Genomic DNA, 288,358 nt, shown 5'->3' with positions numbered 1-288,358 from the left:
TTATTATAATCAACATATCTAAAGCATCAGTCTAGGCATAAAATGGGTCTTTTTTGAAAATAAGTAAAACATTATTGATACAGTGTGGCTCTTTCTCCCATTGATTTTCATTCTCTGCAGTAACCATAGACTTCTAGAGTTAAAAGGAGCCTTAGAGATCATTTAGGCCTCCTGTGGCCTTTTTTCTGGGCAGCAAAAAGAGATCCAGATATGTGAGATAACTTACTCAAATGTACAAAACTAGACGGTGGTAAATCCAGATCTAGGACTTGAGTCTCTTGATTCTTGTGTCAGTAAATCAGCATCAGGGTGTAGGCGCAGGGTCTCCCAAACAATGTCCAGCCCTCAGTTCAACCAAGGACTGCACATTGTACCCACGTGCATTTCTATACTGAATAACTAAAGGATATTTGAAGCTGTTAGTTTTCATCTGTGTCCCAAGCATACCTCCCTGTAATCTAAACCTCAGGTCCCCTCTTTCACTCTCTCAGTAGATCCCAAAGCCAAGGTGACAAATTCTGTCTTACATAGTGTGACCACAGCCCTGCTGATCCTGATTCTGATGTGGTCAGCAACTCCAGCATCCAGGGGAGCCTTTTAAGGGTCTGTCAAGAACCCTCAAGACCTGTCAAAATTGTATCTCCTTTAGGGTGAGTTCTGAAAATGTTCCAGTTCTTCTCAACAATTTTCCCAACTCTTTAATTCCCCATAAGATAACAAATCTTCCTAAGAATTTCTCTGCAGTTGTAATTAGCATTAAAACTTGCCATTATTGCTTTAATCCCATTGTTTTTATGTTTACACAAATCCTTTTGCTTCTTCTCATTATTATCTTATCTGTTTTGTTTTGTTTTCTTTTGTTTTGTTTTAGAGATTCCCACTAGGTTAACATAATGATCTTCTTCTTTTTCTGCTCTGAAACTCCTGTCCCATTGATCCCAGTGAGGGTGCTTAACCGGAGACTTCTGGGACCTAACAATGGTCAGAAATTATATTTTAAAAAAATAGTATTTGCTTTGATCTAAAGATTCAATTACAGCTTTAATCAGATTCTTGAAAGACTGGCATCGAAAATTTTTTAATGTTTATTTATTTTTGAGAGAGACAGAGAGAGAAAGAGAGAGAGAGAGAGAGGGAAAGAATATGAAACAGTTTCCAGGTTCTGAGCTTTTAGCACAGAGCCTGATGCGGGATTCAAATTCGTGAACTGTGAGATCACTACCTGAGCCGAAGTCAGATGCTTAAATGACTGAACCACCCAGGTGCTCCTGAAAGACTGGCATCTAGAAAAAGGTTGAGATTGATAGTTTCATAAAATTAGACCCACACAACTCACTCATTTTTGTCTCTGTGACTCTTTGTCCCTCCTTCCATTGGTTACAGTCCCTCCCATTGCGTGGTGCCCACACAGCTCAAGCACTCATCAGCCTACAGCATAGAATACCCATGGCCCTTATTGTTCTGTGGCATATGTAAGCATCCACAAGAATTATTGCTAGTTTAGACTGAAACTGTATACTGATGATTCAGTATAGGATGATTATGACTCAAAGGGACTATATGTCTAAACTTTGGTTGATAAGTATAGTCAGATCATGAATCATGGACTGAATGTATTCTGGGATGATCACTGTCTTGGTTGTTATGCATTATGCAAATAGTCAACATTAACTATTAGAGACCAGAAATAGCTCTGAAATATACATTCATGAGTGTATAACAATGCCCCAATTTAACCTTAAATTGGGGCAAGGGGTGCAGAGAGATGGAGAAGAAAGGTGGGTGGGTCTCTGAAGAAAGACTGGGTGACAGGCATAGGAGTACACTACCAAACTTAGACAATGAAATAAATATTCTGCTTTTTTTTGATAAAGTATTCCCCAGTCGTGTGCTGTTCTTAGGAACTGGTGTGCTGGGCATATTTTATATAGTTCTAATTAACTTTCAAAGCAATTTTCAGAAGGTAACAAACTGAGGAAAGGTTGTATATAAACTGGAAGTTTGCTTATTTATTACTTTGGTGAATTTAAGACAGCTACTATGTTTCCCCAGTAGAAATTATTATCAGCACTGTATCATTGTAATATCACATGACACCCCAACCAAAGGGCTTTTTTAAAATTTACTTCATAGTGCAAAAAAAGAACAGCATGAATAACTTGTTAATATATCAGTGACTGATTAGTTACCAGTCATGAATATCAGCCTCTGCTGTAACAAAATGTTTGTTTCAAATTTATTTCTTCCATACAAAACCAGTGTAATTAATCATATGCTTTACATGGACAAATGTCAGAAAATAAAGGTAGTTTCAATGCATTAGAACAAGCTCTCCACATGCTGAATGTTGCCAGTAGGTGAGAGACTTTGAATATTTAATGAGGTTCTAGGTCACCTTCCAACAATAGGTTATGACTGAGGTTCTGGAAATTTCTAGCTCTCCATGATGATGCACCAAAATAGCAGTTACAACGACTTTTTAATTATGTGCTGTCAAGTGCCAGACACTGGACCCTGCTATTAGAGGCAAAGGTAAGACCTCAGTAAGTTTTTAAGGGGAAGTCGGTATTCATTTTTTCATATTTAGGGTAGAAATTTAATTTTTGGTGTTTTTATCTCACTCTAGTCAGCAAAATTAATATGCAGTTGATTTATGAAGGTTTAAAAAAAAACCTTTAATTGGCATTGCATGATTTCGTTAAACAATAAACGGATTTGTATGCAGGCTAAATTTAGAGGGCATATTTTATATCGGTTCAACAGCTACAATTCCATGGTAGGCATAGAAAAGTCTATTTTGCTACTACAGACAGTGTGTACCCTGAGGTATTGGGTTACCGTGCAATGATGAATATTTCCAAGACTTTTCAGCTTTACTGAACATCTGCTTTTCACAACCACATTTTAAAGGGAAAATCTAAGAGACAGAAAAACATACAAAATCCCCAGGACAGGAAAATTTCCTTCTCATCTCTTCCATAAACCAGCACCAGATTTCAAATTGGAACCACTGATCACGTGAGGATATTTTCAATGATGTTTCTTTTTGCCAGTCTCTTTTGTGAAGCCTAATTTGGGGGTGAAGGTGAGTGTGGTTTGGGGAACACCCTCCAACAATCAGAGTTTCCAAAACAGAACAGAGGGAGGCCAAAGGGATCAGACACACAAAACTCCTCTCCCAGTCTCTTGCTATATAAGGTTATTAAAGAGTTGGAATCACCCAGACATAAAAACCTCCAGACAAAACACTGGCTGTCGATGGAGTGGGAGATGCCACAGCCAGCCTGCCCTTCCATGGGTGAAAAAAAAGATGCATGTCTGCCTTACCTAAAGTTGAGGGATTTGCCCCTTCTTTTCACAGATTGTGAAACGCTTTCCTGAAAAGTAGGGTACTCTGTCTACCTCATGTTGAGAGTGAGAAAATGAAAGTTTGTCCAGTGATCCCTGTGGACATGAGCTGGTCACACATCTCCCCTTCACAATACAGGAAAAATAACCCTGCCTGAGTTATAAGGCATAGCTCACTGAAAATATGTTTCCTTTAGATTCAGATTTCTTGAGTCACCTATTCTTAAAGGTCTATCATATTTTATATGTCCGAGAGAGATCATTGAGCAGAATAGTCTTATTTTTCATTATTTGAGATAAATACAGTCACCAATATACAGTCAGAGCAACATTCTATTATACGTTTGCTTCATTTTCTGTTAGGAATGCAATTATCTTTAAATACCAACATAATTTTAATAGTTATACAGTCCTATCAGTGTGGGGTAATGACCCAAAAAAACAAAACCATAGAGAATCATGGAATGGCAGAAATTTTTAAGCTAAAAATAGCTTGGTGATCTCTAATTTTAGACCATGCATTTTATAGAAGAGGGAAAAGACGTTTGCCAAAGGTTGCAGGGTTTTCTCCTATGTCACCCCTTTTTATTGGAACATTCCCAGGAATACACAAACGTGTTTTAGGGTCTAGTATTAAAAATAGCAATCCCCTCTATTTCCCCTTAAGTATCAGCATAGTCCTCTCTTACCCTCACAGCAGAACCTCCGGAAAGAGTTGTCTGTAGAGTTCGTTAGGACTTTCTCATCTCAGAATCTCTCCTCCACTCACATCATCTCCTACCACACTGGAGCCTGCTCTTGTCACGTCTTCAATGGTCTTTATGCTGTGACCAGCTAGTTTTTGATCTTCTTCTGTGATTTATGTAAGAGCAAAATGGTTATGTATTAAGAATTATTTTGTAAATACCTTTTTCATTGATGTACCTAGCCTGTTATTTATATGATAAAAATAGTTTTTAAAAATTTATTAAGCATTTACTATTTTGAACAGTGTTACAGACATCCAAAATAATTTTCCCCAAGTAAATTTTCTTTCTATCTAAAAAAATAGGGACACCTACTGGAATATAAGGGAAATTATCAGTTATATCCAAAAGAACAAAATGATTTAATGTGTGTGTGTGTGTGTGTGTGTGTGTGTGTGTGTGTGTGTGTGTCTATTCAAGCAAATTAGAATACAAGACTAAAGGGAAGCACAAAGGAGGCCAGTAAGCTCAGGACATGTTTCTGAAATAGGTGAATTTTGATCCAGGATTAGAGGGAAGTAGTCAAAGGGAAGAAAGTAAAAACTCCTTCTAACTAAAATCTGACATTAAATTCCCAATACTGTGCTCTTCCATTTTCATTCCATTAACTCTCATCGTCTCCTCAAGATTCAGCTTCAACAGCTGACATATCATCTGTCCCTCCTTCCCCTTCCCTGTACCCACCCATTCTCTATTGGTTCCCTATATATTGCACTACAGTCACCTCAAAACATTGTCTGCCACCCCACTGGACTGTGAACTCTTCTTCCTCTTTTACCCATACTGACAACTGAGCAGCAACAGACATTTAGTAGCCGTCCAACAAATGTCTGTTGTGTGACCCTTAATGCATATTAGTGTTAGTATTAATATTACAGAGGAGGACGGAGAATCCCTGAGGTTGAAGAGTTCTTAACTATTAAGAAGTAGGATGATGATTTTATGTCAACCCCACAACAAACCCAAGATTTTAGGACTCAAAGCCCAAGCCTATTCTACTATCCAATGTTGGCTTCACAGCAAGTATTGCTGGAAATAGCAGATACCTTATTCCAGGTGTATATGACTTTATTCCAGGGTTAAAGGCAGGAATTCATAAATAACACATGAGAGACAGAAATCAGAGTGATTTTTTTGAAGCACAGATACCCTATTAAAAGACAATGGGAACTGTTGCCCTTCATGTTTAGCCATAAACGGTATACTCTCTCACTCTTTGCTCTCTTTCTTGGTAACCTCATTGCCTCCCCCACCCCACCCAATTCAATTGTGATCTGTATACTGGTAACTTCAAAACATATATCTCTAGTCTAGATTGTTCTCATGAGGCTCTGAACCACATATCCATCTGCCTACTACACATCTCTCTGGATGCCTCTATAGGCCACTTAACCTGATGGGGACGCTTAAGAGTCTCCGTATATTTTTAAAGAAGATTGCATTTTAAGAGTTTCCCTGGATCACTGTGTTCTTGAGGAAATAATAGAGATGAATGACCCAAGTTACAGAAGTCAGATTTGCTTGTACGTAACGAGTGAGACACTTAATGCATCATTGAAACCCCACCCTAATTTTCCTTGCTTAATTTTCAGGATGTCACTTGTTCAGCTACGTGGTCTAATCCTATCCAGCTAGTTCCCTTCTCTGACTATACTTAAACTGTCCCATTCCAGTGTTCCCATCATGTTGTCTACCTAGATTATATATCTGTTCACACTCTGTCAGCCAGGGTCCAGCCAGGAAAATGAGAACCAAGTCACTAGGTATTACAATAAAGGGATTTAGCATAGAGATTGGTTTACACATGCCCTGAAGGCCTGGACAAGCACAAAGAAGACACTGAAGGAACCCTGACATATCTGCAGGAAACAGCTCTGCTGGGGCACAGAGAACAAAGTGATGGAGATGGGGAATGTCAGAAACCAGGAGCTTGTGGGAGAGGCCCAGGGGGTTGGAGGAAGGGATCCCACTTAACTGCTCCTGGAACTCCAGGACCTGAGAGGAGAGGCCGTGTGGAGCTAGACTCAGAATCCTGGGGAGCAGGTACAGCAGAGTTTCTGCTGCTACCTCCACAGGGGTAGGACGTGATGGGTGCTCCAGTCCTGTAAGATACACGAAGTTGGGACTCATGAATATGCGGCCTGGGTTTCACACCCAGGTCTGTCAGAAACCAGCGCCTGATGTTCAAACCTTACACAGTACCACCCCACCCAATCCCTGCTTCTCTCTTTTGCGTTCTATTCTATACACTGCTGTCAAAATGCTCTTCCTAATGCACAGCGCTAATCATGCCATACCCTTTCCAAAACCCTATCACCATTCCCTATTGACTGTTTTAAATACATACTCTTCTGTCTGGTGTTGAAGGCCTTCTATAATTTTCTCGTCTTTTTTTCACTGCTACTGTGGGTGCCCTTTATGTTCCCAGAGGGTCTCATCCTTGCTTAGAAATGCAGCAAGTTTTCTATATTCAACATCTGATATCTTCAAAGCTCAGCCACATCTTGTCCCTGAATTCATTTCCAAAAAAATAACATACATACATCAAAAATCACCTTGGCTTTCATTTCCAAGGGGTCAACACCACAGTGAATGAAGTCGCTGCTGCACACTTAAAACTTTGCATAGTTTAATTGAAAATAAGGGGCCTAATTTTATTCAATTAAAACTTAAGTGACAACTAAATGTGTAACTAAGGCTGAAAGAACTGAACTCTGTCAATGCAAAATTTTCACACCTTTTCTGATTTGCACATACATGGTAGACTAGTTAAGAGATAACTTCTAAATTTTCAGCAATTCAACAACTAAGATTCTGACTCAAGGCCACTTGCAGAAATAGTGGAATTAGAGTTCACTGCATGTGAGTTGTATCATTTCAGAAAATTCTAAAGCAACATTTTTTCCTTATTTACCCTTTGAGTTGCAAAACTAGCTCTCAACAGGAAAAGAAAATTTGCTACTTACATTGAAAGGTGTCTCGTTTATGTGTGAAAACACTAAGGTGAAAATGTCAAATATTTCACATTTCTTTGAGTCTTGTGAAATCTAAAAGGATGTGAGATTTTTTAAATTCAGATTATTCAGATTGGAGATATAGGAACACCTCCCTCCTATGTATATTTCCTGGTGCTGTCCTATCATTTTACTTTTTAAAAGGCAAATATTAAACATTTTGTTCTTCTTTTAAAGGGATACATTACTACTATTTCCCTTTATGTAGAAAAAGATAAGAATAATCCTGGAATTCTGAATTTGTGATTTAAAAAAGGCACACTTTGTATGACAATGAATTGCTCAGAGCACTTTAAAATCCAATTTCTTTGTACAAGTTCCAAATCAAGTTCTGAATAATGAGAATCTAAATACGAGTACTCTTTGTTTTTGCTAAGAATTTGCCTACATATCTAAATTATGTCAGTGTATAACTTATTCAACTTAAAGAGTAAGTTCATACATTCGTTTAGCCTACCTTGGGTGCCTACCTGCCTGCCACCTGCTCTGTATTAATGCATAATACCTTATGTCATTTCTGGAACTCTTCCAATATCTACAGGTCACAATGACAGTGCACCACTCCATTGGCTGAACGCTTGTTTGCAATGATGAGCTACACATGTTGGCTAATACTGCCAACAATTTAATGCTTCAGTTCCTCCAGTACCCTTGAGTAGATGGCATCTGGTCTGAATTTTGGCTCTCTTTGAGGATGCATGATAGGTAACTTTCATCTGGATAGCAGAGACACTTGACCAGCCAATTAAGTATTCTGAAATCCAGGAAGTTTATGTAGGTGAAGATAATTAGTCTTAAAAATAAACTCAGAATAAAAAGCCTCAGGAAGTGGAAACTAGCCAGGAACCCATCTAATAAAAATAAATTGAGTCGAATTTTAAATTTTTGGAGGTTTAAAAAAATCATTTACATAAAAGTTTCCTTGAGTTTGAGATTATATTTTAATAATGTCTGTAAAAGCAATGTGAACCTATCTATTGCAACTCCACTTTGAAGAAAATGGATACTTGATAGTTATTATTGAAAGAGAGAAAGCATTTCAAAATTTTACTTTTCCAACCTTATTCTTATCCCACATGTAATCGTTTTAACCTATTTTTGAACTATTTGAATAAAGCTAAATTAAAAAAACAGGAATGGAAATATATTTTCTAGCCTTTCTAAACAAGATTTTTGTGCATGAATTATAAGTCTGAGTAAATGTTTCAAGCTATACATTTTTATGTGTCTCACAGTGAGAATTTGTATAATGTAAAAAATAAATACTCCTAATGAGAACTATCAATGTTTTTCTTGAGTTGGACTTAGACATTTTGGTCACAGTATAGATGTTTGTTTTGTTTTATAACTTTACTCTGAAAGAACTTTTACTTTTAATGACAGAACTAATTTGGAAATATGCAACTTGTCTCAAAAACATGATGCCTACATCGACATCAGTATCACTTGCTTTGTAAGTGATAATTCTGAATTTTTTATGGAAAAAATGTTATAAAATAAGTTTCATAGTCAAAATCAAATGACATCAGACATTTTAGCAGAGTTAAAGGACTCTAGTATTACATAGCATAGTATAAAATGTCCACCATACAGAATAAACAATATAAACCCAGGAAGAGGAATATACTGAAAACTGGGACTATGAGAAGAAAAGAGCCACTGGGCTACTTTGTAATAAAAGATACAAAATTTTTACACCTGTAAATGATAACTATCATTAAGTGACTTATTTCACTTAACATAATACCCTCCACTTCCATGAACGTGGTTGTAAATGGAAAGTTTCATTCTTCTTCACTGCCAAGCAGTATTCCATAGTATATATAAACCACATCTCTTTATCTATTCATCAGTTGATGGACATTTGGGCTCTTTCCATAATTTGGCTATTGTTAATAGTGCTTCTATAAATATTGGAGTAAACGTGCCCCTATGAGTCAGCACTCCTGTATCCCTAGGATAAATTCCTAGCAGTGCTATTTTTGGGTCATAGGGTAATTCTATTTTTAATTTTTTGAGAAACCTCCACACTGGTTTCCAGAGCAGCTGAACCAGTTTGCATTCTCAGCAACAGTGCACGAGGGTTCCCCTTTCTCCACATCCTCACCAACATGTGTTGTTTCCTAAGTTATTAATTTTAGCCACCCTGACTGGTGTGAGATCATATCTCAATGTGGTTTTGATTTGTACTTCCCTGATGATGAGTGATGTTGAGCATCTCTTCATGTGTCTGTTAGCCATCTGGATGTCTTCATGAAAAGGTGTCTGTTCATGTCTTCTGCCCATTTCTTCACTGGATTATTTGTTTCTCAGGTGTTGAGTTTCGTAAGTTCTTTATAGATTTTGGATAATAACCCCTTATCTGATATGTCATTTGCAAATATCTCCTCCCATTCTGCCAGTTGCCTTTTGGTTTTGTTGATTGTTTCCTTTGCTGTGCAGAAGTTTTTTTTTGTTTTGTCTTTTTTTTGTTTTTGTTTTTTTTATCTTTGAGATCTCCATAGTTCATTTTTGCTTTTATTTCCCTTTCCATCAAAGACATGTTGAGTAAGAAGTTGCTGTGGCTAAGGTCAGGGTGCTTGTTGACTTTTTTCTCCTGTAGGATTTTGAAGGTTTTCTGTCTCACATTTAGGTCTTTCATTAATTTTGAGTTAATTTTTGTGTATCGTGTAAGAAAGTGGTCTAATTTAATCCTTCTGCATGTTTCTGTCCAGTTCTCCCAGAGAGAGAACCCAAATATAGAAAATCATGAGTGAAAGAGCAGAGGTCACAACCAACACCAGAGAAATACAATTATCAGAGAATACTATGAAAAATTATATGCTAACAAACTGGACAATCTGGAAGAAATGGGCAAATTCCTAGACACCCATACACTATCAAAACTTAAATGGGAAGAAATTGAAAATTTGAACAGACCCATATCCAATGAAGACAATGAATCAATTATCAAAACTCTCCCAGCAAATAAGAGTCCTGGGTCAGATGGTTTCCCAGGGGAATTCTACCAGATTTTTAAAGTAGATTTAATACTTATTCTTCTCATGCGTTCCAAAAAATGGAAATTGTAAGAAAAGCTTCCAGACTCATTCTATGAAGCCAGCATTACCTTAATTCCCGAACCAGACAAAGACGCCACTAAAAAGAACTACAGACCAATATCCCTGATGAACATGGATGCAAACATTCTCAACAAGATACTAGCAAATTGAATTCAATGGTATATTAAAAGAATTATTCACCATGATCAAGTGGAATTCATTCCTGGGCTGCAGGGCTGGTTCAATATCTGCAAATCAATCAATGTGACACATTAAATTAATAGAAGAAAGGATAAGAACCATATGATCCTGTTAATAGATCCAGAAAAAGCATTCAACAAAATACAGCATCCTTTCTTAATAAAAACCTCAAGAAAGTCGGGATATGTGGAACATAATTTAACATCATAAAAGCCATATATGAAAGGCCCACAGCTAATATCATCCACAATGGGGAAAAACTGAGAGCTTTCCCCCTAAGGTCAGGTACATAACAGGAATGTCCACTCTCACCACTGTTGTTTAACATAGTGTTGGAAGTCTTAGCCTCAGCAATCAGACAACAAAATGAAATAAAAATCATCCAAATTGGCAAAGAAGAAGTCAAACTTTCACTTTTCACAGATGACAGGATAGTCTAAATTGAAAATCCAAAGATTCCACCCAAAAACTGCTAGAACTGATACATTAATTCAGCAAACTGACCGGATATAAAATCAATGTACAGAAATCAGTTGCATTTCTGTATACCAATAATGAAGCAACAGAAAGAGATATCAAAGATTCAATACCATTTATAATTGCACCAAAAACCATAAAATTCCTAGGAATAAACCTAACCAAAGAGGTAAAAGATTTGTACACTGAGAACTATAGAATATTTATGAAAGAAATTGAAGAAGGCACAAAGAAATGGAAAAAAATTCCATGCTCATGGATTGGAAGAACAAATATTGTTAAAATGTCAATACTACCCAGAGCATTCTACACATCCAATGTAATCCCAATAAAAATAGTACTGGCATTCTTCTCAAAGTTAGAATAAACAATCCTAAAATTTGTATGGAACCACAAAAGACCCCGAATAGCCAAAGTAATGTTGAAAAAGAAAACCAAAGCTGGAGGCATCACAATTCCAGACTTTAGCTTATATTACAAAGCTGTAATCATCAAGACAGTATGGTACTGGCACAAACACAGACACTTACACCAATGGAACAGAGTAGAGAACCCAGAAATGGACTCACAAATGTATGGTCAACTAATCTTTGACAAAGCAGGAAAGAGTATCCAATGGAAAAAAAAGACAGTCTCTTTAGCAAATGGTGCATGAAAGCACAGTTTTAAATCACCAGCAGACAATATCCAATTGAATCTAAGACCTGTTTCTTCTCTTCTTTCAAAAGAAATAAATATTTGGAACAGAAAGGCAGACTCTGAAAAATATTTTCCTCCTGTTATTGACATATTTAAAGTTTTTACAGTCTGGCCTCATCAATGGGTAAAAGGAGTGCACCCAATTTCATTGGTGCCATGCTAGGTTGCAACAGGAAACCAGTTAAAATCTTGGCTCTTAGATTCAATAGCCATATTCTCATAATTATTCATAAATGTTAAACAGACATGTAAGGTAATAAATTGGGAGACAATTTGAAAAAGATTGATAATAATAACAATACCTAATAGAATGTTTATTAAGTTAGGCATAAGGGCATCACTTTAAGTACATTATTATATTTAATTCTATTGAATTAATATCAAATAGGGGAGATATTGTGACTATTTTTCAGACAAAGAAAATGGAATATCAATAACTATTCAATTTGGTGTATGACATATTATGATTAGATGGCTTTCAAACTAACATTGGACTTAGAAAACTTTATTCTGACTGTAGAAATTTGGATTTAGACCTAATCACAGTATATAATATAGATCTTTTCAATAATTAATGAGGAAGACACACTTCTGCTGGTAACCTCATAGAGCAAGTTTTTCTCTCTCATTTTGTCTGGAAAGCAGTTTCAAAACCATGGGGGTTTAAACATAAGATGCATCTGAGAAACCACCATCAAAAGCATGTTCTAGCTTTTCAATAATTTTATTAGCTAATATGCATTAGCAGAGCTTACTCTGTTCCAAGCACCTTTCCAAATATATATATATATATATATATATATATACACACACACACATATATATATAGGAAATATATATATAATATATAATATTGGAAATTATAAAAATATATATTGAAATATATATAATATATAAATATATACAATATATATTAATATAATAAATTTAATTTAATAAATGTATATATGTATATATTTAATATTTGCATATATTTAATGTATGTATATATTTAATAAACATATATATTTATTAAATGTTTATTTATTTTGAGAGACAGGGAGAAAAACAGTACAAGAGGGGCAGAGAGAGAGGGAGAGAAAGAATCCCAAGCAGGATCCACACTGTCAGCATGGAGCCTGGTATGACGTTTGATCTCATGAACTGTGAGATCATGACCTGAGCTGAAATCAAGAGTTGGACATTCAACTGCCTGAGCCATCCAGGTGCCCCTATATTAACTCTTCTACTATATGACCACCTTAAGAGGTAAGTATTTATCATCTCCACTATACTGACGGGGAAACAGAGATAAAGCCACACACTTGTTCCTATGGCTGGTCAGTGGCAGAGCCAAGATTCAAATCTAGGCATTGAGGTTCCAGAGTCTGCCTTCTTAATCATCATATAAGGCTTTTTTTCCTACTAACATTAATTTCATCAAAGTAATAATATTTCCGGATACCCTACTACTAAAAGAGATCTGTGTTTGACAATGTAGAACACATGTGCATGCACATCACACACGCACACAATTAATGGAAATAACACTTATTTAAGCACCTACACTATGTGCTAGGCCCAATGACAGATTACATAGGTTTAAGTCAAATTTCTAAGTCATAGTGTAAAACTATCCTTTCTAAAAGTCAAATGATTTTAAAAGCCATCATAATCACAAGCTATCACACAATATCCTTTATTTACATAAAGTTCAGTGCCTTGATCAAAGTCAACATCTCAGTGTGAATCAGATGCCAGGTCTCTCCAACTCCAAAGCTGATGGTTTCTTCATTATACTTTGCAAGAAGTGTCAGAAATATTACTATTTAAAAATTATTCTAGGAAATAAAATAAAATCTTTAAATATAGATTCAAGGCAACAGTGAAAGTTATACAACATTACATTCTATGAAAGCACAATGGCTAACTCCCTGTACATCTTCAAAAAAAGCTAAATATATACATGTACACACATACGTAGGTATATTTAATAGGGGAGAAATGTGCTGTTTCTCTATTCTTCTAGTTTATTTTCCTACAATTTTCCTTCATGTATCTTCTACTTCATGTGATATCAAACATTATTTCCTAAATAACTTATGTACTTGAAATTATTTGGAATGCCCTTACATTCTTTGGAATATCCTTCCCATCATGAAGTACTATTCATCCATCAAGACAGTTTACATGTTATCTTCTTGGGTAGTGCTACACCAATATCTCTAAAATATTAGTTTGACAATTGTTATATGGCGAGCATCATATTAGATCATATACATATTGTTTTATATATTTGTCTCTTAGTAGACAGATTGTCCCTTTATGCACAAACCATGCTCCTTTTTTATTTTTTTTATTATTTTTTTTTCCAACGTTTTTATTTTATTTTTGGGACAGAGAGAGACAGAGCATGAACGGGGGAGGGGCAGAGAGAGAGGGAGACACAGAATCGGAAACAGGCTCCAGGCTCTGAGCCATCAGCCCAGAGCCTGACACGGGGCTCGAACTCACGGACCGCGAGATCGTGACCTGGCTGAAGTCGGACGCTTAACCGACTGCGCCACCCAGGCACCCCGCTCCTTTTTTATTTTAAAATATTTTTTATGTTGACACGTCTTTGGTTTATCTTCTTCTGGAATTAATAAATTTACATCATATTTGAATTATCATAAGTGTAATTTTAAGTTCTCTAATACTATTTTAACATATATTTTAGGGAATTTTGCTCATTTGCTTATTTTTCTGCCTTTGTTTTGTGTTTTGTTCATTCCTTTAAATAACAATTCCAGGTTTTCATCTTTCCTTGCTGCAGATTTATTTGTTTCTACATTTAGTTCCCTAGAACTATTTCTCTCATCCATTTGACTTTTAATCTAATTCATCGTTCAACAGTATTTATTGATGAAGATTATGGAAACAGAAGTACTGAATCAATGAGACTTGCTTTCATAAAGTTTATATTTTTATTCTGTGATTATGTGCATGGCTTTGTGTTCCATATCTTCTGTTATCCTATTAGGTATGCTAAATGGTTTGTAGCATTTTTTCTGGTTCTTATTTTGAAATGTTTTCAGAGATAGGAATTTTTTATGAAAGTTCAAAGAAATACTCTATTTCCTTCCTGTAGATTAATGTGCATAGCTCCTAGCTAGTTTACTGGTGTCTACCATCTTTTCAACTATCATGGCTCTTCTGCCCTGATCAAAATCTGCTCCTTCTCCTACTGCCTAATTGTTGACACTACATAGAAACCAGTATCTGATAACAAATTCACTAGTCTAAACTCCTACAAGGACACCTCTTAGATCTGCTCCACATTTCAAACACACAAAGCATTACTTCCAGGCCCTCCTCTATTTCATTACTCACCACCTCCCAACCCCTACACAAACCTGTCCAGCAATTTCTTTGGATATAGGAAGAAAGTAAGGTAGAATGAAGGAAGCAGCACTCTGGCTCTCTTGAGAAAACACCATCCACACATTAAAGGGATGATTTTCACTCTTCTGCTTGGCATAATCTTTGTATTTCTGAGCCACTCTACAGACATTGAGAGAACTATGGGTTTCCTGAAAATCCTTAAGTCAAATTCTTAGTTTTCTGGAAGGATGGTCTCCATATGGGATACACATTGCCCTGTGCGATCTACTTTGAATAAATATGTTAATGAACATTTTCAAATTCTAGGAATGGGTTTATTTTTACTTCTAGTATTTATTATGAATGTTTTCTTCATTATGTATGTCTTCATAATAAGTTTATTGAGAAGTTAAGAGAAACAGCATTAGAATCTGCAAGAGATACACCATTTTAAAACTGAAGTCTAACTATTTAATTTTAAAGCTGACACATTCAAATTATCTGATTCTCATCGTAACAATTAGGCTTTGAAACCCAATAATAAAGTGGATTAAATTATGGGAATACAATTTTGCTATATATGACATAGAGAAACAATGGACTAGAGAGGTGTAAGTGCCAAGAACTGTGAAGGGTCTGTGAAGAGTTTTACGTTAATTAGAAGGTAACCAATTAGCCTACCAGCATTTATATGCATGATGGCAGGAAACATGAGAATCTTGGGTCAGAGAAGAGGAAAGCTTATTACCCATAACATCAGTAGCCAGAGTCATTATCACTTTTGCACCAGTTTCCTGAGCTTCTGTTTCTACAAGGCAATGTAACCAGAGCCAGATGGATGTATCAATGGTATATTCAGTAAGTCATGGTACAAAAGAGGAACCCCAAGCTTGGAAATACTAGTAATTTATTATCGGCTAAAAGCAAGCCTGCCCAGACTTTTCTCCAGGAGATATTATCTTTATCATAGTAGATAGTAAATATGCCTTTCCTTTGCAATGAAAGGAAATACTATAACTTCTAAGACTGCATTCTATACACATCCTTGAAAAGATAATCCAGGAGAACTTGCTGTTCTGCAGAACTGATCCTTGGTAAATTTCCCAAAGTTGGCATTGGTTGTGCTTACAACATGTGCAGAAACACAAGAACCCATGGAGAATTGTCTCAACATTAGAGAAGAGGATAAAAATTAACATTTTAAAGCAATTATTATAGTCCAGGTGCAGCAATAGATATTTTATATGCATTATTTTATTAAATCTTCACATTCTATTAAGTATGCTTTATAATATTCATTTTACAAAATCTCAGTGACATTAAGTAATTTTCCCAAGTCACTGGTCTCCTAAATGATATAGCCAAGGCTTGAGCCAAAATTTATGTATCTCACTCTACTACTCTAAAGTAGAATGTCTTCTACCTTAAGATTTAATTTCAGAATATAGAGAAATTAAAGAAAACATATGCTATCACATTTTCAATAAAGAAGTGACCCAAATTAAAAGATTACTCATGGAAGGATATTTTTTTAAGTTTATTTTGAAAAGTTTGCAAAAAAAAATCGCTTAGCTCATATTTCTATAGGCTTCCACTCCAGAGAGAGGATAAAGCCGAGTGACTTAGGCAGTCTCATTACTTGACTGACAAGGAGCAGCTGGAGGTTGCCTCTACTAGAAATTATCATGAGCTCAGTACCTTGGACATCTCCCCAAAGTGTTGTTTGTAGCTTAAGCCACTAAGCATGTTGACATTGTTCTAGGGAATGAAAAATTCTATTCCTTTCCATTCTTGTACTGGAAAAACAGGGTATTACCCCATCACCTGAAATTATCTTTTCAATATCTGAAGTGATAACTTTGAAATGTCTCTTAAATAACTCTATATTTGGGGTAAAGGATAAGTGTCCAGAGATATACTTCATTCACTCTATTTAAAATAACAGGTCCCCCTTTCTAATCAGCACTTTTTAACACATATCCATTATTTTTGTCTTCCATGGAATTTATCACTAACATATCAAATATTTTATTTGATAGCTTTTCTACCTTCCATAATTAAAACATAAGCTACATGAAGACAGGTGTCTTTCATCAGGTGTCTAGGATATGCCTACAATATCCTCTATGCCTAGAATAGGCCTATCACCAAAACTCAGCACATATAGTTTTAATGAGCAAATATAGATGGATGGTTCTTGTGCAGTTGTTTAGACATCATATAAATTATATTTTATTTAATCTACAATCATATTCCAAATAGTATCATTAGTAAATATGCCCCAAATGGGATTTTTCTGGTTAATTAATTCATATTTTATATGTGTAATATGTTTATATTTGTGTTTTGTGAATTTCCACTAATTACAAGTTAACTGAAGCAATGAATACATAATTTTTAAAAAATCTGATGGTGTTAAAGTGGAAACAAAATAAATGATGTGGCTGTCAATTCTTTCATAAAGCAATGGCATTGGTTCTCTTCTCATTTGTTCTTGAATCAGGAACAGATTGTGAAATGTGAAAAAGACTTGATAGTCCCCAACTTGCAAAAATAAATGTGAAGAAGTAGAAACCCACAGGCTGTTTTAATATTGATTATGTACAACCAGCTGCAATTCTTGCATCTCCTCTTGAGACTGACCTAGTTGTCCCAAGGTGTTGCTCTGCTGAGGAAAGAGGACCCATCTCGTAGATCGGGCTGTTACATAGTGGAAATAATCACCAACAGATGGTGATAATCTGTTACCAGTCTAATGGAGATCCCTGAAGATATGCTGGGAAATGAAGTTTTCGCTAAAGGACACTTGCTACTAAAGTACAAAGTGAATAAACAGAATATCCGGTACAGCTGGAAGGGAAGCTGCTTCTGATTAGAGAAAAGGAATACACAGCCAGTTTAAGTTCCAGTGGCAAAAATCACTCTACATCAATTTCTGTATCTACGCTTGACTTTTAGCCTTGTTGACTATTCAACCACTTACCCTGCTGTTTCCTGAGTATTGGATGTACTTAGTGACAGCTGTTGGGTCAAAGGTACCTAACTCATGTGGACACATACACCTAGGCCTGTCTGAGAGAATTCGTGCTCTGTACTTTTGGAGCAAGGGTCAAGACTGCTCAGGATTTATTTCTTTGCTCATCCTTATGGTAAGACATATAACCTGGATGTTATTAAGGTATGGGAGACTTTTAAAGAGGCTTTTTTATTTGTGAGGTTGGACTTGGCTACTGCCTGTTATGGACAATAGTAAATGGCACTTAATTAAAAACATCATGAACTAGAAATGCTGCATATAAACTTGCTACTCAAAGTGTAGTCCATAGGCAAGCATTATCAGCATCATCTGAGAACTCATAAAAATTCAGAATTTCAGCCCACTTCTGGCTAACAAATTTGAAATCTGCCTATTTTCAAGATCTGGAGTCACACCTATCCACATTGAAATTTGAGAAGCATTCCTCTGACTCTACAATATTTTCACATGGCATTACAAATTACAAAGAGAATTCTAAAATGTAAGGTTTGTATGGTGAAATGATTAATCGAAATATGCCACTATGATGGGATGATGTTGCTGTTCCACAGAATTGACCATTGGCAAATTTCCCAATCAATTTACATCAGAGTGATATTAATTCCAATGACCAAAATCCATACATTTAATCAGCATGTTGGCTCAAAGACTTCTATCTATCCATGTACTTTCTGTGAAGTCGAACCTCAGTGTATGAAAAATGAACTTGTTATTCTTGCGCCCCTCCCCCCCCCATTTTTCTCCACCATGTCCTCTATCTTGGTGAATAGCTTTACAACTAATAGCACCTGAGCAAGAAAAGTTAACATGTATGGGTTCTTTCTTCTCCTTATCTTACATATCTGATAATTTACTATATCTCATTCATTGCACTTTCAAAGTTTCTCTTGAATCTCCCTCTACTCCAATTTTAGTTTAGGTCTCCATTGTTTCTCAGCTGACATATTCCTATAAAATTCAACTAGTCAACCTCTCTTCCATCTTGCCTCCCTCTGGTGAAATTTCTAGAACTTAAGTCTGATTACATCATGTGATTCAGCCATTAAAAATAAAACCTTATGACTGCCCATTTCTTATAAGATTAGCCCCCTTAAAAATTGGCCGCAAACTACCTTTCTAAATTTATCTTTGGCCCCTGTAATCCTTGGACTCTTCACCCAACTTGTGGAACTGCCTGGCATTCCTTGCACGTGAGAGGCCTTTTAGCAGTTTAGTACCTTGAAAAAGCTTTTCCATCTACTCAAATGATCTTCCTCCTTTCTGCATGACAAACTCCAGTTCATACTTCAAGACTCAACTCAAATGCCTTAATGAAGATAAAGAACAAAATAAGAGATTTTGCTCAACTAGATATTTGGTAGATAAATTGCCATCTACTATATTTCTTCACCTTTTGCAATATGACTTTGCAGATTCTTTCAACAAGAAGTAGAGTCTATGTTTCCAGTCCTTTAATCTGGACTGAATTTCTGAACATATTTGTAGAATGCAGTGAAAGTGACAATGGGTTAGTTCTGAGCCTAGGCTTCAAGACACTTGGCATGGTTTGATCTCTGCTAAGAGCTGCCCTGGGAATAAGATCAGGCTACCCTGAAGGAGACCGAGACTAACTGTGTCACCTGTAGACTTTCAAAACGACCTAATATCAACTGACACCTAAACATGTGACAGAAACCAACCAAAATCACCAGAGCTGCCTGTCCAATCCACAGAGGAACCTACCTTCTTACCTACAGGTTCATGAGAAAAAAATAAATGTTTATTGTTTTAATCAACTGTGTTTTTATGGCGATGACTAACTGACACAGATACAAAAATTTAAAATAAACCTTTAGCAGTGTTCAGAGAACTTCGGCTACAGGCCAAATCTGATCCATAGTCTGTTTTAGTATATAGTATAGCCCTTGAACTAAGAATGCTTTTTTACATTTTAAAGGGTTGTTAAAGAAAAAAGAAGACAGAGACTATATGGGTCCTATGAAGCCTAAAAGAAATACTATCTAAACTTTATGGAATAAAGTTCACCAATCCCTGAACCATAGTAATGAGTAATTTGTGGGATTAGCAGAGGGATAGAAAAGTAGGCCAATTGACAGAATGGAGATCCCAGGATGAATCCAAAATTATATGGACTCCTGTTATCTGACAGAGTCAGTATTACAGATCTGTGAAGAAAAGATCATTTTTCAATAAATAGCCCCTAGATAATTGTTTAGCTCTCTGAAAAAAAGAAGGAAAGAAAAGGGAAAAAAATAGGATCACTTAAAAATAATTTGAGAATAAACTATAAGGACTTAGAAGATAATATAGGAGAATATCCTTATAATCTTGAATAAAGAAAGATTTCTTAAATAAGACACAAAAGCATCAACAAAAAGATAGATAAAATTATTACAATAAGATGTAAAATTTCAAAGTAATTAATGTATATAAAGTAAATTAAAAAACTAACCACAGAGAGGGAGAAGACATTTGTAATACATGTAACTAATAAAGACTACTGCTCAGAATAAATAAAGAATTCCTACAAAGCAATAGGAAAAGACAAGCCCAATGGAAAACTACAGAAGAGGATTGAGTGTCACTTGACAAAAGATACATCCAAATGGCCAATATATTAAAACTTACTCAGCTTCATTAACGACTAAAGTAAAACTCAAATCACAGTAAGAAACTATTACAAACCCACCATATAAGCAAAAAAAAAAAAAAAAAAAAAAAAAAGCAGCAGACAAAGCAGTCTTAAGATGGCTATGGGATTGCACATTCTCTTCTGATGGAATAGAAATTAGTCTAGCCACTTTGGAAAACTGGGATAATTTCATAAGACTGATGATACTTCTCTCCTATAACCTAGCAATTCTAATCTTTGTTTATACACACTGGATCAGAGGTTCGGGTGTGGCCTCTGGGACCTCTAGCATCAACATCACCAGGGAACTTGTTAAAAATGCAAATGGTTCGGATGCTAAAATTTGAAAAACACCGTTCTAGACACTTACATCCCCAGATTCATGCTCAAAACTGGTCATGACATTATCATTCAAGGCTCGAACTAGAAACAATACAAATGTCATCAATAGTCAGGTTATAAACCATGGCATAATATCACTTACAAAGAATAAATGAACTTTAGCTTCATGCAAAACATGGATATATCTCACAAACACAAATTTGAGAAAAGATACAAAAAAAACACTGCAGTATGATTCTATTAATATGAAGTTCAAAATTCGGCAAACTAAGCATGATGGGGGAACGTACGTATAGATGGTATTTTAAAAAGCAAAGGAATTATCATCATTAATCTCTGGGGGGAATATCCATAATAAGAGATACCAATGACAATGGTAATGTTCTACTTCTTGTCATAGATAGTAACTGTACGGGTGTTCATTTCACAACTATTACTAAAATGTAAACCCATTTTTCACATACCCTAAAAGATACATTCTGGGGGGCCTGGGTGACTCTGTTGATTAAATGTCCAACTTCGCCTCAGGTCATGATCTCGTGGTTGGTGAGTTCAAGACCTGCGTCAGGCTCTGTGCTGACAGCTCAGAGCCTGGAGCCTGCTTTACATTCTGTGTCTCCCTCTCTTTCTGCCCCTTCCCTGCTCATGCTCTTTCTCTCTCAAAAATAAATAAATATTAAAAAAAATTTAAGATACATGCTATATCACACAGGAAAACACACATGAAATATATTTATAAATAAGATTCTGAGGATGCTGCAAACTTCATTCCAGAAATAATTCATATAAAGTTCTCAATAACATGGTTATGTATATGAAGTGCTCTGTAAATGTTACCTGTTATCATTTTATATTAAAATAATTAATTGAATAGATTGTTCTATTGCATTGCATATAAATTCTGAAGTAATTTTCCTTCTGCCTCAAAATATTTTCAAATTGCCCTTTACATTAAAAAAATCACCTAGGGGCGCCTGGGTGGCGCAGTCGGTTAAGTGTCCAACTTCAGCCAGGTCACGATCTCACGGTCCGTGAGTTCGAGCCCCGCGTCAGGCTCTGGGCTGATGGCTCGGAGCCTGGAGCCTGTTTCCGATTCTGCGTCTCCCTCTCTCTCTGCCCCTCCCCCGTTCATGCTCTGTCTCTGTCTGTCCCATAAATAAATAAAAACGTTGAAAAAAAAATTAAAAAAAAAATTAAAAAATCACCTAGAACTCTGAGTGAAAAGAGGAGTAAAGGTATCCATGTTGAAAATATGGGATTTTGCTGAACAATTTGTTAGCTGTCCCTTTTGTGAACTTATTTTATAAGTCATTAAGGAATAACCATGTTGTAGTTGCATGCCAGAGAAATGAGTCCAGTTTCCAGCCTAGCTCTTATATAGTAGTAGACGATAATTAATTTACAGGTGGTGTCCTATTATAAAGAGTAGAAGGTAAAGGAAAGTGAAATTTTGACACTGGATTAGAAGTTTCACCAAGTAAGGCCTGATATTGAAGGAGTAACACCAGCGTCTGAAAATCTCCATCAGCTTATGTACCAGTAAGTATTCAGTCTCCTTAGTGGAGCAGATTCACTAGAACCTTTAAATGAAGTAATGGAAACTTTGATAGATTTTTCCAAACACTCTGCCATTTCCTTCAGCAACAATATTACTCTAAAGACTGGTGAGTCATAGGCTGACCCAAAGCTAACAAACAGAGGTTGTGTGTGAGTGTGTGGGAGTCTGGACACAGGGCCAGACATCAGAGAGGTCAAATAGCAAATTAACAAGTTTCTACCTTCAGCCAATTCTAGTGTTACCTACAGGCAACACGTGAATCATTAGGTAATCAGGCTCCCCTCTACGGTCTTTGAAAACAGTAGAAGTACAGTGTTAAGTTCCACTATAGAAAAGATTACATAACATTTGGTATTAAAAAATAGCATAAAACCACCAAGCAAAATATGACATAATGCACTCCCACATCGTCTCCCTACTCATGACTTTAATACCGTAAAAGTAATTTGCTCTACATTCTCTATTTTCTAGAACAGGAAACACTAGAGCTCTGGATTGACGCCTTTGCCCCAAATAGACACTGGGTATGTACACTGATGGAGAGATGGAAGGCTCAACTGTGAATTAATTTTTAAATATAATATATAGTTGCTATAGGTTCAATGTTTGTGCCTCCCCCCAGATTCATATGTTGAAGACTTAACCCACAATGTGATGGTACTTGGAGATGAGGCCTTTGGGAGGTAATTAAATTTAGATGAGGTCATGATGGGGGCCCCATAATGGAGTTAGTGTCCTTATAAGAAGAGACCAGAACTCTCTCTCTCTCTCTCTTTCAATTATACACAGAAATAGCAAGACAGTGAACATTTTGTAAGCCAAGAGAGCGCTCACCAGAAACTGATCATGATGGCATCTTTATCTCTGACTTCAGCCTTCAGAACTGTGAGAAATAAATGTTTGTGTTTTAATCTATCTAGTCTATGTCATTTTACTATGGTATCCTGAGCTAAGTTAATAGTATAAATTCAGAATATATGCCCTTTCATGTGTATATACACATATATACACATATACATATATGTGTAAATTAATCTGGTATCTAATTTCCAATTTAATACACTTCATAAGTGGCAAGCCAGCTTACTATTATTAGGTAGCTACTAAAGATCGTTTACCATGTTATTTCTTGAGAACACATTTCTTCTCCTTTTCTAACAAAAAAGCATTATAGATAGCCAAGACAGAGACTATGTCCACAATGTGGAGACATTTTCTATCCATATATTTGCTCTGATATTGGTGATCTCTCAGTACCTGCATCTCTGACAAGGAAAGAGACACTAGTTTGTGTTTCTTCAGTGGTTAGTCTCAAGTCCTCCTCTTTCCATCTCTTTTCATCACTGACTGACAACAATGAATTTGTTTAAAATATTGCAAAAGTGTAATATGCTATTGTGGCTTAGGAAGTGATTACAAAAAAAATTATTTATGTATTTATAAAATAGTTGAGACAAAACTTGGTTTCTTTGCTGACAATTTTTTTTACTTATTTTCCAACTTGAATTCTCTGTATTACTCTTGTGTCTATGTCCAGTATGGTTTTTTTTTATATTTTATTTTTAAGTAATCTCTACACTCAATGTGGGGCTCAAACTTACAACCCTGCAATCAAGAGTCACATGTTCCACTGACTGAGCCAGCCAGGTGCTTCCAGTGTGGTTTTTAAACACATAACAACAATGGTGAACAACGTTACATAAGACAAATGAAATTTGATTATCCTTATTAATACCAATATTCTAATTAATATCATATTTTTCTAGAATAAGTAAATAATAATAATAATAATAATAATAGTAATAATAATAATGACACCTTAGAATATACTTTATAAGACATCCCAAAATATCAAATGATTTAATCCTAACAAAATTCATGTCTGTGTGTAACATTGTTATCATCCTGGGTTTTTTTGCTAAAGCCCAGAAAAGCTAATATTTGCAACAAATTCTATTATCCATTTTATAATTTTGTGATGTAATGATGCTTTTAGTATCCACCTAACATTAACATATGCTAACAACAGAAAGTTTTGGCAAAGCTATTTGGAGATTTTTAGAAGTGGCCCAAGGAATTCAAAAGAAGAAACTATCAAGAACAGAGAATTTGTTTCTTTTTAAAATTTTTTTTAATATTTATTTATTTCTGAGACAGAGAGAGACAGAGCATGAGTGGGGAGGGGCAGAGAGAAAGGGGGACACAGAATCCGAAGCAGGCTCCAGGCTCTGAGCTGTCAGCACAGAGCCCAACGCGGGGCTCGAACTCACAGACTGCGAGATCATGGCCTGAGCTGAAGCTGGACGCTCAACTGACTGAGCCACCCAGGTGCCCCGATAATTTGTTTCTTTATTCTCCCTTCCAAAGTTCAAAAGGAAGCTTGAAAAATATTCTTTTCAAACTAAGATGATATCATGAGAAGCAAACTAAGATGATATCTGTGCTTCAAAAAGGAAGAGAAAACTTTAACATTGACACTGTCTGTCTCTACCTATTCTTAATTTTTTTTAAATTTCAAAAGCAATGCTAATAAGGAACATAACTTTTATTTGAGATAAATGTGACTTTGTCTGTAGGAAACATAGCAGAGAAAGAGAAATAAATGAGTTGTACATTCTCAGTATGTTCAAACCAACTGCACAAGACTAATTGATATAATTATTCTGGTATACAAGTAGTACTATAAAATATTAACCTCAAAGTATTTACCTACATCTACAATTTTAATAATATTAACTGCCAAGTATTTAACTATACTTACAATTTTTACAGTGTTCAATATTTAATGCTGTAAACATTCAATGTTATAGCATAGCATTCAATGGCAAAATTAATGGGTCATTATATTTTTACAGATACTCAACAGTGTATTATTTCATCTCCCTGCAGTTTTTAATTATTCTCTTACATGGGTATGGAAATAGTTGATTTAAAAAATTCTTTGGTTTGACCTTCTGAGTTTATTTTCCATGTAATAACTATTGCTATGTAAAAACAAAACAAAACAAAAACAAAAGAAAAAAAAAAGAAACCTCCAAATTTACTGGTCCATGGATTGTGTGGGACAGCAATTTCAGCAATTTAGACAAGACACATTGAGTCTGGCTTTTGTCTCTCCCAGGATACCTAAGGCTTAGCTAGGAAGACTTGAAGGTTGGGGGTTACTTGATGGATAGAATCATGTGGAAGTGTCTTCATGCCCATGTTGGGTGGTTAATGCTGACTGTCAGCTGGGACTCAAGTTAGGCTGTCCAAAACACCTACACATGACCTCTTCATATGATCTTTCCATGTAGTTTGGTTTGGGCTACTTCACACAAGTGGCAATAGAGTTCCAACTCTATTCTCATTCTTGGTTTTGGCTCAGGTCATGATCTCATGGTTTGTGAGATGGAGCCTCTGTGCTCTAGCACAGAGCCTGCTTGGGATTCTCTCTCTCTCTCTCTCTCTCTTTCTGTCTGTACTCTCCTCAAAATAAATAATTTTTTTAAAAATTAAAAAAATATTAATAACAAAAATGTCAATAACACCATGAATAGCATGTACCTTACTCTATCAACATGATTATTCTTGAATCTAGTCTAAGCACTTATTTTTTTCTTTTTACAGAGACCATATTTTTTGGATTAGTGGTTTTTAAATGTTTTTGGAGGGGCACCCAGGTGGGACAGTCAGTTAAGCGCCTGAGTCTTGACTTCAACTCATGTCATGACCTCACAGTTCATGACTTTGAGCCCCACATCAGGCTCTGTGCTGACAGTATGGAGCCTGCTTGGGATTCTCTCTCTCTCCCTCTGCCTCTCCTTGCTCACTCTCTCCTCTCAAAATAAAAAATAAAATAAACTTAAAAATTTAAATGTTTTTGCAAACAGAATACCTGTAAGTCTGCATAATTTTTACAGAAAATAAAACAGCAAGTTACTTAACTTTCTCTAAATGTCAGTTTTCTCAACTGTAAAATGTATATAATAATTAGTAACTCAGTTTTATTGTGCAAAAGAAAGAGACTATTCCTAAGAGAGGGTTAGTATAAAACTGATAAGAAATAGGTTTCCAGAGGAGAAATGGGGGCTACAAGTGATACATGGAAATTAAAGATAATGACTTCCTCTTACCTGGGGCAAACATCATGGGGAGTTGTAATGGAATTCATACTGGTAACAAGGAGGACACTTGGCAGTCAATTAGAAGATTCTGTAGTTCTGAAGTTCTGATGTTCCTGTAGAATAGCTTCTAAAACACTCTTCCTTCCATCAGCATGAAGCAGCATAACTGAGACACTGACTCAGCCTGAGACACTCTGCATCCTTTGCTTCACCTTAGCTGAGTCCTCTCAGTTTCTTGTCCCATTGTTTTCCTCCTCTTACATTTCACCTCAGGTCTTCACTCTCAAGGTTATACCCTGGACTGTAATCAAACCACTTCTATTAAAAATCTTTTGGGGAGGGGTGCCTGGGTGGCTCAGTCGGTTAAGTGTCCCACTTTGGCTTGGGTCATGATCTCACCATTTGTGAGTTCTAGCTCCACATCAGACTGCACTGACAGTGCCACGCCTGCTTGAGATTCTCTCTCTCCCTCTCTCTGCCCCTCCTCCATTCTCTCTCTCTCTCTCTCAAAATAAACATTAAAAAAATTCTTTCAATCCAATTTCTCATTGTTTGCTCATAACCTGTATCAAGTTAACTCACTCAGATTACCCTATTATGACCATTCTTTAAGTCAGCCTAAACTCCAACCCATAGATCCTACCATTTTTTTTACACTGGGCATCAACTGCCTCATGATTTCACTCCATTTTTGTCCAGAACAGAGTCTATGGCTATTTGCTATAATCAGTCCATTGCAAACACTCACATATTTCTTGCCCATCTCTCCCTACACAGGATTAGATTGCCAACATCCCAACTCTGAAAATAGTCAGTTCTCAACCTTTATGTGCCAAGTACTTCCAATTTTATTTCTCTAGCCCAAACATGTCTTCGAAATATAAGATCCATGTATCAAACTAAAAATCTGAATACATATAAAATATAACATGTGCCAAGCCTCAGGTTTGACCTCTACTTGATTCCACATCTGTTCTCTCAGTCTTTCCCATTTTGGTAAGCAATCTCACAGCTGTCCAAGCCAGGTTTCTTGGTATCATGTTTGATTCTCTCTCTCTCTCTCTCTCTCCTTTACTCACATAAGAATCAGAGCCCTAGATAAGTATCTGTGTATACGTGATTTATTTAAAGAATATTATCAATAGAAATGGAATGAGAGAAACAGAACAACACAGGGCAACAAACTAGCAAGGGTGTGCTCTCAGGTGGAATCTACCGGCACTCAAATCCCACAGGGAGCCCTGGAACATATCTTGCACTCCATATTTATGCTCCCTTCTTTAGTCAAGGGGCTGATTTACTTCAGCACAAATTACTTATTGGTTTGAGGGTTCCCCATGAAGGGATGTAAGGGGCACATAACCTCTCAGGCAAAGCAGCAACCTTATGGCAGAAGACAATTCTCTGGCAAAAGAGGCAACTGTGAGTTTTACCTCATGACTGTGTCTTCCACAGTCTACTTTGCACAACGCATATCTACTTGCTTCTATCCATTTGCAGAACTTCTCTAGGATTTGGGTTTATCATAAGTTCCAACTACAGTTCTTGCACTTGGCATGGAAATTTAACTGCTACTTATCATCTCCATCCTCATCACTACCACTCAGTCTAGTTTTCCTTCCCTCCTGACTAGCCCTTCTGCTGATCTAGGTGGTTACTCTAGAAGGGAAATCTAGACCTTCATTGCTATAGAGTCTGAGGCCCAGGTCACTATGTCCTTATTAGTCTGTGGTCTCTCTACTTGTGTTTTTACAGTTAAAACCGCACAGTAAATGCAAAAGGCAAAAATACACTTCCATAGATACATAGGTTTGCAGGTCTCTCCCAGACTTCCTAATCTGCAATATTCCAATCTTGGTTCATCCAGACCATTGACCAACCAGCTAAGCCAACTGAAACTGCCTATGAGTTGGTATTTACGTCTATTATTCAAACGTTTGTCTCACAAAACGAAGTGGCTGAGTAGCAGCATTGCTCAAAACACTGCCAATTTAGGAGACTTCCCTTTACCCAAGTCTTTCCTTGACCAGTCTGTACAGCATTCCACTTTTCATTTGCCTCCATATGTTATATATTATACATTTTCATCATTGGTCAACCCATCTCGTGCTTTTCCTTCCATCTTCAACCAGTCATATGGACATGCCCTGAGCCACCCAAATGAGATGAGGTAGAGTTGTTGGTGCAGCATTATGGGTGAAATGGGGTGAAACGGGGGTCTCCACCACCCTGTGCAGCTTATGGCATGTTTTGCACCCAAACCAGCACAATTTGGGTTTTTCTGCTTCCATTTTAAAACAGATTGCTGCCAAGCTCACCTGACTGTGAAAAATGTCCTCCATTCCTTGGATTCAGTGAATACTAATAATACACTTAAAATTTATTTCTACAAGGCATAATGAGGAATAATTTCTTGTTATGCTAAAAACTACTAACCAAAAAAATCCAAAATAATCTGATAATTTAGAATAATAATATCAGATAATATCAGAATAACTGATACTTCAGCTACTGTTTCTTCACAAAGATAAAAAAATTACATAGATTGTAGTGTCTGATCCAGTATGGAAGGAATTTAGAAGTTGCCACTCCAGCCTAACAACAAAGAAAAAGCTGGAAAAAATGAAAAATCAACAACTCTTTGTAGATCCATCAGAAAATGAGGTCACAGGACCAGTCATGCCCCCAAAATTGGAAAGACAGACTGGCAGACATAGGAAATCACAATTTATCAGAACATAAATCCATGAGTTGAAACCTGTACAGGAAACAGTGCCCAGGTAGGGAAACCTGAACTGTAACTAATAAGTTTCTAGTGGCTCAGCATGAGCAAGTCTGAGAACTTGAGGGGGACCCAGTCATAGAAGGGCCCGTATTTTATGAATTTTACCCTTCCATGGCTCTACCAAGTCTTCATATTGAGTATCAAAGGAAAACCTCTGTATGCTTCTGGCACATGTGATAGGGACGATTTAACCCAAATTCTTTAGCCAGGCAGGTTGAAAGAAAACAGCAAATATTATGAGGATGGTTTTTCATTCATTTAATGTGAATGCCCAATGTTATTCTGGAATTCATAGAATTATCTCATCTCTCTTGCACCTACCAGTCAGGTTTTGTTGTTGTAGTTTTACTTCTAAAAGAACATAAGATACCTAAACATGGCCATTCAGGCTTTACTTATCTTGGATTGGTTATTGGATTTCCAGCAGATCAAACTGGAGTAACTTCTCTCTACAGAAAGCCAAACCATCATTTTCCAACTACCATTTAATTAACATGGAATTTAGTTTGAAATGAGAAATAATGCTTTGTGACCTGCAAGAGTAAAACAGAAGAATACATATGTTTCTCATTCATGGATTGTCCATTCAGAGATAAACATATTAACACGTTACTCTTGGTGCTTGTGATGGCTATAATAGCAATATGTTTCTCATTTTCTCACATAACTCATTATACCACTCAGGCATCATGAATCACACTACTCCATCAACCCACATCACATCAAGGAGACTTCCAGCTGGAAACTGACATCCAAGAGTTTACATCAGTTTCTAAACTAGCCCTGGTATATGTATCAGAAAATAAACTATAAGTGAAAATAAAGAGAACAGAAAACAGTTTATTCCCTATTTTAAGGCAATTAAAAAAAAACCTTTAAATACAATATTTTATTTTGTAAGACTTCTACATGTTAACCATTTTTGTTTGTAGTTATTCATAACTAAGATAACTAATGCATCTTAAGTGCTTGCTATATGCCAGGTTTTGGCACTTACATATCATCTTATTTATTCCTTAAAGAAATTCCTAAGGTAGTTTGAATGTCCTAAGTAACCTTCTTGTGGCCACATAGTTGAGTGGCAAATCCTGGATGACATCCCTCAGACTTTGTAGCCTGAGCTGTAGGGCACTAGGCTATATTGCCCATTGTCTTTGTATATCATTTCAAAAACAATCAAAATAGACTTTATTATTAAATGAGACCTTAAGCAAGTAGAAAAAAAGTGCTTATGTCTTCATTATTCATTTTTGTTTGAGATTCTTTAAAAAATAGGTATGAACTGGCAGGTCGCACAGGCCATATCCAACCCATGGATATAGTTGTTTGACCCAAAAAGTGCTGTAAAATCTTTAAACAGGTAGGTAATATTTTAAAATAAGAATACAAATATATATGAAATCTGGACTTCTAAATTTCCCTGAAAAATCATATCTAACCTTTAATCTGGGAAATTATCTCTTGGAACATATTGGTGTTTTTCAACTACATCTAGGGATGAGAGGGAAAATATGCAGAATATTTAATAATCTGTTTACTCTTTTGAAGTTGGAGGATGCCTATGGTCTGCCACTCTGCATTCTTTCTGTCCGAACATGCAGAGCCAGCATGCATTGATCAGAAGGCTGAATGTAAGTTTTAGAAGTGACCCTGTGAACTGAGATATCCAGATCCCAAATGATTAGTAACATTTGCTTTGAATTTAAAAAAAAAAAAAAACTTTATTCACCTAATGGTTGGGTCATTAAAAAGTACCTCTGAAAAATACTTTGCCTTCACTTTCTATGAATAAAAACTTCCATCAGGTGGCCATCTGTTACATCAGAAATCAATACATTCTGTCTAATTTGTCTCTGTTATTTCCAGGGTCAGTTTCCTTCACCTTCAATTATTAGTCTTACTGTGACATATAACAGAGTCAAGTGTTATAACCATTACCCAGAAAGTCTGTTTCTTAAGCAGTAATACAGGGCACATAATATCCTTAAATATGCCCCAGACTTCCCCAACTAAGCTATTTAAAGTTTCTGAAATATTTAAGATTCAGAATACTAGATTTCAACCTTCTCAAAAAAGTGTATCAAATCTTTGAGTGTATTTGTCATAACATCACTTTTATGGTAAATGGTAAAATATTTCAGGTACTTGGTAGAAGAACTAAAAATTTTAAGTTGAAATGTTTTAATGGGTTAAAAACTATGTCTTTCAACAACTCACTATACACACACATACATAAATATACTTGAGGAGTGAAGGTCAGGGAGATCACTCTTTGCAGGTTCAAAACCACAGAGATCATAGGGATGTCACCAAAATGACCTTAATTTCCTGTAACATCAAAGTGGGCAATTCTTAGGAAGCACACAAATGCCATGTACCTACCTAGCCCACATGCCCAAGTCCTGCACCTGACTATAGCAGCCACCTGGAGAGGCATACTTCAGCCTTCTTCTCTGCTCTACAAACCTCTGTGAGTGCCTCTCATTGTCAGAAACTTATAGAACCTGATTGCAAGGCAGTCTGGGAAATGTAGTTTCAGGGCTATATATCCTTTTCAGTATGAGGAGGATCTTAAAAGATGATGATGTATCAACACAAAATATTTCATCTAGTGTCACTTCTTTTTTTAAATTATTAAACAACAGAAATGTATTGCTTTAATATGTATTGCATATTAAACATCAGAAATTTAATACCGGAAGTCAAAAGTCTGAAATCAAGGTGTCTGAAATCGGTAGGTAGAGTTACTTCCTTCTGAGAACTGTGAGAGAGAATCTGTTGCATGATTCTCACCTAGCATCTCATGGTTTGCTGGAAATCTTTGGTGTTCTTTGACTTGTAAAAACAGCACCTTAACCTTTGTCTTCACGCACACATGCATTCTCCATGTAAACATGTTTGTGTCCAAATTTCCTTATTATAAGGAAATCAATCTTATTGGACTAAGACCTACTCTAATGACCTAATTTTAACTTTACTGCCTCTGTAAAGACCTATCTCCAAATACAGTCACAATTTGAGGTACAGGGTTAGAACTTTGACCTATGAAATCAGGAAGGATACGATTCAACCATAACAATCATCTACTATTATTTAACAAATTACTCTAAAACTTAATGCCTTGAATAAATTCCATATCATCTCATATGGTCTCTGTGAGTCAGAAATTTGGGATCAACCTGGATGGATGGTTTGGTTTGAAATTTCTCTTTAGTTTGCAGTCAGATATCAGGCAGGGCTACAGTCATCTGAAGGCTTGATTGGGGCTGCAGGATCCACTTTCAGAATGAATTACCCACATGGCTACTGGCAGCAGACCTCAGTTCCTCTCTTCCTCTCTCCCCTGACCTGTCCACAGGGTTGCTTGGGTGTCCTGAAATACGGTGGCTTATTATCTCCAGAGCTAAGGATCCAAGAGACCAAAATGGAAGTTAAAATGCTCTTGTTGCTGGCATCCTTTCTTGGGATTACACTGACCTGAGTGTTCTAGTTTCAACTGGTCTCTACAGTTCTCACAAACATATTCTGGTCTGTATATTATTATCATCTCAGTGTTTCTGTGGAATAATAAGGACCTGAAGCTTCCTAGTAGTCTAACATCTTGCTTCCAGTATCACTTCTGTAACTTCTCTAACCACAAAAATTTTCTATGAAAGTATTTATTAAATTTAATTTAATTTCCTTGGTAGTTTATGCCTTAAAAACACTTATAGAGAAGTATATAAAGAAATTTCATAGTGGAATCAAAATACTTATGTTAAATGAACTCACCTAATATTGATATAAAAGGCAATATGAGCTCTAGCAGTGGTGGTAGGGCATAACTTGCCATTATGTATAGATGATTTAAACTTGGTGTTGTTTTTGCTGAACATTCTGTGTGATGGGTCTCAGCATTAAGGGCAAGAAAGTAGAGATAATTTTCATGTTTTACTTGATAAAAATACAATTACATCCAAATTATTACCTAGTTAAGTATGCTCCATGTTCAAGGAAATATCATGCACAACCAGTGCAAGGTCTCCCCACAATGGCATAAATGTTCAGCATTTATGTGTTCAGCATTTATGCTAAATAGTGAAACCTAGGCCAAGGATATTTCTTCATGACTTTCGGCTTTGGAGAGATTTGCATTTTAACCCAAGGAGCTATTGTTGATTTGTTTGTTCCTACAAACAGATGTTCTTATTTTTCAAAACCACTAATAGAATATGAAAATTAAAATGCTCAACTTTGCAACATATTTTTAACTTGTCCTAGGCAAAATTTAAATCCATAGTCTGTTGAGTCAACATATTATTACCAAGGATAATTGGAATTAATAGACAAATGGATAATATAACACCATAGTTAATACTTCTACTTTATATCATAAAACGTAAATATGAGGTTTTGGATTCTTAACTAATTCTTTGCCCTAAAAGAATTAATAAATAAAAAGAGAGGTAAAAAGGGAAGAAATGAGGAATTAAGACAGAGAATGGAGTAGAGAGAAGAAAGAGAGAGAAAGATCAACCTTGAGAAATATTGAAGAGTGAATGAATAAATAAATAAGGAAATAAGGAGGAAGAAAGGAAGAGAGTGATGCAAAATGATGTAGGGATATCATGAAGATTTAGTTATATTGCCAACAACAAAAATTTCAGGAAGTTTAGATAAATGTCCTATACTATGTTGGGTTACATATAGCACAAGTCCGATAGATGGTAGATAGTAGTAGAATATTAAGCATTATTCTGGATGCTCATTTATTGATTGTTTTTTGAGCATAGACTTAGTGCAAGGCATTGAAATATGTATGGATACATAATAGAGAAAATATATAGAGAAAATATTTCCTATTTTGATTCATCTGTAATAATTTTGGGTGAAAAATGTGTCAATAAATTTGATAATAGACATTTTAAATATATCATCAGATATGATTATTGAAAAAATATTAATATTATAAAATAGATAGTTATTAATTTCTTTTACTTTATATTTTACCATCATAATTTGACAAAAAAATGAATTAAATGTCATAATATTTAGATTAAAATGATGGAATACATTATCATGCACATGACATATGTAGGATATTGTACTTTTGTTAATGGGAACCATCTTCCAAATAAGCCTTGCCCTGACACATTTGAATCACATTTTTTTTATTAATGCATCTTTAGAAAACATGTGCAAAAAGCTGTATTTAAACATATTTTTTCCACATGGGGATTTAGAATAAAATACAAAGAATAGTAATTGTGCAGACAAAGCCAAATTCTTGACACTAAAGACTGCATGGGACCACGCAAGAAGAGTTTACAAACTCCATTCACCCAATGAAGAGCCAGAACTGGCTCTGTGTTCGAAGAGACAAGAAGGGCCTGTGCTGATGAAATAAACCACATTACTTAACACTGTTTAGTTTATACTGTAAATGTGGGTAGATAATGTAGGCTAGAAACATTATTCATCCATGGGGCATATGGTAATTATATCCACATTAAAGCACTTCTGCTAATCACACACACACACACATCTTTGCTGCTGATGGGGTACAGCTGACACCAAGGGATACCTCACGGATTTAGGTTCATCATCACATTTTTCTCTGTGTGTATCTCCTACCTAAGGGGCTGCTGCAGCTCTTCTCAAGTGACGCCTCCTCCCCCCTACTCACTACACAGAAGATTACAACATAAACACAGCATTTGAACAGAAGTTTATAGTTTCAGGAGAGGAAGCGAGTCTGGCAGTTTTGATCAACTATTGTTTTCCCTGAGCTTAGTCTGAAGCTGGCAAACTGCACAGTTAGCTGGATGGCCCATGACATAAAATCCTATAGCTCCACAGAATTAGTGGCCCAGACTCAAACAAAAGGGAGGCCTTGGGTGATGGGCTGCCTCACAAGGCTATCTTGAGTATCTCCTATGTGTTACATTCTATATTGTTTTAGTGCACTTAAAAAAATCTCCAAACAGTCCTATATGAATAAATAATTATCTGTGCTTATAAATGAGAAAAGTGAGGTTCATAAAGGATATGTAACTTACCTAGAAGCAAGATTCAAACCCTGAACAATTCAGATCTTATGCTCTTTCCATTGACTCTGGGTCATAATTAGAGACCATAAGAATTGAAAGAAAAATTATGCCCTACAACACCCAACTACCACAAAAACATCTAATTAAGAGTAAAATAGTATTTTTAAAAACATCACAAGAGTACACTGTAAGCTGAAATTAAAAATACTTTTATTCTGGATCTGTGTTTGTAAAGTCCTAGATAAATTCATTGAACCCAGACTGTTCAAACTTTATTTCCATTTAGGCCTCTGTTTGCTGATGCCTTAAGAGAATTCATGGCAACCTGATGGGTAGTGTGGCATTGACTCTCCCATGTTGCTGCCTTAGAGGAAGATGTCTTAATATGCCATTTATAAGACAAACAATCCGAATCTCATATGCTCTCACTGGTGTTTTAGGCTCTTCTGCCTAAGGAGTCAATGGAAGTCACATTTGGTGTGCTTATTTTGATGTTCGCCCAGATCCCTGTGGGGCTTAAATAGATTAAGTCCTTGTGATAGCCAGATTGTTAGTATTTAATGCTCCATTACTCACCCTTCTGTGGGGCCCCAGAAGGCAGATTGGCAGAGCAGTTCTCAGGCAGCAAGTGATGCAGACACAAGTCTAGTTGAGATGGTCTCTAGGACCAAATGTGTCAGAGTGACCCCTGAATAGGAAACATGTGCTTTCCAGGAAATATGATGGGAAAAGTCCATACGTTCAACATGTCTTAATGTTGTGTTTGGCTATTATGGGATCAAAGGCCAGATGATTTTCACAAACGCTGTGCCATGTGCCCGTTTTCAAGCCAAATGCTGACAATAAATATTTCTGGTGGTGTTAGGAGACAATTCTCCATGAGTTTCCTGCATTTCTGCATGTCTTAGAAACAGGCACTAACTCCCTTTGTTTAGGAGTATCTTTTCAAGGGTGTTAGCTTAGCAAACAGCCTTGCAAGAGAGAAATCATGTTGCCTCCAGAAAAAAGGGCAGGTTTGATTACTATCCAGTATAATAAAATCAGTGTCTCCCTCTGGAGTTAAAGCAGGCAGACTTACCGTCCATTTTAAAAGACTTGGTTATCTAAGCTCAAAGTTCCTTTTTTATACTCAAATTGGTGCATATGCAGGTATTACCTGGTCTTCTTCACAATGTCCCATATGACGTGGGGGAATTGGTGCAAACATGATGATACTCTTGCTATTGCTATGAGTAACAGACTGTCTTGTCTCTGACCCAGGAATCTCGGGTCTTCTGTCAGCAATTCTGAAACCAGTAGGCTAATTTGTTATCTTGTAAGTAGAGTAAAATTTCAGGCCATTCAAAGTTCTTAAAAGATAGTTTTCAATCATTATTATTTGATAAAGGCATATATGTCATGTTTCAATGTGTGTGCATACATATTATCTATCTCTCTGTATTCATTATGTATAATAAATCCATATTGTTATGTATAAATGTGCCTACAAAAAACTGGTTTAATTATTTGTAATATGACAACCACATCTTCATCACCTGAAAAAGTGCCTACATTTGCACGAGCTTATTGTAATGATACAACTCAGAATCACATTTAATCCCTTGAAAAATTTATTTACCTTCTATAGATACAAATATTCCCAATTTACCAATTTCATGGCAGTAACTAGTTCCTCAAAAAGAAAGAAACAATTGACCTTTTCCTCAAAATTATATAGCAAATAAACGTCCCTTTAAATTGTACATTAGCAAAGACATAATAATTTAAAGTCTTACCCTTTTGGGCTTGTCTTAAAAATGATGACTGGTGTCAGTGAAGATAATAATAAGCATAATAATAGTAAACACAATACCCCTTGACCTCAGAAAACTTAAAACATCAGGAAATGTTTCATGGGATAAAATCATGGATCATAGAGTGAAGACAATGAAAGAAAACATACTCTCAAGCCCTATCCAACATCTGAATCCCTCTCTGTAAAATCACTGAATATAAATTACCCAACCACTCCATCATTATCTCCAGAAAGAAAGAAGCAATCCCCTAGAGGCACCCCATTCCAATATTTGACAGACCAAATTCTTCTAAACTCTTTATCATATTTAAGAAAGATTTGTGTCTCTGAATTTCATGTTCAGAGAATATGCTCCTGATTCTCATAGAACCAAATTTCTGGTATGGATTCCGTTATCAGAGCTTACATTTGTCAGCTCAGTAATTTGTGAAATTGATTTAACACTTTAAACCTCAGCTTTCCTATCTGTAAAAGGTGTATAAAGTGGTCACTTCATCATCTGATGTGAGGGTAAAATGAACTTCAGCACATATAAAGTACCCAGGAGAGAGAGGTTACAGTGATTACTCACCATCATTTCATGGCCTGCTTGCAGGTGACAGCATTGTCATTTCTTAGTGATGATGGTAGGGTAATGATTTCATCCAATGTGTACCACTCAGCAATGTTTATCAGTCCATTCTTAGATTTAGTCACCCAAGTGCACAATAGAAAAAGTCTTGGCTTTAATATTCAGTTGATATAATTTTTGGTTTGATTTTGGTTTGAAGATAGTATGAGGTTTCTGCATGGAACTTGGGAGTTTCTCTCTAATTTGAAACAAATTATTAAGTTAATGTTTAGACCCACTGCCTGTGAATATACCTTTTTGAATTTTATTAAGGCTCTTATTGGCTATTTATATAGCCTTTTAGGTTTTCAAGATGGAAAAAAAAGAAAACACATGTGATTACTGAAGTTAAGTTTGAATTGTTATTGAAATAAATATAAGTTTAGAGCTAAATACTTCGAATACTTAAAATCTCACCAATCCTTCATACTTGAATACACTTTATTTATTTGGAATACTAAAAAAAATGCTTATATTTGAATATGCAGTTGATCTCTAAAATTTTGGAATACATATCCTCAATAAATATACATTCCTTCACCAAAAACGTGCATATCCTACTATATTATTAAATACCTTATAAAATATATACAACTATGAATCTTAAAGAGTTAAATTTGAAATGCAGTATCTGAGCTTTAATCTATTAACTATAATTAATGATAAGAGATGAAAAAAATCTGATTTCAAGTAGTCTCCTTGACAATTTCAAATTACTTTGACTATTATCTCAGAAGATCTAATTAGATAATCATTGTTTTTATCTTGTAATGTGGTCTGCAAAGAGATGATAGTAGGCACAGTTATCAGTATTACTAGCTCCTTCTTGGTTGCTTCTACTTGCATTATTGGTATTATTGGTAAACCACGATTTACTTAAAGAGATTTTTTTTAAAGCATCTGTTTATTTTGTGAAGTACAGTGATCATAACAAGATGACAATCCATCATTCTGTTTAACTGCAATGCCTGGTGAGCTGCTGAATGCACTGAGTGAATGAGAATATCATAATCAGTCTTTCCGCATTGTGGAACTCTCACCTCATTTGCTTTGTGTGACATGTGACCTTCTAGTATATGGACTCAGTAAGGAGACGAGTGTCTATGTTTATATTGCAAAATAACGAGGCTTTTTCTTTTTTCTAGTTAAGAATCAACTATGAATAAAAATCATAATATATTCTTACAACTCCAGTGGTTCCAGTTTTTTACATTTGTGCTTGCTCTGGAGATCTGTATCACACTGTCTTATTCAGGCGTGCAACTTGGAAGTATTGCCATTGTGTAAGCTCCCATCTTTTATAAGGAGAAAAATGCCTGGTCAAATAGTTACATCATCTTTTGAGGGGAAGTCACTTACACTGAAGCTACATGTAAAAGATTGGGCGGTACACATCCTATAGCTGCAGAGCCAGTAAAGGGCATGCATATAGCATTGCATTTTACCAAACAGACAACTAGTTTAGACATTTCAAGCTAACAACATATAACCCTCCTAGGAATCAAAGTGAGTTATGGAGACTACCTACATTGGCAAAACACACTGCAGATAAATTGGTACTCTCATCTTTTATCTGTGGACTGTGCTTGTTACAGTAGGTGACACAACACTGAGTGGTGAGAAGCCAGAAGAAAAATGAATGATTTCTGGGATGCCTCATGGTGTGGAATTTGTTCCAGAAACTCTGACTTTATGAAGTGCCCCTCTGAGTAGCAATTTGTAACACACATTAATTCAGTAGTAGCTGAGCAAAGCTGAACAAGATTTCCCATGGTGCTGAAGTTCCAGATTGTTTCTCAAAGGGTTACATCAATTATTGTCACCTTTTTGTCAGCTGTGAACCATGATTAATTGGAGAGATCCAAATTTCTGCATGTCTTATGTCACATACTTCTTTACTTCTCCATCTGTTTTGTCCAACGTTTTGACCAACAAGTTCCACTTCTTGTATTTCATTAAAGCTAGAGTAAATGTCTCACTCTAGGTTGGAAAGAAACACTGAAGACAGTAGAGAAAATGACATAAATGAGTAGCAAAGACAATTGATTTAGTAAAAGGACAAGCTGCAACCATATAAAAGGGAGACCTAATTACATTCTATGCTCTTCAGCAATGTGTAAAATGCAAAGATCTATTAGCTCAAACTTATTTGCATGTAACATTGAGTCCAGTACCCATCAGAATCAGAAACATGTAGCTTTCTTTACCTCTAAAAAATTCTGACAGCTAATTGACCAAATAATATAAAAACATTAGTGGAAATTAAAAACTGATACATGAAGGAGAAAAATGGAAGTTTTTCTCTAATGTGAAACCTTTTAGAATGCAACCTTTTTTTATTTTTATCTTTTATTTTTTTTTTTAATTTTTTTTTTCAACGTTTATTTATTTTTGGGACAGAGAGAGACAGAGCATGAACGGGGGAGGGGCAGAGAGAGAGGGAGACACAGAATCGGAAACAGGCTCCAGGCTCTGAGCCATCAGCCCAGAGCCCGACGCGGGGCTCGAACTCACGGACAGCGAGATCGTGACCTGGCTGAAGTCGGACGCTTAACCGACTGCGCCACCCAGGCGCCCCTATTTTTATCTTTTAGAAACAGGAAAAATCCCATGTTACCCAGCAGATGATGCATGGGGAATAATTGTCTACTCCGGGATTTTTGAGACTTCCAGTCACTTAATACTCTTAACTCACTTCCATCAAACATTTTCACAAATAAAATCCCTTGTAAGTCACCTTGTTGGAAAATGGAAGGTTTATAAAAAATAAATAAATATATTATGCTTCAGCTGATAGTTTGCAGAACAAAACTAATGGGCCTGTTCAATCAGGGAACTTGGGATGCAGGTCAGTTTGAATTAAGAAAACAAAGAGCTTTGTTGGCTTTAGAGCTGCTTTTCCTTCTATGATGAGGCAGGGAAACTAATTTGTAGCCCTGTTCATCACTGAATACAGCCTTCAACCTGTCCAATCGGGAACCCTAACCTGAGCACAAAGGAAGCTTCACAGCCCGTAGAGCATAGCCCAAGGTTTCTCCCATCTGCAGAACAAAATTGGTGGTCTCACTTGACCAGGGAATTCAGTAAACATTTTGGCCTGATTCAAGTCCCCAAATAATGAGCTGTACAGGCCATGGGTCCTATCCTGTTCCCTGCCTGGAAAAGGAATCTAATGAATGGCTCCATGCACTACTGAATATAGTAACCCAGTCCTGACCATCCAGTAAACCTGATCAGAAAATCCAGGCAACCATGGAGACCACCCTATAGCCTCACTTAGGAAAAACAAACCAGCCAGTAAACCCTGTAAAACTCTTGTCAAAAAAAATGGCACATACCTTACCCTCCTGCCCCCCATTCCTATCCTCAGAGTTTGAACAGCTCCTTGCCCCAAAATAGAGCATAAAAACATAGACTGAGAGTAAAGGAATGGAAAAAGACATTTCAAGCAAATCGTAATAACAATAATAACAAAAAACAGCAGGGGTAGCTATACTGAAACAAAATAGACTTTAAAAATGATAAAAAGAGACAAAGATGGTCACTATATAATGATAAAATTGTCAGTACATCAAAAAGATATAGCAATTGAAATATTTATGTGCCCAACATTGGAGGAGCTAAATATATATAGCAAAAACTAACAGAGTTAAAAAAAAAAAAAACAGTAACACAATAGTTGGGGACATTAATACTCCATTCTCAAAAATGGATAGGTCATCTAGGCAGAGAATCCATGAGAAAAAAACAGATTTGAACAACATTATGAACCAAATGGACCTAACAAGTATATATAAAACATTCTATCCAACAAAAGTAGAATACACATTGTTCTAAGTACACATGGAACATTATCTAGGACAGACCATATGTTAAGACACAAAAAAAGTCTTAAAAAATTCAAAAAGATTGATATCATACTAAATATTTTTTCTGGTCACAATGGCATAAACTAGAAATTAATAAAAAGAGGAAAACTGGAGAATCCCAAACACATGGAAGTTAAACAACACTCTCCTGAACAACCAATAGATCAAAGAAGAAATTAAAGGTGAAATGAAATATAAATAAATAAATACATACATACATACATACATACATACATAAAGAAATAAGAAATTGTAAAAGTTTGAGTAAGCAAAAATGGAAACACAACATACCAGAACTTGCAAGATGCCATAAAAACAGTTCTAAGAGGGAAGTTCATAGCAATTTAAGAAACAAGAAAGAGCCCAAATAAAACACCTGACTCTAAACCTTAATGAACTAGAAAAAAAAAAAAAAAAAAAGGAACAAACTAAGCCCATAGTTACAAAAAAGAAAATAATAAATATTAGGGCATAAATAAATGAAATAAAGAATGAAAAAAACAACACAAAAGATTAACAAAACTAACAATTGGTTCTTTGAAAAGATAAACAAAAGTGAAAAATCCTTAGCTAGACTAATCAAGGAAAAAACAGCAAGGATGAAAATTAGCAGAATTATATGAGAAAGGAGACATTACAACGGATACCACAGAAATATAAAGTATCATAAGAGGCTATTATGAACAATTATATGCAAAAAAATGGAACAACTTAAAAGAAACTGAAAAATTCTTAGAAACATACAACCTATCAAGACTTAATAAGGAAGCAATAAAAATTATGAATAGACCAATTACTAGTAAGGAGATTAAATCAGTAATAAAAAATCTCTTGACAAAGAAAAGCCCAGGACCAAATGGCTTCACGGATGAATTTTCCCAACATTTAAAAATTTAACACCAATCTTTCTCATACTCTTCCAAAAAATCTCAGAGGAGGGAACACTCCCAAAATCATATTACATGGCTACTGTTATCCTGATACTAAAACCGAAACAAAACACTACTAGAAAAGAAAAGAAAACTATAGGCCAATATTCCGAGAGAGGATAAAAAGTATTAAAAAGTTCAATAGAATACTAGCCAACTGAATTCAGCAGTACATTAAGGGGCTCCTACTTCATGATTAAGTTGTTTTGGGGGTGCAAGCATGGTTCAATATATACGAGTAAATCAGTGTAATACATCACATTAATAGAATTAAAGAAAATAATTATATAATCATCTCAATAGACGCAGAAAAAACATTTGATAAAATTCAACATCCATTCATGCTAAAAACTTTTAACAAATTAGGCACAGAAGGAACATGTCTCAGCATAATAAAAGCCATGTATGACAACCTCACAGATAATATAATACTCAAAGGTAAAAGTTTGAAATCTTTCCCTCTCAGATCAGGAATAAGACAAGGTTGCCCATTCTCACCACTCCTATTCAACATGGGACTGGAAGTCCCAGCTAGAACAATTAGGGAAAAAAATAAAAAAGAAAGAAAGAAAGGTATCAGAATTGGAAAGAAAAAGTAAAATTGTCTCTATTTTCATATGACATAATTTTATACAAAGAAAATCCTAAAGACTCAACCAAAAACTGTTAGGTCTAATCAATAAATTCAGTGATGTTGCCGGATACAAAATTAACATGCAAAATCAGTACTGTCTCTATACACTGACAACGAAATTTCTGAAAAAGAAGTGAAGAAGTTGATCCCCTTTACAAGAGCATCAAAAACAAAAGAATACTTAGAAATAAATTTAGTTACGTAGATGAACGTTGTCTACTCTGAAAACTGCAAGACATTGATGAAAGAAATTGACAAAGACATGAATAAATAGAAAGGTATGCCATGTTAATGGATTGGAAGAATTACTGTTGTTAAAATGTCAATATTACCAAAAGTCATCTATATATTCAATAAAATCCCTATCAGGATTTCAATGGCATATTTTACAGAAGTAGAAAAAACCCTCCCAAAATTTGTATGGAACCACAAAAGAACCCAAATAACCAAAGAAATCCTGAGAAAAAAGAACAGAGCAAGACGTATCATATTTTCTGATTTCAAGCTATACTATAAAGTTGAAGTCATCAAAACAGTGTAGTACTGGCATAAAAACAGACACATTGAGAAAAGAATCAAGAGCCCAGGTGAGCATCTATGGTCAACTAATATTTGACAAGGGAGCTAAGAGTACTCAATGGAGGAAAAAGAGTCTTCAATAAATGGTGTGGGGCTAATTGGAAAAGGATGTAAAAGAATGTAAAGAATGTAAAAGAATGAAACTGGACCCTTATCTTGCACCACTCACAAAAATTCACTCAACATAGATTAAAGACTTAAATGTAAAACCTGAAATCATTAAACTCCTAGAAGAAAACATAGGAATAAAAAAAAACTCCTTGACATAGGTCTTAGTAATGATTGTTTGGATACCTAAATCACAAGAAACAAAATAAAAAATAAACAAGTGGGACTGCAGCAAACTAAAAACTTTTTCACAGCAAAAGAAACCCTCAACAAAGTAAAAAGACAACCCATGGAATGGGAAAAAAAAAAAATATTTGCAAACTATACATCTAATAAGAGGTTAATACCCAAGATCTATAAAGAACTCATACACCTCAATAGCAGAAAAAGAAAAGGAGAATAAAGAAAAGATAGAAGAAAAGAAAACCAATTAATCCCATTAAAATGCAGGCAAAGGATATGAATAGATATTTCTCCAAAGAAGATACAGAAAAGGCCAATACGTTCATGAAAAGATGCTCAACATCATCAGTAATATGGGAAATGCAAATTAAAGCCACATTGAGATATCACTTCACACCTGTTAGAATGGCCATCATGAAAAAGACAAGAGATAACAAATGCTGGCATGCATGGAGAAAAAGAAACCCTTGGGCACAGCTGGTGGGATTGTAAATTGGTACAGCCATATGGAAAACAGTAAGGATAATCCTCAAAAAGTTAAAAACAGAACTACCATATGATCCAGCCAATTCCTCTTCTGGGAATGCATCCAAAGAAAATGAAAACACTAACTGAAAAAGATATCTGCACCCCTATGTTCATAACAGCATTAATCACAATAGATAAGAGACAGAAGCAACTTAAGTGCCCATCAATGGATGAATGAACAAAGAAGATGTGGTATATATCTTAGAATACAATATATAATATAAGAATAGAGTAGAATAGAATAGAATAGGATAGAACAGAATAGAATAGAATATCATTCACCTATAAAAAAAATTTAGTAAATCCTATCATTTGTGAAACATGGATGGAACTTGAAGACATTATGCTAAATGAAATAAATCACACAGAGAAAGACAAATACTGTATGTTTTCACATGTGGACTCTAAAAGAAAAAAAATTCATACTAATAATAGAAAAAGATATCAGACTTGTGGTTATCTGGGGTGGACCATGTGGGGTGGGGAAATCGGAGAAAGGTGATCTGTAGGTACAAATTTCCAGTTATAAGATAAATAAGTACAACATGATGACTATACTTAACACTGCTGTATCATATATAGGAAAGTTAAGAGAGTAAATTCAAGGAGTTTTGACTACAAGGAGAAAAGGGTTTTTTTTTTTTTCCTTTTTTCTTTAGTTTCTTTTCATTTATTTCTATGAGAAGATGATGCTAGCTGAACCTATTGTGATAATCATTTCAAACCATCAAGCTGTATGTCTTAAACTTACACGGTGATATTTGTCAATTATTCCTAAATAAAATTGGGGAAAAAAAAAGAAAAAAATTGTTGTGTTTTGTAACCTTGTATCAATGTTGGATCTTGTGGAAAAATGCATCCAGAACACATGCACCACTCCACAGCCTGGGTGTGGATTAGTTACTTCATGTTGTGGGGAGTTTCCAGGTTTCACTGGGTGCTTGTGGTAGTTTCAGAATTGGTGGTACCCCCTTAAGATGCAATTGCTCAACAATAAAATTTATTTTTCTGGATTTTTGTGCATTTTGTTTGATCAAATTTGGCAGTTGTACTGAAATAGTAAAGAAATAGTGAAATTAGTCTTCAAACATGTTTCAGGATGGGGACTAAGGTAATCAAAATCACTATAGCTAATATGAAAGTTGAAACAGTTGATATTCAAGGGCAAATTTTGTCTGCGACACAGTGAGATTTGTTAATGATTCTGGCTTACTTCCTGCAGTAGGTCTCTGAACAACTTGCCACTGACCATGGCCTATAGTAGGAAAAGGCTGAGGGCACTCTGGACAACATGTTAATAAAATAATTATAGTGAAAAATAATAAATCAAATTTAATAAAGCTCTACATCTTACTGTTAAGAAGGTTTCCTATTATTTTGAAATGTACTGTCTTTAAATGGAAGGGAGAAATGGTGTTTCTCCGCAGGGTAAAGGGCAGATTTTTCTGCAGGAAGATTAATCCAAAGCTATGGCTCAGGATCGGCAATCACTCACCTACAGTTTATATACTGTAGGAAAGATAAGTCTGAAGAACTGAATTTCCCAGAGTAAAATATATCTCTAAATAAATGAATGTGATTTGAAACATCTCACAATTATCCTTCACAGTTTTTGATAAAGTTTCAAGTGGAAGGGGTGTCTCAAGAAGTTAAAGTCAGAAAGCAGACTTTCTTCAATTTGTTCAATAACTTTTATTGAATGTACATTATGCACTAGCCACTATTCTAATTATCTGAGCCTAATTTCATCTTATATATAAACATAAATCATTTTGCATAGTTTTAATATATACTAAATTTTCCAGGAACATAACTAGCATTTGCTATACGACTGCTTTGTTTTGTTTTGCTCTTGATTTGTTTGGAAGTTTCCCAAGAGTTGTTCATGATTTCTCAAAATCATGTTGAAGATGGCAATGCTGCTCATGGCCTTTCATTCCCCCAGAGAGTACACATGTATCAGTCTGCATTTGAGCTGTTTTACTTCCATGATTCTATATGTACTCCTAATTGTCCCAGCATCACATGGTGAAAAGACAACACTCTCTCTACTGACTCTCCTTTGCACCTTTATTGAAAGTCAATCACTATATTTGTGTGGGTCTATTTCTGGACTTTCTCTTTTGTTCTGTTGATTTATTTGTCTAATACTTATGTCAATACCGTATTTTATGATTACTTTGGCTTGAAATTAAGTACTGTAAGTCTCCATTTTCTTTTTCTTTTTCAAAACTGTTTTGGCTATTCTTGATTATTTGCATTTCTATATGAATTTTAGAATCACTTTATTGATTTATAAGAAAAGGCCTACTGAAATTTTTGTCTGGATTGTGTTGAATCTATAGATCACTTTGGGAGGAATTGTCATTTTAGTAATATTGAGTCTTCCAATCCATGAACAAAGCATATCTCTTCATTTATTTCAGTCTTTTAAAATTTCTCTCAGCAATATTTTGTAGTTTTCAGATCTTACACATCTTTTATTAGATTTATCCCAAGGTATTTTGTATTTTTAATGCTATTTTCAATTTCATTTTTAATTTCAATTTCTGATTATTCCTAGTATATGGAAGTAGAATCGACTTTTCTATTATGATATTGTATCCTACAAACTTGCTGAACACACTTATTAGTGAATTGCTTTTTGTAGATTCCATCAGGTTTCCTGTATAGATGATCCTGATGTCTATGAATAACACTGACTAGAACCTTCAACACAATGCCTGATAGAACTGATAAGTGCAGACATCCTATCTTATTGCTGATCTCAGGGGAAAGCATTAAGTCTCTCACCATGAAGTATGATGCTGGCTATTGATTTTTTCTTGTGGTCCATACCAGGTTGAGAAAAGCTCATTCTACTCCTAGTTTGCCAAGAATTTTATGATATTGTTGTTGAATTTTTGTTAAATTCATTTTCTGCATCTATTGAGATGATTGTTTCATTTTTATTTTTTACTTTGATAACATAGTGAATTACATTGATTTTCAAATGCTAAACCAGCCTTGTATTCCTTGGCACCAATCCCATATATTAACTCTGAGTTCTGTCAGACATGAGAGAAAAAGTACCCACCACCTCAACGCATGCATCGGCCAAGCTGGAAAATCAAGCATAAGATCAGAAAAAACCTGAAAGCTATAGGAGAGCTTACTTAAACAGAGAGACAGTTTCAGAGATATAGGAGAAGGGTTAGGGTGGCATAGGGCCTCGGGGTGGCTGATGGTGAATGGTGTGGGCTACATTAGGAACAAGATGATTCAGAGCATTACAGGGATGAAAATATGCTAGAGTATTTAGACAGGTGGGAAACTTACACAATGAACATTGACTGAAAATGTGTGAGTTAGATGGATGCTCCGAGAGTCCAGGAACTAACAGAACCATATTCTGTATGAAATCAGTTGCTGCAACTGTAAATATCAGCAATATGTGACTGCTGCATGTTCTGAACAACAGTTCAGACACTGTGAACTCCATATGTGCAGGTTTTTAGGATGAAACATGTCCCAGAGACTGTGGTTATCTGGTTGGCTTAAGCTACAGAGACTCAAACTTGGGATGGCATCTATTGAATCTGATATACTACATGGTATCTGCCCCATTTTAGCAAGGCAATGCCTATAGAAGTTCCAGCCAATCTTTGCTACCTTAGCTGCTGACATCTCACGCCTGAACCTTAACTCAGCATCTGAGGACCTGCTCCTGGCCAGCACAATTCCATGAAACCAATTGTTTTCTAATCTGTTCCTGGACACCTGTCGCTGGGTTATGCCTTTCTGCAGAGTATTAATGCTACTAATGCTGCTTCCAACCTATACCACAATATGAGTGGCCTAAGCATTTATTGCTAGACCCTCAGAATGGTATAGTATACCTTTTGGAAAGTTCTCCATATCATCCTCCTCTCCACCTTTCCTATTACTGACCTCTATACTTTAGTGGTTTGTTCTAGCCCTTTCCATTCCCACTGAAGTCAACTGTGCTATATCTAGTTGTGTCCAAAGACAGAAATCACATAGCAAAATGTAAAGGTCATTTGAAATATTATATTTTGGAATACTCTGCCACTGTTCTCTCCCATTGCTGAGTTAACACTGTATAGCTATAGGATCAATCATATTATACTTATGTTCATTTGCACTTAAAGATATAGTAATACTTGGGGCGCCTGGGTGGCGCAGTCGGTTAAGCATCCGACTTCAGCCAGGTCACGATCTCGCGGTCCGTGAGTTCGAGCCCCGCGTCAGGCTCTGCGCTGATGGCTCAGAGCCTGGAGCCTGTTTCCGATTCTGTGTCTCCCTCTCTCTCTGCCCCTCCCCCGTTCATGCTCTGTCTCTCTCTGTCCCAAAAATAAATAAACATTAAAAAAAAAAGATATAGTAATATTTGAAGAGTTAATATGCTAGACCAGAATAAAATGAACTAGTTTAACTTCCATTTTGTTTATAGCCATGTCCTTGGCATATAGTGGTCAGTAGAAGAGAAGTATGATAAGGTCTCATGAGTATAGTCCATTTCACTTTCACAACTAAATGCCACCTACAGATGGGAAGCAAGTGGAGCACCACACATCATAGCTCTATTGCAATAGGCAAAACCTCCAAGGCTAACAGACTCTTCTGGGTTCCTTGACTTCTACAAAGTACAGATTTATCTCCAAACTGTCAGTCATGTCTGCAAATATCTTTTAGATTAGTTGGCACTAATTAAGTCACTATTGTTTAAAAACCATAAAAATTTTCAAGTGGGGCACCTGGGTGGCTCAGTCAGTTAAGTGTCTGATTCTTGACCTCGGCTCAGGCCATGATCTCATGGTTCATGAGCTCCAGCCCTGCATAGGGCTCTTTGCTGACAGCACAGAGTCTGCTTGGGATTCTCTCTCTCTCTTTCTCTCTCTCTCTGCCCCTCCCCTGCACCCTCTCTCTCTCTCTCTCATCTCTCTCTCAAAAAAATAAACTTTAAAAAAGTTATCAAGTGGAATATCACAGAAGTTTGCAGTATGTGTATATTCAAGCTCATGATTCAGTAGGAAATCTTGGACAAGTATGTGCTGAAGGCTGCCTTCTGGAAATAGGGCTACAAACAGCCACAATCGCTCAAAACGCTGGCAAGATTAGTTCTAGTAATGCTAGTTGCTCTAGAACTTAGTATGTTTTGTTTCCTATGGAATCTCAATATTAGAAGCCATTGACTCTTTGAGCATCTTTCTTTTTACTAATTAAATGCTAAGTGAAGTAAAAAAAAAATGACTTTAGTAATTGCAATTTTCTCAGTGAAAAACAGTGAAGGACTTCCCCATTTGAAGTTTGCAAGGCAAATTCTCTTTAGCAAATTATCACAAGATGTAAAATCTCCTGTCATATAGCACATGGAAAGGATATTAAAAATTTTTGTCAACCGCTTTATACTGGATCTTGTCAGTTTTAAAAGATAATCTTAAATCCTTGGTTCTCTGAAATAAAGTAAATAAAATTCATTTTGAGGCCATTATAATTTTTTCATGGGTAAAACCCTAAGAAAATGATTAGAATTTCTCTAAACTCTCTTAGGATATTTCTGTATAAAGCTTTCCGTGTACATGAATGTGCACATGCGCGCGCGCACACACACACACACACACACACACACACACACACACACATACTGCACAACTAGAAGACATTACCTCCAGAATGTATCCAGCTGTGGATTCACCTTTGCAAATTTTAAGTCCTTAAAATAAAATAAATATATAAAGTATATATCCTTTTGGTCTGTTTCTCTGAAGAATGCTGACTATGGGGGACTACACTAGGGAGTGGATACTGAGAGACATGATACATCAGGTAACAATCATGCTACATCAAGTAACAATCAATTTATCCTTGGGTCCTGTGTTATTTTCTGTCTTCAGATAAGCAATTTCCAAGATGGGATTAGACAGACATTAGATTTATTAGAGAAAATGTCTGTGAAAGATAGAGTGGGAGATACACAGAGAAAGCATGGAGCACCTTCAGACTGTGATTCAGGTCACCCCTTCCTCTGTGAGAGAAGTAAGAAAGAGGATTCAGTAGGAGGAGGTTGAGACTCGAGGTAGTTCTAAGAAAGTTTCATCTAGGCCAATGGGGAGCTTTGAGCCAAAGTTGCACATCAGAGGTATCTTGAGGCTGTCTGGAATGGGCCTCCATTACTACTCCTGAAGTCAGCATGAGAAGTGTGGCCTCAGCATGAAAGCAGTGGAGGATCCAAAAAGGCAATACCTAGAGCCATCATTTAACTATGCTTCCCATAGTAGAAGCTCTGAGTAGTATATATTCATGACTATTGCAGCCTCCAGAGACCCATGTCCCTTACATAGTCAAAATACATTTACTCTCTATCAAGACTCCAAAGTCTTATCCAGTCATTGCATTGGGCTTAGAGTCCAGAATTTCATCATATGTTTCTGTTATAGGTGTGACTGAGGATCCCCACATGCCACTCTTCTTTATTGAGACATCTGAACAAAAAGACAAGTTATTTGCTTCCATTAGCTCAATGTGTAATAGTGAGATAGGGATGACTGCAATAAACACTTCCCTTCAAAGAGAGGAATGGAGTTCTTTTTCTGGAAAAAGTGAAATGGGAGTGTCTCTCTCACTGAATATAACTATTAAACCTGGGCAGATTGTGTGGAACAGCTATTTGAGAAATCTGAAATGTAAATGATAGCAAGTGGATTAGGGAAGATGATCAGAATTCAAGTATGAATAAATCAAATGGTGGTTATACCATTACACCCCAACTCAGTTTCCCTGAACAAATGAAGTAGACATTAGAGAGCAAATAGAAGCCCACTAGTTCTAGTACAAAAAGCAGGAAAAAGAAGCATGTAAGACTCAGAGAGAGATGGAAATCTCGCCTTTTCTATTTTTTTCTTCTGTTCTCTCACACTCCATCCCCTAAGTAATTCCATGGTGATGAGACACAACCAGAAACAGGGAACTGCAGGAGCTAAAACATTGAGGGAATAAAAATGTGCTCCCTATTCAGTGGATGCTTCCATGACAAGAGGGGAGCCCCATCTTCACCACTTTTTCCTCTGTCCTGGGAACTGACTCTGGTTGCACATAAAGTTGCAGAAGTATACAGCAGAGCAGGGTAATACGGAGTTGGAGGACCAACATTAGGAGCTCTAGGGAACCAGAAAGACCAGAAAGATTATGGAGAGGGAAGAACTCAGAAAAGCAACCTCATAAATTATGAACTCTTGGGCCCACCGTTAAACTATGAATATGATCTGATTCTACTTCACATGTCAAAAATTTTAGGAGCTGAAATAATGATATGCTACTACTCAGGTCCAAGATTGACAAATATGTGAGTGGCACACATATTAGATAGATCCAAATAGCACTGCAAAAAAGCACTGCAAAGAATTCAAAAACTGGATTAGAACTGACACTGGAACTAAAGTCTACAGAGGGAAGATTGGGAATTGTGACCTGAACTCAACCAATTCAACTACTTGCTTTAAAAAAATACCAACATTCTCCACAGGATTTAAATAAGACCCAAACTCTCATAATACTAAAAATGCTCAGAATACAATGCAAAATTAGAAAACAAATAACCAGGAAAATCTCAACTCATATGGGAAAAGAAAATGAACCGATGGTAATACCAACATGATCAGAGATGTTGGAATTATCTTACAGCAAGCAATTGTGAGAAGTCCTGTAAACAACAAGAAAATAGAAATGTTCAGCAAAGAAACAGAATCTTGTATTAATTGGGGTTCTCCAGAGAAACAGAATCTCTGGAGAGAGATTATTTTTTTACAAAAAATTTGTTACAAAAAATTAAACAACATTATTAACCAAAGAATTTAACTATAGACTGTATAGAACTTACTCTGCCCAATAATAGCATGCATCCTTTTCTTTATTATTTAAATCCAGGTTAGTTAACATATGATGCAATAATGATTTCAGGAATAGAATTTAGTGATTCATCACTTACTTCTGACACCCAGTGATTATTCCAACAAATGTCCTCCTTAATGCCCTTTGCCCATTTATCCCACCCCTCACCCAACACCCCCAGCAACCCTCAGTTTGTTCTCCCTATTTAAGAGTCTCTTATGGTTTGTCCCCCTCTCTGTTTGTATATTATTTTTGCTTCCCTTCCCTTGTGTTCATCTGTTTTGTATCTTAAATTCCATATATGAGTGAAATCATATATTTGTCTTTCTCTCATGGACTTATTTTGCTTAGCATAATATACTCTAGTTCCATCCACTTGTTGCAAATGGCAAGATTTCATTCTTTTTGATTACTGAGTAATATTCTACTGTAAGTATATGTGTGTGTGTGTGTGTGTGTGTGTGTGTGTGTGTGTGTGTGTGTGTGTATTACATATTGGGCTAATGGACTACCCTTTATCCATTAGCCCAATATGTATGTATGTGTATGTATACAATATGTATGTATGTAGACATTTGGGCTCTTTCCATCCTTTGGCTATTATCCATAGTACTGCTATAAACATTGGGGCACATGTGCCCCTTTGAATCAGCACTCCTGTATCTTTTGGATAAATGCCTAGTAGTGCAATTGCTGGGTTATAGGGTAGTTCTATTGTTAATTTTTTGAGGAACCTCCATACGGTTTTCCAAAGTGGCTGCACCAGCTTGCATTCCCACCAGCAATGCAAAAGAGATCCTCTTTCTCCACATCCTATCCAACATCTGTTGTTGCCTGAGTTGTTAATTTTAGCCATTCTGACAGGTGTCAGGTGTTATCTCATTGTGGCTTTGATTTGTATTTCCTGATGATGAGTGATGTTGAGCATTTTTTCATGTTTCTGTTAGCCCACTGGATGTCTCCTTTGGAAATGTGTCTATGTATGTCTTTTGCCCATTACTACATTGGATTATTTGTGTTTATGGTGTTGAGTTTGATTAAGTTCTTTATAAATTTTGGACACTAATCCTTTATCTGATATGTCATTTGCAAATATCTTCTCCTATTCCATCAATTACCTTTTACACTTGCTGATTATTACCTTCACTGTGCAGAAGGTTTTTATTTTGAGAGGTCCCAATAGTTCATTTTTGCTTTGGTTTCCCTTCCCTCTGGAGACATGTCAAGAAAGAAGTTGATGTGGCCAAGGTCAAAGAGATTGTTACCTGTTTTCTCCTCTAGGATTTTGATGGCTTCCTGTCTTATGTATAGGTCTCTCATCCATTTTGAATTTATTTTTGTGTATGGTGTAAGAAAATGGTCCAGGTTCATTTTTCTGCATGTCGCTGTCCAGTTTTCCCAACACCATTTGTTGAAGAGACTGTCTTTTTTCCATTGGATATTCTTTACTGCTCTGTCAAAAATCAGTTGGCTATATGTTTGTGAGTCCATATCTGGGTTGTATATTCTGTTCCATTGATCTATATGTCTCTTCTTGTGCCAGTACCATACTGTCTTGATGATTACAGCTTTGTAATACAGCTTGAAGTCCGGAATTGTGATGCGTCCAGCTTTGATTTCCTTTTTCAACATTATTTGGCTATTCAGGGTTTTTTGTGGTTCCATACAAATTTTAGGATTGCTTGTTCTAGCTTTGTGAAGAACGCTGGTACTATTTTGTTAGAGATTGCATTAAATATGTAGATTACTGGGGCGCCTGGGTGGCTCAGTCGGTTAAGCGTCCGACTTCAGCCAGGTCACGATCTCGCGGTCCGTGAGTTCGAGCCCCGCGTCGGGCTCTGGGCTGATGGCTCAGAGCCTGGAGCCTGCTTCCGATTCTGTGTCTCCCTCTCTCTCTGCCCCTCCCCCGTTCATGCTCTGTCTCTCTCTGTCTCAAAAATAAATAAAACATCAAAAAAAACTTTAAAAAAAATATGTAGATTACTTTGGATAGTATCAACATTTTAACAATATTTGTTCTTCCAATTCATGAGCATGGAATGTTTTTTCCATTTTTTTGTGTCTTCTTCAATTTCTTTCATAAGGTTTCTATATTTTCAGCATACAGATTTTTTACTTCTTTGGTTAGGTTTATTCCTAGGTATTTTATGTTTTTTGGTACAAATGTAAATGGGATTGATTCCTGGATTTCTCTTTCTGCTGCTTCATTATTGGTATATAGAAATGCAACCAATTTCTATATATTGATTTTATATCCTGTGACTTTGCTGAATTCATGGATCAGTTCTAGCAGTTTTTGGTGGAGCCTTTTGATTTGTCCACATAGAGTATCATGTCATCTATGAAGAGTGAAAGTTTGATTCCCTCCTTGCCAATTTGGATGCCTTTTATTTCTTTGTGTTATCTGATTGCTGAGACTAGGATTTCCAACACCACGCTGAATAACAGCGGTGAGGGTGGACATCTGTGTCATGTTCCTGACCTTGGGGGAAAGCTCTAAGTTTTTCCCCCTTGAGGATGATATTAGCAGTGGGACTTCTGTATATGGCCTTTATGATCTTGAAGTATGATCCTCCTATCCCTATTTTCTTGAGAGTTTTATCAAGAAATGATGCTATATTTTGTCAAATGCCTTTTCTGCATCTATCAAAAGGATAATGTGATTCTCATCCTTTATTTTTTTCTATTTTTAAAACAATTTTTAATGGTTTTATTTGTTTTTGAGACAGAGTGAGACACAGCATGAGCAGGGGAGGGGCAGAGAGAGAAGGAGACACAGAATCCAAAGCAGGGTCCAGACTCTGAGCTGTCAGCACAGAGCCCGACATGGGGCCCGAACTCACGGACTGTGAGATCATGACTTGAGCCGAAGTCGGACGCCCAACCAACTGAGCCACCCAGGTGCCCCATCATCCTTTTTTTATTAATGTGATGTATCACATTGATTGATTTGCAGATACTGAGCCAGCCTGGCATCACAGGGATAAACCCCACTTGATTGTGGTGAATAATTCTTTTGACAAACTGTTGGATCTAGTTTGCTAGTATCTTGTTGAGAATTTTTGCATCCATGTGAATCAGGGAAATTGGTCTGTAGTTCTCCTTTTTAGTGGGGGTCTTTGTCTGGTTTTAGAATCAAGGAAATGCTGGCCTCCCATAAGGAGTTTGAAGGTTTTCCTTCCTTTTCTATTTTTCGTGCAGTGGTGCAGCAGCAGAAGTTAAGAGATTATGGCAAATCACAAACATAGCTGGCACCAGGTTTCACTTTACCCTGGCATCTTTGTCCCAATACCAGGAAACGTGGCTATTCTCCAGAGTCCACTGGGACCTTTACCTGTGAGGAGGCTGTATGGTTTCTACTAAATGCTCTCCAAACAGGGGAACCAACTATCATCGTGTGGCACATGGTCGCCTCAGACCACGCTGACTGCTCCTGGGGATTTGCCTTACTTCCTCACCAGAGCACTGCTGGGCACTGGGTTCCGGAACTTCACACTCTGGCCTCCACTGTTTATAGAATCCTGATGGTACTGAAACCCTCTCCTTTCTTCCTGTCAGTGGTTTTGGGGAACAGATTTCTTGTTCAGTCCCCTAAGAGTGTTATCACTCTTTCTCTCTCTCTCCAACTACTTTCAGGGGAGATTTTTCCTGCAGTCTCCTGATTAGTCACTGTTCCCCTTTCTCTGTCCTTCCTCTGCAAAAACAGCTCCCTACCCTCCGTGGCTTTTGTCTCCTCCAGTTCACCCCTCTGCACCACGTACCTTCCCAGTTCTGTGGCCCAAGATATGCAAATTGTTGTGTTAATCCTCAGATCAATTTCCTAGGTGTGCAAAATAGTTTGGTGCTTATCTAGCTGCGTTTCAGGGACGAGACAAACTGAGGGTGTCCATGCTACTCTGCCATCTTGATTGCAATTTAATAGCTTACATCTTTTAAGTGCACATGGAAAATTCTTCAAGATATATAGTATCTTAGATCATAAAATAAGTGTTACAAATTTTTGAAAATTGAAATCATGCAAAGCATTTTTCTGGCCAGAAAGGAATTAAACAAGAAATCAACAATAGAAAGGTAACAGGAAAGTCTTCAAGTACTTGGAAATTAATCAATTTACTTCTAAATAACCCATGAGCCAAAAAGTAATTTTCAAGGGAAATTAGGAAATAGTTTGAACTGAGTAAATATATAACGTAAAAAAATTTGTGGCATGCAAAGGGAAATTGCAGCATTAAATCCTTCTTTAGGAAAAAAAAGTCTCAAATTAGTAATTTAAGCTCGTACCAGAAGCAACTAGAAAAAGAAGAGCAAAGTTATTCCAGAGTAAGCCAAAGGAAGAAAACAATAAGGTGAAGAGCAGAAATCAATAAAAGAGGATACAGGAAATCAATAGTGAAAATCAGTAAAACCAAAAGCTGGTTCTTTGAAAAGAATCAATATGATTGATAACCTTCTAAGCAAGACTGATTAAAAAAAAAGAAAAAAAATAAGCTAATTATCAATATCAACAATGAAAAAGATATCATTACCACCTCAAGATATTAAAACAACTATAAAAGAATGCTCTCAGCAACTATGCACATAAATTTGACAATTTAGATAATATTGCCCAGTTGACCAATTATTCAAAACCCACAAATTACCAAAACTCACCCAAGATGAAATAGATAACTTGAATAGTCTTAGAAGGAAATAAAATTGTCCCTATTTACAGATGACAAATAGAGGAGCAATGAGAGGCACAAAGCAAGTTCAGGTCCATGAAAATTCTAAAATCCAGCTGTGGACACATGTTGTGAGAGCTTCCATTCAGAGCCCGGTACTTTCCTTGATTAGAGCCTAGGTCTGTTCTACAGGAGTGGTTCTCATCAAACCTTCTCCTCCTTGGTTCTCTCCTCAGGGAGGTCTTTCCTTTTCCATAGGAAATGGCCTATGTTTGAAATTTTTTGAATAGCTGAATAGTTTTTCCAGTCGGCTTCCTTTCCATAGAATGTTTGTGTCCAGATGCTTTTTTCATTTTGAACTAACTCAGTCCCTTTTAATCTAAGCTGATTCTCTTTGGGTATTCTATGAATCTAAATGAAACTTACTCCATGTCCCTAATGCCACATCAATAATTCTTTTTCAGACAGATGTTTCTCTTCTTTGCATGGAATGACAAAGTGCCATGGAACAACACCCTTAACATTCCTAGAAACAGTTTTTTGTCTAGTTGTACTGAGAGCCCACTGGGCACCACCTTCAGTCTTTCTGAGGTCTTAATGAAGAGTTTTGCAGACAACATCTCTGATATGACTTTCTCCCAAAGGCTATTTCTTTCTTTGAGAATCTGTTGGCTAAAAAAATAACCCTGGCTGGAGATATTGGAAATGTAAAACCTTTCTATTTTCCTCTACACAGGAAGACTTGAATACACATTTTTTCTGAATTCCATTTGCAAACTGAACTATCCTTTCTAAGTTTGTCTCTTATCATATCTTATTACACACAAAGAAGTCAACTGCCGTTTCATCATTCTGTTGGAACTACAGGGACAGTCATGCAATTGTTTTATGATGAAAAAAAAAAAAAACACAGATCACTGTTTTTCACACTTCCAATAGCAGTTTCCACAACGTTTTTATCAGCAGCCACTAAAATTTGTCTGCCATTCCTCCAGCTTCTGCCAGCAGCTTACCTGCCACTTATTCCAGCCATATATCCCTAGCCATATCCATATATGCCTAGTCTCAAAGCTTATGTCATACATTGTAGGTTTTTCTTGAAGTAGAAACCGTTTTCTATCTACTAATTTCTGTATGTGTTATCTGTTAGTTTACAACAACCCACCCTAAAACTTAAAAATTTAAGCGGTACCTGGGTGGCTCAGTTGGTTGAGCATCTGACTTCAGCTTGGGTCACGATCTTGTGGTTGGTGAGTTTGAGTCCCGCATCAGGCTCGCTGATGTCAATGTGAAGCCTGCTTTGGATCCTCTGTCCTTCCCCCATCTCTCTGCCCCTCCCCTGATCACGCTGTCTCTCTTTTGAAATAAATAAATAAATAAATAAATAAATAAATAAATAAATACAATAATAATGTATTATTTTTCATAGTTCAGGAGGTTTGGTAAGAGGTTCTTCTACTGGTCTTGACTATGCTCATTCACGTGACTCAGTCAAATTAGGTTGAGTAAGAACTGGCTTAGATAGAATGGCTAGGTCTCTCTCTTCATGTGTTCTCTCATCCTTAAAACATGCTGACCTTTCTTTACATGATAAGAGGTTGGCAACATTCCCAAGATGTGAGCCATAGCTTTTTGATCATGTTTGCATATGTTCCATCAGCCAAAGTATGACAGGCCAAGCCAAAGTCTGTGTAGGAAGAGACTTGACAAGGGCACAGATGCCAAACGTCATGATTTACTGGACTTATTAATGTAACAATCGACCACAGGGACTTATGTGGAGAAAGAGCAATTAATACTTGATGTTTGGGTCTAGAAAATTCCTTCTGAAAACACACTGTAACAATTAACAACAAAAACATTAGGTCCTGTAAGCCTCATCATTTAGCAGACCCTTTTATATCAAAGGTTCCAAAGTACTCAATATTTCCATTCATAGAAGATATTTTAATTGATGAAACATCCCCTGTAAGATAATGACACCCTTGTCAGCAAGAGATAAGGGTATATTCTGACCAGTTCCATGAGCATATCTAATTTACAAAGTATGAGACCCAAACAAATGATGAGGAAAGCAAAACCATTGCTTCTGGAGTCTCTAATGACAGTAATGCCAAAGAGAAGGTGAAAAACCAGTTTGTTTTTTCCAGATACACTAAGCTATTGTAAGATTCAGAGCTTGAGGAGGCTATCACATGCTAATTTGAAAGTTATGGAAAAGTCACATCTTTAAGATTTTATGTTCCTTAATATTTCTAGCTGTCCAGCCTCCCTTCATCAGCCACAGTAAGGCATTTGTCCTTCAAGATTCACTGTTGATGTTTGTCTAATTTACAACAGTATTCATGTCTAACATACTGTTCAATTAAATACTTGAAGTATTAATTATATTGGTGGCATAAGTTTCCAAAAACATGTGGAGAAAGTCAAAAGAGTATAAGCATTTTGTCTTTTATCAATCTATTTCAGAGTCTCTATTTGCCATAATTCCCCTATAAACTCTATTGATTCTCTATAATAAGATAGCCTTAATTCTAGGATATTTCACTACTGTTCGTTTGCTTAAGCAAATCTATTCAAACATTATCTCAGAATCTTTACATGAATAAAGGGTCATTATATGAATAACAAGACCTGTTTATACCATTTTTCAAAATATGACTTTGTTTTTCACCTCATGGTATATACTTTTACCTTAATTTTTACAAAGTACTAGCTGAACTTAGCAATAATAAATGAATCACTCATTTCTGTTTTTTTTTAATCTCATAAAATTCTTCCCTTATCTTTCAATGTGTTTAAAGAGTAAAGATGTATTTACGTTCACTTGTGTATACTTGATTTAATTCATGAGTTTTGATGCATTTAAATTATTTTTAAGAGCCAGTTTTTGTTTTTGTTAGCAGAGTTTCATTTGAGCTATGTCATTTATTTATTTATTTTTAATTTTTTTTAACGTTTATTTATTTTTGAGACAGAGAGAGACAGAGCATGAACGGGGGAGGGCCAGAGAGAGGGAGACACAGAATCTGAAACAGGCTCCAGGCTCTGAGCTGTCAGCATAGAGCCTGACGCGGGGCTCGAACTCATGGACCGCAAGATCATTACCTGAGCCAAAGTCGGCCGCTCAACCGACTGAGCCACCCAGGCGTCCCGAGCTATGTAATTTAAAATATGAATAATATAATAAGGTTGTTGTTACCTATTTGAACATTTGGGTACTACTACTTTGTTAATAAAGAGGTAGGTAGCTCAAGTTTTATAAAATCAAAATTATTGTTTAGATTATTAGATAAGAGCAAGATGTGGTCTCAGCACAATAAAAAAAAACCTGATAATCTTGGCATTAATAAAAATAGCTTATTTATATACTCGAGTCAAAAGGATGGGTAACTTTTATAATATGCTAAATTGATACAGTATACAAGAATTTTCAACAACATTCCCAAGTGAAATGCTTCTATCATTGTGAATATGTCGATGATATACAATATAAATCTTATCTAATTTGACTTGTGACAGATTTTCTTCAAGATATGAGCTAGAATGTTGCAGAGTCGTGGAAGTTTCTGACAGCATATACAAGATGATAAGGGAATTACCTGGAGGAACACTAGGGCAATATTATTTCTTGAACCCTAGTTAAGTGCGAGGCATCCTTTGCAGAATTATATGCATTTTCTGATTTATTTCTCACAACAAAGCCAACGAGTAGATGCTATTAAATCCATTTCACTGTTAAGGAAATTAACATATGTCAAATTCAGACTCAGAATTGGTATTGTGTAAGTGTGATGTGACTGATCTTCAGTAAGAGAAGAGAGAAAGAGAAGTCAGGCGATGAGGGTTTAATCTCAATGCTATATAACATAAAAGTCTTAAGAAAGACATATGAATTCTTAAATTGCAAAACCCTTACCTGAACTTTTAATTCCAATGTATCCGGTTTTAGAAGAGTATTATATTCCTGTCTATAGGACATACATTTTGAATTCCTCTTTAAATCCCCATGACTTTGTACCACCCTCTCAGGATCTGTATTAAGCCATAAGCTCCATGCCCTTTACTGAATTGGCATGATTAGGGGTATGAAATAGTTTTTATCGGTATAAAGCCAATTGGCTCAACTCACAAATTAGTCTAATAATACTCTAATCAAGTAAATTCATCTGTCCCAATTTCATATTTTATAGTCAGAGCAGAAAGGATACAACTTAATATCCTAAATATCATAATTTGAGTCCGGGAACAACACCAACTTGTCACTCTCAACTCTCTGAGCTCAGCTGAAGGTAAAACTGGAAACTACACTGAAGTAATGCAGCAGCTGAACAGCACAGGAAATGAATTCCACGTGGAAAGAGCAAGAAAGGCTCAAGGTGACACTCAGTGTGTTGCACTTGACACTGCTTTACTCTATTTCATGTTCTGAAGGATGCTGTGTACTGTAATACGCCAGGCAGAATTTGAGCTGCAAATGGTGATTTCACTAGTGTGGCAAATCTGATTATCCAAAATGTGAGGTCAGGAGAGGATTTCTTACATTTCAATAATAAAACTAGACTTCAGGCAGTCAAAAGTAGTGACTGCTTATTTTCCACAAAATTTAATTTTTCACAAGTCCTCTTTACTATATGTAGTATTCCATACAGGATTCCTCAGTTTACGAACTTAAAAATAAGTCTTAGAATCAACCAAATGTGGTATCACTCCCTATCTCCATACTTTTATGTTCCTACTTAGCATAGGAACTACATATTTTGCTTCAATTTCATAGATGTTAATTTCAGGCCCCTTTTTCATCAAAGGCAATTTCAGCTTTCCAGATGCTGGCTAATACTTTAGAAAGAAAAAAAACTTGCAAGACTTGGAAGCCAATGCACTTCCATTTTTTTATGGGTTGCTTTGTCAAATATTAAAGGACAAACAGAGGATATACCGTTTCAACAACTAAATCCTGATAATGGTGGTGTATTTGTTCAGATTTCAACAGTTATACTTGCATCCATGCTATCAAAGGCCCTGGAATATTTTTTAAGGAATACCTTTTGCCTAAAGCTGTGCATCAGTAGCTTCCTTGGGTCAGCGAGATCCATACAAAGGAGGGTCTTGGATTATGTCTACAATGTCAGGCTTTTATCAGATTTACACGTTGGCGATGATGAATTTCACATGTTGGTGTAAAGAGCCTATTTCTCCCTGAATACGGACTCCAATATCAGGCCAGTCAGTCATCCAGATGGAGGCTACATGAGATCCTGGGTAAGGGAGGGCAAATTCATCACCACAGACTGAAAAGCACACAGCTTCGTCGCATAGGATAAAAATGTGAAATCTTACCACAGGTTGTTTATTAGAAACACATCTAAAATTTACATATAGTCACAGAACGGTTTTCAACAGAAGAATGGGGAGGCAGAGTATACCAGTCAAATACTATGCAAAAGATGTCAGACAAAATTAACTTTGAAGAAAAGGGCATTATTTGATATTCTCCAAGAAGGCAAAACTTAAAAATGAAGTAATGGAATGTTTCAAGTGTCTCCTGTGAGCTAGGATTCTTTTCATCTTTATACTATTTTGTACAGGCAAATGGATTTGTGTTTGTGTGCTTTCCACGTGGAATTAATTCCTAATAAGTTTATAGTCTTTCTTGTTAGAAACAGTGATATTTCAGATGAACTCCTTTACATTAATTTAATCAAGTTTCAGTGGTCCCACGTCCTTTCTCAGTTCTCAGCATATAAATTATCAACATTATTTAAAGTCTTAGTTTCCTCCTGCCATGTAATATGCCACAGCGGCATGAGCCCAAGGAATAAAATCTTATTCTCACTGCCTAAAGTTTTGCAGGATTGGAAGTTAAATACACCATCAAATATTTAAATATACTGTTTTGTAACAAATATAAACATTTGCATGGGGGAGGGGAAGGAAAAAAAAAGGTTAGAGAGGGAGGGAGCCAAAACATAACAGACTCTTAAAAACTGAGAACAAACTGAGGGTTGATGGGATGTGGGAGGGAGGAGAGGGTGGGTGATGGGTATTGAGGAGGGCACTTGTTGGGATGAGCACTGGGTGTTGTATGGAAACCAATTTGACAAGAAATTTCATATTAAAAAAACCAAATATAATCATTTGTTTTACAGTACTGTGCTAAGCATTTTTTTAAGAGGAAGAAAATAAACTTGGACATTATTTTAGTTTAAGATAGTTTTTGCACTTTGTACTATTTCATGAGCCTAGGAAACTTAGAATATTCTGACATGGCCCACACTGAGGGCTCCTGAGTTAGTTTTCTATTTTGTCACACAACAAATTAACAACCTGGTGGGATAACACAGTTTTGAGCCCAAGGTAGTCAAAGCTATGAGAGTCAGCTTCAAAGAACTCATGCCTTAGCGGATTCTGAGAAATCAAAGTTATATGAATGCATCATCTCCACATCCACTTGTTGGACACTTGATGATGATGATGATGATGATGATGATGATGATGATGGTTTTTGATTCTTGGAGACCTCACAAGATTGGGGCAACACCGAGATGATAAAACACTGCTTTTGAGAAAAGGAATACCTAAAACATTAGCTGTAACTTTTATCATGCTTATATTATAAGCGAACTTCAGGATATTTTTGTGAACTTCAGGATATTTTTGCTCAGAGATGCTACTATAAATCAGATTTCTTTTGTTTTTAATGATGTTCCTTTTTACATGTTGTGTGTGTATGACCAACAGTGAGATGAGATGTAAGGAAATGGTTTTTTCTTATTGTCCTGAGACCAACTCGGCTTAACTTCAGACATATTTGCCAGATCTAGAAACGCTTAGAATTAAACCATAAAAGCATGAAGCCTGGGAGTAAGAGCAATTATGTTTTCTTCTTTCATAAAAAACAAATTTAAAATGTTCACTTGGATTTTACTATAGAACTGTGCTAGTATAGTTTTATAGTAAAATACAATGCTCACACCAACTGTGACAGTGATTTATACAGATTCCTAAAAAAATGCTACTGAAGTTCTGCTACATTTACAATGCTACATTTGTATACACAATATGTATACAATGTGAATGATACAATGATGAAATCTTACAGTTTCAAAAAGGCACATTTCCACCTACCCACCCATCTCCATATATTCACAACCACAAGATGAGCTTTAATAAGGAAAATTTAGGTTAGTGAAGGAAAAAATGAATATTTCCAGTACCTATCTTTTTCCTTCCTTCCTTTCCAGCTTTGAGAGATATAGCAGTACATAAAATTTAACGCACAAATTAAGGTTGGAAGACCTGTAATCTATGTTCACACCCATTGAGTTGGCTGCAAAAGATCAGAAGAACTAAGCAAAGTAATTGCTGTAAAGCACTGAATAAAAGTGATCTTCTGCAGACTCACAGACACACACAATGTAAGAAATATGTTTCTTAAAAGTAGCATTTTAACTATCCTGTATATTAACCCCAATAATGAATCACTAATGAACACTTTTACACTGCAACTGTTGAGCATGATTAATCAATCAAGTTTCCCATATAGCCAAAAAAAAAAAAAAAAAAAAAGAAAGAAAAAGAAAAAAGAAAAAAAGAAAAAGAAAGAAATGAGAAGGAACATCCTATAAGCCAGTGATTGTGAAACAAGAAGGAATTCAGGGGCACCTGGGTGGCTCAGTTGGTAAAGCATCCGAATCCTGATTTCGGCTCAGGTCATGATCTCACAGTTTGAGAGTTCGAGCCCCGCACTGGGCTCCATGCTATACCGGTGGAGATCCTGCTTAGGATTCTCTCTCTCTTCCCCACCCCCACCCCACCCGCTACTCCCACATGCTCTCTCTCCCCCTCTCAAAATAAATAAATAAACTTAAAGAAAAAGTTTCAAAAAATTTTAAAAAGAAGGAATTCAAGATATGTAAATATTGTAAATGTTAATACACAAGTATAATGATTTTAAGAGGATGTCTGAACCCACCGATGTTATTGAATACCTCTTAAAATTATGTAGCCTTGACTTCATGGGCACCTGATAGCTTGGCCTGTTCCCAAGAAAGCACTTGAGCCATAATCTTTTACAGCAGAAAAGCAGAGAAAGACGCTTCCAAGTGGGTACCTGTACTCCCATTTGCCAACAGGACTTTTCCTCTGTGACTATTTATGTTCTTAATTTCTCAATGAAACCTGAAAAAAAATCAGTTCTCATCTTTTTGCTATTACTGAGTGATTCAAAAGTTGCACGACACGAATGCTAATATATTTGAAATGCTTATAAGTAATAATATTTCGGTAAATGTAACAGCACACAAAGAGTTTTCTAAGAACTTCTTTTGATTTCAGTGCTTTGAAAAGACAAGACTGGGGACCAGTAGGTTTTTCTACATTATCTTCCAGAGTTTCCTTGACTACGAACCTTCAGCCTGATAAGGTCCAGCACCTCTTTCTCATCAGTTTATTATGCAACATGGCAACAACATGGTTTTAAGGGTAATTTCCAATTAGAGCAGATCTGTAAACTGTGAGTCACTGAGATTACACAAAATTGGTATTTGGCTTCCTTTCAAGTTTCAGATTCATCACACAACGGTGTGATTACCATACAGAGGAGGTAGCATCAAAAGAAATGAGCAGAATGTGTTTAAATAATACACACTACCAAATTTTACAGCTGGCCTTTTATATTCAAATGATATTAAGCACACTGTCATGTTCAATTGAAAACATTTTAGATCTAAAAATATACTGTTGAAACAAATGACATAGTGAGAAACAAGACCAAAATCTATTTTTATAAAATACAGTCTATAATTTTCAGATATAAAAATGCTACATATAACCATACTTAGATATTTTCTAAATTATAATCTGAGATTTATATTTTTAAACATTATCTCTGGTGAGTTTCAAATTTAGTATTTTTACAGAGTTTAAATCTCTATATTGAATCTTTATGCTTCTTTTTAAAACTGGAACTGAGCAAAAACATAATTCTAAAACAAGATTCCTGACTTCAAAGAACTGTGTCTTCAGATAACCTTTCTTCTTAAGTTGGAACCAATTTCCTTAAAGTTATACTTCCTCTCCTTTGAGCTCTAAGTAGAAAAATTCATGATTTGGACTTCATTTTGACTTTCTTCTGGTTTTTGGATTCCTTTATGCTATTCTGACATCACTAATGCATCTTATCATATCTTCCCCCAAAGCAAGTTGCTCATTGTATGTTGCTCTCAAGTATTTTATTGAAATATAACCCAACAGAAGAAATTACACTTCTTGCTTCAATTTCCCTTAATCAGTGATAATTCCAATCATAACAATAGCTGGATTTGTATTTTTTATTCTGGATTCCTAATTACACGGAACAATTGAGGGTAATTCAAAAGCGTTTCAGAATCACCTACTGCCTGGATTCTGGAAAACGTCTTTTGTGAAACAGAATGTTAATGCTCTGAGGACTCTATTATAGCTGTGCCAACATGTTCTGTGCACTTTGATGGAATGAGAAGATAAAAGGCGAGGTTCACCATAACTAATATTGCAATGCCACTATGTGCTGACACTCCTGTCAGTCAACAAATATTGAGAACCTATTTCGTTTTAATTTTTAGTTGTATGCATTTGTATATTGTTAACTTCTAAAGATGACTGGTATAAACTTAGGAGAATCAGCTTGATATATACTTAAGGTATATGGTCATTTTTATGAAGATCTTATGAAAGTACTATAGACCATGAATGTCTGCATCTAAGTGATTAGAGGAGATAATGTTTCGAAGAATTATCTAAAATGAGCAATATTTCAGTAGATGCTTTAGTTCTTAAATACTTCCTTATTTTAAACTGACCTGTTGTAGAGAGCTATAAATAACATCAACTTTTGGTCTGTTTCACAAAATAGCAAGTTTTATCCTATATCATGCTTGATACTTTAAAAACCCTTGACCTTATCCTCATCTGTATGAAATATTTTGGTATATTAATTTCTTTCTGGATAAATCAGTAATAACCAGTATGTGCGTGCATGCACACACACAGATAACAATAAAATAAAAAGGCCTAATAAAGAGTATGTTAGTAAACTTCTTTACAGAGAGGTAGCCAACATGGAAAGCCATGACTCCTTTTTCCATTTTATAAAACAGAGCATAAGTAGTATTTTGCAAGGCTACAAAGTTGTTTTTTTTTTCTATTTGTACCATTTTTTGGTAAAAGTAGGAATTTCTTTCTTTCCTTTTTTTTTTTTTTTTTTTTTTTTGCATATGCATCTATGAACTCTAAAGGTAGGCAAATAAGAACTATGAGACCAGTGAATTACTTTTGTCTACTTCTGCTATGCTAATCAGGTGAGAGAAATCTGGGTTTCATATTAGGAGCCCTTCTGAACGGTTTAATTCCTTTACAGCTACCATTAGCTGTCAGCTTCGCCATGGATATTGTCCATGTGCACTTTGAGGTAGTCATTCCTTGTAAACTTCTTATGGCAAAACTGGCATTCTGCCAGGGGACGATTGGGATTGTGAGTCATCTTGTGTCGGATCAGCATTTTCTTCAGGCTAAAAGCCAAGTCACAAACCTAGAAAAGACCCAAAGACACCAATTGTATTATGCTGAAAAACCTGAAGATATGCCAACTTATCACGTACACAACATACATTATGCATCTTCCTACTGTTAAGTATGCACTGACGGGCATAAGAACAAAAATTCCTAGAAATAAATGGAATTTAACATCCCAACTAAAGGGTAAAGAAAAATAATTACAGTTCCCAAGAGCTGTTTGCACCTAGTGTGTGTCCTCTATACCCTAACCACCCTCCCTTCCTCTCTACTGCTATATTTAAACATGTCTAGATAAACAACTCCCTGGGAACAATATCTTTCTCCCCATGATGGAGTGTATTGACATTTTCATATTAAACCCTTTAAACAAAATGCCTAATGGCCCAGAGGGCATCTCCCTGTTTGACATAAATAGCACAAGACTTGTCTCTCCAGTGATCCCTTCCATTTAGCCCCATTTGAGAAGTGAAAGGTTAATGCTGCTTTAAGCATCCTAAGTGGAAGTTTACTACCCTCAATTCTGATTCTTTATTTCTTATCATATACACTCATTTAACTAGGGAATCTAACATGTTAACTTCATATAAGCTCTGCCACATTGCCACCTGGCCCAACAAATATGAACAGTCCAATAATTAAAATATTAAATTAACACAGAAGATGTAAGGTCCTCCTGCCTCAGTACTTTCCCACTTCTCTTTATGTAGCTTCCTCTTACTCATTCTTCAGGGAAGCCTGTATGATCTGTGGGCCAGAAGTCCTCTGTTAAGTGCTTTCATGGTAGCCTTTACTTTTCCTTTATAATACCTGCTTTAAATATAATTAGTTACTAGATAATTCCTTTAAATGTCTGTTTCCTTGCAAGTCTAAGAAACATGATAGTAAGAGTAAGAATTCTGTAAATATTTGTTGACTTAAAGAAAGAAAGGTAGATACATGTTTGATATATAGGTAAAACCCCTAAGAGCAATATAAGTATGTCAAAAACTATCGAATAATTCTAGAAAAATCAAGCACGGTGACTATGGAGATTATTTTCAAGTGAAACTCTAAACTTCTAAATTGTTTTTTTATAAAATTTGTTAAAATAGATTATCATAAATAGCACAGAATTAAAATGTATCCCTTATTTTCCATTTCTCTGGCTCCTTCTCTAAAACCCATGTAATGAACAATAGATACCAAATTTTTCATTGGCTTCCCACCGAAATTAGATTCAAAATAAATTTCTTAGCATGCTTGAAAGGCTCATCAATTTGCTCTCCAACTTCACTTGTACCCTTTCTTTCTCACTATGCTTCAGCTCCACCTGCCTTTTTACCTCCCCTAATACCCAGGCTCATTCTCACCTACAGGCCTTGATTTGTACCGTTCCTTGAGCCTGGAATGTTCTCTTCCCCATGGCTGACTCCTTCTCCTCTTTTAGGTTACTTAGAGTTACTTTCTCAGAGACTTCTTCCTTAAGTATTCCTTTATCTCTTTTTAAATTGTTTCCAGTCTTTATCATAAAATGCAATTAGGTATTTATTTAGGTTTAGTTGTTCAATGTCAATACCCCACAGGAATGTTGAGTTCTGTGAGCACGGGGACCTGATATCTTGTTCACTATTTCATTTCAGTGTCTGGCCCAGGGACTAGGTTGAAGGGCTAACATCAGCTTTCATTATGTGCCAGGAAGCACTCTGTGCAACTTATAAAAAATTCACTTGTGCAATCCTCACCTCACCCTTTTAGGCAGATACTAATACTATAAACTCCATTCTATAGAAGGAAACTGACAGTCACTTCAGTGTCTCAAGCAGGTTACCCAAGGTCATAGAACTAGGAAGTGGTTTCTGGGGTTTAAACCCAAGCAGTCAGGGTTCAGAGTTTTTGTAACCCCAAGGACCAACTATTATTAAAAGCTCAAACTTCAAACAAAGATATGTAAGCTGACTGTACTTTTTCCACTTGTCTGGCTGATACCATTTTTAAGAAATAAAAACCTCTTTGGAAAAATACAGGAGGTTCTCAGTTCAGCTCACCAGTGTATTGTGAGAGACACAAAGTTCAAGTTCATTTACACGGTCACCATGGGAAAATTACAGCAGCAGCAAGCTAGAGAAATGGAAGGGAAGTAAAACAAGATGCTAAAGTCACTGACAATGGCTCTCAATTAGGGAGTCCTAGAAGCTCCATATAGGAGATGGGATGGGAACAACCAAACAGATTTTGAATGAGGGCCAGGTAGAGGATTCAATGTCAGTAGAGAGCAGGTGATGTCACAGTTGTGAAAGTGACTACCTAGACATTAAAAGCTATGTTTTTATGAACTTAAATGTAGTCACTAAGAGACTTCAAACTGATGTTCTGTATAAATTAGCCAACTGTAAGGACATTCATGGTCATTTTAATATTAGGGGAAAGCAAGGAATAATTCAAATAGTGTAACAGGGATGCTTCCTCTTCTTCCTTTCCACCTGAGATTCTTATCCAATCCTTCAACCTACTCCAAATTAGTATTAATTCACAAGCAAAAGAATAGGAAAATATTTAGTCTTTTTCTAGGCTAGAGGTAAACTGAGTTTGTTTTAAAATGAAGTAAAACAACACATTTAATAGAACATACCTTGAGAGATAATACTAGAACATGATACAAACATCTTACAGTAACAAATATTTATCACATACAATGTGCCTGCCACTTCAGTTAGAAACAGAATGACAAAGAGTCTTGTCCTGTTCTGTGAAGTCCAGAGTCCTAAGGAGAAATATTTTCATGTCATGAACATAATTCTAGAAGAAGGAATAGGAGAGCACAATTAAGTCTTCCTGGATGCATGAGGGTTGTCATGTCATAAGGTGGGAAATGATATTCTGGGGGGAGGGAAGAGAAGGTGCAAAGGCACAGAGCTGTAAAGAGCAAGGCTCATGTGGGGAAGTAAAAACAGTTCCCTAAGGCTGAAGAAACAGAATATTAGAGAAATAAATTGAAATCAATCAATCAATCAATAAAAGAATCAACTTGAAAAAGAAGTTAGTGTTAAAGTCTGGACAACGCCCTACTTCAGTTCAGGTCACAATCTTGCAATTTGTGAGTTCGAGCCCCACATCAGTCTCTGTGCTGACGGCTAAGAGCCTGGAGCCTGCTTCGGATTCTGTGTCTCCCTCTCTGCGCCTCCCCCACTTGCACGCTCTCTTTCTCTCTCTCTCTCAAAAGTAAATAAACATTAAAAAAAGTTGGAGGCTAGAGCCAAACCCTGGTAATCATAATAAGAAACTGGAAGTATATTCTGCAAGTGGTGGGGATTTATTAAAGGATTCTAAATAGAGACTAACACCCAAATATCATTTAGTCAGCAAGCTTGAGAGTATGAAACTGGGGGCAGCAAGGCCAATGTTATTATTACACTTCAAGCCAGAAATGATTTGGATATGAACTAAAGACAGCAATCATTGATTCCTTTATTCATTCTTTCAAAAACCTTCATTAAGTGCCTCCTATATGCCAGGCATAGTTCTTGGCCTGGGGATCCAGCAGTGAACAATAAAGAAGAAGAAGAAGAAGAAGAAGAAGAAGAAGAAGAAGAAGAAGAAGAAGAAGAAGAAACAACACCTCTGTTGTCATTAAGCTTAAAATACATGATAAATAATTAAACAAACAAATATGTAATATATCAAGTGGATATAAGTGCCGTGAAGGAGAAGAAGAATATGGGGTGAAGGTTAAGAAAGTAACAGAAATAAGAGAGTAATTTGAGCACAGAACTAAGTACAGGAGAAGGCCATAAAGTTCTCTGAGAAGGGTGTCCCAGATCAGGGAAGCAGGAAATACAAAGACCTATTCATTGGAATATGCTTTGTTTGTCTGAAAAATGGCAATGAAGTGATGTGGTCAGAGTGAGGTGAAGGTGGTAGTGAGGTCAGTGCTTGGGGCAGGAGGGTTGGGGGTGCAGGTCTGTAAGGACTTTCAGATCATGGTAAACTTTGGTTTTCACTCTAAATGGGATAGACCGCCATTGGAAGGCTTGAGCAAATGAGTAAATATATAGTCTACATATATAATATATAAAACCTGACAAAGGTTCTAAAAAGGACACTCTGGGTGGTAAGCTTAAGACTCTGTCAGGAGCAAAGACAGGAGAAGAAAGATAAATTAAGAAACTGTTTCAATATTCAAGGAGACTAAGCTGGTAGCTGGGCAGATGTGAAAAGTGTTCAGATTCTCCATTTATTTTAAATATGGAGCCAACTGAATTTGCTACTGGACTGGATATCAGGAGTGAGAAAAAGAGAGGAGTGAAGGTGGCAGTGGAAATTTAGAGGAAGAAAGATTTTCAGGAATTACTGTGTCTGAATGGCAGGTACATGAGCTTGAACCCTCGAATCCTGACTCGGCCAATTAGAAGTGGAAGGAAAGAGACAAGTTACGCACTTCAGTGAGCCTCAGTTGTTTCATATAGGTGGAAATAACACCTAGATATTTCTGGGTTGTAGTGAAGATCAGAGAGAATATATATAAACTGGATCACTGTGTCTTCCCCACAATAGAAGCTTGACTAGTTGATGCTATTGGTCATGGCTTAAGGAAAAAAAAAGCATCTGGCATGAGAATCAGAGCTTTGGTTTTGGTTATTTGGAGATGGTGAAGCCCTCAGAAAGACGTATAGGTTTTTTTTTAAGTTTATTTATTTGAGAGAGAGAAAGAGAGAGGAAGGAGGAAAAAGAGAGAGGGGGGAGAGAGAGAGAGAGAGAGAGAGAGAGAGAGAGAGAGAGAGAGGATGCCAAGGAGACTCCACGCTGTCAGCATGGACCCAGATGTGGGGTTTGATCTTACAAACTGTGATATCATGACATGAACAGAAATCAAGAGTCCAAAGCTTAACCAACTGAACCATTCAGGAGACCCAGAGAGATGTATAGTTAAAGGGAATATGTTGAGCAACTAAGCTGGCTGGGGAAATATTGATTTCAGTAAGGAATATAGGAGAGAAGTCTCTTAAAATTTTTTTAAATGTGTATTTATTTTTGAGAGAGAGAGAGAGAGAGTGAGTGAGAGTGAGAACAAGCTGGGGAGGAGCAGAGAGAGGGAGACACAGAATCCGAAGCAGGCTCCAGGCTCTGAGATGTCAGCACAGTGCCTGAGACAGGGCTTGAATGCACAAGCCATGAGATCATGACCTGAGCTGAAGTTGGACACTAAACTGAGTAAGTTACCCAGGTGCCCCAGGGGAAATGTCTTACAGACGGCTCAAAATATCTGCCTAGAGTTCAAAAGGGAGATCGAGGCAGGAGAAAGAGAGATTTGGAAGTCATCACCATAGGGATAGTAGCAAAGATACTTACAGTTCAATAGCTATGGCATGCTCAGGGAGCTGTACACATGGAATGACTGTGCCTAAGGGGCTAGTGTTGATGAGTGAAAGCGGTATTTGAGAAAAATTGTAAAGAACTGAGATCAATATGTATCAGTTTCTTCTTTACAATTTTGCTCAAATGCCATTCAAGTACCACTCAAATGTCATATGTCTGTGTGTGTGTGTGTGTAAATGCCAGGCAGCGGGTACAAGAGATGGGGAGGACGTTCCAGGCAGAGGAAGTAGTGCATGAAGCTACAAGGAACAAGAAACAGAAATGCAAAATGGCATCGCTGCTTCAGGAAACTTTAAGTGTCAGTACAAACAAAATGCAAAGTACTGACAGATAAGAAATTATTAACATATTAATAATAACAGTTGACAAAACCCAGAATAATTTTTTCCGTCAAGCGGCAAGGTGGATTTTACCCTACAGTTTGTGAGATACTGTCATAGAGAAGCACCTGATTTGGTTTATACTGAAACAATCACATTGAGAAATTATTATTGACCCCAGAGAAATAAAAAGGATTATAAGAGAATACTATGAACTGTATGCCAACAAATCAGATAACTTAGATGAAATGGACAAGTTCCTAGAAACACATAAATAACGAAAACTGATTCAAAAAGAAATAGAGTAACTCCAGAGACCAATAATAAATAAAGAGATTGTATCAAATAAAAAACCTCCCAGGGCGCCTGGGTGGCTCAGTCAGTTAAGCGTCTGACTTCGGCTCAGGTCATGATCTCACAGTTCGTGAGTTCGAGCCCCGCATCGGGCTCTGTGCTGACAGCTCAGAGCCTGGAGCCTGCTTCAGATTCTGTGTCTCCTCCTCTCTCTGACCTTCCCCTGTTCATGCTCTGTCTCTCTCTGTCTCTCAATAATAAATAAGCGTTAAAAAATTTTTTTAAATAATAAAAAAAAACCCTCCCAACAAAGGAAAGTCTGGAATCAGATAGTTTCATGGATAAATTGCACCAAACATTTAAAGACTTAATACTAATCCTTTCAAACTCTCCCAAAAATAGAAGTGGACAGAACACTTTCTAATTCATTCTGTGATGCCAGCATTAACTTAATACCAAAGCTAGACAACGATATCACAAGAAAAGAAAACTAAAAGCCAATATCCCTTTTGAATATAGATGCAAAAATCCTCAAACGAATGAAAAACAAAAATTCCAACAAGCCAAATTCAAAAGTATATTAAAAGGATTGCCAACAAAAAAAAAGAAAGAAAGAAAGAAAGAAAAGAATAAAGAAAAAAAAGGCAGGGCATGGATGGCTCAGTCGATTAAGCATCTGATTTCAGCTCAGGTCATGATCTCATGATTTGTGAGCTCAACACCAGCATGGAGCCTGCTTGGGATTCTCTCATTCCCTCTCTCTCTCTGTCCCTACTCTGCTCGTGAGCTCTCTCTCTTTTTTGTCTCTCAAAAACAAAAAAAACAAAAAGCAAAAAACAAAAACAAAAAAACCAAAAAGCAAAAAAACAAAAACATCACAAGTCACGACCAAACGGGATTTATTCAGACTGCAATGGTAGTTTCACATAAAATCAAACAATGTAATAAACCATGTTAATAAACAAAAGACTAAAAAATGATCATCTCAACTGATGAAGGAAAGCCACTGACAAAATCCAACAACCTGTATTGATAAAAATACTTAGAAAACTAGGATAGAAGGTTGCTTCCTCAACATAATAAAGGGCATTTATGAAAAACTCATAGCTAACATCATATGGAATGGTGAAAAACTGCAAAATAATGCAAAAGAATAGACCCCTACTTCATACCATATACAAAAAAATTAACTTAAAACAGATCAAAGACCTAACTGTAAGAGCTAAAACTATCACACTCTTAGAAAAAAAAACATGACAGTAAATCTTCATGGCCCTGAAATTGGCAATTCTTATATCTGACAACAACACCATGCTGAGAAAAAGAAAAAAAAAAACATAAATTGGATTTCAACATTTAAAAGTTTCATGAATCAAAGGTATTATTACTAAGTGAAAAGATAACTTAGAAGATACTTGTATATCATATATCTGATAAGAGCCTAGTATCTAGAATATACAAAGAACTCTTATACTCAACAACAAAAAGACAAAATTTTAAAATGGGAAGAGGACTTGAACAGACATTTCTCCAGAGAAAAATACAAACTCCAACAAACAAGCATATAGAAAGATGCTCAGTATTGTTAATCCTTTTGGAAATTTAAATCCAAACCACAATAAGATATCACTTCATATGCCCCATGGTGACTATAATTTTACAAAACAGAAAATAACAAGCATTGACAAAGATGTGGAAAAAATTGGTATTCTTGTGCATTGCTGGTGGGAATATAAAAATGGTGCAGTTTCCATGAAAAACAGTATAGCAGTTCCCCAAAAAGTCAAATATAGAATCACCATATGACACAGTAATTCTACTCCTAGGTATATACCCAAAATAATTTGCTTTTAAGACAGAGAGACAGGGGCGCCTGGGTGGCTCAGTCGGTTAAGCATCCGACTTCGACTCAGGTCATGATCTTGCGGTTCGTGAGTTCAAGCCCTGCGTCAGGCTCTGTGCTGATGGCTCAGAGCCTGGAGCCTGTTTCAGATTCTGTGTCTCCCTCTCTCTCGGACCCTCCCCCGTTCATGCTCTGTCTCTCTCTGTCTCAAAAATAAATAAACATCAAAAAAATTTAAAAAAAGAGAGAGAGAAACAGAGAGACAGAGAGACAGAGACAGAGAAAATGCATATGAGTGAGTGGGGGAGGGGCGAAGGGAGAGGGGAAGAGAGACTCTTAAGCAGGCTCCACTCCCAGCACATAGTCCAATGTAGGGCTTGATCTCAGAATGGTGAGCTCATGACCTGAGCCGAAATCAAGAGTAAGATGCTCAACTGACTGAGACACCCAAGTTCCCCCACCCCTGCAAAGAATGCAAAACAGGTACTTAAATACTTTTATGCATATGTTCCTCACAGAGCAATACACAATAGCCAAAAGGCAGAAACAACGTAATGTTCATCAGTGATGGAGAGATAAACAAACTGTGGTATACACAATGGAATATCATTCGGCCATAAAAAGGAATGATGTACAGACACATGCTACAATGTAGATGAACCTTGAAAACATTATGCTAAGTAAAAGAAGCCAGTCACAAAGGTCACACATGGTATGATTCATTTACATGAAATATCCAGAATAGGTAAATCTGTAGAAATGAAAGGAGATTGGTAGCTGTCAGGGTCTGGAGAGAGAGGGGATTAACTGCTGAATGGGTATGGAGTTTTATTTTGGGACATTAATGTTTTAGAAGGAGATAGAGGTGATGGTTGCACAACATTGTTAATGCACCCAATGACAATGAATTGTTCACTTTAAAATGGTTGATTTTACATTCTGTGAATTTCGTCTCAATTAAAAAAAAAGACATTACCCTGGCAGGGTAAAGAACACACACATTGGAGATTGAATGTAATAAAACACAGGGAGGAGCCAGGCTATGCACTGCTAGTGGGAAAAGAAACTGAGAGGAAGTAATAGATTTGAGAGTTATTCAGGAAAGAGGAAGATTGGGAATGAGAGAGAAAGGATGACTTCTATTCAGAATGAGTGGGTTAAGAGGATAAGATTTTGGAACAAAGACAGCCAGTCCTTTACAAAGCAGGATGCATTTCAAGGAGGTCTGGGAGGCAGTAAACTTGGATCGATAGTCAATGGACTAGTTTGGGCCACAGATCATGATCAGAGAGTTTTGAAAATATGATAGAAGTAGATGGAATAGAAGGAAAAAAATCATGTTTGTAAAATTATAGGTTTTTAAAAAAATAACATCGTGGTCCAGTTTAACTTAGAAAGTACTCAACAAAAATATCTAGCATAAATGAAAGTTGAATTGAATGTGATGGTAGGCAGATGTCTGTACACAGTCAATATTTAATTTCTATCTCCCATCAGCTATTTGTGCAGTTGTACAATTAAGTAATCTAAAGAGGTTGTGCCTATATGGAAATGTTTCCAATAAAAGCATTGACGAATTAAGCCAACTGAAATTATTAAGCAGGAGCTGTACCTCCAGTTCAGGATCGAGTTCTACATGTGCACATTTCTTTCTCTACGATACTTCTTGCCTTAAAGAAGTTCACTGTTCATAAAGGTACTTTTATGAGTAAGCCCACTGGGAGTACATTGTTGCCTTAACCTTACCACCAAAGTTTCATGGAAGGACAAGGAAAACATCTTGTGTTTGTGAGCTTCCTTTCATGTGGACTGCTTACCCTACACTTATCCGTTGGGATATGCCAATGGGACTAAGTACTCGAGTTTCCCTCCACATTTAAAGAGCATTCTGTACTGTGCAATTTTACACACTACAACTTTAATGTTTCTTCTTACATTGAGCTACATTAATACTCTTTTTGCTATTTTTGTATAAGAAATAAGCATCCAAGTGTTTTCCCTAAAGCCTGTGTCAATCTTCTATCAACTGTCAATCTTACACAGAATGGTGACACTGTTCACTGAAAAACCATTTTTTTCCTAGATTAATTAACATTCAGATTAATTTTATTGAGTGTGGTAGTATTTTTCCTTTCATAAATACTGTAAACAACTAAGTTGATAATTTTCAATTCAAATGTCATACACAGAAAATCTAAACAATTAGCAACATTATTTAAATAAAGGAGTTCATTCATGTTTTAGAAACTCATTGTTTGGCTGTAGCAAAATAAGTAATATCTATGGCCTGGTAAATCTCTGGTTTAACTGCCACTAACCTGTCAAAGATTTGGAAAGACATATGAAAGCTGCCTGGAATCATCATGAGTTTATACCTTGAAAGAACAACTCAATTGCATTAAAACTTTGGGTTTTAATGTGCCTTAAAGAAAATCGGTTAATCTGCTGCTAGTAAACTAGGATGAACAAAATTATGACAAAGTGGTTATATGGATTACATCAAAAGATGCAGGCAGCACAAGGCATTAACAGAAAGACCAGCACTGCAAAACAACACACACCCATCCATACACACCCAGGTGCGCAGATGCCTTACTCGCACACATGTACACAACACACGCATCTGTCACCGGAGGACACTGACGGAAGAAAAGAGGAACCAAACTCACATCACACTGAAAAGGCTTTTCTCCGGTGTGCGTCCTCTTGTGCTCATCCAGGCCTCGCTTCTGGCTGAAGGCTTTGCTGCAGTCTGAGCACTTGTAAGGTTTCTCCTGCAGTCAGCGACAAGAGATCGCCATGAATTTAAGGGAACATAAAGCCCTCCTTATAAAGGTGTATGTGGTGTGTGTGTGTGGGGGGGTATTTTATCTAGTTTCGTCGGGTGCTGCAGCAAATCCATGGGGTTCCAGAAGTTATTTTCAGGGGAAACAGCACTACTCGACATCTGCTGGACAAACTGAACTACTAGCTCATGGCAGTTCACAGCCCCAACATTAGACTGCACCACTTTTCTTTGGGAAGCAAGGTCCTGAATGATTGCCATGATCTAACTACTCAAAGAAGTGAACTCTTAAGTTTTCTTTTGGTCTTTGGGGTCACAAAAATTTACTGAGATATTCGAGACCCTTGATCTAGATGGTGCAACTTGTTTACTATCTTGGAGGAATTCCTGGGAATGAAAACTTCAGAACAAAATTTTCATCAGATATGGGGTAAGTTTAAAAAGCTACAGCTCGGGGCGCCTGGGTGGCGCAGTCGGTTCAGTGTCCGACTTCAGCCAGGTCACGATCTCGCGGTCCGTGAGTTCGAGCCCCGCGTCAGGCTCTGGGCTGATGGCTCAGAGCCTGGAGCCTGTTTCCGATTCTGTCTCCCTCTCTCTATGCCCCTCCCCCGTTCATGCTCTGTCTCTCTCTGTCCCAAAAATAAATAAACGTTGAAAAAGCTACAGCTCAACTGTGGTTTAAGTATTTTCATTTTTATTGCCCAATCTTTCTTCTTACGTAGGATGTTCTTTTGTAACATCTAAATTATGTTTTTAAATGAGGTATTTTTTAATTGTTTGTCATAGGCTCTTAAGGAAAAAAAATGTCTTCACAGGAGAAGAAAAAGTGTTCACATTCCTCAGCCAACTTTGATACCAAGAATTTGTTATCACCAGCCTTTTTGCTTAGAATATAGATTAACATTGTTCCATTAAAACAGCCAGTCATTATCAAGCAGTGCATAAATAAAAAGGTTTGAGGGAAAAAAGTAAGATTTCTTTAAAGTAAACTTGCAATGAGATTTTTTTCAAATACATCTTCAAAAATGTTATAAAGTTTTTAAAATTGAGGTAGTGTGTGTGTGTGTGTGTGTGTGTGTGTGTGTGTGTGTGTTCGTATTTAATTTCATGTTATGTAGACAAGCTCCATACACATTTTCTCCTTAGTATTTAAAAGAATATTATAAAAATTGTCAGGCCTAAAAAAATGGTATGTAAAGAATGAAACAGATATATGTGTGTGTCCACTGGCTAGGTCTTACAAAATCAAACATTACTAGTGCAGGTGTCCCTCTCAACTCCCTCCCCCAACCCCTCCACTCCCTAACTGCAGCACCTGCCCACTTCCTCAGAGGTGACCACAGTGCTGGATGGTGAACTTATCAGTCCTTTGCTTTTCTCTCTGTTTTTACTGCACGTGTATGGAAGGATCTCTAAACAAGACTTAGCATTATTTTGCTTTTTAAACGTATTTAAATAGCATCACACTGCATATAAACTTTGTGAGTTCTTTTGAAAGTTACTTAGTTTTGCTCAACATAATCTTTATGGGCTTCTAGTCCTCAATTTTATTTTGTGAACATATGTAGTTCCTACTCATTCATTTTTAGTATCATATAGTATTACATTCAATGGCTACACCACAATTTGCTTATATACATTATCTAGTGATGGGCAGTTCATTTTTTACCAATTTTTCACTCTTACTTTGCTCTGAATTTTTTTGTATGTGTATACTTGAATGCAGAGAAGTGTAATTCCCTGTGGTGTGTGTATCTAGAAGTGGGTTGCACCTTCAACTGTTTTAGGAATGTCCAAAGTCTACAAAGTGGATAAACCATTTTATACTCCAAAATGCAGTATAAATGTATCAAATCAATATGTTGTACCCTTTAAACTTATATAATGTGATAGGTCAATTATACCTTAGTTTAAAAGAAGGAGGCAAAAAATAATACAGTATTAGTGTTTGCTTGGTATATCCATTTTTTTACTTTCAAACAGTCTATATCCTTAGATATGAGGAATGTCTCCATAAATAGCATCCAACTGGATTTTTTTTCAAACCATACTTGTATCACTTTTGTTAAGATAACAAGTTTTGCTTCTTAATCTTCATTAATATGTATTATCATTTATTATTATAATTATCATTATAATATATAATTAATGTATCTATATATTAATATGTGTTATTACTCATGTATTTGAATATATTTCTTTGTTTTAAATATATCTGAATATATTTCTAACATTTTATTTTGTGCATTGATTTTATCTTGCTTGTTTTCAAAGTTCTTTTCCCCCTATAATATCTTGTATGTTTTGGATTGATAACTTTCCCCCTGTATTATCATAGAAGTTATGAACACTATTTCTATCTTCTTAGTGGTTATCCTTAACAGTTCTACCATGTACATTGAACACAGCTTAAAGATTATCTATGTTTTCCCTTCTACTGAATAACAAGTCCTGTAGAATGCTCCTGTCTTAGAGGTTATGTGTAATAGTGTTTTATTTGTATCTTTATTTTTAATGCCCAATATGGAATCATTATTACTTTACACAATCAGTATGGTTTAGTTTCACACATGCTTAAAAATTTCTTTACTTTTCATGCTTTCTTGCCTATCTGACCTTCGCAGGATCTGATGATGGTAAATTCCATTTTTATTTGATTGAAAATGACTTTATTTCTTATTTGTTATTGAAAGTCAACAAATCCAACTATATGTATAACAGACCCTATTTCTCATGTCTCTTAACCTCCCTTTACCATTTCTATTGTTTTGTATTGTACTGTATGCAAGTTCTTTAGAATCAGTTGATCAATTATCTTCAGGTATGAATAAATTGTTAATAGAATCATTTGATTTTTAATTTGTATTATATTTTAATTTTTTTAAAGTTTTTCTTTGGTTCTTTTCAATTATGCTTCATTGTGGATAAAATCTTTTTTACTCATGTTCTTATGTGTATTTAAACAAATATTCTAGGCATTTATATAATTTACTTCATCTGATAAATCATTATCTTAAGCTTTTTGGATATCTAATTCTGCTATTTGTGGTTTCTCCTGTCTCCTGTTCATGGCTCTTGTTTCCTTGGGTGTTTCTGGAATTTGGAATCATGGGCTCATGTTTGGTGGTCTTTATCTGTTAAAATGCTGTGACCCCAAAGTTGAGGGTAAGTCCCTTCAGACAGCATTGTGTTTGCTTCTGCCAGGCATTCTGGGATGCTATCAATCAAAGACCATTTTAAGTTTATTTCTTGCCTTAGGGTTTTCTGGTCAGGGAAGTATTTTAAGTCTGAACTCTAAACACACTTGAGGCAAAGACTGTGGTTATAAACTCTAAGGAGAACTCTTTTCTCTAGCCAGCAATTACTGAGACAGTTAGATGTCCCAAACACCTCTGTTTGCCAAAGGTAGATGATTTCCAGTCCCTGACTTCATTTTGAGTGTGGTTTTTCTAGGGTCTCAGCACTGTGGTGGGATGTGGTTCCATCTTGCCCCTATAATCTAAGCCCAGAACTTGCCTCCCTTTCCATCACCATTCAAAACCAAAGCTTGAATTTACAGATACTGACAAACACCTTGTAAGGTGCTACATTCTCAATGTGATCATTCTGGCACTCAGCTTCAGTTTTGTTTGTTGGATTCTGGGGATTACTGTTACCTTTTTCTTTTTTAAGTTCAGGTATTTGCTATTTGCTTTACTATATCCAGCATGGATAGAGTTTTGTATAAGGTCTCTGTGTTTTATTTTTTAAGTTTTATTTATTTATTTTGAGAGAGAGAGAGAGAGCATGTGTCTGCGTGAGCAGAGGAGGGGCAGAAAGAGGGAGAGAGAGGGAATCCCAAGCAGGCTCTTCACTGTCAGCGCAGAGCTCAATGCGGGGCTCAAACCCACAAACTGTGAGATCATGACCTGGGCCAAAACCAAGAGCCAGACACTTAACCGACTGAACCACAAAGCCCCCCAACTTTCTTAAAGTTTTATTTATTTATTTTGGGGGGGGGGAACTCTGTATTTTAAATGACTGTTCAAAGTTAACAGAAAAAAATGCATTTTCTTGGCAGTCCAAAAAATATATTTTTTTCATTTAGTCTAGATCAACACAATCTCTTTTCACATATTGCATAACCTTTGGTGCCTATTATTTCTTGAAATATTGACCAGTATAAAAAAAAAAAAAAACACACACACACACACACACACAACTTGAAAATGTAGTTGTTAAGTATTTAAATTAGAAATTTCTTAGGGTTGCTGGGATTTATTATATCTAAATGTTTTACTTACCTAATATTTTAAAAACATATAAGGAGATACTCATATGATGTATATGAGAAGAAAAACAGGAAAGCTTTTCGCTCTACAATTTATCTAGAAAACAAGATCTTATGAAGAAGTGAGAGGCACATCACTGCAGCGGCTGCAAGGACAGGTGAGTGTCTGGCAGAGAACAACCCAAGACCAATTATCTGGATGACGTCCTAAGAGGGTAATAGGAGGTTTCCGGGAAGAAAAGCCGTGAAAAACAACATCTCAGCATCATTGATTAAGAACATCCTTCTCACTCATTCCCAAATCTCCTCTCAGGAAGTACTTAACTGTCTAGGTGAGTACCCTGCAGTGCCCCACGGATACTGAGAAAGGTTCTGAGCCAGTGTATGGAGATTCTAGTGAAGCGCTCTTGCGGTTATCATGCGAGTTTTCAAAAAACCCAAATGTGTGTTATGCATTGCCTTGCAGTGAATAAATAATGTTTTACACACACACGTATATCCACCCACTCATATACTGGCATTTTTCAATGGTTTATTAACACTATTGGTGATTATTTCAATACGCTTTATTTACAAATGTCACAGAAATTGTATTACCTTCACCTATGTGTTTTCTCCCATAAAAGACGCTGAAAGTACAATAACTATCACGTGTTTCTGTGCGTGTGTTGGCAGGAAAGCTGGGGCTGAAACTTATAATGTTAGAGAGGTTCCTCCAATTCAAACAATTTGAGAATTACAGTTGGAGGAGGGACCCATTTAATGAAGCAGTTCTGCATCTGCCTGGACTCCCTCTTTTCTACCAAGAACCGTTTGAAGCTAAGGATTCCCCGGGGTTTTGTCCTAAGTATTTAAGTATTTGTCCTAAGTATTAAGTATTATTATTAAGTCCCAAGATTATTAGCTCACAAAGGCTCTACAATTACATTTCAATGTCCGTCTAGAAAGAAAGGTTCTCCGAGTCCTTAGGCCACAGCAAAGTATAATAATAAGAAGCCCTGTTTGCCCTTCATATGTCTGTCCATTTCTTCTATCCCTGTATCTTAAACAATATCCAATTTTCCTGAAGATGTTGCAGGGAGGGATATAATTCCTGACAGATTTGGTCAAAACGTCTTACAGGGCTCCTTGGAAAGACTTTAATGCCCACCCTTGAAAAGATCCCACTCTACAGTGAATGGTTCCAAAGTGTTAGGAAATTCCTGCTCCAGTAAACAGCTTTTATACCAGAGGCAGAGCCAGAAGGTCAGAGATCACTCACCTCAGATTTAAGAAAACCAAATGAACTGAAACAGAAAGAAAAAAGTGCATTTTCTTTTTCAGAAAAAAAAAAATTCCTTTTCCCCCTTTCTTACTAATTTCTTCCCAACTAACCCTAATCAGTCACGTGAAAGAAATACCACCTCACATGGTAACCATAGTTGGGCACAGAGAGTAAGCTGAGTGGTACAAAGATACCTATACCTGTTCCCCCTCTCTTTCTCTCTGAAAACCGTGAAGAAAATCATATAGCCTCTAGAGCTTTCCTAAGTATGCCTAGTCCTAAGTTCCCAGTCCAGAAGAATCCATGCTTGGAAGTAAGAGAACTTCAATTTCTAATTGCGGCTGCCTGCCCTTACCATAGCTTCTTTGAGGATGACAATAGTTAGGTAATTACATAGTGACTGACACAGCAAGAGACCATGTGACACAGAAAACTTAGGGAATCTCTGAGTTATTGTCAGGTTAGGCAGCAGAGCTGGGGCTCAACTCTCTGCTACATCCCCAAGTATACACTGGAAAGCAACCTGCAGGCTGGTGTGGCTGAACGGTTCAAGCTAGTTTGGATGCCACTGGACTTCCAAAGGTCGCAACACTCCTCCCCCACAAAGAACTCATATACTATCACCACTTAACATTAATCATATCATAGCTCCATTACTTCTCTTCCTCTATCTTTTCCTCCATTTCAAAATCTTTAATATGGGCACAAAATCGGATTCAGTAAAGTATTACAGAAATTGTAGCACTGTTTCAGAGTGGAATATGTAGTATAAATTACACATTTGAAGTCATTAGCTGGGTTTAACTGAAGACAGAATGATTAGGCCCTTGATTAGTTCTGTTTCTCAATGATTACACAGTTTAACTGACAAATAGCTTGTCCTTTGTCATCGTAACTGGGGAATCGTTACTAAATGGAGGCAATCTATTTGTCAGTTAAACTATGTAATCTGTCAAAAGTAGAATTAATCAGTAGTCTAATCAGTCCACCTTAATTAAACAGCATTTGGCAGAATTCATTCAGAAGGTAGGATTTATAGAGTTCTACACCCTGCACCTTGTTATGTAGCTAATAAAAAGTCCTATTTTTGTGCTGTTAATGCCTATCTATCTATCTATCTATCTATCTATCTATCTATCTATCTATCTAAAACTTCAGAAGTTGTATTTTTTTCCAACAAGAACTGAGTTAAAAAATTTAAAAATCTGGGGCGCCTGGGTGGCGCAGTCGGTTAAGCATCTGACTTCAGCCAGGTCACGATCTCGCTGTCCGTGAGTTCGAGCCCCGCGTCGGGCTCTGGGCTGATGGCTCAGAGCCTGGAGCCTGTTTCTGATTCTCTGTCTCCCTCTCTCTCTGCCCCTCCCCCGTTCATGCTCTGTCTCTCTCTGTCCCAAAAATAAAAAATAAAAAAAAAGTTGAAAAAAAAATTTTTTTTAAAAATTTAAAAATCATTTTAGAAACAAAGTCACATTTAAAAAAAATCTTGGAGGTATCTCCAAATTTCTCTAAATAGAAATTTGTTGGAGGTTTCCTCTTAGTTTAGCCAAGGATTGCTTGCCAGGAGGTAAAGAGTCATGCCCTCCACTACACAGACTAGCAAAGACAAGGATGGATGGTGGGCAGATTACCTGCATGCCACAGGTACACATTCTGAATATTACCCATGGTTGTTTTTATGTCAGGCCCAATCAAAGAGAAATAGAAAATATAGCAAATGAGCTTTTTCCTTTGTAGTCAGAGGCCAAAGTATATGGTATAAGGAAGTCATAGAATGATGGTTCATAAATGTTCTCTCATGACAGTGGTAGCCTGACTCCAATAAAATTGAGAAATACAAATGAGTAAGCAATTATAAGAAAACAGGCAGACTACTGAGGATGGTGAGGAGTATCAGAGCCTATAGTATTGTGAACATATATAAACACAGTTGCCTTATGACAGGGTTCAACCTATAAGCAAAAAACATCGGCTCCTTGGTTGTTATACAGTGTGTGAAGACACTTGATGGACAAATCTTTCCTCTACTTGTCTTGCTCAAAGCTGTAACAAGGCCAGAGTGTCCGTGCTGTTAATGAAATAACTTCCATGTGAGCAACTTGGACACCAAATACAATCTGAGAGAAGAAACTCACTGAAGAGGAATCAAATGTGGAAATAAGTCTCATTCTCTCTCTCTCTCTCTCTCTCTCTCTCACACACACACACACACACACACACACACACACACACACACATGAAGTGTGTTAGGATATAAAAGTTATCTTTTGTTCCAAATCAATTTCACTGGATTACTTTTTCTAGAGTAGATATTTCTAGCTATTAATATTTATCCTATTAAAGTTCAGAAAAATGACTTTTGTCAGATGATAATTTCCTATTTCTAAGTTTAAAAGAAAATCCTAAAAACCTCATGAAACAGAGATTCGATGTGAATTTCTTAAATATGAAATTTCTAAATAAAAATAAATTGTGTACATTTCTAGTTTCCCATTTTCTCAGTTACTGCAGCAGTGGTTGACTTTCTACTCTGGCAGAGATGAAATGGGCAACTTGTGGCTAAATATAAAAGCATCATATATTTTTTTATGTTTATTTTTGAGAGAGCAAGAGAGATGGAGGCAGAGTGTGAGTGGAGGAGGGGCAGAGAGAGAGGGAGACACAGAATCTGAAGCAGGCTCCAGGCTCTGAGCTGTCAGCACACAGCCAGACACGGGGCTCAAACTCATGAACTGAGAGATCATGACCTGAGCCGAAGTCGGATGCTTAACTGACTAAGCCACTCAGGTACCCCCAAATCATCTTATTTTTAAAGCATTTGGGACAAAGTCATTTAACCCTCAGACTTTTCCATCTGCAAAATGTCTCACTAATCTCCAAAGCAGAATGTGGAGCTTCTTGTGTAAGGAAAGATCACATACAAACAGCCTTGAACTCTTGCCAGGCTGCACCCTGATAAGACCCATTTGCCAGACCTTCCTGAGACAAGGCACAGGGGGCCTAAACCATCCACTGTGGTCTGGCACAAGGTTTCTCAACCTCAGTATCATTGATATTTAGGGCCAGATAATGCTTTGTTTTAGGAAGCTGTCCTGTGTACCCACTAGATGTCAGTAGCACATACCTCTCCCCTCCAAGTTTATTCCCAAATTGTAATGACTCAAAATATCTCCAGACATTGTCAAACATCCCCTGGGGGTCAAAATCACAGAATTACCATACAGTAAAGTACTTTCCGAACTATCCGCTGTCAAAGACTGTGTTTTTCCCAGTGTGTTGCTGACCACTACTTTTGTGAAACAGGTTGAAGTTTGAAATTACTTAGATGCCCAGCAATGTCAAAAAGCTGCAAAAGTCCTAAGTACTTTGTCACAATTTCTGTACCTATGTCATCACAGACCAGAAACAAAGTGGGCTGGTACTGGTCTTCAAGCCACACTTTGAATAGCACTGGTATAGAATAAAAATATCTTTGATTACAAATGCCCATGATTTAGTTGTATCATCATTTAAGTGAACAAGTTATATAATACATCTTACATAAAGCATAACTACCAACAGAATTACACGTAAACCTTGAATTAAATATCCTTTTAATATTACATATAAAAATTCCAAATTTTTATGGTTGGGGGTAGCAGAAAGGTTATAAATGGAAAAAAAATGCATATTTGTTGAAACTGGGTGGGGTTACATGGAGATTTCATTACCCTATTCTCTTTGCTTCTGTGGGCTTAAATTTTTCCTTATAAAAAGTTAAAGGATTTTTAAAAAAACTGTTTTCATTTTATTCTAAAACTTAAAACATCATTCTCCTTCTGCTTCAAGGATCTTGGCCTTGTTTTAGGGAAACCGTTTCTGGTATCGCAAAGGTGGATCCCGTAAACATTAAGTCCTCTCAGAAGTCAGAAATGCCTGCTCAGAGACGACCTGGTGCTAACATTGACTGGTCCCACGGCCAGCCACACAAACTCAGCCTGGTGGGTAGATTCCCCACACTCAGCCTCTTCCCCCCCCCAGCCCAGCATGCTCAGGTTGTTCACTCAGAGGTGTGTTCAGAGCAGGGGGTCTCTTGTGCTCTCGTATATAATAGGATCGTTTGTCTGATTGGGTCAACATCATACGTCACGTGGCATTTCGCATGCTAGATCCTCTGAGAATAAATGAGAGCTCCAGGCCGCATCCTGCAGTGGCCCTGACACTGACCAGAGGTCAGGCTTGACGTGTCCCTTCAGGGTGGCAGAAACTGTGAAGCTCATGCTGAGATTTCCAGATTTTTCCACTGTCCTAGGAGCCAGCTAATTCTCTCGGTAAGACTGGCTCTGTGACCAAAAGATGACTACCCAGTTCTATAAAACATCCGGTTGGCAACAGAGTTGCAGGTGGAATTTAGAGAAGGCTTTGGGAGTGTGGCCCCACGGGCTGCTGTTACACACAGCTGAGGGGACAGATCTACGGCCCACAGTGCGGCATGCCATATATCTAACAGCTCCTCTTAATGGCCCTGTTTCTGAACACGCATGTGCCACCAGCTGCACACAATCAAAATGCACCGAGTTTCCCTCTAACGAGCAGCCTTGCCTAGAAAACCTCTTTTACAGATGTTTATAGCTTTTGTGGCTTTTTATTCACCATCTTATTTTTATAGCTGGTGTGATCTTTCAACATATGACAAAACATACCCATGGCCTAGTAAACAATGCACCTAAAAATTATAACTCTTAGAGAAGCTTACAGAAAGCTAGGAGAATATTTAAAGCAGGTTTCTACATAACACATCCGTAATTGGTTTTGCATTGTGGCTAATGGAAAACACACTTTCTAAAAACTAGGAAAATGAATTGCACAATTCACATATAGAAAACTAAAAATAAGCGCAGTAAACAGAATATAATTCTTATATTAAACTGTTGTATACAAACTTTAAATAGAAACAAGAAGGCACTCCGTCCCTTTTTAATCCACTCTTGAAGCCCAAAGAATGATGTGTGTAAATGAAATGGCTAGAATAAAGTCTGGTCACTTGCAGAGAGGGGATAGAAGAGGTTTTCTGGTATAAAGCGAGCAAAGAATTATCCGAACCAGCTCAAAAACCTTGTTTCCCTGGGGCTACATAGGTGACTGGGACCGGGACTCATCTGGAATGGTGAGGCAAACTGACCTGACTACACTTTTCCCTTATATTCTCCCAGTCTCTAACCTATGGATTGCATTCTTGCCTGCACTGAATCACCGAGGGAATCTTTTTTTTAAAAATATCAATACCTGGGCTCCATTCTAAGAGAGCCTGATTTAGCTGGTCTGGGTGTGGCCAGGCACTGGCATTTTTTAAAGCTCGCAAGGTGCTTCTAATGTGCAACCCAGAAGTGAGAACTTCTAACCTGGTCCATCATCTTCTCGAGTAATAACTGTACTACTACTAATAAATATAACAACAGCAACAATAACTTTTTTTTTTTTTAGAGAGAGAGTGAGAGAGAGAGAGAGTGAGTGGGGGACATGGGCAGAGGAAGAGAGAGAGACTCTCAAGCAGGCTCCATGTTCAGTGGGGAGCCCAAAGTAGGGCTGGATCCCACGACCCTGGGATCATGAGCTTTGCCAAAATCAAGAGTCACACACTCAACCAACTAAGCCACTCAGGTGCCACATAACTTCTATTTCTCCATGTCTTCCTATGATTCTCTCCTACCAAGGCACTATTATGCATGTTAACAGAATGTCTAGTTCATGTTGGCTGGTAAAGTGCTAGAAACTTTTAAGGATTTTTTTTTTTTCCATTTCATTGTTAATTTGGAATGGCTATTCTCTCTTGCAGGTGAAGCTGTATTAGTTTTAAAACATGACCAAGGTTACACCATAGGGTAGAGAGGACACAACTCAAAATACGGCACGCTTACTTCACAGCCAGTGTCTGTAGTGACCTTGTGTTGTGGCTTCCTAACCACCCAAACCCCTTCCGCCTGGTCAAACACAGTGGAAGAGGAGACTACCTGGTCCAGCCAAGAGACAGACTGTTGATTAGGCTAAGCTGCCTGCACACGGAATCACCTGGCAGCTTCAAAAAATGCTGATGCCTGTGACCCAACCCCCAGAGAGTGTGATTTCATTGCTCTGGGGTGAGGCCTGAGATTTGGCATTTTTTTTTTTTTCAACGTTTATTTATTTTTGGGACAGAGAGAGACAGAGCATGAACGGGGGAGGGGCAGAAAGAGAGGGAGACACAGAATCGGAAACAGGCTCCAGGCTCTGAGCCATCAGCCCAGAGCCTGACGCGGGGCTCGAACTCACGGACCGCGAGATCGTGACCTGGCTGAAGTCGGACGCTTAACCGACTGCGCCACCCAGGCGCCCCTGGCATTTTTAAAGACTGTAGGTGATTCTAACATGGACACACATTTGAGAACCACTGGGCTAAGCCAATCATGGCAATTCCACTTCCTTTTCAGTGATGGGTTTAGATGTCACATGTCACATGACTGTGGTTATTAAGCAGAGTAAGGTCTGTGGGGAATTCCGAGAAAGGCTTTTCCTGACTGTCAAGGCCGACATGTACAGAGGTGATGCCTGGGTTGCTGCAGGCAGCATGTAAGGAGTTGTGGTAGCATGTGAGGAGTTGACCGAGGAAAGCAAGAGAGATGAGAGGAACCACTCAGAGGAGCCACTGAAGACCTTGTGGAGCCATTGCATTGACCAACCAGGAGACATCCCTACCTCTGAATTCTTGTTATGTGACTTAATGAATATCTTTATCATTTAAGGTCCTTTCAGTGGGGCTTCTGATTACTAAGGAACGGAAGTATTCTACTGTCTTTACCTTCCCAATCATCGCACCATATTCCACCGACCCTATGCTAGTGACAGAGAATACTTCTAGCAGATTGAAGCATAATGCTACAACAATAAGTCAAAAACTAAGAGTCAGTGGCTGGCTATTAAAAATGACAAGGTACATAACATCCCAGTCTAAGAGCCTCAGCTCTAAAAATGGATTGAGTGTTCTTTTGGACAGCAGCATTTTTCTTATACATATGAAGAAAGTTAGAAAGGAGCTGAAAATAGGGGCGCCTGGGTGGTTCAGTTGGTTAAGCGTCTGACTTCGGCTCAGGTCATGATCTCATGGGTTCGAGTCCCACCTCAGGATCTGTGCTGACAGCTCAGAGCCTGCAGCCTGCTTCAGATTCTGTGTCTCCCTCTCTGTCTGCCCCTCCCCCACTCATGCTCTGTCTCTGTCTCTCTCAAAAATAAACATTAAAAAAATTTTTTTAAGTAAAAGAAAGGAGCTGAAAATATATTTGCTGATAAGAATTCTGAGAACAATGTGAGAGTTGTGCATTGTAAAGAATGTTCTTTGTAATCCTTGAAAGAAAAGGAATGCTGGTTAAGTGAAAGTGCGTTATTATTTAAATTATCAAAAGGGAAACTACTTCTTTGCCTGCATAATGACAAATTGTTTAGACTTTTTTTCCTCAAAAATCTTACAAAAGAAGACTAATCGTATAAAGAGGACATTTTTTCATAATAAGGAAAAAGTGATTCTCACCAACTTACAAGATTATAAATCAAACTTTGAAACAGAAATTCAAATTGTAACAAAAATATGAGGAAATATAAGGGAAAAAAGTAGAAGGGAGTAGAAGGAAAATAAATATGGTAAAAAATATAAAGGATATATGGAAAAGATAAATGTATGTATACATATATACATAAAGATAGATATAGATACAGATATAGATAGTGTCAAAAATATTGTTTCACTTAACAATCAGAAATGAGGCCAATCATGGAAACAAACTGCTGGAGCTGTGAGAACACAGAACAGTAATGTGACTGACTTATTCTTTTGTCACATACTGTCTTCAACATTTCTGTTTGTTGTATACTAAAAATTTGCTAATGAAAATCAAAGTAGGTCTTGTAAGTTTAAAGCAGCCTCAATTTTTGTGCATGTTCTAAGTTGTTTTATCTACCTAAGGAATATTTCTGCAAAAATTAGTTCAAGACACAGTAATACACCACCAAAAACAAACTTAGGAAGAAAAATATTAACTACTTCCTCTAAAAAGGTACTTTTCTATATGTGAATTAGTCAAGCTTACTTATCAGTTAATTTCAACGTTTCAAGTTCTATTTACAAGTGATCTGACAGCAGTCAAGATAATCCCCATGATTAGACGATGGCGTAATTAAGGGTAAATTCATCAGCAAAAGTCTCCATTGTGTATTGAGCCAGACACCTTGTGGAAGACATGAGGTTTGAGACATGGTCCTTATCCTCAAGAAGAATCCAACGAATTTGAAAAAAAGACAGGGTAGATGGAGTAGATGGAGTTGAGATTTACTTGTCCATCAACCTTCAGTTTGTGTGGCTACACAATATGAAATACAATATGCAGCAAATACCAATATCCCTGTCAATTTAGGGGTCATAATACAGTGGCACACATTACAAAGAATAATATGAAATGAGAACACAATGCATTTAAGAAGCAGATTCAATCAATCCACAGAGAACTGATTTAATTCAACTTGCCTACTTCCAAAAATAACAAGCATGCTTTCTGACATATGTGATGGTGGCAAGTGTAATCCATCTTTGAATAAAACTATAAGGTTTATTCAGAGGTCTGTAGGAGAAAGGAATTATGTAAATGCAAAGCCTTAGAAAAGGGATATCTAATTCTGAAGAAATAACATACTTATCCCATTACATAACTTTGAAAATAATAAGCAGAAAGGTGCTATCACACATGCAACTAATTCGCCCATGGCCAACAGAGCATTCATTTTAGCCAAGTTCATGTCAACAAGTGAAACACAACCATCAAGGCACAGGCAGAAGTCAGAGGAAATCATATCATCAATATAAATTACATCTCTGACTCAACAGACTCCACAGATGGCAACAAGCTAGTAGCATAGACCTGCCCCCTTCAAACCTCAAAAATGCTGAAAAAACCAGCCTGTCTATTTGCACAGGTGAGGATTCCACAGTTGTCCTGGCAGAGACCTTGCTAGATTTGAATGCGCTCAAGTCATACAATGTTTTCACAAAAAGTTAGCTTAAAAATTGAAGGAAAGAAGGAAAGAAAGAAAGAGAGAGAAAAGGAAGGAAGGAAGGAAGGAAGGAAGGAAGGAAGGAAGGAAGGAAGGAAGGAAGGAAGGAAGGAAGGGAAAGAAAGAAAGAAAGAAAGAAAGAAAGAAAGAAAGAAAGAAAGAAAGAAAGAAAAGGAAGGAAGGGAGAGAGAGAGAGAAAGAAAGAAAGAAAGAAAGAAAGAAAGAAAGAAAGAAAGAAAGAAAGAAAGAAAGAGGAAGAAAGAAAGAAAGAAAGAAAGAAAGAAAGAAAGAAAGAAAGAAAAAGAAAGAAAGAAAGGGAAAAGAACACAACAGCATTATTGGAATAAGTGAGAAAAGTTTTGTTTTCCAAATTTGAATATCCATAAACATTTTTACCCCAAAAGCAACAGCAGAACATTATTTTTATTCATAAAGTTAGCATCTTCACTCTTTACCCTTTTCATCTGAACTGTTTTGTTCTGCAAGTAAATTTGAGCTCAATCTTCTTTTGCAAATGGGTGAGTTTTTGTGAAAACTTTTTGTAATCTCTGGTGGCACTACAAAGCAGGCTGATAAATACTTCCTACCATGTGCAAAATACCATTCCTCCCCCCCAAAAAAATGACCTAATGTCATCAGCAGCAATCAGTAACAAATCAGATTTTGCCTTTTCTTTTTCTTTTTACATAATGGTGACTTCATTCACTAGCTTCTGATTGTTTGGGGTTCAGTATGTTCCTTGAGAAGAGACTTCTCATTAATTTATTTTAAGAACTATGACTAGTATGACCAACTGTCCCCATTTACCTGGGACTAGCCCAGTTTCAGGCCTTAAAGTCCCACATCCCAGGAATCTCCTCACTGTGGGCAAAGAGCAAGGTGATGCCAAGTTGGCGTCTATGTTAAACAGGCCACCTGAATTGGGGAATACCAGCCTGTTGTAATGTCCCATTTACACACCATCTAGGGAACTACAGGCATCATCCGTATAAAGTCACTCAGCTGTCACCTGATAGCACAATATGCTAAACACAAGGCCTGCCTATACTACTCCTTGCCCTCTCTCCCGCTCTCTCACCCTAGGTACACACAGAGTCTTCTGCCTCCCTAGAAGGATGGACTCAGCTCCTCGGGACAAGCAGTGACTGTCACTGCTGAAAAGAGCAGCTTCCTGTCCCTGCTGGCATTAAGTTAAGATGCTGGAGGATGAAGGACGAAGGATGAAGAATGGCTGAGGGGTAAGAAGAGTAATACTTCAGGGTGAAGTGCCAAGGTTTTGCTTGACCCAAGCAAAATGCTTTTTGACTCAAAAAGGTGATTATTGTTTTGTTGTTTTGCTTAAAGGAAGAACATTTGCAGAGAGCTACTTATGAGCTATCAGAGCGACTCAGAAATCATTCAACTCATTCTCTCCAAATACATTAAGTAAAAGAAAAGACTTTGAATTGAGGGAATTTCCTTGTGGTCCCTATTTTCCAAGACACAGCAAGTCTAATAGAATTGCAGACCTCAATTCTGAACCATTTCTTTGCATACTGGGATGATCTTATTTAATGTTTTCCTTCTTCACATTTGTTCCTCGATTTACATGTACCATCCCTTCAGAGTATGCTAACACGTTGGAAAAGAATTGCTAGTGCAATCTCTTAGAGATTTGTTTTCTCTTTTTACACCTGCAGGGGCAATAGTTTTTCTCCTAGTAGCCAGATATTCTCCAAATCATTGTAAGTAATACATTTGGTGGAAGATTCAGCTAACAGAATTCTTACTCTGCACACCAAGGAACGAAGCCACAATGAGGCCCAAATTCTCAGAGAGAGTTCAGTGAGTGTACTTCTTTCCTATCAAATAAAGTACAGAACTAATCTCCAAGGACCGCTGTCCAGACAGGGGGGGAAAGAGCACACATTGGTCATCTCAAGACACAAAACCGAGGGTGTGGATGGGCGACAAGGCAGGTCTCTGGGGCTGTAAACTCAGTATTGCATGAAAAGGAACAGACATTTGGCATGCGGCGGCCGTAGCACCCGCAACAGCTCTTAACAGGACAGATGTTGGAGAACTCACTCATGTCCTGCCAATGGGGAAATATAAACAGAATTTAATATTTTAAAAATTCAAAATTTAGCCATTGAGTCATATATTACTTGGTGCTAAACTGTCCCGCATGTTAAAGACTATATTGTAGATGGAATGTCATTTTTTTGGCAACTGCTTGGTATACTGCTTACATGTCTAGAAACACATGTTAATTTTTGTTCCTTCACTTCTGTTGCCTCTACCAAGCCAAATATATATAATAGACTGAAAGCAGTCGTGTACATCACATTCTGGCAAAATGTTGATTTTAACTTATACTGGAAGAGTGAACCAAATACATTCATTCACTGAATAGGAGTTGCTGAAATGGCAAGCCACATATATAAGGGAGGTGTATGTATATATTTACATACATGATATGTACACATATAGACACGGTGGATGTGATAATGACAAAGGCTTGAGTTTAACAGAATTAATTCAAATTAATTCAGTGTAACACATATTGAGACCAGTCCTAGGAAAGCCACCAGAACTGTCCCTACTGATGTGCTGAGGTTTGGCACTGGGATCCAGCCGGTATCTGGCACGAATGCTCTGGGATGTTTGAGACCTGGAACAAGCCCAGGCTTTAGGGCTTTAGGGCTTTAGGGCTTTAGGGCTTTAGGGCTTTAGGCCTGGGCAGCTAGGCAGTCAGAGAATCTCAAGGGTAGACCTAAAGCTGCTCAAGGAGATTTTCAAGTGTCTGTCACTTTTTACTAAAGCGGAAAGCACTTTACACTCTGAAAGCACCACTGAAGAACTCAGACCATCCGTTTTCTGCCACGGTAAGAATTAGCCCTTGGATGAGTGGCTTCTGTCACTCACAGCTTTATCCTAGCCCAACCACTAACCCTGGAGTGAGGGGCTTCAGGTATGATTACCAGCCTCCTGCGTCTGTTGCCCATTTCTTCTTCCTCATGATTTCCAGAACACCAAATCTCAATTCAGTAATCTGCCCTAGGCATCTGTTACAATCTAGCAACAAAAAATCACAAGCAATCAGCACCATCATAATCCCTGTAAAGCACAGAGTTACGAAGCAAAGAAAAACTTTAGAAAAACAAGGTATGTGTTTGATAGGTCTTTAAAGTACAAAAAAAATTGTAAAAATAAAGTACAAATAAATAACATTTCATGACTAAAATTCATTGAGAAACTGCTGTCAATTTTGGTTCCTATTATTTCTATCCTATTATTTCTATCTTGATCATATAATGATATAGGAAACTAAGTTGAAAAAAATACCAAATATATTTATATTGTATATGTGTATTTATAAAGTTAAAAAGTCTATATTTTTGTATATTTATAAAATTATAAACACTAGATATACATTTATATACTTATTTTACATATTTTTTACAAATAAATTATAAATTACAGTTATATATTCTGATTCTGACTCCATGCAATGATAACTTCAGAGAACACTTAGTTACACTAGTACTATCCAAATATTCATAAAAATAAAAAGACCTGGGGTGCCTGGGTGTTTCAGTCAGCTAAGCCTCTGACTCTTGGTTTTGGCTCAGGTCATGATCTCATGGGTTTGTGAGATCGAGTCCCACGCTGGGCTTTGTGCTGACAGTGCTTGGGAGACTGCTTGGGATTCTCTCTCTTTCCCTCTCTCTCTGCCCCTCTGCCATGAGCATTCTCTCTCAAAATAAAGAAACTTAAAAAAAGAGACCAATTGGTTTGTTCTTTAATTGAATTCTGTTTTTGTTTTGTAAGCACATGATATCATAGAACTTGCTATACTCATTTCTTTTGTAGAAACTCTTATCTTTCACTTTCTCAACAACAATACCCAGCCCACATGAGTATTCTGCCTTGTGTGGCATTTGACCGATGGTATTAAACTTTTAATATTCATACTTAAATACTCTCTGGAAAGAACTAAAGTCATAAGGAAGGATAATAGCTGCATTACAGATTTCCTACAATGAGCAGACAAACTATTAAATAGAGAATATATGCAACAAATATGATTTCACTGGAAAATACCCAAGTCTGTGACCCCCAAAAAGATAATTTACAATTGAGAACTGAAGTTGAGATGAGAACTGAAGGAAAATTGGATTTTATAAGCAGCAGGAATATAAGTTTAAATATTCTTCAGGGGCAGTGGGACAAAAGCCTCCCTAGCAGCTATGACTCTAGGACCCCAGAAGGAGGCAATCTTCTCTCCACTGAATCATGACTGATACAGGGCATGAGGATTTAGTCTTAAGCACTGAGTGAAGAGAGAGTCAGAGCCTTAATGTTTCTTAGGGAGAGCAGATTTTTGGGTCAGTCAAATTGTAATGATATTCATGTTCTTAGAACCACTAACTGCCTCATATATTATAGTGAAAAATAAAGAAACCAAAGAATAAAGCCTCTTTTATGGAGAAAAAAAGGTATATCCATAACTATAATTTAAACTGAAACCAAAATAAATGACCTTGATCCTATAGGCCCTTTGCTTCCTTCATGAATTTAAGAATACATTTCACTCTAATATCTAGAGTTACTGAAATCAAAGCATTTAAAAAACATTCATGACCTCCTTAAGAGGAAGGCAGTATGGCTAAGAGGCCCAATAGGTCCATCAAAACCATTATTCACTCAATCTGACTACTGGGCTTGATATCAACTTTCTGTGTGGCCTACTAGGAGTCATTACTGGCCTAGATGTATCTTTCTGGAAAAATATTATACCTAAAATAGCCTAAAATATTATACCTAAAATAGATCTTCAAAGATTTGAAAGGTTCTTACATTGAAAATGCTGTTTTAATTTCCAATAATGCAGAGAAACTGCAAATGAGGAATTTACATAATGTATGAGGACTAAATTTCACCACATTGGAATTGCACTTATTAAAATGGATTACAAGGGACATGAAATAGCCCTCCTTGACGGTTTTCAAAATATTAATAATATTTTAGCAAAAATAGCTTAAAAAGTGCAAGTGAAGGGAAAATGCCTGTAGAGGTCATACTGGTACTGTTGAATAATTTTTGATGAGGGGTGTCTTTGTGACAGCCATCTTGGGACATTCTCCAGCAAGAGACACTTTATAGCATGAATACTGGAGACCCTGAAATGTGGGACGGGGGAGTGCAGTGGATTTAAAAGGTACTATAGCAGCAACAAGTTGTTTTTGAACTGAATAAAAAATCAGCACCAGTTTTCTTAGAGTATTTGTAAAAGACTGGTTCATATAATATGGAAGGTAAACCTTTAAAACATCTCGATGACTATATAGTCATAATAAAGAATAAAGACTGTAGTGATAAAGATATCTAATTTCCAATCTCTGTGCTGCCCACTAGTCGTATGACTGGACAAGCTACTTAACCTCTCTAAACCTTACTTCTCTCATTTGTAACATGAGATTTTACCCCTATGTCATAAGATTTTGCTTATCATAATGCTTGGCTTATCATAATAATAATTCAATAAGGGTATTTTATATATTATATTCACTTGCTTTCTTCCATGTATTATCAAAATATGCACATAAATAATGTAATTCAAAATTGAAAAAGATACACAAATTATTAAAATATAATTGGGGTGATTTTATGAAGAAAGGGAATTATGTATGAGCCTCAATATAGCATTGTTCTTGAAATCCATTAATGGAACCTTCATATAAATAGATAGTCCTTTATTTCAAGATTCCTATGATACTTTAGTAATTAAAGTCCCTGAATAGAATGCAAGATGAATATAAAATCCTGTTTCAGAGAGCAAATAGTATGGAAAAATGTATTACTTTTCTAAGAATAATGGTCCCATTTCTTTTAAAAATTAATTGTATATTGCCTATCTTAAAAACAAAGAAAAATTCTCTTTATACATTTCACACAGCATGTACTTTTCTTTAAATCCCGAAGTATATTATTAAGGTCTAAAGATAATACAGTGGTAGCGAAGCAGCAATCATCATTTAGCTTAAATGCTAAATATTTATAGAGTTTTATTTTAGCTAAATCTGCAAACTGCTGAACATAGACTCTTTGTGGATACAGCACGTTCAGGTTCTGATACCACTCTGCCCCATCTCTTACAGGAACGGGTTCAATTGGATACAGCAACCCCAAGACAGTACATCAAGTTTCCACTGAGGATACCATGGGAAATGAAGAGACAGTTGTGTCCTAAATTTTGTCCTCACAGTAGTAACAGTAATAGCTACAGCCTTAGCAATTGAGGTATAATTTCATTAGTCTTAACCTGAAAGACAGTTTTTGTAATATAAAAAAAAAATGATATAAAAGATGTAAAAAATGTTAGTTTAGGGTATAGAATTGCTTGGAATGAACACTTGTCTTTACATCACAGTTGTGCATTTCTAAGCAGAAAGCACCTAGGATCCTTGCTTATCTTCTTCCTTCATTCCCTCGCTGGGAAACAAAAGTCTGTGTTGACTCATTACTACCCACAGCATCAATCAATCATATCTTCTTGTCCCAGCACAGAAATCTCCATGTGGTCTTGTGGAACTTGCCTCGTCCCCCACCTTATGCTGCAGTTCTCTCCAACACACACTGCGGGCTCTACCCAACTCACAAAGCTTCTTGCCAACTCACAAAGCACAACTTCATAACTTGGTACACAGTGCTCAGTTGATTTGGCATGCCCTGCCCCCAATTCTGCTCTTTTCCCTAGAAAGCTCATACCTATGCTTTCTGACCCAATTCAAACTTCTTCAGTGAACTCTACCTGGTCTCCCTCGGGTAAAGTTAGCTGTTATATTTTCCACGTTCCAATGTTCCTGTCACACACTGATCCTCTCTCTGAAACAGTAAGCATTTTATTAATGTAAGTTGTCTGTCTCCCCTCTGGGTATGCAGAAAACTCCTGATGGCTGAGAACAAGTCTTAGAAATTGTGAACTTTCGGGGCGCCTGGGTGGCGCAGTCGGTTAAGCGTCCGACTTCAGCCAGGTCACGATCTCGCGGTCCGTGGGTTCGAGCCCCGCGTCGGGCTCTGGGCTGATGGCTCAGAGCCTGGGGCCTGTTTCCGATTCTGTGTCTCCCTCTCTCTCTGCCCCTCCCCTGTTCATGCTCTGTCTCTCTCTGTCCCAAAAATAAATAAAAAACGTTGAAAAAAATTAAAAAAAAAAAAAGAAATTGTGTCCTTTCAACATCAATGAAGATCTATTTAGGAAGTCCATTTTTACAGAAAAGATATATAAATACCAGTAGGCTTATGTATGACATTATAAGACATAAAATTATATTGCAGAATGATTGAATGAACAAATGAAATAAGCTCTAAGGAAAAGAACAGAGAAAAGGAAAACTGTAATATACAACTGAAAAGAATGAATGAATATAGTATAAATAATGCCATCAGTCAGATATGTCCGTGGCAAAAGTGGCTGCGAAGCCTGGATAGAAAGTGATGCCTGGGATGCTTAGATGGTTCAGTTAGTGAAGCGTCCGACTTCAGTCCAACTTCAGCTCAGGTCATGATCTTGTGGTTCATGAGTTCCAGCCCTCCATTGGGCTCTGTGCTGACAGCTTGGAGCCTGGAGCTTGCTTCAGATTCTGTCTCCCTCTCTCTCTGCCCCCCCTCCCCTCTTTCTCTCTCTCTCAAAAATAAATAAACATTTAATAAACCACAAAAAACAGAAAGTGACACCTGACCAGGAGCTTTAAGAAGACCTAAGATCTCCTCAGGGAAAAGTTAGAGTGGGGAGAAGATAAAAGAGGCCAGAACACAAGGATTATTTTATTTGTACCATCAAGAAATACTGAAGCAGATGCATAAAAACACAGTGAATTTGGGAGAAAGACCCATGGTCCAGACTGGCCAAAGCCCAGGATGTATCTGTGTTCTCAAGAAGAGAAGGGCTGGACGGTGGAGTGGCAAGTGGTATGACCAGTAGGACACAGGGCACCTCTGGCTACACTATCTGGGCGTCAGTGAGAGCCACCCTGGGGTTGCTTCTGTTTATTTTGTTTTCTTTAGTGACTGAGACACATGATAAAATCTGAGTCATAAGTATTACTGTGGCAGTCATACATGGGATAGAGTATACCAGTGTTTCTTTTAAAAAAATTGTTTATTTGGGGCGCCTGGGTGGCGCAGTCGGTTAAGCATCCGACTTCAGCCAGGTCACGGTCTCGCGGTCCGTGAGTTCGAGCCCCGCGTCAGGCTCGCGTCAGGCTCTGGGCTGATGGCTCAGAGCCTGGAGCCTGTTTCTGATTCTGTGTCTCCCTCTCTCTCTTCCCCTCCCCCGTTCATGCTCTGTCTCTCTCTGTCCCAAAAATAAATAAACGTTGAAAAAAAAATTTTTTTTTTAAATTAACGTTTATTTATTTTTGAGAGACAGAGTGCGAGCAGGAGGGAGGCAGAGAGAGAGGAAAACACAGAATCTGAAGCAGGCTCTAGGCTCTGAGCTGTCAGCACAGAGCCCCCACACGGGACTCGAACTAATGAACTGTGAGATCATGACCTCAGTCAAAGTTGGACGCCTCACTGACTGAGCCACTCAGGTGCCCCAAGACCAGTGTTTCTTAAATTGTTTTGTAGAATGCTAGTCCCAGGGAGATGTAGTAGAACATATACACACGTCTCCACTCACTCACTCACTCACTCACTCACTAACTCTGCTCAAATTACCATGGCAAACTCTAGGTCAAACAAACTATAAGAGATGTCTTTACTGCTGAACTTTTCAGAACCTGTGATATGCTTGTGGAGATCACACAATTCCGACGAAGACTGCACATATGGTTTTTCTACGTAATACTACAAATTCCTCTCCTTTGGCTTTGATGCCACCTCTTTTCTCCGGGTTCTCCTTCAGCTTCTTTGACTGCTTTTCCTCAGTTTTCTTTTGGAGGATGTTCTGCTACTCAATCATTTTCTCTTCATTCCATGGAGACTTCATGAATGAGCTTTCTACTCCCTCAGACTAAACTCCCATGTTTTTCCTGACACCTTCTCTGCCTGCACTCTTCTCCTATAGTGAGGCAGGTACCCCTCCTATGTGGGTTCACAGCACCCTTGGGATACTTCTATCATGGTCCCTGCCATGCTCTGATTATCTCCTCCAGATGCTCCATTCAGAATCTTTAAAGACTAGAACTTTTCCTTAACTCTTCCTTGAATACACAGCACATAAGACAGACGCTAACTCAGCAAAAGTTAGCTGGCCAACTGAAACCAAACACATGCTTTCCTAAGTCTTAAAAAGTTGCAATTAGAAACACACCACATTGGTCAAAAAAGTTTCTTTAATCAGGAGTTCTCTATATATGCAACAAATATTTAAAGTCGTTGGTAAGCAAAGTTAAATAGAAACTGTCACAGAAACCTCTATGATAAATTCTTTTGTTTTTAATGTTGAGGGCTTTATGTGAGATGATCAAGAAAAGCCATATGTCATCCCCAGTATTCGCAACTTAGGACACAGGGATCCGATTTTATTCCCATCATTCAGGATAACAGTAATATCAATCAGCTAACCAAATACTTCATAAGTAATCCCTTCAAATGAAAATCTGTCTGAATTTTACATTACTCATAAGCTCAAACCTTCTCCAATACCTCAGTTAAAATATCCCAGCTGTGGGAATAGTCCGACTGAAGGTTACGTGACAGATAACAAAAAAGTCACTTGCATGATATCTGTCTCATGTACCCTATTGGGGAAGGAAAGAGTTGCTCATTTAAATGCTGAAAAGAGCTCTCCTGTCAGGTCTGGAAGGAGGATGGGAAATATGGCCTTTTGATTTTAGGCACAGATACCTTATTCCTTGCTGTAGAGCAGTGGAAAAAAGAAGGGAGACCAAATGGATACTAGGAAAAAGTCTCTAGGAAAGGATTTACTGTTTCTCCAGGGATGGTGAGCCTGGGAGTATTTTCCTGAAACGTTACCTTATCCCTACCCAAAGCTCCCAGGACGGAATAATCAAAACTTCGGCAAGCTCAGTTGAGTCTGAGGTATCACTGAATCAGAGAACAAAGAAATCTCTAAGATTTAAGAACAAAGTAATTTGGTAATTAGAATGGGTCTGGTTCTGGCCACTAAGCAGCTAGAAACAAAGTATTCAGCAGTGTCTGACAAAGCCAAAATTCTGAGACTACTGACCTTTCAATGTTGAGGGCGTCTCAACTGCCTGCATCATCTGTCCTCTACTTACTCTGTAAGCCTTCTTTCTATCATTATTATTTATTATTATACCCTCTGTATGCTCCAGGAGCCACCACATAAAATTACCTGAAACTCCCAGGCACCTTGTACTAGAGATTCAACCATGTATCCCTAGTACCTAGCACAACTCTGGCACAAGGTATGCATAAAAAAATATTTGCAGAAGAAATAAGTTCTCCTATATTCTGGAATCTAAGAGAGATAACGTTTACATCCATGGTCACAACCTCAATTCCTTGGAACAGTGATATATCTGTGTAAATTGATTTCCCATTATTAACAAAGTACTAAACTTTGCAAATAATCTGCAACCTTTTCTACAAATGAGATGGGTTTTAATGCTTTCCCTAATAACATTAAATGAGAGCATAATTGTTCTCATTCATCTCCATCCCAATGCTGTCTCAAATGAGCAACAAGCAGCGGGAGATAAGGCTAAAGCTTGAAGAATTTTACATGGTCTATGCTGTAGCCCAAGGTGCATGGCCCACCTGAACTTCATCTGTCAGGACAGCTAAACAGAGCAGTATGGCTCCATCAGAGGACCACAGACTTCTAGCTTCCCTCTTTCTTCCCTCTGAGAATAAAGTCTTTAGAGACTGATAATAAGAAAGGCCCAAGAGGGCAGTGAGGTATATGTCAACATGGTACATTAAGCACAGAGCAACAGGGGGATAATCACCTATTGTTGCCTAGAAAGAAAGAACTGCCTCCCATTCACTGTAACCTAGGGAAACACAGACATGCAGACGTTAATAGGAGACACCAACATTCCAAAGAAGTACCACTGTGACACAGGAGAGGGTCATGACAAAGGCACTTCAGGACTTGGCTTGGGATCCAGCACTTCCCCACTCCATCACTTTGCGCCCTTGTTATTTTTTATGACTTAAAATAACGTCCTTATTGTTCGCCTTTCCTAATGGACACGAGGCAGGGCCTGTAACACTATGGTTTCTGGCACATAGTGGGCACATGACAGATATCTGCTAAATGCACATGCTCTTGTCTTCTCATACCTTTTGAGTATGAGAAGGAATTGTTGATTAAGCAAGAATTACACTTATTATCATAACCAGACTCCAAACTCACTGAGGGTGAGGATAATGTCTGATCTGTTTATTGCTGTATTCTCAGTTTGTAGCACGCTGTACTCCTTAAACAAATGTTTGTTTGAAGAAATGAAGAATGAGTGAATTCATATACCTTATCTAGCTATATATTTGTTGGTAAATTTGAAATAGTTCACTTCTGATATAATTTTACTTCATTCATTCAAATCAGTGGTCTGATAACCACTAGGAGCCAGGCACACAGATGCTGAGAAAAAGGAGCTGTAATATTTCTGTCCACACGGAAGTCAAGGTCTAAATAAGAGAAAGATATAAACAAATTGTAACAGTAAGTTTGTTAAATTCAAAAAGAGAGGTTTGTGTATTTCAAACAGCTTCAATCAGAAAGTGTCCTAATCAGGAGGAAAGTCCTAACCAAGGAACATCCCAACTAACCTGTCTTTTCATGATCATTACATTTGAGCAGAGACCACCCATAATTGTGTTTGCCAGACCACCATCCCCAAAGGCAAGAATTACACACCAGAGGCCCCCAAACAGGTAGCATTCCTGATCTAAATACTGCCAGAAAACCCAGTTTCAGACTCTTTGGTTGTCATTTAACTTTCTAAAAATTACTGAAAAGAAAATGTTATGATGGTGATGAGCCTGTTCACTTCAGCCATCCCAATATCACACCAATTACAAAGCCTACTATTTAAAATTTTTTTAATGTTTATTTTTATTTTTGAGAACAGAGAGACAGAGCATGAACAGGGGAGGGTCAGAGAGAGAGGGAGACACAGAATCCGAAGCAGGCTCCAGGCTCTGAGCTGTCAGCACAGAGCCCAACGCGGGGCTCGAACTCATGGACCATGAGATCATGACCTGAGCCAAAGTCAGACGCTTAACCAACTGAGCCACCCAGGCACCCCTACAGGCTACTATTTAAAAGAAAGCCCTTCGTTTAGCCAATTTATACAATTTTTAGTATTACATAAGCAGATGTGCCATTAGACTTTGAATTCGTGAATTAAATTGTATATAAGTATCATGAGAGCCTTTAAAGTTCACACATTTCTGGGTCTCTCAAATCCTTTTTAGAACAGCAAATGCCTTTACAAACAATTGTCTGTACTATTTGTTAAACTACATATGTATTATTTATTTATTTATTTATTTATTTATTTATTTTTATAGATTTTTATTTTTATTTTTTTTTAATTTACATTCAAATTAGCATATAGTACAACAATGATTTCAGGAGTAGATTCCTTAGTGCCTCTTACCCATTCAGGCCATCCCCCTCCCACAACCCCTCTTGTAACCCTCAGTTTGTTCTCCATATTTATGAGTCTCTTCTGTTTTGTCCCCCTCCCTGTTTTTGTATTAGTTTTGTTTCCCTTCCCTTATGTTCATCTGTTTTGTCTCTTAAAGTCCTCATATGAGTGAAGTCATATGATATTTGTCTTTCTCTGACTGACTAATTTCGCTTAGCATAATACCCTCCAGTTCCATCCACATAGTTGCAAGTGGCAAGATTTCATTCCTTTTGATTGCCGAGTAATACTCCATTGTGTATATATACCACATCTTCTTTATCCATTCATCCATCAATGGACATTTGGGCTCTTTCCATACTTTGGCTATTGTTGATAGTGCTGCTATAAACATGGGGGTACATGTGTCCCTTCGAAACAGCACACCTGTATCCCTTGGATAAATGCCTAGTAGTGCAATTGCTGGGTCGTAGGGTAGTTCTATTTTTAGTTTTTTGAGGAACCTCCATACTGTCTTCCAGAGTGGCTGCACCAGATTGCAATCTCAACATATGTATTTTTTTTTTAATTTTTTTTTTTCAACGTTTATTTATTTTTGGGACAGAGAGAGACAGAGCATGAACAGGGGAGGGGCAGAGAGAGAGGGAGACACAGAATCGGAAACAGGCTCCAGGCTCTGAGCCATCAGCCCAGAGCCCGATGTGGGGCTCGAACTCACGGACCGCGAGATCGTGACCTGGCTGAAGTCGGACGCTTAACCGACTGCGCCACCCAGGCGCCCCTCAACATATGTATTTTTTAAAGTTTATTTATTTTGAGAGAGACAGAGACGGTGCAAGTGGGGGAGGGGCAGAGAGAAAGAGGAAGGGAGAGAATCCCAAGCAGGCTCCATGCCCAGCACAGAGGCTGACACAGGGTTCTAATTCACGAAACTCTGAGATCATGACCCGAGCTGAAACCAAGAGTCTGTCACTTAACCTCTACTGAGCCACCCAGGTGCCCCTAAACTATATTTTTAAAATCATATTTTCCAGGGGGCACCTGGGTGGCTCAGTAGATTGAGCATCTGACTTCAGCTCAGGTCATGATCTCATGGTTGATCTCCTCATGATCTCTGGGGCCTGCTTTGGATTCTGTGTCTACCTATCTCTCTGCCCCTCCCCTACTCACTCTTTTTCTCTCAAAAATGAATAAACGTTAAAAAAATTTTTTTAATTATATTTTCCCAATTACAAAATATAGCTTCATTGCTAATGATATCACGATCCAATAGCTAATTCTGTTAAGGAACATACTGTAAGTGCTTACTTTAGTACTTTGTCCAGAAATGTCAACCACTTTAAAATGCATAAGTGTATCATAAAATTAAAATCGTATGTATTCAGCATTGGACAATATTTACCACTTGTTCTATTTACCTACCACTGTGTAATAAGCCATCTCCAAACCTAGTGACCTAAAATAAGTAGTTATTTGTGGACTGGATCTGTGGATTCAATGTGTACTGACATAGTTGTGTGGGCTGGGTTTGTGGGCTGAATGGGGACTGACATGGTTTGTGGGCTGTTAACAGAGACATCAGTTCTCTGTCTCAGTCTCTCCTGTAATTGCAGGAGATGGTTGCAGCCATGTGAAGGTTCAAATAGGCTAGGTGTTCAAAATGGCTTACTCTCATGACTGGCAGTTCATGTTGGCTGTTGTGTGGAGTGCCTATCTCCAAATGATGTGTGATCTTCCCAGCATGGGTCCAAGAGATACAAACAAAAGCTACAAAGTTTCTTATGACCTACCCTCTGAGCTTCTAGAATATTACCTCCGCTGTATTCTATTATTGATTGGTCAAGCAAGTCACTGTAGCCAGGCCAGATTCAAAGGAAGGGAAGGTAGACTCTACTTGTGGATGTAAAAAGCAGCATGTGCATACAAGAAGGGAAAAAACTAATGGCAGCCATATTGAAAACATTACGACACCAATATTCTAACTAACACATGTTACATTTTAGATGAATGATTCTAGGTTTGTTCGTTTTGTTCCAAAATATCAAGTTAGGCATGGAAATACTCAATGATAATGTAAGTACTATTAAAAAAATTCTGCAGAAAAATCACACTTCATGCCTGGGACCAGTTCAATCCATCACATCAATGTAACTCTACCCTTATAATCCTAAATACAGTGGAAGAGAATTTAACTCCACAAAATACTTTTGTCCATTTTCCTATAGGATAATTTACCTATCCAATACATTTGTCAAAAGTATGAAATCCAATTTATTTTACGTTTTTGTCTCTTACTCTCAAATCCTAAGGAAATTCAGGGAACCAATCATCATGTTCTAGAATGCCTGAACCATAAGTCCTATTTTAAAATTAGGAACATCATTTGATATGCCAGTAAAAGTATTCCTAACCAGAGAACTGAAAACTTCCTTTGCTAATAATTTTAAGAATGCTGACTAACTCATGAGCGTAGTTGCACAGAGGATTAAAAAAGGAGGCACTCGGCCAAACGGGTTGATGACCATCAAAAATAATTTTCACAGAAAAGAAAAAGAGAAAAAGAAAGGGAGAAAATGCTGTCAGTCCCTGAAAGGGAAGTTATTTTTCAAATGGTCTGATTTTCCCTTTTACAAAGGGAAAATCTATCTTATTGTGATAGAATAAGAATGTTTAATTTCATGAAGGTGTATTTTCTGAGCCAAATAAAATATAATAGTCTCAAAGCCATTTATCTTAAATGATTTGCAAGGCATATAAAATTCCAAGAAATATGTGTAGAAACAATAAAAGATTTACTAATTCCAAAACCAAATTAAAGATGTTTTCAAATAGTGGCAATGAGCCATACCCTTTAGTCCCCATAAGCACAAAAGCTGGTGAGATTTCGAAAAATAAAAAATAAAAGCAAATTACAATGTTTTCTCTAAAGCCGTAATAAAGTTTTAAAATGTTATTAAATTTATTTTTAATCTCTTTCTCTTTTCTAGATATAAAACTACTCTAGGGATGCCTGGGTGGCTCAGTCGGTTAACCATCTGACTTTTGGTTTCGGCTCAGGTCATGATCTCATGGTTGCGTGAGTTTGAGCCTGGCATCAGTCCCCTCGCTGACAGCGCAGAGCCTGCTTGGGATTCTCTCTCTCCCTCTCTCTTTGGCCCTCCCCTGTTCACATGGCCTCGGTCTCTCTAAAATGAATGAATAAATAAATAAATAAATAAATAAATAAATAAATAAACAAACAAACTACTTTAAATCTCTAAATCTACTAGCTACTCTTCCTGTCTCCATGTGGAACATCACCATATTCTGAAGTGCCCCTTCCAAGCATCCCAGGTTCATCTGGGACTCCTCCCTATTCTTCATCACCTACAGGCAGGACGTGTCTAAACCGTTTCAATACCATTTCAAAGGTGTCTTTCACCTATGTTCCTACTTTCAAGTCCAGTGGCCACCCAGTGTGAGCTCCCTGTCTAGCACAGCTGACTCCAGCATGCCTCCTGACTGGGTCTCCCTGCCTCCAGTACTGCCTCCTTTCATTCACCTTTGAGTGTATCTTCAGAGCAGCCTTTTCAATAGAGAGCTGATCATGTCACCCCTACTCAAAATAAAACACATCACACAAAACAACATGCTTCCAGGATTCCTACCAAATCAGTCCCAGCCTGTTGCCACTGCAGCCAGACTTCAACGTGCATCCTCAGACTTAGTCATGGCAGACAGGCCACCTTACAGGATCCTTAGCTACTATCTCTCTCACTCTGCCCCTGCGGTTACATCTGCCTAGCATGCCCTCCTCCATAATTCTCAAAGATCAACTGAAATACCACCCTCTCTCTCTCTGGCATTTCCTGGAATGAGCTTACCCACCCCCTTCCTGATTCAGCAGATTTGCTTCTGCATCTGTCTCTAGGTTTTTTGTGAATGCCTCATAATGTGTTCATGAGGACTGCAAGCCAATTCTTGCCCTTAAAAGACCCCTTTCTGTTCTCAACCAAGGCTACAAAAATCCTATACAATGTTCCTGTAGCTGGGGAAATTCTTCTTGCCTCTTCCTCCTCTTAGTACCCACTTCTCACTCCTCCTCTTCACCCGTAATGAATTAACTCTTCCTTTTCCTTCAACATCAAGCTTACGCTGCATCCACATGATGCACCAGCTGGGTGCTCTGGTGATATTTTTATACAGTTTTCAAATAGCTACATTGGTATACCATCCCCAAAGCCTCCAGATAAATTCAGCAGTGCCTGATGCCCATGGACTCAGAGACATCCCACTCCAGTCTGGCCTTAGAGACCCAGGGTCTCACGGCATGGTGGCAAAAGAAAGTGCAAAGTGCATGAGTTTGCTAAACCCACCAAAAAACCTGAACTACCGGAGGATCTGGGATAGGAAGATTCATGAAGAAAATTAACAAAATATAAACAACATAAAAGACTTGCTGTTACTTTTAACCACTGGCAATTACTTGCATTTTCATATTTGTAAGAACTAATCTGGCTATTCCCACAAACAAGACTAGAGAGACAGCTGTGATCTTGAAAGTTATGTAAGCTAATTGGGTTTCTAAGTGGTGTTCAAAAGGCAGACTTTCTGGAATAACTTTCTAATTTGTCCAGGTGCTTTCCGTGTTGAACATCACAAATGATGAAGTAAGATGTGAAACCTTCAGTAGTAAATAATTATAAAAATAATTCCTTTTGAACCTAATGTTGACAAAATGGATATTTATGAGAATGTGCCCTATCTCAGTGAGTGTTTTGGCTCTATGTGTCTAAGACAATAAAAACCCAAGGTCCATAATTGCAGATGATTTTTGTTCCTAAGTGTACTGTACTAACTTGCACTTGAGACATTACACATAAAGATATCTACTTCAGATATAGTTTAGGGTGGTCAAGAAGACCTTTTAGAAAAAGGACTATAGCGATAAGGAGGGGAGAGGTCTGCCAGTGTGCCTAGAGCATCTCTAAGCCTAAAACCCCTGGGAAAATGAATACTTCCTTTTGAGCTTGTTTCAACAAGCCTTGGTTTGAAGCCAAATTCAGGAATCCCTCCCACGCCCACACAAAAGAAGTCTTGCTCCCCATAAGAGGTGGTCTCCTCCAACACCCAAGCAGAGGAAAAAGTCCAGGAACGGTAGGAGAGAAGGGAGATAAGGAGAGATACTTGGACAAGTGATGAGAAATGACTCCCAATGCACTGCCCTGTGGGAGGCCTGCCAAGCCCTTGCCCCGAGGCAGACTGACCTCTCCATAGCCTGGGAAACAGAACTGCTTTGTACAAACCTAACACAGTGGTCTATGCCACATGAGCCTGTAAATAGGGATGCTTCCCTAACTAAATGGAGGTGTTAACTAAGGGAGTGTAAAATTTTCTGCTTTTATCAGCTTCCAGGCAGATAATTAATCTAGAGATATTACATACAAGAAGTTATCCCAACAGACCCAGACAGCTATGATAAATTATTGCTTTTAAAATGTTTAAAAACACAAAGAACATCACTCCTGCCCTAACAAGAAAAATAAAAAGAGCTGGATAATCTACATCATTGTTTTGAACCCAAGGTCATGGGACATTTTGTGAGCTTAGGTCACCAGACAAGCAGGTGAACTAAATGCCACAGAAGTGGAAGATAAGAACTGCTTCCCCTTTGCCTCAGCACAGAGGAAGTGACAGCTGTCACCTAAGTGAGTAGGAAGAAAACAAGTACAATGTTAAAGTGTTCTTAAAGGCCCATTGTGTGTTCTGGGGATAGCTCCGATTAGAATCATGGGGACCCAAGTACCCTAGAAGTCCACACCAATCACAGCTTCTTTTCCATTGGCTCCACCATGTGCTCATGAGAAAGATTAGGGGCAGGCCAGGACTTATCTGTGTTCTGGTCCTTGCATGATTACAAGGTGGTGATGGGCCACCGCCAGGGAATAAGCACAACACCACCATGGCCACAGTCCCTTCTGATGCAGGAAACAAATGCCTCTTCTCTGCCATGTTTTGTATCTTATCTCTGTCAGGAGGCAAAGCCATCTGCTGCTGGGACTGAGGCAGGAAACCCTGGTACACCCTGGTCTCAGGAAAGGGCTCTGTCTCTGGGGAAGAACAGAACCTTGCCCACACCCTGCACCCTGCACTGGCTTAAAGGGGAGGTACTCTTGGACTTGCTTTTACCCAAGGTCCGCAATGAGGTGCACAAGAGGTCTGCTGCTGTCGGAAGAGGAGCAGAAACCTCACTTATGCCCCAAACTTTCCATTGACACAAGGCCAAGTTCAGCCACCAGACCTTCTAGACCTGTGCTGTAAAAAATAACTTTCTGCAATGACAGAATTATTTTATAGCTCTGCTGTTCAATAGAGTAGCCACAAGCCACACGTCCTATTAATCACCTTTAATTTTAATTAAACTACAATTCATTGTAGTTACAATTAATTGCAATTACATTTTATTTTTTATTTTAGAAACAGAGAGAGAGTGAGAGTGAGCAAGCATCAGTTGGGGAGGGGCAGAGGGAGAGAGAGAATCTTAAGCAGGCTCCTCACTCAGTGCAGAGCCCGACATGGGGCTCGATCCCACAACCCCGGAATCATGACCTGAGCCAAAATCAAGAGTTGGATGCTCCACTGACTGATCCACCCAGGTGTCCCTACAATTACATTTTAAATAGCCAATGTAGCTAGTGCCCAGGTCACTGCAGCTCTAGACCTGAACTAAGGCAGAAGCAGAAGTTGCCCACCACTCGGTAAGAGCAGGAATGCTGAGAAAGCTCTATCTCAGAAGCTCAGGTGCATAGCACCTGCCTCATCCTAAAGCTAGAGGAAGAGAGGCAAGAGTCCTCTGCCCCACTCACATCTCATGCTGAGTAACAAGCACCAGCAGATTACAACCAGTAGAGGTGCAAAGGCGGAGAGGAAGAGAGGGAGAGACAGGGAGAGAAGGTGACCTCTTCTGTGGCAAAGGCATACAGGGTCTGTCAGCAGAGTAGAATTACTGCAGAAAACTCCTGACCATCCAGACCATCCACCAAGAACATGGAAACAGCAGCCCACCATGGGAGGAGCTTAAAAGCTATGGTAACTATAGCAACAAGAGACCCAAAATTAGTTCAACTACTAGATTAGCTCAACCTCTCACATTAATGATCTGTCTGAAAAAGAGGTGTGCCTATTCCCAGGTATAAATAATATTTACATTGGTCTCTACTAGTCTTTTACACACAGTAATAGGCACTGAATCAAAATTTTGTGTGACACACAAAAAGCAACCCCCCTAAACCCATTATCAACAGACAGAATAGGCAACACAACAAGACTCAAAGATGGTCCAGATGGTGAACTGATCAAATAATTTAAAATAACTATAATTAATATTTTAAGAATCCAGTGAAAAGGTGGACAACATGTACAAACAAATGGGCAACTTTAACAGAGACATGGAAATGACTTTTTAAAAGCCAAATGGAAATATTAGAAGTGAAAAACATGATATCAACGATTAACTCCTTTGGGGCACCTTGGTTAAGCTTCTGACTTTGGCTCAGGTCATGATCTCATGGTTTGCGGGTTCAAGCCCTGCACTGGGCTCTGTACTGACAGCTCAGAGCCTGGAGTCTGCTTAAGATTCTGTGTCTCCCTCTCTTTGCCCCTCTCCCGCTCATGCTCTGTCTCTCTCTGTCTCTCAAAAAGAAATAAACATTAAAAAGTAAACAAAAGATGAACTCCTTCAATAGGCAGACTGGGGACAACAGAGGAAAGATTCAGTGGAACTGAAAATATCTGAACGGAAAATAGAAACACAAAGACAAGAAGAAAAACACTGTGATCTGTGATCAAAAAGCAAAAAGCAAACCTAGCAAAACAAAAACAGAAGAGAACTACCAAGAGCTATGAGACAACATCAAACAATCTAACATATATACTTGACATCCCTTAAGAAAAAGAAAGAAAGGGACCAAAGAAATAATAATAATAAAAAAATAGCTGAGAATTTTTCCAAAATGTAACTATTAATAACAAATATAGATACAAGCAGGATGGATACATCTAGCACAACAGAGTGTAAGTGCTGAAAACCAAAAATAAGGAGAATATACAATATATTGGAGGAAATGGATAAAAAGAAATCAAAAAAGGAAATTAAGTCTTGGACTTAAGCTGTGGCCTCTCCATAGGAGACCAATGAGTGTTTAGCCTTTTAGTAAAATGTGGATTGTAGCAAAGCTGTCTCCCACACTTGCAGCCCTTACTAGACCATATAAACAATACTCGAGTGAAAGGATTTTGTGTTCCTTCACAAAGGCATCCATGCAGTAACCACAGAATGTAAATCTGAGGATGCAGGCATGGCATGGCATTTTGTGCAGACTCACCAAAACTTCTCAAAGACGTAGCTTGCTGAATAATATAGTTTTTGTTGTAGCGGAATTAAAATTATCTTTTGAAATAAGTCAAAAATGCCCGGAATTAGAGCTATCTGAATACCAAACGCAATGGGAGTACAAAACTGAAACTGAAATGTGTTATGGACCAAATGTAATGATATCATCTTTGCATTTGTTCCTATAAAACCCCAATAAGACCGGGAAAATAAAAACTTGCACAGCTTGCTCCTCTACAACTGTTTTTAAAAGTATCTTTTGGTTTTTGATATTAATTAGATTGCCTCAGTGGATAATCTTAGCTTTTGGAAAGTTGTGCTAATATGCAGAGGATATCTGTATCTATTTAATGCTTAGGAGATACAATTTCAAAACTAAAGCTGCCTGTTATAAAACACAAATAATGCACGAAAAAGAATTTAAAGAAGAGTTTGAGGCAAAACCTGAAAGGCTCGTATCTATTTAGCCTGTTCTTTGGGGTACTCTATTATTTGTAGGGAATACTGTCTAAAATCCTGGGTGCTTCTGTTTGAGGCACTGTCAGATGTTCCCTTAATCAAAGGGTCGGATTTGTTTTCTTTTTCTGCAGTTCGTGCTTGAGAGCTGCTAAAAGGTACCACCTGCACCTGGACACCTTGAGGCAGTTTCAGGATCCTAGAGTCAAGGCTCAAATATTCAAATGAACATGAGGCTTTTAAGTTTGGGGTCATTACTGCAGTTTGTTTAGTTTAAAAATATATGGAAAGTACACTAGTCAGTAGAATGAAAATATTTAAGTAAATAAAAAGCAAATGTGTGTAGTAGGTAAGGGGGTGGTCTCTGTAGCCAATCTGTTTACGTTCCCATCTCAGCTCTGATACTTACTTGCTTGTGCCTCAGTTTCTCATTTTTTAAAAAGGAATCATAATAATACCTACCTTAAAAAGCCCTAAATTTTTTTTTAAATTTACTAACAAATTGTTATGAGCTCTTAATAAACAAATTGTTATGAGGCTTCTTAAATGAATTAATGTGAAGGCCCAGACTAGTACCTGGCATGTGATTGGTGGTCTTTGTATTTATTATAATTATTTCTATTAGTGTCATTAATAAACTTGATATTAAAACAAAGTAAAAATGGATTAGCTGAATTGGAAATATCATATTTTCTTGAGAGAACCCAAAAGACTTTTTTTTTTCCTTCTGTGACTTAAACAGACTCTTCTGTGGTATAATCGTGTTTATTGTGGGTCATCATGTGGAATAATATAATATGTTCCCATAATGCCCAGAATTGGTTAACGTCACTAGTTTTGATGAGAGGGACCAGGATTCCTTTGCTGGTATACCGGCATCTTTAAAACACATTATTAACACTACTATAAAAACTGTACACATATAAGATAATTTCCTAAACTGAACTAAAAACAACTTAAATATCTTTAATAGTACTAATTGTAAAAAAAAAAATATTTTGACTATGCACATTTAAGTCATATTATGAGCAGTCATATTTGCCTCATCCTTTATTGTTTACGAAGTAATTGTATATTCCATAAGTACTCCAATTACTAATATTCATATAATATAAATATGATGTTATAAACCAGAACAAGAAACCCGCTATGGATTTGCTTTAATGAGTAGAGAAACTGCCCGTGTCCTCCACCAGAAAGACAAGAAGAGTTATTTTCTTAATAGGACCTCAGAGGGTATCTTTTATGGCCTACAGAACTGGAATGGAAGGCTAGAATATTATTATACTGGAAAGGATTTTATTATTATGTGTTTTCTCTAAAGTTTTTATTTTATAGTTAAGGTAAAAAGTGAAATCCAGGAAAGGCCTAAATTAGAATTGCTCTTAGGGGATTAAGCATGTTCTTAAAAGCTGGAAAAATATGTCATTTATATACAAACCATAAGCACTCTTAAAATTTTTTTTTTTTTTTCAACGTTTATTTTATTTTTTGGGACAGAGAGAGACAGAGCATGAACGGGGGAGGGGCAGAGAGAGAGGGAGACACAGCATCGGAAACAGGCTCCAGGCTCTGAGCCATCAGCCCAGAGCCCGACGCGGGGCTCGAACTCACGGAGCGCGAGATCGTGACCTGGCTGAAGTCGGACGCTTAACCGACTGCGCCACCCAGGCGCCCCCCATAAGCACTCTTAAAAGGCCAGACCAAAAAAGAACATCATGAGAAATAATGCAGTGACAAGACAGGTACAGCAAAATCCAGAACTATTTAAAACATCAAATTTCCAAGTGGAAAGTTCATAGAAAGTATCTATCTGTGCCCTAAACAGAATAGTGAGCTAAGAAATGTAGCTGGATACAGGGTGAGCTGTTCATGGTCTTTAATATGGCAGGTGACTTAGATGCTTGAGTTTGGGGAAGCCATATGTAACAGAATGAACAGTCCAGAGAAAGGTGTTGACAAGCAAAGGAACACAGGGCACCCTTGGAAAAGATTGGAAGGCAGCACCAGGCACACCCTGTGAAGCAGTGAGTTGTCCTTTCCAGTTTTCAGCCCCTACCAATAACTCACATTATTTTCAACATCTTTCTTGCAAATGTACTTGCTCATATGTATTAATTAGTGGTCACAGACTTACACACAAGCCTCTAATTCAAGAATGTTCCTGTTACTGGCAAATGCTCTGCAAGATAGCATCTTTTATACTTTTTAGTATTAAAATGTTGCTATCTATTTATTTGGCACTTTGCAAATTATAACTCCTATTCCTCCTAAACACATTCACAACTCAAAGAATGGGGAAACTTTTGGAGTTTGGACTTTTGTTTCTTTCATTGTTTTTTCTTTTAAAAAAAGTGTATCCCCAAATGTCCATCATAAATATAAACATATAATTTCAGATACATCACTTTTATTTTTTTATGTAAAGTTAAATAACTTTTTTAAATTAAAAAAAATTTTTTTGAGAGAGAGAGAGAGACAGAGAGTGGGGGAAGGACAGAGGAAGAGGGAGACACAGAATCTGAAGCAGGCTCCAGGCTCTGAGCTGTCAGCACAGAGCCCGCCCGATGTGGGGCTCAAACTCACAAACTGTGAGATCATGACCTGAGCTGAAGTTGGAGGCTTAACTGACTGAGCCACCCACGCATCACTAAATATCTTCCTTTTTAAAAACAAGTATAGGGGGCGCCTGGGTGGCTCTGTTGGTTGAGCGTTAGACTTCGGCTCAGGTCATGATCTCGCAGTTTATGAGTTCAAGCCCCACGTCGGACTCTATGCTGACCGCTCATAGCCTGGAGCCTGCTTCGGATTCTGTGTCTCCCTCTCTCTCTGCCCCTTCCCTATTCACACTCTGTCTCTCTCTGTCTCTCAAAAATGAATAAATGTTAAAAAAATTAAAAAAATAAAAACAAGTATAGATTTTTATACTAAGTATTAATGAGTTGAAATATAATCTTACCCTGGTATGGGTACGAATATGCATCTTCAGTCCATCATTTTTACTGAATCCTTTTTCACAGTAAGGACATTGATAGGGCCGCTCACCTGCAAACAGAGGAAGTCTCCAGGTCAGAAAAAAAGTAAGGTAGCAAAGCACTGTGCCATTTGGTAGGCCCTGCACTACCAGAAAGAGGCTCCACATGCAGCTGAGCCAACACACGGTGGCAGTTCAGGGCAATGGACTGTGTCTTCCCCTTGTGCACGGAGGGACTGAGCCCAGAGCACTTCAGTATTTAAACATTTGCCAACATCAGGCTTGTGTCATGTTCCTTTTAATACGTGAGCCCGAGTTAAATCTCCTGATTTTCTGCTGGGCTCAATCTCATGAACTGTGAGATCATAACTGGAGCCAAAATCCAGAGTCAGACAGTTAACCCACTGAGCCACCCAGGTGCCCTGATTCTTTGCTTAAAAAAATTTTTTTTAATGTTTATTTATTTTTGAGAGAGACAGAGCACAAGCAGGGGGAGGAGAGGGAGAGGAGGACACAGAATCTGAATCTGAGCTGTCAGCACAGAGTCCAACGTGGGGCTCAAACCCACAAACCACAAGATCATGACCTGAACCGAAGTCGGAGCTTAACCAACTGAGCCACCCAGGAGCCCCTTGATTCTTTGGTTTTAAAAAGAGATTTCATATTCTATATCAGTTGGGGGTGATGAGTTTCAAAAGAATTTCACAAATTGGTAATATGTTAAGTAGAACCACTGGTAGTCCAATAACTGATCCATACTCGCTCAGATTACTGAGTACCTTCCATCTAGAGGTTATTTAGAAAACAGGCAAACCATTTTTAAAAAAACAAGTGAACATACACAACACATTAAAAGAAATTTTACTATGAGATGACAAAATGTGACAAAATTTAGTCTCCAGGACAAATCTGAAGCTACCCTCTAGTCAAAGCCTAATTATTTAGAAAGAACAGTAACTCAGAATCACTATTTATTCTTTATTCTCTCATTTAACAATGCACTTACTTAGGGGGCGCCTGGGTGGCGCAGTCGGTTAAGCGTCCGACTTCAGCCAGGTCACGATCTCGCGTTCCATTAGTTCGAGCCCTGCGTCAGGCTCTGGGCTGATGGCTCAGAGCCTGGAGCCTGTTTCCGATTCTGTGTCTCCCTCTCTCTCTGCCCCTCCCCCGTTCATGCTCTGTCTCTCTCTGTCCCAAAAATAAATAAATGTTAAAAAAAAAAAATTAAAAAAAAAAAAAAAAAGAGAAAAAAAAAAAAACAAAAAAACAATGCACTTACATGGCAGGATGCCAGACCCTGCAATCAAAGAAGGACACACTAAAATGTTTGCCTTCAGCATATGTAAAACTTCCATGTCTTCCCTTTCCCTCAGAGACAGGTCTTTCCTTTCATAAGCAGCATATGTTAGTCCTTTACTTGCTCATGTCCCATTTGAGTCTCACTCTGGTTCAATCTGGGTATCACTCGCATTATTCCAGCAAACTCCCCTGTGAGGTCAACAATGAACTCCTTGTTGCTCCAATGGTCACTTTTCATCACAGTCTTTCTGACCTTCCCATTGTGTCTGACACTGCTTCATGAGATGGCAGCAACAATGTTGAGTTGCAAGGCCCCTGTGACACATGGGGCCTTGCTCCGCCTAAGTACTGTGTGTTTTCAGCAGTAACATCACGTAGACGTGAATGTAGCAGAGCCCCCAGTGAAGCCTCATTTTCCCAGCCTCCCACCGGGAAGGAGCACCCAGGACTCTCCCTTTGAATTGGGCACTATAACATGATGGCAACCTCCCAAAATGGAAAAAAAAAAAAAAAAAAAGGTAAATAAAAGTAACAATGGCCGTACAAACAGAAACAGTACTCTTTAAAGAACTATCCAGACTTGTCAACTTCTTTTGTGAGACAAAAATCAACCTTTGCACTAGGGAAGTGGACCTGGAATTTTTGACCTTATTATAATCATGACCCCTAGGAAGGTGTGGCTTCCTAGAAGAATAAAGGCATAGAGTCCAATTTATTTGAAAAACTATGAAAATAGAATCTTATTTTAACACTAAACTTATAACACATATTTATCTTAATTCAGATCTCTCTGTGGAGCCCCAGTCTTGAGAGAGTCATACATCAACCAGGTATCCTTATTTGGATATGCCACAAATAACTCCAATTTGGCATTCTGAATTCATGTCTTCAACTTCTAATCCTATGTGCTCTGCATCTCCTGCCCTGATTAGTGATACCACACTCATCCAGTTACCAAATAGGAAGCTTAGCCCTCCAACGTACTTCCTTTTATTCACTGTCCCCTATATCCAGTACCTAAGTCATAATGATTGTACTTCTCTGATATTTCTGTAATGCTTCTCCTTGATGATGATGACAAAAATGAAAATGAATTAATAATAGTAGCAGTAGTAACAGCATCAGCAGTAGTGGAAGGAGTGGTAGCTACAACTGCCATTTATTGATTTCTTGACCATTTAACCTTTACCATGCATACCCCTCCCCCCCTTGCAAAAAAAGAACTGAAGAATACAGAATAACACAGCAAAATGCTAATGCTGACAGTGGTAACTCCTGCATCATAGAATTCCAGATAATTTTTTTTTATTTCCTTCTTATAAAGTATGAAAAGCAAAGCAGTCTTTTAGATTTTTCAAAGTTTGTTTTACTTTAGTGATAGACAATGAAGAATGCTAAAATGTTTCTTATTTATTAACAAATCAACCAACAAATCAAATCTAGATTACAAATAAAGCATGATAAAAACAGTAAGTGGTTTACACTTTGAAAAAGTCATTTCAAAATTCTTCTCACAAGCCTAAAATAATTTAATATTCATAGTATTCTCTTTGTTTAGCTTTAGGTGTCTTCTCACTCTCTAAATACCAACAGAATATCCAGCAAACAAAAATCAAAGACTTGTAGTCATCAGGTAAATTAAATGTTAATTAAGCCTAATGTAACATACCACATTACTATTTTCTTTCTTAATAGCTAAAATTGATTAAGCAAAAAAAGAGATAAAGAAATTCTAGAGAATGGAGCAAAACAAATCCATTCTTTACATTACCTAGAGTCATCATATAGAAATTTCCTCTATAGACATGAAAATGTTAACTTCTGTTAGGATAGATTTTCTCCTTTTTTTAGAATCTGATTGTCCTGAATTTGAATAATACTTGTCCTCTTTCTATATAACTCTGGGGAGGTTATTCAACCTCACTGAACCTCTGAAAAATGGGATAAATTGTATCTATCTCATAGGGACAGTGACCATGTATTCAGGTTTGCCTAAGGCAATTTCAGTCTATGCTGCTTATCCCAGATTAATGATTAACACTACTCCCTTCACTTTCACCAGTGTCCCAATTAGGACAATAAAAATACATGGTTACCTATTACAGATTGAACTGTGCCTCCCCTCCAATTCATATGTTGAAGTTTTAACCCCCATTACCTCAAAATGTGTCCTTGCAAATGTCTTTTGAGTAGCGTAGATCCCTAATCTAATATACAAGAAGATGGTCACGCAAAGACACACACAAGGAGTACTCCCTGTGAAGAGTCCAGTGATGTGGCCACAAGACAAAGAACTACCAGGAGCCAAGAGAAAGATCTCAAACAGGTCCTTTCTTAGTGCCAGAGGGAGCTGGCCCTGATGACACCTTGATCTTAGACTTCTAGCCTTCAGAACTGTGCAACAACAAATTGTTTAAACTACTCAGTTTGTGGTACTTTGTTACAGCAGTCCTAGCAAACGAATACAGTCACTGGACTCATAAGGTTAGCAAATTTTTATAATTTTTTAAAAAGTTTATTTATTTTTGAGAGACAGCATGAGCAAGGGAGGGGCAGAGACAGAAGGAGAGAGAATCCCAAACAGGCTCTGCTCTGACAGTACAGAGCCTGATGTGGAGTTCAACTCACAAAACCACAAGGTCATGACCTGAGCTGAAACTGAGACTCTGACACTTAACCAACTGAGCCACTCAGGCACCCCATTAACATTTTTTTAATGTTTATTTATTTTTTAGAGAGAGAGAAAGCAGGGGAGGGCAGAAAGAGAAGGAGACACAAAATTCGAAGCAGGCTCCAGGCTCCGTGCTGTCAGCACAGAGCCCAATATAGGGCTTGAACTCATGAGCCATGAGATCATGACCTCAGCTGAAGTTGGACGCTTAACCAACTGAGCCAACCAGGTGCCTAATTTTGGCAATTACTATCTTTACTGATGTCTCTCTGTGCTGCACATGAGGCATATGTAAACTGCCCAGAAGAAGAGAAACTGGTACCTCCAGAGGACTGAATTTCTGCTCCGTTCCTACTCCAACCCTGAGATCCAGTGATAATGAGCTGATATGTTTGGGAAATTTGGGTAAGTCCAATTCCACTCATTCATTGTAATATCCCTGAACAGAACTCTAATCTTAAAGGATGTCACTGGGTAAATGGCTTTGATGAATAGAATTCATTTGAAATCTAGCCTGCGTGATTTGCAAATCAGCTTACACTCTACATTAAACTGCTACCCTCTCTATGCATTTGTTTGGAGCATCTTTAAGGCAATCAAGCCCGTAAGACTCTGAAGACAAAGCCATCTGTGGTCCCACACAATCTGCAGCTGAAGGTGACCTGTACAAGTGAACATGCTAATAACTATTAAAGTCATTTGCCTAATTTTCATTTTTAAAGGAAGCTGTTATTCTTAGTTGTTTTTTTACATTATGCATATGATACATTCCTTCATTATTTCAAATTATTGTGATGCATATGTCTCTAGGAAATATTTTTATCTACACATTAGATTATTCTGGAGTAAACAGGACCTAATCTTCAATTTGAGTTAACCCTGAGAATATAAATCTTTCTTTTTTATTTGAGAGAGAGAGAGAGAGAGAGAGAGAGAAAGCCTGTGTATGTGAGCTGGGGAGGAGGGCAGAGGGAAAAAGAGAGAGAGAGAACTTTTTTTAATATTTATTTATTTTTGGGTGAGCTCAAGTGGGGGACAGGGACAGAGAGAAAGGGACAGAGGACCTGAAGTGGGCTCTGCACTGACAGGCTGACTGCAGTGAGCCTGATGCGGGGCTTGAACTCATGAACTGCAGGATCATGACCTGAGCCAAAGTCGGAGGCTCAACCGACTGAGCCGTTACATATGCCATTACGTATCATAATGTGGCTAGTATTTTGTGTTAATTAGGGTTAACTCTGCTCCTTGCAATAGCAGTTAGCATTAACCAGATTTTTCTGACTGGTAAATTCAAGCAGTCTTTTAGTTATCAAAGCTCATCAGGAAAAAGTAGAGGGCAAGTCAGGAATGTGTGTTATGTCTCAAAGCAGGTCCCAAATTAATGCAAATACTAACATAATATTAAGCTGCATACTGAGAACCACCTTCAACATTCAGAAGGGAAATACAATACTGGAAAATATCTATGAGATTTAGCTACCAACAGCCAAATTTAATGACCACAGCAGCACAAATAATATTGACATGTACATAAAGGCAAAATATTTTTCACTTAACTAAGGAAAATAGATAAATTCTTTGCATTTGCTTCTCTCTTTAAATTATATTCTGACACTATAGTCTTAAAATCCACCTGTGTTTTCTTCAAACATATCAAGGAACAAACAGAAGCATGGTGGCAATTGTAAACGGTTGATTTCAAGTTGATTTTCAAAATGCCACAAAGTGGATACTGAATGAAGCTAATTTAGTCATGCATTAAATATTTCTTGAGCACATAACATCTTCTAGTTACTATCCTGGGCTTTGGAAATGCAACTGTAAATAGTCACAAAGTCACTGCCTTTTCAATTAATTTTACTAATGTACCGAAAAGACAAGAAAAAGTAAAGAAAAAACAAAATAATTTCAGATATTGATAAATTATATGAAGAAAATAGGTTTCAAAAAACAGAGACAGGTTTTAAGAAGACCTCTGTGGGAATGGGGAGAAGGACTGAGCCAACTTTGTTACAAAAGGCAAAAGAAGTGAATGAATGCCAATGCCAATCCTTGATGCCAATTTCACATGATTGAAGCACACTATTTTTTTAACTCTTCATATTTGAATTAGAACTATTTAAGGGGGGCCTGGGTGGCTCAGTTGGTTGGGCACTGGGCTTCGGCTCAGGTCATGATTTCGCAAGTTCGAGCCCCATGTCGGGCTCTGTGCTGGCAGCTCAGAGCCTGGAGCTGCTTGGGATTCTGTGTCTGCCTCTCTCTCTGCCCCTCCCCCACTCATGCTCTGTCTGTCTGTCTGTCTCTCCCTCTCTCTCTCCAAAGTAAATAAACATTAAAAAAACTTGAAAAAGAAGTATTTAAGTTTACTGAACTTGAAGTAAGTAAGTGCCTCCAAATTCTCATAGCTGGCCCACTTAAGATTGAAATAGCTTAAGTATTTGAAATGTGCAGGGAGGAGGGTAGAGGATGTTCAGAAAAGAGCTGCAGAAAATTGGAGAGGGCTTTCTTTTTTTTAATGTTTTATTTATTTTTGAGATAGAGAGAGACAGAGCATGAGCAGGGGAGGGGCAGAGAGAGAGGGAGACATAGAATCTGAAGCAGGCTCCAGGCTCTGAGCTGTCAGCACAGAGCCCGACGCGGGGCTCGAACTTACGGACCACAAGATCATGACCTGAGCCGAAGTCAGATGCTCAACTGACTGAGCCACCCAGACACCCCGGAGAGGGCCTTCTTGATGCAGCTAGTGGTAACAAGAGGGGACAGCTGGATGCCACATGGAGCACCTTATCAGAGACTAGCCTAGTCCTCAAACAAGTTACCTTGAGTCTTTGAAGAAGAAAATGCACAATGACCACAACCATCCTCTGGCAAAAATAGCTAAAAACAGGAAAAATCAGATTCTGGTTTAATATATGCCATTAGGATTATAATTTATTGTCGTTACCGTTATTTCATGGAATGTAATTTTAATTAAAGACATCAGAACTCTAGACCTCACCAAAGGATTAACATATTAATATTAAAACAGAATCCTAAAATGTGTGAAGGTAGTGCAGGTTAGCATGTATCTTCATGACAAAAGGACCCTAAAGCCACAACATCACTGACCATCCATCTATTGTTCCACAACCAGCCTCAAAGTCCAACGTCTTAGAAACCTTGATATTCTCAAATTAGCCCCTGGATTTAAGAAATAAATTTGGCCACTCTATAAAAGGGATCTGCGATCAAATTTTATTTCAAGCTACTAAACACACTGCCACACATTTAGCAATAATGACTGCGACCAACCTTGAAGATTAAAAAGTGTTAAAATGATAACTTTCATGTTCCGTATATTTTACCACAATTTTAAAACAGAAATGTAAAGCCAATGAGCCCTATGCTGTGGAAGATTTTAAGCAAGCAGAAAAGCTTAATATATAATGCATACATTTTAAGAGATTTTGATTAAAATAAAAGCAGATTATTTTCTGAAAATATTTTAATAATTTTAACTTTTATTTTGTCAATATAATTAAAACCTATGAGATTTCAGAGACCTCTCATAAGTTTCTAAAGAGATGAAAAGATGAATACACACAGATAACATAATTTAAGATAAAATAAAGTTAAACTCCCACTTTCAATGAATTCAAATGAAATAATGTTTAAATAATTGGATTAAATAACACAACAATTTGGGGGCCATAGTTTTACTTTTCACTTTGAGTTTTCCAACAAACAATCAATTTTGGAGAGGGAAAATTTCAACTGAAAAAGCAAAACTTAAAAGTGTATGTTCATGAAAAATACTCTAAGATTATTCCATGTGGCTGAGCTTCAAAATATAAGTTCTATATGGGAATACTTTAGAGCTTTAAATTTGTTCTCCACAAATATCATGAGACTATCTTGTTTTGCTTTTGTGGACTAAGGGCATTGTTATAAGACATCAAAGTGACTCATTCTAAATAAAAATTAAATAAAAAATTTAATTGCACAAGCAACACCCAATCACTTTTCCAATTCCACCATTCCAACCCTCTCAATTTATGGAGCATCTAATAAACTAACAGTACACCACAGAGAGAAGTGAAATGTTACCCTGACAGATGGGAGTAACTGAAGTTCATTCTTGGCACTTTTCTATTAATTGAAATACTTCTTTTTTTTTCCTGCAGCAGAAAGAGCCATGAAACCCCACTGACCTCACTGAACCCCACGTTGTTACTCTTGGAATGCTCCTATTAATCAGATCCCAAAATCTCACTTGATCTGAAGAAGTTAAGCCCAAGGACACCCTCTCTGAAAGAAAGACATCAAAAATCTGAACTTGACATCTTCTCCTTGAGTACTTCAACTTTTATTTATTTTATTTTTGGAATATTTATTCCCAACCAGAGAGAGCACTGTGGGTTTTTTTTTTTTTTTTAATGTTTATTTATTTTTGAGAAAGAGAGAGAGAGAGCAAGCAGGGGAGGGGCAGAGAGAGAGAGGGAGACACAGAATCCGAAGCAGGCTCCAGGCTCCGAGCTGTCAGCACAGAGCCTGATGTGGGCTCAAACTCACAAACCGCAAGATCATGACCTGAGCCAAAGTCAGAGGCTGAACCAACGGAGCCATCCACGCACCTTGTATTTCAACTTTTAAAAGTTTGAATAGTTTACTATTAGAAGGAAATTTCTTCTAATTTACTAATTAGAAGAAATTAGTAACTTCTAATAGTTACTATTAGAAGGGCAATAAAATATAAAAATCAAAATTAATGAATGAGGAAACATTCATTAACTGAATGAATCAAAATTCAAAATTTTTGTCATCTGAATCAAAACAAACCAATTTTTAATGCAATTTCTACGAATGGAGCTAAGAAAAAGCAAAAGATACATTCTTTTCCTGAATATAGTTACAGTGTCCATCCCTCATTTCTAAAGAGATGCCAAATCAAATGAGGTGAGGTTCATAGAGGAACAGAAAGATAGGAGAGCCATGTGCTCACTAATTTTCTAATCTCAAATAAAAAGCCACAACTATTTATGGGTTGAAGGCAATATAAAAACTGCGTTTTACAGATGCAAACAAAATAGAACATGAGAGGCAGAATAAAAAAAAGACAAGTTCATGAATATGTAGCTAGGAAAAGAAAGTAAAAGACTCCCTAGTGAAGATGCTCTGACTTCAGCCAACCAGGTGTATACATGACATGATCACATGTGATTTGTCTGAAGGGAGCGCGACACCTTCACAAAGTCCTTCACGTGAGCACCGACAGAAGCAAATGCAAATGTCGCACAAACAGGAGAAATATCTGAACAATCCAGACACGGGCAAAGTTTTAAAAACTCTGACCAAGAAAGAACAATTCCTACACGAGTTCTCCCCACTACTGTATGAAGGGACATTTTAAGGTAGGTAAGTAGACAAAGGGAAGGTAATTACTGATTTGGTTTTGTTCGTAGGGAGTCAGACTTCGGTGGGAAAACTAAGAATTTCACCCAGCAGTTTCCCATATTTAGGAATCTCCACCGGAAATGTTATTTAGCCCAGTATTTACGAGCATAGTTTGTGAACAGAGGTCCTGGAGTGATGAAGTAGTCAAACCTCAGGAGCCTGCACACAGAGGGTCTACCTACTAATAGTGCCAGCAAGCAAGAGTCAAGAGTATATAACTCTGAGCAGCAAGAAACTGTGAAAATGATTCTCCTTACCCGCAAACCAGAAAAGGAATAAAACCTTCCCCAGCCCCAAGGCACACTTCAGAGTTGCAGGAAAACAACACACAGAGAAGCTGTTCTCGGGGGAGAAAGTGGTAGCAATGGTAGAAGAAAGTGTATATCAGAGGAAAAAAATCTCTTATAGTTTTCCTAAACTAAAGGAAAAAGTTGGTGCCCCAAATTGGACACAGGTCGCTACTCATATTATGTAGAAATGTACTAACAGATAAAGCTGTTGAGATACAGTTGATGAAAACTGTTGTCTGGGTCACTTCCATTATATCAAATAATACAATCAAAAGATCCAAGTATACCAAAAAAAATGAAGAGATGATAAAAAGAGAGGTACCAAACAATGGTACATTTTAAAAAGTTTACTTATTTATTTATTGAGAGAGAAAGAGACAGCATGAGCAGGTGAGGGGCAGAGAGAAAGGGACAGAGGATCCCAAGCAGGCTCTGTGATGTCAGCACAGAGCCCAACATGGGGCTCGAACATATGAACTGTGAGATCATGACCTGAGCTGAAAGAGTCAGATCAGGGAGCCTGGGTGGCTCAGTCGGTTAGACGTCCGACTTTGGCTCAGGTCATGTTCTCAAGGTTTGTGGTTTGAGCCCAGCATCGGTCTCTGTGCTGACAGCTGGGAGCCTGGAACCTGCTTTAGATTCTGTGTCTCCCTCTCTCGCTGTCTCTCCCCCACTCACACTCTGTCTCTGTGTCTCTCAAAAAAAAATTAAAAAAAAAAAAAAAGGCAGATGTTTGACTGGGCCACCCAGGTGCCTCAACAGTGGTATATTTCAAATCATCCCTATAATTGGAGTCATTGTGACTACATTACTAATCCAGTTGATGACTGTTCATGATGCCACACTCCAAGACCAGTGTTACACCCTCATTCATCCCTCCGTGCCTCATATCCACCCGATGACAAACCCTGACATAAGCACTATATTTTTTGCATTAGAAACTAGGGACTTTGGGGCGCCTGGGTGGCGCAGTCGGTTAAGCGTCCGACTTCAGCCAGGTCACGATCTCGCGGTCCGTGAGTTCGAGCCCCGCGTCGGGCTCTGGGCTGATGGCTCAGAGCCTGGAGCCTGTTTCCGATTCTGCGTCTCCCTCTCTCTCTGCCCCTCCCCCGTTCATGCTCTGTCTCTCTCTGTCCCAAAAATAAATAAACGTTGAAAAAAAAAATTAAAAAAAAAAAAGAAACTAGGGACTTTGAAATGTTTGAAAAAATTTTTAAAAAAGATTATAATACTACCAATGAAAATGAAAATGAATATTTCTCCCTTTCTTTTAAGCTGTTATATATGCTTATCACTAACTCAAAAATCACGTGGGAGGAGTGAAGTACAGAAAGAGTAAAAAATAGGGAAAAAATATTAACATTCGACTGATGTGGTCAGTGTTCAAAAACGATCTGAAGTGTCAAAAACGCAGAGAAAACAAAAATCATGTAGTTTAAGACTTTACCCAGGAATGACTTCTTAAGGAAAATGTAAGGCTCTGGAATTGTGATACTCAGAACATCATTCATTTGTATGCAGATACTGCACTCAGCTGTTTTGTTAACTCTTAGATTATCTGCAGGTAAGAGGACATTCAATTTGGCCTAATATTAGTAATTAACCACCTAGAAAATAAACATAGCAAAATAAGCTTCCTCTCAACATAGAAGGTAATCTAATTCTTGTAAAAATGTGGAAAACATGCCTTTAATGTTCATCTGTGTTTATAATTACTTTGCTAATCGCCTATTTTTATTTACTCATAATTATCATACTGTCTTAATACAGTTTATAATCATTTATAGCTACTTTTTTATAACTTTGAATATTCTAAAAAGAATAAATGAATTCCTTTAGAAAAAGAATGAGAAAACAGCGGCTAAAACCCAAGTACAATCAAATTATGATATACTGATCCTTTATTTCTAAGCTGATCACAGGTATTTACTAAAAACATTAACTGTTTCCTAAGACAGTGATTTATTACTACATTCAAATGACAATGTGCAAGCAAGCCTAAACAGAAGGGCCAACACAGCCGGTATCTATTAACACAAAAAGTTGGTTGGAACTGTAGGCAAGTAATTAACCTTCTGGCCCAGAGCTTTAAAACCCCAAAAGCAGTTCCTAGAATTTCTTCCATAATTTATGAACAACTGATGGAATTCATGTCACAGTCCATGGATTCCCTTGCAGAATTGACCCCAGCTCTCACTGACCCTAAGAAGCTATAAACCAACAGGAGAATGTGCTCCACCATTTCGGCTGACCCGCAGAGTGCCATCCCTGTCTCTGTAGCTTAGGAAACGGGATGATAAATTACAGAGTTGCCTGCCAGGCACAGACCTAAACATTCACCTTCACTGATGGTGACGGCGACACACAGAACATGCACCCTCACTCACCCCAAGGCATCCCTGTTTGACAGCAAACCCTCCTCTATGTTGTACAGATGATCTATATTCTGCTGCTAAAGGTTATAAAAAGATGATGATGATGACACTGGGAACAGAGGGGCGGGCCGTATAACAAGGGAGGTGGCGTAACTGGTTAAATTCAGGCAGGAATACCGAAGACAAAGCACACAGCAACCGTGGCGGCGGCAGCTCACACTACTGCATGCGCGCACTGGGCTAGGGGCGGTGCAAGGATCCTGACGTAGACCTTCACTTGTTCCTCAAAGCAATGCCATGAAGTGAGCACTATGCTTATCCTTGTTCTTTAGATGAGGAACTAAGCTTTGAAGAAGTTAAGCAACTTACTGTAAAGCTCACACTGGGAGGAAATAAATAAAATGGAGTGAGTGCCTATCATCTGACTCCAGGATCCAGATTTAGGATATGATCGAGGTATTAAATAACAAGGAAGTAGAGACAGCTGACTTTATGGTGAGAAAGTTTCTCCATAACTGGAATTAAGTAACAAACTACAGACCCTCAAGCTTCTAAATTGAGACTATCATCCTCAACTGGTTGATATATCACCAAACATTATGGAAGGAATGTATGTAATTCTATAGTTAGTTCAAGAGTAACAGTAAAAATTAGAATAAGAACTAAAAGTACCAGCAATGTGTACACTGAAAAAAGTTTAAGCCTTTAGCTCCAGAGGAACAACAGTAGCATAACCTTAGCAAATCACTGAATTTTGCAGGGCATGGGTGCCATTAAGAGGCTTAAACTAGAAAATTTATGAAATTCACTTCTATTCTAAAAGTGAAGACTATTATACTTTATGTTTTTATTATTTTTTAAATTTTTAAATTTTATTGAAATCCAAGTTAGTTAACATATAGTGTAATGATTTCAGGAATAGAATGTGGTAATTCATCACTTATATAACACCCAATGTTCATCCCAACAAGTGCCCTCCTTAATGCCCATCACCCATTTAGCCCATCCTCCCACTCAATACCTCCTTCAGCAACCCTCTTCTCTGTATTTAAGAGTCTCTTATGGTTTGCCTCCCTCTCTCTTTTCATCTTATTTTTCCTTCCTTCCTCTATGTTCATTTGTTTTGTTTCTTACATTCCACATATGAATGAAATCATATATTTATCTTTCTCTGACTTATTTCACTTAGCCTAATACACCCTAGTTCCATCCACATTGCAAATGACAAGATTTCATTCTTTTTGATGGCTGAGTAATATTCCATTGGGTGTGTGTACATGTGTGTATGTGTATGTGTGTATACCACATCTTCTTTATCCATTCATCAGTCAATGGACATTTGGGCTCTTTCCATAATTTGGCTATTGTTGATAATGTTACTATAAATATTGGGGTGCATGTGTCCCTTCAAATCTGTATAAAAGCAACTGCCTTGTACATACCTGCCATGTATGATCCTTTTCTAATCACCTAATTATGAAGGATGAATGGACTTTACAAGGTGGATACAAGGTTTGTAAAAATAACATTTTCAAAGTTAATGGGAAAAAAAAACACGAAGTTTTGTCAGACTTCATCCATGCAGTACAGAATGGTGGTAATGGGTAGAGGAGAAGAGAGGGGAGGGAAAACAAGGTGAAGCAAGGACACGACTGTTGGCTATTTAAGATAGTAAAGGATAATACCAATCAAAATGTGAATAAGGGGAGTTTTTAAATGTTTTTTAAGCACCAGTGACATAAACACTAAGACTCCTCCTGGAACTAACAGGTAGTAATCTAATAGCTAAGTTATCATTGTCTTACAGAATGACCCCATTAATCATGGACAAATAAAATAAGACCCGTTCTAAGAAAATTAATATGAAGGAAACTGCCTTTAATATTACACAAAGCATCACTGTCACTATACTGATAGAAAATGATGAAAGATACCAATTGGGAAACTGGAAGGAAGAAACACAAACAGGAGTCCTGTTTTCCTTCATAAAACTTAATGTTATTTGATGTTATAAAAAAGGAGATTTGGTTTCCCCAAATATTGGTGGACAGTTTCAATATTACAAAAAAAAAAATGAAATTGACTCCTTCAACATAATGGGGAAAAAATAAAGACTATCAGCTCTATAAAAATCTTACTGTACATCCATTTCACTAAAAGGCCCAACTATCAATTAATAATCATTTCCTAGAGATAAAAAAGTAATCTGTTCAACTACATGGCATTCTGAAAAATGTCAAACTATGTATATGTCAAGTATTTTTCCAGAAAACAAAACTATGGAGACAGGAAAAAAGATCAGTGGTTGCCAGTCATCAAGGGTTGGGGGATAAAGAGGTAAAGCACAGAGGATTTTAAGGTAGTGCAAGTGCCTTAAAATAGGATATTTTATGCAATATGCTGTAGGACAGCATACTGATGAACTCATATCATTATACATGTGTCCAAACCCAAAGAATGCACAACATCAAGAGTGAATCCTAATGTGAGCTACAGACTTTGGGTGATTATAATGTGTCAATGTAGGTTCACCAGTTGTTACACACATACCACTCTGGTTGTGGATGTTGATAACAGGAGAAGGTATATATGTGGCGGGGGAGGGAACAGATGGGGAAATCTCTATACCTTCCCTTCATTTCACTGTGAACCTAAAACTGCTCTAAAATAATAAAGGGAAAAAAAATCTGGGAAAATAAATTTAATCATCATTTTCTATGTTATTGCCTGTCATAAAGGTGACTCAGGAGAAAATGAACAGATGCATATGAATGCTAAATGCCCATGCTCACGCACACGCACACACACACACACACACACACACACACACACACACATACACACACACACACACACATACACACCCCTTCCATTTGACTCTAAAAGATAAAACTCTCAGGTGAGCCTGGGTGGTTCAGTCAGTTAGGCATCTGACTCTTAATTTCGGCTCAGGTCATGATCTCACAGTTGGTGAGCTGGAGCCCAGGGCAGGTCTCTGCACTGACAGTGTGGATGCAGAGTCTAGCCTATATGATATTCTCTCTCCTTCTCTCTCTGCCCCTCCCCCCGCAAGTGTGTGCTCTCTCAAAAATAAACATTTAAAAAATTATTATAAAGGATAAAACTTTCATACTATTAAAATAATATGTGACTTGTAGAATTTCATTCCTCATCTTTTTTACTGGAGAACTTCATGAATTTGTGTAATTCTTGTGTAATTATAATAACTGGGTAGCAGCCATGTAGCTTTTGTAGTAAAAAAGAAGAGATAACACCAAAATAAAATAGAACTTAAAGTCATAAGATTTGGATCTTACTACCTTGACTGGATAGGTCATTTGCTTCTCTGAATCTCTGCCTCATCTAGAAAGTAAGAATGGTCTTAGAAACCCAGGACACTAGCCATGGAAGGATTAACTCAGATAATATTTGAAAGAGCTTCTCTCCTTCAATAAACTTGATTAAAAACCTGAGCCTGATCTGGCCCTAACCTTTAGTTCAGAATCTAGTCATGGAACAAATATGGAAGGTAAGGATAATATCATAATTGAAAAAAGACATTTATATATAGTAAATAATGGGGGTGCCAGGATGGCTCAGTCAGTGAGCGTCCGACTTCGCCTCAGGTCATGATCTCACAGTTTGTGGGTTCGAGTCCTGTGTCAGGCTTTGGGCTGACAGCTCAGAACCCACTTGGGATTCTCTCTCTCCCTCTCTCTTTGCCTTTCCTCCACTTGCACTCTGGTCTCTCTCTTTCAAAAATAAATAAACATTTAAAAAAGCATATAGTAAACAATGAGAACCCCAAATCTCCACTAGATGAGAGGCTACAAAGAGCAACAGACTATAATATACTACACAATTGTTTGTCATGATTCCGGTTCCTGTAGAGTGAACCTTGTCAAACAAAATGGATAGGGCATTTGTCAGGATCAATTTCCTTTACCTTTTCTAATAAGAATTTTCAAAACTAGGCAATTCCAAGTTAAAAGGAGTCATAGTAAGTTTTTAGTGTTGGTTGGCCAAATATGGTTCTTTATTTCTTCATTTAAGCACTGTAATTTTTTATATATTGGTGAGCTAAATCTTAAACTATGTTGTTAACTATTATTTGTTGTACAATTGTTTCCAACCAATTACATGATGAAGCCATGAGGTAAAGAATGGAAAGGAGAGCAAAGGGCCCAACTTTATATTGAGGTGGGACTGGCTAATAGATTAGGGAATTTAGCGATTAATTCTTTGATTCTAGCATTTCCTGAGGTGACTGCCACAATTTTTATGACATTTTATGAAAAAGTGATTTTATAGTCAGTTAAATTTAGATTCAAATCCAGGATTTTTTTCAACATGAAGGCAACATGCTTTCCACTATCCCACAGGAACTGCAATCTATTTGTAGATTCCTTTATTCAAGAGGCATTCACTAAGTTCTTTCTCTATGCCAGGCAGTTCTTTGAATAGTAAACAAATAAGTTATCAGATATGAGCACAGCTCTAAGGGAACAGAGAATCTACAGATGGCTGAAGAAGTATGAGTATTTGGAAGCATGCGGTGTTGAGAGCAGTATAAGATAGAGCATGCCAACCTATCTTGGAGGGTAGGGGATGGTCAGGTAATATATCACAGAGAAAGTTACATTTCATTGCAAAGCAAATGAAGCCCAATAAGGGAGCCCGGGATGTCAAATGGGAAAAGAACTGGTAGTTGATGAGTTCCATGAAATAAGGGGCAGTCAGTTTGCACAAAGCAAGGGGAAACCACTACAATAACTGGGTAAGCCTCACCATCTCTTTAAGCCTTCTTTGGAAAAGAATACATGTATTTTCCACTGTATTGTTTTTTAAAGCTTCTAAAAGCCCTGTATGCAAATAGCAAATTTCATGGAATTCCTTTTTCAAGATGACTAGGCATGAAGTGATAAAACTCTGCTTTTTCAGAAGAATCTGAGTTTTCTCTGAGCAGCACTACTATAAGTAACAAAACAGGGGCGCCTGGGTGGCGCAGTCGGTTAAGCGTCCGACTTCAGCCAGGTCACGATCTCGCGGTCCGTGAGTTCGAGCCCCGCGTCAGGCTCTGGGCTGATGGCTCAGAGCCTGGAGCCTGTTTCTGATTCTGTGTCTCCCTCTCTCTCTGCCCCTCCCCCGTTCATGCTCTGTCTCTCTCTATCCCAAAAATAAATAAAAAAACGTTGAAAAAAAAAAATTTAAGTAACAAAACAAAACAACAGAAAGTCTGTTTATATTTAAAGACTAGAAGTCTTCCTGTTGAAGGAACTAGGCTCTGAGGGAGATGTGAACAAGATGTAAGCTATGAAGCTGGATGTTCTGAGCCGCCATCTGTATCCACTCAGTTGTTCTCATTGGAATAAGACACTCCCACTTTTAACTATGAAAATTTTGAAACATGAGGAAAATGGAAAAATCATATAGTAGGCACTATAGCCCTCACTTAGGTTTTCATGTCACCATATTTGCTTTCTCATTTTTTCCTTTTTAAAACATACAGTTTTTACACTTTTTGCTGGCCCTTTTGAGAATAAGATGCAGAAACCTGTCACACCTTAATAATTTAGCATGAATCTAATAATAGTTGTTACCTGCATAATCATAATGTTAATATACTTTAAATATTTTATTATATAAGAAGCTTAGTATATAAAAATTAGAAAACACAGAAAATCATGAAGAAAATTCAAACTGCCCATGTGTGCAACACAAAGAAATAACCACAGCTAATAATTTAGTATTTAACTCTAGTACCTTTATATAGAAATGTATTATCCTTACAAAAATATATCATTTTGGTTTTGTAACTTATATTGCTTATTTTTTTCATGTTAACAAATAATATAATATGTAATATTTTTTTATTCCTTACAGAATATTCCAATTTATAGATGTATCATAATTTATTTAACCAATCTCTTCAATGTTGGATATGAAAGCTCTATTTCCATTTATTTTGCTACTATCAACAGCTCTTTAAGGAACGGGACAATATTCTTTTTTTTAACAAAATTTACTGCCTATAATCTCTTTTTTAGACTTAGAAATCAAGCATACTTTGGGTGTATGCCCAACAAGGAAGATAATAATAATTTAAAAAGCCAAGGACAAGTTTTGATAAAGGTATATTAAATTTTGAAAGGTTATCTTGGAGCCCATTATGGTTTAATTTCAAGAAAGAAATTAATGAAACACTAATAGTTCAGAATTCAAAACACCACCAAAAATAATTTTTCCAACCAAGTTCTCCATTAAACATTTATTAAAAAGAAAGGCCAGGTTAATCAGAAACAGAGGGACCTAAACACGTTTTTTCCCATTGAAAATGCATTTTTCCAAAGGTAATACATTAAGAAAATCCCATGATTATTTATGCCAGACTGCATGATAGTAAATTAGCTCCTTATCAATAGTCAATCAAGATTATGTTTATAAATTATTAAAGCTTCAGCATATTCAATGATTTAGGATCTTGAAAAACTTGACAGGAAAGGAAAAGCTACTGAACATAAAATTCTCATGATATCCTGTAAGAAGGAAACCTAAGAAAAGGAGAAAATTATACGAAATTATATCAATCACTTGCTTTTTCTGTACAATCAGGACATGGTGCTAAGTCTCTGGCATAATTTTAAGTCCACCTGCCTTCAGTGTGATTCTCTGCTCCTGTCTTTTGCTTCTCTCTTCTTTTCTTTTTGCTGTTCTCTGCTTCTGGTTTGTCCCCAAAACTTCACTTTCCCTAGATACTTCTAAGCAAGAAGACCTCCTCTCTTTAGGGCACCTATTATTCATAGCCATTATGTATACTGTTTGATATGTTCTTGGTTATGGTTTCATTTAATAGTATTTAAGAGGGTACTCTAGGGGCGCCTGGGTGGCTCAGTCGGTTGAGCATCCAACTTTGGCTCAGGTCATGATCTCACAGCTCGCGAGTTCGAGCCCCACGTCGGGCTCTGTGCTGACAGCTCAGAGCCTGGAGCCTGCTTCTGCTTCTGTGTCTCCCTCTCTCTCTGCCCCTAACCCACTCGCATTCTGTCTCTGTCTCTGTCAAAAATAAATAAACATTAAAAAAATTAAAAATAAAAAAAGAGGGTACTCTAAGATAACAAATACTACTTTGATATTCTGTGTTTTAGCTTTAGCCAAATAATTTCCAGAATAAGAAATTATGTTCCACTGCTATTCTTTCCTCCACCCATGTATAATAATTGTACTATTGATTCTTTAGCCTATGTAAACTAACATTTCCTCATCCACAAGACAGTTACTGAGATAGACACTGCACCAGGTGCTGGGAATACACTGATAAAGTCAAATACTATGGTTCTTGAATAGGAATCTTCAGCAATGTAATCTAGCTAAATAGTTTACCACATACAGTCTAACTACTGAAAACCATTAAGATTCATGTACAAGAGTCTGGCTATCAATATTAAGAGTATTTTTTTTCAAGTCTTTTCAAGTACTTCTCTACTTAAGAGAGAAAATCCAGACAAGGTTCTTTCAAGAATATTTAATTGTTTAAAGATATTTGCAAATGATATATCCAGTAAGGGAATATACAGAACTCATACAACTAAGACCCAAAGAATAAATAATCCACTAAAAGAAATGTGCAGAGGACCTGAATAGACACTTTTCCAAAGAAGACATACAGATGGCCAACAGACACATGACTTCATGCTGAACATCATTAAGCATTAGGGAAATGTAAATCAAAAACACAAAGAGATAACATCTCACATCATTAAGAATGGCTAGTAACAAAAAAACTAGAAATAACAAATAGTGGTGAGAATGTGGACAAAGGGGGGCCCTAGGACACTGTTGGTGAAAATGTAAATTGAGGAAGCCACTCTTGAAAACCGTATGGAGGTTCCTCAAAAAATTAAAAATACAAGTAACATACAATCCAGTAATTCCACTTCTAGGTATTTACCCAAAGAAAATAAAAACACTAACTCAAAAAGATGTATGCCCCTCTACATTTATTGCAGCTTTATTTATAGGAGCCAAGACATGAAGGCAATATAAGTATCTATTGATAGATAAATGGGATAAAGAAAACATAGTATAAATACACGATGGAATATTACTTAGCCATAAAAAAGAATGACATCTTGCCATTCACAACAACATGGATGGATCTAGAGGATATTATGCTAAGTGAAGTAAATTAGAAAAAGACAAATACCATATTATTTGACTTATTTGTGGGATCTGAAAAACAAAACAAATGAACAAACAAATAAACAAATACTAACAATAGCAATAAAAAGAGAAACAGGCTTACAAATATAGAGAACAAACTAGTGGTTGCCAGAGGAGAAAGCAGTGGGGGGGTGGGAGGGTGAAATAGGTAAAGAAGATTAAGGGGTACAAACTTTCAGTTATAAAATAAGTCATGGGGATGAAAAGTACAGCATAGGGAATATAGTCAATAATATTGTAATAACTTTGTATGGTGACAGATGGTAACTAGACTTATCCTATACTTATGGTGAGCTTTTTGTGATGTGTATAATTATCAAATCACTATGTTATATACATGAAACTAATATTATATGTCAACTATACTTCATTTAAAAATATAAAAAATAATATTTAGTTGTTTATACAGCCTTCACTAGGGCATAACCCTCCTCCATGGGAGAAATTGCACAAAAAGTCATAAGAAATGAAGACAACTCTTTAGGAAGCAATCCATGACATAATGGATATTATGGTTGCCTCACCTTTTTTCAATAAAATCTTACAGCATTCAAACAATATTCCAAGGACTTTTTGAATTTAAAAAGGCCACATCTGAAGTCAGTTATAGGAAGGAATTTTAAGAGGAGGCCCTGAGCCTTCTATAAAACGTAAAACTGCTATTCCCTATCCCATCCATTAGAATAGAATATAAAGTAAATCACAATTACATCACAACCAAACATTAGCTAAAGTATTTCTATTTCAGATATTTAACTTAGTTTGGGAAAGTAAACTTATTAAAAAAACTTTTTTTTAATGTTTATTTATTTTTGACAGAGAGAGAGACAGATCATGAGTGGGGGGGGTGCGGGCAGAGAGAGAGGGAGACACAGAATCCGAAGCAGGCTCCAGGCTCTAAGCTGTCAGCACAGAGCCCAACGCAGGGCTCGAACTCACAGGCTGCAAGATCATGACCTGAGCCGAGTCGGATGCTCAACCAACTGAGCCACCCAGGTGCCCCGGGAAAGTAAACTTATTTAAAATTTTCCGAGAGTAAGGAACTGGATTCTATAAAATTTTAAAGCAGAGAAAACAGCTAAGATTAGTTATTAATCGGGGATATAATATTACAATATTCCTTGTCTTAAAAGAATTGTATTTCTTTAAGCTGTTTTTATTACCAATTATAATCTACATACCTGTGTGGCTACGGATATGAACTCTCAGTGTACCACTGCTGGCAAATTTCTGGCCACAATATGGGCAGATTTTCTCCTTTTCTCCAGTATGGGTCTAAAGCGAAAGGAATAAAAAGAGTTAAGGATAAATATAAAGAATTAGGTAAAAATGATGAAATGCCTCTGACAATGGTAAATCCTTTTTTTCCAGGATTACGTTTCATTAAAATGATTTAATATCACAATGAGATTTTAAACAATTTATCATGGGTGTTCCCACTGCTTCAAAAAAAAAAAAAAAAAACCAAACTTTAGAATCATGCATTAGTGCTAATTTGAAAATAATTCTACAGTTTACTTTTTAAGCCTTCACGGAGCCCCCAAGTAAAAATGATTAAGTTATACAAAACCAGTATATGCTGGTAAAACCACATAATCAAAATGGGGTTACGGCTGCCCTTGACTGCTGCCAAGAAATACTTCCTTAGAAGCATTTTTCACATTCTTTGTGTGTATTTAGCTCTTGAGGACAAAATTAATCTCAATAAAGTAATCTGTTACTTGCATTATGCTTGTCTGACTGGATTCATTTTACTGCAAAGCAAAAAGAAATATAAATCTGGTTTGATCTTTAAATCAGCAGGTGTTAATTGAGCAGTTTGAAAGAACATCCTGGCTCTCAACATACCTTTAATCTTGGCATAAAAACAATCATACAAAGAAAGATGAATATGTATCATCAAAAGTGAATTTTGACAGAATGTTAGAGAGTTCAAAGAAAAGAGTGACCTCTCCAAAAAGAGGAGGCAGATGGAGCTTTTAAAACTTGTCTCACAATCTCATCAGGATACCAGCTATTCTACCAACATCAAAAAGATTGTTCCAATAATTGAGGGGTCAGAGCTATTTTCAAGTCCCATTATTTTTTAAACTTAGAAGAAGGGACAAAGAAGGGAGAAGGAGGAAATTACTTCGGATATCTGCACATTCTCAATGAAACTATTTTTTTTTATTTCAATGATGACCTACAAATCAATAAAAGCAGACAGTGGATGACCTGGGTTACCACCATAAAACAGAGTTTCCAGGACTTGTGTTTGTATTAGTTTTTGTGCAAATTACTGGCACGTATTATTATTATTATTTGAATTGCCATGGGCTAATATAAAAAGAATAGGAGAGGTTTTTGAAAAATGGGGGCATCTTTGGGGTTCCTGAGTAGCTCAGTTGGTTAAATGTCCAACTTAGGCTCAGGTCATGATCTCACAGCTCATGAATTCAAGCCCCATATTGGGCTCTGTGCTGACAGCTCAGAGCCTAGAGCCTGCTTCGGATTCTGTGTTTCTGTCTCTCTCTGCCCCTCCCCTGCTCACACTCTTTCTCTCTCTCTTTCAAAAATAAACAAACATTGAAATTTTTTTTTTAAAATGGGGGTGTCTGAGTGGCTCAGTCAGTTAAGGTGTCTGACTTCAGCTCAGGTCATGATCTCTCAGTTCACGGGTTCAAGCCCCACAGCAGGCTCTGTGCTGATACCTCAGAGCCTGGAGCCTGCTTCAGATTCTGTGTCTCTCTCTCTCTCTCTCTCTCTCTCTCTCTCTCTCTCTGTTTCTTCCCCAGTTGTGCTCTATCCCTCTCTCAAAAATAAATAAACATTAAAAATATATTTTTTAATGATGTGTTACCAGAAGGGACACACTGCCTGGGATAGAAAAAGGGGTAGGGCAGTTACCTCATCACCTGATAATCTCAAAAAAGCACCAATGTAGCAACACATTCTCATCTTCCATATTAAATTAATTGTTCACTTTAATATAATTAGTTTCAGAGCCTTATTGATATGTAATTTGAAAATTTTCATATTTGAATTATAATCTATACTTGTATATCAACTATTGTATATGTAATTTTTTAAAGAGCTATAAACTAAATACCTTAGTCAACATCAGTGTCTTTTTAATATTTTTCCACTGAAAATTATTTATATTATAATCAAGTTTGAGAAATACAGTCTAACCAACTGCCATACTAGCCAATGACACCAGCTACCACAGACATCTCCTTGATTCTGCACTTGGCAGGCACTTAACTTTCCATTTTCACTACAACTTCTTACACAAAACAGTTATACATTCTTCAGAGTAAGAGCTGTTACTCCCATGGTTCACATTATGGCTCATTTTAAAGGAAATGGTATAACATTTTAACATATAGCAGACCTATATTCTTCTCGTTCCCTGACAGAGGAGCAAACTACAACAATTTTTTCTTGATTAGTGTAAGGTTGTTTAGATATTGTATACATCTATTATTACAACATTGGATTATTCCAAGCAGGCAACTACCAATTTATTTATAGTATCTTATAAAATCCACGGAACTTCTCTTGCTGCTACATAAGTATTTCATTGTTCATTTATATAACCTAAGTTACTTGTCAATGGTATAAGTTTCAAACTAAACAACATTAAGTCAATATTAATGAAAAGAACTAAAATGTTCCTTTGGTTTAATTCAAAAATATATCTTATTAGGAACAGAATTTTGTTAAATCGTTTAATTTTTTTTTAATTTTTTAAACATTTATTTATTATTGAGAAACAGAGAGAGACAGAGCATGAGCATGGGAGGGGAAGAAAGAGGGGGAGACACAGAATCCAAAGCAGGCTCCAGGCTCTGAGCTGTCAGCACAGAGCCTGATGCGGGGCTCGAACCCAAGAAGTGTGAGATCATGATCTGAGCCGAAGTTGGATGCTTAACTGACTGAGCCACTCAGGTGCCCTTAAATTTTTTTTAATATTTATTTTTGAGAGAGAGAGAGAGAGACAGAGCATGAGTGGGGAAGGGCAAAGAGTGAGGGAGACACAATATCCAAAGCAGGCTCCAGGCTCTGAGCACAGACACTGATGTGGGGCTCAAACTCTCAGACCATGAGATCATGACCTGAGTCGAAGTAAGATGCTTAATCGACTGAGCCACCCACGTGCCAGTGGTTAGCTGGTTTTAAAAGACATTTAAGGTACAATACTAAAATATGTTAAATACAGATAAAAAGGCATGGAAACAGGTCACTATGTGAACAATACTGGATGAATGTACGAGACAAAAATGAACAATGCTCTGCAAAATGTACTGTACGACCATCTGTGATCACAAACTATATCTCTCTTGAAAACTATTTTTTCCCACATTTATTAAAACACAATACAAATTTATTAAATTCATGCACAAAAGTAATTCAAGCAAAGATAGTTAAAAGATTATCTTATTCAGAAATTAAAAAAAGAGGACAATATCATTATTACTGAATATTAAAGAAACAGGAAAAGAAAATTCCTCAAGTAAGTCCTTTTGAAACAGCTATATTGAGGATAGGTACCAAAATAAAAGTCACACTGAAGCATGAGTCACTTCCTCACATTCACTCAGAGTACACGCTAAATAGCAGAACCTGGGGCGCCTGGGTGGCGCAGTCGGTTAAGCGTCCGACTTCAGCCAGGTCACAATCTCGCGGTCCGTGAGTTCGAGCCCCGCGTCAGGCTCTGGGCTGATGGCTCAGAGCCTGGAGCCTGTTTCCGATTCTGTGTCTCCCTCTCTCTCTGCCCCTCCCCCGTTCATGCTCTGTCTCTCTCTGTCCCAAAAATAAATAAACGTTGAAAAAAAAAATTAAAAAAAAAAAAAATCATGCATCCCTTATGTGTCATTTTGAGTCATATATTGATTAATTAATATTAAATTGATTATCACATGATAATGAGCATACATGCCCATATAGCTTAAATATGTAATCCATTCAACTCAGGGAAGGCTTCTACTTACTTTCTTGTGACTTCTAAGCACTGAGGGTGTAACAAATGCCTTATTACATAGCTCACATCTGTATTTCTTGTGTCTTTCATGGACCACCTGGACATGAACATTTAAAGTATCCTTCCTTTTAAAGGTAGCATCACAGTGATGGCATTTGAAAGTCCTCTCACCTTAGAAACGAAACAGTCAAATAAGAGAAACATCAGATGAGCAGGGTGTTGTTAACTGCCCCTCAGAGGTACCAGATTTAGTGTTGTTTTCTTCAAAAACTTAGCTGTATTACTAACAATTTATCATAACCAGAAAAGGTAGTTTTTTATGAAATATTTTGATTCCATATATGCTAATTCACTGTGTGACCAGTGGGAAGTCCTTTAACTTTCTTAGGTTCTCAGTCTCTTTAATTGGAAAATGTGGAGACTGAAATAGCGAATTTTCTAAAGGTACCATGAACTTTCTTTAAAGGTAGGTATTTCTAGAGCAGGGGCTCAGGTTTGAGGCAAGTAGGTTCTTGTGGTGACAAAAGGCTTCTGTCAAGCTAAAGAGATAAGGTGCCTTTGTCCCTCACTCCCACCACAACCCTTGTGGCCTTTTTAGGGGACAGGGCACAGGTCAAACAGGGTCATGGGTAGCAAGCTGGGGCGGGACGCCCCTGAGGGCACACAGAAATGGGTCAGAGCCAGCCCCCTTCTAGGACAGGAGAGGGCTACAACACCCTTTCCTTTCTCAGCACTGTCCCAGGAACCTGGACTACAGTCTCCCTAACACGGGTCCTTGGTCTGCTGTGAAACACCTGGGGAAAGGTTTCAACTCCCAGATTCTCAGACAGTTTGGGGGGCTGCCTCTCAGACAGCCAGTTGGAATGGAGCAACTCTCCTTTTCTAGAGCCCCTGGGTACCTGTGAGTGTTTTCACCTTCTTCTTATTCTGGAGCCTAGGCCGGCAGGGAATGCAACTCCAGAAACTATGTTTAGGGGCATATGGTATTTTTAAAACTTTCATATAATGCTCTCTATCCTTGTAGGTATTCATAACAAACACGTCAAACTCTAGTGGCCTACTTTAAGTACATTTTCAGTGATCTATGTGCACAATTAGAAGACAGTTTTATCTCTCAGAAAGTTACAAAATTTGAATAGCACATAGTTATACAAATAAGACAGACTAGAAGTTGAATATATTTTCCCTTTGTAGAGAACAACTGTATTAGCACAGAGTCACATATTATGTTCAACTATGAGACAAAATATACAGGTAACTTACTACATCGAAATAAGAGATTACCTCAATTTGAACTAAACTCTGATATAAAACTTCCCTCCATTATAACTAGCATAAATTTAGAAATGTGAAGATCCTATTATTTCTTCATACCAAATTTAAGGAAGGAGGGACAAAAAGAAGGAAAAGAGAAAAAAAATAAAAAGACAAATTATCCTTTTCAAACAGAATTATAGCTCTTTATGTTAAAATCTCTGATAGTCTTGTTAAAATCTAATGCTTGGTACAGTCACATCCAAACCATGCATGAATTGTGTAGATTCTTAAAGCTCTGTTTATGTTACCTTTGTGAATTTTTGTTGCTAGGTGCTATTATTGTAACCTAGTTTGTCTTTATATATCTTCTATATTAAATTTATTTAAATACTTCATTTATAACCAGTGAGAGTAAAAGAAAATATCAATTGACATAAGATTATAAATAATAGCAAATCAACTCAGGAATAAAAAGAAATTTTAAAAAAACATACCAAAAAAAACAAAACAAAGCAATCCTCCAAGATTTCTCCTTCAAAGCATATCTATTAAACTATCACATGAAACAAAATATTGATTCCAGAGTGCCTGGGTGGCTCAGTCAGTTAAGCGTCTGACTTGGGCTGAAGTCATGATCTGGTGGTTCGTGAGTTTGAGCCACACATTGGCCTTTGTGCTGACAGCTCAGAGCCTGGCACCTGCTTCAGATTCTGTGTCTTCCTCTCTGTCTCTGCCCCTCCTCCTACTTGTGTTCTCTATCTCATCTACTCTCTCAAAAAATAATAAAAAAAAATGTTAATGTAAAATTAAAAAATACATATATTGATTCCTATGCCAAAACCTCATCAAGCTATACCAAGGGAGCTCTTACCTTTCTCCTTTCACATTTTAATTCCAGATTTTTTTGTTATAAACTTATCAGAATTTTAAAAATTCTGATGAGATTTTATCTGATGTTATCAGATTTCTTTGCCTTAAAGAAATAAAGCTATGATTAAAGATAGGATTTAAACCAAGAAGGTAGCTATCAAGCTGTTTTTTGCTTTTCAGTGCGTTAGAAAATAGCAATAATTTCCAAAATAATAATTACAAGTTATTCTTTACATTTTGAGCCAGAAGGCTGATATAAGTTTCTTTAAAAAAATTTTTTTTAATGTTTATCTATTTTTGAGAGAGAGAGAGAGAGACAGCATGAGCAGGGGAGAGGCAGAGAGAGAAGGAGACACAGAATCTAAAGCAAGGACCCAGGCTCTGAGCTCTGAGCACAGAGCCCAACATGGGGCTCGAACTCACAAACTGTGAGATCATGACCTGAGCCAAAGTCGGATGCTTAACCAACTGAGCCACCCAGGTGCCCCTGCTGATATAAGTTTCTATGGTGATCTTCATGTTTTGAGTTAAACAGGTTTTAATTTTCATATTGTGCAAGATTACCTTTCATATTTTGTCCCATTTTGCCCACTTCTGGTTTTCTCCATCCTCACTGGTCTTATCTGATATTTAACTTTACCTGCAATAGCCTACTTACACAATTACAAAACTGATTTCCCAGTCTTGGTACAGCATCATAAAGCCTTTGATTAATGTGCTGATCAACATTATATTAAATACAGAATGTGCAAGCACAGTCTACACTTGCCACTTCAATCCCATGTCTCAGGTTTATGAGAACCGATCAGCTGAAATCGAAAGTAATAGATGCCTTATATTAAAAACTCCTTGCTGTTATTGAAAATTTTATTTACCCAAGGAAAAATTTCCTGAGCATAAGGATAAATTTGACCACAGAAGTGTTTTTTTTAATGTTTATTTATTTTTGAAAGAGAGAGAGAGAGAGAGAGAGAGAGAGAGAGCAGGGGAAGGGCAGAGAGAAAGGGAGACACAAAATTCAAACCAGGCTCCAGGCTCTGAGCTGTCAGCACAGAGCCCGACATGGAGCTCAAACTCACAAGCCGAGAGATCATGACCTGAGCCGAAGTCAGAGGCTTAACTGACTGAACCACCCAGGCGCCCCCCACAGAAGTCTTAATAGTATGAATGAGGTTCCCTTGTTTCAATCCCTACTTTACTTTAAATCCATTCACCTCAGGGGCGCCTGGGTGGCTCAGTCAGTGAAGCATCTGACTCTTGAATTCGGTTCAGGTCATGATCTCACATTGTCTGAGATGAAGCCCCATGTCAGGCTCTGTGCAGGGAGCCTGCTTGGGATTCTCTCTCTCTCTCTACCCCTCACCCACTCGTATGCAGTCACTCTCTCCATCAAAACAAACAAACAAACAAACAAACAAACAAACATTTAAAAACTAAAACTAAACTAAACTAAAATAAAATAAAATCCATTCACTTCACAATGATTGTTTTTCTTAGTCAAATGACAGTGAAATGGAATGAAAATATGCTACATGACAAATTTCATTCCTTAAATGCATGGCTGTCCTTAGTAAGAAAATAAAAAGTGGTGTTAACAAATTCTCCAGAACTGTAACGTAAAATGCAGAATGGCACAAGACCACAACACTCTTTTCTGTAGGAAAAGATGTATTTTATCATAATCATTACCGCTCAGTATTTTAAAAAACTTTAATATCTTTGTTATTTTGAATTTTAGATACATCTACTCAATCAGATAAAATGTCTTCCAAGATACTATCTTATCTCTAATGTTGTCATAACTGATTAATTGTTTTGCTTTCCTCAGACATATTAAAAATTTAATCAGCAGTAGTAACTTTATTTCAGAAGATGTTCTACTGATTAAACAACTCAAAAGCAATAAATACAAATATTACTTATGTTATGCCATTTTTCTTTAATTTTAGATACAGTAACATAGCAAATGTCTAGTTACTTCAATATCTGAACACAGAACCCACTTTAAAACTCAACTTAGCAATAACATTTTCTCTGAAATAAAGTGCTGTAATAAAGTGTCCTTCAGCGATGTGAGTATAAAAGGTTTAGTATTCTAAAAATAGCTCTGAGTGGAACTGCCTTACCAGTTTGCATGGTATGCATGTGTATAACTTAACCCCAAGGAAAAGCAGTGCTCCTGCTAAAAGAAGTAAGAAATCAGAGGCAGTGTAGAGAGAAGTAGGAAAAGCACGTGACTATTGGAACCCATATGCGACCTCCAGATGCATTTGTCACCGTGTTTCTCTGAGTCTCATTTTTCTCTGCTCCCCAACAATCAACAGGTTACATTAGATTTGTATTTTGGTCCTTTCCAACTTTAAAAGAGTCCATGAGCTAATAAAATCATGCCAGACATTCGCATGTTTTAAAGGGTCAGACACGTTTCCTTAATCATTATATTTGAAAGGGAACAAGAATGTCTATTTCAGAACAAATTTCAAAGATACCTTGCCGAACATAAGAAACGATTTTATATACAAACTTTATATAGTGGTAAGAAATGACACAAATAAAATGTCTCATAAAATGATTTAATGTGGAAAAATAAAGCAAGGATAAAGGAAGGAGCGCTGAAAGGCAGAATTACCAGCCTTTTAAACTACACATGGGTCCACTTCTGTGATGCCTACATTCTCAAAAGTTGTAAGGGCAAAGTTTGAGAGAATTCATTTTGTCCTCAACTGCTTGTATTTTGACTTACTGTTATGTATGAGAAGGTGTCTCTGCAAAGAAAATGGGGTCCGGAACAAAGCTTTACATTCCTCACACTGGAATGGTCTCTCTTCAGAATGGGTCTGCACATGAAAGAAACTGTGAGTTAGGAGGATCTAGAATCATCTAGTCATGACAATAACTGTGAGCCTATATCCATGGTATGAAAGAGGAAAGGGTAGGTAGACAATATCTTGTTTCTTCTGGTGATGTTCTTTCAACATAAAATTGTAAACACAAATTTGCTACATGCATGGTAAAAAAACAACTGTATATTTAAATTCTCACATTAATTATCAATTTGATAAATAATAAGGGAAATTGGGGCACCTGGGTGACTCAGTCAGTCAAGGTCTGACGCGGTTTTGGCTCAGATCATGACCCCAGAATCATGGGATTGAGTCCTCATTTGGCTGTGCTCTGCGCATGGAGCCTGCTTGGGATTCTCTCTCTTTCTCTCTCTCTCTCTCCCTCCCTCTGTCCCTCTCCCCTTGCTTGCAGGGAAATTTCATCCATCATTTATTTTGTGCCCAGTCTATGCTATGCACTTCATGTTGCTATGGGACAGTCCTACTTTACACACTGGGGATACAGCAGTAAAAACAAAAGATGAAGTCCCTGCTATCATGGAGCTCTTACACTAGCTGGGAGAGGACAATTAACAAATGATAAAATATGAAATACATATTATAGAGAGAAAGAAAGAGAGAAAGAAAGAAAGAAAGAAAGAAAGAAAGAAAGAAAGAAAGAAAAGAAAGAAAGAGGACAGCAAAAGTTTCAAAGAATGGGGTAGCAATTTTGAACAGTGGTCAAAGAAATTACAGCCAAGAAGGCGACTTGAGAGAAGACCTAATGGAAGTGAGGGAGCAAGAGCAAGCCTCCCTCTGAGTGATCTGGGCAGAAAACACCATGGAGGCCAGTGTGGTTGGAACAGGTGGAAAAGGCATGGAAAGGGAGATGGGGTCAGAAAAAATGGGGAAATAATGGGAAAGAGAAGCAAATCATGTTGGGCCTGGTTGGCCACTGCAGGAGTTTTGTCTTTTACTGAGAGAGAGAAAAAAAATCTCAAATGAGTTTTGAGCAGATGAGTGGCATGATTCACCTGACATTTAATAGGATGCTAAGGTGGCTGTGTCGAGAAGGGGATATATAGGAGGACAAGGAAAAGCAGAGAAACCAGAGAAGAAAGAGCAATCAACCAAGCAAGAAATAATTAAGACCTATGTCATGGTGGTAGCCACCAATGTAAAGAGAAGCAGTAGGCTTCTGGATGTATTATAAAAGTTAACAGGTTTTGTGGAGAGACTTGGATTGGAAGCATGAGACACAGAAAAGAAGAATCAAATGTGCCTCCAAGATTGTGACCAAAGCAATGGTAGGATGAATCAGCCATTTACTAATATGTGAGACGGCAAGCCAAGAAACAAGTTTGGGTTAAAGATAAGAGGTTCAGTTTGGGGTAAGTTCAAAGGACTATTAAAAGATGTCTAGTAGATAGTGGAATATTTCAAGTCTGGATTATAGTGTATAAAATTTGGGGATGTCAGGTTATATAGTGTTAATATTTAAAGCCTCATGAATACAATGAGAGAATAAAAATTTTAAAAAAACATCATCTGTAGTATATCAGATTGGCAAAGGTGAAGAAAATGGATATTACTCATTGTTGACTAAAAGGTAAGAACAAGCGCCCTCATGTCTTGTAACTGGAAATATCAATTTTCTGAGTGGCAATGTGGCGCTATTTACCAAAACGGCAAATGCACGTACTCTGACTAACCAACTGCCTTTCCAGAAATATATGACAAATTTTTACATAAACAAAAACTTTTTAAAAAGCCTCCTAAATGGCCACTGACATTCGGTCAACTAATTCTGTGTGGCTATTATATGTTTATTTTGATATGGAAACCCCCACTAACATATTTTGATGTCAAAAGCACAATGCAAAACATTATACGTAGAATATCATACATTGTGAATACACGCACACGTAGAATGGGGGTAGAAAATGTCCTACAAAATACTGAGGAGGGTTCTCATAGTAGAGAGTGGTATTTGACAGAGTTTTCGTTGTCTTCTTTATACCTTTCTTTGATATTTTAATTTTCTACAAAGAGTAAATAATATTGTTACAAAAAGACTCCTTTGTTTTTAGAGCATACATATTGGAACAAAGGGTTGCTTTACTCTTCCAAAAATATGGCATTCCACCCTAAGCAATTCTCTCTCTTTTTCTAAATCTAGGACAAAACAACATGTGTGTGGACAGGATTTAGTGACTTGATTATGAAATAATGGGACAGCATAATGCCTTATACCTGTATTAACCAAACCAAAGCCACAACATCTAAATATGGCCTGAAGCCGAGAGCTATTTTAAGCAGTAAGCTGTTAGTGCATAGCCAGGTGAACAAATATTTCTGTCAAAAAGATATCGATACCACCAGCTGAGTTGTTACGGCATGACTTGTCAAAGTCTCAGCAGAGAACCCATGCATTCAAACTCATTTAAGTAAGGCGGCAGTGAAATGCTTGCCTGTTGTGAATAGACAACCTCTGTCTCCAAGACATAAAATACTTTACAAGTACTAAATAAAATCAAGCTTCTTAAACGGTGTCTTGTCCTTCAATTTTTCATCTCTAAAGGGTGTCAAACTTTTCACTGACTTATTAATTGTATTATCTTTCAGCTGTAGAATATTCCCCCACTTAAATGCCAAGTCACCGATGACACCAGTATCTGCTGATACAATAAATGAACTAGTCCATGAACTAGTATTACAAAATACACTTTTATGCACCAAGTCTGATTATTGTTACAGATGGAGAAAATACGTTAAGAAAATGCATTGCACTATTTATAGCGCCTAATGTCTCAAAAATGCTTCAGGTTTTTAACATAATTTTTATACAATAATCACCAAATTAGCACATTTCTAGCTACTGAAATGAAAAATTAATTTCATGAGAACAGAATAAAATTTTCATCGGGTCCATTCACAATTAAAAATCGTAACTGACTATCACCAATATATATTGCTTTGTAGTAATGGTATTATTGGAAATGGTATTTCTTCTTTGGGTCATGTGCAAAGCAACAAAATGATCATAAAATTCAGAGGAAATAACTAGAGATAAAATAAATTTGGAGAAAATATTCCTGAGATATATGTGTTGGAACTATTCTTTTTTCTAAAAAAAAGGGTTTTGTTATTGAAGTCTCAAGTCTGCATATCATAAGCATATTACTATCCCACTGGGCCATATAATAAACCTAAAGCTGCATAAAATGTGTGTCATCTGGCTGTTTACAAGGTCTGTGGATTAAATTTTTACTGTCAGCTTTATAACTGGATTCCTTAAAGGGCCTCCTCCTCACAAAAATGAATGGAAACTAGAGAGATATCAAAGAAATTGGCTCAGCACAGGAAAAAGTAGCTCATTTCACACAGATAAGTTAAGATTATAAAATTGAGGTTATGTTCTTACAGAAGTATAGCCTTTTGTGGCTAAGCCCAACCTTTTCACTGCTTGAACGCCACAATTCCATTAGTACAAAGCCATAACCTCATGGCTACCCCATGGAGCCAACCACCGATGCCTTATGTTTATACCCTGATCAGGGCAAAGGGAATTTGTTCAAAGAGGGAATAATCATAGACTTGCAGAAGTCCTCCCTGGAGGGCAGCAATTCAGACTCACTCTCAGGGAGTTCTCCCCCCTACAGTACTGCTAAAACATGGTATCTCATATTTCTATCCAAGGATGCTTCTAACAAATACTGCTTCAAACATATGACCCTTCAGCCTAGCTGATGTGACCATTAATTTAAAAGTTCTGCCTCTACAATGTCCACCATTTATTACATCTAGCCTATAGCCATACACAACAAATTTACTCTCCCTTCCACAACAAAGCCCTTTGAATATATGGAAACAGCAACCATGTCCCCTCACAAACTGTCAAGATAACAGACATTTGTAGTTTCACTCATGAAAATATGGCTTTCAGACACATCACAAGAATTGTAAAGCAGAATTTTCTGAATAAAAATAGGCATCCTAATTTTTATTAGGATGGAACAACTCATAGCAACTATACCAGCTTCTCTACTGAATAACTTGTTTGCTGTGCAAGATGGCTAAATAAATTGGTAATTCTGCATTGAACTTTATGGGCCATCTAAAAATAAACAAGTGCAGATACCTAAACTACAAATGGACAAATAAACAATAATGGACCAATTCTAATCCTACAAAAAATTACGTTCTCTAAAAATTAATACCAGTTGTTGAATAAGAAATAGTTTTCTTAAAATATAAGTCCCTAGAAATTAACAGATTATAGGATAATAACGATAATAGGATAAAAACTAATAGGTAATAAGAAAATAATGGGATTCAAAATATTTGGCTAGACAAGATAGATAGATAGATAGATACACAGACAGAAAAATGTTTGCGTGTGTGTGTGTGTGTGTGTGTGTGTGCGTGCTGTGTATGAGTTTAAGCCACCATCCAATTATCTAAGTGTCAACATCACCAGAGGACATATTCTCATGAAACATCATAAAAACTTTATTTTTCAACATAATACAGATGCAAACTAAACTCAAAAGATCAGAGTTTGGGGTCAGTTTCTAATTTTAAATATAAAACATCCAAGATGGGATATTAGGTTCAAAACCTATTTTCTGCTGAAAAGACTACACTTTATCATAGTTTAATTATAATATATAGTTCTCATTTGCAAATTTTTAGTTTTCATTGATTCAGGTTTACGGAATTTGCTGGTATAATACAAATTGTTCACTTGTTTTGTTTTTCAGATTCTGCATGTAAGTGAAATCATATGGTATTTGTCTTTCTGCCTGACTTCTTTCCCTTAGCATTATACCTTCTAGGTCCATCCATGTTGTTGCAAATGGAAAGATCTTATTCTTTTTTATAGAGTAATATTCCATTGTATGTATATACCTCATCTTCTTTACCTATTCATCTATCAGTGGACACTTGGATTGCTTCCTTACCTTGGGCTATTGTAAATAATCTGTAATAAACAGAAGGACACATACATCTTTTCAAATTAGTGCTTTTGTATTCTTCAGGTAAATAGTAGTAGAATTACTGAATCATATGATATTTCCATTTTTAATTTTTGAAAACCTCCATACTGTTTTCCACAGTGGTTGCACCACTTTACATTCCCACCAACAGTGCACAAGGGTTCCCTTTTCTCCACATCCTCACCAACACTTGTTATTTCTTACCTTTTTGATATTAGCCATTCTGATAGGTATAAAGTGGTATTTCATTGTGGTTTTGATTTGTGGTACAAATTGTTCTATGAGAAGAGTATCTATTTTTCAAAAATATAACTTTCTTTTTTCATTTAGTTTAGCTTCCAAATTTGTATTACCCATCCACTAAGATTATTGACATCATTCAAAATTCATTACCCTCTGCATTGAAGGTTCATATAGGCATACTTCTTGCTCTCTGTATACTCTGCTCTAAAAGTCACAGAGTTTACTTTTCAAAGTTTTTGTCTTCTTTTGCTGTAACAAGCTATCACCACATCTTCCAGCTATCGTTAACCTGTTTTGTTTTGTTTTTTTGTTTTGTTTTGTTTTGTTTTGTTTTGTTGGTAACTCCTCCTTCACTTAATCTTCTAATATGTCCTTTGGGTTGGGAAATAAGTCAATGGAACTTGGTAGGATTTCAGGCAGAGTAAAAGTGAAAATTATAAAGAAAGGATATCCATGCTATGACTAAATAACAGCTTTTAAAACATGAAATTTAGCAGTAGTAGAGAATTAATGTGTAATTATACAGGAAAATGAGCTATGTTTTTGTTTGCTGTTCTTTCTACCAAGGAGGGGAAGAATAAAACATTCTGCTCCAAATCATCCACAAAAACAAATGTATATACGAAGACTTTCTGTGAAGAGGAGCTGTTTTTTAATATATGATATTGATCTCCAAGAAGATGAAAGGGAAGCAGTGTAAAGAAATCTGCTTGGTAACATTAATCTTCCCAAAACACCATGTAAAAGAATTATGTAAAAGAAAAACTAAAATGAGCTTTTGTTCAATAGATATTAAAGCACACTATAAAGTACAATTATTAAAGTACTACGATACTGCAAGACAACAGACATTAAATGGAAAAGAGTGACATGCAAACATAGTTTTACATGGAGGCATTCAACAGTATGATTGATAGGAGTGATCATAAATCAGGATCTCACTGCATACCTCAAAACAAATTCTTCATTGATTAAAGTACTAACAAGAAGAAGTTAATATAACTTTTACAGGCATTGATAAATGTTTGCACAGTGTTGGAATAACAAAGTTTTCTAAGTAAGTCCTAAAACTCAGAAGCTGTGTATACTCAGAAGCCATAAAACTCATAATCTGTGTCATACTTCAAAACATAAAAAAGCAAAACTTCTTTATTCAAAAGATGCAAGTTGATATATGGGGACAAATAGTAGAAAGACAACTAGTGAAGGATTAGTGTCTGTAATATCTACAGAGTTCCCAGAAACCAATGAGAACACAGCCAAACAGTCCAATAGAAAAGTGGATAAAGAGTACGTACAAGCATCTCTCAAAAGTACTGTAAATGGGACACAAGCTTATAAAAAGAACACAATTTCACTAACCATTGCTTAAATGCAATGAAATATCACTCTTCAAGTCTCAGACTGAAAAAAAAAAAAAAAAAAGACTGACGAAATCAAATGTTGATGGTACAGACAAAAGGACACTTGAATCACTGCTAGGTGAAAGTAGAGCTTTTTCTGAAGGCAGTTGGGCAAGAGCAATCAAAACTTAAAGAAAACTTACTATTTGAGCCATAAATTTCATAATTAAGATCTATTTTAGACAATACTATTGGCATAATCATACAGTTTAATGTAAAAGGATGTTAACTGAAGTATTCTTCAAAACAGGAATGGTTACAAAAAATGAGCAGGTGTATATGAACACATGTGAAAAACTCTCCAAGTCATAAAGTTAGACCAAAGAAGTAAGTTCCAGAATGACATCTTATGTCATAAAACCATTTACATTTAAATATACTTATCTCCCAGATGGGCAGCTAAAACCTTGTGCTTTTCTCCAAGCTTCACCCAAAAGAACATCTTACAGAAAATCATCAGTGGGAAATGTGGAAGTTGCTAAAGATTTGATTAGGGAGATGAAGGAGATGGCTGGTATGCACTTCACCTGAAAAATTCCCATCTGACCTAACACATGGGAATCTCTTCCCCAGCCAATGGTCACCTTTCCCAGTTCCTAAGCCCCATCTTTCCAATTCTGCCACCCAAACACAAACAACTCTCACCTTCTCATTTCTAATCTTCCATACTCCAACCCATAATAGTATGTCAAAGGCATTATACTGAGAATAAAATTGTATTTTACTCAGTGTAAAAAATATCCTCCAATTATTAGGATCACTAGCCTTTGAATATAGTAGAAGATGTGGTCATAATTAACAAATAAGTTGTACAAATAATGTGTGCAGTCTTTAACATACTTGAGAAAGCCCTAAAAAGTATCCACTGGGGAGAGAACTAGAATTGTGGGGGACTGGAGAAGGTAGGTGATGTCAAGGATTATAACCTAAATTGCGTAACTGATTACCCATGCATCCATGTATGACTTTAAGGTTTTATTTTCTTAAGATATCTACTACACAAAAGGAGCAGAAAATTTTTTTAATTTTTTAATGTTTATTCATTTTTGAAAGAGAGAGAGCACAAGCAGCAGTGGAGTGGAGAGAGAGGGGAACACAGAATCTGAAGCAGGCTCCAGGCTCTGAGTTGCCAGCACAGAGCCGGACGCGGGGCTCGAACTCACGAACCGCGAGATTATGACCTGAGCCACCCAGGCGCCCCAAAAGGGCAAACATTTTTAATCAAATTAAAAAACGGGCACTTGAGTGGCTCAGTCAGTTAAGTGTCTGACTCTGGATTTCGGGTCAGGTCATGATCTCACGGTTCATGGGATCAAGCCCTGCATTAGGATCTGTACTGGGAGCAGCACAGAGCCTGCGTGGAATTCTTTCTCTCTTTTCTCTGCACCCCGCCTCCCCGCTTGCTCATGTACTCTCTCTCTGTCTGTCTCTCTCTCAAAATAAATAAACATTTAAAAAATGTCACCTTCCTCTCTTTCAATATTTCCTACTTTGTGGTTTTAAGAGAGTCAGGGATATGCACTTTATTGGGCAGGTCAAGGGAAGGAAGTTCAAATCCCTGGACTGGGTTGGGCTGGGCTGGTCAAGAGCAGAGCAGGGAGCAAAGCTGATATCCCAGGGTGAGCTCAGGAAATAAGCATGAGTCTGAAGCTTTAAGGCAGAGACAAGAGTCAGAGGCCAGAGGTTTGGGAGGCAAGGCCCTGTGGCCAAAGGAGCAGGGGTGAAGGAAGCTCTAAAGGGCAATCTTTAGCTGATGGCTCCTATGTTCACATCTGGGGATGGGGAAGGCAGAGGGAGTAGAATAAAGCTGGGAGGGAGGTTTTTCTATTAAAGTCTGAGCATAAAGGGGGAAATCACTGATTTGGTAATAAATGAACTCCAAGTCAATCATTTACTTCAGAGCCAGAGAAGGGTTCAGAATGACAACAGTTCAAACTAAGGGTTTAAAGAGTACTTAGGTAGCTCAGACTGGGTAAACTCAGTTAGTACAGAATGAATATAATAAAGATTTCTCAGTGTGTTACTAGACCGCTAATACCCTCATAAGTCAAGAAAGGAAGAATGTTCAGAAAAGCAACCCTGCAAATGTGGCAAAATGTACTGCAAATATACATTTTTTAAAAAACCACTTCTCATATTACAACTACGATTTAAGCACATTAAATCTTCTACATTTGGGATAATCTCTTCATGGATTTTATTTATTCAGAAAACATGTGCCACATTCAAAGAACAATGTGTTCAATAAGTGCTATGAGTACAGCATCTATCTTCAAACCGTAAACTGTAATATGGAAAATCAAGTGGTTTTGTTAGAGATTATATAGTGTCAGAGCACCTGGGAGGCTCAGTCGGTTGAGTAACTCTGCCTCAAGTCATGATCTTGCGGTTTGTGAGTTCCAGCCCCACACTGGGCTCACTGCTATGAGACTTGTCAGTACAGAGCCCGCTTCGGATCCTCTGTCTCCCTCTCAGTGCCCCTTCCCCTCTTGCTTAAAATAAATAAATATTACAAAAAGAAATTATATAGTGACATCTCATCATCAACTTCAGAAAAATAATTTAAATAGGATATGTGATTTGCCATTAGCTGAATAAGCTTCAGACAAACCTCTATCTCTTGTTTCCCTCTGTCAGGTTCAATTCCTGCATGCGTCTCATTGTGCTCATCTCATCATTGTGAATGTGCTTCTAGAACACAAAAATAGGTAATTTTGTACAACACAGCACCGTAAATGAACCACCCACTACTTCACCTACAGCACACCTGAAGAAGAGAAACCTGGTACAAAGTTGAAGGAAAAAGCAACTGTGATTAAATTATGGAGTGATTTGTTCAGTCTATAATGTGACACACTTCTTAGAGATTTTCAGAGATTTTTTTATTATATATAATATATATAATATGTAATAAAAAATCTCTGAAAATACATAATATATTACATATAGCAATATACAGCAATATAATATATATATATATAATATAATATATATATTATATATATGGTGTAAAACTTACACCATATATAGTTTTAGAATATAATTCATGATCTATTTAGGAAGAGATTTATTCTTTCCTTTAAAACAGCTTTAATAAAATTTTAAATGAGCAAAGTCTGGTCTGCAATATCTGTCAAACAGACCACGGCCAAAAAAATACTTTTTCTACTGAAACTCAACACACATACACATATGCACAAATACATATGTATCATTTCATTAAATGGCCCTTACCCTTATATTTTCAATCATATTTTTAATGGCTATTCTTGACCCAATAAATTGATCTTAAGATATACAAACTGGTCACGGCCCAGAGTTTGGAAATCCCTGGATGAGATATTAGTATAGGCGGCCTCGTGGAATTATCCCAAGAGACAGTAGGACCAGAGTTGTTCATAGGCTCAAAAGTTCATCTCTGAAAGGATATAGAAAGGGTCAGTGTGGGGGCTAGAGTTCTTCATAGGCTTGAAAGTTCATCTCTGGAAAGATATGCAAAGGGTCAGGAAAAGGTCTTTTATTTGACTAGACATACCTCTGTCCCCAGAAGCTTGTTTACAACTTCATCAGGACAAAACCTCCCTGTATTCATTTCCATCATCAAGCACATAGTGTCAGCTTCCTGATCCAGGTGACTGAGTCCATCTAGACGTCCTGCCTACAGCAGGAGGAGGGAAGCCCTATATACCTTATCTTGGTTTTGCTCCGCAATAAATTTGATAAGGAACAAAATGGAGGGTGAAGACTAACTGACTAGCTTCTGCCACCTCTAGTTCTGAAATGTCTGTGCAGTTGTTATTTAGAGATATAGTTAGATCCAAATAAACAATAATTAAGTAGATTCAAAAAATTCAACTAGTAATCACGCCAAATAATTGTCAGAATGGATTAGCGACAGGAATAACCAATTTTGACCTACTGAGACTATATAATTGGCAAAATGATAAAAACAACTAATTAAGTTTTAGAAATAGAAATCACCCCTTCACAGTTTGTCATTGCCATAATCACACTGAAAGATAATATTTCCTTTTCAAGCAAATCCAAACGATAAGAGAAGAATTGACCCCAAATGAATGAAGTCAGTATAATAAAAATGAATAAGTTACATAACCAAAGAAACCAAAAAATAATTTATTTAAAATAATAATCCTTGGTCATGCTATAGGATGAAGATCAGTTTGACTCAAATGTTTTTTTTTTTTTTCTAATTTCCTTGCATATCCTTATTTTTCAGTTTCTTAACTGGCTATTAATGAATAATGATGGAAGAAAAAGTTTATTGCTTTTTCACATAACTCTTGGAGAATATTTCAGACTTTTTCACTTAACCATAACAAATGCTAGGATCTAACAGTAAGAAGCACATATAGCAGAAGGATTGAATGTGCTTTCCACTTTAGAAATTACAGACATCATTGTTTCTATCCTACCCAAGACAACATTATTACTTTAATATGATTTATGGCTGACTGTATGAGATGGTGCAAAGATCCTGTGCTAAATTCCCATATGGCATATAACATAAGCCAAACTGAAAAACTCGTAAATGTGGGTAGATCAGTTTCATCAAAGAATGGAGCAAGACAGTTCCAGAAACTGAGCAGGAAACTAGCCAGATAATTTTTTATAGTCATGTAATTCCAAAGCAGCAGTAATGAATGTGATCCTGCCCCTGATCATTTAACGCTTGAGTAAAACCTAAAGGCAGTCAGCAAGAAATTAGGCAGAGATGATTTGGGACACTATCAATCAACTCTTTTTATTCTTTGGTAAATCTAACTTTTTTTCCGTTTAGGCTAAAGCTGAAAAGATATCATAACTTCTTAGATGATTTAAAAGAGAAAGAATGAATCTTTGAAGTCTCAATAAATGCTGAAGTAACTATAGCTCCAATGGAATAGTCCAAGAGAAAAAAAAGTAACAAGTTATTTTAAAAGATATCATATATATATACATATATTTATTTGCATATATATATGCATATACATATACATATATGTATATGTGTGTGTGTGTGTGTGTGTGTGTGTGTGTGTGTATATATATATATATGTATTTAACAGCATGCTAAAATATATCAACCAATATCAATGAATAAGTAGTGTCACAACAAGCAGGGCAAGCACTCTGAGCCCCAAGCTTCAGCAGCAGTCCACCACAGTCAGGGAGCACACACAATCTATACAGAGAACACTTCTTGAGTGTCTGGGCAGGAGGGGAATTCATGACTGGGGGGGATCCCACTTCTGGGCCCACGAGTTATAGCAATACAGGCCTATCTCAAGAAGCAAGAAAAATCCCAAATAAACTAACTAATCTTACACCTAAAGGAGCTAGAAAAAGAACAAGCAAAGCCCAAAGTCAGTAGAAGGAAGAAAATAATAAATATTGGAGGAGAAAGAAATAAAATAAAGAATTAAAAAAGCAATAGAACAGATCAATGAAACCAGGAGCTAGTTCTTTGAACAAATTAACAGAATTGATAAACTTTTAGCCAGACTAAAAAAAAAAAAAAAGGAGACACAAAGCAAAATAAAAAATGAAAACAAGGTAATGATTGTAAAGCTTCTCACTGAACTCAGAAGAATAGATAAAAACTTTACAAAGGAAATAGAAAAATATAAGAAAGTACCAAACAGAAGCCATAGAACTTAAAAACATAATAACTGAACTGAAAAATACACGAGAGGGGCTCAACAGCAGATTGGATGAAGCAGAAGAACAGATCAGCAAGCTAGATGTAAATAATGGAACTCACCCTGACAGAGCAGGAAAAAAAAAAAAAAGGAAAAAGAAAATGACAAAACATTTCAAAGAAATAATGACTGAAAATTTTGCTCACCTGGGAAAGGAAACAACCATGTAGGTCTAGGAAGTCCACTAAGTTCAAAAGATATCCACACCAACACACATTCTAATTTAAATGTCAAAAGTTAAAGAGAGAATCTTAAAAACAGCAACAGAAAAATAATGTGTTATATGTAAAGGAAATCCCATAAAGCTATCAGCAAAATTTTCAGCAGAAACTTTCCAGGTGATAAAGGGAGTGGCATGAAGTATTCAAAGTGCTGAAGGGAGAAACCTTCCAACCAAGAATACTCTACTGGCAAAGTTATCATTCAGAACAGAAGGAGAGACAAGTTTCCCAGATAAACAAAATTAAATAAGTTCATCACCACTAAACCGTCCTAAAAGAAATATTAAAGGGACTTCTTTAAGCTGAAAAGAAAAGGCACTAATTAATAACAAGAAAACATATTAAAGTGAAAATCTCTCTGAAAAAGGTAAAATATATAGTGAAAATAGTGGAGTAATCATTTATAAAGCTAGTATGAAGGGTCAAAAGTAATTAAGATTAAATAATTAAGGGATACATAAAATAAAAGATGTGAAATGTGACATCAAAAACAAACTGTGGGAGAGGGGAATAAAAATGTAGTTTTGGAATGTGTTCAAATTTAAGTGGCTATCAATTTAAAATAAATTGTTATACACATAGGGTGATATATGTGAACTATTTCAAAGTAACCAAAAATAATATATCATAGCAAATACACAAAGGAAAATGAAAAAGGAATCTAAACATAACACTAAAGAAGTTATCAAAACAGAAGATAAATGGGGCACCTGCATAGCCAGTTAAGCATCTGACTTTGGCTCAGGTCATGATCTTACAATTTATAGGTTAGAGCCCAGCCTTGAGCTCTATGCTGACAGCTCAGAGTCTGGAGCCTGCATCAGATTCTGTACCTCCCTCTCTCTCTGCTCCTCCCTCTCTCATGCTCGTTCTCTCTCTCTCTCTCTCTCTCAAAAATAAATAAATATTAAAACAAAAACAAAAACAGAAGGTAAGAGAGAAAAAGAAAATAACAAGAAAACTGTGAAAACATCCAGAGAAAAGGTAACAAAATGGGAATAAGTCCACAATTTTCAATGATTACTTTACATGTAAATGGACTAAATTCTATAATCAAAAGATATACAGTGGCTGAATGAATAAAAAAAAAGACTTAGCTATATGTTTCCTGTAAGAGTCTCACTTCAGAAGGACACACAGATTAAAAGTGAAGTGACAGAAAAATGTATCACATGTAAATGGAAATGAAAAGAAAGCTGGTATGGCTATACTCAATATCAGACAAAATAGACTTAAAATGACTGTAATAAAATGCAAGAAAAGGCATTACATAATCATAAGGGAATCAACCCAGCAGGAAGATATAACATTTATAAATATGTATGCACCCAAACAGAAGCACCAAAATACACAAACAAATATTAACAGGCCTAAAGGCAGAACTTTATAGCAATACAATAATAGTAGGGGATTTTTAACACCCCTACTTATATCAATGGATAAATAATCCAGACAGAAAGTCAATAAGGAAACATAGGTTTACACAACACATTATACCAGATGTACTTAATAGATAAATATAGAACTTTCCATCCAAAAGGAGTTGAGGGGCAACTGGGTGGCTCAGTCAGTTAAGTATCTGACTTCGGCTCAGTCATAATCTCACAATTCAGGGAGTTCGAGCCCTACATCAGGCTCTCTGTGGACAGCTCAGAGCCCAGAACCTGCTTCAGATCCTGTGTCTCCCTCTCTCTCTGCCTTCCCCTGCTCGTGCTCTCTCTCTCTCTCTCAAAAATAAATAAACATTGAAAAAATTCAAAAGGAGATGAATACATATTCTTCTCAGGTGCACATGAAACATTCTCCATGATAGATCACATGTGAGGCCATAAAGCAAGTCTTAATAAAAAGACTAAAATCATATCGAGCATCTTTTCCAAGCACTAAGAAAAAAAAAGAAAAAAAAAGAACAAATAAAACCTAAAGTTAGAAGAAGGAAGGAAATAATAAGAATAGAGTGGAAATCAGTGAAATAGAGACTAAAAAGACAATAGAAAATATGAATGAAACTAAGAGCTGGTTCTTTGAAAAGATAAACAAAACTGACAAACCTTTGGCTGGACTCACTCACTAATATATTTATTTTATAAATATAACATCAGAAAGAGGTAAAGATAAAACTGATATCACAAAAACACAAATCATCATACAACTACAAAAAAATTCTATGCCAAGAAATTGGACAATCTAGAAGAACTAGATAAATTCCCAGAAATAATATTTCAAGACAGAATCATGAAGAAATAAAAAGTCTGAATAGACCAATTACAGTAAGAAGATGAATTAGTAATCAACACCTCCCAACAAACAAAAGTCCAGGGCAATATAGCATCACTGATGAATTCTACCAAACATTCAAAGATTTAATACCTACCATGCTCAAACTCTTCCAAAAAACTGAAAAGGAGGGAATGCTTCCAAACCTATTTACAAAAACAATATTACCCTGATACCCAAACTAGACAAGGACACCACAAAAAAAAGAAAGAAAAAGAAAAAAGAAAAGAAAAGAAAAGCAAAAAAGAAAAGAGAAAGAAAAAGAAAAAAAAGTGAAGGAGAAGAAGATGAGGGGGAAGTGGGGGGAAGAAAAAAACTTACAGGCAAATATACCTTTTAAACATAGATGCAAAAATCCTCAATAAAATATTAGCACACTGAATTTAATAACACATTAAGAAGATCATACACCATGATCAAGTGGGATTTATTCCACAGATGCAAGGATGGTTCAATATCCACAGACCAATCAACATGATGAACCACATTAACAAAATGAAAGATAAAAATCGTATAATCATCTCAAATAGATAAAGAAAAAGCATTTGGCAAAATTTAACATCCACTTATTATAAAAACTCTCAACTAAGTGTGGAGGGAACATAGTTCCACATAATAAAGCCCATATATAACAAGTCCATAGCTAATATCAAACTAAATGATAAAAAGTTGAAAGTTTTCCTTTAAAATCAGGTACAAGACCAGGATGCCCACTCTCCCCGCTTTTATGCAACATAATATTGGAAGGCCTAGCCAGAGTAATTAACAAGAAAAAGAAATAAAAGACATCTAAATTAAAAGAAAGAAGTAATTAAAACTGTCACTACTTGCAAATGACATGATACTATATATAGAAGACCCCAAAGACTTCACCAAAAGAACTGCTGGAACTAATAAATGAATTCAATTATGTTTCAAGATACAAAATTAATATGCAAAAATCCATTGCATTTTCACACACTAATAAGAAACTATCAGAAAGAGAAATCAAGAAAACAATCCTATTTATAAGTGCATCAAAAACAATGAAATGTCTAGGACTAAATTGAACCAAAGAAGTGGAAAACCTGTACCCGGAAAATGATAACACACTGATGAAACAAATGGAAGACACAAATAAATAGAAAGATATTCCATGTTCATGGATTAGAATAATTAATACTGTTAAAATGTCCATACTACCCAAAGCAATCTATAGATTTAATGCAATCCCTATCAAAATTCCAATAGCATTTTTCACAAAAGTAGAACAAATAATTGAAAAATTTGTACAGAATCACAGTAAATCTCAAATAGCCAAAGCAATCTGGATAAAGAAGAACAAAGAGGCATCATATTCCCAAATTTAAAACTATACTACAAAGCTATATAATCAAAACAGTATGTTACAGATAGAAAAATATAGACACACAGATCAATGGAACAGAATAGATAGCCCAGAAATAAACTCATGCAATTAATTTATGACAAAGGAGGCAAGAATACAGAATGGGAAAGAAGAGTCTCTTCAATGAATAGTGATGAGAGACGTGAACAGCCACATGCAAAAGAATGAACCTGGACCACTATCTTACACAATATACAAAAATAAATTTAAAATGTATTAAAAGACTTGAATGTAAGACCTGAAACCATAAAACTCCTAAAAGAAAACATATTAATCTCCCTGACATGAGTCTTAGCAATGCTTTGTAGATCTGGCTCCAAAGACAAGGACAACAAAAGCAAAAATAAACAAATGGGACTACATCAAACTAAAAAACATCTGCAGAGCAAAGGAAACTATCAACAAAATGAAAAGACAACCTAGTGAATGGGGGAAGATATTTGCAAATGATATATCTGATAAAAGGTTAATACCCAATATATATAAAGAACACATACAACCCAATAACAAAAAAACAAACAATACCATTTTCTGAATTCAATTGAAACATTATTTATTATCTACACAAAGTAGATAAGATAAAACTAATACATTCTGAAACAAGAACTAGAATAAAGGTAGTATGTAGGAAATGTAAACAAAAATTAATACACAAAACTAAGAGATTATAATTGAAGAAAGTCCTAACAGAAAAGAGGAAGGGTGGGGCACCTGGCTGCCTCAGTCAGTAGAGCAGGTGACTCTTGATCTCAAGGTCATGAATTCAAACACCATGTTGGGTATAGAGTTTAAATAAAAACAAAATTAAATTAAAAATTAAAAAAAAAGAAAAGAGGAAGGGGAAGTTAGGTCATGCTGACTGAAGACAAATGTCAAGTTGTCTTAGGTATGCAGAGAAAAGAATAAACATCTGGAAAAGTTGAGGTCATGGGAGAGGGCAAGGTGCATTATAACTTACACAGGCATCGGAAATCTACTCATAATATTAGAGTACAAGAGTGGTATGTCAGAGTTGCATTATGAGACAATTTATTTAGGACGATGGAAAGGTGGGAAGTGATAAGTAATAAGAATCTAATTAGATGGGTATTAAAGCAATGAAAATGAGCAATAATTGTGATGTTGGGATGGTAAAGGAACAAATGACTGAAGGTGACTAGACAAGGTAGAGGGTAGATTCTTTAAGAATCAGCATTTTTGTTTTTGTTTTTGTTTTTTTTAATGCTTTATTTATTTATTTTGAGAGAGAGAGAAAGAGAGAGAGAGAGGGAGAATGAGCAGGGAAGGGACAGAGAGAGAGGGAGACACAGAATCCGAAGCAGGCTCCAGGCTCTGAGCTGTCAGCACAGAGCCCAACATGGGGCTTGAACCCACAAACCACGAGATCATGACCTGAGCCAAAGTCTCATGCTTAACCAACTGGGCCACCCAGGTGCCCCAAGAATCAGTGTTTTAAAAAGGGTCTAAGACTAAAGAAACAGACAGGAGTAAGCATATGCTTTTGTCATTAACAGAAAGAAGAAACTCCAAAAGAGAGGTTATCTGGGACATAAAGAATGAAAAAGTCATTCTGGGACATGCTAAATTCATTAGGTCAAAAAGATATCCAGTTATGTTTCAAATAAAAAAATTAATATAGTTTTGAAGACTGGGTTAAATAAATAAGTCATTTGGCATGTGTTGGTATAGAGTTGATAGCAGAAGTCATGGATGTAGCTGATGCAGAGAACACAGAAGAGGCCCACAGCCAATGCATCCAGCCAACCTCCTCAGGGAGGGGAGATGGAAGTGTTCAGAGAAATTGGTAGAACACCTAGCAAAGTATACACCAAACATGAACAGAATTTCAAAACAGGTAACGTGAACAAGAGTGTCAAACGTTACAGAAAAAAAAGGGAGAGAATAAAGACTTTGCAGTTAGTACACCACTGGGAAACAGTGGATGGCCCTCTGGGTGTGAGAACAGTTTCAACAGACGATGGAAGACAGAAACCAGGCCACAAGGGGTTGTGGCCTGAGTGAGGGGGTAGAAAGTAAAAGCAAGATCTTCTGTAATTATTCCACATGCACAAGCACGTCCAGATATACACAAATCTCTTATAAAATAATTAGAAGTCAAATCAGCGAATATTATAATAATAATAATAATAATAATAATAATGATATTTATACGCTTTTACCTTCTTGTGATTCTTGTAAACATTTCTGTGGGCAAATCCCTTTCCACAAAGCTTGCATTTATAAGGTTTATCTTCACTGTGTATTACTTTGTGGGCGCCCACTTGATCAAGCCTCTTGAAAGATTTATTACAAATCTCACAATTATAGGGTCGCTTTTCTGTGAAAAATGAGTGGAGACAATCTCACATCTATATAAAGGTAAAGGATAAAAAGGGAAACAGCCTTACCTTATATTACTTCTAATGGACTAGTCAACTGAAACATGATTCAAACAACTGAAAAAAATCTACTTACCAATCCATTTCTGTTAGACATGTGACCCTATTCACAAAAGAAATATGAACTTGTTCTTTCAGAGACTTATTTTTGTAAACTAAATGTGTAAAGTAGCTTAGATGTAAGAATGAAGCTCAAATTCAAGGAAAAAAAAATCCTATTTCCAGATGAAAAATGTGCTGATAGTATGAGTTTAAACCAAGGTCACAACTTCAAACGCTAAGAGTGTTCTGACAGTGATAAAAGTAAATGACAGACCTGCCTCCTACTTGAACAAGTGGAACTCATATAGGCAAAGCTTCAATTCTCAACAGAAAGCTTCAATTCTCTACATACCTAGGTTGTTGTATAGAACCCATATATATGCAACGTTAACGTAATGTTGACCACTAGATGCAAAAAATACTATTTGTTTCAAACAAAGCATATCTGAAGGCCACCAGTTTTTGATCTCCTATTTTCATTTGCCAAAATATATATAGCCATCACCAAACAAAGTGGATATGTAAAAACATTCTAACCTCAATGGCCTTAAATTATAGACGTTCCAAACTCTAGAAGGAGACTTCATAAAGCAAAATTTATTTTCAGACCTTACTCTTTTTAATCTGTATAACAGACCTATTACTCAAACTTGCTTAAAATGAAACTACAGCTTTAAAAACTTATATTCTCAAAATGTATTTATAAAATTCTCATTAACATTTATTAGTACCTTAGTGAGAATGTGAAAGTATCTAGAAAAGCAGAAACTATAATTGTTGAATCCCTCCTAAAAGTCAGACCCCCTGCTAGCACAGTACATAATGATCTCATTTAACCTTCACAGCAATTCTGAAAGGTAGGGCCCTTTTCACAGATAAAGAACAGAATCTCAGGCTCCAGGAGGAGTAGACAATAAATTAAATGGTGATTCTGAAGAGCTTCGATATCACTTAGTCCAATCACCTTGGCTTTATAAATAAACTGAGGTCTAGAGAGGCTAAGTAACTTGTTCAAAATCACACGGCTAGTTACTGGCCAACCTAGAACTAAAAGCCAGGTCTCCTGATTACTATTCTCGGAGATCCTGAAAAGGACAAAGTGAATCTTTTGTAGTGATTTCAATATAAATGAACAAATATGTATTTTACCTGAGTGAGTGATCATATGACGTTTTAGCTGATTAGCTGAAATAAATTTCTTCATACATTCTTGACAATCAAATATCTCATGAATCTGCAAAAGGTTAAGTTGACAGTTAGGTCAACTGTCAAAGCCAAATAAATTATATAGAGCTCAAGTAAAGTATAAATATGTGGATAGCTGCTATTGCAATATCTATGTATATTGTAATTCAGCTCTGCTTTATTCACACTATCTTATATAAATTGAAAATGCAGTGAACCTGGTACCTAATAAAAACAAACAATTAAAAGAAAATACAAGATTGCAGCACACTTGAAATATGTGGTATAGCTGACCTATTTAGTGCATATTAAATTTCTACACTCTGTAAAAAGTTATACCTAACTGACACGAACTCTTTTTGTTATGCACAAATTTAGATTTGGAAATACAGAACCTGTATGTGATAATATTCCCTTTACAGTAGTGAAACTATTTTAAATTTAAATGTATATAGTACAGAAAAAAACATGAATTATCATGAAAGACAAGAAGATATATGATTCCGAAAAACATTTAGCTCAAAGTAAAATTCTTACACGATAGGAAGACCACAATAAAAAGAAAAGATCAAAAACTATAATAAGTAGGGAACATGACTTTATCAAACAGCTGGCTAATAAGTATTACAACTGAATATTAACTTTAGCTCTTTCCCTCTGAGACACTAAACAGAGAAATTGTATAGGTGGTATGATAAGTAGAAGCCCAGTTTATTATCAGAAACAATGCACAAAGTTCTAAGAGGAATGTATTGCAAGAAGCCTCATATTAGAAATGTTGATCACCCCCAATGAACAAGAGCATCACACTGTTTTGCTGAAGATTCTAAAATAGTTCTGGTGAAGTTATATTTGCTTCAACCTCACTAAAGGTAAAGCCCACAATAGTAAACACCAGAGAAGCAAAGGCCCTTGTGCACAAAGACAAGGTGCTGTGATTACCCCTGCAGAATAACGAGGGCTACTGCAGAGTGAAGTCAAGGCAGAGGGCCAAGAACTGAGTGAGTCATGAGTAGAAGACTGGGTTGTATCCTGGTAATTGGCTCCCTTGATCTAAGTGGCCATGGAAGAACTCAAAACAGAGAGACTGAAAAGAGGGGACAAGGCAGGGAAACAAAAGCTAGGGAAAATTACCAGGTCCCACGTCTGAGTCTGGGACTTCATTCGATGCCCAACCTCATGGCAGGTCTGAGGCTGCCAATCCACCTTCTGCCTTTGTCAGATCTGATTCTTGGTGAGTCAGAAAACTCAGTTGGGAAAAGCACAGGAAATGTAGATAAACAAGGCAGAAGCAGAATGATGTTATTCCACTAGAGTCTGACTTACACCTCTGCTTATATGCAGGGTCATCTATTCTCAATTAGTGAATATATGGAGTCCAAAGCATTCTAGGATTCCTCAGGCAAAAAATGTGGGACCCACACAAGTACTCACAAAGCAAGTACTACACAGTTAGAAGTAAAACTTTCAGCCTCAGCCATTTTAAAGACAGTCTGTTCAATCATCAAAGACCTTCACATGGTTTTGGTTCAACACCTATGCTTAAGGAGCAATATTATGTGTATTGTTTATTTAAAGACAGTAAGAACAGATTTATATTCCTAAACTCTATGTTTCTGTAATATATGTCTTTTATAATAACAATATCTCCTAAAAAAGATTATGTGCTTTCTGAGCCATACATCAATGAAAATATATTTAGTGTATTTTCATTTTAATATAAAACTTATATTAATACATAAATTTTTTTTAAATTATTTATCCATATATAAAGTGTTAAATGTTAAATAAAATACTGCAGAATAGTACCCATGTTTTTTCACTTCTTAACTCTCACGGCTCCTGAAACATGAAACACTTTTTAAAGGTTCAGTTGAATTAATTTTCCATAATTATAAAACAGAATATTCACTGTATATGAAAGCACTTTTGCATTGACTATATTATTTATAGTGGAAAATTCAGGCCACAGCTATCTTCAAAAATCCTAAAAAAGCTTAATAAAACAACCAAATTTGGTAATACTATTTATTTACACCTAATGATAAATAAAGCACAATTTTCAAAATGTTCAGCTTACTAGTTGATATGGAGCATATTAAATTACAATTTTGAAGTCCCTAAATAAACAATTTTCAAGAAGGGTTATAATATGTCTTATTGTAACATAAAATAGTATATAGTAATGTAAGATACTATTCCAGACTATTATGTAATTTGGCATATTCATACAGCACCCTCTACTGGCAAGGTTAAATACTGCAACCAAACTCTATTAGACATTCAACATACCCAACTATTAAGAACAGAGTCAGAAACGGAAGTCAAAAGCTGTCTATGGATTCAGAAAGGCTAAATTAGATGAGCCATGCTGTAATGAAGGAAGTGCTGCATTCAGCTAATAAGTTATTAACATTTTGCAGAGATAATTTGGGTGCTGTGTTCTACCATCACCAAGTAGTATTTGGCTCTACCAAGACATTCCTTGGGGAAAAAGTTCTTATATTATGAAGAAAATAAATGGAAAAGAGAACACTTTCAGAAATAGGCCCCACAAGTAACTTTGTTGAAACACTCTGTTTAGTACAATCTTTAATCTGGTAAACTATCTTAAATTTCAACTTCTTAAGATGTAAATAGACAAGGGAAAGAAATCATAGAATTATACAAGTAAGAAGATATTTAGAAAATATCTACTAAATTGGATTTCATCTTTTTGCCTCAGACTAAGATTCTGCTTCGGAAGCCATAGGGATGAAGTGAGCAGTGCAAATACTAAAATTAGAATGTTACAGTGAAGATTAGCATGGCCGGTGCACAAGAATTATATGCAAATTCTTGATGTGTTCTACATGTTTAAACAATCCTATTAGAAAACCATTTAGAAACAAACAAACAAAACAGCTCATGGCACTTGGAGAAAAAATTAAAAAGCATGGACCCATTCCAAGTCACATTAATAAAAGAGAGAACAGAGGCCCAATGTTACATGGAGTGTTAGGGACAGAAGATGACACCCACTGTCCTCACTCTCAGTCCACCGCTTGTTCCATTATTTCTCCCTGAGGATCAAAATCACCCAACATATAAAATACAATCTTGGACATCTTTTAAATCTAACTATCTTGTGTGTTTATAGATTAAACCCACAGCACATAGTTAGAACTATCAGATTGAATATCATGAATTTTAAAGCCATTCAGGTTACTTTGGAATATATCTATATACAATAAAGAGATAAATTCATTTTGTAAACCATAAGAAAAGTAAAATTTTATATTCACTAGTATTATATACTCTCTTCAATATTAAATCACTAAAAGAAAATATTATACGCTCCTAGATATTCTGAAAAGTGATGTGAAATTAAAAAATAATCATTTATCTGATAATATAAGAGTTCTTCTAGCATTTGTCACAATAAGAACAAAAATCTAAATTTTATTTTAGCTCTATTCTATTGTAAATTCTATTAAATAGTGCTAATGTTGTTAAGGTTAATAACCCCGGTATATTTTTCAGGTTAACCTTTCACATTAAATTTGTAAGTTAGTAATAAGTTTTATGTTTATTACAAAATACATTAAATTTATTTTCTTCTAATATAATCATTTGTTTCTGCTAACAACACTTTGACATACTTGCACATTATTTTTAGTTCTTCAAAATAAGGAGCTCTTGTCTTTGTTTTGTCGGACTTTACTATAAGATGCATGCATTTTAATAGCTAAATGCCATTGCAGGGCATATTATAAATCCACAAAACTTATATGTTTCCATCAAATACATAGTATTTCCTGAGCAAAAGGCAAATAAAAAAGCTTGAAACTCAAAATATACTTTTACAAGAGCTCACTTTTCTGCATATCAGTCTTGCATTTTAGAATACGCTAGTGTATAAATTGATGACAAAGCTCTGCCTTTATAAAAAAATCAATTAAAAATTTTCATGGCAGGCTCTATAAATGACTAAAAGGTCTTACACTCTGATGAGCATTAATCTTCATCTTACTGACCTTTCTATGTTCCTGTAGGCTTGATGCTGAAGAACACTTTTTATTGCACACTGAACATATGAGCTTTTTCTTAGGATCGCCTAAAATGCAAATAAAATATCATCATGATTTAAATGAGAATATGAAGAGCATCAGATACAATGTTTCTAGGTGATATATAATTTCTAAACAGGTATTCCATCTTAACAAGATGTTATACAAGTTATTCTAAGTTATTCTAAGTTATTCTAAGTTAACAACTTAGAATTCCAAAATGTTCAATGTTATAGTTATAGCCATTAAACTGGATTTAAACTCTTTCTTTTTAAATTTGAAAAATATTCAGCATGATATACCACTTTCTACATATATAAAATAGGCATTTCACCTTTCCATAAACTAATGTAGAATTAAAAGAGAAAAAGCACACTTACATGAAAAATTGTAATTTAAATTAATCAAATGTGTTTATAAAAGAAAAAAATGGTTTTATTAATTCATAAGTTGATTTTGCTACTTGCTTTAAATTTTAAGAGAATATTTCATTTAATCCTCTGTGTTTTTTAAGATGGAATTTATAGATTATTCTTTCCAGCACTAGATTCCTACAAAATCTATGAGCATATACTTTCTCATATTAATGTCAAAAACCAGAATAAACCAAAATCAAGTACATCAAAACATTATATCAACATTTGTATTATTATACAAATCAAAACAAGACCAATTTTGTCTTCTTACACAGTGATTACAGTAGCTCATTTCATATTTCAAATTTCACAGTGGTTATAGAAATGAAGACTCAATAAAACATTTTTTTTCAAATATGATGTAATATCATCTGCACTACCACAAATAATCACAGAGTGGTTTCTTCAACTTTTAATTAATTTCAAATACACAAATTTGTATATTTGAAGTAATCAAATAATATGACGAACCACCATGTACCCACACCTGGCCCCAACAATGACAAATCCATGGCTATTCTTGCCTCAACCTCAACCTCAACCCCATCTACTTCCCCATTTCTCTATTATTTTGAAAAAACTCCAAGACATTAAAAAAAATATTACAAGATGATTTTATTTTATTATAGGACTGTGATTATACACTTTTAGAAAAATAAAGTATGAATTTGTTATTATTTAAGTTACTTGTTTCATATAATGCACTATTTTTAGCATGCTGAATGTTACAGCCAAGAAAATTTTTCATAGTGATTGACAAAAAATATGGCTACTAAAGGAGAAAATTCTCCCCAGCAAAATGAGTATCTCTATACATATAGATTACATACACGGCAGGGGAGAGGGGCACAGAAGAGGAATATTCCTTCTTTTCTAGCTTGCACTAGCTGGCATTTCCCGCTTTCAATTCATAATCTTTTGTTGCTCTGTCTTATCCCTCATACCGGCTGTTCTTTAAGACTAGACCCTATCCTTTCCCTGAGGGAGAGAAGAGAGATAGAACTGAGACATTCCCAACCACACCTCTTACTTTATCCTCATGTTTCTGCTACTGTCCCTACAGCTGGAATCACAGGCAATGCACCATACCCCCATCCCTAATCTCCAAACTTTTCCCTCCTCCTGTCGTCTTCTATTCTTCATCCTAGAATTGGAATCCAAGCTCTTTTGAGAAAAAAACTTTTTTTTTTTTTTTGAGAGAGTGAGAGAGTGAGCACATGCAAGCAAGGGAGGGACAGAAGGAAGGACAGAGGAAGAGGAAGGGACAGAATGTCAAGCAGGCTCCATGCTCTGCAGGGCTCTATCTCACAACCATGAGATCATGACCTGAGCCGAAATCAAGAGCTATATGCCTAACCAACTATGACACCCTGGAGCCCGAAGAAAAAAAAATATTTTAAAAATTTATAACAATTCGTCCGAGAGTGCAGACAAATGTTATCTCCCACAAATACAAAATTTCTTGGTTTTAGCATCCATAGACTCTAAACAAAAGAAAAAAATGGAAGTGGGTTAAGGAAGTCAGGCCCTTCATTCTCTGTTTCCTCTTGGGTAACTATGAAGGTCGTCATCACTCTACCAGCTTCCCTAGGTTGAAGGACAACAGTATCTACAAAGCCATAACTAGACTTTATACTATTTTAGTTTTGCTATATTCAGGTAAGTCTGATTTTTTTTTTTTTTTTTTTACTTTCAGATTCAACTTTCAAAACTATTCAGGAACACATTATTTACAATAGTAGGAGATGTATGAAAAATTAACACAACCCTACTGAATACACAGTCACCCAAGTACCACAAGTTTCAGTACAATGTGGGTTAAGTGTGCATTCAGGTATAGAAGATTCTACAATCATATGTGTGAACACTGCTTTGCTTGCTGTTCTGATGTGGAATATTCTTTCTCCAAATGTCTATGTATCTCATAGAAGAAAAGGGAGAGACAAAAGAGGGGCTATGAATGAAAGACAGATTGTATACCAATCTCAACAAAAATTGTGCATAGTGACCTTTGGCTAATATTCTACATTCCATATTTTGTATGTTTCCACAACACAGAAAAATAAAAAAAAAAAAAACTTCCTTTTATAAATTATTTCCTACAAAGTCAACATGAGTTTCCAGAATCAGTAATATTATAATATCCAAGGCCAATTACAAGAAGCCTCACAGAAATTATGCTTATAGCACAGCCTGAAGACCACATGCCCAAATAAAAAGAATGCAAGTTTCCAGAGTTTCAGTATGCATCTGGTTTTTTACTTAGTTCAGCAAAGTTAACTTTAAAAATGACATGAAAGATTTGTTATAATACATTGCAGACAAAGATGGAGAAAATTAAGAACAGCATTTTAAACAGAACAGCTTAAAAAAAAAAACTATGAAGACAGGTCTATCAAAAAGTTATGCTTGCCTTTTGTAAGCATAGTGAAGGCCCAAGTTTAATGAATTCAGGAAAATGCCATCCTCCCTAAATCAGCCATATATTCTTCAAAAGGAAAGAAAGAAATCAGAACAATGTAAAGTCCTATTGATAATCATCCTGAAGCTGTATTTTGCATGGCCATACTTTCTACCACCCAGAACTTTCATAGACAGCTTACCCTAAATATGTAGTCCAAGCAATGATGCAAAATAGGAGGCAGTAGACACACTCATATTAGCTGCTATAACTTTAACAGTAAAGGAGATACTTTTTGGACAATGAACAAACATAGGATACAGAAGCTGAGTACTGATTATCCTGTTCTGAATGTGGGAATAAACAAGATGGGAGAAGAGAAATCCACTTTCCTCATGTCCAGAAAGACATCTTTCCACACATTTCCCAGAAGCGAAGCGCAAATGTAAACATGTGCGAAAAGCATAGGCACAGAAGCATATGAGGAGTTCCATGAGCCTCAGCCTCTCTTAAGGAAAAGACACTGAGGAAGTGAAAAGTTAACTCTGACGATACAGCCATCTGTTCAACTCCGTGTAACAGATTCGATCCCTAAACCAAAATACATTTACCATGTGCTAAACAGATAAAATCTAAGTGACAGTCAAATTTTATATGGGTTTTATTGTTTAGCTGGCCATTAGAAGGAATTCAAATAATATCTGCTTTATTAATCCCGATACATTAAATTCCCATGTCAAAATGCAGTAATTTTCTCCAATATGGGAGAAATATAAATTTAAAAAATAGATTTTTACTACAAAACTTTAAGGCACAAGAGCATCATTTAATAGTTTTAAAACGTATCTACTAAAAGAGAAATTTCATATTTCACACTTAAATTGTTATTTAAAAACATTAACTTTTAATACGCCTGACTACCAAGCTCAAGTAGATTCTAGCTTAGGTTTCCAGTTATGATTAATTCAGATATCCGAAAAATGAAAAATACTGCTGAAATCAACTTAAAAAAGAAATGGTGCTCAGAGAAAGAAAAAAGTCCACTGCAAGAGCTCCACATCTGTGTGAGCATAATGTCAAAGCAAGCTCTCTCCTCAAGAGCAAGAATTAAAAACAGATCACAGCAGCCTGGGGAGAGGAAGCCCCTTTAAAAATGACCCTCCAGTGATTTCTCACCAGCATGGACATTTTCCTGGTGTCTTCTGAGGGCATCCTTGCTCTTCAGCCTCTTTCCACAGCTGTCGGCCTTGCACACAAACCTGGCATCTCCCCGGCAAGTCTCCTGGTGCTGCTCAAAACTACAAAACAACCAGGAGAGGGGAACAGGGAGAAGAAATGGTGAAGACATATCTTATGAAGTCTAACAGCACAGCAGGCTTTTGCAATGCATGCTCTCTAGTAGAGTTTCTGGGTCATTTCATGCATTACCTGGGCAGGTAAAAAGGAAAGCACTTATCTTGTAGCCATGTGATAATCACTAAGAAGCATAAAAAGCATGCCTGCCAAAAATGACCCACAATTATATAACAGCCATGTGATAACTCAGACACAAAACCTCGATGCTGAATTGAAGGAAGAATTGCAAACAGAGCACTGAAAACTTCGTGAAGAATCCTTCAGACTGCTTTTTGCTGTGCACTGAAGAACGCTGAGGGGGAAATAGAAAAAAAACAAAAAGAAATAAAAACTGGATGTGTAAGACAAAAACTTATGAAAAATATCTCTACTTTAAATAAAATCCTGTTGGTGATCTCTGTTTTCATTTTGTTTTTTGTCCCTTTAATTTTTGGTAGTACCTAATTTAACTATAAGACCCGGCTAAGCAAAAGTATCTTTGGTGTAGACTCAATAAAAGCTGACTAGAATGCAGTTTTAACATCTAGTCTCTAAAAAGTATATAGCCCTGGCTTGTTTTTTTTTTCAAGAGCCTATAACAAAATTTCCAAATGCTTAATCTCTTGCTATTATAATTTTTTTAAGTTTTGAGCAGAAATTTTTCATTTCAAATTTCATATGCAAAAGTAGATGCATATATTAAAATAGTAAACATGAAAGCTTTCTTGCTCATATACAAGGTGACATTCTTAAAATAAAAAATATACGTATCTAATTTCTCACTTTTAATAATTAATAATCCTGTAAAATATTTAAGTAAAAAGATAAATTTATATGCTGTTAATATAAAGAGTCAAAATAATAAAGGGTACCGAGCAATGTGTGGGATCATTTAATTCATCTTCATGTGACAGCCTATATCTATTCATCTTTAAATTATTCCTCCTAAGTTGCTAAGAAATAAACAGTGCTTCCCCAAGTGTCCCCGTATTCTTTATTCTCTAAACTCTCTTCATTTCTTAAAACTCTTCTTTCACTGATTCCAGAGGGAATATCAAATGCAGACAACTGAAACTTGATCTGTGATCTCAGAGCACTAAATTATGCATAAATGAATTTCTGAATAGTAAATCAATGGGCTTGATTTGATATTTAATGGCAAGTAAATAAATGGACAAAGACTTATTAGCATAAATAATGTTTACTTGTTGGAAGTTCATAATCAGAATGTTTCAAAAATCACCATGTTATACTAAGAAAAGATAAGTTAATGACAATGACAATATAGAATGCTTACTTTCTTCCTCCCCACCCCGTCTCCATCACTGATACCCACACACACACACACCCACACACACACACGTATAAAACAAATCAAATAGAATAGTTAAAAACAAAAGTGTTAGCTTATAATTTTAAAGATATTCTTTGCTGTACGCACTGTCTTTGCAAAGCCTGCTTAACTGGGAATTTCTTCCCACAGTTCTTGCACTTAAATTCTTTCTCCTCTGTAGGTTTCTGGTGCAATGTCTGAAGGTGCTCAGCAAGAATTTCCTCACTGGTAAAACTCGAGTCACACTGGGGACAAGCATAGTCCTCTTTACAGCCAAGGCAATCTGTACATTTACAAGGAAGCAAATTTATAAGACAAAAATTAAGAGCCAAGAACTGTTCAGTTTTATCCTCATTTTAAAATCAAAATTGTGTTTAATAGTATCAGAAGAATAAATTCGTATTATCTCTCTGAGTATTATTAATGTTGTCCATGAAAAATAATAGGAAGTGTTACTAGAAGTACCTTATCTTTTAATTCACTTCATTGGTGTTTCAGCAAATTAATACAAAATCAAAATCAATTTTTAATTTACCCTATAATGCTAACTTTTCACATGAAAGAGTTATTGCAAATGTGGAATGAGAAAGCAAAACTTTTCCCTGAAACAGGTCATCTTGAGTTCACTGAGTTCACAAAGAGAAAAAATCCAACCAAGGCAAAACTATGTGGAATTACTAAGGGGAATCTCACGTACATGTGAAAGAGACTGAGGCCATAAAGACAGAACTCATTACAGCAGGTGTCATGAGATTCCATGGTCTCTCTGGCTTGTCAGTCCCTAAGGACTGTCATGGATCCACCGAAATTTCTCAAAGTGCACTATTTACATCACATTTTTTTTCTGATTATTAAATAAGATTAGATTTAGAAAATTCAGGGAATATGAAGAAAATAAAAATTACCAATAATCCCACAATGAAGAGACAACCACTTAATATATTCTCAAGCCTGATTTGCCTTTTGTCCATTCATATTTTATAGTCTAAGAATAACTACATTTATGATCATACTTTGTATTCAATTTCATCTGTTGCTCTTTTTTTCCATTTAACATTTTCCCAAGTCAAATAAAAAAAACATAATTATTTACTAAGCTCTCCATTGTTTGACATTGGAGTGGATTATTTGTTTTTTTTTTTTTGCTGGTGGTTTGGTTGCTCTGTTTGTGTTCTGGCCTTTTTTGGGGGAAGGGGTGCTTTTATTAAATAACAACTGATTTCTAAAATAAAAATAGCAATAATGTATGTACCTGATTCATATGTTTTCAAAATCTGTTTAAGTTTCTATTGGTTATTTTTACAAAAGTAAAAACAATTTGCAATTTGATATTTGTTAACTAAAGAAAAATCAGGGTGATAATAAATAAGCAGGAGACCCATTTTTAAGCTAAAATAGTGGACACAGTAATAATATGCCCTGGAGGTGGGGGGAGGGACCTTAAAAAATAAATACAAAAAGTATAGCATAGGGAATGTAGTCAATAATATTGTAATTCACATAAATAAATATTCCCCAAAAAGAAAATACAGAATAATACAAAAATAATACCTATTACCCAAAGTCTGAAATTTGAAACAGCAAAATACATATTTGAAAGAACAGAAAGCCTGTCCTCATCTTTCCCTTAAATAATCCAACTGAAATAAAGAAACAGAAGCATAAGCTAGCAATGCTAGGAATGCTTATACTTTCTCAGCCAGTGACATATAGTTGGAGTAGAAAATTCATATGAAAGATATTACTACCATGGTGACTAAAGAAATCAGTGTCACTTCTTGAAGCAGATTTGCTAAAGAAAATGAAAAAAATACTCTATGGTAAATTTCAATCTATTACAAAACATGAATACCTTTAACATCATTCATATTTCCTTCAAATCCCATCAGGAGTAAAACACAATAAAATAGAAACAAGCCCCAATAATAATTGATTATTCCCCAGTAGATGGCAAACAAGCGACATCTCCTGGATTACAGGATTGATCTAAGCAGATCAGACCTCCCGTCAACACACATTTTTGGTTACCCAACTAGAACAACCTAACAATCCTACAGGCTTCTATGCTCAGAACAGAAAAAGATTTCCAGAAGCTCCAGATTCTCAAAGGATCTCAAACAAGAGGGAGGCCCAGGAAGAGTCCATTAGGGTCCAGCAGTACCCTCTGCACACCTCTGCACTTGCCTTTCCCCATGTGCAGATGAGAAAGTAAAGTCTCAAAGAGTTAGTGACTTGCCCGGTACAAGACTGATGAGTGGCAGACGCGGGGCTGGAGCACAAAACTCCTCATTCCTAGCCAACCCACTGTACCAGTGAGAGCAGTGAGAGTCAGGAGCTGGTGCTGACCTTGGCAGCTCTACAGGGCACATGGATCACCCACACCCAGCGTTCTCCTTCTGCTAGAAGAAAGATGTGCTTACAGCTGGCTACTCTCTGAGAGTAGTTTTCACAAAAGCTAACTTTATTTTGAGAACACCTTATTATAACACAACTATAAGTCAACTGCAGTTCAAACTATATTTCTTCTACAACTTCTATGGTCTCAGATCACCAATTAGAGGCAATACCTTTTCTGCCAGCTGTTGATTGTCCTTTAGAATTTTTAACTTCCCCTTCTTTGATCATTGTTATAATTTGCTGTTCTTCCTCATCAGCCTCCATGTCACTGTCCAGGTAGCCAATCAGAAGTTCTGTATCTGTTTCTATGTCTTCAATTGCCAAATAGAAAATGTTTTCTCCTTCCTGAGACAAAATTAAAAAATATGCTATTGTATTACAAATATATCTCAATAATTTAAAAAATGTTGAACCATTTAATAATTAAGAAATAATTTTAAGATACACTGAGTACCAGGTTCCCATTAAAAATTACTATTCTTTTTTTTTTATATCTCCAACAGATCCAGATACTGAAAAAGGAAACTGACAGTATTCAGTCACCCAGAAAATAAAGTACAAATATATATTACAGATAGTGACATTTATATATATCAAATGAAAGCATACTTAAATTACTAAAAGTGAATTTCACATTGTTAATTTGCCTAATGTCATAACATTTTGGGGATGCCTGTAAATGCAGCAGAAAGAAGTCTGTTAAGTAATGGTGTTATTTCTGCACAGAGAGCAATGAGATATCAATGATCTAACTATGATTAATATTAAATCCAAAACTGGAAGAAAAAAAAAAACTTTCAAGTTATAAGCCATAGGAACTGCAAACAAACCCTGAAAAAACTTCCAAAACCCTAGACCAGAAATAGAAAAAAAAAGACCAGGTGGGGCACCTGGGTGGCTCAGTCAGTTAAATGTCCAACTCTTGATTTCAACTCAGGTCATGATCTCATGATTCACGGATCCGAGCCCTGAGTCAGTCTCTGCGCTGACAGTGCAGAGCCTGTTTGGGATTCTCTCTCTCTCTCTCTCTCTCTCTCTCTCTCTGTCCTTGCCCCACTCATGCTCTCTCCCTCTCAAAATAAATAAATAAACGTAAAAAAAGAAAAGATAAAAAAAAGAAAAAACAACCAGGCACCTGGGAAGTTCAAAGTATTAACTGAATCATCATGTGTACCTAAATCCCACTAAAATGACAGAAGAGAGAAGAAAAGAAAACAAGTTCCACTAACAACACAAAAAAATTCTGCAGAAAATTCTAGGAGATTAGAAATCAGGTTTGAAATGATAGATAATTACTGCAGAAGAAATCTCAACCCATAACAGACACAAGAAAAATACTACAAAGAAGAACCTACTTCCCAAGGAAACCCCAGAGGAACTTCACACTTGGAATGAACTGGTACAAAAAGCCCCTCTGGGCCTTCGGCCAATCACCAGGGAAGCCAGAACTGGGGCTGCTTAGCTCGCTGTCCCCAAGAGAAACACCCAGAATTGCTCTTACATAGCTGAGGATTTGTTCTGGGACGGCTCCTACTTTGGCTGCTGAGGATAAAGAGAAGCAAAACATAGTCTGAATTTATTGAACCTTGATGGTAGGCAAGGGGAGAAGAGGACAAGGACAGTGAGCTCCACCAAGGAGTGAAATTTAGTAAGGGAGAGAACATAGAACAAAGCCTTCTCTCTGGCATTATCACCACAGCACTTGCGTTAAGCCGGAGGAGACAGAGGAGGAGGGGGAAGGGAGAAGGTGAGCTGGAGAAGGGAAACTGGAGGACGAGGAATGTGTAACATCTGTATGTGTGTATGTGTATATTATGTACACACAAGCAGAACCCCTGTGAAAAGCTGGGAAAAGATGCAGCAAACTATTATACAGTTATCATTTGGAGGCTGGGAGAAAGAGTAGTTTATAGTCCACTGTTTCAGGTTTTGTTTTGTTTTGTTTTGTTTTTTACAACAAACAGAATCTTTGTAATCTTTAAAATGGTGTATATATATATATATATATATATATATATATATATATATATATATTAGAAAATTCCATGGAAAAGACAAAAATGATTAAATTCGTCGTTATTGGGCAAGAAAGGTTTGATTCAAAAGTTCAAAGCACTGAAGCAAATCTAACCATCAGCTACAGTTAATTAAAGGAAGTTTCTATATTTACAGCATCCTTGCAATTTTTGTAACTTCAAACCTCCAGAAACCTAAAGTGATTTCTAATTAAGAACACAATTAACTTCTGTTCAATTGTTACTCTTTGTGCAATAAAATAAACAAACCAACCAACAAAAACTATGCAGACATTCAGCAAAAGAGAGGTCTCTTTTTAAATGAACTCAGAAGTGGTAATTTCCAGGGTTTGGAAACCACTTGTTAATAGTTTCCAAAAGCAACAAAGGACTCACCTAATGAAGATTTCAGAACACAATCATAAATCTTAGTGCTTATCTGATCAATATCCAAGAAATTTAATTGAAGCATCTTTCCAGAATATTAATAATCAATTTTGTGATGGCCTTCATAGCACCAAGAAAAAGTCATTTTTAATTTTAAAACATGATAACATTAACTTAAACTTCAGTCATAAGACACAGCATGCCATTCAGGGGCTCCATAAGAAAAGAAAATTTTAATATACCAGTTAAAACCTTGACTTAATAAAAGCAATAGCATTATACCCAACAAGGACCAACTACATGTTTTGTCTATATGCCAAAAATATGGTAAAAGGAATGTCATGGTATTACTCCAATCTACTTATTTAATTCTAGATAGCTTTATTATATAATTCTTACCAGTGCCTAGCCAATTTGCTACCACAATAGTTTTAAGAAGTATCCTCTTAAATTGTTCCTTGCCTACACTTCACTAAGTCAATCACAACTTTTCATTATATTATTCTCTTCAAAACTTCCCATTGGCAGACCCTGCCAGATTCCTAATCTCTGGAGTTCTCTTGAACTCCAATATTCCTTACCTGTAGGCTCACCCCAGCCCCAATTGCCTGCCCTTTGGCAAGAAGGACTTAAAGGGTATTGACTCAAAGTCCTGGGATTCTAACCTTGTGCTCCAGCTTTGATGACTGTTTTAATATTTTGATCCTGAATTTTACTTCTTATTACAGCTCTTATTTCCCATCTTCAGGTTTGTGGCTTTTTCCCCTGAATACAGTTCCTTCTGTAAGAGAGTAACTCCTTACATTTTAGGGGTTAGTGCCTTCCCTGACTCTGCCTGGGTTCTGGGGTCCTGCTTATGGTTCCTGTTATGGGCTCCAGGTGATTTTGCTGAAAACCTGTTAGCTGCAAGAAGGCTGTTCAACATGATGATCTGTTCAAAAGCAAATATTCCTCAGCCAGTGGTTTTCATTGTGTTGGGATACAACATAGAGTGAGTGGTTTTACAATTATTATTCAGCTCTTGAATTTTTGTTTTTTAGTCTTGTTTCATTTTGCTTTATTTATTTGTATATTATTTTCAGCTAATTCTTATTTTAAAGTTTATTTATCTATCTATCTATCTATCTATCTATCTAATCTATCTATTTAGAGATACAGTTGAGGAGGGGCAGAGAGAGAGGGAGACAGAGAATCCCAAGTGGTCTCTGCACAGGGCTTGAACTCACAAACTGTGAGAGCATGACCTGAGCCAAAATCAAAAGTTGAACTCTCAAAAGACTGAGCCATCCAGATGCCCCTCAGCTAATTATTTCTACTGTAAGCTGTTTATACCATCAAAATGTTGCAGCCTACATGTCCAATAATATAAATTGGAAAAAAATAAATGCCTAATAATTGGTTTCAAAATTTACCAAATGTAATTTCTATAAAATAACATGTCATATATGTATCAATATAGTTAGATAAATATATAGATAGATAGGTAGATAGATAATGTGCCCCAAAAAGAAAAATATATCAACAAACATGTTTCACAGAACTTGTTTCTAAGTAGAGGTAATTCTAAGTATTTTGCAGAATCTCTTCTGCTAGTCCATAGAATCAGTAAGTGTTACTTTTGTAGTAAAATAAAATAATAAATAATAAACAAACCTGGTTCCTTGATAACAGAAAGCAGTGCTGCATAATGACTAAGAGCACAGGCTTTTTTGGGCTGGCCAGGGTTCAAAGTCTCTTTCTATGATTAATTAATTAGCTGTATGACTGTGCAAAAAAGCTTAATTTCTAGAATCACCAGTTTCTTCATTTGTAAAATGGAGAAAATAATTCCTAAGTCATAGGTTAATTGTAAGGATAAAAGTGAAAATATTTGTAAAACCTAGTAAGGTGCCTGGCATAAATGATAAGCATTTATGAATGGTAGCAGATATTATTATCATTACTATTATAACTATGCAAAACTTGAAAGCCAGTGGTTAAAATATTTTTTTTTCAAAATTTATTTCAACCCACTGCCACATAACGTTGCTTTGACATTGCTGTTTTTGACCAAATTCCATGTGGCCAAACTGCCCTCAGCCAAAATATAATTAAATTCCACTGCCTGCCTACCAGAGCTCTGAACTGCTTTGGATTTCTGATTGTCACACTCTGTTCACTTGTTAACATACTAAACTATATCTGAACTATACCTAAAAGTGACAAGCCATCTGCTTTGTCTGTGACTTGGGTTTCCCAAGACATGAGGCTTTCAAAGCTCAAGCTGAAAGAGTCGGGGGCAAGCTAGGACAGTTGGTCACCCTAACTACACTCATCATGCTCTCCAAATTCTAAACTCTAAATTCTAAATCTCACAGTCTCCAGCCCCAGCTCAGGATTCTCAACATACAGAACCAGTCACATCCTCAAGTACAGCTCCAAAGGTTTATCAAATAGACTCCCATAATCTGAACCCACTTTGTCCTCTCATCCTCAACTGTCCTTCAAATGAACCTGCCTCCTGTTCTTCAGTCCAACCGGTATACTTGCTCTCAGAAAATACTGAATTTATTCCTGTGTTAGTACAATTGCAAAGATGCCACCTAGCCTCCTTGCTACAACTCCTCAGTGTCATCTGAGGCACACCTCATTTTCATCCTTCTCCATGAAACTCTCTAATCTACTGAATTAGGTTCCAGGAGTTTTCTCCATATATAATGCCTTAAGTTTATTGGGCACTTGCAATTTATTTCTGTGTTTTTTGTCATTTAATTCATATGACCAGTAAAATTCTAATACATGTTGATCTTATCTCTCCAAAGATAATTTCCTCAAGGCAGCAAACAAGAATTACCAGGTATCCCCCACAGTGTAAGCTTTACTCATAACACCTGCTCACCATTTTACAAATAATGAATAGTGAAAAAAAATAATAAAAAGAATATTAAAAGGCCATGTCTACAGAAGAAAAGTACTTATTAGTAAAAAGTTTACTGATATTTTCCTTTATTTACTTTTTGTGGTAGGCTATTACCATAATCCAGATAGTGGTGATTTAGGAGGATACATGTGGACAACGTAAGAAGAAGTCATGATTGTGACATTGGCAAAGGCACAATTCATTGTATTGAAAAGGTAGTAAGTAGTGAAAATTCAGATTATCCAGCCAAGCAACTAATGACCAATCAACACGATAGGAAATCATCTTCAAAATGCTTGAGGTTACAAACTGAAATTATACCAATGTGGAGGAAAAAAAGTTTGGACTCCTATTCGATTATCAACAGAAGTAGGAGACAAGTGGTAAAGATGGAGAAAAGAAAATGTAATGAAATAGGAAGAATTCCATATTTAATATCTTCTCAATTAATTCTTCTTTACAAAAACCCTGATTCAGTCTTAACCTGTGTATCAACATCATTTCTGTAGAGCTCAATATACAAAGCTGAAAAATATAAAAAAATAATCATTTCCATAGTGAAATTCACAAAGCATATCTATTAATAGTGATCTAATAATAAAAATAAAAACATTTAAAATGAGACATAACTGGGCCACCTGAGTGGCTCCATTGATTAAGCATCTGACTCTTGATTTAGGCTCAGGTCATGATCTCATGGTTCAAGAGATTGAGCCCCACATCAGGCTCTGTGCTAACATGGAGCCTGCTTGGGAGTCTCTCTCTCCCTCTTTCTCTGCCCCTCCCCCACTCACATTCTTTCTCTCTCTCTCTCTCTCTCTCTCTCTCTCTCTCTCTCTCTCTCAAAATAAATAAACATTTAAAAAATACAAAAATACTTTATTAAAAATAAATAAAATGAGACATAACTATAATAGAACATTGCATTCCTATTTATTTACTCCCCTCTGAAGAGGGGGCTGCACCCCTGTGATGTGGCTCAGAGTGGCATCTGTGGGAGGCGTGTACTGTATCAGGTTTGACAAGGTGACTTGTACTGATCCATGAAATGTGACTGGAAGCGAAGTGAACCATGTCCAAGAGAAAGCTTTAAGAGTCGTCACATGTTTGGGCCACTGCTCTTTCCCTTCTGCCAGAAAAACGCATGTCTCTGGTCAGTGCTGTTACTTTAGATACCATGGTTCACCACGTGGAACCGAATGGTGGAAAGAGTCACAGTCTCCAGTAGCCCATACCTGCATGGACAATAACTAAATCCTTGTTGCTATAAACCACTAAGACTTTAAGGCTCGTAGGACAGTCTTCTTGGCAAAAGTTGACTGATACAATGATTTAAGCAAAATAATACTTTTAAAATTATTTTCTTGGTGAGTAAGAAGAAAACATCAAGGAGAATGGTGTGAAGCCGGAAAATGACAGGTATATTTAAAAGAGTGAATGGTGCAAAATAAGTTAATTTCATGTTTACAGTGCATTAGTCAAGCCCTATTAAAAAAATGGAAGTTTCAAACAAATGTAAATAAAATAATTTCTTTTCTAATCACAGCTGATAATCAGCCACACATCAAGGAAATTGTTTGATATGATTCCTAGGAATGAGTACTATATTAGACAAAAAACCAAGTCCATAAACAAAATACGATAATTAGAGATCACTAACATATATGCTATCTTTCTCTGAGGGGCTCAAGCAAAGATAGTAATCTTTGAGGCATCTTACAAAACAAATCTGACACCATGGAGAAATGAGTCAACAGAAAAGATGAGGAGAATAAAAAGAAAAATTTGTTACATAGAAAACACATGATGTGATCCTAAGAAACAGTGGCTCTTCACAAACAAACAAATATTAAAAAAAAAAAAAAACTATACCTCAGCTATTTTACTTAGATATAAGTTATAAGTCAATACTGACAGGCCAAGCAATCTTAGAGTAAGATTATGCTATGGAGAACAGAGCGGCTATTTTACATAGATGCAATTAGAGGAAATACTGTGTTCTCACAGCATATCTGCTCTATTTAACATCAGAAACTCTTTTAAGTGGCCTCCACTTAACTCATTCCCAGATTTACCTGACACTCTACATCAAGTCTGCTGACTGATGCCCAGAGAAGTCTTCTCAGCAGCCTACCCTCTGCTTTCCCTCATTCCTCTGTCCTCACCACTTAACTTGTGTGCTTCTGTCCCAACTGTCTGTTGTGCATGCTCCCACACCTGTTTAATGTCACTTGTACAAGTCGTTTTAATTAGTAACTTGCCTCAATATTACATAAACCAAAGATATATGAGGAAGAAAATATTCAACCGTTTCAAAGAAAATCAGTTGTACATTTTGAAGACTCAAAGGTGAGTCTAAAAAGATTGTCAAATTACAGAAGGCAAAGCAATTACAAAATATGAGGGGAATCATAAATCTGGAAGGATTCTACACTCAGGCTGCTTTGCAGGAAAGAAACTTTACTCATATTACTTTAAAAATAGCAAAACTGAATACTATAAGGAGTGGTTATGAAAAAATATGGTAGCAAACTCTAGTGAGAATACCTATACTCAGTATCAAGAAGGCTGTGGTCATAAATCAAAAAAAAAATAAAAATAAAAATAAAAAATAAAGAATCAATGTATATTTATAAAACAAGTTAAAATAAAATGGTTGAAATACCAATTCTATGATCCCTACTAGAACAAACTTTTTCTATTACTTGACCAAGTACTGGTCCCTATCACATTGGAAAAAAGAATTCCCACCAAATTATTATATTAACAGGTCTGAACAACAGGTTCCCCACACATGCCTCCCTAACTGTCTATGCTGTCCCCATCAAAGTATTTACCACCCTGATCTGCATTTATTTAGCTGCATCCCCCAAATGGGCTGGAAACTCCATGAGGAAAGGGATTATATCCTCAAATTATATATAAACTATCATTCCCAAAATATTCATTATTCTAAATGGCATGAGAATTAGCTAAACACAGGTCTCTCCTTCCCCTTGCCTCTTCCTTTCTCCAAAGATTGCTTGTTCCCTGAGGGCAGGCACTACATCATATCCAACTATGTGTAAATCTCAATACCTGACTCAACACCTTGTTCACTGAAGGCTATCCACAAAGGACCCACTGAATTGAACTAAGTAAGAGAAAAATAATTGTCATTTCCTTTTGAATTAATAAGACTATAAAAGCAACAGAGTCACTCAGGAAAGTGGAATTTGCTACAAAAAGGGTTGGGGAATCAATTTCCCATTCCCAACAAATTCTTAAGAATTCAAAAGTTAGCCAACAATTGAGAGTGTTTCAACCAACTGGAAATAAGAGAACAGATTAGACAAGCAGATGTGCTTCCTGGAAAGAGAACTGCACTCAACATACCAAAAGTCAATTCAAAAACACATGAGAGAAACTGAATGTCCATTGAATGCATTTATTGCCATATATAATGTGCACGGCACTGCAGAACATCCACACTCACAAGAATACCCATACCGTTTTCTGCTCTGCAGACCTTTACATACTCTTGGTGGAAACAGAACAAACCGGTTAAATTACAAAATGGAGCAACAAGGGCCAAGACAATTGTACAGACAGCAGCAGCTATGGAATTTTTAGAGACGGTTTCACAACAGCCTTTGAAATTCACTCCGAACCCTATAGGCTGGATAAGTTTTAGACAAGATAGTTAAGATTGAGGGGTGCCTTGGTGGCTCAGTTGGCTGGACGTCTGACTTCAGCTCAGGTCATGATCTCAGTTTGTGGGTTCAAGCCCCGCATCAGGCTCTGTGCTGACAACTCAGAGTCTGGAGCCTGCTTCGGATTCTGTGTCTCCCTCTCTCTCTGCCCTTCCCCTGCTCACACTCTGTCTCATCTCTCAAAAGAGAATAAATGTTACAATTTTTTTTAAAAAAAAAAGATAGTAAGATTGAAAGGGAGTGGGCTTTTTAAAATAGGGAACACAACATCAGCAAATTGACAGTGCTGCAAAGGGTAGATTAGGTTATGGAAAGCAAACCGAGCTGTAACACTGGGTATTACAGAAAAACTGTAGAAAAGTAGACTGACAAAGCCACTTTAATACGTGGAGTGACTGAGAAGTCAGGCACAGATGAAACGTGCCCTGTGAATTGCAGTGTTTGTAAGGCAACCACCTCAGACTAATGAGACAGAAAAAAAAAAAAAAAAAGACTGAAAAGTAGAAACATGTAAGAAATTTTGTTCATGTGATCAATATGATGGTATATTTTACGTATCAACTTGACTGGAGCACAGGGTGTCCAGATATCTGGTCAAACATTATTCTGGGTGTATCTGTGAGAGTGTTTTTAAATAAGATTAACATGTCAGTTCATAGGCTGACTATAAGAGCCTGCTCTCCACAACATGGGTGGGCCTCATCCAATCAGTTGAAGCCCAGAACAGAATGAGACTGACCCTCCACTGAGTACGAGAATTCCTCCTGCCTGACTTCCTCCATACTGGTACAACAGCTTTTTCCTGCCTTTGAACTTGAGATAAAACACATGCTGTGTCTCAAGCCTGAGGGCCTTCGAACTTAAACTATACCCTCAGTTCTTCAGGTTCTCAGGCCTTCAAACTCAGGCTAGAAGTAGAATATCAGGTGCCCTGGTCCCCAGTTTGATGGCTCACCCTGCAGATCTTGGGACTTGTCAGCCTCCATAATCATATGAGCCAATTCTTTTAATAAAGTCTCTTTACACACACGTACCTACACATATACATACACATCCTATCGATTCTGCTTCTCTGGAGAACACTGACTAATACAATCAAACTCGAAATGTAAGATGTTTGTTATACCACTACAATGGAATCTATCTGATAAAAAAACTAAAGTACATTTGAAATAACTTCTAGCCAAATAAAATATATTAACCTAGACAAAAAGGGAACATTGAATAACCTACAGATAATTTCAGAGCAGTAAGCTTTCAATATGAATAGTTTTAATTCTGTTTTTTTTTCTCATTTTAACAAAGAAACACTTCTGATAGAGATAAGTAATTCATTTGAAAAAAAAAAAATTAAGCAAGTATGTGCCAAGAGCTATGCTAAGATGAAGTATAACATAGTGAAATAAAACAGACACAGTACCCACCCTCAAAGAGCTTAGAGACTAGGAGTAAGCCGTTGATACCACCAAAAAAATGGAAAACAACTTGATGAATGCAAGGACAGTGAGGAACATGGTGCTAATGGAGTATATAATGGAGAGAGCTGATCTCATCTGAGGTTCAAGGATGGCCTCTTGGCAATGTGATGACTTAGCTTAGATCTACAGGACACAAACAGAGGAATCTAGCAAAGGCAAAAGGGAACATGCATGTGTAGAGCAAGTGGAAGGAACTCAAATATTCAATAGCTGGGTAAAAAAAAAAGTATAAGCTGCAAAAAAAGGAATGAAAATGAGTGGCTAGGAGGTGGTTTCAGAGAAGACAAAGGAAGAGAGCACTTCAAGACGAAGGTATTTGTCAACAACACCTAATGCCGCTGAGCAGATCTAGCAGAAGGAGGTCCAAAAAGCCTGGAGTGCTTTAGTGATGCAGAGAGCACTGGTAGCCTGAAAGAGAACCACCAGATGCCAGGTCAGTGTGGGTTGAGGAGTGTGCCGGAGGTGAGAAAACCGGAGACCCAGCATAGAGACAATTCAAGTAAGGAGAGAGGATCCCCGCTGCAAGGGGTTGTAGAAACAAGAGGAAACGATTTTGAAAAGAGAAGTGTGAATGTTTAAAATCAATGACAAGAACCCTGTTGACTGTGAGAGGGTGAGTATCGAGTGAAGAGAAGGGATACTCTATGTCAGAAGTGTTCATCAGAAGGAGGTACACACGTGGAGGACTTGTTCTCAGGAGAGAGGAGGGGACACTTCTCTATGCTGGGAGAAAGGAAAGAGAATGAGTGGGCTTGTAAGTAGGTGTGCATGTTTGCTGTCAGAGCTGATGGATGTGCAAGTTTTATACATATCACCTTTGTTAACATTCACCAAAATAAATGGTGAATATATATTCTTAGAATATCTTTTAATTTTCATGTATTTCCAAACATTAAAACAGGCTAGTTATATTCTCTTAACCACTGAACCTCTAAATAGAGTGTCCTCAATCCCCAGTGACCTCTATCTGTGATTTCTCCTCTAAGTCTCAGTTACATATTTCACTAGCTTTGGCAATAGGTCAGTTGTAACTATCACCCCAATTCATTTACTAAAAATGCATTTATTGGTGATATGGGTGAAATTAGTCAACAGGTACCAACTTTCAGTTATAAAATAAATAGGTCCTGAAAATATCATATACAGCATGGTGACCAAAAAAAAATGTATTTGAAGCATATATTCAGAATTGCTCCTAAATGTACATGTATTCCTCCATTTCTTCTAGATAAAAATTGACTCCAGTGCTCATCATCCCTCTGATTGGGAGAATATGGATATGGGATGGGAAGCTCTGCTCCACTATTCCAAGGCTCTATAAACTCGGGCTCAGCTTTTTCATCTGCAAAATGGGATAATACTACCATTTGGGGGAGGCGGACTGTTAAAATTAAGTAAGATAATGTTGATACAAAAATGTGACAAATTTTTATAATGGCCCAAAGTGGCACAATTTGAAATCTCATTTCATAACTACGGATAATCAGTTTTCATTTGTCTTGTTTTGTTTTTAGTTTTAGTGACTGATTTTCTAGGGTTAAAATTATGATAGGGTTTCCTATGGGTTTTAGATGATCTCAACAGAGTTAAAAATCGTATGTGTTATTGAATAGCAAGGTGCAAAGTATTTCAAGGGATTATCATATATCACTTTTTTATACAATGTGGCATCGATCTTACCATGAATTGAAATACAGCAGAATATCAGATCACCTGGGTGGCTCAATCGGTTAAGCATCCGACTCTTGACTTCGGCTCAGGTTATGATCTCATGGTTCATAGGATCAAGCCCTGTATTGGGCTCTGCGCTGACAGTATGAAGCCTGCTTGGGATTCTGTGTCTCCCTCTCTTTGCCCCTCCCCATCTTGTATGCTCAGGCTCTCTCTCTCTCTCTTTCTCTCTCTCTCTCAAAATAAATAAACATTAAAAAAATAAAGCAGAATATATTTACAGAAGTTTAATAAAAGCATACAAATGACCAATAATATGCATTTAAAACTGATAAAGAAAAAAAATGAGAAAAGGGAAGAAAAGCTATTTACAAGCACACTACGCTCCAAAGTCTAGAAATGGGCGGATTGAATTAAGTCACAGAAGGAAAGCTCTCAAAAGCCTAGCTGGGTTTACATGCTATTGCCAGAAGAACAGTCAGGTTAACTCTTGGCAAGAATGACCATGCCCCTTCTTGTTCCTTTTTCCTGTATGGAAAACTAATAGAACGAATGAACGAACGAAAGAGAGGAAAAAAAGACTAATAGCATAGACAGATATGTAAACAACCATTAAGTGTGCACAGCAATATCTCAAAGGACTTAGTTAACCACAAGAAAAGAAACCAGGAAATATTGCTTTAATCTCTGCCCACTGAGGTGAATTAAATAAAATGTATATTAAATCCCAATTTAAGAAATAATAGATGCATTATTCAACTGATTATGCATTTAATTAAGCATAACAAAAAGTGTGTATAGTTTTGACATAAGTCAGCCATGATAATGATATACTTAATTACTTTCCAGATTCTTGCTAAACAAACTCCAAGTAAAAGGGAAGGTCACAATTCAAATCTTAGAATTCCCCTCCCATTCAACTCTGTACCTACCTTCTTGATGCAATAAAGCAGCACAAACAGTAGCCTACAACTCAGTAACTAATCTTCCTTTTTCCTTTCCCCAAGATGTCTTTTTTGAATCATGTGAGATTTTCAAAGAGGACTAAGACACAATTAAGGATGATAGATTAGATTCTAAGAAACATTTTTCCTAAGGTTTTGTGAGCCAGTTTTCTCAAATTCTCAGAATTTAATATACTTACCTGGATACAGTATAACTTTATTGCAGGTTACATTAATTGAAAGATATATAAATTATAACATAAATTTTGTACTTTCTTTTGAATATTTTATTAATTCAGTGATATAATGTAGAACTTCACATTTTACTTTGTATTGCTAAGTAGTAGCTGAACCTTTTATGAGAATCCACGCATGCACTGAATGGAGCACGTCTTTAAATAAAAATTTCCCTAGAAAACCCAACTTCCCTTCATAAAGAACTAAATGTGGCTAATTCTAGTGTTTTGTGTTATATGCATTAAATTAACTTCACTCTGCAGTTTACTGACTACTGTATTTAATATCAATCATTAAAAAATAATCTAAAACTCATCATAAAATGTATCTCCAATTTTAAAAAAACAAAAATAAAGCCATTTTACTCTTTATGTTTATACCCAAAAAAATCTTGCTTGAAAACAAGTAGTATATTTTTGTTGTCTATATTTTAGATTTAACACTTAAATATATATGTATATATAATAATAAAATATATATACATATAATAATATATAAAATATACATATATTACATATATGTACATATAATACATATACATAATATATACATATATAATATATACATATACGTACATATATGTACATATAATACATATAATAATAATATTATATATAATATATAATAATATATTATATATATAATTATATATACATAATTTTAATTTCCTCCTCTGATATGGGGTATTCATGTTATTTGCTTCACTGTATCTAACACAAATGCCTCTTCTTTACATTATATTTTTTAGCAACTACAATATTTTAAACTTTCTTCTTTTTAGTTTCTACCACATCTCTTCTTAAACCTTGTAATTATAAAGCACAGTTCCAGTGTATTTAATACAGTGCTGATTAATTTTCAAATCCTAATCTTTGATTATTACATTTGTTAAGTATAATTTCAAAGAACCAGCTCGCAGCAAATATCATCTTTCCCACGAACCTCTGTCACTTCCCTATTCCATAGCCTAGGTTTCTGAGTTAGTCCAGAGTGGACTGCTTGCTGGGTTGTTAATCAACGGAGTATCTAAACTTAAGACTATCTGTAGTAATATCTGTAAAAAAAAAAAAAAAAAAAAAAAAACTCTAACTTAACAACAAGGTGCTGTTGGCCACACAGTCATCTAAGAGATAAAATACTCACACAGTAGACTGAAATGTATGCACACATACCAGTACATACTCAGCACTCACAGAGTAAAAATGTAACACCTTGCCAGACCAAATACTCACATACACATAAACAGCAGACCAGAGTTCAAGTGGAAGCATTTGCTTTCTGTTATTTCAAAGGCAACAGACATAAGCTTTCTTCCAAACTGACAAGGCACAACCAACTAGGTATACATCAGGAAAGAAAGAGCAGCGGAAGGAGCAGTGAGGCCAGGTCACTGAACGCTCGCTGAGCCCCGACTAGATACATCCAGGCCACGTGGGCAGCGGGAAAACAAACATAACCAATACAGATTGTTCTTGACAATCTCAGTCCAGTGACAGAAACACATGTATAAGTAAATGATTTCTCCAAGTGAGCCCATGGACATATTAGGCAGTTTGGATTTCTATTCTGGAGGTATTGGGAAATTTTTAAATTAAATAATTTGCTTTTAAATTTTAAAAATTCTAGATTAAATTAAATTAAATAGAATTTACTTTTAAATTAGTAATAAATTTAAATTAAGTTTAAATATAAGACTCAACGCTTTTCCTCCCAGAAGAATAATTTCACAGAATTCCTATTTTAAGTTCTACTTCATAGTTACACTATCACCAATCCTATTAACAAAGGCCCCAAATCAATTAGGAAATAAGCATTCTTTGGCCCTCCAGCTTCCCTTTGGTTAATGCCACAGAGGTGGACCTTGCTGGGTTACAAATTACGAAAGCACAGGAGCCTTTTAAATGATTTCTAGAGACAATACCTACGAACATCCAGCATTCCCCATTCTGAAAGATACCTAAAAGCAGGCAGAATGTCGATGTGCTAAGAGACAATCGGCCTGCACAAAACCTGCTTCTTTTAAAAAGCTGAAAAGTGTCTTAGCACAATCAAAATGATCTTAAACCTATCTCTAAACGTTGTCCAAATCACTGTATCTGATAAAGGTCTCTGCACAGTACAACAGGACACCTTCCCCACAGGACATTTCTCACACATTTCTCACATTTACAAAGTCCTAGTTATCTTTCCAAAGGGAAGACAAGCCACACAGCTACAGCCAATACAGAGTCACAGCAAGCAGTACTCAAGTGGCCTGGGCAGACGCATGCTTCCCTGTGCATCCAGCAACCAGGACACTCAGGAGCAGGCAACCAGGCTGCCGCTGCATAGTTGAGAACAGGCCCGCTAGGATTTAGTCATTCCACATAGCAGGTTGTTCCCTGAGTGGTGAATACTTACTAAAGAGTCTTCTACATGCTTGGAATTTATACTTGCTACCTCGAGAAGATGTTAGAAGAAATGAAGTAGATTTTGCTCTGTTTTCTATAGAAACAAAACGATAAAGACAAAAACTATAAACCTGGCAGAACTGTGATCATGAAAATAGTTGCTAACTTATATTGGCACACATAGGGGCCAGGTGTTTGGCATATGTTACCCTTGTTTAATTTAATCTTCACAAAATCCAATGAGGTGGTATTGTTATCATTAATTCACAAAAAGGAAGAGTTCAAAGATTATTTTGACCACTATGGAGACAGTAACTAGCTCGTCTTTTTAACTACAATATCTCCAGCATTCCGGACAGGCCCTGGCACACAGCAGATCCTCGAGAGCTATCAGGTGAATGAATGCATTAAGTGAACTGCTCATCCAGCAAGGGTCAGAGCCAGGAATCTACTGCTTAAATTGCCTTTCTTAATAATACCAAACTGGGCTGGTTCTGCATTCCTCTGAGTCTGTATCAAGTCCTTGTTTTGTCCATGAACTTTAACCTTTCCCTGTTGTGCTCTAAAGCAAATTTTCCTCATTGACCATTGCCAGAGCCAGCTTTAAAGATGGCCCCCAATGATGCCCCACCTCCTGGAATTCACTACCCTTGTGTAGTCCCCTCCTCCACTATACCAGGGTTGGTCTGTGTCTATGTGACTAGTAGCATTCCACAGCAATAATGGTACAGTAGGTCATTCCCAAACCTTGGTTATAAAAGATTGCTTGTCTCTTCCCCCTCCCCCCCGCCTCTCTCCTTCTCTCTCTCTCTCTCTCTCTCTCTCTCTCTCATTCTCGCATCACTCTCAGAGAAACAAACTGCCATGTCATAAGGAACCCCCGGGAATGTTTACATGGTAAAGAAGCCATGTGAGTGATCCTGGAAGTAGAATCCCCACCCCTAATCAAGTCTTTGGAGATTTCAAACAGCCCCAGATAATTAATGCTTGATCACAACTTCATGGCACTCCTTGAGCTACAACTCCAGGACCACCCAAGTTAAGTTGCTCCTAAATTCCTGATCCTCAGAACATGTATGAAGTAATGAATGTTCGTTGTTTCAAACTGTTAAATCTGAGGCAAATTTGTTACATAACAATAGATAACTAATGCAATCACAAACAGATACAGATAAGACAAGCTAGATGAAAATCATTCTGAAAAATTATTCAAAAGAAATTCTCTAATAAAAGTGATTCACAGAATCCTCATAGTCAAAGGTGCCACAACGGTCTGTTTTGTTGCTGGATGAGACATGGACACTGGCAAGCGGGAGTAGTCTTCAATGGAGATAGTAGAAGAAATTACCTGTATGGTGTCTCGCTTCAAAAGCCCAGGAAGTCCCACCTACTCAAAATTCTCCCCTATACTCAACCTGCCATGCTCAGATCCTAGAATTTTACTATTATTAATATCAAAAGATTTAAATGTTAACTGTAACACACTTTTAACACATTAGCTAGCAGCTGGGGAGAAAGGAACCAAAGGAGAGAAGAGGCAAGGACAGATATTACCTAAGCATGACCTTTATGTAAAGGAAAAGAAGGTGCAATGCTTGAATTCAGGATAGCTTGAGAACTTAAAAAAGATAAAGGAATATATGATGTAAATAACTTTAAAATATCTATATTTTTAAACTGAACATAGGGAAGGGAGAAAAAAAGAAAAGCAAACCATAAGAGACTCTTAGCTATACAAAACAAACAGGGCTGCTGCAAGGTGTTAGGTGGGGGGATGGGCTAAATAAGTGATGGGTATTGGGAACGGCACTGGTTGTGCTGAGCACTGTGTGTTATATGTAAGTGACTAATCACTAAATTCTATACCTGAAACCATTTTTACCATAAATGGAACTAGAATTTAAATAAAAACTTTATATAAATAAACAATTTTGCAAATGTTCAGCAGTTTCAAAATATCTAGGTAGCAAGTTCAGAAACATGGAACGTTCTCAAAATCTGAATTTACTCCTTTATAAATTATCTCAACTCTAAGGTTTTAGAGCACAGAGGTTCAGAGGGTGGGAAGAGAAGACAGGTCACCTGGGTTCAATTCCTAGCCAGTACTTCTTGGCTGTGTGGTCTCAGGCAAGTTACTTAGAGTCTGTGTATCAGCATCCTCAGCTTACAAAGGTTGGTGACAATTATAGCACCTTCCTCATAGGGTCAGGGTAAGGATCAGGGTTATAATACACAGAAGCACTTACTGGCACATAGTAAGTGTTCAGTAAGTGTTAGCTGCCATCTTCATCATCATTACTAAGGATTAACATATATTTCAAGGTTATCGCTATGCATCACTTAAGGATATTTCTATAAATACTCATTTGACTTGTCAATAAATTATACTCTGACTTAGAATAATAAGTTGACAAACAATATAATAATTCCTCTGCTCCCTACAGGAATATGTGGCCACAGCAGAGCTAGAATTTAAAACTTCAGAGGACCAACTGCTTGTAATTGTACTTGTAATTGTACTTTATTTAAACTTTTACCTCATGAAAGGCAAATATGTACTTTGCTGTAAGATAATCCCTTAAAAGATTTGCATATTATTTAACTGATATTTTTATGGTATTACTGAAGAAAATCATTAGACAGTTGTACCTTAATATTCTGTAACAGATTCTGGAAAATATTATAAAAATGCCACTTATATAAATCTGATAAGAAGAAACAGAAATAGAGAAGAAACTAAATTAGAGAAAACTAATTTGGTGTAGAAATGAAAAATCTTTTTGATATTTTTTTTTTTTTTTTTTTTTTTGGTTGCTTGGTTGCTATCATGGTACCTGCTATACGAATGCTACATCAACACTATTTGATAAGTGTCTGGATGACAATGGATAAAGTCTTATCCATGCTTTAAAAATATTCTAGTTGCTTCACTCTTAGGAAATCTACATTTGATCCCCAGCTCTGCCATTTTGAAATATCATGTGTCACCAGAAGACTCCAGGATAAAGTAAGAGTGTCTGTCCATCCTCACACAAGGCAGAGGAAGGACAGAAAAGAACATGTAATAGAATAGCTCTCCTGGTAATGGGACAACTAAACTGACATCAGAATTGGGACCAACCTGTGTTGACTTCACAAGTTTGGTTCAATACCTAGTGCTCTCTCAACTTATTTAGACCATCTCCACAATGTGACATCCCTTATGAGGTATATCAAAACCCAAATGTTTTTCCATATGCTCCTTTTTCTTATAACACCAAGACACCTTTTCATTTATGTTGATAATATATTGCAAAAAGTCCCAGGGAAGCGATGCCTGGAAATATGTCCTTAAGAACATGAGATGTAGCACTCTCTCTGAAATGTCCCAAGAATTCAAAGTCTCAACTTTAAATGCATAATCCTGTACTTAAATAGTTTTCTATGAAAAGATCAGAAAATGTTGGGGCGCCTGGGTGGCGCAGTCGGTTAAGCGTCCGACTTCAGCCAGGTCACGATCTTGCGGTCCGTGAGTTCGAGCCCCGCGTCGGGCTCTGGACTGATGGCTCAGAGCCTGGAGCCTGTTTCCGATTCTGTGTCTCCCTCTCTCTCTGCCCCTCCCCCATTCATGCTCTGTCTCTCTCTGTCCCAAAAATGAATAAACGTTGGAAAAAAAAAATTAAAAAAAAAAAAGAAAATGTTTAAAGCCTGCAAAACACTGAGTAGGTCAAATCTTTTTTTCAAATATTACATTTTTTCCTTTGGTGTAACAAAATTAATACTTAATAAGAATCACCCATTTTTTTTATGGAGACTAAGAATTCTTTTGGTTCATTTTAAGCCACATCTTTCACACTTTGAATTGTCTGGTTCAGTTGGAAATATTTTTCATAAGTCTGGACATACAGTTCAACTAATTATTCTAAAATGTGTGCATGTGGGAAGAATTTTTTGCTGAAGAGATCCTTCAATAATTCATATATTTAAATCATTTCCAAAGCAAATTTTCCAAAATCAAATAAATTGCAAAACTACAAGTAAACTAAGTCTCCAAAAAGGAGTTTCAATCCACTGCCAAAACAGACCTCAAATTCTTAATCCCTAGTCCAAAAAAATTGGACCAAGTATTGACGTTTTCCACCAAGCAAGCCACATAGCCACAAATGTTTCTCATTTACTCCACTCCTGGGACATACAGCTCAAATAAAAAATTTCCTGAATACCCCAAATTTCAGATACAATTTGGAATGTAAGTGATTCATAATGTTATGCAGGAAACATTATGATCTTCTCCTACCAACTCAATGTTTCTGGAATGCAACCCTCAGGAGATTATCCCAACGAATTAGAAGGCTGACATCACTGTCAGCCTTGTGACCCAAGCATTATGTCCTCTGCCCCCAGCTCAGATGTGATTTTGAACCCTGAACAATCTGCTACTCCAGCTACTGTTCAAGTGAAAAAGAGGTTCCATCAAGGGAGCCAACAAAGATCCATACTGTGCTCCATGGCAAGAAACATGGTAACAGTGCACTAAACCCCCATCTAAGTAAAGGCCAAAACAACATTAAAAGGAATTAAAGACACTGTCATCACTTGTGCACCCAAAGATACTCACAGTGGCCTCTGAACAGATTCTAATTAAATTCAAGTATGAAACTTCACAGAGCCTCTAGTTAGTTTATGAATCCTATTCTAATCCTACCCCCACTTCACCTCCTCTTCAACCAAATAATAATTTCTTAGAGTATCAAAGTTGCAACAATAATGTTTTGTGGATTCCTATTGTCTTTCAAGTAAAGAAAGATGGTTAATATAGAGAAAAAGCTCTACAATGAATGTACAGAATGAACATGAAAATTTTGTAAGTCTAAGCAACCACGGTTACTAAGAAAGACAGATATGCAGGTGGCCACCATGTAATGAAATAAATAAATAGGGCATAGAGAACAAATACTGACATAGTACTCCATTACCTAAAGGGGTCATTACAAACAAAATGTACAGTTAGAGGAAATACTTAAACAAGGATTATCTGAAGGAGTCTGAGACAAAACTCAAAACTGAGCACACCCTGGAAATTCAGGCAAATGGAGAGAGCTACTGATGCTACAGAAATAACAGCCAATAAGAAGAAATTCTCAAACAAAAGGTGTCATCTGAGCAAAGGTTAAAATCATTATTTAAGCATAAGGAGGAAAGAATCTATTTTAAATAGAATAACCTCCTCGGGGCACCTGGGTGGCTCTTTTGGTTAAGCATCTGACTCTTGATTTTGGTTCAGGCCCTATCCCATGGTTTGTGACATTGAGCCCCCATGTCAGGCACCGTGCTGACAGTGTGGAGCCTGCTTGGGATTCTCTCTCTCCCTCTCTCTCTGCCCCTCCCCCACTCTCTCTCAAAATAAAGAAATAAACTTAAAAAATAGATAGATAAATAAATAAATACAATAATACTATCTAAAACACAATAATAAAGAAAACAAAACAATGGTTTTGCCTAAAGTAAATTTCATGGGCTTTTTGATATTGGTAACATTCACAAGGAAGCACTTAAACTGAGTCTGGAAATGAAAATTGTGAGGTAACCAAAGCTGCTATGAGATGACTGCCTCCAGAAACCACAAAAAATAAAACAAAATACTTGAAATAACTTAATGTCTACACATTTAAAGAGATCAGTTTAAATCTGTTGTTGGATCAAAAGTATGTCATGAATAATCTAAAAAGTGGCTTGAATATCTCTAACTGCTGGAGGATCTTATTTTTCATCCCACCCTAGCCTGTCGGTAAGAGGCATCTCTCATTGATCCATACAAAAAAAAAAAAAAGACAGTAATCACATTGGTTATATCTAATACTTATGTGTACTGAAAAGATTTGGTTAGCTAAAAATACCAGGAAGTGGAATAGTCTAGATGACTATCTTTCTGGTTACTTTAAAACCTAATTCTATGTATTTTCCCTCTTGTGACCAATGGTATTACACTCAGAATTGAGTGAAATTAGATAACCCTCAGCAAATTATTAAACTTTCACAGTTCTTATGAATAAATACATGATGTATATGAAGCTTCTAGAACAGCACACATGGTAAATACTTAAAGAAATACTAGTTCCCTTATTATTTTCCCTTCTCTTACTTCTGCTAACCATTGTTTTGCTGCTTCTTCTGTAGTTTAGGATCCATGAGCTGGGTTTTCCCATGAAATGAGTCAATTCCCCAATAGAATGTAATGTTTTTTTGTTCTGTTAACCATCCAATCAGTGAGTTTTAATTAGAGAACTCCTCTAAGAACTTATTGCCTTAACTTCTTCTCTTCTTGGCTGAGTTTCTACTGTGGAATCACCTAAGTTCAACTCATAGTTTGTATCAGAGCCTAACATTACATGCAGCACTATACTAGGATACAGGGATACAGACAGAATTCAATAAAATACGGTTCCCGCTTGGGTGGTTAATTTTGTTAACTGAGCCACAGGATTCCCAAATAGTGGTTTAAACATCATTCAGGGTGTTTCTGTGAGGATGTTTTGGCATGAAATTAACATTTAAATAAATGGACTTGAGTGAAGCAAATTGCCCTCCACATGTGGGTAAGCCTGATCCAATCAGTTGAAGGCCTGAATTGAACTACAAGGTGATCCTCCCCCAAATAAGAGAATTCTCCTGCTTTATGACCTTCACACTATAATATCTGCTCTTCCAGCCTAACAGCATGTTAAGTGGGACACTGGTTCTTCTTGATTCTATGGCAGCCTGATGGTTCTCAAATTCAAATTCTATAGCAGCTTCCTTGTTCTATGGCCTCTAGACTCAAAGTGGGATTTTGAGCTCTGCAGATTTTGGATTTGCCAGCCTCCATAATCATACGAGCCAATACCTTATAATAAATCTCTCTCTGTGTCTCTGTCTCTCTCTACCCCCCACCATTTCTCTCTAATATATATATATATGTGTGTGTGTGTGTGTGTGTACACACACACACACATATATACACATAGACATAGACATAGAGACCCTATTGGTTCTATTTCTCTGGAAAATTCTGAGTAATACACTATCCTCACTCAAGAAGCTCAAAGTCCAGTCATGGGGATATACCCAAGTAAATTTTCTCCATGAAGCTTTTCCCAAACAATAACACAGAATATCCTACTATGAGCCAAACAACCAACAAACTAAGGAAACTATCAATATCCACTGAATGAATTAAAAGTACTTGAAAACAAGATCTGCCAAGGACAATATCAGACCATGTAATTCGTTCCCTCAAGAATTCCCATAAAGTGAGTGATCTGGTGTCAATTTACAACTAGACTTGCCCTTTCCTGCATATGCTGACTAGATGAGACTTCTCTGCTTTATGAGATAGTTACTGTTATTTGAAGCAAGTCATTGGGAAATAAATCTAAAACAGGGAGTGCAGTTAGAAATTAGTTCATTCCCCTCACAGAACATACATAGTACAAATAAGAAGCAAATAAGCTCACTTGAATGGCAGCCAAGTTCTTCTGCTCCTGAGATGGTGCCTCATGAACAAAGCGAAGCCAGTTGGAGTGTCGTGGATTGGTAGCATCCAAAATGTATAGAACTTCTCCCTTACTCCCACGAACCTGAAATATAAAAAGCTCCTGAGTTTGCACTTGAAGTCAGTATTAGTCATACTAAACATATCAAGGGTAGGATATGATATTATTTCATAAGTATATACCTTTCTTATTGACAGGTGTTGAATAGATGCTGGATTAACATCCATTCTTTCCCTTAAACACACATACAAATAGAGCCTAATATTTTATCTGGCAGATGTCTAGATGACTCACAACTGCAAGCAACTCTCAGAAACATCCTGTGTTGATAGCTCTTTTCTGGTTAAAATTATTTGTTTGTAGGTATATTTCAATATATGTGTTGCAACTGCAATTACTCAGGGGATAACCATAATTGCAACCCGTCCCCTTTTTTCCACTGAAGAGGGTGATACTGCTTGGTTCCCAGTTGAGGGGGTGGAGCTGGAGCAATCCTTTCAATTTGTCTCTCCACCTGTTTACTGAATCATTTCCATATGAGGAGGACTTGCTAATGTAACCAGTAGAATCTAACATCCATTGAGCCACATTTTCACATTTTTAACTAGTAGGTGAATAAAACAAGTTCCATTCTGTCTTTTTTTAAAAAATTATTTTAGAGAGAAAGAGAGCGCATGAGTGGGGGAGAAGGCCAGAGGGAGAAAGAGAGAGAATCTTAAGCAGGCTCCACATTCAGTACAGAGCCCAACGCGGGTCTCAATCCCATGGCCCTGGGATCATGCCCAAGTCAAAATCAAGAATTGGACGCTTAACCAACTAAGCCACCCAAGTGCCCCATTTTGTCTTTTCATAGGCTGCTGATGGCTTGCTGAGGACAGTGGGCCCTCTGCTTTGTGTTTCATGCCATAAGCCCTTCTGGTCAGAACCACTCAACACTCAGTTGGAGGGAGGAAGGTAACTGCCAAAGAAGTGTGTAATCTATTGGACATTCTTGAACCCAAGTTGCCTTAAACCAAGCTTCTCCAAAGCCCCCGCATTGTAGATTATCAGGCACTGCTCAGTTTAATAATACATATATCAATCTCTATTCAACTCACTGTGTGTCTATATTCAATTGGAATCCAGGGGAGAAGAAAGAAGGAATGAGTGATTAGCACTTCAGATCCCTAACACCAAGTAACACAAATGTAAGAATGCAAATTCACCTTTGCAGACTTGGGGTGGGGATAAACATATTCTACATTTTCAAAATCTTATTTAATAAAATAAAGCACAACCAGCCTAATAAGATATGTATTTTCATGGTATATTTGGAAAATCATGCATTCACTCAACATAATTTATTGAGTTCTTACCATGTGCCTGGTACAGCTTAAGGCACTGGGAATCTTTTAGTGAACAGGATAGATGAGGCCTGGCATCGCAGCACTTCAGAACAAACAAGTATAGAATATAACCTCAGGTAAAGATAAGTCCTGTGAGTACAACTAAAGAAGAGTAGCAGGAAGCAGAGTGAGGGGAGATGAACAGTCTCAGATGACATGGTCAGGCATAGCCTCTCTGACAAGGTGATCTGAAAAGAGCTCTAAGGAAGGAAGGCACCAGGGGCACCTGGGTGGCTCAGTCGGTTAAGCATCTGACTCTTGATTTTGGCTTAGGTCATGAGCTCATGGTTCGAGCCCCGTGTCATGTTCTGCACTGACAGCACAGAGCTCACTTGGGATTCTTTTTCTCTCTGCCCTTCCCCAGCTCACGCACATGTGCACATGCTCACTTGCTCTCTCTCACTCTCTCTCTCTCAAAATAGATAAAAAAAAAAAAAAAAAGAGGAAGAAGAAGGAAGGCATGAGCCAGTGAAGAACCAAAGAGTGCTCCCAGACAGAAGGAACAGCAAATAAAAGGCAAATAGAAAGGCCCTGGGTTAAAGACAAATTAGGTTTGTTCAAAGAACAGCAAAAAGGCCATGGGACTAGAACAGAAGGAGCAACTGAGAAAATAATGGGTACTGAGATCAGACAGACTGCACTGGCCCAATCATGTACTAACATGCGACCAGGAAGCCATCTATAGAGGTCAAGTTACCCACAAAAACTATCATATATAAATATCTGCTACATGCACTGAAAAAACCAATATTTCAAGATTTCAGCAAATATTGTTCAGAAAAAATACAGTTTACCTGTTTCTACTATCATATACATTCACTGCCATGCTTCTCAAACAATTCCTGTTTTCTTAAATGCCCAAGGATTCTCAATAATCATTTAAAAATCTTGCTAATGAAATGCCAGACCTCACTGAGAAGGAGGAATTTAATTTTCAATATTATAATTGGCTAAAAGAAGAAGTTAGGAGTATAAACACCTACTATTTATATCTCATGTTTAAGTGTGAAGCTATGGGAATCTGTAACTTCCCACTAAATAAACTCATGCTGAGAAGATCTCTTTTGGCAGGCACTTAAAAATTGTACTACGTTCCTACCCTCAACCCGGAACCCTCACTGCCCAACAGGTAACATCAGAAATGTCCAGAAACACTGCTAGGATAGATAGAAAGGACCTTCTACAACTCTCCTCAAAGAGGACATCAACCCACCTTTCTTTAAACAGGGCAAATAATTTTAAATACTTGGGTATAAATTCTCCTTGCCAGGTTCCTCCCTAGCTACAGTAACAAAACTATATTGACAAACAGCTAAATTAAGCAGAACAAGTGGCAATGCCATTAGATGCTTGAAAAAAATATTTTTCTCAAGACCAAAATTAAAAACCTACATCTGTTAGGTAGAAGCTGGACAGGAGCAGTGGAAGGAACACCCAGAGGCAGAGTCCCAAATCCAACAAGGGGAATGGTACAGACCTGAGCTGGAGGCAAGGATGGTGAAAAATAAGCAACATGTTAAATGCCCGGAGGCACAACAGTCTCACCTTGTGGCTTCCAAAACCTTGGGACTGGCAAATCAAGAGCCACAGGTGCAGAGCATAAGTTCTTCTCTTCACCTCCACCGCTGGGTAACCCCTAGACTCATTATAATGCCTTTGCATTGCAGGTACAGCCTCCCCACCCCCATGGAGAAAGGCTGCTTTGTGGGTTCATATACAAATCTTGTAGGTTCAAACTCCTCCTCCCAACCTGTAGGGGGCGTCTCCCAAACGAAAAGAAGCAGCCTCCATTAGAGACCATGCCACTGTACCTCACAGCTCCTCCCAGCCCACAGAGACCCAATAATATCCAATCCCAAAACAACCTAGGGGCCATTCTACCTCAGGGGAATCTGCCTGCTCACCCACTTTGATTTAGGAGTGTACTTTCCCTTTAATAAACTGCTTTGTGTTTGCTACTTTCCTTCTGACTGTCTTTTTGAGGGGCAGGGATCCCCATGTAAATCTTCTTGTGGAGAATCCAAGGACCAAGACCTCCATTCACACAACAGACTCTCCCACCAGTAACACAACTACTGCTGAAATCCACAAAATCCAGCTAAGTTTATTTAGGGAAACACCAATGGCTCTGTCTGTGACATATCTCAGTTTGAGAGGATATGACTACTTACAGAAACCAGTCAATGGCCCTTCTAAGTCATACATTTGTCACCTAGTATTAAGAACAATATATATTAGATGTGGTTGATATTTGGAATTCTTTCCCAAAGATGTGAAACATAACAAAGATTGCTCTGTAACTTATTATAGTAAGCACATTTTACCAGGGGCATTGTCTGTTCTTCATATATTTCAGTGTTTTTCCCAGGCCCTTTGGCTCCAAATACGTCCAATTATTCAGTATTACTGACTCATTTCCAGTCCGTTAGATATATGCACTCTCTGGTTGTCCATAATCTTCTCACACTACATTCCAGCTTAAGGGACAAGCACAATTTAATTTTATATTAAAATTTTGATGAAACATGATACTTTCAATAGATCCAAACCTATATATTGATTCACTATTACTTACATTCTCATAACAACACTATCACAGGCAGTGATGTTACTATGGTTGCTTACATATTCATAGTCGAAATCATTTTTTTTGTTCATTAACAGACCCACTTTGCATTTACTTTATTCTAGACACCCTTACCCAAATGACTTTTACGTTCCTATGCAATCTTTGCAGGCTCCCTGTTTTCCCCAACTTTCGAGTGCCTGGTCATTTCCTCATTCCCCTATCCCTGTCTTCAACACTTCACTAAAGCTGTTAGATTATCTGCTCACATGACTTTTATCTTGCTCCCCTGACCACAGCATTCTCCTCATGAAATATCTAAAAGAGACATTCAAAGATAATCTAAGCCATCTTTCTTCTCTCCAGAGAAACCAAATAAAAACTCTCCAGACAGATGGCTACTATTAAAGTCTCCATTTATCTATTTTTAATTTGATACTGAACCCTGAGGTAATAAATTGAACATTTTTAAAGTCCAACAAATAAAGAAGATACTCCTCTTAAGTATCATGTTTCAGCATCTAACTAACCTTTGCAGCCAAAGTGTATTTTTTTCCATCAAAACTAGTCTTCCAAATACCATCATCTTTTATTTGAATTTTCATGAAAATGAAGTGTATGGGTTACTGTCCTACTGAGAACAGTCTTCCGCATGCCTGGGGGCCTGTAGTGAAGTAAATGTTCTCATCTTGCAGTAAAAACTATCTCAGCCCCAAACTCTGTTTAATTTGCACAGACTTCCTAAGCCAGTTACAGAAAAAAAGTTAGAGAAGGTGGGGAAGGGGAAGAAACCCTCACGCAAAAATGAAAACATTCACACTTCAATACAGTTGTTTATGACTTTGCCACTTTATAGTAAATGAAGATTATCACTGTGTAGGAATTTGGCAGGTTCTAGCCTCTGCTAAATGCTACTGACATCACTTTTGAAGTGATCTAGAGAACGTGCCACTTTAGATCTGTCCCTTTTTCCAGAGGAAAGATTAGTATTAAATAGAAGTCACAGCTGATGTCTTCCCACCCAGTAAAGAACAAAGGAAATTACAAAAAGGATTCAGCTCAGTAGGAGAAAACCCTAACTTGTAGGTAACAGAAAAAGTTGGCAGCAGGTAACCAATACAAATTCTCTTTCCTTAGTGCTCGCTTCGGCAGCACATATACAAATTCTCTTTCCTTAAATATAAGTATGTTCTGTGTTAAATTGGGTAGCAGGGCTTACTTAATATTCGGATAGTTAATTTTCACAGGGAAAAAAATCTACAATGTTACTCTATTTTTCTCTTTCAATTATTCTGAATGTCTGAGGAATTTTTCACACAATACATAACAGGCCATCAGGGCAAGGCTAATCAGCCAGATGTGTCTCCAGAACATGGCAAAATATAACCAATAGAATCTTATCTAACATAAGGTAAAATTTAACGCAGTGAAGTACCGTCAGCTCCAAAAAATACAGCAGTAATGTCCTTAACAAGAAGTCACAGTATGCTGTAGGATTTATTTAGTAAAGAAAATACACTTCCCTGCCTGTCTTTCAACAAGGTTTTTCAAAGAACGTAGTTTCAAGCACTAAGATTTAAGGTATGGATATCTTTGGAGTATACAATGTCATCATATTTTTGGATCCAAAGGACAAGCAATTTTTTTTTCTGTGATTGTTTTTAACTGAAGTTAGGCCAAATGCCCTGCCTTCAGTGTCTAATAACCAGAAGTTTGCTCAAGTGATCAGTTCTGACAGCACACTGTGGTCAGATTTAAAACAAAGAGACATACTTTCAGAAATCAGCAAGGATTGTACTAGGAAACGTGATTTATAGTTTCTAAGCAAAGGGTGTGGGTTTCTTTTCTGTTGATTTTCGAAAAGATTCTGTTTAAAATTCTTGTTTTGTGCTCACACACACACACACACACACACACACACCATTCTAGTATATCTGCTTGTATCTCCTCCTCCATATTATCGAATAATCTCGACCCGTAGATTCCCATCTTCAGATGGGAAAGCAGACAGAGAAAACACAGACTTTTACAAACCCCTGTCTCTTTAACTGAACAGCATTCATAATATTATGCCCAGGAAGTTAAATAACTTAAAAGGATTGATGTGAAAAGTTAAATCTGTTTTTCATTACAAATAATTAGTGCCCTAAATATGTCAAGCTGAAAGGAACCTCAGTAAAGTATTCCCAAGAGGGAGAAATGCTGAACTAGAAATCAAAAAGCGAGGTGTTACCCAAACTCTGACTGTACCACTTAGAGTGAATCATTCCCTGTCACGGAGCAGAGCCACGGTCTCCTGACCTTGGGGATAATAATCTCTGCCCTGGGACCTCACAGAAACTGTAAGAGCATAGAATGAAATAAGATGCAGGACAGTACATTATACCAATGATATCTGCAATCACCAAGTATTAATAAACTGAAGAAACCAAGGCTCACAGTGGTTAACAGACACCTTAAAGACAAACAATACTTTCAATGGCACAGCCAGAAACATGCTAACTTTTTCCAAGGAAGGGACATGAAGGATATGCTAAACTCCTCTATTGACATCAAACACACATTCAAAGAGCCTCTGCTTGGACACGTGCAGTAAGAGCAGGTGCCATTATAAGATAGTAGCAAATCTAGATGCCATTTCCACAGAACTCACACTCTCCCTTCTGCCAAACTGAGACACGTTGCTCTATGACCACCTGCCATCAACTCCAGCTCTGTCCTCTTCTGTAGTTTTAATTTCTCTTATACACACAGGCCTTCAAGTTCCTGAAGGCAAGAGTCCCTTCTTCTCTTTGTTTTCTCTTCTACAAGACAAATCATTCTCTCCTTGTCTGATGTGATTTAGGCTCTTTTGCTATCCTGGTTGTTCTCTACAGATGCATACCCATCTGTCAGATCTCTCTTAATGGAGGACAGAAGACAGCATACAAAGGACTATATGACCCAGGATCTGGGCAGCATGTCTAGTGATGCAACTTAAAATCAAAGAGGCTTTTTTGGCCCCACATCTTACACTTAACTGAGGTTGCCTTTATATAAAAGTAACCTGTAGAAAGCAAGTTCTCGTGATACAGTCAGACACAAAGGCGAATTTAACTGAGGAACTCGGTCAAATTTACATAGCTAAGTAAATCCTATCTATCTATGCTTAGGCAGCTGACCACTCAGAGATGGAAACCTTTTATTTGGTAATGGTGTCAATAAATATTTTATGCACTAAAAGCTCAGCTATTGTGTCTTTTTTTAAAACTGTCATGGCCTTTATTTCCTTTTAAGGTTCAAAAACATTTTATGAGAGGTAATGTGAGACTTAATGTACAACTTTTAAAAGCACTCCTTTTTTGAGTCTTGCCTTTCAAAGTATTTTGAAAATTGGGCTATTATGGGGCGCCTGGGTGGTGCAGTCGGTTAAGCGTCCGACTTCAGCCAGGTCACGATCTCGCGGTCCGTGAGTTCGAGCCCCGCGTCAGGCTCTGGGCTGATGGCTCAGAGCCTGGAGCCTGTTTCCGATTCTGTGTCTCCCTCTCTCTCTGCCCCTCCCCCATTCATGCTCTGTCTCTCTCTGTCCCAAAAAATAAATAAACGTTGAAAAAAAAAAAAAAAAGAAAATTGGGCTATTTTTTTAAAAGAAGGAATAACTAACATAAACTGAAAGACAAAGTCAAAAGTGTATCCTGTTTTCCACAGGAAATTGATGAGATAGCCTTCACCGTGTAGCCATCATCCCTTTCTATGGTTTTACAAACATGTTCAGGTATTCAAATGTCAGTGACACTTTTGGACAGAAAAGTTTTTTATTGCATAAAAAGTAAATTCTGCTGACGTTAGCATATTATATTATTGCTTTAGAGGTTTTTTGTGAAGGATACACAAGGCTTAGTGTGTGCATCTATTTTGACTACTTAGTGGTTTACTTTTTGATTTCTCTATACGTGTTACTTCACTAATAAATTAGAAAACCATATTAATAAAGTCAACATGTCTCCTGACAGTTTGGTAGCATCCATCAGATGCAGCAGAAATAATTCACAAAACTTTAAATCTAGTTAGCTCTGGGGCGCCTGGGTGGCTCAGTTGGTTAAGTGTCCGACTTCGGCTCAGGTCATGATCTCACAGTTTGTGGGTTCGAGCCCCGCATCGGGCTCTGTGCTGACAGCTCAGAGTCTGGAGCTTGTTCCAGATTCTGTGTCTCCCTCTCTCTCTCTGCCCACGCCCCCCCACTTGCACTCTGTCTCCCTCTTTCTCAAAAATAAATAAACATTAACAAAAATTTAAATCTAGTTAGCTCTATGAGACTATAGTGTTGCCCAATTGTTTAATATATATTTGAAACTTATACAAATGTAAAGCCTTGAAGTCAGCTTCTGGAGAACATTCCCTATGACATATTAAAAGGGTTACCTGTGCCCTTCAGTTCGGGCAGTTCAGAGCCTGCTTGAGATTCTGCCTCTCTCCCTCTCTGTCTGCCCCTCACCCACTCTCTCTCTCTCTCTCAAAATAAATAAACTTTTTCAAAAAGAGTATACAAAATGTGCCAAATAATAATAAGCAAATTTGAGTAGCAAAATTCTAATTCTCAGACATGAAATTATTGGAAAGAGCTGGTTGTATAAAAAATGATAATCTCCAAGATCCAGAGAGCACAGTTTTGATGGTATTTTTAGATAAGATGCTTTGTATCTGAAAACTTCTAGGCAAAGTTTATGGAAACACTGAATAGCAAAGAGCAGTGTGCAGTTCACAGGGAGGGGAAAAAAAGAGAAAAAAAGTATCTACTTTTCCTTTGATCCTGATCTTCTAACCCAAATTCCACTGCTGTAGTCATCGTGTTTTCAGATTTTTTGTGAAGTACATAGTTTTTCTACAGGCCATTAAAATTAAATCTACCCAATCCATTTAAATTAATTATATTCCCTTCATTCATATCTTCAAAATGTACATAACTCAATACAGACCAAATGAGTTATCTTTGCATAAAATGCACCTAAGACAACAATGTTTCTCAATTACTGAAGTTCATCCTTTACCTTCTCATAATCACCCAACAACTATAGTTCTGTGATGAAGAATTCTAAAAAGTGACAACAGTTATCAGTAAACAACATTTATTGGACATTTACTGTACATTTATTGGTTATTTTAAAACGTACTAGGAAAAGCTACAAATGAAATTCTAGAAAACAGCTCCTTTCCTCAACATCTTCAATATTAATGAAGCAGAAAACAAATACTTCTTTTAACTCACAAAACAATGTACTGATTGTTATAAAGTGGTATATATATATGAACTTGATTCATTTCAAAAACATTTAGTACACATGCGTATAAAATAACATACAGTTCCAGGTCCCCTGGATGGACCAACATGAAAAGTCAATGTCAGAGCACTGAAGAGTACATTATAAAAAGCTTCCAACTAAGAGGTGTGCAAAAAGTGTAAACCCAGCAGGCTGGAGACCACCAGGCTTAGAAAGTCTGCTTGTAAGACTGGCCCTTGGCTGGCATGTGGGAACTCGGGTTCTCAGAGTGTCCCCAGTCAATAGTGAACAAGGGTGGTTCACTGTGCCTAGACTGTGGAAACAATTTCGTTTATGCTCAACACCTGCTTTTCTTCTGTAAATCTGCAATTTTCTTACATGTGATGCAGAAAATGCCTACAAGTCCCCAATAAAAACCTTGGGTACCAAATTTCTAATGGGCTTCTTTGTACAGAAACATCATGTGTGTGGCTGCAAGTTCATTACTGAGAGAAGAGTGTGCTCTGTGTGACACTTCATGCGAGGGAAAGAGCCTAAGGAAATCTACTCATGGGTTTCTGCAGACTCTGCCTGTGCCTTTTCCCTTTATGATCTGGCTTTACAGTATATTCCTACTGGGTCATTGCAATAAATCTTAGCCATGAGTAAAATTATATGCTAAATCCCATGAATGCTTCTAGTGAATCTCCAAACGTGGGGGTAGGCTTGGGGATCCCCAGTACACAAGATGAGTTCAGTCCAGGGACTAAATGGATGGGATATAAATTTGTCAATAGAAGAGGCAGAAGGTCATTTCAAAACTTAACAAGAGTTCCACTGTACTCATATTAACTTACACAAATTAAACGACATCTGTTCAATTAAAGGAAATAAGAAATGAGGAAAAAAATCAAAGAAAGAAAACAAATTTAAATAGTAAGGACCATTCCTTCATGGCTCACAATTTTTACTATATAAGACAGTTGCCTTAAGAACTTGCTTCAGAACCTAAGCCCTGCATAAAGTATGACTGCACTGGAAAAAAATTATACCAATGAAAGAAAGGTGGAGTAGCCTAGTCATAACAGTATGACTTGCACAGAAGGCAAGATGAAGGATACTGGTAAATTTGATTGGGAAGACACATTAAAAGATGACAGGACTCAAATTTGGTGGTTCAAGTAGCAAAATCAGAGAAACAAGAAATATATGATGATTGCATCAAGTAGGATACTTTGTCCTCCATTTAACAGGAATGTCAATGGTTAAGTCGAATCAGGACCCACCCCCACAGGGATCAGCTTCTTGGTAATCATAACACCACTGCATGGAGGAAGAATGAAAACTCCGCCAATATTTTGCTTCAAACTGGAAATATAAAGGGAAGTGGATGATAAGCCAACAACTCTAATATGCAGAATGGACTGTGTGGTGGAGGTAAAATTTTGTGAAAGCAAAAAGAACCAGACAGGCTATTATGAATGACCTAGATGTGAATCAGTAAGTTCTAGAAAGAGGTAACAGCTATAAAAATGAAAACAGTGGGTCACTGAAAAATAAATACCTGGGTGTGTGAAATTAATGTGAGGTACAGGCCAAGGAAAGTTGCAAATACTCCAAAACTGTAAGCCTGTGTGATCAGTCTCATTGATACTAGGGAGAAATTGAAAAGCCAATGTCAATTTGAAGGAAACACTAAACAGGAAGATATATGCTTGGCATTCAACTTGAGAATTTTCATATATAAAAAGGAGACCTAGGGACGCCTGGGCGGCTCAGTCGGTTAAGCATCCGACTTCAGCTCAGGTCATGATTTTGCAGTTCGTGAGTTCGAGCCCCACGTCAGGCTCTGTGCAGACAGCTCGAGCCTGGAGCCTGCTGTGGATTATGTGTTTCCTTCTCTCTCTATGTCTCTCTTCTCATGCTCTGTGTCTCTCCTTCTCTCAAGAATAAATAAACATTAAAAAAAATTTTTTTTAAAGAAGACATAAAGAAAAGTCTCTTTGGAATTAAAAACCAGAGTTAAGGAGAGAATGAAAGATGAATGGTAAGTGTTGATTTAAAAGCCTTGAATGCAGTATCCCTGATGAATATGGATGCAAAAATTCTCAATAAGATACCAGCAAATAGAATTCAACAGCATATAAAAAGAATTATTCACCGTGATCAAGTGGGATTCATTCCTGGGATGCAGGGCTGGTTCAACATCTGCAAATCAATCAACGTGATACATCACATTAATAAAAAAAAAAGAGAAGAACCATATGATCCTGTCAATCGATGCAGAAAAGGCTTCTGACAAAATCCAGCACCCTTTCTTAATAAAAACCCTTGAGAAAGTCGGGATAGAAGGAACACACTTAAACATCATAAAAGCCATTTATGAAAAGCCCACAGCTAACATCATCCTCAATGGGGAAAAACTGAGAGCTTTTTCCCTGAGATCAGGAACACGACAGGGATGCCCACTCTCACCGCTGTTGTTTAACATAGTGTTGGAAGTGCTAGCATCAGCAATCAGACAACAAAAGGAAATCAAAGGCATCAAAATTGGCAAAGATGAAGTCAAGCTTTCGCTTTTTGCAGATGACATGATATTATACATGGAAAATCCAACAGACTCCACCAAAAGTCTGCTAGAACTGATACATGAATTCAGCAAAGTTGCAGGATACAAAATCAATGTACAGAAATCAGTTGCATTCTTATACACTAACAACGAAGCAACAGAAAGACAAATAAAGAAACTGATCCCATTCACAATTGCACCAAGAAGCATAAAATACCTGGGAATAAATCTAACCAAAGATGTAAAGGATCTGTATGCTGAAAACTATAGAAAGCTTATGAAGGTAATTGAAGAAGATTTAAAGAAATGGAAAGACATTCCCTGCTCATGGATTGGAAGAATAAATATTGTCAAAATGTCAATACTACCCAAAGCTATCTACACATTCAATGCAATCCCAATCAAAATTGCACCAGCATTCTTCTCGAAACTAGAACAAGCAATCCTAAAATTCATATGGAACCACAAAAGGCCCCGAATAGCCAAAGTAATTTTGAAGAAGACCAAAGCAGAAGGCATCACAATCCCAGACTTTAGCCTCTACTACAAAGCTATCATCATCAAGACAGCATGGTATTGGCACAAAAACAGACACATAGACCAATGGAATAGAAAAAAAAACCCAGAACTAGACCCACAAACGTATGGCCAACTAATCTTTGACAAAGCAGGAAAGAACATCGAATGGAAAAAAAGACAGTCTCTTTAACAAATGGTGCTGGGAGAACTGGACAGCAACATGCAGAAGGTCGAAACTAGACCACTTTCTCACACCATTCACAAAAATAAACTCAAAATGGATAAAGGACCTGAATGTGAGACAGGAAACCATCAAAACCCTAGAGGAGAAAGCAGGAAAAGACCTCTCTGACCTCAGCCGTAGCAATCTCTTACTCGACACATCCCCAAAGGCAAGGGAATTAAAAGCAAAAATGAATTACTGGGACCTTATGAAGATAAAAAGCTTCTGCACAGCAAAGGAAACAACCAACAAAACTAAAAGGCCACCAACGGAATGGGAAAAGATATTTGCAAATGACATATCAGACAAAGGGCTAGTATCCAAAATCTATAAAGAGCTCACCAAACTCCACACCTGAAAAGCAAATAACCCAGTGAAGAAATGGGCAGAAAACACGAATAGACACTTCTCTAAAGAAGACATCCGGATGGCCAACAGGCACATGAAAAGATGTTCCACGTCGCTCCTTATCAGGGAAATACAAATCAAAACCACACTCAGATATCACCTCACGCCAGTCAGAGTGGCCAAAATGAACAAAACAGGAGACTATAGATGCTGGAGAGGATGTGGAGAAACGGGAACCCTCTTGCACTGTTGGTGGGAATGCAAATTGGTGCAGCCGCTCTGGAAAGCAGTGTGGAGGTTCCTCAGAAAATTAAAAATAGACCTACCCTATGACCCAGCAATAGCACTGCTAGCAATTTACCCAAGGGATACAGGAGTACTGATGCATAGGGGCACTTGTACCCCAATGTTTATAGCAGCACTCTCAACAATAGCCAAATTGTGGAAAGAGCCTAAATGTCCATCAACTGATGAATGGATAAAGAAATTGTGGTGTATATACACAATGGAGTACTACGTGGCAATGAGAAAGAATGAAATATGGCCCTTTGTAGCAACGTGGATGGAACTGGAGAGTGTGATGCTAAGTGAAATAAGCCATACAGAGAAAGACAGATACCATAGGGTTTCACTCTTATGTGGATCCTGAGAAACTTAACAGGAACCCATGGGGGAGGGGAAGGAAAAAAAAAAGAGGTTAGAGTGGGAGAGAGCCAAAGCATAAGAGACTGTTAAAAACTGAGAACAAACTGAGGGTTGATGGGGGGTGGGAGGGAGGGGAGGGTGGGTGATGGGTATTGAGGAGGGCACCTTTTGGGATGAGCACTGGGTGTTGTATGGAAACCAATTTGACAATAAATTTCATATATTGAAAAAAAATAAACATAAAAATAAAATAAAAGCCTTGAATGTTGGTACCTAATATCCAAAAAATAGAGTACAGAAGGAGAAAATTAGACAGATTAACCCTCTAGAAGTTTTGAATCCAAAGCAGACAAAACCATAGAGACAGGCATATTTCAGGTAATTACATGAAGGAATATAGGCACAAAATTTAAATAATATATATGTTACATGCAATCAAAGAGGAAAGGAGACAATTCTCAAATCTTCCTTCCACACGTCTAGACCATGGGGTGGGTTGGCCGATGATTCCTGACTCTCCATCTTTGAGTTGTATAATGGCACAGTGGAAAGATGGCAAAATATGACCCTCATATATAATTTAAAGAAGGCCCATGAATGCCACATGGGCATTCACCAGTAAGAACATTATCAGTAAGGGTGATCTGCAGAGTACCCTCTGAGTTAAGGAGTGTGCAGAAAAAGAAGTTTTGTCCAAGAAGCTGATCTCTACTTGCCCCTGAAACATTTAGGTTCCTTGCTCCAAATTTCTAGGTAAAGCTCTTAACTTCCTACCATCCAAATTTGAACAGAAGGACTGGCTTAAAAGGGGCCACAACATCTATGTTTTACATGCTTCTCTCTTACTTTAGCTCATTTTCGAGAATTCTGCCAAAAGTCTTGTGTTGCCAGGAGGCAGGATCACTGCAATAGGAATATCTCTCTGTTACAGACCAAGCTGTGTCTGGCACCAGTAACTGCTCTGGCAACAAAGGCCTGGTAAGGAATGCCATCTAAACCTAGGATACAAATATTGCAGTAGGGGATCTTTTCTGATAAAGAAAGCTGGAGGCTTTCCCTTGATCTGATTGTCTTGCAGCTGGCGTTACATATCCAGGGAGTCATTGGAACTAAGAACGCACTCGGGAGGGGGAGCTCTTCAGAAAAGAAATCTTGGACATTCCAACAGATCCTTCAGGAATGTGGTCCCTTCCAGAGATGGGGGACTAAGTGGACCATCTGGGTGGGCCCTCTGAATTCAGCACTCAGGTCACTTAGTCCTCACTCTCAAATCCCCTGACCTGAGGCCAGTTCATGGCCTGTTTAAGAAAATGGGCAGACACTGAGATGATTTAGTCTGGTATCGCTGAGTCAACCCTGGCGTTAATTCTGTTCTGACTCTGTATCATAAAATACTAAAGCTGCATTTTTTTATTTGTTCTCCCATGGGACAGTCTCTCATTCCCAATCTAGTCCATACGTGATTGGGCTCCTACCCAGCTTGCTTTACACACAGGGCAGTCATTCTATTCACTGGATTCTTTTTCCTGAATCCCAACCTTTTTCTGACAGTCATGCACTGTTGGATCTGCCCGAGGCCAGAGGAAAGCCGGCCTTGTCCCTGCCAGGTGGGACTCCTAGGTCCTCCATGCCATCAGTCCCTCTCTTCTGGGATATGCAGCCCAAATGGTGGATTCTACTCCCCAGGTACCAATTCAGACACTCCTCATAGACTGATCTCCTGGGTTCCCATCTACTCTTAAACTCAAATCTCACTCAAGCCTGGACCTTCTTGATGCTCTCAGAAGCTCAAGATGCTCTGCATCTCCTGGTCAATAGCATCCACCAGGACCTCCTGGTCCAGACCTCTCTAGTCTGACCCAGCCTCACCTCCAGCAGAGCTTCCTAACCTTTTCTTATAAAGATGCCAAGGGAAGAAAGCTCTTGGATTTGGGGCACGTCCTGACAATGATCCACTATCTGAATATAGATAGCACTCTCATAATTGAGTATTTTTCCACATTGATTCAAAATCTATCTTCAAATTCATCCTTCACACTGCCTTCAGAGTTCTCTTGGTCGTTCGTGCATCTCCTCCTACCAGTACCTGTTTAAAAGCTGCCCAGTGCCTATCAGAAGTCCAAATTCCTTTGCATGACATACAAGGCCTTCACATGCTGATGTGGTTCATCTCAGCTCAGGCCACTCCAGCCTCTTCCCACTGCATGGCTTCTAGGTCTAAGTGTGAGTATCTGACAGTTGGGTTTTTCTGACTGTAATGTAAATGCCTGACATTAAGATTTTGATTGCTTGGCATCCACTTCAAAGATATCCATCTTGAATAAAGACACTGACAACCACACAGCTAGATAAAGAATCTGGCTGTCCCACTCATAAAGTTCCCTTTTTAGAGAGCTCTGGTAGACATAGATAACTGACCCTGACCTTCTGACCACTTGCTTTTCCCTTCCCATATTTCAATTCCTACCCCCACGTATGTTTTAAATTCATCAATAAAGAGGATACCCACAAAACCCTAGGCACCCCACCTTCAACTCCAATAAAAGGTAGAAACCCAGGTCCACTATCCATGTCTCTACCCTCTGTCTCTATCCACGACCTCACTGTGTGGTCCCATGCATGCCATGTACCCTCCAGGACCCATAAGTAATAAACTCATTTTTCCAAAGTTCCCTGATGGTTGTTGCTGAGGTTCATCTTGCAATCATAATTAAGAACCATAAATAAGGAGCAGTCCTACCACAACAATGTCCCCATTTGGGGAAATGTCTCTGGGGGGCTCACCACAAAGTGGCATGAACCTAGATGAATGTCCCCAGGCATTCCTCTGGGACGTCTAACACCACTATTGATAGGCTGAAACTGAGCCAAAACATAGGCACACACCCCCACACACCTGGCCTAGGCCATCTAAAAGCAAACTTCCCTGCCTAGAGCAGGGGAATGGCACTCACACTTCCATCTGAGAGATGCTCATGACAGTCAGATTCTCCAATGATGCAGGTCTCCCATGTGTATGAGTATCATGTTCCTTTTACTAAACATATGCTTTATATTTAGTCAAATTCATCCTAGGAAAACTGAAACATAAAAGGATCTGCTTTAAAGAACAAATAATAAGGGGCGCCTGGGTGGCTCAGTCAGTTAGCGGCCGACTTCGGCTCAGGTCATGATCTCGCGGTCTGTGAGTTCAAGCCCTGCGTCGGGCTCTGTGCTGACAGCTCAGAGCCTGGAGCCTGTTTCAGATTCTGTGTCTCCCTCTCTCTGACCCTCCCCCATTCATGCTCTGCCTCTCTCTGTCTCAAAAATAAATAAATGTTAAAAAAAAAGAAAGAAAAAAACAAATAATAATAGTAATAACAGCTCACAGCTCTTGAGTGTTTATTATGTGTCAGATACTTTGCTAATAAGCACCTTTACACATAATATATAATATATTCCTCAAAACAGCCCCATGAGGTGGGTGCTACATGTTAACCACATTTAACAAATGAGGAAACTGAGGCAAAAACAGAATAACTTATCCAAGATTTCACAGCTAGTTAGGTAGTGACGCTAGGGTTCAAACCAAGACAATCTGATTCCAGAATCTACCACATTACACAAACTCAATATCCTTACAACATTGGTCCCTAGTTGCCAACTAGTAAGCAGAATCCTAAAAAAAAAGTTACACCCCATGACCCTTGAGAATGCCTTTGAGTGCGAGTGGAAGCTGTGAGTACAATAGGATATCACTCCTCTGATCACACTGTATCACAGAAGGGAGAGTACCCCTGGGGAGCCTACCTAATCACACAAGCTATTTAAAACAAGACAATTTTCTCTGGCTTGTAAGTACAGAAGTCAGAGAGCCAGGAAGCATGAGAAGAATTTGACATGAGAAGGATTCTCTATGACTGAGATGATTGGGCTACATGGTGGCCTGAGAGTGACCCCTAAGAGATCAAGGGACTGAAACCTGACCAGCAGCCGGCAATAGAAAAGTTCTATAACCTCGAGGAACTGAATTCAGCCAGCAACACGAATGAGCTTGGGAGCAAACTGATCATCAAAACCTCCAGATGAGAACCCAGCTTTGCAACACTTTGACATGGACTTGGAAAACCTTTAAGCAGAGAATCCACCCAGACTTGTCACCTACAGAACAGTCTGATAAAAAAAAAAAAAAAAAAAAAAGAAGAAGAAGAAGGTGCTGTCTTCAGCCGCTAAGTTTGTGGTGATTTGTTATAGGCAAAAACAGTAAACTAACACCCAACTCCTGGTACCAAAATCTGTATTTGTTTTCAACTGCTGCATAACAGTTACCACAAACCGCATAGCTTAAAACAATACTCATTTCTTATCTCAAAGTTCTGGAGGTCAGAAGTCTGGAAAGGTGTCACTGGATCTTCTGCTCAGGGTGTATGGGGAAGTGTATGTAGGAGTCTGCTTCTAAGCTCATTCAGGGTGTTGGTCAGATTCCAGCTCCTTGAAGCAGTCAGACCAAGGGAGATCCTCATTTTCTTGCTTCTTTCACTTTGGAGGAGATGATAATTGTGACTTACAATCTACACAATAGCAGTTATGTAAAATATGCCTTAAGCCTTTAAGGGTAATATAAATATGTTTAACGTGAGGGATTCAGTCTTACATTAAATGAAACAAGGGAGGAAAAGAATAAGGAAGGGGCCTACTACATATTTATAAACTTTAACGCTAATTCTTGGGTTACACAGATAATCAGTTCCTCTTATAAAATTACAAACAAACAAACAGACAAAAAACATGTTTCTACATTTCCCATTTCATCAGTTTTCCCCAAATCTTAAACCTTCAATTATGGGGTTATTTTTTTTTTTTACATTTATTATACAGCTACCAGTATACTTTCACTAGTATAATAGAGATATCAAATTTGCATCAAGAATTTAACACATAAGGAAACTATTGACTATAAATATTTTTCTAATACTTTTTCACCTTGTAAAGACATAATAAACCATTAAAAGCACAGATGTACAACACAATAAAGAGCAGTTGAGGAAATTGATGCTCAAAAGCTACTATGTAATATTAGTTTGAGTTTTTAAAAGCATGCTTACAAATCTAGGCTTCCCTTGAAGAAGTGTTTTTAAGTTTACAACAAACTACCTTTAAAGATAAGTCATCTAAAATTACAAAGCAACAAAACACCTTCTTTGTCGAGGGCATCTCACTTCACTGGCAGCTGTTAACACAAAAATGAGAAAAACTTGCTCCACGCACACACAAAAACTCTAATATAAAACCCTAATGATCAGGTCACTGGACCCATGACTTCATCTTCCAATTGTGTTCACGGGGTGATACAGACATCAGGATGTCAGAAGCAATGAACTGCTGTTCTAAGACAAAACTCCTTACATGTGTGGGTATTATGTTCTGTCTCACGAATATGCGTAACATTGTATCTTCAATAACAAAGAACCCTTACTGACTCTAAAACCTCCTGCTCTACTCATATATTGTTAGCCTACTATACTCACCTTTAATGGTTCTCTCCTATAGAAATACCTCGGGGCGCCTTGAGCGTCAGACTTCAGCTCAGGTCATGATCTCATGGTTTACTAAGTTTGAGCCCCACATCAGGCTCTGTGCTGACAGCTCAAAGCCTGGAGCCTGCTTCAGATTCTGTGACTCCCTCTCTCTCTCTGCCCCTCCCCCACTCATGCTCTGTCTCTCTCCTCTCTCTCAAAAATAAATAAACATTAAAAAAAATTTTTTTAATGTCTTTAGAAATACCTATAGTTCTTGAGCTTTTACCTAAACAGGAATTGGAAATGTCCCTCTACAACATCACAATTCTTTAACCAAATGCTATTCTGGAAAGCTGATTTATTTTAGAAAGATAATATAGTGCATATACTATTTATGTAACATTTTCTGCAAAGCTTGGAACACCATCCCATAATCAGACACATTCATATTTCTACACTAAATGTATGAATAGTCATGCTAAATAGGATAAAAACAAAAGACTACAAACAGCCTTATATAAGTTCAAGTCAGGTTTTGCTGTTAAATAAGATATAGATAGATGATAGATAGATAGATAGATAGACACACACACACATACAAAAGAAATTTGGTTTTCAGAGCTTTTTGGAGTTAGGTTTCTATACAAAGGTCTATGAATCTAGAGGTAAAAAGGTGATTAGACAACCCATTAGAGTTCTTTTTCTCCACAGAGATGTGACAAATTTATTAGAATGATGACAGGTGCTCTGCCAATGTTACCAAAGGAAAATGCAATGCCACAGAATTAAAGAAAAACATGCTAATTCATATGGGAACAGAGATCCTTAACGTGCTAACCCTGTAAATGGTAGCATGGACAGTAGGTGCTCTATAAAAATTCTATAAAAATGCTGCTCAGCACTACAACTCTTAAGAAAATAGATTTCCTCTGGAGAGAACTACCCCCACACTCCCTTTGACCTGGGAGGAAAGCCCATAGATAAAAAACAGGACTTGATACTAAGATCTAAGATACCGAGATACAGCCTCTTCTATACATAAGAATATATTCCTCTCTTGGTCACCCCAATCTTCTTATTAATACGCAAATTGGAGACAATGCGCAAGTCATGGGCAATATGTCAACATAGCTTTCTTTTGGGTTCTGAAATTTCTATGAGATTTGTAAACTACAAAACCAACTTAAATGCAGACAAAAGAATATGTAAGTGTTTTGACTGATCTCTAGGGCCTAGCAGAAGGGAAGATTTTATTAAAAACATGATCCGTTAATCAGAGTTACAAAGTAACAAAAATGCACGGCAGAACCTTAATTATCTAAGCTGTCCTAAAAGTTCTTTAAAGAACAAAGTACTTTCAGTATAGTCATTTATCATACAGTAAGGAAATTATAGGCCAAATCATTAGATGGAATTTACTCAAGTCCATAACATTAATCTTCTTCATTTAAAAAGAAAACATGGAATTTCTCAGGTAGAATTTTATGCAAGGTTTCAGCAATGTTTGGACAGCCTCCATTGTGTGCAAAGAAGTTACATGAATGCTAGTGGGTTTTTGTTGTTGTTGTTGTTGTTGTTGTTGTTGTTTAAGTTTTGTTCATTTTGAGAGAGAGAAAGTGCAAACTGGGGAGGGCAGAGAGAAAGAGAGGGAGAAAATCCCAAGCAGGCTCCATGCTGTAAGCATTGAAGCATGATGCAGGTCTTGATCCCATGCATCCTAAGATCATGATCTGAGCCGAAATCAAGAGTCAGACGCTCAACTGACTGAGCCAGCCAGGTGCCCTACAAATGATAGTGTTTTTGACTTGTAGAAAATACCACAAGTAACTTTAGAAAAAAATCATTAAATCTGCTTTGTTATACTATACATACATTAGAGCTACAATCTGTTACTAAAACAGACCAAAAACTGAGTAACCGCACAACAGCTTATATGCCCAGATACAAATAAATCAAGCTGTTCATAAAGAGACTTCTAGCCCGCCTGTTGTTCTCACATTTAATTTACCACATAATAACAGCAAAAGGTCTTGGCAAAAACATAAAAACGTAAACTACCCTGAATACAAACAGAGCCTGTGTCACTGTAATATTAAAGAATCAACAGATGGTTGGCATCAGGAGACTGGCACAAATACAAAAAACTAGAAAGACAAGTAAATAAAAAGACGAATGTGTAGAAATCGAACAAGTATATTTGAACCTCATTTGCCATACTGGAAAAAAAAAAAACCTCTCGTGTCAACAACACACAAGTGATCTTGGATCTCTGTTAAGATCTATACATCTGAGGTCTTGGAAATACTTGGGCTTGGCTAACAGATGCATGAATTACAGAATAGAAAAACCCTGCCAAATTCTGCATGAGAACACTGTGTAAGGGGGAAGAGGGGTAGGAAGAAGGAGGAAGGAGAGAGGAAGGAAAGAAGTAGAAAGGATGAATAGGAGCAGGAAGAGGAGGGAAGGAGAAGAAAGTGAAGGAAGAGGGAGGAGAAGCCGGAGAGAGGAGGGGAGAGGAGGGGAGGGGAGGGGAGAGGAGGGCCTACTGGTCTCCTGCTCCAAGATTCAGCCTGCACATTTCAACAGATTAAGGTTTCTAGAACAATATAATGCTATGACCTAAACTGAAAACAATACATAGATTCAGCTCTTCTATTATTCCATAAGCCATAAGCAACTCCATGTGTCAAGCAAACACTTACTAGGCACTAGGGTGCACACATCAACAACATGTAGTCACCATCAAGGAGCACACAGTCCAGCATGTGGGGACAGATACCCCAAAGTGCAGTACACTCAGGAACAGCAGCCTGCCTCAGGTGTTCAGAGAGTAATGAGGAGGGGCCCTTAGGTCAGCCTGGCAGGAATAGGAGAGAAAGAAGGATAGTCTGAGTAAAGCGACTAGCAAAAAGCAAAGACACGCTTGGGCAGGGGGGGCGATGAATGCAATGTAAAATGATAATAAAAAAAGTTAAGTGTGAAACAGGAAATATTGAGAACAAGCATAGAGAGGTCAGCTATGGGTTAGGTCTTAGGCTCTGTATGGCACTTGACAGCCCTTTGGAACAAGAGTGTAGCTCATCGTCAGCTCAGAGCAGATTCTCAGCCGTCCAGACTCTTCCTATGGGAAGAATTTATTAGCTCAGAGTTCCAGGCAGGGTTGAGACTGGGTAGACAAAAATGGACACTACTAGATTTCAGGGTTTTTGTGTATGGAACTGGTTTTTGTCTAGCTTCTCGGACTCTCTTGCTCATAGAAGAAGGCCCAGAACAGATTTTTCATGGCTCCATCTTGTCGGGTTTCCGTCTCGCAGATGAATATCCTGTTCCGCACCCATCCTACTTCCTCCTGGCCTAAGCTCAAACACTTCCCACAACAGTGACTCTACCCCACTGACAGGTTTTTCTCATGTTCATTAGAAACATGATTCTCTCCAAATCCACATGTTGTTTTGTTTTGTTTTGGTTTGGTTTTTAGCCCTGTCCTCAAACAGGAAAGCTAAGCCCTCACCATCTTCCTCATGAAAACATGTTAAATTATATGAAGACAACTATGATTCTGGTCTTCCTCAGGTTAAGAGCACCAATTCTCTCAACTGACTGATTGACAGATCACAGTTTTCAGTCCCTTTCTGTGTATGGCTACTCTGAGTCTGTTGAATGTCAGCTGTTTACCAATTTCCACACTCACAGCTAACACCAGAATGGGACATGACCCTCCAGATGTGGTCTGACCAGTGAAAAGTACAACAGCACTATTCTCTCCCATGATCTCAATACCCCAATTCTTTTATTGTGGTCTGGGTTTTTGATCTAGCTGCCAAGTAATACCGCTAGCCAAAATGTCTATGTAAATCAAGTAAACGCTTAAGATAATTACATGTGAGTCAATATCAAGTCTGGTATCCATCCCCCATCTCAGACTTCAAAAATTGGCTTTACATTTAGCCATATTTAATTTCATCACATAAGCATTTCTCCATCACTCTAGGTGTGACTGTGTATCTTAAAATATCATCTATTCCTCACACCCATTAGAGGCTGGTATTAAAAAAAATACTAACAAGTGTTGGCAAGGATGTGGAAAAATTGGAACCTTTGTGCACCACTGGTGGGACTGTAAAATGGTGCGACCACTGTGGAAAATACTATGGAGGTTCCTTAAATAAATAAATAAATAAATAAATAAATAAATAAATCCAATAACATGATCCAGGAAACTCACTTCTAGGTATATACCCAAAAGAACTGAAAGCAGGATCCAAAAAAAAAAAAAAAACAATGTTTCCATGCCCATGTTCATAACAGCATTATTCACCATAACTAAGAAGCAGAAGCAACCCAAATGTTCAGCAACAGATGAATGGATAAACCAAATACGATGTATACATAAAATGAAATAAAATACAGCTTTAAAAAGGAAGGAGGGGTGTCTGGGTGGCTCAGTCGGTTAAGTGTCTGACTTCAGCTCAGGTCACGATCTCACAGTTCGTGGGTTTGAGCCCCATCAGGCTCAGTGCTGACAGCTCAGAGCCTGGAGCCTGCTTCAGATTCTGTGTCTCCCTCTCTCCTTGCCCCTCCCTGCTAATGCTCTGTCTCTATCTCTCTCAAAAATAAGTAAACATTAAGAAAAATTTAAAAAAATATTTTTAAAGGAAGGAAATCCTGTCACATGCTACAACATGGATGAATCTTGAAAACATTATACAAACTGAAATAATCCAGCCACAAAAAAACAAACACTGTATGATTCCACTTATGTGAGGTATCTAAAGTAGCTAAACAGAAAGCAGAACGATAGTTACCAGGGGCTGAGGAGGACATGAAGAGCTGTTTTATGGGTACAGAGTTTCAGATTTGCAAGCCTCTTCTGGGCTAACATAACCATTAAAAACCACATCTGGCCAAACCCAAGCTCTATCACACCCTATTGGTTTCTAGTGTTTGCCACCTTCCTAACCACTCTCAAGCAATGTGTCTTGATATTTCATCACCAAATTCTGTAGTTAAAGAATCTGATAATTTCCAAAATCTACCTTTTTCCCACTGGGGATTTCATTTGCCCTATTCTCCAAGACTTCTCAAAAAACAATAAACAGCTTCTACAAGAACAGCTTTTCTTTCAGCACCAAGTATATTATTTTTTCTGGGACTACAGATAGAAACGAACTTAAATACGTACTTTCTTATTAGCTTCTCAGGCATCTTGGGCTATTATCTACACTTTATAAAATGCTTATCCAGATTTTTAGTTACTTTCATTGATGAAGATTTTCCCAATTGACCAAGTAATCAAAATCAGGAACTCAAAAACCCAACAGTAAAAAATTCTATTATTGAATCAGAAAATTAACATATGAAGTCCATGCTAATGATTTTAATACCAGATCAAAAAAACTTGGGAAGTAGGAATAGGAAGTAGGGGAAGTAAAATGTTATCTTTTCTTTGTCTTTACTTATTAGATGAAAAAGAGATAAATACGTAGAATTGAAAATGGGGTTTCTCCTTCAAAAACTCGAGAAGATTTTAAAAAATGAAATATCATCTGACTTAACTCCATTTGATTGGCTTCACTTCTCACTACATTCTTTTTTCATGTTTATTTTGAAAGGCAGGGGAGGGGCAGAGAGAGGGAGACAATCCCAAGCAGGTTCTCTGCTCTTCCAGAGCAGAGTCCAACACAGGGCTGGAACTCAAGAACCATCACATCATGACCTGAACAGAAATCAAGAGTCGGACGCGAAACTGACTGAGCCACTCAATGCCCCGCTTCTCACCACATTCTTAAGAATAAAGGATATTATTCCAATATGAAAATAATAGCCAATTTAAATCACAGCCAATATACTTAATGATGAAATACATAAACATTGACATTAAAATCAGGAATAAGACGGGGCCCCTGGGTGGCTCTGAGTTAAGCGTCCAACTTCGGCTCAGGTCATGATCTTGTGGGTCATGAGTTCCAGCCCCGTGTCAGTCTCTGTGCCAACAGCTTGGAGCCTGCTTTGGATACTGTGTGTCCCTCTCTCTCTCTGGCCCTTTCCACTTGCACTCTGTCTCTCTATGTGTATATGTAAATATACATTTAAAAAATATTAAACATTTAAAATTATTAAATGTTTTAAATAAACATTTAAAAAATTTAAAAATAAATAAAATCAGGAGTAAGACAAAATTTCTTATACCACTATTATTTAACAGTCCTCTGAAAATTCTAGCCAATGCAAAAACAAAGCCTTCTTTTCCCTTATCCTGTACTTAAGCATTGTAGGTATACCTGATAAAGCTAGTCCCTGGCTATAGGTTTCTCTGTCTGTCTGAAGCACAGGAGTCTCTGGCCCTGACAGGAAGTATACCTACTGCCTGGGACCTGAGACTACAGCCAGTACTCATGAGGCAATGGTGGTGCTTTGTAAGGAGAAGGTAGGAGAAGGCTCCTGCTCTGAGCATGGCCTGTGGTGCAGGCAGCATAATCACCTTCCAGGCTGTCAGGCAGCAGATAACTCTATTGGGCTGTGGATGGGCTCTCTTCTCTACCAGGCAGAGCATGGACAGTGTTCTCTGTCTATGATGATGACAAGAGGGACTGGCCTGGTGAACTGATGGGGATATATCAAGTGAATCGCTGACCAAAACTGATGACCTAAGGTATGTATGTGGCCAACCTCCTGCATCTACCTATTAACCTACCTAGGGCCCTGGTTCGGGGCCTCCTGGAAGCCACGTACCACAGAAACACAGATAACAGTTTAAAACAGAGATGGGGAAAAGCTTTCAACTTGTATGCCAATTCCAACAGATCCACAGTGGCTGCCTGGAGCACTGTGCTGAGATGGATTCTGGGATAAAGCAGCCACACTATCATCACCAGGTGTAGAATCAGAAATATAGGGCTGGGGTTTCTTCCCAAGCCAGTGTCAGCCAATCGGACACTTCAAATACCTCACAGGGCAATGCCTGAAACCACAGGTTCACTTGTGCCCAGGGGGCAGAGCAACCAGGAAGGCCAAGCATGGTTTCTGCAGGCCGAGCCAAGTTAGAATAGGCCTATTGCAAGTAGCCATGAGAAAACTGGCCATACGGCAAGGGTGAGCCAAAGTTAAATGTCAAAGGAAATGCTGGGAAATGACTAATCAAAGAGCAAGAAGAAAGTGCGATGTGGACAGATCAATGAAGTTAGTAACAGATTCAGTAAAAAGTAGTAGACAAAGAGCAAAGTATAAATGGGTGAGCATTTTGGCACCTACTCCTTAAATACGAAAACATGTCCAGATATGTCTTTTTGCAGAGAATGGCAGGTATTTGAAGGGTAGGGACCATGTTGGGTTGGATAAGGAATTTAAGAAAAATTACACTTTTATAAAGCTATAAAGGCATCAGTATTTCAAGTGTATACAGTTTGTTCTGCTATGATGTTTGTTCTGATGTTCCAATGTGACTAGGGAACAATTTCAGAATAACACCAATTTTGCAACCGCTTGCACAAATATTGTCTTCCAAAAACACTAAGTGGATGAAGTAAACTGCACCTAGTTGAATTGAGCCACACAGAAATACACAAAACACACCCACCTCAAATATCTACCACCTACTTCAGTTCACCATGTGTGTTATGAGACATACCCACCCATTTTGTGTTTTACAACCTTCCATCCAATTTCAGATAACCCTCCTTCTGCTACCTCACTGGAACGCACAAGTTACAACCCTTCTGACAAACACTTCCAACAAGCAAGTTTTAGGTCTTTTTAAAACTAAATTGACATATTTATTACAGTATTTATGTATTTCCCAACCATTTAATATGTGTAAAACTACTACCATTTTTATTAGATTCTTTTATTTTATACGCCACTGAAGATTTTTCACATCGTGTCCCTAACCCCATTTTTCCCATAAGCCTCAGTTTTTACTGAGCAATTTTGCATAGCATGTTGAATTTGAGGAACACACATATCACATTATAGCAGGATTGACTGTGTAGCCAAATCGCTAAAAAGAAACAAGGTCTAAAAACATAAGTAAAAAAGTTTGAAAAGCCTCAAGACCATGAAATAAATTCCAGGTCTGATGTACATTTCAGGATAAAATTAAAATTTTATAAGATTTATTTAGTGGAGATATATATGATGAAAAATCCAAGGATGTTCTACCTACTACAAGTCTTTGGAATCCCCAGGACATGAAGGAATGCAAGTAAAATTTTAGAAAAATAAAAACCACCTTCATTCTCTATTGCTACAGGAACTAGGATGTATTCTGCTTTATAAAACTTTAGTAAAATACTGGGGGACAGAAATTTACAATGTCATGTGGGATCCATCAAATCCAGAGGAAGCCTTAAAAACAAAACAAAGCAAACTCTTACAGGACATTCATTCTAAGACTCAAAATAGTTGTGTCATCAAGACCTATCCAGAAAACGTCATCTGAGAAATATCATGTATAATTTATTATAAATGAAAAATGCTTTTTTTTTATGGGAAGCATAAAGACTTGCTTGCTGAAAATGACTCCAGTCCTAACTTTGAGACAAGGTAGTTTCAACAAGTCAGAGTTCAGAGTCATAAGCTTAATAAATAAGAGAGCATGAGGTGATCTGACCTATGTTTTTCTGGCACCAAATAAATAGAAGACTTTGTTCCTGAAACACAAGTGACCTGTATAAGTAGCAAACAGTATTCTCCCCGAATACCCACATTTCTGACCATGGCGACTTTCAAGTACCACATCATTCTAGTTGGAATTGCCAGTGAACTAATCAAGATAACATTTGTTTAGCCTAGCAATCATTTATGTGGCCAGCTGCTGTGATAACCATATTCTGTTCCTGAGATAATTTTCCAATTTAGCAATTCAGTTGTTTTTCCACTCCTGGTACCAAATTTAACTCTAGGCTGTCTGCATGATTTCAATTAAAATGATCTTATCTTTATATGAACTTCATGTTTAATGCCCAGGAAATCATAAAATATGGTATGGAAGAATCTCTCACCACATGATGAGAGAAAAGAAGTACAAAACAAGGAAATGATTTTTAATTATTGAAAAAAACTGACAAACTTGTTTTCAGACTGGATGTCAGTAAAGTCATTCACTTATATTTGAAATCTCAAATATTATTTATTTACAATAATTATATTTATATTATTGTATTGTATTATATTAAAGCATATATTATTTATTTACAATTTTCATGACGGTAACTAAACATTCCAGAGAAAGTAATACAATTTTTTTCAACAAAAGTAATACAATTTTTGAGCAGCTAACTTCTATAAAATGTTATCTCTATACTTCATTGGACCTATGACTCCATAAGATACAAATTCATTGAAGTCATTTCTTCATTCAAAAGCAATCTGCGAGAATTTTCATTAAAAAAATAAGTTAAATTAAAAGAAGAGCAAAAGCTTTTCATCAGAGAAGTGGTGCTGGAACAACTGGACATACACTTATTAAAAATAAAGTAGGTTTGAGGGGCGCCTGGGTGGCGCAGTCGGTTAAGCGTCCGACTTCAGCCAGGTCACGATCTCGCAGTCCGTGAGTTCGAGCCCCGCGTCAGGCTCTGGGCTGATGGCTCAGAGCCTGGAGCCTGTTTCCGATTCTGTGTCTCCCTCTCTCTGCCCCTCCCCCGTTCATGCTCTGTCTCTCTCTGTCCCAAATAAATAAATAAACGTTGAAAAAAAAATTAAAAAAAAAAAAAAATAAAAAAAAATAAAGTAGGTTTGAAAGGTGTAAACCTTTCAAAGAATAATTTTTCAAAATGGATTACAGACCTAATATAAATGCAAAATTATAAAATTTCTAGAAGATAACAAGGTTACCCTTAGAGGACCGTGAGTTTGGTGATGGCTTTCTTGGATACCATACCAAAAGCACCAATCCATAAAAGGGAAGTCTGACGATGTAAAAACTTCATTAAAATTTAAAAACTTCTGTTATGAAAAGATACTGTGGTAGTATCTGGGTGGCTCAGTTGGTTAAGTGTCGAACTTCAGCTCAGGTCATGATCTCACAGTTCATGAGTTCAAGCCCCATGTCTGGCTCTGTGCTAACAGCTCAGAGCCTGGAACCTGTTTTGCAGCTTCTGTGTCTCCCTCTTTCTCTGCTTCTCCCCTGCTCACACTCTTGTCTCTGTCTCTCTCTGTCTCTCTCTCTCAAAAGTAAAAATAAACATTAAAAAAAAAAGATACTATGAAGAAAATGAAAAGACAAACCACAGACTGGGAGAAAATCTTTGCTGGCATATAAAAGATACAAAGAGTTATTAAAACTTTAAGAAAACAAAATGAGCAAAAGATTCAATAGATGTCTTACCTAAGAAGATGTACAATTTGCAAATAAGCAATGAAAAAATGTTCGGTTGTATGTCATTGGGGAATTGCAAATTAAGACAACAATGAGATCCCATTCCACATCCATTAGAATTGGCCAAAACCCAAAACACTGACAATATAAAATTCTGGGAGGATGTGAAACAATAGGAACTCTCATTCATTGCTGGTAGCAATGTAAAATGGCACAACTGCTTTAGAACACAGTTTGGCAGGAAGAAGAAGAAGAAGAAGAAGAAGAAGAAGAAGAAGAAGAAGAAGAAGAAGAAGGAGAAAAGAAGAAGAAGAAGAAGAAGAAGAAGAAGAAGAAGAAGAAGAAGAAGAAGAAGAAAAGAAGAAGAAGACGACCGACGACGACGACGACAGGGAGGAGGAGGAGGAGGAAGGGGAAGGGGAGGGGGAGGGGGAGGGGGAGGCATAGGGGAGAAGGGGAAGGGAGGAGGGAGGAGGGAGGAAGGAGGAGGGAGAAGGGAAAAGGGAGAAGGAAGAAGAAGAAAGAAAACTAAGGGCACCTGTGCAGCCTACTCTTGATTTCAGCTCAGATCATGATCTCACAACTTGAGAGTTCAAGCCCTGCATCAGGCTCTGTGCTGACAGACAGCAGCCTGCTCCTCTTGGATTTTTCTGTCTCCCTCTCTCTGCCTCTCCTCCACTTGCTCACTATCTCTCACTATCTCTCACTATCTCTCTCTCTCTCTCTCTCAAAAGAAACATTAAAAAAAAACTAAACATATTCATTATACAAACAGGAATCATGCTACCAGGTGTTTATTCAAATGAGTCAAAAATTTATGTCCACACAAAAACCTGCACACAAATATTTATAGCAGCTTTATTCATAATTGCCAAAATTTGGAAGCAACCTGTCCTTCAAAAGGTAAATAGATAAACTGCGGTGTATCTATACAATGGAACACTACTGAACATTAAAAATAAATGAGCTATAAAGCCACAAAAGGACATGAAGGAAGCCTAAATTTACATTATTAAATGAAGAAATCCAGCCCCAAATGGCTACATACCATATGATTCCAACTATATGACATCCCGGAAAAAGCAAAACTCTGAAGACAGTAAAACAATCATGACTGGGGGAAGGAAGAGACTGATGAATAAGCAGAACACAGAGGAATTTTAGGACAGTGCCACTATATGTATGACACTATAATGGTGGACAAGTGTCATTATACATTTGTCCAAACACATATAATGTACAATACAAAGATATACATCTTTGTCAGAACACTTAAAGAATGTACAACACGAAGAAGTGAAAGGGGGGCACCTGAGTGGTTCAGTCGGTTAAGTGTCCAACCCTTGATTTTGGCTCAAGTCATGATCTCATGGTTCCTAAGCTGGAGCACCCCCCATCGAACACTGTACTGACAGTGAGAAGCCTGCTTGGGATTCTCTCTCTCTCCCTCTCTGTCTCTCTCTTAAAATAAATAAGTAAACTTAAAAAAAAAAGAATCCAAATGTAAAATAAAGAGCTCAATGATAGTGTATCAATATTGGCTCATCGATTGTAACACATGAACCATGCCAATACAAGATGTGAATAATAAAGGAAAGTGTGTGTGTGTCAGGGCAGGGGAAATATATGGGAACTCTCCTTACATTCCTGACAATTTCTCTGTAACCTAAAACTTCTCTAGTAAGGTCTATTAATTTAAAAACACACACACAAAATGGAAAAAGAAAAAAGCTGAAGCTAAGATCAAGTGCCAAATGTATATCCCAAAGTAAAGGATATGTGAACTAAAACTATAAAGTTAACTTCTTCTATAACTATAACCTATGCTGCCATCCAATTCTGTTATGAGCTAAGCCCCAGGGAGGAGCTCAGGTTACTCCTGACACTGTCTACACCAGTACTACTACCCATTAGACATATATTAGAAGCCACACGTGCAATTTTAATAATAGTCACATTGAACAACAAAATATTAAATTAATTATAATAATATGTATATAATTTAACCCATCATATTCACAATATTATCATTTCAACATGTAATCAACATAAAAGTTATTAATAGACATTTTACATCTTCTGTCATTCAAACTCTTCGAAATCTTGGGTGTATTTTACACTTAACAGCATGTCACCTACCAATTTGTATGCTATATTTTAAATCAGAAATACTTAACTTCAGTTTAGATTTCATGGAATTTATAATTTAAAAAATGGATTCACAAAGGAAGTTGTTCCAAAGATACTTAAAATGTTTCTAATAATTAAATCAAGTACCAAAAATTCACTGATCTTTAATATATGCACATCCACATTAACAAAACTGGTTCATTATATTTATAAGAATTGATTGACTTTGAAGAAAATGTGTATCAGTTTCAAAACTACATCTATCCAAGTTAAGTAAATGAATTCGCTTTTATATCAACAAAGTATTCATCAAATTGAATTCAAAGAGATGGTACAAATTAAAAAGCAATTCTAAATTTATCATTATCAACAATGCATTCATCAAATTGTTCCTGTGGCTCTTCACAGCAAGTTTACTTAACACGGCATATTACAATTAAAATTATCTGTATATTTATTCATTTTTTAAAGATGTATAAAGACATGGCTATTGATTTGTATTATTGAAAGTGTCAATTTCAAAATCAGCTAGGTTATAAAAATGTTTTTGCTTTTCTTGGAGCTTCAAATTTAGCTCATGTGTATGCAGCGTGATATTGGTGAGAAAAAGTAAATCAAAATGAAACTGCTCTTTGTCTTTGATTATTGAGTATTTATCAAGTATTCCTTTCTCCAGATTTAGTAGTATAGCCATCTTTGTAAAACTCTTCACCTCAACCACTGAGTACTGGCAAAGAGCACAAGATCATTAAATTCATTGTCTTCTACTGCTTATAATAATTGCATAAACTGGCAATGATTAAAACCATTTACACATAAATGAATGTATTTAATAACTGATTTCAAGATACTTTTGGTAGAGCCTACTTTAGAAAACCGAATGCAAATATTTTCAATATGTATCGTATAGTAGAATGAGGCAATATGGGAAACATTCATCTCTCTTTTAAAAAATTCCATAAATCTTGGTATTTTTCTACCATACCTGGAATACCATCTTCCATGAAAAACTAACCATGTAAACATTTTCATTTAAGTCTACACCGCAAGTTCATTTATTTAGGGCATGTATTGATTTTTCTTTGTAAATCTAGAAATCCTTTGAAACAAACTGTGTGGAAAGCATTCACTGGGTGGCGCCTCATGTCACATGACTCATCTAAAGCCAAAGAAAAATACCTGCCATTTTCAAACTTGGCTCAATTGATTTTAATTGTTAGAATAGCCATGTATTCTACAGGCAATTGTCTGATCTCTCACTTTTAGACTTTTCCTCATAATTTTCCAACAAAATTTTGATAACTGAAATAATTTCTCCCATAACTTCTCCAAAATAATTTCTCCTATAATCTCTCCAACTTAAAATATTTTGTTCTTTTTTTTTTTTTTTTTCTTCAGGTACCTGGGTGGTTCAGTCGGTTGAGCGTTCAACTCTTGGTTTCAGCTCAGATCATGATCTCACGGTTTCATGGGTTCGAGCCCCACACTGGGCTCTGACTGACAGTATAGAGAGAACTGGGATTCTCTCTTTCCCTCTCTCTCACACACTCCCTCTCTCTCTCTCTCTCTCTCTCTCTCTCGCTCTCTCTGCCCTTCCCCTGCTCATGCTGTCTCTGTCTCTTTCAAAAATAAATAAACTTTAAAAGTTTTTTTTCTTAGAAGAACCAAGGTGGCCAAAATTACATTCTCAGATACTGCTGAAATCATATACATGTTTTTTTTACTGTACATTTAATTCTGATTTCTGGCAACCAATTTCATAAATTCTTTCTTTAATATTGAGAAGAAACCTGTCATCAAATTCACTCTGTATTTGCTGAAAATGTCTCTTAAGGCAGTCATCTTTATGACCTTTAATTTGTTTTATGTATTTTCCAAGCAAATCACTTTTTTCCCCCCTCAGCACAGAAAATAGAATTGTCATTACTGTGAAATCTAGGGCATATGTTCTTCCATTCTCATTCCATCCTTTCTTGTTCTAGTTATGGTACTAGTTTCTGTGTCTCTACTCAATTCTGCAACAGTTACATACTGCATATGCTTAAATATTTTCCATACTTCGTTTTTACACTATGGAGCTAATGTAATGATATAGTAATTAAAATAACCATTATTATATCTATAAATAAATATAAAACACATACCATATATAAATAATGTATCACAAATATTTCCATGTAGTTACCAGTTACAAAAGTATCATTATAACTCATGCTGTCTACATAAAAAGTTCAAATAAACACATTACAATGTTATATGGGTGTGTAGAAAAAAATCATTTGATTTATTTTCAGAAAACCATTTGAATTATTCCACTGACCCCAAATGAACTGGGTATCTGCTTCTGTAAAATATTAAAAAACAACATGCACGTGCCTGACACACACCTACAATACAATGGTGTCTCACATGACGCAACAGAAAAGTAAAATGTAGTCTTATCACAAAATGAAGCAGTGCTTAACTGAAAAACATTTTACACTGCTTTAGTTTTGTAAGTTAAATTCTAATTAATTAAAAGTAAGTAAAATTAAAAATTCAGTTCATCAGTCATACTAGCCAGATATCAAGTGCTCACAGCCACACACAGCTAGTAGCTATCATACTGGACAGTGCAGATCTATACACTTAAGGTTAAATAAGGTGCTTTGAAAGAGTTATCTTAGAAGAGATAAGAAAGATTTGAATGTAAGTGCGTTACTCAGGTTTTCCCCCTTGGCCCTACTTTTTTTAGTTCTCAGTATAAAGAAAATAGAATTGTTAACTATGACAGGATTAGGAGGTAACAAAGATCTGTTACTCTAATCCCCTCAGCACTGTACTTTCTTAAAGTTGACTTTCTCTTATTTTGCTAAATGCCTTCTTTTTCTATTACACAGCTAGACATCTAAAAACATAGGAAATGTGATTACCACAAATTTCATGAAATTTATTTATTTTTATTTATGCAATAAATATCAAAACACGTCAATTCCCAATAAAATTCCCTGCACTGCTAAAGGTTTTATTTCCATAAATACATATATTCATTTCTCAGAGATGTTTCTAAGGATCTGAAATATTTTCACTGAAACTAAGGAGTTAATGAAACATTCAGTATAAGGACATAAAATGTTCAGAAAATTATTTAGAGAAACATGGCTCTTTAAAATGTAATTTTACATAAGATATTGATGGGTACATAAAATATTCAAAAATGATTGCTAATAGATGCAAGGTTTCTTTTTGGGGAGATAAAAATATTCTAAAATCAAACAGTGCTGATGACTCCACATTCTATAAATATACTGAAAACTACTGGATTGTATATTTTAAATGATGAATTTTATGGTGTGTGAATTATATCTCAATAAAGCTGCTACACAAACATTCACAACTGCCTCCTACATTTATGTGCAAACTATTAGTGAAGAAGACAAGTCTTCCTCAGTAATCACATCTCAGATCTACAATATTACTATTGCATATGTTGAAATAAGACAGACATCAAAAACTCATATAATTCCTACTGGTTTTACATATGTATGGAAATGCACACAAATTGAATTACAAGAGAGGATACACATAAAAAAGATAATATGGGACTTTAACTTCATGTATATTGCTCTAATTTTTTATATCACATAGTCACACATGACTTGTATAATGAAAAATAAATGTTTTGAAAATATAATAACCTGGTTGATATATGATCTCTCTTCATTTACATTTTTTCCCTCCCTTCCTTTATACGTTTTACTTGAAATACTTGTCCCAAATTCTAGAACTGTTCTTATAAGAATCCTGATAACCAAAGACTTTCATTAAGTATGCTTTCTATGCTCCCCCTTCAAAACATTTGGAGAACAAGAAAATAATGGAAAATACATATACTGTACTCCTTACCAGACATTAAGCTTTACCTTCTCTGCCAGGTATTTTTTTTTTCTCTCTCTCTAGGTAAACCCAGCACCTAATACATCATCTGAAACAGAGTAAGCATTCAAGACAGAGTTGTTGAATGAACCAATAATGAATGTGGTCAGTCTCGTGAGGAATGTACACTCTGTCCACCTTCCTTCCTCAAAGAACACTAAACTTGTTCCAATGTCCACCCTCCCCTATGAAGTCTATGAAAAAGCTGACCTACTCCAGCTCCAGGTTATGCCTGACTGGGTAAGAGCAATCCCATTTCCTTTGCCAGTTCAAGAAAGAATATGTGACACATGAGAGGAGATCTGCTACCAGAAGAGGGTTCTTGAAAAGGTGTTCTTGCTCCTTATGGACATTCCCTGTCTGAAACCTGCTTCGTACCTTCCACCAGCTTGAGGACTAAGCCACTACGAAGGTCAGCAAAGCAGAGAGCCAAGAGGGGGAAGGTACTTGGGTAACATCAGCAAGCTAATTAATCAACCATCCCTGCAGCTTAATTACTGAATCTCCTCTTATTACTGAAATGTCCTCATTATTTGAATAAGTTGAAGTTGCTGTTGTTTGTAGCGAAATGCAACTATCTGATAAAATTCCTGTGGTGCTATAAGTTGATCAGAATCACAAGTATGGCAAAAATAACAATACAGATATTGAAGTTTTTGGTACTTTTTAACCAAACTACTCAGCCTGGATTCCCAACATTGTTCTAAGCATACCTCAGGTTTGGTTGAAGGGCCATAAGTTGGCTGATATGCTCAGGTAGGAGTCAACTTGTGAAGGGCAGACAAAGGACAACCACAGAACAAACTTCCGGAAGTAGAATTCCCAGAAAACACATAACATTCAATTGCTGCACTTTATCCCTTATTAGAGGCCTAGTATCAGAAGGGATGCAGAATGACATTTGTTCCAGGATTCCCAGCATTCATTTCTACAAGGCTTCCCAGGTGGTATCCTCCCACTAATGGCTACACTAAGTGGTTCCATTTGGAACCTAAGACAAAATGTTATCATCTACAAGAGAAAAACATTTGGTAGAGAGACTTCTTTATTCTAAACACCTAAAAGAACTTCCATAAACATTAAAGAAAAATAAAAGATTTTAAACAATTGAAAACACTTTTTTCCAAAAACTAAAACACATTGGAAACTTGGTGCTGAATCAAGTTCCCAAACATCAGAACAGCTGTAATCACAAAATAACTGCAAAGAAAGAAAAAAAACATCTAAACAGAATGTCCAGTTTAAAATCCAACCAATCAGCTCCTTAGAAACCAGTTTAGTCAAGTCTTCACAACAATGAAAATCAAAATGTCTACAAAGCAGGCAAACTCAACACAGTAAAACACTAAGGAAACCAGTAAGTCTCTTCTTTTTAAACTTTAAATTATGTATTTTCTGAGAATGCCAATGATAGAAACAGTTTATACATTTATTCAATATATTTATTGAGTATCAGTGTTAACTAGACTTACCAAGGTAATCATTTTGCAATATACAAATCATTTGCAATATATCAAATCATTGTTTATACATCTGAATCTAATATAATGTATTAGTTATACCTCGATAAAAATATTTATGGAATATAAATGATTTATTCAATACTATGAAAGGAATTGAACTTTTATTCAATTATACTTATGTTCTAGATCTGTGCTAGACCTAAGGGATACAGATTAATATGACAATGCCTAGTCTTCCAAAGTTTACAGTGTAGTAATCCACCCATCCCCCACCCCCTCACTCTCATTGTCCACATGCCCTATCTCAAACCCTTCACCACCTTCCACCCATATGATTCAAGCCAAACACTTAAAAGTCATTCTGAATTCTTCCCTTTCAACGCACAATCCATCAGCAAGGCTTATCAGTGTTAGTTACCTCCAACAACATACACACAGAAGCCAACCACTTCTCACCAACTCCACTGCCAAGGCCCAAGTCCAAGCCACCAGCACAACACTCCTGCTATAGCAACAGACTCCTTCCTACCTGGTGTCCCAGTTCTACTCATGCCTCCCTCCAAGAGTCTGTTCTCCACCCAGCGGACACAGTGCTCTTTTCAGGACATGACAAGGATCATATCATTCTCTTGATCAAATCCTTCAGTTGCTGGGATAAACTGTGTGATCTAACCTATAACTACCTCTCTAATCCTATGCCCTCCATCTGGTCCCTCATGCAGTAAACACAAGCCTCCTTGTTTTCTTTGTTTCTGGCCTTTGAGCAGCCCAAATTCATTGACATCTCTGTTCCTCGCTGGGTTCTTGACCCAGGTGCTCTTCATATGACTGCACTCTCCATGTTCCGATCTCAGCACAGCCTGCCAGCCCTGCTAGAGTGAGAAAGTAGAGACTCAGGAGCTTCGCATTTTAGCTCACTGTTCTGTTCTATTTCTTAAAGTACACATTTTGTTGAAGTGTAATGCAAATACAAAAAAAAGAAAAAGAAAAAGAAAGAAAATGCAGAAACTTTAAGTGTACAGCTCAATGAATCTCACAAAGTAAACACACCAATATGAGGAGCAGGCAGATCCAGAAACCGCACCCAAATGCCTTCCCAGGTCCCTGCTCCCAGTCACCATGCTCACAATGAGAAACTGCAGTCATGATTTATAATTTCATAAATTAGCCTTACATGTTTTTGAAATTTATGTAAACAAAATCATGCAGTAAGTACTTTGTCTCCTGCTTCTTTCACTCAATGTTGTTTTTTTGAGATTCAACCCTATTGTTAAGGACAGTTGTAGCATAAAACTTTATAATATACTGGAATGCATTTGGCCATTTACTTATAGGTGGACATTTGGGTTATTTCCAGTTTCAGAAATAACTCATCAAGCTGCTAAGAAAATTCTTATACAAGACTTCTAGTAAATATTTGAACATGTTTCTGCGGCAAATATGCCTGATGGAATTGCCACATTGTATCATATTCAGCTCTACTACAATACCACTAAATGGTTTTTAAAATTTTTTTTTTTCAACGTTTATTTATTTTTGGGACAGAGAGAGACAGAGCATGAACGGGGGAGGGGCAGAGAGAGAGGGAGACAGAATTGGAAACAGGCTCCAGGCTCTGAGCCATCAGCCCAGAGCCCGACGCGGGGCTCGAACTCACGGACCGCGAGATCATGACCTGGCTGAAGTCGGACGCTTAACCTACTGCGCCACCCAGGCGCCCCTAAATGCTGATGTAAAAACCTAGCATCAGAGGCGCCTGGGAGGCTCAGTCAGTTTAGCATCTGACTCTTGATTTCAGTTCAGGTCATGATCTCATGGTTCATGGGATTGAGCCCCACATCAGGCTCTGTGCTGACAGCCTGGACTCTGCTTGGGATTCTCTCTCTCCCTCTCTCTCTCTGCCCCTCCCCTGCTTGCATGTGTTTCCTCTCTCTCTCTCTCTCTCTCTCTCTCTCTCTCAAAATAAATAAATAAATAAACTTTTAGAAAGTAAAAAAAAATAAATAAAAACCCAGCATCGGTGTAAATGAATTTCAGACAATCCTTGCAAATGTTTGACATTATATTTTTAATTTTAATCATTCAGTTGAATATATCATGGCATCTCACTATGTTTTTGGTTTGCATTTCCAAGATGACTAATGAAGCTGACCATCACTTCATGTTTATTAGCCATTTGAATATCTTCTTGTGTGAAGTGCCTATTCAAGTGTTTGTCCATTTTTCTTTTTATTTTTTTAATCAAATTATAAATATATTCAGGATATAAATCCTTTTTCAGACTAATCATTACAAATTTCTTCCCCTTTGTGATTGTGATGTGTTTTTCATTCTCTTTATGGTATGTTCTAGTGAACAGTTCTTAATTTTACTGGTACCCGATTTTTCATTTTTCATCTACTAACTTCTGCCTTATGCATATGATTAATTGTGGTAAATTTTCCATGGCTTATTTGATCAACTGTCACTGAGTAATGTTTTATGTATGTCACTTAGGGCACCCATAAATTATCTCTCTATACTTTCCAGTTTTATCTTCCTGCTTACTCTCTCTGCAACTGAGTAGAATGTGTTTAAGTCTTCCATTAGGATTGTGTCTATTTCTATTGCCAGTTCTTTCAGCTTTTGCTTTTACAGTTGAAATATATATACATACATACATATATACATACATACATATATATGTATGTATGTATATATATTCTAGTGTATGTATATACATACATACATACATATATATTTTATATTCTAGTGTATGAAATATACATACATACATATATACTTTATGTATGACCCAGTTGTTTCTTTTTTCTCACTTCACGCCTGATTTTTACATTAGTAAAATTCTTTTATTATCCAATCTTTTTCCTTTAATTAACTTGTTAGTTAAAATAATCTTTTACTATTATTTTATATAATTTAGTTAAATTTACTTGATGATGCTAGAACTTTGGAACTCTTAAATTCCCTTTGTTTCCCTCTTGCCTTTCGAATTGTTCTTATCACTATATAAATTGTATATATTTTCAAACACATAAAACATTATTATAATTATTTAGTACCATCCACATTTATATTTATTCACCCATATATTTAGCCTCTGTTGCTTTCACTCCATTCTGCATTTCCATGTTTCCATCAGAATTCATTTTTCTTTCTCCCAGAAGGCTACCTCATTTTAGTATTTCTTTGGTGCAGGTCTGCTGGATTTTTCTTGTCTGAACACATCTTTATTTCCCTTTCATTTTATTGGCAATACTACTTACTAAGCAAATCAGATTTGGAAGGCCTGAAATTTACCTATTCTAAGTGAAAAGCATCAAATTCTTTATACATTCATTTAGTTTTACTCTAACAAGGAAATCTATATATACTTTTAAGATTTAGAGCTATTTTTTTTCCTTTTCCATGAAAGAAAAACAAAATTTATAAATAAACAGGAACAAAAGTATAACAAAAAGTGTCAATTCCAAAAAATTTTACACAATTTGGGTGATTCTTCATCAAGTGGTAGAACTCATCATTGGAAGAAAATTTTACTTTAAAGCTATAATATTAAACTTCAATTAAGCATACCCAAGGACAAGCCATGTGTCTAAATATCCACCTAATGCCATTATATTTTCAAATTTGCTTCTTCTCATTCTCTCTCCTTTTAACACTAAAATACCCAAACATCTCAAACCTGTCCTTTCCCTGTTTAATATAATTCCATTTTATTATACATATTTTTTTATTTAACAAAATGCTTGTATATGGTGATAGTGCTAAATGTCCATATTTATACAGAGACATAGTGAATCTCCTAGCCCTTTAGGAAAAGGAAGTCAAAGTCAAGGATTTTAAGCATAAGGATGAGCAATCTTCAAGCTTCCAGTGGAGCAAACGGAACAAATTTTCTTCTTTCCCATAGTGCATGGCGATGTTATATCCACATCACTGCATTCACATTTTTGAGACAAAAAGGGATAAGTAACTTGAATCCAAAACAGATACATTTTTTCCCATTGATTGTTCAAGATAGTCTCCCACAAAATAAGTAGAGAATCATATCATAAAGATTAGAACAAAGCAATTGAGCACAAAAGGAAAAAATAGGAGATGGCAACTTGCTTCCAGAAAATATAAAATTTTAAGAAACTAAAGAAAGGTTAGAATCTATTCATATTCTTTTAGCTATCTTCCTGTTCAACCTTTCTCCTTCTTCCACATCATCACCATTTTCATCTTCTTCCCCTTTATCTTCATCCTCTTCATTATCAATATTTTCCAAGTCTTATTCATCATTATGAAGTCAGCTTCTTCTCCTTCCCCTTCTCTATCCTCCATATAAGGAGCTAAACTATCACTTAATAGATCTGGCTAAATAGTATCTTTGATGAAGTCTCCTAATTCACCTGCTCCACAGCCAAATGATTGGTGAACCAGGTGAAGAAGGTCAGAGATTTGTGATGGTACCTCTTCAAGAAAACTTTATTTTGTGTCTGACATGAACATTTCATCAAGTCCTTCCTAGCTTCCCATTTGATCTCAGTCAACACCAAAATTGGTTCCCCACTCTTATTGAGATAAATGTATTTTAAAGTAAATATTTTCAGCAAAATAAAAACATATTTTATAATATGACTCAATATCTTTAAATTCTGTCACTTTAGTTTCGAGAAAATAGCTCAGCATCTCTTCCTCCTTATCCGCAAGCAACGCAGTCATTTGCACATGATTGATGAACATTAATTACCCCTAAATTTGGGATCTGGGAGATCAAATATGACTCTTTCAAATGGTTTGCAAAGTTTGTTAGACTTTTGTTCTACTTTGAAAATTCCTCGCTAGATTCTTTGTAAAGTCTATTCCAATGTACACATCTGTGCATGCAAATGTTTCCGATTGTTCTTTCCCTCCCTTCAGTGAATTCAGAGTGGCAAGTATTTCCTCTGGCTGGGATTTGGAAGTAGTCTTGATTTGCTCATTTGCAGAGGGTGAAGACTTAAGGTTAGGGCTAATGCTGCGAGAAAAATCCAAAGAACCAGTCACATAGGGAAATATTCACATTTGAAGATGCTCAAAGAACGCCTTCACCTTTTCATATTTTTGCTAGATATAGAATTCTAGATTGGCAAATGTTTTCTATCACCTTAAAGATGTTATTCAATTGTTGACTATCCTTATTACCTTTTTATCTTTTCTGTTAAAAACCAGCTTTTGGAGCTATTGTTGCTGTTTTGAATGTAAGGTCTCTCTTTCTTTCTTTCTTTCTTTCTTTTTTTTTTTCCTGGCTGCTTTGAAGATTGCTTTAGTTTTCAGCAGTTTTACTAAGGTATAGGTAGGTGGGTTGTTTTTCATTTTGGGTTTTTTTTGTTGTTGTTGTTGTTTTTTAATTGATGCTGCTTTAAGGCTCACAGAGTTTCTTCAGTTTTTCAGGTAATGTTTTCAAAGAGTTCTGTGGGGCACCTGGGTGGCTCAGTCAGTTAAGTGTCTGACTTTGGCTCAAGTCACTGATCTCATGGTTTGTGAATTGGAGCCCCACGTCAGGCTCTGTGCTGACAGGCTGGAGCCTGCTTCAGATTTTGTGTCTCCCTCTCTCTCTGCCCCTCCCCTGCTCATACTCTGTCTCTCTCTCATACTCTCTCTCTCTCTCTCTCTCATAAATAAACACTACCAAAAAAATGTTCTAAACAAAAAAATAAATAAATAAAATACAGAGTTCTGGAAAATTCTCAGCCATTATTTCATCAAATTTCCTTCTGTCCCATTTTCTTCTTCTTGCTCTTCAAATGCTAAAAAGTCATAACATTATAGATATATTAGATATTTTCACTGTCTCATGTATCTATTTTTAGTTCCTATGCTTCATTTTCAATCTTTCTATCAACTTCTTTTCCTCTTCATTAATCCTGTTATTTGCTCTGTAATATATATAATTCAAATACTGAGTTCTCAGCTTCAGTTATTATATTTTTTCTCTTCTAGAATGTCCATTTGACATTTACACATCAAGTTTTGGTGTAAAATTATCCATCTTGTTATTTCATCTGTTTCACCTTCATTTGCTAGAACATATCAGTCATGATCATTTTATAATTTTTCTTCTCTCTTTTTTTTTTAATGTTTATTTATATTTGAGAGAAAGAGAGAGAGAGAGAGAGCGAGTGAGCGAGCAGGGGGAGGGGCAGAGAGAGATGGAGCCAGAATCTGAAGCAGGCTCCAGGTTCTGAGGTGTCAGCACAGAGCCTAACATGGGACTTGAACTCACGAGCTGTGAGATCATGTCCTGAGCCAAAGTCAGATGCTTAACTGACTAAGCCACCCAGGTGCCCCAATCATGTCCTCATTTGCAGCACACCTGGGTGGCTCAGTCGGCTAAGCATCTAGCTCTTGACTTCAGCTCAGGTCATGATCTCATGGTCATGAAATCGAGCCCCATGTCGGGCTGAGTGTACAGCCTGCCTGGGATTCCCTCTCTCCGGCTCACTCTGCCCTTCCCCACTGGTTCTTGCACTAAACAAACAAACAAACAAACAAACATGTAAAAAAAATAAAGTCCTCATTTGCTAATTCCAATCAATATCTGAATACAATATCTGAAACATATTATTTGTCATCTGTCAGTTTCCGTTGTCCAGCTTTTCTCTCAGATTTAATCATATGGTCTTATCTCTTAGCATCAAGTCATTTTTAATTAAGTGCTGAACCCTGTATATTAAGAAATTTTAGAGAATCCAGATACTATGTTTCTCCAGAGTAGGCTCACCCTGACTTTGGCCAGGCAGAGTAGAAAGTATTCATCACAAACTAATTAGGGAATAAGCCGATTCAAGGCTGGGTTGCAGTTGTAGCAGGCTTCAGCCAGCCTCAGTTGACCAAGTTCCTACCTCATAGCCCTCCAGCGCTTCCAACTGAAAGCAGTGTGCACTGAGGGCCCCTCCTCAGCAACATGAGACCGCAGAACACTCTGCTTTTCCAAAGTGTGTGGCTTACCTTTAGCATTCTGCCACGCAGTTTCATAATTTGGCAAATGTGTTGAGGAGGAATCAGCAGTGTTTTTAGTTCTTTTAGATCTCCAACATTGTCACTCCAACCTCACAAGTCTGCCAAAAGCTCTACCTATTCTGCTATGTTCAAACACTCTCAGCTCTACATGGGCTGAGATCAGATTTTTTCAGCCTCTTGCCCATAATCCAGACTCAGCAAAAGTCTGACCATTTTCCCAAGTGAAAACAGGCTGCAGGTTGTCAATTCACCTCTCCAAGTTTTCTCCTCTCTGGAGCCTCAGACACTGCAGTACTCCTTGCTACAACAGTTCTGATGGCCCTACACAAATCTGTCTTTGTAGATCTCAGCAGTATTATCAATGTGTTCAAGCTCTTATCTGACGTAAATTTTCTTGCCCTATTTTTTTTCTTTATATCCACATGACTACTTATCTTTGTATTCTTTTTTTTTTTTTAACGTTTATTCATTATTGAGAGAGAGAGAGAGAGACAGAGCATGAGCATGGGAGGGGCAGAGAGAGGGGGAGACACAGAATCCGAAGCAGGCTCCAGTCTCTGAGCTGTCAGCACAGTGCCCAATGCAGGGCTCTGAGCCACCCAGGAGCCCCATCATTGTATTACTTCATAGGGGTGATTTATGTCTAACTTTCCCTACTGAAACATAAGTCCCAAGAGAATAAGGGCCTTGCTTTATCCTCAGGGTAAAGCCAGATTGAATATTTCCTGACCCTGGTATCCTTCCTCATTCTATCATGCTTCACTTGCTATGCCTATTTTTGTGGCTATATTGCTTTTCAGTATGAGAAAAGAGAAAAACTAATTCTATATGTATTCTTAGTCAAAACTCTTAATCCCCCCTCTTCATATTTCCTTACTTTCTCCTCAATGAGAGAGGTATATCAGAGATATAGTCACTTTGGGTTTCTCTCTTTCATGGTTCCTTCCCTTCATTTGACTGTTGAAACCCTCACAGTCATTCCTCTCAATGCCCAACTCCTTGTTTTAGTAAGTAGACTTTCCCTCAGGCTCAAAATGTGCCTTCTACAGCAGGTTAAAGACCTGTCTGTCTCTCTCCAGGCCCTCTCATATCCTCCATTCTGATTATGCTGCAAACTATGTCTGAGTCAGGCCACAATTCTTCATGCAATCAATGGGCAAATATATTGAGAATCTACACTGCAGGCCCAACTGTTGCCTGCAAAGGTGAAGATTTAAAGCACAAAGTATAAAGGCCCCACTTTGTACACTTCTGGTGCAAAGGTCAAGATTTAAGAAGCAGAGTATAAAGTCCTCACTCTGACTGTGGCCCCAATCACATTCTCCAATCCAGCTTTTCTAGAGCCATGAACTTAGAGTCACTGTACTCTCATTAATGAGATAGATTTTTTTTTCAAATTTTTATTTAAATTCTAGTTTGTTAACATATAGTATAATAATGTCCAAGAGTAGAATTTAATGATTCATCACTTACATATAACACCCAGTGCTCAACATGACAAGTTGAATACCCACCCATTTAGCCCCTCTGCCACCCACCTCCCTCCATCAACCCTCAGGTTTGTTCTCTATCGTAAAGATTCTCTTCTCGTTTGTTTCCCTCTCTCTCTCTCTCTCTTTTTTTCCCCTTCCCATATGCTCAAATGTTTTGTTTCTTAAATTCCACATAGGAGTGAAATTATATGGTAATTGTCTTTCTCTATCTGACTTAATGAGGTAGATATTTTAATCTACAATTGGCTCCTATCTTTCTTCCTTGATTAGAACCAAAGAGAGATAGAGAGAAGGGTTATTAATTAGGAAACATCACCAGTGTCTAAGGCCTGGGGGTTGGGAAAGAAGTTGCCCAAAACAAACCATGTTTAAAGACCAATCACAGAACAGGCCCCAGCTCACCTGGTATGTACATTTACTGTATTTTGAAATAATAATTCACTGTAACTGTAGGAGATTAATAATTCTTACAAAACACCTGCAAATCTTATAATCATATTTCTATAGCTATTTTTTAGAAAACATGTTATTTACCCAGAGGTACAAAAGCTTTTCTGCTAACAAAAATCTAAAAGAACTATGATTATTTGATATTTTACATTTTGTGAAATGCAGCTACCTAGTAGAATGTAATGACCAATAGTCCTCTGATGGTAAATGCCACTAGGTAATGCCACTAGCCTCTGATATAAAAAATGTAGCTGTTCTCATCAATCCTCAAGGCAACAGATTCAGAAAAATAAACAAATGTAAAACTTTTTAAATGCCATTAAGTCATAATAATACAGGTAAAGCTGACTATGCTCATCATACTTTGTGCATCCTACAGTGTGTTACTTCTGAAACCCTTACAAGACCACAAGCTCCTTAAGAGTAAGAGCTCTAGGGGCGCCTGCGTGGCGCAGTCGGTTAAGCGTCCGACTTCAGCCAGGTCACGATCTCGCGGTCCGTGAGTTCGAGCCCCGCGTCGGGCTCTGGGCTGATGGCTCAGAGCCTGGAGCCTGTTTCCGATTCTGTGTCTCCCTCTCTCTCTGCCCCTCCCCTGTTCATGCTCTGTCTCTCTCTGTCCCAAAAATAAATAAAAACGTGGAAAAAAAAAATTTAAAAGAGTAAGAGCTCTAGAGAACCCAGAAGTGGGCCCAGCAACATATGGCAAAAATAATATAAAAACAAGGAGTGGGGTTAAAACATAAAAGACTTTTAAATACAGAGAACAAACTGAGGGTTGCTGGAAGGGTTGTGGGTGGGAGGGATGGGCTAAATGGGTAAGGGGCATTAAGGAAGACACTTGTTGGGATGAGCACTGGGTGTTATAAATAGGGGATGAATCACCAGAATCTACTCCTGAAATCATTATTGCACTATATGCTAACTAACTTGGATGTAAATTAAAAAATAAATAAATAAAATTAAAATTAAAAACACAATAGAAGAAAAGAATAAGAGCATGGACTTTCAAAAAGCAAAGTTTAAGCCCTGTTTCGTTGTCTTCCTAATGCTCTAAGATTACTTTTCTACTAAGTTGTAGATACTTTTCTCCTAAGGTTTAATAGCAAGAAATCAATTTGTATCTAAGTAAAATAGATTTGGGGGTGCCTGGGTGGCTCAGTCAGTTAAGGGTCCACCTTTGGCTCAGGTCATGATCTCACGGTTTGTGTGTTCGAGCCCCGCATCAGGCTCTGTGCTGACAGCTCAGAGCCTGGAGCCTGCTTCAGATTCTGTGTCTCCCTCTCTTTCTGCCCTACCCCACTCATGCTTTGTCTCTGTCTCTCAAAATAAATAAATGTTAAAAAAATTAAGTAAAAGAGATTTTAGTTTCTCTTATAAAAAGGTCACCCAGGGGCACCTGAGTGGCTCAGTCAGTTAAGCATCCCACTCTTGATTTGGTTGAGTCCCATGATGGGCTCTATGCTAATAGCACAGACCCTGCTTGGGATTCTCTCTCTTACTCTCTCTCTCTCTCTCTCTCTCTCTCTCTCTCTCTGCCCCTCCCTTGCTCACACTCTGTCTCTCAAAATAAATAAATATTTAAAAAAAAAAGGATCACCCAGAATTTGGATATTTCACTTGACTCTCCAGGTTTTACCTGGTTATTTGGGATTCTGCACATGAGTTCCTAACTAGCTGACAACAACTTTTTGTCCAGAGCACCACCTAATATTACTGAACCATGGCATGGTATTTTAGCTTAACCTGCATCAAATCATACCACTGAATACCCAACTGCACCCACTGAACTGTTCAAAACTGAGAGGCAAACATAGACTACCATAAGTGGGAGAGAGGCAGGGGATGGGGTTGAGACCTTCCCAGATCTCAGAATAGATGCAAAGTTCAGGAATGAATGACTCCACTGGAAATATCAGGATGACACCAAGTTTCAAGAACTTACCAGGCCCGTTTCGAAACAAAAATCTCTTACAGGTATTAGAAGAGGATGCGAAGGGAAGGGAAGGGAAGGGAAGACCCACTGCAAAAAGAGCAGAGCTGTTTGCAGGATTCAAGCAGAACCAGATTCACCAGAGGCTGCTTTGGAATATCTGAATAATAAGCTGGGCAGGTAGCGAGGAAAATGCACAATCTGTGTTGCATTCTATAGGTGCCAAAACTAAAAAGAATGTGCAGGAAGCATAAGAGCCAGCACCTGGAGAGGAGGTATCTGAACTGACTTGAAACACCAAAGGAAATATTAGAGAAAAAGAAGCTCTTGAAGATTTAAAAATAAAGGATGATTGAGAGTTTTAGCAACAGTACAAGAATGGATTTTGGTCTTTGAGCAAGGCTGAAATATACCACAAGCTAGAAACCACCTGGAAAAAAGTATATAAAAAGACTATTCTACAGAATGGAATACACTATAGACAACGGGGCTCGTTCCACTAAATTATCCATAGGAAGTATTTACAGTCAGTCAGGCACTGGTTTCCAACCTCAAGCTCTATGACTGGCCTGAGGCCCAAGAAATACAGAATTCTTCTACTAAGGCACTTAATTCTAAAAGAAAAGCAAAAACCTGAGGTTATCAAGAAACCCTAAGGACAGATGAGTCTCCTCAGACCCGAATATCAAATCTTGGCGGCCAACACGGAAAGAGGCTGAGGTGCTGCTGACAGCTCTGAAGCGGTGGACATCAGTAGGTCCCCAAGCTGTGCCCTTGGAGGGAGGGAAGGAGGCTGCAGCAGATGGCATCGATGCTCCCCACTGACCCCATTAAACCAGTCCCAAACTGACAGGGGCTCACACACACCAGCAGGCTCAATCCTAACTGGTGCCTCCAAGTTCTTTGGTATGACATGGCCACCTAGGGGTTCCTGGCCCTGTCCCCCAGAACTGTTGGCACTATAAGCAAAGTGCAAGTATAAACGGAGAAAGAGCGATGCCACGTGCTCTCTCACAGGACATCACTTTCCAGACTATCGTAAGTATCTGGTTCACATTCCAGGTTAACTGTTGGCTTGAGAAGGACAACCTGTTTTGAGGACTGCAGGTGGTTAACTTTGGAGCTATGGGCCATAATAGAAATGACTTAAATAACCAGTCCCAAAGGGCACACCAGCGAAGGGAAGGCTCATTATCTCCCTCTGAGAGGACTCAAAGGGTTCCATGAGAAGAAGATTATAGGGCCAGTTATTCTCCTTTCTCTCTGATCCTTCTGAATCTGGTACCTGCAAAGCTAAAATAATAAAAACGGACTCAAGGCTGGGAAGCTGCTCATTCAGTTAACTTAATAAATAATAGGATTAAAGCTAGCAGGCGGTAAACCTTCAGAATTCAAAACATGTTGACTGTTTTTTATGTGTCCCCCCCAAAGGTGAACCACTGAGACAGGTGTCCACCTGCCCTGCCCCGCCCAGCAGCACAGCTCAGACTGGCTGACGATCCAAACTGAAAACCACACTAATAGGAGGAAGGACTAGACAGAGGAGTGGATGGGCACAGGAACTAAGGGGTTAAATGGATCAAAGGTCTCAGGTGAAAAAAGAGCAGGCTCAAAGAGGAAGGGGAGACTCTTCATCAGTGCTTTTCTGAACTGTGTAAAAAGTACAAATATTACTTATTCAAACTCCGAATATTAAATCATAAGTAAAATAAAATAGAGAGTAGCAATCGCTATGTGAATGTAACATTACCTGAACCTGTAATATATAGAATCTATATCTGTTTGGGCGGCAGTGAGGAGAGGGGATACCTGTGTGAAAACAGGTAATAACATAAAGACAATAAAGACCCATGGGAATAGGTCATGCAAACCCAGATGACCTACACTGCTTCCCTGCCAACTATACAACAGTTCAGATGCAGCCTCCTTAAGTTTCCTGCAAGTACAGGAATAAAAATCACAATCATTATCTGCTTCACAATGCCTCACAACCAACGGTGCAAAACATTAACCCATTGTGTTCAAGTTTTGGGGACAAATATGAAAAGCCATTAACAACCTCATAAAATTATGTAAGTCATCTTTTTTTATTTGTCACATAGATGGTTGATTTCTGAAAACTGTCACGGTAAAAAAAGAAAAAACTAACTGCTGAGAAAATTAAGACCTTATAGAAAAATTGTAAAAGCCACTGAAAATATTATTATATTCATAAAAATAAACAACTAAAACAGCATGTGAAGTTAGGCAATTCAATAACATTTTCCACTTATAGTGAAGACTATATTATGAATTTCCATTTTCCATCTCCCACACTGTAGAAACCTTTCAAGAGTCTCTTCCTCAAGCACCCCATTCCCCACTCCTAGCAGTTTCAGCAATATGGATGATTATTTAAAACACATTTTGTGGGGCACCTGGGTGGCTCAGTTGGTTGAGCGTCTGACTCTTGATTTCAGCTCAGGTCATGATCTCAGGGTTGTGAGATCAAGCCCAGTGTAAGGCATGGAACCTGCTTGATATTCTCGTTCCCTCTCTCTCTCTCTCTCTCTCCCTCTACCCCTCTCCTGCTCATTCATGCTCGTGCTCGATTGCAAAAAATTTTTTAAAAAATTTTTAATAGTAAAAAAAAAAAATATATATATATATATATATATATATATATATTTATGTATGTATATAGCTAAGCTATAGTAACCAGTTATTTATCAAATACTAATCTAAGTGTAGCTGTGAAGGTATTTTGTGGATGTGGTCAACACCTACAATCAGTTGACTGTAAGTAACAGAGATTATTGCCAATACTGCATATGGCCAACCCTCAGCCAAGCAGTCAAAGGCCTTCATTGCCAACTGAGGTTTGCCAGAGATGTTCTGCCTCAACACTACAACATCAACTCCTATCTGAGTTTCTAGCCTGTAAGCCTGCCCTACAAATTCCAAGTTGCCATCCTAACAATCATGTGAACCAATTCCTCAAAAAATATATACCATGTATCTCCATCCTATTGGTTCTGTTGCTCTGGAGACACGAACTGATCCATCCATGTTCAGAGAGACTTTTTCCGTGTAACTCTGAATGTCAGTATCCCACCCCTTTCCGATTTACTGATCCTGCTTCTCTCAGCCCCACCCACAGAGCTCAGCTGGCACCCTACTCATGGAATCCATCATATACAATTCTTGGAACTGGGTTTTCTTTTCCAAGGTTTTAACAACCTCTATACCTTTACTTCTCTTTTTCTATTCCTCAAGCCCTTCTTTTACTAATGACTAGAAAAGAACAACAACAAATATAATTGGCATAAACTAAGATGAAAATTCTTATAATATACAGACATACATTGGCATTACAGATCCCTGCATTAGGGAAATTTCAGATTGCAAAAGACTGCCTAAGAGTCATAGTTCTTTAAATATATGTTCCTAAAAGTGAGGTAAATTTTAAAGTGGCATTTTTCATTCCAGTATGGAGTGCAGAACTATTTCAATGCAATCAGAACTGCAATAGAGAAATAGAAGTTAAAAGAAAAGTATAATTTCGTTTACGGAAATCAAATTCTTAATCCAGTACACAAACAGGCATATTTTATTTTTTTTTTTCAACGTTTTTTATTTATTTTTGGGACAGAGAGAGACAGAGCATGAACGGGGGAGGGGCAGAGAGAGAGGGAGACACAGAATCGGAAACAGGCTCCAGGCTCTGAGCCATCAGCCCAGAGCCCGACGCGGGGCTCGAACTCACGGACCGCGAGATCGTGACCTGGCTGAAGTCGGACGCTTAACCGACTGCGCCACCCAGGCGCCCCAAACAGGCATATTTTAAAATCCAAACATCCTATGTATGGAAAACTCCATATTCAATGATGAACCATAAACTTCAGGGTTCTGGAAGAATTGTCTAGTACAATATTTCAACAGTATTTTTTAATGCTAAACTTTCAAACTACTCAGGTCCTTTAAAATCAAAACATTCCAGTGTTTAGTCAACTGGAATCAATGCCTATTAACTCAGCCTCATAACTGCACTAAATAGTATAAAGAGAAACATTAAATATTTAAAATAACAATCACATCCTCACCTCCCACATCAACCTGTAATCCATATTTTCATCCAAGTCTTCAGGCATTCTCTTCTCTCCGGCAAACGGTCCAAACTTTTCACCCTGGGTAGTGATGATTACATTGAAAAGGAGTTAGTACAATAATGAAGTTACTAACATAAATGTATTTCTCTTCTGGAATTTTTTTTTTTCTCCAAACCTTCATGCCCAATGATTGAGACACATTTAAAGTATTAAAAAATTTACGCAACACAAAATATTTACATATTTAAAATCCAACTTAATCTGTTTTTAGCTTCAGAGCCTGAATCCACAACACAGGAGCCAACATAAAAGGGTTAAATTGCACAACATTCAAATTCTGACAAGGCCTCTGGCAAGTAGTCTTAAAATGACAAGCACTGAGTTTTGCCTGCCTTGAGAGACAAGCCCACCAGGCAGAAAATCACCTGGTTTCCATAAAAATCATAAATTCATCCCAATTATGAACAAGAAGGAAGCAGGCTTGGCATTCTCAGAGGAAGACTGTTCATAAATAAAGTTTAAATTGCCCTGCCAATCTCTCAAACAGCCAAGGCAGCACACTGTGCACCCGTTTCTCAAAGTGCAAGCTTTGAAGCCCACCTGTCATGAGAATCAAGAGCGACGCTTGTTCCAAATTCAGAATCCTGGGCTTACTCAAATCAGAATCTCTGGGAGTTGGGTGTGGGGAGCTGCATTTTGACAAGTTCCTAGGTGTGAAGCACAGGTGGCTGGCCCCTGCACTTACTCGTGAGGCAGGTTCCAGGGTAAGAGACATTGTTTTCTCAACTAAGGCAACCAAAGCAGACTGGAGGGAGTTGGAGTGCGGTTGAGTTTGTCCAGCCAGACAGTCTGTAGAAATGTGTGCAAAGAAAATATAGAGCTTCTGGGAGAGTCCCCCAAATCTGCCTGTGCCTATTCTTCAGTAGAACCATCCTTTTTTTTTTTTTTTTTTTTTTTTTTAAATTTTTTTTAACGTTTCTTATTTATTTTTGGGACAGAGAGAGACAGAGCATGAACGGGGGAGGGGCAGAGAGAGAGGGAGACACAGAATCGGAAACAGGCTCCAGGCTCCAAGCCATCAGCCCAGCGCCCGACGCGGGGCTCGAACTCACGGACCGCGAGATCGTGACCTGGCTGAAGTCGGACGCTTAACCGACTGCGCCACCCAGGCGCCCCGAACCATCCCTTCTTAAGGGGAAGAAAAATCCAACAAAATCTCCAGGAGAACTTTTGATAAATGCTGCTGGAGGGAAAAACAACCACCAAAGCAATGTTTCGAGGAATATAAATTACTTAATGAACAACAGAAAACCTAACTCTGGAAATAGTAAAAGGTTAAAGCTTAAAAGAATTACAACTCACTAACCCAGCCCCTCATCTTACAAACAAAGAAAGGAGATCCTGAAAACCTACAAAAAAAAAAAAAAAAAAAAAAAAAAAAGGCAGAGGCCAGAAGACCTATTCTTGAATGTTAACTTAAGGACAAAAAAAAAAAAAAAAAAAAATAGCTACACACATTGCTCAAATCAAGATTATAATCCTAAATAACCCAAGCACAAACACACCAAAGACACAGGGAGACTGTTATTTATAATAACAGTTATTGGGGCACCTGGGTGGTTCAGTCAGTTAAGCTTCCAACTTTGGCTCAGGTCATGATCCCATGGTTTGTGGGTTTGAGCCCCATGTCAGGCTCTTGTGCTGACAGCTCAGAGCCTGGAGCCTGCTTCAGATTCTGTGTCTCCCTCTCTCTCTCTCTCTCTCTGCCCCTCCCCAACTCATGCTCTGTCTATCAAAAACAAACAAACATTAAAAAAAAAGAAAAATGTATATTTATAACGTAGTTAGTGATATAAAGTTCAGTGAGCAAATTCAGAGGCTGGAAGCCAGCCCTGCTTCCCCAATCCTTCCAGCCCTCACTAGCCACTTCATACTAGCATCGCTTCTCAGGCAGACACAACAGCGCCAAAGATGCTTTCTTTTAAAAACTAATCGTTTTTCACCTCAACGTGGGAACTTACCAGTATTTAATGCCAGTTAAGAAAAGCTGTATCAGAAATGAAAGAAGAGGGGAGGGGAATTGATATATACTGAACTACTATGTGCCACACACCAAATAATCCTATGTGGGAATTTCCCCATTTAACAATGGAGGACACTGAGAATCAAACAGTTTAAATAACTTGTTTGATTAAGGTCAATCACCTAGTGAAGATCAGAGAAGGGATTAGGTACCAGCGGTTTACTCTGCTCAGGCACTGTCCACTCCACCACACCACCACTCAAAACCCTGACAATGACTGCATGACCCAATGCCCAGGCTGGCTCACACCTCCCTTCTCACTTTCCATTAACTACAACATTTAGCAGCCATGTGGGCCATGCCTTGCTCATGCATCACTCAATATACTGACTGCTGAACTGAATGGAGAAACTGACAGACTGATGTTAAAGCCAATCTGGAAGACAGACCAAAAAATAAGGTGTGCTTTTGGTAATAACTTTGAGGATTTGGTATTAATGCATGCAGTTCATTCATCTTTTCACTCCATCTAGTCATGTATTAGTGTTTACCAACCATTGCAGAAGGTAATAATCTAAGTACACAGTTTCTAATGCAGCTGATCTAGCCAGTCAGCTTCTCTCTGCAGTACAAATTTGGAGGGAAAAAAAAACCTGAATCCATCAATTCAGCAGTGTTCAAAGGACTGAAGAGGAGACATAGAAACCCAGGTAAATGTACTGGAAACTAGTTTAAAAGACTGCTTGGATGTATGTCTAACAAGATTATTAAAAGACTTAATGCTTTGAAAATTCAAAATAAGAATCAGGACTCTGAATTTAAAGCCTCACTATTAATAGTGAACTCTATCATAAACTCAATTATCAAACTATGATAATATGGCTTTCTGGTTTTTCTTCAAGCCATAGTAGGAAATGCGTTTTGCATCTCAGCTTGGCATATTCACACATACACATAGAAACACAGATATAAAACTAAAATATAAATTTCTGGAAACAATACTACCCTTACTCTGTACAACACACTCCAACATTTTATACTCTACTTTACTTCACTTTTTAAAAAAATACTGGTTCTCACCCAATAAGTTAATCTCACGGCTCACTAATGGCTTGCTATCCAGTTTGAAAAACACTGACACAAAAACATACATAGGAGAGGTAAATTTGTAAGTATGCCGTGAGTATGTTAGCATGATCCGATCAAATAAACCTGAGTTTCTATAGCTGAAAGATTACAAAAATGTAGCGGCATCTGGGTGGCTGAGTCGGTTAAGCAATGACTTCGGCTCAGGTCATGAACTCACGGTTTGTGGGTTCGAGCCCCATGTCAGGCTCTGTGCTGACAGCTCTCTCAGAGCCTGAAGCCTGCTTCAGATTCTGTGTCTCCTTCTCTCTCTGCCCCTCCCCCGCTGGCGCTCTGTCTCTCTCTCAAAAATAAATAACTGTAAAAAAAAAAACTTTTTTTAAAAAAGATTACAAAAATGTAAATAGCCAACTCTTTTTGTTTTTTTATTTTAGAGAGAGAGAGAGCACACATGCAAGCAGGGGAGAGAAAGAGAGAGAGAAATAGAGAAAGAGAGAGAGAGAGAATCCCAAGCAGGCTTCATGCTCAGTACAGCGCCTAACATGGGGCTCAATCCCATGATCCTGGGATCATGACCTGAGTTGAAATCAAGAGTTGAAGCGTCAACCAACTGAGCCACCCAGGTGCCCCAAGATCATATGAGATTCCTGTAAATAGCCAACTCTTAATTATCCATAGTACTTGTGGTATGAAACACTGCAGATAATTAAAACAATTTATATTTGACTTTAGATGAAAATTTTGTACTTACTAGACTACCTCTCTCACTCTGAAGCTTTCCCCTAAGGGTCTTAGCAACTGCTATCCACTCCTTCTCTAACTCCGTGTTCCTTGTTGTTTCTACTATGCAAACAACACTTTCTTATAATTATAATTTTATTGCATACCCTGCTTTATTTGCTAACCATTTCCCATGGGAATTCTAACCTAAGAGTAAGCCTCTTCTACCTCAGTGGGCTTCAAACCTGCTTGGGTAAAACACACCTGTGAAAGGACGATTTGGGGTACACACCCCATATATATGTGATTACTTTTCTTTTAGTTGAACCACATGAAATTGCCAATATTTGACCATTTCCAACCCGTGAAGTGAAAATTTTTCATATGATTCATTATAATACAAATTATATATACATATGCATATATATACATATGTGGGATTCATAACTAATGACAGGAAGGAAAGCAATATTTCAAACTATCTTCTTGAGAATTTCAAAATTTTTGAGCCGACTTCTCGTCATCACTGGTTTTACTCTCTGTGATTAAGCTCCTGAAGATCTCATTAGCAAAAGGAAAACTGTCAGCTCCCCCATTTTCTTGCTGTACACGTATGCCTACGTTACTGATGTTACCTTCATTGCAAGAATTTTCCTAGAATTCTTCACTTCAAGCTCTTTCAGGGGTCACTATCTCCAATGCTTACAAGGTCAGGCAGGAAAGCAGCAGAACATCAGACATCCAAAAACAAAAATGTAAAGGACACATTGGGAAGTGATTTGGAGGCAAGCTGAAAGGGCATGCCCACGTAAGCTTTTCCACTCCGAGTGTTGCTATATCACAACAGGAACCTAATGTTGCTAAGTATCCGCAAATTTTTTAGAGAAGCTAACAACTCAAATGCATACATGAAATGACTACTTTTCTATGCTGGCAATGAATTCCAAGTTTTCAAAACTCTGAAGATCAAATAAAATGTGACTGCAAGACAAATTCAACCTGTAGACAGCAAACTTTCCAAGGCAAACTCACCTCTCAGACTGGTCCAATGCCCAGCCTACAGTGGTGCTTCTTTGTTGCTTCTAAATAAAGCAGATAATTAATCTATTCAATTTGCCGCCCACTGGACTAGACAATAACTTTTTTTTAATTTTTTTTTTTATGTTTACTTATTTTGAGAGAGAGAGAGAGTCAGAGTATGAGTGGGGTAGGGGTAGAGAGAGAGGGAGACACAGAATCAGAAGCAGGCTCCAGGCTCTGAGCTGTCAGCACACAGCCTGACTCAGGGCTTGAACTCACGAACTGTGAGATCATGACCTGAGCCAAAGTCAGACACTTAACTGACTGAGCCACCTAGAAGCTCCAACAATAACTTTTAATAGACAAAAAAATGTATGATTACGAATATGGGCTATTTCTTCTCATTTTGCTTGTATTAGTAAGAAGTTGAAAGCAAGATTTACTGCAAGTATCTCTCTTAGAACAGTGGGAAAAGCAGTAGCTGAGACTTCAAGAGATCCCAATCCTAATCCCTGCTCTGCCATTAAAATAGGATGTCACAGGGGCGCCTGGGTGGCTCCTCGGGTAAGCATCTGACTTCGGCTCAGGTCAGATCTCACACTCCGTGAGCTCGAGCCCCGCATCAGGCTCTGTGCTGATAGCTCAGAGGCTGGAGCCTGCTTCAGATTCTGTGTCTCCCTCTCTCTGACCCTCCCCCATTCATGTTCTGTCTCTCTCTGTCTCAAAAATAAACATTAAAAAAAAAATAGGATGTCACAAACTTCTGAACTTCAGTTTCCTCACTTATAAAACTTAGGGATTTGGGGTAGCTGATTTCTAAGATTCCTTCCAGGTCTTGAATTCTACTAGAAAGAGCAGCCTCCAAAAACCAAATCTGAGAATCAAAGAGAACAATTTGAGAATCAAAGAGAACCAAAGTGTAACTGATTAAAACACATTGGTAAATTCTTAATGACTGTCTGAGAAAATTAAACCTTGTTTGCCTTCATTAGAGGGTAACAACTTGTTAAAATTAATAGAGAGAAAGAACTAACATTTTGCCCTACCTTTTCAATAATACCCTAGTTCATGACAACCAGATAACAGCAAATAATGAGGGAAAGCTCTTCTTTACAGAGGAATGATAATTTATAAATAAAGGAGAACTGTTTATTTGAATGAATCACCATTTTTAAATTTCTAATAACGTAACTGATTCAGGCAAGGATTATCAATGGATAATGGCTAAGACCATTAGGTAAAAGGTTGATAGTGAAATAGGTACTTATACAGTGTCAGCTCACAGATTAGTTATTAAGCACAAGTCCCTTTAAATGGAAAAATTACTAACAGTGTTGGCATTACTAACAGTGGGAAAACCAGACATTATACACCCCCTGCCAAAATGCAGTCTTTAGTAAACCAACCTAGCCCTTCATTCCCCAGTGTCCGCCATAGGAATGTAAGAGGGGTGTTTGCTGAATTCTCCAGGCACCTCCAAGGGCAAAAGGGCAAGGGAACACACCCAGACCTCTTCCCCCTTGCCCTGTCTCTCACCCAGCACCTGGGAAGATCTGTCCTTCCTAGGAAGAAAGCACGCGGTTAAAACACAGATGAGAGGGAGGTGGACACTTCGTGCAATTCCCACTGCTTAAAACGGCACTATTTACTACAATGTCAAAAGTATCCTGAGGGTAGAGAAAAAGCATTTAATATGTCACTTCATTTAACAAAAAAAAAACAAAAAAAAACAAAAAACAAAAAAATGGTAAAATAATCTATACCCCGATTCCAGACTCAAAGAAATACAGAAGATAGAGAAACACATTAAATAAAGTCCTGGGAAAACAATCAGATAAATTCGGACTGTGAGATACTCTACAATTAGCCTAATTTCTTCAGAAAGGGGAATGGGAAAAGGGAGACTGTAAAAAGATTTGAAAGACCTAACCAAATGTAATAGGTGGTCCCTGATTAGATCCTGGTTCAAAACAAACAGCTATAAAAACACTTTGGAGACAACTGGAGTAGTTTGAGTATGGGCTGGAATTAGATGACATTAGGAAATTACTGTCATTTTTGCTGGATGTTAAAATGATATTATGGCTATTTAGGAGAATGTCCTCCACAGAAATATTGAGGGAAAAAAATCGTCATAATGTCTGTAATTTACTTTGAAATGCCTCAGTGAATAAAAAAATATATACATATTGATGAAATAAATTATATTAAAGTGAATCAATCTGCAGTTGAGTCATTCACATGTGAAATAATGATAATTTTTCACAGAAGGAGTCTAGGGTCCCCACTTAGAACATAATTATATTTCCATGTTACACTCCTGTTCATGTGTTGTTCTTATAGTACAATTAGGCCTTCAACACAGTATGTTTCTAAAAAGTTCAGGATGAAAAATATCTAATCTTCTTTCCCCACTGTGACTGAGCAGAGGCAAGTTGCCTTGCTATATCCATACTCCTTAGTACTAGAATGCTGACCTTTTGTTGAGGGTACTAATATACATAGGTAGAAAAACTATACTCACCAGCTTCCCATTTAGATAGGGAAGAGAGCTAACAATATGCAAGCAAAGATCATTGTATGAACCTACCACAAAGGCTCTTAAATGAGAACTAAGTCAGCTGGCAAGAATACCCTTGGGCCTTGGTTACTTCTTCTCTCTCCCCACTGATAATAAAAGCATGGTAGCTGGGGCTAAAGCAGCCATCGTGAGGCCAAGAGGACACAAAGACTTCCACCCCAACACTTTAAGCCACTGAACTGATAGCAGTAAATGCCTAAGTGCCAACTTCTTATTATAGGGAGAACTTAATCCCCAAGGTTCAGATTCCTATAGTTGTCCCCATTACTCTCAGCTGATATAGCGAATATCAAGGAAAAGAAACACACCAGTGCCCAAGACATAACAGAATCATTCTTTATGAAATGAGTCCCTTATAAAATAAATACGAAATGGGAAATGCAGAACTGTGAGGAAGAAGAGATTCTGAGTATGTGCTGACCTGTATGCACCACCTTCCCCTTAACTCAATCCTAAACTACTTTCATCTTTTGAGCAAAACAACTGCCACTAGCATGTACAGTCAACGGGACATAAGTGAAGCCTTAGGCTCTGGCAAGGTACTGGTGTGAGGCATTCTCTCCAGTGGACTTAGTAATAAAGTGGAAAACAGCAGAAGAGGGCTGAGGACCGGAAACTAGGGAATGCTGAGAAACGTTTGAAAGTCAGAGATGGGGGAGGGGGCCACAGCCCACAGTCTTTCCATGCTCAGCAGTCCAGGAAAGTCCAAGGAGACAAGAGAGCAAAGGAACAGGGAACTGACAACCTATCTGCCCGGGCAGGCTCATGGTGACAGAGACCCCTTGCCTATAGGGAAGGGCTGACATCACAGAGGGCTCTCTAATTACCGGTCTTAGGCTTTGACAAAACAACCAAGGCAGACTGCCTAAACAAAGGGGCCCAGCTGCCTGAGAGAGAACAATCAGGCAGAAAAATGAGAACCATACTCTGTAAAATAGAACTTCTACAGGAGGCAGAATCATTAAGAGAAATACCTTAACTGCATAAGGGAATTTAAGGACATTCAAGTAGAGCACTCAAAAAAAATAACAACAACAACAACAAAACACACTTTTAAGAGTGAAAAAAGAAACACAATTTTCCAACTAAATATGTTTAGAGAATGAGTTGAAAGAGAAATGCAATAACCTGAAAATCACTTACCCAGCAGGAAGTCCTTTACAGTCAGGTGGAAGGAGAGCTACCTGATGATATACACAGATTCAAAGAGCATATTATCCACATGGTGATGAGAGAAAGAATCACAAAAAAGTCTCTAACTAAACAAATGAACCAGAGCAAAGAAAAGAAGATGGCAGAGGAAAAGGAGGAGCTGGTGTGTATACACACAAAATTAACAACTTACAGAGTGTGTAGATCATATAGGCTCTAACTAACAACTTTTCAACCAACGGGGATATACTCTTAAAAGAAATTCTATTAAATAACACACCATTTCATCCAAACTTAAGGGCTGTTGGGGAAGGATGGCAGGAAGGCAAAAGCATCCCAAAAGCTGCTGGGGTGAAGGTGGGCGATGGGCGGAGGGAAGGAAAGGGGAAATGGGACATCTTGTAGAAGAAATTGTGTGTTTTTGTGGGAAAACATAGTTGAGCTCTAGGCATCAGACAAAAAAAATCATATCCATCTGATTGTGAAAGAGGGAAAGAGTAAGCAAATCACTAATGAAAAAGAATATAACTAACATAGTAATCAGAAGAAAGAAAGGAACGAACAGTGACTTGAACAGACCGCAAAATAAGGAAAATTTAAAAATAAGTTACAATATAAAATAAGTAATGAGAATAAAGAAAGACAACAAGAATGAAATCAGTTCTATCAGCTATTATGCTAAATATGAAGGAATTAAATTCCTCATTAAATGAGAGATTGTAATATTGCATTATGAAATATAATCTAGCTACATGTGATTACAAAAGATAAAACAAAATGATAAAAAAATGACTTTAAACGGGTAGACAAAAAAAGGCAATAGTGTCAATATCAGACAAGAATTAAATTAATGGCTGAATGCACTAAACAGAATAAAGCAGAACATTATATAGTAATAAAAAATACATTCATGAAGAAGATCTAACAGGGAGAAAACAGAAGTTTAAAAATACTAAAAATTCACAAACTTCCAGTTATAAAATAAGTCATGGAGATAAAAAGTACAGCATGGGGAATATAGTCAATAATATTGTAGTAAAGTTGCACAGTGGTAGTGACTATATTTATTGTGGTGAGTAGTAAGTCATGTACAGAATTGTTGAATCAGTATGCTGTATACCTAAAACTAATATAACATTGTATGTTAATTATATTTCAATAAAAAATGATTAAAATGGCCAGTTTTAGGTTATGTATATTTTTAAAAAATAATTAAAAAACTTAACTAACTTTTCACCAAAATACATATGTATTATATAATACATATAGCATATATATATATATATGTGTGTGTGTGTGTGTGCATGAAGAACTAGAGTGGAAGATTTTAAAACCTCTCCTTCAATACTGGACAGATTTATTAAGTAATAAAGATAATAAGTAAGAATATTTTTAAATGCCATTAATTTTAAAACTTAAATATCCACCAAGGATTTGAAAAGGGTATCCCTCCTACCCTACCAATCCGAAAGGCCAATAAACCACAAAATCCTAACTTTTCTTGAGGAGAGCACTGGCTTAGCTGCTGCCACAGATCACAGAATGCACAGCCGCCAGTCACCACACAAGCAGGTAAGAAATCAACTAACGCTTTAACAGCTAAAGGTACATGTGAGACAGCCTGCCCTTACAGAACCAGTGGAAGCCCCAGACGTAAGCGGAGTTCACACACACGTGCAGAGTCTTCTCCAAAGATCTCCCATACAAGAAAGATTGGGGGACAGACAGGAGAACAGTCTCCCTCAGGGATGCAAGCATGCAGGAGTGGAACAGCATACCCTACAAGAGTGACACAACACTCCACACCTCCTGCCCTGCCCTTTCCTCCACATAAGGAAAAGCCTTTAGGCACAGCAAGGGAAGCAGCACACTGTCACCTCTAGGACACAAATAAAGATCCACTGCTGCTAGAAGAAGGGCAGGAAGTAATGCAGGCTCAGGAACTTACACCACAACCATCAGAGGACTCCTACCTTTGTGGAAGGGACAAGAAACACTCTCCCAGCAAAACACCAAGCTAAAACAAGGCAAAAGTTTGCCTCCTATGGAGAAGAGGTAGGAATGCTGAGAAGACACAACTCCCAGGGCTCAGACTGATAAACCCTGGATAAGAATGAAGCTGGACCAAGATAGAGAATCTCAAAAAACAATACATAGCGGTCTACTACTGATAGAAGGGGAAGAGCAAGGCAGCATGGTGAAAACCCTCTATGGTTCAGGAATTCAAGGACAAAAGAGAGCTGAGAGTTGGGGCACCTGGGTGGCTCACTCAACTAGGCATCCGACTTCGGCTCAGATCATGATCTCACGGTTTGTGGGTTTGAGCCCTGCCACAGGCTCAGGGCTGACAGCTAGGAGCCTGGGACCTGCTTCAGATTCTGTGTCTCCCTTTCTCTCTGCCCCTTCCCCACTCACTCATGTGCGCTCTCTCTCTATCAAAAATAAAAACAAGAACATTTAACAAAAAGAGAGAGAGAGAGAGAGAGAGAGCTGAGAGTAGAACAGAAACACTGAGAAAAACCTTGAGCACTCTAGCCACCCCCAGTACAAGATAACTCTAGAAGGATCTAAAGCCTGTGATATATTGAAGGTAACAACAGCAACAAAATAATGCAAACCCATTTTAGCTCCTAACTAGATTGATCCAAATCCCCAGACTGACCAAAAAAAAAAAAAAAAAAAAAAAAAAAAAAGAGGTGTAAATAGCATAAATGCTATTTACTGCACTCTTGATCATTTCACACATGATGCTGGCATTCAATCAAAACTATGACATACAAAAAAGCAAGGAGAAAAAAAAACATTGTTCAGAAACAAAGCAAGCAATGGAACCAGATTCAGAGATGACACAGATGTTGGACTTATCAGATAAGGACTTTAACAATAACTATGTCTACTTTGTAAAAGAATCTACTAGAGGGGTGCCTGGGTGGCTCAGTCAGTTAAGTATATGAACTCTTGATTTTGGCTCAGATCATGATCTCATGGTTTGTGAGTTTGAGCCCAGCATCAGGCTCTGAGCTGACAGTGAGGGGCCTACTTAGGATTCTCTCTCTCTGACCCCTCCCCGCTGATGCTTGTTCTCTCTCTCTCTCTCAAAATAAATAAATAAATAAACTAAAAAATAATAATAATAACCTAATAGAAAAGGCAGTTGACATGCATGAATATAGGGAAGATTTCAGCTGAGACATGTCAACTATAAAATGGAGAGTCCAATGGAAATACTAGAAATAGAAATCACAATATCAAAGATGAATTCCTTTGACAGACTCACTAGGAAACTTGGCACAGCTGAGAAAAGAATCAATAAACTTGAAGATAAGGAAAAAGAAAACTAAACTAAACTAAAACGCAAAGTAAAAAAGAAAAAAAAGCATAGAAAAAGCAGAACAAAGCATATAAAGGCTGTGACATACTATTCTATCAAATGGTCTGACACACATGTAATTGGAGACCCAGAGGAAAGATTATACCAGAAATAAAATGTGAAGAGATAATGTCCAAGGATGTTCAAAAAATAATAAAAGACATCAAACCACACATAAAACCAAGTTTTTTTAATCAAAGACACATATTTAAATTTCTAAAATTCAAAGAAAAGTAGAAAAATCTTGAATGTAGACAGAAGAAAAAGATATTATGTACAGAATGTAAGACTTACAGCAGACTTTTTGTCGGAAACTACGTAAGCCAAAAAAAAGGAAAGAAAGAAAAACAAGCAACATCCATAATGTAGTGGGGGGTGGGGGGTTGTCAACCTGAAGAACATAGCAAAATACTCTTTCAGACATGCAAAAGCTGGAGAAATTCATTGGCAGCAACTTATGCTACTAGAAATGTTCAAAGAATATGGTTCAGGCATGAGGAATATGATCCCAGACAGTAACTTAGTTAAAAGCAAAGAAATTAAGAGCTCCAGAATGTTAAAAATATATAATAAAGACAATTTTTCTGATTTTTAATTGCTCTAAAAGTCAACTGATGATCAAAAGGGAATATAGCAGAAATGTAAGGTTTATAGAATAAAATAAAATAGCTGAAAATAGTGGCATAAAGGATGGGAAGGAGGATATGCAGGTACAACAACTGTATCTCACCACCTCTTTGACATCTCTCCCTGTTGTCTAACAGAAACCTCAAAATCAACAGGCCTTTGGGGTGCCTGGTTGGCTCAATCGGTTAAGCATCTGACTTGATTTTGGCCCAGGTCATGATCTCACAGATCTTCAATTAGAGCCCCACATCAGGCTCTGCACTCTCAGCAAAGAGCTTGGAATTTTTCTCTCTCCGTCTCTCTCTGTTCCTCCCCTGTTCACACTCTCTCTTCTCTCAAAAATAAATAAATAGAGGCACCTTGGTGGCTTGGTCGGTCAGTTGAGCATCCGACTTGGCTCAGGTCGTGATCTCTTGGTTCATGAGGTCGAGCCCCACATCGGGCTGCTGTCAGTGCGGAAGCCCACTTCAGGTCCCCTGTCCTCCTCTCTCTCTGCCCCTCCCCAACTTGCGAGCACACACGCACATGTGTGCACTCGTTCTCTCTCCTTCTCAAAAATGAATAAACATTTATAAAATAAACAACTTGAGTTCCTGATCCTCCCCCTTCAAACCTGCTCCACCCACAATCTTCCCCACCTCAGTTGTTGGCTGACAATACAACCCTTCCAATTTCTCACACTAAAATCCTTGGAATCATCTTCAGATCTTTCCCTTTCTTTCACCCTTATTCCACCAGCATACTCTGTCACTGCTATCTTCAAACTACACTACCAGCATTGCCACCATGTTGGTCTAAGCCACCATCATCTCTCACCTGGATCACTGCAAAAGAATCCTAACAAGTCTTCTAAGCTGCACACTTGCCCTGTGGCCAGTCATTCTCAGAAGGACCCTTGATAAACTCAAGTCAAATCATGTCAAAACCCTGCAGTGGTTCCCCATCTGACTCAAAGAAAAGTAGACACCTTTGCAATGTCTTGAAAGAAAGAAATGTGGCCCTTAGTAGGCTTCCCTTCCTTAACTGACCTCCTCCCCTAGTACTCAGCCCCAACTCACTCCCTTCCAGCCTCACTGGCCTCCTTGTCCTGGGACACAACAAGAAAACACCCATCTTAGGACCTTTGCTCTCGCTGCTTTCTAGAATGCTTGTCTCCTAGAAATATGCCATCCTGTAAGTCACTGCCCAAACCTCCCTTGCCTAGTGAGCACTAACTGGACCACCTATTTATAACAACATCCCCACACCCACATCCATGCACTCTGCCAAGTTATCGATACCCGGCTCTACTTTTTCTTTTTTCCTTAGCACTTACCACATTTTAACAGAGTATAAAATTTATCTAATATGTTCATTGTTTAGTTTCTGTCTCTTCTCACTAGAATGCAAGCTCCACAACAGACAGAATCTCTATTTTGTTCACTACTGAATTCATAGGACAGATTTTGGTGAAGAAGATATATCTTGAATAACTATGTAAAACAGACCCGAATAGGGGTGCCTGGGTGGCTCAGTCGGTTAAGCGGCCGACTTCGGCTCAGGTCATGATCTCATGGTCCATGAGTTCGAGCCCCACGTCGGGCTCTGTGCTGACAGCTCAGAGCCTGGAGCCTGTTTCAGATTCTGTGTCTCCCTCTCTCTGACCCTCCCCCATTCATGCTCTCTCTCTGTCAAAAATAAATAAACGTTAAAATAAATAAATAAACAAATAAATAAATAAATAAATAAAAACAGACCCGAATAAGTGGAAATTGTGGCACACTGACAGCATAAAATATATTCAGTCATTAAAAATAATCAATTACAGGGGCACGTGGGTGGCTCAGTCGGTTAAGCATCCGACTCTTGGTTTCAGCTCAGGTCATGATCTCATGGTTCACGAGTTTGAGCTCTGCATCAGGTTCTGCACTGACAGTGCAGAGTCTACTTGGGATTCTCTCTCTTCCTCTGTCTGCCCCTCCACCGCTCTCTCTCTCTCAAAATAAATAAAACATTAGTAAATAAATACATACATAAATAAATAAATATTAAAATAATAAATTACAGCCAAAGTAGATTACTTGAAGGGATTTCCATTAAATACTGTTGAATGAGAAATGCTGGATGATGAAATGAGTTTACTCTTTTTCTCATTTTTGTGAAATAATTTTGTTAAACTATATGGGTAGATGTGTGTCTGGATGGTCGTATATGAGCATGGACACAGCACTTTATCAGTATAGAGCAAAAAAAATTTCTTTTCAGTAAAAAGGATATATGGAATTATCTGAGTTCAAATTGATTAATCCACTTATTATTAATACAACTTTCCTCAAAATCAGCCCCCTCATCGATAAAACAAGGATAACAACGGCAGGATAAACCTTGCAGGCTTCTGGTAGGACTTGAATATGAACTGTGTGATGCATTCAGTGACTACTGTCTCTGCCATTTACCTTTCTGTCACCAGCAACTAGCCCAGTGAGTGCCTAACAATTTCAGGTGCTCAATAAATATTTGTTGAAAAAAATTAACCACAGCTATTATTATCGCACACACAAAAAACAAAATATGAAGTTTCAGAGAAAACATCCGTTTAAGTGGATTAGTTATATACTTTAAAATCTATAACAACACCAGGATATACAAAGCTGCTTTGAGTCTCTATCCTAGAGTATAAATGTGTAAACAGAAAAAAGAGATAGCACATATGGCAGGCATCAATGGTGATGATTTTTCCTCTGATTATGTTTCCAGGTTAGTTATCATCAGCCACCAGGAAATATAAGCAAACGTTCACTGGCAGAATTCTAGCTCTAGCATAAAGATCCATTGTTTCTTCATGAGATTCACCTTCCAAGCTGATCAACAAAACACTTTATTCCACAAAATCTCATCTCCTTATATTAACATTTATGCATGGCGATTGTTCCTCTATGCTTTTACTTACTTTTTTTTTTTTTTTTAATGTTTATTTATTATTGAGAGACAGGGACACAGAGTGCGAGCAGGGGAGGGGCAGAGAGAGGGGGACACACATAATCTGAAGAAGGCTCCAGGTTCTGAGCTGTCAGTACAGAGTTCAGCGTGGGGCTTGAACCCACAAACCACGAGATCATGACCTGAGCCAAAGTCGGACACTTAACCAACTGAACCACCCAGCTGCCCCCTTACTTTACTTTTCAGGGTACCTCTTTCCCATATGGTTTTCTAACCCTATACAACGTATTTTTTTGTTTTTGTTTTTGTTTTTTAGCTTATCTTAACTTTCATAAACTCATTTTGAACTTTACTTCAGGTATTTTTCACTGGGATTTGACTCATTAAATGTCTCTACTGCAAATCCCTCAAAAAGAACCAAAGTGTTTGCCTTGGTTTGAAAGAGAGGGCGCTGGTATCATGGAAGACATGGGAGCTTGAGAGGCAGCTGTTAGCCGCAAGACTCCATGTGAAGCTTCTCTGGGCTCTGGTGTCATCATTTGTAAAATAAGAATGTGCACATTAGATTACTTCTGAAGTTCTTTTTCTACTTCCCACGAACATACTTTTTCCTCCTTTTTGTAAGGGAACCACTCATTCAGGTTTTATTGCATGACAACTCTGAAGATCTCACCAGAATCAATACTGAAAACAAGGCATTATATTCATCAACATGGTAGATCTGCAATGAATACATTTTATCAGGATCAGTATGTGGGGAACAACTCACCCCAGTTAGTTATCGTAACACGTTCCACAGAATCCAGGCCAAGAATTATAATTTGGAGCCCAGGTAAGATAGTAATGGCCCACCAAAAATATTTACATCCTAATTCCCAGAATCTGTATGCTACCTTTACCTTACCTGATATAAGAGACTGTGCAGATGTAATTACATTAGGGATCCTGAGATGGGGAGATTATCCTGGACTACCTGGGTCAGCCCGATCCAACCACAAGGGTCCTTATAAGAGAAGCCAGGAGGGTCAGAGTAAGAGAAGGAAATGTGACCACAAAAGCAGAGGTTGGAAAGATACAGAGCAAAGGAATGAGCAAAGGAATGTGGGCAGCCTCCAGAAAACTGCAAAAGGAAAGGAGGCAGACTCGAGAGACTCCAGAAGGAACCACTCTGTCTGCTCATTTTAGATTTATATTCTCCAGAACCATAAGATAATAAACTTATATTGCTTTAAGCCACTAAATTTGTGATAATTTGTTACAGCAGTAACAAGAAACGCATACCCCAGCACTGCCAATAAGTTTTGTCCAGAAAAGTAGTTGTGTATAAAATCCTACAGTATCTGACGAAGTTTGAACTAGGAACCCGTGTTTGTTCATGAGAAAGGCAAAGTATAGTGGGACACTGCCCTAGGGTTCATGGACACAGGATGGCACTCAGGAGCCACTTGGGCAAGAAAGCACAAGATTGAGAAGGAAGGGAGCAAGGAACAGAGCTTCCCAGGGGGGTCAATTCAGTTGCTGGTGTGTAGACAGGTGTCGGCAATGCTATTTACTGCTTCTACTGGAATTAGGGGACCAGAAATCTGGGAGAGACATTTTATTTCATTTATATTTAGTTATTTCCTTTTCAGCTTTTCCTCAGCCTTCCTGTTAATCTTTGGTTGTTTTTAAAAATATAAGCCCAGTTCAACTACACTACGCTTATGCAGGTTACAGGGCTTCTAGATATAAAGGAAAATAACTACATATCTAACCTGGTAAAGTTTTAGCCTGCTAGTGAAGAATGAACTGGAAAGAAGAAAAAGTTAAACGTCAGCATAAGGACAATTGCAAACATTTTGACAAAAAGTAATTATCCACCAAGTGTGCAATCTGTAACTGGGGATAATAATAAACCTTCAAAGACTGTTGTACAATAAAATGGGATAGCATACACAAGTACACAGTAACAGAAAACCCAGAATTCATACTGTGTGCTTGTGTGTGACACTTTCAGGCTGCCGACCCAACAGTCTCCTCTGTGTAAGGTGGCCCTTCAATGGAAATATTTAAACAACTCCTATGGGGCACCTGTGTGGCTCAGTTGGTTAAGCGTCCAACTCTTGGTTTCGGCTCCCGTCATGATCTCACAGTTTCCTGAGTTAGAGCCCTGCTCCCCAATGACAGTGCAGATCCTGCTTGGGATTCCCCCCACCCCTCCCCCACTCATGCTGTCTCTGTCTCTCTCAAAATAAACTTAAAAAACAAAAAACAAAAAAAAATAAACAACTCCTTTGTCTGCAATATGGCCTGTCACAAGGTCTAGCCCTTAAAGGACTGTTTCAATTTTTTTTATAATTTTTTTTTAATGCTTATTTTATTTTTGACAAAGAGAGACAGAGCATGAGCAGGGGAGGGGCAGAGACAGAGGGAGACACAGAAACCAAAGCAGGCTCCAGGCTCTGAGCTGTCAGCACAGAGCCTGATGCAGACTCAAACTCCCTAACAGGAGATCATGACCTGAGCCGAAGTTGGGTGTTTAACCGACTGGGCCACCCAGGCACCCCAGAAGTGTCCACCTTATTGTAATTATTAGCAAATTGCAATATGTATAACTTTGAATGAACTCAGGTCTCCTTTTTCTACTCAAGGGCTTTCCAATGTCTCATCCATTCTTTCTACAAGAACAATTCATGGCTTACATAGAAACAGCTACGAAAGGACCTTCTCTTCATCCAACCTCTAATTTCCATAATGGCAAGAAAAGGAAAGGAAGTCCTTTCCTTTTCATCTTATTCTCACTATGAAAATTTTCTACAGAAAGAGAGAAAGAGAGAGAGCTTGTGAGACAGCACAAGCTCAGGCCTGCAAAAATAGATTATTGCCAAGGAAAATCCTAATAGGGCTAAGGTGGGGCCAGGCATTAGGTGATTCTATTGCAGGGAACTCACTCTGGCAAACACTGCACAAAAAGGAGTGGACCTAAAAAAGGATTAAGGGGTCCCATTGTTAAGAAAAAATCAAATTGACCTGATGAATGTAGAGGGAGTGGAGTCTCTAGAAAGATCCCACAATGTCAGTACCAGTCTGGATTAGCTTCTATGAATTTGAAATCAATAGATGGCTTTAGTTGCAATAATTGTTTTTCTTTCTTTCTTTCTTCCTTTCATTTATTTATTTATTTATTTATTTATTTATTTATTTATTTATTTATTTTTGAGAGACAGCACAAGCAGGGGAGGGGCAGAGAGAGAGAGAGAGACACAGAGAGAGAGAGATAGGAAACACAGAATCTGAAGCAAGCTCCAGGCCCTGAGCTGTGAGCCCAACGCTGGGCTCAAACCCATGGACCAGGAGATAGTGACCTGAGCCGAAGTTGGACACCACCCAGATGCCCTGCAGTTGGTTTTTTTGTGTGTGTGTTTTTGTTTTTATTGAAACAGAAGTGTTATACAAGCATGTGTGTTATAAACGTGTGACAAAAATTTGCTATTTGTAACATATAAAGTGATATATTCTAAAACTTATTCAGAATAGAGAATATGAAAAGTTTAAGGTCTTTGCTGAAATACAGTCTTCTCAGACCCCTTGATCCTTGATTTATGGCCAGAAGGCCCATTAAAGGTAACTTGGAAAATATTTAATAATCAAGAAACTACACACAAACAGGTAAGGACATTCAGCTTTGACTTTACCATTCAGCTAAAATCTGCTATTCAGCTTCAGCTTCGTCCTCAGCCTTTGGAAGGCAAAGGAACTGAAAATTAATTCAGGGTTATTTCTGGCATCAGTGAACCTGTCCATGATTGATGACCTTTTGATTGAGTATCTTGTGATCATAACTAAATTATGTCACTAATAGTAGGACATCTGAATTCAATGCAAACATCTGCATATTCACTTGAAATATAGATATGCATTCTAGATGTGATCGGGATGAAAAACTCTGTGTTTTACATGTTGAAATTGTAAGAGCCAGGAAAAGATAAGTGTCTATTTAGTACTGCAATGATAAGATAGACTAACATATGGTGATTTGGGAAGCTGTTCATTCTATATCCAAAAATAATAAAAAATGTCCAAATAACTAAATACATGGAAAAAGAAGTTGGAATTTATAAAAATATCAAAAGAAAGTACATTGGCCAGCTGTTTCTAAAGCCTAAATAGTAATATAAGACACAATATAGGGATTATGTAATAATTCTAATTATTTGTATAACTTTTTAATTTATAACTATTAATAACAATAAACAAAATAATGTTTAAGAATTGTGTTTATTTTTAAGTAATTAAATTTAGGCCTGAGACTTTCATGAAAAATACATTTGGGAATTTTCTAGATGCCGTGAGAAAGGATTAAAAGCAGAATTTCAACTTCTGCTTTGAACGAATGTGGATGTTGACATTTACCTATTTGACAAAAACATCTATTCAGTTCATCTCAAATTCAGATAAAGTGTTTACTCCTGGTTTTCACCTTTGAGCGTTCTTCCAAACTCCCATTTGAAAAAGTAAGTATGGGGTTGGCTTCTTCCAGTTTTATCCTGGGAGATGCTTATAGGTCATGTTGTCAAGGAAGCCCTCTGAAGCACTGATCTACCTTTCTTCCCCCTTTCTGATTTATACTCAGATGAAAGGCATCCTGGTGTCTCTGGGTGCATTCTGTGACCCTCTTGCTAGCATACCTTTCCTAAACAAGCCTGCTCTTACCCAAACCTCGTTTACAAAGTATCTGTTCGGTGCGAGTGTGAACTTGGTAGGGATAGATCTGGAAAGAACATGAGCTTTGGACCTAGAAGCCATGGGTTTGAAGCCTCTGCACGAAATTTAACTGTGCATTACTTCTGGTTTTTTTGTCTCTTACATGAGGATTAATACTGTTCTCAAGGGAGCTGTGCTGATGACGTTACTAATGTAGATAAAGTTCCAGAAAGTGGCCCTGGCACAAAGTATCTGCTCAATAAACGGTGGCTCTCGTTACCCTGGGCATTTTACCACTGGCTTTGTGGTTCCAGATTTTACACATCCTGTGAAACGGCTGTAACACGTGTCTCATCAAATCCAAAGGTTTGGAATTTTCCAGTTATCTCTCCTCCTAGGCCTTTGTTTTCAACATCCAACATTTCCAGGCCGTTCCCCCATGCATAGCGCAACATGCCTGCCTTGCTCATTTGTCTCTAAACTTCTGGAAAGAGAGATCTAGTCAGAGAAAATGCAAAGGCAGAGAAAAAAAAATCAAAGATTCTACGATTATCGAGTTGTCACCTCCCAGAATACACACAACACATTTTGGAAGCAAGGAAAGAACTTCTGAGTGTGTGAATGAGATTCCAAAACCTGTTTTGAGCTTCGCTCGGGATGACCCCCTCCCAAAACCTATAGCGAGAGCGAGGCGCTTCCGACCACATTTCCAATCACCCTAAAGGAAGAAAGGCTGCGGCGGGGCTGCGTGCGCGCCTGTGAAGACACCCGCCCACGCGCGGCTCCGCCAACGCAAAGACGCAGCTCACTCCCAGCACCGAGGAAGAGGGAGGCTCCATCCGGACTCACTTCCTGCAGGGGAAAGGAAAGACCTCTTGGTGCAGGGCGGCCCGCGGCAGTTCCGCCCCTGGACCGACCGGGAGCAGAGCGCGCCCCGCAGGCACTTACGTGGCGCTGCCCGCTCGGGAGACGCGGCAGGCGAAGGCCGCCCCGTCGGCCCCGGCCTTCCCGCGGGGGTCCCGGTCGGCCCCGGCTAGGGGCGACGGCAGGGACGCCCGCAGAGCCCCCAGCCCTGAGGAGGGGCGACCCCGGGAGGCGCACAGAGCGCGGCAGGAGCAGGGGCGCGCAGGCTGCCGCCGGGTCACCCACCTTTCTCACTCTGCGGGCCGTGTAGAGCCCCATCCCGTCCTGAACCCGGGAGGACTTCAGGGAGAACCTGTCCGGCACGTACATGCCCAGCATTTTCCCGGCCGCGGCCGCCGCCGCCTCGCTCAGCACCAGCGCTCTGCGCCCGGGAGGAGACACATCGAAATTTGGGGTGCTGGGTGGAGGGGAGAGGCCGGCAGGGAAGGAGGAAATGGAGTTTTCCTCCCAGAATCCCCACCTCCCTGCCGATTCCAGGATCCCCCGCGGCTCAGCCCCTCCTAGTCCCGGGTCTGGCTCAGCCCGGAGCCGCCGCGGCCGCTGCTGCCATTGCTGCCGCGGGGGCGCGGGGGGCGCGGGCCGGGGCGCTGCGGTCTCAGAGACGCCGCGCGCTGATTGGCCCGAAGTTGGCGGCTCGCACCCGCGCCGGGCGCGGAGCCGAGAGCGGAGCTGACCTCGGGGCCTCAAACCCAGAGGCCGGCGAAAGGAGAGGACCAGCCTGCTCCCCGCGCCCAGCGCCGTAGCTTCGAGACCCGCCCTTGTCTAGCTCTGGGTTTTGCCGCGCTGAACTAGTTCTAGTTGGGAAATTGTACTGTTTTCAGATGCAAAACGAAATGGGCGTGACACAGCTGGGGGCATCCTCCAAAACAATTTTATGGAGTTCCAGACTCTGAAAGTATGCTTATTGCCCGACTACTGAAAACCATCCCTGAGGAGTAAGAAATTTGGGTCCTTCTCGTATTGTTTTTTTCATGCTTGTTTCAGGGATTTGAACTCGTAGGGGATCAGTAAGTATGGTGATTAACGTACAGGGAACGGGGGTGTACACAGTCTGCAACTAATCCATTTCAAGTTAATTCAAAATTTGTCGCGAACAGTTTAAATATTTAAATCCAGTAGAAACTAGTTATTGTATGGTGCTGTAACCCAGAGAAAGTGCTTACACTTCACAAGATACACCATTTCTGAATCCTCTCTTGCTTGGAAATCACCAGACCTGTGATAGATCTTCAGACATAAACCGAGGAGATGGGAGAAGGGAAAGCCCAAACAGCAGAATCCAGTATCGCAGGGATGACAAAAGTCTTGTTTCACAGTTTTTAATAAAGTTAGGTATTGCAGTGTGCTCAGAAGAAATTTGAAAAGGCGTTTGGTTGTTTTTTGTTTTGTTTTGTTTTTGTTTTTCCCTTTAAGACAAGCTAGGAGTTTCCTATCAATTTCTTTTGATGGTCTTCATAATTTTCTAATCTGAGGTCTTTGGGAATCCATTTGATGTTCCTTGTAAACCGTTAAAAATCATAATAATTTTGATAACATTAAAGACCACACTGTCAGAAAATAAAATTCAACTAAACAAATTTTAAAGATTTTATTGGATTCATTCACCAATCCATGAGTGGGGCAGCATCCAATCTGGCAAATAGAAAAGAGCTCAGAGAAGCTGTACTAAATGAAAAATTCTTACGGGTAAAAGGAAGCAGGAACAAGGAAATTATACCAAACAAAAAAGCAGATTGACTGTTGCAAGGTTACTTTCTTTTAAGTGATGGCAGATGTCTCTGGCAAATCTAGTGCTTGGTCATCAGGCAACTCCTGATAACTGGTTTAAAATTACATTTCTAGAAGAGCCAAAGCTAATTAAGTTGCATCTCAGTTTGGTAACATGGGACTTAGCATAAGTAACTCCATTTTGAGCCTGTTGGCTTGTTGTTACCAATGCACAACCATGGAAATGATTTCTGTTTCTTGGAGACTATAAGAAAAGCCTTGGAACACAAACAGTTCCTAATTTCCTAAGTAGAAGAACTTTATTAAAATCATATAATAACAATATTTGGAGATTGTAAATAATAGAATAAATGATCCTCTTTGAAAAATGTAAGGGTAGGGGCGCCTGGGTGACTCAGTCGGTTAAGCATCCAATTTCTGCTCAGGTCATGATCTCACCGTTCATGAGTTGGAGCCCCACATTGGGCTCTGTGCTGACAGTTCAGAGCCTGGAGCCTGCTTCGGATTCTGTGTCTCCCTCTCACTCTGCCCTTCCCCTGCTCACACTGTCTCTGTCTCTCAAAAATAAATAAATGTTAAAAAAAACAAGAGGGGCGCCTGGGTGGCGCAGACGGTTAAGCGTCCGACTTCAACCAGGTCACGATCTCACGGTCCGTGAGTTCGAGCCCCGCGTCGGGCTCTGGGCTGATGGCTCAGAGCCTGGAGCCTGTTTCCGATTCTGTGTCTCCCTCTCTCTCTGCCCCTCGCCCGTTCATGCTCTGTCTCTCTCTGTCCCAAAAATAAATAAACGTTGAAAAAAAAAAAATTAAAAAAAAAAAAAAAAAACAAGAAAAAAAACTTTAAAGAAAAAGAAAAATGTAAGGGTAGCTTTGTCAGGGGTAAGAACAATGCCTTAATCAGAGAACATTGCCTTAATCATTCTGAGTTTTGATCCCTTTGACCTACTGTTGAAGATACTATCTAACTTTCTGTATGGGGGAAGGAGATGAATCAATAAATAAATACAGTTTACTTGAAGGGAATTTAAAATTAGATGGCCTTGAAACACATAATAGGTATTCAGTAAATATTTCTTGATTAAAAGTCAATTCTAAGGCTAATCCGAGATTTTTCAAACTAGTGAATGAATGGTGAGACTAAATTTCACTTGTGCCCCAAAGAATCTGGACTAAGTCAGTTTTCCTGGGGTTCTTTAAACCAGTGCTATAACCAGGCCAGACCAGGTCCACTGTGCCCAGCTGGACCAGATCACAATCCAGAGGGTGGCCCATGGCATTTTCCCCAGAGCACTCACTCAGTTCTTTGTCAGACCCAGTCTTTCAGCTCTGGCCCTTAAGCCACACTGGCTTTTCAGTCAAAAGCTCTGTCAAGTCTCTTTAGGCACAGAAGTTTCCACAGCTTTTGATCATTAGATAGAAAAAGAAATGTTTTCTGGTCTTGGTCTGACACAACCCTCATTCACTCATGACCCTGGTTTGGCATAGCTCCCTTTTGGTTGCATGCTATGTTTCTGGGGAACAAAGTTGTCAGCTTGAGAATGTTCATCTTTCTGAACGTAGGCATCTCTACTAATTAATAAATAGTAAAAAATAAATGTAAAGATAAGTCTGAAATTAATTAAATAAGCTTTCCAGATCTTTTATGAATCTCTGCCAGAGATTTTGTTGCAACTGGCACAAACAGTAGATTTCAATAATGCAATGATCTTTTTACCTATGTGATAGAGTGCTCAGAAAATCCACTGCCTAGAACATGGAAACCAGTAATAAAAAGCTCTTAATAATAATCTCTATTACAAGACATAAAAAAGGATACATGTTTGCCAAATCAAAATGCATAATACTGACCGGAAATTTGATTTTGAATCCTGTAAGACAGTAGTTGTACAATGAGTCATTTCTTAGAACTTTAAAAGCTAGAAAGTGACCTTTCAGTATCATCTTTGAAAAACGGGAAATTAAAAGTCTGCTTTATATCAAGAGCTTAAGTGCAGTCTTTAAAAAATAAGTAAGAAAATAAAAATATTGACATCAAAGTACTACCATGTACCTGATTTACTTATTCTAGAAAACATTGCACTATTTTGACCCAAGAGAAATGACTCTAAAAAAACATTTCCCTTTACTTTCAAATTTGGTTCTGGAGGAAATTTTCTTCATGGATATGCCTAATGCCTAAAGTCAACCCTAATTATTGAATTCAAACTTGTGTACTGGAGCAGGCCTTGTTTTTTCATTAGAAGGAAAGACTTGAATTATAATTCCATATTAATTATTTTACCACACATACTGTAGAATTCTCTTGATTGCATCAGTTATTAATGAGTATTTCCAACTGTCAAAGTAGAATAAAAGCCTGACAGAAAAAAACAAAACAAAAAAAACCACTGAGGGTTATTTGTCTTTTGTTTTCTGAGAGTCATGATTTTGTAGTGAATGAATATAAAACCAAGTTTCCTGAGCAGAAAAGAATAAAGATTTATTTGTTGTGATTCAAAAAATAATAAAATAAAATCCTGAAAATAAAATCCATAGTGAGGTTGTTGGCTTCTTGCTCTAAAATCATTTCTCTTTAGCATTGATTGCATTGTAGCAATAGCACCATGAAAAGATGACCCTGAAACCGGAAAAAGCCTGTATATTTAATTTTCCTTAATCTCTTGGTTTTAAGTAATGATACCAAAGACTTGTATGCAGTACCAAAATATAGTCATAAAATCCTTTAATTAGAAAAAAACCTAGAGGTGCCAGCCTGGCTCAGTCAGTACAGCATGAGACTCTTGATCTTAGGGTTGAGTTTGAGCCTACATGGGGCGTAGAGATTGCTTGAAAAAACAACAACAACAAAACAGCAACACAAGAAAACCTAGAAGTTGTTGAGACTAGAGTAACGCTGTAAAAAAAAAAAAAGCCAAAGGATAAATCAGTAGTCATCTCACGTCAAAAGTCAATACTATTGATGGAGCAGAGTATGGAAAGGTAACAGAAAGCTGAAGAAAAGTGAGAGGAGGGAACCAAGAAGGATAATAGTTTCCATGCACTGAGCCTAGTGCAGAAACCAGAAACCAGGCTAGGTTCTTCATATCCATTATCTTAAAGCCCTAACAGCCCTACCATAACAGCCTGGCAAAGTAAATTTTATTAGCCCCATTTTACACATAAGGAAACTGAATCCCAGAGAGGTGATTAATCATAGTCAGTTTCAGACATCCATGAACTGGTGGAGGTAATTCAAACCCAGGACTGGCTGATTCCTATGTCTTGATTCTGTATCCTGCTGATTCAGTTGGCTTCACTTTCCAGTTACACTTCCCATGAGGCTTCAGGAGAGGAGGAGCTCTCCATCTCTCTCTCTCTCTCTCTCTCTCTCTCTCTCTCTCTCTCTCTCTCTTTCTCTCTCCCTGTCTTTCATCGCCCCTTCCAATGCCCTTCCAACTCCTCCTTTAAAACTGGGCAGAAAATTTGATTGGCCAAAGTCCATAAAATACTCGGTTGTCAGATACTCTAGTTTGGTTCAATCAACTGTGTCTAAGAGAAGATAGTCACATGGTTCTCCAAGGACATCTCTGCAGAGGGACTGTGAGATAAGACCTTGCTTTTACAAAAAGCTTCCCTGAACCCGTTAGATATTTTGAAACTTGGCCGATTTATAACCACAGCCTAGCTCATTCACACATTTTTAATCCGCAGAAGTGATAATATTAAGAAGAATCCCTAATTAACCAAAAAGCAATGACCAATACTCCTATGTTTGACAGAACCTCACGATTTGCTCTCCTGGTTTCTCTTTTCCCTTATTGAAATAAAATGGTGACTTCAGAACCAAACTATTATAAAAGAGTGGGGGGAGGGGGGGCACTTTCATAACATACTATTCCAAATGATTAAGGAGAAATATGAAAGTGATCATTTTCTATAAACTCTCTGAAACTATGTAGAGAGTAAAACAACAGTTATTATTATAATGTCTTACTAATTATTTAGCACCAAGGCAAGAACCATCCTTTTCCTTAAAAATGTTATTTCAAATAAACATCAGAGTTGAGTGCTTATGTGGCAACCTCTCACTAAAAAGGAGCACATGCATAACCAGTGATGTAATTCCCACTGAACTGGGGTCTCCAGAAGGCCTCCTCTCTACGGTTTCTTTCTTATGTTTGGCAGCTTGAAGTTTCACATAGTATTTCATCATCAGAAAGGTAAACTTCTAACTGAATCCTGTTACCCTCAGTGTGGGATCATAGCAAATTAACACTGTTTGGCAATCATTAATATTAAAATTTCTCTTTGCTGTTTCCAATTATAACCAAGGACTACATTAATATATTTTACATATGAATGAAGAATATTATTTTTTATTTAGTCCCTTAGGTGAGTTCAAGACAGTAATGTTCATTAACATTATTTTACTCTATTTTAAAAAGTCTTGGTAATAGGCAATAGTATATTAAATTATTTCTTATTCTTAACACTTGTTTCTAACACACCAACAAAATTTTCTATTGCTAAAGTACTTCTGTATAGACCTTAAGCTTTTATACCCAAACCTACTTTGTGAAGTATAGTACTTAAATTGTATACATGACCAAAGTAAGAGACCATTTATTTTTCTGAAAGTTATCAATACTGCTTGCCCTGAAGGTAATTTGAATCCATCCTTAGAAGAAACTTGACAACATATGGAAAACCAAATTGGAAGACTTCTGGCTATGTGACAGGTATATTCTCTGGAGAAAAGATACCCCCCAAAAATTAAAATAATCTCATATGGAAAAAAATAACAGATCCTCTTATACCATTGGATCAGATGTTTCCTCCGTGAATTATAAGCCAGCCAGTCTTTGTACTGCTATTCTCTTTGTCTGAGGAATTCAGTTATTATACGTCTGTCTTTATTGAAGGCCACTATGCAGCTGTGAAGAAAAAATTGGCATCATGCTGATCCCTCAAGTCATCCGTTCTGACTGCTTCTGCAAAATTTCACCATAAAGAACCTTAGGCCAGAAGGACACAAAAAGGGTTTTTAAAAGAAATCACACAGAGTGTGTTAGAGTCTGTGGTAAAGTATATAGGCTACCCACAAAAATAGCTTCTGGAAACCTTATCCCCTGACACAACTGCTGGAATAGTGTCCCTCCTTTGTTTCTGCCATGGGGAACTCTTTTCTGTTAGGAGTGCTTCCCAATCTTTGCTGGAGTGGTAAGAAGTCATGGAAACAGCAAGGATTTGGGACTCAGAGTATTAGTTTGAGTCACAGAGCTGAGAATTATTAACATGAGACCATAGGAAAGGTTAATAGCTACTCTACAACTGAAATGAAGATCATAATGCCAACTTTGTAGAACCCCAGACACAAAATAGTTTCAAAATAAATGGAAATTATTGTTATTGTTATTATCACCATGGATAAAGACTAAGTTTCATTGCTACACTTTAATGTTCTTCACCAAGTCATCTAGATTTTGCTATAATTACACAGAAGTGAGTCTATTACCTACACTGTGGCATACAGCAGCCCCCAATCATCCTTCCAGGACAAGAATAAAAAATCTTTAATATTTGTATAACGCTGGCTATAAGACAATGATGCTTCCACAGAGATAAGAAGGGTACTAACATTTCTAATAAGAACTTGTAGGAAAGTGTTCTCTGGCTTCATAGGCCACTGTGTCACCCAGTAGGGGAGAAAATAAGCCTTCCAGAAGTTAAAGTAGATTAAACATATTTTATCAGTTTGAACTTCTTGATTATACTCCCAATTTACATAAAATTTTGTAGAAGTCCTTCAATTTTTAACTCAAATTATGTTATCTATTTAAAAAATAAATCTTCGAGATCATCATAGATTCCTGCAACAAGTGTTTATGGACTCATAATGTGTCAAGAACAAAGAATAAGCAATACAAGTGATAGGACACTTTGCGTGAAAATTATACTGTAGCTAATACTACTACTTCAGGGTGGGAAGAAGAGAAAAGGAGTCCATTTAATAGATTAAAATGCTGTCCCAATCTGTGTTTTTACCCAGTTGGAGGTAGAGTGAATTTGTGGAGAAATAAAGTCTTTCTTACAAGGAGGCTTTAACGGTATTTCTGTAGCTATAGCATTTATTTTACTAATAGGAAGGAACACAAGTATGGAGTGGTCATATTAGAGACAGAGTGCTATTGTCTTGCACAAACACAGAAAACATCTTGCAGAGCTTACAGGAAAAAAGCAAAGCCTTTCTAAATATCAATTGGTAACAATTGATAGTCTATTGACAATATGTTTGAGGCGGTGCATAATCAAAGATAAAACTCAACAGCAAGGTTCCTGAAGGTACAACTTGATGTGACCTTTTAACTTGGAAGAACAATTGTAAGACATATCAAACATGACAGACACAAAGGAGGATTCACAAGGGCCAAAAATGATTCTTTACACACAAAGTTAGGAAATGGGGAGACACGGCCCAAATACTGAAACCGAACACATATAGTACATATAGCAAATTGTGAACATAGCAAATTATAAATTGGTGTGAGGGATAAACTACAGATCATTCTCATTAAAAGGATGGGCATTATCAGCCTAAACAAATTTCTCATTAAGAACCAGAAAAGTTCCCAGGTGCCTGGGTGGCTCAGTCAGTTGAGCGTCAACTTTGGTTCAGGTTACAAACTCATGGTTCACCAGTTCAAGACCCACATTGGGCTCTGTGTTGACATCTCAGAGCTTGGAGCCTGCTTTGGATTCTGTGTCTCCCTCTGTCTCTGCCCCTCCCCTGCCTCTCACTCTGTCTCTCTCTCTCTCTCTTAAAAAATAAACATTAGGGGCGCCTGGGTGGCGCAGTCGGTTAAGCGTCTGACTTCAGCCAGGTCACAATCTCGCGGTCCGTGAGTTCGAGCCCCGCGTGGGGCTCTGGGCTGATGGCTCAGAGCCTGGAGCCTGTTTCCGATTCTGTGTCTCCCTCTCTCTCTGCCCCTCCCCCGTTCATGCTCTGTCTCTCTCTGTCCCAAAAATAAAAAAAAAAAAAAAAAAAGTTGAAAAAATATAAACATTAAAAAATATTTTTTAAAAGAACTAAAAAAGTTTCCCCAAAATTAATTAAATATCAACAGTAGAACTGAATGACTTCTATCTGTGCTTTGCCATCAGAGGTCTGGTGCCCAGAGTGGGCGAGTAAGCAGAATCCCTTGTAGAATTCTGCCTACATGGGACTGAAGCTTGTCTGGGTATACTACACTACTCTAACATTTAGCAAAGATAATTAAGGTCAACACCAAAAAAAAAAAAAAAAAAAACAACAACAACAAAAAAAAAAAACACACAAAAAAACCAGAACTACAGGAACTCTTTGTAGTGATCACACAATGAGAATGTAGAGATGAAATAATATGAGTTAATCTTAAAACTATTTGGTTCACTTATTTTGGATTCCTGGGTCCAATATTTCATATACATTCTCCTCTTCCACCCTTTTCCCTTTCCCTTTTCCTGACAGTCTCCTACAGCTCCAGTGTTATTTTATGCTATAAAAAATATTTTACTCATGCAATTGAAATGCTTTTTAACTTTCAGGCTCAGTAGGGAAAAATATGGAGGTGTTTAATTCTCCAGTTTTATATTTTTTCATGGGAAATGAAAGTCAAAATCTGAAAAGTAGCAACTTGCAGTAAAACATTATTTTTCTTCTTTCCCCAATATGTCTAAATGGCATCAAGTTCAAATACTTTATTACAGATAATCCGAGCCAATTTAAATGTCCAATTTCTCAATAAAACATGAATCAAGAAAAGTCAATATCTTTGCAAATGTGATTCCAAATTTTGCCCTCAGATAGTCTAACTAAATTTCCACTCACTTCAGTGTGAGTTATAAAAAGTACATCTGAGGGGAGAATTTGGCCCATGAAATTTAAAATGATTGTAGGGGAAGTAAAATATTTCTTATGCTTATGATTATATAGTAGCTGTAGAACTTTCAAAAGGAAGACGTTAAAAATCCATAATATAGCAAAATTTAATTAAAAAGTTGTTAATTTTTAACTAGATTTAAAGAGCTTTAACTTATTTTAAAGAACACATCTAATAAAGAGTGCTTTATTCATTCATTTAAAAATATTTATTCATACCAACATCACTTATATTTCAAAGGATAAAATTTCCTAGCCCAATAATATTCCATACAATTAGGTCTAATGTAAACACTGAAAAAGTTCCAAATATTGACTATATAAAGAAAGAACATTTTTGACCCATGTAATATATTTATTTACAAATATATGATTCTAAGACTGGGTTCTAAGAACAGACAAACAGTAAATAGCTAAAATAACTAAATAGCTGAAACAAACTGGCTTTAATTATGTTTTCCACTGAATCATGAGCAAAAAGTTTGTATTAGATCTTTAGTGACACAATAATCACTCTGATTTTCCTGCTCTGGAAACACTTCTGCCAGCATCTGCCTTTGCAATATTGACTCCCTGCAGAACAGGTGTCTTGGATTTAGATTCATTTCATTCTTGTCTTGCCTCTTCCCATATGACTGGCACTATGCATAGTTTAGACCTTCAAAGCCCTCATATGATTTTGCTACTCTAGTTCCTCTCTGTATGAATTGTAGACATCACTACTAGATTAATATCCCTTAAGTATCATCTTGAATTCCCTCTCTTCAATAATTTGAGTAATTCCACATACCAGCTGGATATTCCAAAAATCCTTATCTTGAAGTCAAAAGGCTGTCCACAACCTTATTCCATCTTATCCATCCATCCTGAACTCCCACTATTCTTTTAGCCTCCTCATTCAATCAAATCCACTTATTGTCCCTTTCCTTAAACTTTATCATACCTGGCTCAATGTTGTCCTTACCTTTTTTCCATTGCCTGAAATGTCCTTTTTGTTACTCTCTTCTTATTGAATGTCTACCATCCCTCACAGCCCAATTTATGCTTTATCTTTTCCATGAAACCATTTCTGATCACCAAAATTGGAAGTGATCTCTCCTGTTTTTAAATAGCCATGGTTTTTGTTTCCTGTTCATTAATTTGGCACTTAAAAATCACTGTCTTATCCATCCTCCTGGATAGGAAGAACAAATATTGTTAAAATGTTGATAATACCCAAAGCAATCTACATATTCCAAGCAATCCCTATCAAAGTAACACCAACATTCTTCACAGAGCTAGAACAAATAATCCTAAAATTTGTATGGAACCAGAAAAGACCCCGAATAGCCAAAGCAATCTTGAAAAAGAAAACCAAAGCAGGAGACATCACAGTCCCAGACCTCAAGCTATACTACAAAGCTGTAATCATCAAGACAGTATGGTACTAGCACAAGAACAGACACTCAGATCAATGGAACAGAATAGAGAACCCAGAAATGGACCCACAAACGTATGGCCAACTAATCTTTGACAAAGCAGGAAAGAATATCCAGTGGTATAAAGACAGTCTCTTCAGCAAGTGGTGCTGGGAAAACTGGATGGCAACACGCAGAAGAATGAACCTGGACCACTCCCTTACACCATACACAAAAATAAATTCAAAATGGATGAAAGACCTCAATGTAAGACAGGAAGCCATCTTTCTTTCGAGGAGAAAGCAGGCAAAAACTTTGATCTTCCCTGCAGCAACTTCTTACTCAACACATCTCTGGAGGCAAGGGAAACAAAAGCAAAAATGAACTACTGGGACCTCATCAAAATAAAAAGCTTCTGCACAGCGAAGGAAACAATCAGCAAAACTAAAAGGCAACTGACAGAATGGGAGAAGATATTTGCAAATGACATATCAGATAAAAGGTTAGTATACAAAATCTATAAAGAATTTATCAAACTCAACACCCAAAAACAAATAATCCAGTGAAGAAATGGGCAAAAGTCATGAAGAGACACTTCTCCAAAGAAGACCTCCAGATGGCTAACCAACACATGAAAAAATGCTCAACATCACTCATCATCAGGGAAATACAAATCAAAACCACAATGAGATACCACCTTACACCTGTCAGAATGGCTAACATTAACAACTTAGGCAACAACAGATGTTGGCAGGGATGTGGAGAAAGAGGATCTCTTTTGCATTGTTGGTGGCAGTGCAAGCTGGTGCAGCCACTCTGGAAAACAGTATGGAGGTTCCTCAAAAAACTAAAAATAGAACTACTCTACGACCCAGCAATTGCACTACTAGGCATTTATCCATGGGATACAGGTGTGCTGTTTCAAAGGGACACATGCACCCCCATGTTTATAGCAGCACTATCAACAATAGCCAAAGTATGGAAAGAGCCCAAATGTCCATTGATGGATGAATGGATAAGGAAGAGGTGCTATATATATATATATATATATATATATATATATATACACACACACACACACACACACACACACACACACACACACACAAAATGGAGTATTACTCAGCAATCAAAAAGAATACAATCTTGCCATTTGCAGCTACGTGAATGGAACTGGAGGGTATTATGCTAAGTGAAATTAGTCAGAGAAAGACAAAAATCATATGACTTCACTCATATGAGGACTTTAAGAGACAAAACAGATGAACATAAGGGAAGGGAAACAAAAATAATATAAAAACAGGGAGGGGGACAAAACAGAAGAGACTCATAAATATGGAGACCAAATTGAGGATTACTGGAGGGGTTGTGGGAGGGGGGATGGGCTAAATGGGTAAGGGGCATTAAGGAATCTACTCCTGAAATCACTGTTGCACTATATGCTAAATAATTTGAATGTAAAATTTAAAAAGTAAAAAGTAAAAAATAAAATTAAAAAAACAAAAGATCACTATCTTCTATTGTTAGGGGTGTGTGTGTGTGTTTCCAATATCTACTTAATTAGATGTTAAGGTCTTCAAAGGTGGATTCTACATCTTACATTTTATATCCTTATTTACCTAGCATCCCACTTTAAAGATAGCCCAGAGTGAGCCACATCATACATTACATACCTCTATGGGCTTCAGTCATAGCACAGTTAGTGTTATTGACTCCCTCTGGGGCTTGCAGTGCACAACTTGGCTATAAATGGCAACTGACTGGTCTATAAAATAAACTTAATATTTATACATGTTTTCTGCCTTTCTTGTATCCTTCATGAATTTTTTATAACAAAACTTTCTTAATAGTTTACAGACTCCTTTGACTTCTTACTATTGAAGAGTAGTAGAATATGCCTTTTTGGCAAAAAGGATTACTTTGAGCTGATTATTTTTGAGAAACAGCTGACACGGGAGAAGCTCTGAAAATAGAGTAGAAGTTACCCTCTGCAAAAGAAATT

At 37.4% G+C, this 288,358-nt stretch overlaps 1 protein-coding gene, 1 long non-coding RNA gene and 1 other non-coding gene across 3 annotated transcripts; 2 read left to right on the top strand and 1 right to left on the bottom strand.

The window, feature by feature from the left end:
- Window positions 1-65,800: 65,800 nt before the first annotated feature.
- On the bottom strand, window positions 65,801-276,047 carry PRDM5 (PR/SET domain 5). The gene is given in 17 exon segments (XM_086704306.1): window positions 65,801-67,713; window positions 78,179-78,283; window positions 117,238-117,323; window positions 138,722-138,815; window positions 142,517-142,677; window positions 147,377-147,470; window positions 165,866-166,028; window positions 166,030-166,054; window positions 167,276-167,360; window positions 171,328-171,407; window positions 175,354-175,475; window positions 175,733-175,825; window positions 176,954-177,128; window positions 179,413-179,587; window positions 202,428-202,550; window positions 254,225-254,308; window positions 275,561-276,047. Coding segments are annotated over 17 exon segments (1,923 nt in total). The 5' UTR covers window positions 275,654-276,047; the 3' UTR covers window positions 65,801-67,548.
- On the top strand, window positions 120,108-125,548 carry LOC147581788 (uncharacterized). The gene is made up of 2 exons (XR_015250255.1): window positions 120,108-120,184; window positions 125,386-125,548. It is a non-coding gene; the product is annotated as an uncharacterized LOC147581788 (long non-coding RNA).
- Window positions 170,064-170,169, top strand: LOC112859159 (U6 spliceosomal RNA). The gene has a single exon (XR_015250681.1). It is a non-coding gene; the product is annotated as a U6 spliceosomal RNA (small nuclear RNA).
- Window positions 276,048-288,358: the final 12,311 nt, after the last annotated feature.

Source organism: Puma concolor, chromosome B1 (assembly GCF_028749965.1).
Source record: "Puma concolor isolate L17-30 chromosome B1, mPumCon1.1.hap2, whole genome shotgun sequence".
Lineage (NCBI taxonomy): Eukaryota > Metazoa > Chordata > Mammalia > Carnivora > Felidae > Puma > Puma concolor.
This window is presented reverse-complemented; position numbering and strand designations above follow the sequence as displayed.